Here is a 248014-nt window from a genome sequence, read left to right as displayed (position 1 = left end):
CTCCTTCAAATGGACATTTGTACTTGGAAATTGTGCCTTTTCTAGTTGCTACTCTAGAAAAAAAAACAGCAGAGATTCTATTTTTGTACTGAAACTCTTAATGAGAACACAGATTTTTAAATAAGGCTTATGTCAAATGTAACTGTAGTTGCACTGTTGGCAGGACTCTCCAGAAGTTTGGAGGTGAGCTTTGTTTTTGCGTTTCACCACAAATATCACCTGCCTTAATGTTTCAGTGCCTCTGCTAGAGGAAAAGGAGTGTGGTCTGCACTCCGAGCTTTAACTATAGTAAAAAACTGAGCAAGTGAATATGTGAATGTGTGCGCGGGGTTGCGTGTGGGTGTGTATGAAGGACAGAATAGCTCCTCCCTGTTCCTCGCTGGTATTCCGGTTTTTGTACAATTTATAATGATTTATTTGAAGGTGCAATATATGATTTACTGAATAATGATCACTCTATTCTAATAGAGTTTTACTCAGGTCGGTGTCTTTTCATCATCGTTGTTGTTTTCCTGAAATATATAAATCTGTGAAAATGTCGAACTAAGGTTCCAAGTGTCCAAGCGCTCCCAAACAGATTGACTGGCTTTACTGTTTCTACCAAAACAAATTGCACAACATTCTGCTGTAAAGACCAATTATTCTGTTGTTTTAGCCATTCAAAACTGAGACACATCTTACCTGCCTGCATCTCATTGATCTAATGTAATTGTTTTATAATTATTTGCAATATACTGCTGCTGTTGTTTTAACTGGTCCTTTTAAAAATGGAACAAACAAGCAGAAAACCCCTTGTTGCTGATGTTACAAGTCAGGGATTAGATTGGATTTATTTTGCTGGTACATAACTGTTAGACTTATGAAGGCATTACCAATGAAGGACTTCTTAAGTAGCTTGGGGGGATGTTTGTTGGTCTTCGGATCATTGCACTGGATGCATTGCAGAGGAATATGAAGTTTATGAATAATGCTATAGAATAGCTATAAAGAGATGAAAATCTTATGAAGGTTTAATAACCAGAGTCCCTTGAATTCTGCTGCTTTTTTTTTTGTTTGTTTGGGTTTTTGGGGAGTGGTGTTTTTGTTATTTGTTTGTTTTTAGCAGAGTTGTCAGAAAAAGCTACAGATGCTAGGACTATATGTGGCATTACAGTGGAACATGGCAACCTCACAGAATCCACTGTCAGCCGAAAGAAAACATAGGAATTCCTGGTGCACAACTGTAACTTTATAGATATCCAGAGGAATTTTTTACAACCTGGTGTGAATCGTGGTGTGCTCTGTGAGCAAAACTGGAGGACAAACCACAGTGTGCTTCAGCTTTTTTTGTAGCAGCCACTTGTGTATTCTCAAATATTTTTTTTTCTCTTTCTCTGAAAATACTTACTTGTAAATAAATAAACAAAACGATCCTTCCCAACTCCATCCAAACTGGCAGTCCACATAGTGGATCTCTCACCTGGCATTCTTCCTAAGCTGCTGTCAGATGACATTCCAAAGGAACTGGGAGGGAGGACAGCCTGCCCCTTCCAGTCACTTTTTTTTTTTTCCTCTTAATCTTTTAATTACTACCCATCTGTGTGGAGCACAGACCCAGTATTTATTATTCCAGGTCTTCCAAGAACTTGCTGCCTTAGGGTGGCAAATGCTTTCTTGCTTCAGAAGGCCCTTGTTTTATATAGCACAGAAGAGAGGGAGATGAATCTTCTGTGCTAGATTGTGTGTTGGCATTATATTGCAGCAGAACATCAGAAAACCAGCTCGAGTGGTGTGTTTCTGCCTAACCACTGCCCAGATACTCTTGCAGAAAACAAACCTATCTGTCCCATTGTTTTGATGTTGGAAGCAGGTGCCAAGTTCTCCCTTGCGTCATCATCTAATGACTATCCATTTTTAATACAACTGTATGCATGTGTTTTCCCAAAACTGACTCATTGTGAGAAGAAACTGAAGTTTGAAGTAAATGACCTGCTGATCCCACGTACAGGTGGAAGCGGTTGGTAAGGCATGAAATGTCGTAAACATGAAATTGGCCATAGTGTTGATGTGAATAAGTGGGATGTGCCTTGTAGGTTCTCTCTCCAGGAGGATTACCGGTAATGCTCCTACTACCTTGTGGATCTACCTGGTCAAGATGACTTGAATTCCTGCAAATATTTTTTTCCCTGCCTTCTGATGTTCTCTGTGTTACAGTTGCCAAGATGTCTCTTAGGTCAGTGTTTTCTCTCGTTGCTTATCTAAAGCTATCCGCTTCTCGGGCTGAAAGCTCCACTGTGTGGCAATTATGTCTCCTGCATTTCTGTTCTACTCTTTTTCCCATCTGGGGCCTGCTTAAGAAGGGAAAAGTGATGTGTTTCAAATAAGTGACTGTTGAATATCTTGAAATGATGTACAAATTTTATTGTTTTCATATTTGTTGTACAGGAAATTCCAGCACATGTCTATAATGTTTTTAATGGTTTGATTTGTTTCTAAAGATATAAAAATAACAATTAAAAAGCATCATCCTAGAGCACCTTCTGTCTTGTTGGGTTTTTTGGGTGTGTGTGTTTGGTTTTTTGGTTTCTTTTTTGTTTGTTTTTTCCTGTCTTGTCCCTTTCTTGGGGTTTCCAGTTCCTTTTGAATAAAATTAATTTGCCAAAGTATCATTTCATTTAGATGGGCTCTAGAATGGATACAAAAAGTGAGCTGCCATCCTCCAGGGTGGCACTTGAGTCGGATTTGTATTATGGTCACTGGGACTCCCTGTGAGGGTGTTCATTTGTCATTGAGACTTGCCTGGCAGGACCAGGGCCTAATGCTCCTGTGTTCTGGCAGTTGGTGGTTTCTCTTAAAGGAGGAGCTCGGTACTAGTTAAAGAAATAATACCTTGATCACAAGTCAATCAAAAGATTTCCACTCACTGAAATAGCCTTAGGGGAGGACCGGTGTTTCTATGACTTGTTTACTTACAGAAAAACAGGAGTGAGGTCTTTTTCTTCCCTTGAAGGAGATGCTCTGTTGTCAGGGGGCAATGATAGAAGGAGGTGCAGAAGTATGTTTGTATGTTCTAGCCGGTTTCTTGATTACAGTTTACCTGACTGTCAATGCATATAAAATTACCTTAGTTAAGTCCCTTTCTTCTAAAATTCTTAGTTTCTATTCCTTGTTGCCATCTGAATCACTCCCAAGGAGGATCATGTGCCTGGAGGGTGATACTGGCACTCAGCAGCTCTCCAGTTTGTCACACGGCGCTGACGTGTTCTATAGAATCTTGTGATCCTCCGTGGTAACTGCTGCATTTGCTGAAATGGCTGCATGGTGAGATGGGAAGAGCAAAGCGTGATTGTCTTATCACCTTCCATTGGGAACATGTGGCAGCCACACGATGGTTGAGTGCTCTTGGTGAGAGTTGTGCTGCAGAAGCAAAGGTGTGACAATGAACCTCCCAGTGCAGGGCCTGCAGCAGGTGACCACCATTGCCAGGGGCAATCTGCCTCAGGGAGACACTTAAAGAGTAAAATCCCTTTTTCCCCTCCCCCCCTTAAATCTCAGGTTTAAAATAATAAAACTTCAGTAAAGCCAACTGTTCTGGCTGTCCTTTGGACTGTTAGTCTGTTTGGGTGGGTAGAGCTGAACCTGTCTGTCTGGAAATAGTGTTCTGTACTTGGTCTTGTCATTGACTGGTTTTACTGCCTGTGAGACTAAAAAGGTGGAGGTCAGAAAGGAGAGGATGTAACATTTCTGTCCTGTTCTTTGGTAAAAGGGAAGTGGTCAGAAAGACTGCTGCCCTTGCATGCCCTTCCTGGCTGGGTGTTACCAGGCGGTGAATGGAGTTTGGAAATGAATAGATGTGGATGTGCTTGCAGAAAAGGGTCAGAAATGGGAGGTTGGAAGGGCAAAACACCTAAAAACTTTACACATGCTTCTTGAGTAAAAAGAAAAAGCCTCTTAGTGATGGGAAAGATGCTAAGTCTTAACAGCTCCTGGGTGATTTGAGTAAAAAATAATGTAAAAATGCAGATGCAATCACTTTTGTTCATCAGCAGAATGAGTGGCATGCAAATATCAACAGTTTCCTTCTGAGGTAGGCAGGCAGAGTCTTCTCCCACTTCTCATCCCCACCAGAGAAGTTACTATACTTTATTTTTCCAGTTACTGTGGCTCTGCTTCAGGGAGTCCCTTTCACCCCTTCACATAAGACCTCATGTTGTTGAAACCTCTGGCATTAAATGGTTCCATTTTCAGCACTTTGCAGAAATTTTAACAGAGTTGGTAGCAAACAGTGTCTCTCTCCAGTGCTGTGCTTTCTTCTATTCTCCCTTGTGTTGGGCACGCTCTTTGCCCATGCCAGCCTCCTGCCTGGGAGGGAGAAAGAGGAAAACAAAGCAGAAAACCTGACTTGGAAGCACCAGGAGGAGCTGCTTCCTGCCTGCACTGCTGGCAGAAGGGAAGGAGCTGTTTGTACATCTCGCAACGGGGAGAGACTGGGAGCCCCTCTCAGACTATCAGATCTGAAGAAAAAGATTAATGATCCAGGCCTGCTCTTCTTTGTCCCTGTTACCTGGCAGAACCCCATTTATTCATTCAAGTTGTTTTTCCTGGGTTTATTTCATTTTAAATTAATAGACATCATCTCCCAACAGCCAGAGCAAAGCCAGCAAATTAGCCCTTCTCACTTAGAAAACGTAGTCTAGTTTGATCCAAAGAGAGTTACTTAATTCACATTTTACCTCCAGCTTTCTAAGTGACCAGGGGAAAAGCCAGATTCTTTGGAATGATATTCTGGCTGTAACGCTTGTGTTTCACAGACATCCCTAGTATATTAATAGCGCTTACGAGAAGATTGCTAGGGTCACAAGAGCCGCGTGCTCAGTGTGAGGGACAGAGCGCTCTCCACACGCCACGCTGTGTGTCTGCTCTTGTTTCAGTGCAGGGCAGGATGGGCAAGAAGTCACAGATACTCTGGAAGAAAAATTTGGACTTTTTTTTTCTTCACTCCGGTGGCTTTCTGATGTGGTATTTCCAGCGTTGGGAATGTACTATCAGAAGGAAAACAGGTTCTGTGATAAAGGCTGATGTAATGTCAGCTCTGATTAAGGCATGTATCTACCTAAAAGGTGACAGCTGTCTCCCTAGAAAGGAAACGTAGCCTGTTCGTTTCTGCTTTAAGCCTCCAGATGGCACATGATACCACTGTTCTTTCCAGGGAGAGCTTTATCCTGCCAGGCTGCTCACTTTTTCACTGCCTGCCCAGATTCTCACAACCTTCCTCCACCCCGTGTGCTGTTTCCCCTCTGCTCCCCCCGCTGCAGGTGCACAGCCTGTCTCCTCTAGCCCTGGCCCCTGCCTGCCTGCTCCCAGGGGCTGGGTGCAGAGCCTTGTACACCTCATCAGATGACTTTTTTCAGAAACTCTTCAAGCTCAGCAATAGCCGGACAATGTCAAACAGTCCTTTGCTTCCTTGGGAAGCGCTCTTACACTTGAGTCTTGTTGATATCTAGACATTATCTGATGGTGCACGTAGTCCAAGGTGTAAGGGCTCTGGCTGGGACCAGCCTGGGGCTGGTTTATCGGCTGTGTGCTTGTTTCCCAGTTTATCAGTTTGCTCTGCAGCTGTTCTCGGCAATAACGGATTTATAGGATGCTGAACACAGCGCAGACACATCAATAGAGACAGCAAACAACAATGTGCTTGCTCATACTGCTCAATATGTGTAACAGTTAAAAGGCTGTTTCAGTTAATGGATCTGTTTGTGTGTGTGTGTGTGTAACACTAACCATGACTCTTCTGGGCCTTTTTTTACATGGGTCCTTAGGAAGGTTTTAAATGCACCTTTTAAAGCATCCGGCAACATCTGCTGAGTTACTTTTGGCTTTTTCCATCTCCAGCCTGAAATACAGCAAGATTTCAATGCAAAGCTGTAATGATAGACACATACTTTTTACAAGCACTGCCATAATGGATATGGGTGTGTGAGGGAGCTTCAGCAAATGCTCTCAATCTACTGGAAGGTGTATCTAAAACTGCCCAGCTTACAAACCCTTCCGCCTTGGAATGAGGAATAAATCAAAACCAAAACTAACACTTAGGCTGAACTAACCAGAACTAACACTTAGGGCTACAAAGTTGGTGAAGGGTTTGGAAAGGAAGCCATGTGAGGAGTGGCTAAAGTCACTTGGTTTGTTCAGCCTGGAGGAGACTGAGGGGAGACCTCATCACAGTCTCCAGCTTCCTCACAAGGGGAGGAGGAGGGGCAGGCGCCGAACTGTTTTCTTTAGTGACCAACGACAGAATCCGAGGGAATGGCGGGAAGATGTGCCAGAGGAGGTTTAGGTTGGACGTCAGGAAAAGGTTCTTCACCCAGAGGGTGGTGGAGCCCTGGAACAGGCTCCCCAGGGAGGTGTCATGGCCCCAAGTCTGACAGGGTTCAAGAAGAGACTGGACAACGCCCTCAGACACATGGTGTGAACTGTGGGGTTGTCATGTGCAGGGACAGGAGTTGGACTCAATGATCCTTGTGGGTCTCTTCCAACTCAGGACATTCTATGATTCTGTGACTTCACATCCAAACTTCCCGTGCTCGTGTATCAGCACCAGTCCTGTGGAAGTTCTGCTCTGAGCAGCACCTGGTGGGGCTGAACAGCTCTCGGCTGCTGCCCCCGGGCCTGGGCGATGCTCCCAGCGCTGGCAGTGACAGGCCAGGGTGGCATGAGCAGGAGGAAAGCTGAGCTCTAGAAGCCATTTGTAGCTCAGTTACCAAAATCCTGAGAAAAATTTCTGAACAAGAAAGATCAATCAAACCTTTAAAACCATTGTAATTTAATAACAACCCATGTCTAAAGCTATCAAACTGTTCTTCCTCTGCATGATGGTCTCCTAAAAGGTGACCGAGATGCCAGCAAAATATATTTCATAGTGTTAGCCACAGTGAGACCATCAATATTTTCATTTGTCAAGCTCACTACCAGCATGTTAGTACCAGTTGTGTTATTTCTACTAAGACACTTTATATTGCCACTTGGTATTTTGAAAATGAACTTTTTAGGGTTTTAGAAAGCATTGCCTTTAAAAAAAAGCCACCAAAGATTTGAACAGTTCCACGGTACCTGAAAAAAATCTTTGTGAAATTATTTCCATTTTATTTTTTCACCGTTTGGACATTTTTTAAAGCAATTTAAAGATGAACAATGACTGTTTCAACCAGGATTCAAGAGTATATTATATTTTTGTTTCTCTACAATATGTTTTGTAGTCAAGGGGACTGAAATACTGAGAAATCCAAAGCAAGCACCAATTTCAGTCACATGTGGAACACGACCTTATCCCTGCACCCCTACCCTTGCAAGATGGACAAGAGAGGGAACTAAGGCATACCCAGAGCAAACATCTTGCACAGGCCATTTGCAAACCAAGTTTACTTTGTTTTTTTGAGCAAAACTAAGAACCCAGTTCGAAAATGTGGGACAGAGAATAGAGAATCTGAATATATATGGATATCAATCAGTAATATCCCTCTAAACTCTCTGCAGATGGTAACCCGAACTATCTAGAAGGGAAGACAAATTACCGTAACACTGATAGCTCTCCTATATGCAGATTTTAGTATCGAAATAGGTCAATACACATAAGATTTTCCACAGTATTCTCTCACCTGATTTATAGATTTGAGTCAGGGCCTTCTTCTAAGCAGCTGTGGAAAGTATACGCTTTTTCCTGAAGAGCGTTGCACTGAGCCATCCACCGTGTGTATTTGGGTACTCAGCTTTCCATTTCACAGACAGAAATTAGAGTATGTTTCAAAATTTCTTTGCCTCTAACCAACTTATTCCAATAAGTAAGTGTGCATGGCTGGGTAGGCTGAAATTTTACAAGTCAGTCTGAGGAAAGCAAAATGTTATTACCAAACCAGAGCTTTAAGGTGCTCTCAGAGTCACTGGCCTGAAATTATATTAGAGGTACATGGAAGTATTAATTCTATTCTATAGAATGTAGCCAGGTGGTTCCAGATGAAAAACTATTGTAGCAGCAATTTATTACATAAAGTGATCAATGTGTTGGAAGTGCTTTTACTAGGTAGAGCCAGAATCTCTGCGAAAACACAACCACCAGCACCACCGTCTGCAGAGGCTGCTCTCGCTGCACAACACTGCAATTTTTCCCAGGATTGGTCTTTCACTCAGTGAACATTTCAACTTTCAAGGACTTCGCTATTTAGTTTAATTTTGCAAAAGGCAGGATGGCTCTAGGGGAGTCAAGGTGGCTGCTTTCTGGGCTGGGGATGGAGCTGCTGAGGAGTGAAGGGCCGTCTCCTGATGAGAGTTTGCAATCAATGACGTGACCCGAGGCAGGAGATAAATATAACCAGCAGCTAAGTGAGGTGCAAGACAGCAGTGCGGTGAACATGGTCACCCTAATAAGCAGCACTTGCAATTGTCTACCATTTTCTGGACTTCTTAGATACAAAATTTTTCTGAGGCATTTGAAGGCAGTGTTGCCAAAATGTTCACAAGTAGTTCCTTTCAGGAAAATGGGTGGAGGGGGATTAAAATCAGAGGGGTTTGTCAGCGGTTCAAAGCTCAGACAAGGACCGCTGGTATCATTAACAAAGACACACAGCCACCTATGAAATACTGCAAAAAGGACTGGCAAAATGAACTGACATCTTCACCAGCAGGTGCACTGTGGGGCTGAATTGCTTTCCTGTGTGTTGGGAGAAGCAGAACGCGTTCTTGCTGTGCCGGAGCCGAGGGGCTGTGGTGGGGAAAACCTATGTGTTTTGCTGCAGCTGTACAGCACAAATGTTTGCAGAAGTGAGGCTGTGGTGCCTCTTCTTGTTTCATGCAACGCAGAAGGTAAAAAATAAAGAATTTCCACATAGTTAAATCATTCCATAGCAACTTATATAACATCTTAATAACCTGGGACTGTACCAGAAACCAGCAGGCAAACAGCAGGGTGAGATTAGCGTGGAGTCTCTCATCAGCCTCCGTAGGGAAGGCATCACGCTCCAAGCTGACAGTGGCCTTTTAACTCTGCTGGTGTGTAAGGAAAATTCTTACATGCTAATAGTCAAATTATGATTTCCCATGATTGAAAGGCAGGAGCTGCTAAGCACGACAACTCGAGCTTCCCCTGCTCACCAGGACGTCTGCCAGCACTGTGATCAAACCATGGCTTTCCTTGGCCCACAGTCAGGAGCAAACTGCATATTCTTGATCAAAAGCGCAGTCTGCTTGGGTGAGGAAGGTTTAATTATTGGTGACAAATCTGACAAAAGTCCTCTGAAGTGACAGTCTTGGGATGGCTCAGTGTTTGCATATCAGGGAATTGACTAATTACAGCAAAATAACCTCAGCAATGAAACCAAAACATAAGGTGGGAGTCAGAGCTGTGCAAAATCACAGGCAGCAGGTGTGACGGTGGTCAGGCTGGGGGGACTTGCGGGTGCTAAAGGCCATGGGTGGAGGAAGAGACATTTGGGGTAGATCAGTCATCTGAGAACATGCCTGGCTTCTTGATCTGGTTCTTGCTATGCAAAAGCAGCTGAGGGGCCAGCCCAATAAGTTGCAACGGAGAGAGCAGCATTTCACTGTGGCACCCTGCCAGCCTTGCAAAGGAACTAGCAGGGCTCTATCTGCCCATCACAGGCCGGTTCCCAGGAGGAGCCCAAGGCCCTCTGTGCCAAGCAGATCCACGGAGACGCAGCAGGGCTGCAAAGGGTGGGAAAACCCAGAATAACTCATCCAGTTAACTGAAATGCCAGCTACTCCTAAGTAACTTCACAGCAAAGGCAGAAAGCAAAGAGAAAACATGGTGGTGACTGGAGTCTTGCTACACCTGGGCAAATCCCCCTGCACTGGAAGGTGGCTGGTTTAGTTGCCAGGAAGGGTTTATGAGCAGCTCAAGTCCGTCTGCTGCCTCCAGTCCTCCCTGCTCTGCTGGGAAACCAAACCCAGGCAGCATCCTGACTGCAGCCACAGGCCTGCTGCCTGTACCCGGTGTGGGGAGGACTCGTTTCAAAGGGTGGAAGTCGTGGCGCCCAGATGGATTCCCCTTTGGCAGCAGATGAAAGCTGTGCGGTTTCAGAACAAAGAGCTCGATTTTTGCATGTAGGAAATTAAGAGATCAGCTGTGTAATGTTATGCAAGCTGGAGGGGAAGCCTTAAAAGTTAAAAAAGGCACATTATACTTGATGTATTTGCTGGCGATGCTGACTGAGGCGTTCTGTGCTAACTGAAGTTGCAGCACAGTGCAGGTGAAGGCTCTGGGACAGCAGAACCGTGGTCACAGCAGATTTATACCTCTTCTACGCTGCAACACACTGCTGTTACTAAAAGGAGGAGAAAGGTTTTTTAAGAGCAATCTCTTTGTGGCTGTTTGGAAATGGGGGCTGGAATAAAACATGAGCAATGGTATCTGGTACTTAAACTACAGAAGCCAGTAATAATTCCTTACTTTTCCTCAGTTTGGCTGGGCCTGCAGACTTGCATACTGGAGAGCTGACTTGGAGGACAAGGCTGGCAGCAAAAGCTTTCTTCATGGCTCCCATGCATGATCCTACTGAACACATATGTGAGCTAAAGCAGGACTCCTGTGGCGCTGGCAGTTGAGAACAGCTTTTAAGAGAACGGCTCACGGAAAAAGCCATTGTGCTGTACACAGCAGTACCTTATTCCACGGGTTTATACATAAGAGCACGGTGAAAACAGTGGTCTAAGCGCAGAGGTGGTTCTGCTGTGGAAAATGTCCCTGCGACCCTGAGGGAACGGAACACACCTTGAGGCACGAAGACGTGGAGAAACTGAAGTGGACTCGAGAGAGTGAAATGCACAGAAAAACTGTCCATGTCACCCGCAGAAACAGTACAGCAAATCTAAAGAAGAATAAATAGCAGAGAGACAATCATAAAGCTAACAGGAGAGAAAAGAATGCATGCAACGCTTGTACTTTGGTAACTACTGACACGCGATGGGTTGTCCTTGGCCGGCTGGAGACCCCCACCCAGCCGCTCTGTCACCACCCCCTCCCCAACCGGCCTGGGGAGAAAAGCAGATAAAAAACCTTGTAGGCCGAAATACCGGCAGGGAGACCGCCTACCAATTACTGCCATGGGCAAAACTGACTCCGTTTAGGGAAAATTAATGTATTGTGGAGTAAAATACGTTCTGAGAGTGAGAAACAAAGACAAATCAAAAGGCACACGCACCCCTTCACCCCGGGCTCACCGCAGCTCCCTCCCGCGGCGCCGCTGCCCGGGGGGCGCAGGGCGGGCGCCGCGGGGCCGCTGCCGCCACAACGGCCCCTCCCGCGCTCCCTCCTCCTCACAGCCCGGGCGGCGGGACCGAGCTGCCCCCGCCCTCCTCCCCTCCGGCGGGGCCGTCCCGCACACCGTTCCCCTCGCTCCTCGCTGCCCGGGTGACACTGGGCTCTCTCTGGAGAACGTTTTCCCCGAGCAGCCCCCAGCTCCGCTGCCCGGCCGGGCGGTGCCCGCTGGCGGGGCCGTGTGGAACCGGCTGGAACCGGCTGGAACCGGCTGGAACCGGCCGGAACCGGCTGCCCCGCTCCTCACAGCGGCCGCCCCGCGGCGGCCCCGCTGCCAAACCCGGGAACCAACACCCGGTGTGGAGCTTCTCTTGTGTCACCCAGCGGGCAGGGCCGCCTCGTTCAGACACGTCCCTCCAGGTAGAAATGAAGATGTTGCTGATGGAAACACGGAGTCCCGCCCAGGCGAGAGCGCCCTCAGCGGGCGGGGGCCGAGGGGCGGTTGTTCAGCCCTCGCATCGCGGTGTCCGGGGCACATGGTGGTGGCTGCACCGCACTTTTTAGGGGCACACGCAGCTCTCCCCAGCCCGCAGCATCTGCTTAAGGGGCAGGAGGATTGTCGGGGAGCCCACCGGGATGCAGACATTTCCCTGCAGCAGCCTCCTGCGCTACCACAGCGCTCCTGCGCCTTCCCGAGGGCTGCACCAGACCGGGCAGTAAACAGGCAGGATTTGGGTTTCTGTGGCAGAAGTTTCCAATGCCCAGAGCTGGGCCAGGCCCCAGGCTCACACCCTGGAGGGCCGCAGGCGATGAAGGGCTTGGGTTGATGAATCGTGCAGATTGATCCTTGTGGAAGGGGAAGGGGCGCAAAGGTGGAGGGATTAATGAATAATTAAACACCGAGACAGAGCAACATACATAATGCATGATAAATTAGTCCAAGCGCAGCAGAGGAAGTGTGGGTAAAGTTTGTTTCAACAAGCATAAAATGGGATGTGACAAGATATTTATGCCAGAACGGCTGTTTGTTAAATTTTTTCATTTATTTATACAGATTTCCTCCCCCTCACAGTTAGGGGTTCTGCCCAGGGTGGGACAGGAATCAGCAAGTGAGCTGGAAAATAGATTGGGTTCCTGCTGTGTCCCAGGCCAGCACGCTCCCCGCCTGGGAGATCTCCCTCCTTGCTTAGTGCTCCGCTTTCCTATTCGATAATCTGATGCAATATTTCCCGTGCTGAGAGTCGGCCTGGTTGTTTGGGCTGCAGTTTGATTGCAGTTAAGGCGGGTAGGATAATGCCCATAATTCCATGGAAACCGAAAGGCCCGTGTTGACTCACTCCAGCCTTTTCTGATCCCAATTTCCCCAAATGCCTTCTTGTTTCCAAACTATGTTTTTTGTTCCAATATAAATTATTTAGGTTTTAGATGTTCCATTTGTTACAGATGGTAAGGAGGCTGCCAACCAGAGGGCATTAATTCTGTACTGCAGTGTCAAACTGATTTAGGGGGTGTGTGTGCAAATAAAAATCCAGTCCCTTCCTATGTTTAAACAAACCTGGCAAGTCTGTTCGAATTTGGTTTTCCTCTAAATAGCACTAAAGGCCAAAAGCTGCACTATTAGACTTGCAAAGTTGCTTCATCTGAATTGGAGTTCCGAGCAGCATGACTTCTTTTTTTTTCACTGTGAATCACTTAAGGTCTCCTTTCCTGTGTTAACGGATAAGCTCGGTGTTTGTCATGATAGATCACAGGACACCATACACAGAAGGTGTTTATTACAGACAGCTCTTAGAGCGACTCTGACACACAAAACCCCAGCTTTGACAGAGCTGGCTTCATCCCTTCTGATCATCATGGGCTGCACCTGGAGTAGGATTGTGTGAAGCCACCAGGAGCTGAGCACTAAGCCTCTCCTGCCACTGCTGCACCGTTCACACACAGGCTTACTGAAACACCAGTCCTTGGACATTGTCACTCCTTTCTCCCAGGCTCTGCCTGCCCCAAAGCAGCCTCCGTCCTTAAAGCAAGAGCTGCTGGGTGTGCCTGCTGACCTGCCTGCTCCGAGAGAAGGTATCCTGCTACTCACAGGTGCAAACAATAAACAGGGAAATAATTTTCTGTTACTCTACTCTAGGATTGATGCCTGTTTTCTGGTATGTATTGCAGTTCTTTGCCTAGGGACTGCACTTGGATTTCTTCATGTTTCTGGAGGTGACAGAATAGTAACCTCAAGCAAGGACTGCTTAGACATGAGGTGGAGAAAAAATAGTCGGAGTTCTAATTGTTTTAATTTTTTTCCTGTACATGCTCTTTCATCATTCCTTGCTAGAAAGATTGAAACTTTCCCACTATCACTTGTGCGCAAAGGAAGTGTGAAAGGTTGACTATAAGACAGCCGTCTCACAAAAATCAGTATGTTCTCTTTGAACATTAGAGGTCATCTATATAATTAAAAATACATCTTTTAAAAAACATGAAAATGCTGGGCCCATGAAATACGCAGATGCAGGATGCTGCAGTTAAAGGGCTAAGACTGCACAAGCTCTTCACTGAGGACACGCTGATGCAGCTGCATATTCAGGTGCTGGAAGGGATGGGGAAGAAGGAAGCAGCTGTTGATCTTGTGTTACAGAGAAGCCCAGTGCATTTTGAAGAGCCTTAGCTGTAACTACAAAGATATGCCTTCAGTTGCTTGAAGTGTCGGAGGCTTCCTGCACGCTGCTGGGCTCCCCCAGCAGCAAGAAAGTAACGTAACTTTCCCAGAAGCAATGCCCTACTTCACAAAGCCATCCTAAGGATAAATGCACTACATAGAATAAAAATGGGCTATGGCCAGGCAAAGCATAAGCATGCTACAGAAACTCCTCAGTGAACAGGTTCTGCAGGTGAGCAGAGTTCTGGTGGGTTTTTTTGGGTTTGGGTTTTTTTTTGGTGGGTTGGTTGTTGTTTGGTTTGGGGTTTTTTTTTGGTAGAGTTTTTCCCCTTCAGCTGTTGCAATGACTCACTGATTTGCATGGCCATTCATGTTATGGTTTCTGAAAAGCTTTGAGCACGTGATTGTGGTGATGAACTGATGAACTGCCCTGTCAGCCATCTCTAATTCAGTTAGATTTTTTCTTTCTCTCCCTTCTCCTTCTTGTGCCTTGATCTAGATGTGCCTTACCACTTTAAAAGTAAAGTGGGACACGGCGATGTGAGAGAGGAAAGGAAAATTTCTGAAGTCCCTGCCCTGTTCCAAATTAATTAGAGCCAAAACCACCTCAAATATGTGAAGAAAGCAGCTTAGAAAATGGTCTCCATTACTGCATTTAAACACTGCAACTGAAGTTCATGATGAATGATAAACCAAATCCTGTGTTTGCAGCCCTCTGTGCAGTTTGACCACACTCCAAATACACAGGAGGAGAGAAGGTAGGTATTTACTGTGTTTCTAGCTCAATGTATCTTGCCACATAAATCAACCCAGTGCTTGCCAGTGGGATGGGAGACCAGCACAACTGACTGGGCAACTGATTTATCTGCTATATGAAAATGAAGAAGTTCGTGGAGGCTGGAGGCAGGTTGCTGTGGTGACCTGCTTGGCGTCCCCTTCTTTCGTATGCCGCTGGTGTGGGCCCTGGCCTGCTGCTGACCTTGTGCTCTCTCTTCCAAAGGTATGGGGGCTCCTCACTTGCTTGTCATGTTTCCCTTAGTTTCCTTAAGACAATAGCTTCCAGTAAGGATATGTCCTGCTCCTCTTTGCAGCCAGGACACTGTTTTGCTAAGCTACTACTCAACAAGCCTCTTTCCACAGCACCAAGACCCCCTCTGAGGGAGCACCTGGCATGTCATTGCCTTCAGGGTGGTGTGTGCTCCCTGCCCAGCACTGCCATTGAATGGGCAATATGGCAGTGTACAGTAGCTTCAGATAAAACCCCACATTTTCCAAAGATGGCAGAAGATTCCCAGCTGGAAGAAAGCCTGTGTGAATTGGCGTGGGTCTGTGCCAATTTACATCAAAGGAAAATCAAGATCATAAATGCTTGCACATGTAGCTTTCTAAGATCAGAGTACAAAGTCCAGGCTGTTGAATTCAGCCAGGCTGTGCCTCTGTGCTGCCTGATTTTAGGACTGTGGCTCTCTAGGAGCCTCTTTTCCAGCTCTAGTGTAACACATCCTTCAGAGCTCTGGGAGGTAACGTCTTTTGCTTGTGGTCCCCCAAAGGGCTGTAGAATTACCATCTAAAGAGAGCAGAGGTAGCACCGTCTCACATAAATAAGTAAAAATACATCCATATCAAAACAGGAGATTAAAGGCAATGGCACATGAAAGGGAAAAGTGGTTATTGTTAATGACAGTCTTCTGACCCTATACTAATATAACCCTTTTTTCTTACCATTTGCTTTTTCATTAAGAAACTTCTCATTTCAAGACACAGTGTAGCTTTTTGCAAAGTCTTAACTTTCCAAGAGGTTGTCTGCACTACAGACAACTTTGTCCTCTAATACATGCAGTTGAGGGTATGTAATGTTACTGGTGACAATTGGATGGTATTTGTTTTTCTCTTGTGTCAGGAGACGGGAATAAATCTTGCTGGAAACATGAGCCTTAGCCTGGTCTGCCCTCAGACTGGGTGGTGAGTCAGCTTTGCAGATTAAGCACCTTAATGCAAAACTTCTGTGGAAACAAATAGTTTTTACCTCAAAGAAGTTAGGAGAGGTAAATGCCAGCAAGGGAACAAAACAGTGTGGAGAGGCCACCTGTGCCATTTCATAGCAAAATGGGTCATCTACTGTCAAAATACGCATTTTCAGACAGGTGACGTATAGGCCTGGTCTTCCTCCTGGTGTTAAATTCGAAGTAAAGACCTCCTAAGGCCGTTCCTGACCTGCTAACATGCAAAACTGAGACAAATACCTGGTCATCTTTAGGATTTACTGTAGGTTAGCTAACGCATACTAAGACTGACTTATTTTTGGTTTTCTTAGTAAAGACAAGGCCTAAGGCTCCTCGAATGTCAGCCAGCTCCGACTGCCACCTCTGCGAAGTTTTGTTCCATGGTGGGATATTGTGCTGCTGCTGTAGGACTGGCAGGGTGAAATCAAGGGCTCTTCCACATGTCAGTGAAGTCCAGAATGAACACGTGGGTCCAAGGACAGGACAGCATCACGCAGCCACTACAGCAGGTCCAGCTCTGGAAGATAAAATAGAGAAAAGATTTCAGTGGTCTCCACACTACCCGCCACAAACAACACCTCTGTCCTGAAGTGAATGCTGGGTTGTTTGAGCAGTGATTCCCACCACCCTCTGCAAAGCTAGGTCTGATGTGATACCCACACCAGCAGTGGGAATTCATGGCTCCGGATTTTGCTATATTGCTTCCCGGCACATGAGGCAACTGCTCGACTGATTTCTTTACCCTTGTCAGTGTTCAGAATAGCTGTGCATCTATTTTAGCCAAGCAAGTCAAGTGCAAAGTTGTTTTTCATGCAGGATGACTGCGTACAGCAGCACAGGCAGGGGGAAGCTGGATTTTTGGAGAGCAGACCCTTAGTATCGCCCGCACTCTGATGCTGATTTTCTTCTTTATTGGCTGCTCCTGAGCCTGCAGCCGGAGGAACAGTCTCCTGTGGAACGGCAGCTTTAGACAATTTTATTGGCTGATGAATCTGATCTTGCCTGGCCACCTTCCAGAAACACTGACTTGCCCAAGATGAGAGTGAGAGGAAGGTTGCTCTGCCTGAGGCTGTAAACCAATTGTTTTGAGACCAACGTAACACCCATGCCTTGCTGCACAGTAAGTACATAAAGATAGGTCCGTATACACACATATGTATGTGTAAAGTGCTTTATAATAGAATTGCTGACACAATTAAATGTGCAGCTCTGGTGGATTGCGTCTCGTTTGCTGCTTAGTTATGTGAAAATGTACTTGGTAGATTGCTTGCTGTCACAAAATGCTCAGTTAACTGTTGCAATGACCTAAGTTGAATCACTGCATTTGTCTCCTCTTCTGATTATTTCCTGTGCTGCAAGACATTGATTTAAGCTTTTTGCCATGAGAGAACAAAATACAGCTGCAAGATGTTGATCTTACAATGTTTTCTTCAGCTTTATTCTTTTTTGCTAGTGGAAACTCAAAATACCAGAGCTACTTGCTAGTATTTGCTCAAGTCTTCTGAAAATTGTTGTTTAATCGTTCCCTTTATTTTTAAGGGTAACTTCACTGAAGTTTGATGCTATGGATTGTTTTGCAAGTTGTGCTTTGCAACAGAGCAAAAATAGAGCAGAGCTAAGGAAGAGAACATTTTTTTAATGTAACCCCCAAAGTGTGTGATGCTCAAAGTGGCAGCATACTGCATTGCACCTACATCAGTTGCAAACAGCTCTCCAGATGAACATTTCTGGAAGAGCTTCCAAAACTGTTGCTACCTAAGGAATTGATGGTTGACTCACAGCACTAGAACAGATTGAAGGAATGCACCTTTTTCGACTGCAGCAGCTATGTAATATTTAAAGACGTAGCTAATCCTGAGAGCACAGCCTATCTGCTGCTTCAGAAGTACTACCAAATATTTTAAGTTTCACTCTAACAGCCTGCAGTGCCGCTAATAGCCAGGGTGGAGTTGGAAAATGTGACTTTTTGACAGCACTGGGAAACAACCTTTTATCATGGTACTTGTTCAAAATACCTCTCTCTAATATTTCATCATTCTTTGTTAGGAGAGGTGGGGGAGGAAGTGGAGTGGCAGTGTTTTCTGCAAACAGATCCCCACTGAGCATAGTACAGGGACAATATAGCATCTTCTGGGCTAAGACAAAGTATTAAAGACGAGTAAAGTTATACATAGTCCCCAGACACTTAGTGAGCTAGAACTTTCTGTACTCTTGGGCTGTGCTTAGTACAACTGTGTTGGTGGCAACAATACTTTTCTTCGTTCTTCCTGAGCACCATGGGGAAACCTGAACAGCTTCATGACTTGCCTTGGCTGGAAGAGCTTTGCAGTACCGTGCTGGCCTGGGATGCAATGGGTTGCTTAAGGAGCCAGAAATAGATGGAATTGTGCTGGCTATAGCCTCTTAAAATCACTTGCACTACAGCTGCCTTTCCAAGCTGCAGTGCTGTTACGTTTTGAGAACTACGGGAAGAGGTTGGAGTAGGAGGGCCAAGTTTTCCAGGTGGAGGAGAGACGTGCGTATTGATTCACAGCTGTAGTTGTAGGGAAGAGTTTCCCCATTATTTCCAAGTAGGGAGGATGGGAGTCCTCATTTGGTGCAATTCCTGGCTGTATTTCAGCTGCAGGAGGAAATGACCTTGTTGAACTGGCTCCCATGACAAGGGCAATGGCAGTATAGGAAGTCATATAGCTCTATTATCAGTTGCAGTTATAAGAGTGAAATAAGGCCTTATCTTAATGAGAAATTATGCGGCAAATGTGTTTTAGTAAGACTTTGATGCAATTGTGCCAGGTAGCACTGACAAACTTTCGTGGTGTGTCTTCTAAATGTTCATTTTGTTGGTCTTGTAAACAGTCGAAACTACTTTTTTGTTTGCTCCTGTGTTTGTGCTCCGCTCCTGCTCCCATTCTCGCTGGCTGAGGCTTCTAAGGGAGCCATGGGAAGCTGACATTCATACTCATTGGATTTCAAACATCCCTTCTAGAAATCACAGGCACTGCCATTATATGGAAGGTGAGACTTCTGCAGAATGGAATCATCTAGTTTTACAGATATGTTTATGATTTCCTGTGATTTTGTTGTGGAATTTCAATTAGGGCTTCTTTCAGGTTAAGATTTATGTTTAATATATGTGGAAAACGTAGTATTGACATACCAGCTCGGTACCTGTTCACCTTCCTGGAAAATTTTTTTCTCTGAATGTCAGGCATGCATCCGTGTAGTTGCAAGCTGTGGCTGTTGTATTTATGCTAAAAATGAAGGAAAAGGGAAGGAAACTGTCTATGAAGATGTGAATTCTGCTAGTTTTAGGTTTAAATGAGAAGGATTTGAAAGCAACCTGTGGTAGAAATGGATCTTTACCACTAAGCAGGATGCAACTTACCTGAGGGGGAATGCATGGTCCTCTTGAGTCTCCAGAGGGCTCTTTGATACCCTGTTGCTGGCATGCTGCTGGTGCGCTTCTGCCAGACAGCAATCATGCAAAAGCTAAATGCAGGCCGCTCATTTATTTTTTGAGCATTTGCAATAACTCTAGGTGCCACAACAGTTAAAGTGCTGGTGACTTCTGTCACTGTCAAGCCAAAGGTAGAGGTGGCCTCACTCCAAGCACCCATGGAATGGATACCCAAGAAGCATTCCTTGTGCCTGCGCTGTGCTGGTGGCCTCTGTCAGGAGTCCCTGGGGAGCAAGGGTGGCTCAGGGCCTTGTGGCAGTGCAGGGGAGAAGGACAGGTCACATCGAATGCGTTGCCCTTTCCTGGCCTGCCCCACAGCTTGTAGGAATGTGAAGGCCAGGGCTGCAGCCAGCCTCAAAACAGAGTGGCAGATTCTGGCTGTTCTGCTGTCGGTCATCTGGTGTGGTGCTCTGCACCCCAGTTGCCTCCTCCAACCTTGTAAATGTGCCAGGATCCTGATCTCTCATTTTTCTTGGAGTAGTTAAAAGATAAGGGCATTTCTAGCCCTTTTATCTTTTGGGGAGAAAATGGAGAGAAGTGGGAAAATCTCAGAAGATGAGGCAACTGAAAGTATTATAAAGCTTGTGATCTTTGTTAATTATTATATTTGGCAATTCTGTAGAAATGGATCTGAGAAAAAACTATGATTCTCAGAGTTTAAAAAAAAAAAAAAAGCCATTTCTTTGGAAATTTTTTGGTTTTAAATTAAGATGTGAGTGGAAAGTGTGTTGGGGTTTAACCCCAGCCAGCAATTAAAACCATGGCAACCGTGCACTCACCCTCCCCGCCTCCCCAAGTGGGTTGGGGGAGAAGATCAAAAAGGAAGGGAGAAATTCATGGGCTGAGATGAGAACAGTTTAATAAGACAAAAGAAAAAACATAAATACTACTAGTGCTACTACTACGATATATTAAATAAGTGATACTCAAAGCAACTGCTCTCACCAATCAATGACTGATACCCAGGCTGTTGCATGCTGAATAGCCAGTCCCAGTAAAGAGAGCACACTGGTCCCAAACAGCTGATCCCAGCAGAAGAGCAAAAAGGCAAAAGGTTAAAGGCCAAAGGCTAACTGCAAAATGACAGAACAGTGAAAGGCCAAACTAATGACCAGCTATATGTGGAACATGACATTAATGGTCGGGAGTGTTTCATTGACCAGCCTGGATGTCAGTCTAGGTGCTGTCCTGCTGGTCTCCCTCCCAGCTGCTATTTGCACCTGCAGCTGGGAAGCTGAGAAAGTCCTTGGTCTCCTGGGCAACAGCCAAAACATCAGTAACTCCAAAACACAGTCCAGTTACTGGAAAGAAAACATTAACTCTATCCCAGGGAAAAAGGCTGTTATCACATTATTATCATACTAAATCCAAAACAAAAGACTGTGCTTGCTACTGAAAAGAAAAGTGTAAGTGCTGTGAAGAAAATTAACTCGATCTCAGTTAAACCAGCACAAAGTGCAAAATCATTGATTTGTATTTTGGTGGTTAAAATAGCTTTTGTGTAATGCTTTTACAATATGTTGATTTAGAATGTGGACTTGCAAATTACAGTAGTATTGTAAAGTGCTTGAAATTCAAAACGACACATTAACTGACTGCAATTATTTAATTTTTATCTTGGTTGGTTTTGTGTTAGTTTGGATGTGAATTTATATTTCTCTATATGTATATAAACATAATCCTATTAACATGTATGTAAGTAGGAGGCTGGCAGGCAATGTCCTTACATATATATCAGCATATTATTGCACCATAATTTGAAATATTTACTACCAATCCCCATTTGTAAACCTGATGTGCTGTGGATCCGTGCTAGGAGTAATAAGGCAAGAAACTGTTTATGCTCTGTGATACAAATAGCCAGATCAACAATGGGAATGGAAACTGGAATATTGTTCTTCAGTTTTAATTACAGCCTGGCAAATGGTGCTTTCATTTTTCATTGTTAATAAATGGCCCATATGGCATCCTTTGATCACATGCTCTGCAGCTTCTGCAACAGTAAGGCATTTATTTTCAGAGAATACAGAACATAACATTTAATCTGGGCTTTCTGAGCAGAAGATTGTCTTGAATAAGAAAATGGGCACTATCAGGAGAAGGTACCTGAGGTAGCTCAGAGTTTTCCAGTCTGAAGGCTTGGTGCATGTTGCATGGACCTCAGCAGCAGGGTCAGCAACTTCTTCATATTCCAAATCAAACGGGGTAAAACCAGGAAGGATTTTGCCCCACCAGCAAATTTAATTCTTTCACAGAATGTGTGAGGATGGTTTTTCCGTGGTGCACAATCCAAATTCCAGGATGCCTGACAAGCAGGGACAGATGAAAACTAACCAGAGAAGGGGGCTTTATTTAGAAAGCAGAGCAAAGCAAAATTAGAATTTCTTTGTGTGAGAGAAATATGCATCACAAAAAAAAAACCCAACCCAACCTTCCTCCCCTGCTCTGCACACCTTGAAATAAAGACAACCTATTTGCTTTTCATCACAGTATTTATCATACCTTTTAGAAGCAAAACTAAAATCCATAGCCAGGACACCAGCTGGAGACATTCAGGAGTATCTCCATGGAAATACCATCTTGGAGAGCAAAGCTTGCTGAAGTTTGCTCATTATTATATTCAGAGCATTGCTGCTGGGGAGAAAACAGGAGCTAAGTGACAACTAGTTTTAGTGGGTGTTTTCTACACCCACTGTCACAACAGATGGATGGGTGACAGGATCTCTCCAGAGCAGCTCGTGTCCTCCCTTACAGTGTAGCTCTTGTAGCTACTTTGATCTGAGTGGGCAGCCAGTGACTGGGACCTTCCTGGGGTGTTTCTACCAGAAAATTATACTGATTTTACACGACTCATATATTTAATGCAATCTTATGTGTTTACAAAGCATGCCTGTATGTACACTTGTGTTTCCCTGAGCACAAGAGGTTTCCTCCTTCGTAGTTTTAATGTGATCCTTCCGGGGCAAGGAGGTGCAGGGAGAAGGAGACGGGGGAAAGCCAATTGGTCTCCCTTTGGGAAAGCTTCATCGGTAAGACAGCAACCTACGACCACTTGTAATGTGCTGCAACACTGACAGCCCCCCCGGAGTAGTCTGAACTTCTGAACTGACAGTAGCAAATGACCAAACTGCACAGACTCACCCATTGCTCCATACGGGCAAAGATTTGTGTCCCCTTAACCTTTTGCAAATGATGGGTACAACACGATAGCTTAAAACCCTAGGCAGATGGTGCATTTCCGTACCATGCATCATTTCGTATGTGTGATGAAATGTGGCTGGCTAAGTGTGTCCAGATGGGTATTGCTCCTTTAATGAAGGAAGCACTAAAATGTGGCAATTTGTGGGAATCTAGGCTAAAATAAGCTCTCACATGGAGCATTAGTACAAGGCACAAAATTGAAAAAAATCATTCTCCACATATGGAACTAAAGTGGGGGGAGGAAAAACATTAAAAGATTGTGTAATCGCTTAAGTTACTGCTTCATGGAACTCAAATATAAGGGACTTAAAACATTGTGAAAACAAGAGTGTTGTGAACTTTCAGCCAGTACTCTAGTGTTAATATATATAATGCTTCCCCAACATACCTGATTTCTCCTTTCAGCTGACTTTTTAGGAGGGATTTTTGAGGAAAATGTTCTAGCTGATGTTACATGTCTGTAATTTTCAGGCTAGACTACAGAAGGATTATATACTTGTTATTTTGGTTTCCGTTCAGAGAGTTCTGCAATGTTTCATAAATCCAGATGACTGGTACATGTTTAAGGCAATGTGTAATTTGCCATTTGAAATGTATGCTGGTCACCACCTCTGTTCTTAAAGGAGATGGCAGTTAGAAAAAATGATGTCTGACAGGGTGTTTCAAACTGTGTGGTCTGTCACCTCCTCAGGTTCTCGTAAATTGCTGTAGTTTAAGATCAGGGTGAAATGCTTAAAGTTGTCCAAAGTGGCTTTAAAGCCACTGACTTTCTAACTTTTTAAAGTGGTTTAGATAGGGGCTTATCCTGTCGAATCATGTAATCACCTTTGAAATGTCTTCTAGTCCATCTTCCTTGAATGAATAGAAAGTTGTTTGTTTTTTTTTTTTACCAGAAGTAAAAAGTGCTTAACTTTGGCCACAAAGCATTGCTTATTGTGAACTTGCTGAAATATTATCTGTGAGGAGTAAAATTTGGAAGTGACTTGCTCAATGGATGAGATTGTCAGGGACAGTAATATGTAAATGCTTCAACCTTTGCAATGTAAATGATTGTGTTTGAAACTAAGGATGGGGGGAAAATGCACGTGTGTCAGGAGAGGAACAGTAAGCACTTGAATTATTTTTCCTTCTTCCAGAATCCATGCCAGAAACAGGAATGTCCTCAAGAGGTTCTATCACAGATTATTAGGTTTTTATATTAAATATTACTGCCTGTGCTGCAAACCAAGCCTCATTCTTCTTGCCCTTATTTAATATGGTGGACATTAATATGAAAAAAGAAACATTTAGTCAACTTCTTATCTCTCTTTTGTGGTACAAGGCTCTGCCTGGTTGGAAGAACAAAGATATGATACATAAAAGCACGACTGATTTGTTTTCAAGTTTATTTCTTACATTGACACCAATATATGGGCATCACACTTTTCATCAGAGTATCACAGAAATGCCATGAAGACCCTGTGTGGATGGTGATTTCTGCATGAGAGTGAAGGTAACAAATTTGACCCAGTCAAGTCTGTGATATATATAGACACTCACTGCAGCAGCTCGCACCAACACGAGCTGTGAGTCTCAGGTCGGGCAGGCGGCTGTCTCTCAGCACTTAGTCCCCACTTCACACTGCAGATAAGCTGCACTGGCTGCTGAGAGGTTATTGCATCTGCATCAGGCATTTGCATTGGTTTAACAGCTGCCTTTCAGGCTTCCTCCAAACGCTGCAAAAACACACCAGCCAGGCCCAGGAATAGTCTTGTCTGGGTGAAGTTTTGAAAAAAGAGAGTTAGATTTCTGAAAAAATGAAATTAAAAGGGAAGTAACATTGAGTAATCTGGGAGATGTCTTTCCACCCAGGCTTAATTAATGATCATTTCCTGCTGTGGTTATTTGTGTACATTTACTGAGCCCAACAGAGCTATTTTCCTTGCGCTGGTTTTGTCTCATAAAATTCCAAAGTATAGAGCTGTCACTCATGCTTGCCAGGAATGAAGCATTGGTGTGATGTAATTTAGCTATAGGCAAGGTGGCTTAATTAACACGGTTTGTCTTTAATAGGCAGGTTTAGGATATGTGGTTTTGTTTTGTAGTAATTTTCCATTTTTCTTTTCCATCTTTCCTTTTCTACTGTAGCAGTAGAAAAAGAGCTCATGTGCTCTTTAGCTGTCATATGACCATGCAGCTCCACAGAGGGACAGCGAAGGCTCTGTTCAAGAAAAGTCAATGTATTTGGGGCAGGACTCAGCAAATTAACTGGGAGGCTGTTTTTCTAAAGGCTGATCTATGCCAACAGGGACATCCTCATTCAGTGCGAAGCAGCACTGCGCTGATCTCAACAGAACTACTTTGTTTGGTGGGGGTTAAAAATCTGGTCCCACGTGTGTGATTCTCTCCTTATGCTGATGCGATTACCACCACTGTGCCTGGGAAAGGTTTTGCCTCTGTCTTGTCCTCTCCTTTTTTTTATGGCCTAGCAACCCTACAATGTGCTATTTATCCCCACGTTTTTTGGAAGGTTATCCATGCTCACGTGGCGAGCTGTGTTTCTGGCTGAGTGTCGCTACTTGCGTGAGCTTTGATGCCATGGGCTTGGTGGCAGTGAAGGCACAGCAGCACTGGCTTTGCCGCAGCATTACTGCCTATGGTGTGGCCCCAGGACCTGGTTTGTCCAGCTCTGCCCACGCAGCCAACTCACTTTCTGCTCACTTTGTCTGCCTCCACATACCAGCAGTGTGCGTCCCTCTCTGCAGTACTGCACATTGAGGAGGAAGGAGTTACTCTGAGATGTATTTCCCAGGCCAGCAATGGCTCCGTCGTGCTATATTGAACTGGTTTGCTTTTTACACATGGCAGCAGGAAAAGCCTGTCCCTACGCTGCTGCTACTGCTTATTTTGTAATTTTAAAAGATATGGTCTGTTTGACTAGCACTCCTTCTATGTTTGTAGGTTAGACACAACTCCCTGTGGGTTCACTTTACGTCTTCAGCTGTAAATGTAGGTCAGCTGGCTGCCATGCATTATGTTCCTTATCCTTAAAAGCACAGGTCCTCACACGCAACTTCACAGCACATTGCATTTGCTTGTCTTGTAAGAAAGCTCATTTCACTCATGTAGCGAGTGGTTCAGCTGTCCTTGTGACATTAGCAGTCCTGCCAGCATAGTAGCAAAATATTTTTCAGTCTAGGTGTCGTAGATGCATAATGAGAGCATTTTCTGCTGGTTCACTTGAGGGTTTTCCTGACACTTTTCCTGGTAAGGAGATCTCAGGGCTGATCTCAGCCCTGTTAATGAAATTAATTATTATAGGGTTTGACAGCTGGTGCCTATAAATCAAATCAAGTCCTTCAGTTTTTCTGCTGTGCTCAGAATCTGTCTCTTCTGATGCCAAACCGAAGATTTGTCCATTCCTGCATCCTAGAGAGCCCATCAAAGGTTGAAGTCTAGATGTGAAAGAGATTCTCACGAGCTCATAAACTGGTTTCAGTTACACTGCTGAAGGACCTGCTCTTTCCTTTAGGGCACACATTTGGTTTACATATCCCTGTCTGCAGACTCCAATCTTAGATAGGATACTTAATATGCTTTGAATATTTTTTAGCCCAGTTTCCTGAGAAGTTGAGGCTTGTGCAATCCTTGTGCAAAGGCAGAGCCCCAAAAGGTTTCCCAAAAAAAGCAGCACAAACCAGCCAATGGGTTCATGAATCATAACATTTATTTTGAGTTGTTTCACACAGACAAAGGTCAGTGGTGTGGAGCTTCCTTTGTCCATGGCTGAAGGGACTCTCAGATGCCTGTAGGATCATGCCAAAGTGCAGAGAAGGTGGGTGGTGCAGGGCTTCCTTTGTCAACAGCTGTGGGGACCTTCCATGGCAGGGTACAGAATGGGGCTCTGGATGACCTCCAGAGGTCCCTTCCAACCTCAACCATTCTGTGATTCTGGTTTTTGTGTAGTATTAACTTTCCAGCAAAATTTGGCAGAGAGGTACAGCTCTCAAAGGCAAACACATTATGACAAGTGTCTGCGCTGAGGGGAAGGCTGTAGCTTGGATGGGGCGGTTGGATGTCTTGATTAGCATGAGTATGCTTGGACTTCCCAAGTGTTCACAATCCCCCAGAGTCACCTTTGAGAGAGGCTGTTGCTCCTGGAAGACTCACAAAATTAGACCAATAGCTAAACCTTTGAAAAAAGTAATCTCAGACGTTGGGGCAGAATTTTGCCTGGCATCATTCGGTGGGGCACCACCAAAACCAGCCGAATTCACCACCCAGCAGGGAACCAGCCCCATGGGCAGGTATCAGTGACATTCATTGGTCACTTACAAAGACAAGTGCCATTCAAGCTTCATTCAACTGTAAGTAAATACATGGTACTTGCTGAGAAATTACCATTTTCCTGCAGCAGAAAATCAGGCAATTTGGAACTTTAACCAATTTTCTTGCACAAAATTACAGGAGAATAAAGTAGGGCTTCATAATGGAAATGATGTAGCATTAAATATGGATTGTCTGTTGCCTCCCCATAAGAAACAAAATACATTTTGTATCTGACAATATATGTAAAAACTGTATTTTTTTCCTCATTTCCCTAATCACAAATAACAAATCCTCAAGAGTAACTCTATATATCTTATTCCAGCTGGGAAAGGAAGCATTGCTGATGAGATGTCAGGGCACTTTCCCAAGAAAATGAGGGGGGAAGTCTGATCAAGGTCCAGTTGCTGAGAATATATTAACAATCTGGAGGTGTGACACACTGCCCAACCTGCAGTGGAAGGCAAAGGCAAGCCTGTCTAATTTGGCCCTGGGTCCTCCATCAAAAAACTACTGGCAGGGTTCATGGCAGCTTTCTGCTTTGATGCTCCTTGCTCTGCAAGCCAGGGATTTGCTTTTCCCTCTGCCTCTGATGGTGCAGCAGGATGCGGTCTGCCAAGTTCATCAGCGTCTTCTGGAAAAGCCATTTCTGGCCTGGCCATGGCTGGATGCAGAATAAGACTTATCTGTGCATTCCCAGAGCTAAAATGACTGAAGACAATTTTTTGCACCTTCAGGGAGAGTCCCATATACTGACCTTGGCCCAGCCCGCATCAGCTGGACCACGTCCCCAAAATCTCTGGGGTGAAGGAGGAAATGGCACCCCTCTGGAGAGAGGCTGAATGGTTTTGCATGCACAAGGATCAGCCAGGTGCAACACTAAACAGTTAGGCCGTGTCTGTTCAGACCCTCATGAGCAGTGAGATGTCAGGAGGTTCTTCTCTTGAAAGGTTCTGCAGAGAAATATTCCTCTAAAAATACTTGGCTGGAAACAGACCTGTTATTATAATCTGCTAAATGTTAGCTAGACTTCATTAGGAGTTTTGATGTGTCTAAGCAGATTCAGGGCAGCAATCAGACTGACCTAACCAAATCTGTCTCTCTTTTGATCCTTCAGTAACTATGTGAAGTTGATTTGCTTTCATTAGAAGAGTCTATTTGGGCAGCAATGAGGATGAGCAGAGAGCAGATGTTCAGTGAGCAGCAGAAACGAGAAGGAAAAGGCTTTTTTCCAGTGGCTGCTATAATGTTCTTGAGTGGTGAGAGGGAAGGTACCTGAGCTTTTGGTGTTACCTCAAACATGTTCATGTGGCTGTCAGCTGAGGGTCAGGCTGCCAGCAGCAGACGCTACAGTGGCTGCTTTAAATCAGACTCTGTCAAGGTTTTGGAGGTGGAGGGAATATGCTTTTCGAGCCAGGGCAGTGACCTGGAAGGAAGCAGCAGAAGCGCTGATGACACTGGCAGCAGATGACATGTGGGTCAGAGGCGGCACGAAACAGAAGATGGTTGCTGGGCCAGGGCTGCCTGGCTTGGCTGGCGGTGGGCGCAGGAAGCAAACTCTGTTTCTGTGTGGCCACATCTTTGTGCTGTGAATGTAAGAGGAGCAGGAGGAGCAAGTCTCCTCAGGCATTTGAACCAGGCAAGCGAAGCACAAGGAGGGAAGTCAGGTGCAGCGGGTTTTTGGAGTCTTCTCACCACAGGCTGTGGTTTGGGAAGGACAGTGGTGGATGGCTTACGAACTGTCCATCTTGCCTCCTGACGATGCGCCAGGAGGAGCTCCTTTCCTATGCCATCTTGCTGCAGCCTGTGGGTGTCTGCAGTATGAGAGGACGCCACATAGGGACACCTGAACTGCTTCCTCTTGGCTTTTTCTGGGCACCAGAAGCAGCATAAGTCCCTTAGCTCAGCCCCAAACCTGTTTGCACTTGACTGTTTGCACTTGACTGTCTCTGCCCAGCGCTGTGTCCTGCTGCGGGGACCTCTTATCAGAGACGACAGCACGTCAGAGCCTCTGCTGTCTGGCAGTCAGCACTGTGAGCAGAGGATAAGCAGATAAACATAATCTTTACACGAAAGTGGTTAATCAATCACTGGAACAACTTACCAGTGCTTGTTGTGGGCTCTTCATCACTTACGACTGCTAAATCAGGATGATGTATGTTCTTTAAAATATAACATACATATGTATGAGTGAGTTCAGTGACATCTTCTGCCTTGTTCCAAACAAGAAGCCAGACTATAATTACAGTGATCTTTTCTGGCCTTATAAAAATGTCTGTATGCATAATTTATAGCATTAAAATGAATATTAGAATTATATTATTAATTTTCTCTTGAAACATGTCTGCTCTTATGTCTGGATCCTTCTTCTGACACACGAGTCCATTTAATAACAAGTTAGTTCTTCATAGCTAGTTAATGTGACCTTCATTTGTTCTGGCATAAAACAACTAACATTTTTCCAAGTATTTCATAATCGCCTTGTAGAATTAAGTACAGAAAGCTGAAGTCTTGGAGTTCAGAACTGCTGAAGAATTAATGACCCAATGTGAAAAAAAAGTTTTCTCCTTAATATTAGCAGAGTTGAGCATGACTAAGCATGAAGTAAGATTAGTATTTATGTAAATTAAGGGATTTTGAATATGGAGCCAAAATCCACTTAACAGACTGAAGGAGCTTCCCTGGAAGAGGTTTTACCATGTTTCAGGCCCATTAGGTTTCTTGCTTATTTTTCATACACCTGCTCATTGCTCCCTGCTGTGACAATCAGCAGAAGCAGTTATTTTTAATGATGATAGGCAGTATTTTGCTGGGATCTATCTATGGGTAGGTTACTAGAGATTTCAAGGAGGCAGCTCGCTGGGGCTGCCTAGAGTAGAGTTGGATCTGGGGTTTCTGGCGTTCTCGTGTGCCCAGCTGCTGCCTTCCCAAGTGCCTCAGCAGATGTGAGATCAGAACCAGGCTCCACTTTGGAGAGGACTGTCACTGGCAGCAGGGCTGCCCCGAGTGCCAGCACACCTTGCAAAAGGAGCAGGAGGGCCAATGGTTTTGAACTTTGGAACTGGACAAGGTGCCGCAAGTTGGGAGCACACTCCTGCATGGCCTTGGCTCTGCTGTCAAAGAAGTTCATGAACATCTTGTTCATGGTTAAGCGTGTTGTCTTGTTCATGTCTGCCTCATGGAAGAGGGGCCAGTTGTATCCCAAAGTAAAACACCTTTATCGGGAGCTCTGCAAATTAAATTACTACTTTACTTTAGACTTTTTTTCCAGTTACTGTGAATTCCTTGGAGATGCTTTGCTTTATTAACAAGAGGAGTGTGTGCTCTGCCAGAAGCTGAGAAGAAATAGGTTACTGATTTCCGGAGGATAGGATTACAAAACCCTTAGCAACCACTACGGTATAGTCTAAACATTTTCTGTCAGAGCTTTGCAGGTGCTATGCTTGCCAGGTTGGCTTCTGGCCTAAAAATGTCAAACATCAGCTCTCACACACTAATTTTTTGCCTTGTGGTTTCCTAGTGTGTCCATAGAGGGAACACACAACTCTCTCGTGCTCTGATATTGGTCCCAGTAAAGATCCAAACATGCAAATTCATGTCTACTGTAAGCCTTTTGCAAAAGCTCTTATAAACTCACTATAAACATGAACTATTGTACTGAAATGATTTCCAATGACTTTAGGATTTATGCCAGACATAGATAAAGCCTGCAATGTAGTAAATTCAGAGAAATGGAGTTCAGTTTGGTTTAGGTTGGGCAACAGAGCCCTTCTCTTCTATCAAACAAAAGACAATTCACTCTTTAGTTGTTTCTGGACATGCCCGGGGGCAGTAATATTTTTGCAGCTTGATTTTTCGCTTATTTTCACCTCATATTCCCTTCGCTTTGAAGAAAAATGTACCCTTAGCCTTGAGTTTTAAACTGGCAACCCTCTTCTCTGGCCTCACGCTACAATTATTTTTATTAGATGATATTGGGCAGTGTCAAAGTTTACAAACTTCATTTTGGCAAACTGCAGTCTCAACCCTAGCATGACAATGTGTGCTCCGTGGCTCTGTGCAGTCAATGGAGGGAAAGCAAGGGTAGCTGGTCCCAGTTCATGGCAATCTTGAGATTGCAACTGAGATACCAGCTACTCGGGAAAGAGAGGCCCCTGCCAAGGAGGTTTTACCACTGATTCTCAGTACCTTGGTCAGGATTGAAGAGCTGGCTGTGGGGGAAGGTCCTAGAGCAGGAAGGATGAGGAAGAGGGAAAAACTCTACCAACACCCTGTGAGGAATACCTGGGCAGTCCTTATCTCTTCTCAGATTACTGTTTTAGAGGCTGAATTTTTATGTATGTGTGTGTCAACACTGGGGTAAGAATGAATTTTTTATCTTTTTTTCCAGTGTGTTAAGTGAAAAGCTAGCTTTATCTCTTTTCTGTGATTGTTTTTAGGATGGTAAAGAAGCCTTTGGCATAAGAAGGATGATTTTCCAATTGAAATAAAAAGTTAGGTCATATACCTGGCTCCTTCTCAGTTGGCTGTTGCTCTGTGCAATAAGGTGCCAGGCAGTGTTGTCTGGTGTCTTGCTAGTAAAAAAAAGCAATCAAATTAGTTTCTGAGTGCTCCCCTTTTGAGGAGCTGCTTTAAACCCCTTCAGTTAGCCAGTTTTTTTGTGGAGATGTGAAATCTGATGAACCTCTGCATAAAGGTCTTAGGATCCAGGATGGTATCTTTTAGTGTGGTTTGTTTCAGACCAAATTAATCACTGGAGGAAGCTCAGCTCTCTTTCTGATAGCTCTCCCTTAAAGATCATTGATTTTACGCTTGAGTATAATGACCATAACATTCTCAACATTTTTGGTATTGATGAGAATGTTCTCCCATTGAAGTAAATAATAAAATTATCTTTATTTCAGTGAAAACAAATCTAAAATGCCATGTCAGAAAAGCTGTCCAGGCAAATTTTAACTCTACAGAAGTTATTTTACCTTGTCAGACTAGCTGAGGGACTTTTTAATCTGACTTTAGTTAGACTGCTGTTTAGTGGGAATCTTTCAATAGTCAGTGGAGAGTGAGGATTTCCAGAGGGCAAATCATTGTACCCTTCAGTGATGCCCTTTGTAAAATATCATTAACCACACTGTGAAGATCTGGGTCACTGTGCACTGACTGGGCTGATTACACCATTGACTACAGTTGTCTGTAGTTCACTCCAAATGTTTATTCTTTACCATATATCCTTAGGTACTTAGAAAAAGAGTTCAACTTAATCAGTTTTTCCCTGTCAAAATGTGTGTATATACAGTTACAGTTCATACTAGCAGTGAATTTAATTTAAAAGAACTCAGATTATCCATTCTTTAAAAGCCTTCAACTTGATCACCTTGATTGTGGCCAATTTTCTAGGCAATGAATGCAAATAATACTTTTATTTCTGCTTAAATTTCCCTTACACACTGCCTTCATTACTCAGTTATTTTTCTGGTTGTTTTTGTTTGTTTGCTTTCTCACGTATACTCCCAGAAGGCTGTAAGCTCTTGCAAGGCAATGCTGGTTAAAGCTTCGTGAAATCACATCTCAGAAATTTTGGTCTCAAACACCTGTACTGCGGTGTTGTGACTCTCACTGGTGCTAGTGGGAGTTATGAACCTCAAGTCTTGCACGCCTTTTTGAAAATATTGGAGCAGATTTAGTCTTCTAAGGCATATTGTACTTCCTTCATTTCTTGGATGATTTCCATTTCTGAACAATGTGCTGATTTGTGTGTTTAAACCACTTGCTGTGGAGAGCAGCAGAAAGAAGCAATTTCCTCTAGTTATCCTGTCATTTCCATTCTAGTCAGTAGTAGAAGTGGTTGAATCTTGTTCAGCAAAAAATGCGAACTGAAAATCAGCAAAACACTTTGCAAATTTGTGTGGATTTTGCAATAATTTAGGGGAGAGAAAAAAAAAATTCTCAATATACCCCAAATCTTCTTGAACAGTATATCCTTTCTTATCAGGAGATGTAGACCTATGTAGACCTCAGTGATTTTCTCGGGTCAGGGACATGTTTTTCAGTCTTCTCGATTTTTTTTTTTTTTTTTTTTTTTTTTTTTTTAAATTCATCTGCTCTGCATGAGAGACCCATTATGACTTTGGTGAAAGCTGAGGCTATATCTACATGCTACAGCATTGTGCTGGATAAAGATAGCAAGGTGCTCGAGCTACCCTGAGTGCTGGCGCAGTCATATAGCCGTGGTGAATGATGCCAGTGTATCCTGGTTTTCAGGTGGGTTAGCAGAAAAGCTGGATTGCTGCTATATGTTGTACTGCAAGACAGATTTGCTGTCTTCTGGCTAAAACACAGCTCCTTGCCTCAGTACTCTTGTAGCCCTCATAAAATGGCCAACACAACTCAGAAAGGCTCAAGCTTCATCCTGGAACAACTTCCACAAACAGGAAGCCAACCCTTACAACCCTTAAAGACACACACTGATGTGCACGCACCCATTGCTAATTTGGGCACAGTAAATATTGTCCTGACACATCTATTGGCTTTCTCTGCCACTTTTTCTGAAGGACACGAGGACTGCAGTGCAGGTTTAATGGACAGTGTTTCTAACAAGCAAATCAAATGCTTCAGGCCTGCAGAAAAACTGGTCACATGCCCTTCTAAATACTAAAATTTCTATATAATCCTATTGAAAAAAAATACATGAAGGTATAGTTCTGGAAATATATCTAGAGGTAGGCTCCAAGGGGAAGATTCTTTAATGTTATTTTTGTTCTTATAATCAGATACCTGAGGAAGCAGGAAAATCTCTCTCCGGGAGTATAAAGTGCTTGCCAGCTAATGAAATCGAATCAATATCAGGAATTTTAAGTGACTACATTATGTTCTCCATTAATTCGCTTTGCACACATTTATCTTGAAGCCTCTAAAAGAGCTAGTGATTGAAAAGACATATCTCTTGGAAGGGTAAGGATTTATTCTTGAAAAGCGTCTATTGTTAACAGTCCCATGTGACAACCATCTAATTGTATTGCTATTAGCACTGGGGTCTCATTTATCTTTTTTTAGTAATTCCAAGGTTTAGTTACATTCGCTTCTATTTGTACTAGTGAATCTCTTCGGGGCTGGAATAATACTTCCTCTCTAAAAATCTCTTTCAGGGAGAAAAGGGCCATAGGGAAAATGAGAGAGCTCTGTATTCTGGAGACACATTTATCTCAGTCCTAAGCCTGGCACAAAGCTTACAAATCTCTTAAACTCTCCCTTTAAGCCTCTCCAACAGAACCCTGACTCTGAACGTTTCCAGGTGTGCCTGTGTTTCACTGCTTAGGGCATTTCTAGGAGATGTGCCTACAAGAAAAGCATTAATGTGCAAAAGTAGCACCTTTTCCTTTTATTTGCTTGTTTTTTTCATGTTGCCCCCAAAATTTTCTGGAAGTCAGGTGTGATATCTCTAAACAAGAGACAGGCAAAATCACTATGATGATCGGGTTGGGCTTTTCCTTCCACTTTGCTAAGTGAGCACCCAGCTCAGGGTGAGCAACAGCCCCCAGAGTGCCTTCCTAGGAAAGATGTCCTGCAGTGCGCTGCTGGATTCAGAGAGCAAAGCTTTGTCCAAACTTCGTGCTAGGCATTTCTGGAGTGTTTCTGATGGTTTGTCTCCTGGTTCTTTTTTTAGTATTATTCTCTTTCTCTGCAGAGCTTTGTACTAGACTATGAAGGATCCAGAAAAGGTTAAGCACAGCATTTTTTACCCTCTTGGGATGGGGAGACAGGCCAGCAGCCTGCAGGCAGCTTCCCTTAACATTTATTGAAACCTTACAGCTTCAACAGCTCCATGTGTGCCTGTGCTGAACCAGAAGTGCTCAACTAATTTTTTACAGGTGGATAAATGAGGTGCTTGAGTGTGTGCACATGTGCCTTATTTATTGCAACCTGCACTGTAACGTATTAGCTTGAGTCGGAGGTCTTTGTTCCATGCAAGAAAGTGAGGTAGAATATATGAGTGCAAAGCACTGATGCTCCTGAGATAGATTTATTCTAGCTAGCTGGAGATCAAGTGGTGCTGAAGCGGACTTCATGCTGCAGGGCAGTACAAACTTGTCCAAGACCCTGAATATGTAGGTACTGAGTGATTATTTCAAAGATTTTACGATGTGAAAACTTACAGCTCCTGGGAATAGGCAGGTTTTCCATCTGCAGTCTTAAAGTCCCAGTACAATGTCATACCTACCATGATTTTTATTCCCTAGAATCAAGAGTGTGGCAAAACTAAGGGTTATTTTCCCATGTCAGTGGTGTTTTGGAATGATTTCATGCACAAATACATTAGCGGTGACTCTCATTAACCAAGATAGTTACACGTGCTGAGTTTCATCAAGGCTTAATGGCAAATGCCATGAGCGAATCACTATCTTGTCTCTGTTAATTGTTAACAATTATGTTTTCCACTACTACCTGCTTGCATACACCACCCAGATGCACTAAGGGGTGTGTGTCCTCCTTGCCCACCCACATCACCCTCTCGCTTCTCTTCATCTCAAGTGTCTGTTTTCCTCCCACATGCCACCAAGCAGCTCCATGGTGGTTAGTGCAGTAAAAACAGAGAACAAAAAGGAGATCCTTTCCAGAGCATGGGTTTGACAGACAGGGAGATTTGGAGGTGTATGCAAGGGGATTTGGAGAGACTGTGGTCAGCATGGGTCTTCAGGCAGCGTGGCATCAGCCGGACATGTGAAGCTAGCATCACTTTTAAAATAATTTAGGCCCGAGGTGCTTATATTAGCCTTCTTTCCTCCCTGAATGGTGTCAAGGGACAGGAGACTTTTATTTGGCTTTTTAAAAAGGGGCAGATCCTGGATATGGAAGGAGTTTGGTGTGTGGGGGTTTTTTTCCCCTGTAAAAAATTCAATTAGGATTTTCGGTTTTGGAGAATCAGAAGTTGACTCTCTTGACTGAAGAATGACAAAGGGAAAACAAGGTGAAGATATGTAACAGTGGGTTGCCAAGAAATTTTCTGGCATGCTGATTCTGTAAGCATCCCGTTAGAAACTAGCTCAGAAACAAGTTGTGGATCTTTGTATGTTCTTGACTTATGGGGAAATTTAAACATTGAACGATTATTTATTCTGCTATCCATGATGTTCTTATGAATTCCTGTGCTGTTTTTTCTAGCAGATAAAGGTACTGAAATTGTCTTTTTTTTTTTTCAATATGGATTTCTTAGGTTTTGCTTCAATTCTTGTAAGTTCCAGAAGTTGGTGTGGTATTCTTCATTGCCTCATAACAGGGTGTTTTCTAATCTCAGCTCTCCTTCCATGAGAGTGAAATAACATGTTGAAGTATTTTGCTGTATTGCCATATTTATGATTTAGACATGCAATATCTGTTCTGGTGTTTTAAAGTAAAAAAGAGTGTAAGAATATCTGGTGAGCCTGATTAACTCTTAGTTATTGCCAGCTGCTGTGTTTATCTGTGGAATATGGAATCAGTTCATGTCATTCATTAAGTATCTTCGGTTGTTATGCACAAAGTTTGCTGCATTTTAGCTTTTGTTCCAAGATTTTGGGCTGTATTTTTGCCTCTGATTCCTGCAAGAGTCATTGTCATCTGATGGGAACCAGAGTAGGAAATGGCCAAAAAGACAAATTCTCTTTGTCATAACATAGCACAGTGTAATTTCTTGGTAAGAGGTAACACCATTTGTTCCAACAGCTCATCAGCAGTAGCAATTTATCTTCTACCCTGGAGTATCTGATTTTGACCTCTTACACCTCTTTTATACCAGTGTAGTTTTAAGAGCCTTTGTAGACTTTTGATTTAAGCACAAATGCAGCAATGTGATTAAACACACATTGATTTCAATCAGCATGAAGCCTGTACTTAAAGATAATTATGTACTTGCATATGCTGCTGAAGATGAGTTTTCCACTGATTTATGCAAGAGGAAAACTGAGCCCAAAATATGTATGAAATAACACAGGTATCTATTTCTTTTGAGATACCATTTCCTAACTCCTCTTCTTTTCCCTATTTCTCTGTACTAAAAGACTATCTTTTTTTGTGATTTCCTAAGACTTGGATGATGGCTTGCATTTTCTGCAGCTATGCTGATGCCCTCAGATTTATACCAATAAATCTAATCCATATACTTTCCATCTTTCCTTAGCAGTCTCACTAGACCTACAGTAGCTGTTAAAGCAGTTTTGCTGCTAAAACTTCTATTTAGCTTTTCTTTCTTGTCGTTGTTGTATCTTTTGGAAAGACTGATGTCTGCAAAGACTTTTAAGCTTTAAATCTTTGGGTTTCTTCAGCCTCATAATTAGTGATGATGGGGCAATTACTGCGGTCACAGAGCCTCTGCAGGATGTACCAAACCTGCCTGAGCTCGGCAAACTCTCTGCTCACCCCTTTGCAAGAGCTGCCACCTCCTCTGCTCTGAAGATGAGGAGTAACAAGGCGAAGCCAAAGCCTTCGGGTTTTCCCAGCACGCTCTAGTATTGGGGCACTTTACCTGTTTTCCACTGCTCCGATGTTTTCCAAAGCGCAGGGCCTGACCCAGTGTGGGCAGACTGGGAGATCTGCTTAGCTGTCGCTAACCGGTGTAAAATTCAGGTGGTACTTCCAGCCTGTTCCTGCCTAGGACTCAGTTTCTAGGATCGCTGTTCTGCAGTCACTGATGCTGGTAGTGGGAAGAGGCCCTCTTGCTGGCAGTTGCAGTAGAGCACCTGCACAAAGCCCAGGGAGCATTTTTTCTGTTTATTTCCAATCATGGTGTGTTGCTGAGGATTTATCTGACTTTGTGCCTATTCCAGGCTAGTAAATAATGCCTTGTGGTAAGATACAGGAAGTCTTTCCCCATGTCAGGTGAACTTAGGGTCCCTCACAGTCTACAATTGTGAAAGATAACCTTTGCCTGGAAGTCACTGGACTGCTGCGATCAGGACAGTTCATCCACCCCTTATCTTGAAGTTTATTAAAAATACACTGCCTTTCTTGTTGACCAGTGATAGCCAAGGGCAAATACTAACCCAAAAGCTGTAAATCGAAAACAGACCCTCTGGCACACTGCTTGATATGTCATGCTGAGTGTGGCTGTAATTCTACCCTAAGTCTTGGTGCTTTGCTGCCATGCCCTTGAGCAACTTGTTAGTATCTGTGCAGAGAGTGCCTAAAATACGAGCACATTGGAATACGCATTGATAGCCAAATGACATGCACCAGTAGCACACACTTCACTGGGCCCAGAGTGAGTATAGGCACTTCAGTTGGCTTTGTCTGGTCACACTTTTTGTCTTCTCAAGGCCAATGCGTCCCTGCAAGCGGGGCAGAGAGGCACATTACACCCCGGGCAGCCCATGCCACGTGCACAGGAGAGACCCTGCAGCTGCTTCAGTACATTTACACTTGGGGACAGAAGCGTGCTTACTTCCTGAACAGGTATTCTGGACAGCAGAAAGGGGATCCCTTCTAAGTCATTTGCAAAAAGAAGGCATAACCTGGTTTTGAGGGTGGAGATACCAAAGTGCGTGACAAGATGCTCTGAGGTTGGTGCTCCCCAGCCCTTTCTCTGGAGCACTAACCCATAGCTGTGCAGCTCCTGGTGAACCAGTGCTTCCAGGGGAACAAGGCTGGATGCAGCCTATGGCAAAGATTGCTAGTAAAAGAGCTCTAAAAAGAAAATATGCGGAGTCCTTGAGGACAGCCGAGAGCAATTTTTAAAAAGGTCAAACATGAATCTTAATTTTTTGCATTGGAAACGCTCTACTCTCACGAGCTACTTTCATTCTGTGTCTGCATAGAAACAACCCAGCTTGTTGGGGCCTCAGTTTGGGTCAGGCCACCACAGTATAGTGAGTGAAGAATAATCAGAAGATGCTGTCTCTTTAAAGTAGAAAATCCAGAAAATATTCTTGCTGACCATTCTTGTTATCATAGAGGTTTACAATGTATGTGGTATTTGTCTTTTAACCCTGAAAAAATGGGTGAGAGCAGACAATTTTCAAATAAGCAGATAAGCTCTGATACACTGCAAGAACCCAATACTCCGAAAAAGCTCTCTGTGGCTTCTAATATATGATCTTGCCTAACAAAAAAAATCAGACTTGTGTCCAGAATATGTATTTGGGGATTTATAGGAGGGAGATAATACTCTCGTTTGAGATGGAAGCAGGGAAGTTTTGAGGGGGGGTGTTTTCTTCAGTGTCCAAACCAAGAGCCACAACAAGAGAACAACTCCCAGACCTGGCCCCATCTATTTGGCAAGAACTGATCTACTTAGGGCTTGAGCACTAAATGATACTGGTTGAAACAATTTACTTACGCAGTGGTGAACACACACATACAACCCTCTCCTTGGGTTCTAGACACTTGGATCTTCAGGTGGCCGGGAAGGAAGAACATGAAGATCTCTTCTTGTCTGCTCCAGAGCCACAGGATGAGCACAGACACGTGGGGAATTCTCTCCTTTATTTTCAACTTTGTGGCAGTATGCTTAGCAGCTCTTGACATCTAGGCAAAGAGCTCAGCCTCTGGCCGCTGCAGAGAAAAAATGAAGGGAAACAATAGTGTAGCTATTCTTTGGTCCTTTTTTATTTTTAAGCTATACATGATTAGCATCCCTCCAACAGAAGGACATGGATCATTAATGCACCAGTCCAGAGGAGACGTTTTGAGTGACAGCTTTCTGCATTGATTACAGAGTACATTGTTGATGTTACATACTGCCAACCTTGTCTGTGGCTCTCGTCTGTGCGGCACTCCTCATTTATAATAAGTAAATTCTCCAGGCTCCGATGTGTCATGCTGGATACACTCTCCTTTACAAGAAATCCCTACTGTTTCAGGAAAATGTGCATTGATGAAAGCAATCAGCATTGGGCCAGCATACAGAAAGAGTTACGCAGAGCAGCTTAACTTGTCAACACACTAGAGCAGGTCACAGTGATGTAACTGCGAGTGCTGACCCTTTGCCTTTGGTCTTGGGGCACAGTATCTATGTCAGCGTTTCAGTACTGCCAGCTGCTCTGGGTGGTGAGGATACCCTTCTCCTGGCTCACCTTTTGTTCATGTCAGATGAAAGCATGCGTGTGTCAAAGTTGAAGAGCATCACAGGTTTTTGAGTCATTTTTTTCACCCACTATGTGTTCTCTTCACAAAACAGTAGCTGCACAAGGCATGAAGAACTGTTACCCAAGGTGCGTGTTTTGACATTAAAAAGTTATAGATCGATAAATTACTAAAGACGCCAGGGACAGGCAGACTGAAAATGCCAAAAAGTACCAGATGGATAATTGATGGAGCACAGTGTGATCAAAGGTAAATTTATGTGAGATGGAGTATGCACTTAGGAAAATCAGATGTTTCTGCTGTTCTGAGTAGCTGTAAATTTGCACAATATCACCAAAATCTGGGTTTGTAAATGTATGAGTGCTCAAGATCAGACCTCTTTGCTAAATGTGCTCTCTTTCTCAGGTAAGCTCCAGCCTATTCAGTAAATTAATACCCTGCCTAGCACAGCCTCCTTGTCCTCTCAGCATGTTCCCCTGAGAGTGAATAAAGAGATGCATTTCCCCCTGCGGTTGGAGGACCCTCCCTGCTTGCCCCTCTGCTCTGTGACTGGGGTTGCATGGGAGTGGGAATTGCAGCCCAGCCCTTTACAGTGTTTCTGTCACAATGAAATGCAAGCGTTGTGTGCCCTGAAGTCACATCACAGCTGCATCTAAAACTTACCCTTAAGCAAAGATGAGATCACTCTCACAAAGAATAGAATATTTTAATATAAACTCCTACCTTCATCTTTACAGCTCTTACAGGGAGGATCTAGCTCTTCAAGTGAGACTTCTTCCCTCTCAGTTAGCAATTTCAGGAAATCAAAATACATGTTGGGAGAAGTGAAAGCTTACAGATCCACGGCCATCTGGGATTCATCTCCTGCCCAGTCGTCAGAGAGATGGCACTTTTCAGGGTGCTGCATAAAGGCAGCTGCAGTGTACTGGGTAGCATTTCTTGTGTGCTCACCATTTCTTGGGAACTAGCTTCCAAATATTGTGCTTGACTCCTACACGTAGGTAAAAACAGCTGCAGAAAGCCTAAGACTGGCTTGGTCTATTTTTGTCCCAGAAGGTGTCACTGAAGAGCTGGGAAAGGTGCAGGTTTATTAATACTTGTAACTGAGCTCTGAACTGCAGCCTCATGAAGTGAAGTCTGGAGAAGGTTAAAAGCAATTTGGAATCAGAGATCCCTCCAGCTACCCAGGGGTCGAGATCTAGAGATTTTTGCATCAGAGAATGAATACCCTGAAATTTGCAATGCTGTGTTATTCCTCAGCTAAGTCATCCTATGGTTTGTAAGAAAACTAGATGATTCTTGGGAGGTGGTAGGAAGAAGTACACGAGTAAGTGCTTTTTTATAACATACCTTTAAGGGAATATGTTTACCTTCTTGCTTTTCAATTCATGCCTGTTGTGTCAACATTATATTATAAAGCGCAACCATCATGCTTTTTTGCAAAGTCTCTTTTGCAAGGTCCTTTTTGCAAAGACTACGTCTTTAGGCCTATTCTTAAGGAGAAGAGGAAGAGCTGGGATTTTTGTCTGATTGCTTTGCTGTGATTTATTATGCATTATTGATAGACCCAGAACTAGCACAGATTTGGCAATGATGTAAGAGGTGTTGAGGTGCTTGCAACGTGAATTCAACCGAGAACAACAATTTACGCATGGCAGGCTGGGTATCCCCCTCTGCATTTGGAAAAACTGGTCTGGGTTACTGTTTTAATAGTCTTTTCTCCAATTAATGTCTTATGAGACTTGATCTGATACATAAAGCAAAGACACTTAGGGGACCTGCCCGCATGATGAGTGTTGGAAATAAATTCATCATTAACATAACCAGAGTAGAAAACCTTCTGAAAAGGCTATTAAATATCCTGGTTTAAGCCAGTCTCTTAACTATTGAAGACCAGGCTGTGATCTGATGATCTGTGGGGGTAAGATTATCCTACACCAGCCTACTGCACATTGTTATTTCCTTCCCCAGAAACATCTGCTACTGTCTGAGGCAGGATAGTGGACTAGATTATTGCATCCATGTTGCCATTCCTGTGCTTTAAAGAGAGTAATTGGAGGATCTTAAAAAAAAAAACAACAAAAAAACCCAAACCAAAATAAACAAAAAAACCCCACAAAACAAAAAAGAGGTTTAGTCGATATGTCGAGCTATATCTGGTACATACCTTACCAGTTCTCTGTTCTTTAGGGTACTGATGCTGCAGATCTCATCCTTTTCTCTCAATTTCCAATAACATGCCCTCAGCCAAGTGGGTTTATCTTGCCTGTAGTTTAATACGCCACAGGTTTTTGGCATGTTTGTTAGCTCTCTGAGGTAAAGAACAAAAGAGGGAGACTATTTTAAGTTTTTCCCTGACTGACAGAGCTATGTTCATTGCTCCAAAAGACTTCCAAGGCCTGAAGGAATATAGAAAATAGTCCCAAATTCTCTAAAAAGTGTGTCTTATTATTTGATAAAAGCCACTCAAAATTTCGTTTAAGTGAAAATTGAAATACTTTTCCTAGCCTCTTCAGCACTGGTTGAATCACACAGTGGCTGCAAGTGCATTTAATGGCAGAAATGGCATAAACTCATAGGAATGTATAAGAAAAACTGTTATTGTTGTTTCAATAAAAAGACAATAAGCTGGAAAAAACAATTTTTAACAACATAATAGAGTCTACACAGTGACATTCTGCTACAAAGATATATATGGTCGCATTGAGGCGGTCCAGCAAAGGAGAGTTGCGAGTCTCAGTGCTGGAATTTTGCCATTTAATCTTTCTTCTGGCAGATTAGCACAGAGATTACATAGCCTCTGTGCATTGTTGTCCACAGAAATAAAACCTATAAGAGTTTGTTCACCCACATTCCCCACTTATTTATCCATTTTTATTTCAGCCTCTAATCTGCTACGGATTTCAGCCTTTAGCTCAGGGTTATCAGAATGGCATTGTGAGTGGATAACATCTGTTTTAGCTTTCATCCATCTAGAACACAATCATTAATCACTAGAAATGGAGTGTGAAATGGAAAGACGAGTTAAATGCACATTTGATTCTGAATGCTCTCAGAGAAAATATCTTTCAGGATCTGACCAGAGGGAGAGCTTCACTCTGCTATAGCTGGGGTTGCCAGTGCAGCTTGCATGAAAAGCTGCTCATATTATCTGATAGAAATTCTTCTTCTTTCAGTTTGCTTTAAAGACACAAAAACCACTTGTCCTGTCTATTCTAAAAGCAATGTTAAAACCAACAAACCCCCAAACAGCGCACTTGTTTAGTTCAATTTGGCTGTGGTTATTAGAAAGCTTCTCTTTCCAGGTTTTCTGTGCCCTGGTCACCATCTCCAGCCCTTGTGCTGCAAATGGGTACCTATGGCCAGGCTTCCCTGGAGGGGATGAAGAAAATATAGCAAGGGCTGGGAACAATACTAGACCAAGACACAATGGACTGACTTAATAGGCCTTCTTCATCCAGAGTTTGTAGATTTTCATGAATCTGGACAAGATACGGTAACTGTTGATTTTTTTACTGGTCTGTGATGCCTCACAGTAATCACTTTAAGAACAGGCACCAGCCCTGCCTTTGTGGGAGCGATAGGCATGGGACACCATGAGACTGCTTAATTTTCTCTCCAAATTCACTTGCTATTGAACATTTAAATCTTTTTTAGTGAACTTCATGTCTAGTCTACCCTTCCGCCACACTTTCTCCTTTTGTCTGGCAAAGATTTGCCTTCCTGGCTAGAAATATTCATCTCAAAAAGCAGCACTGTTGGAAGGAACATATAGTCAGTAAACCAGTGTTTATGTGATGTCAGTCAAACAGCTACTGCAGAGAGCTGTCCTGTTTCTTCAAGGAGGTTTGCGAAGGACCATAAGATTTACTCCTGTAAGCAAATTTTTGCAGTTATGACCCTCGCTTTGGGTTGTTAGTTGGGCTTGTGGCTGACTGTGTGTACTTCTTTGACAGTTACATGGGGAATTTTTACAGCACAATGGGCTGAATTTGCTCCATTTTGTGAGGATGTACGTGTACCAGGTACCCTCTCTGCAATGGAGAACCTGCTGGGTGTTGTGGTGGCTCTGGAAAGCTGGCAGTGGATGACAGCTACATTCAGACCTAGCTGGTGATATATGTTTTGTATTTATGCCCTTTTGCAGCGGTGATTTCCAGCCTTGCTTCTTACATCACGAGATGCTCAGAAAACTGGCAGTAAATATTCTCTGAAAACCTCAGACAAGGCTTCTCACAGAATTCCTCCAGAACCACATAATATAATTCATCCAGAGCAGTCAATACTACTTACTTCAGTCATTATAAAACCTCTTCTTTTGTTAATGGATTTCAACAGGGCATAATGTCTACACAGTGCAATGAATTCAGCAGACTGCCTTTCCCGTTTCCTTTATCACTCCTGCTCCATGTCATACTTTGAGATAAACTGTTCTCAGCATCTTAAGCTCTAGAAGTCCCTGGAGAAAGCCATTGCAGCTCATTGAAAACACCCCAACAACCCTTGCCCAATCATCAGGTCAGTGCTACACCTCTCGGGGGGCGAGCAATGAACGTGCCCTGTTTCCTGAGCCTAAGAAGCATGTCTCTCTGGGATTAAGAGCGAACTGAGTTAACAGGAGTATTGTTTCTCTAGCATTTGAAAGCTGAGCCCACCTCTAACCGCTTCTAGGAAAAATGACTTCATTAGGTGCCCTCCCCCTGATTTCCTTGCAGTTTCACTGTAGGTAGACTTAAATATATTTGTCTTATGCACACCAGCAGCCAAATTCTGTATTCTTCAAGCTTTGTATCCTAGGAAGTGTTTCTGCAGGCCCACGGCCTTTGGTCCTTTGATTTCCTTGTGTGCTTTGTTGAGAAGTGAAATAGTTAATGTTTATTAGCATTACAGTTACAGTACTTATCAGCTGAGTTGGCATCTGTTCAAGTGAAGGTGAATATCATGCAGCAGAGCAATCAGTTCAGTCTGCCTTCAAATTTGGCTTATCGACATAGGATAGTTAGAAATGGAAAGGGAGAGAGAGTTTCAGCCTCTGTAATTAAACCAGCAGTAGTTCCCAGGAGGACACTTTGTGTCTAAAATCAAGGCCTGCCCTTTTCATTTTGTACTGCTGCATGAATTCTTGAAGCTATCCTGCACCTAAAATCAGTGTCTACCGTGGTCTAACACGAGCCATTTAGTCAGACCAGTAAAACCAGGAAAAAAAGTCTGCATGGACAAGTTCACAGGTATCTATTTATATGCACTCTGTGTTTAGAAAGGTCCCTTCCCATTTTAACAGAACAGAATTTCCTTTTACATGTGAGCTAAGTGCCTGCCAGGCAACTGCCAGATATCGAATCCCTTGTGTTTTCTGGAGCTGCTGCCATTTACCTGCAGTTTGGAAGAGACCTGGGAGTCTGCTCCCTCCCCAGACAGCACTATCCTACCTTTCCATCCCCAGCCTCTCTCTCCCTTTCCAAGCACACTGCTCCCTTACCAAGCAAGCTTTTTTCTGTTAAAAAAAAAAAAAAAGAGAGGAGAGGAGAATAAAAATTTGTGGCGTTACACTTTTAGAGTTACGTTATTTAGGGTATATCTTACTGGCTTTCCTATGAAAAAAGGCATGGAAAGACCTTTATTAGGTTTTTTTTCTAGGCAAGCAACAGCCTAAACACCAATAGGGACACCATCTCTGACTGATTTGTCTCTCCTCTAAAGGTAACTTTTCTTCTTTGCAGGTCCTTTTAGCTCTGGAAAATAATATTTTTGATTCAAAAAACTCAGGGGTACTTTCAGAAACTCCTTGGGCTTTTTAAGAGAAAAACAAGTCAGTGACGGTGTTTCTCTCTGCAAGGGATAAAGTGCAATGCTGAACTGAAATAAAATATTGTTATTTATATCACAATATGAGTAATTGCAGTTCTAGGCATGGTAGGTAAGATATCCACTGACATCAAGAATTTAAAGTGTAAGTAAACAAAGTCTGTGGGAAAGGTTCCATCCTGCAAATGAAGAACTGCTAAAAGGTTTGCATGGAGAAATTCAGTAGCAGTGGCCAGAACTGGGATCTGGCCTTATGAAGATGTTATTTTCCTCACCAGACCCTCCTTTCTTTCCTTTGGGCTCTATACTTTGTACCAGCTTGCAGAATAGGCTTTTTGAAGCTATTTAGTATTCATCACAGATGATAGTCTGTACTTCCATGAAGAGGAACATCTGTTCAGGGAGAAACTGTGTGTACATGCATAAGCAGGTTTCTAAGACACCTATTTGAGAGAAGAAGAGAAAACAGTTTTGCTCAAATATCCCTAAAATTTACCAGCCTATTTGACATCATCCAGTGACCCAAGCTCAGAGCAATCTTCCTAGGTAAAGAAAAAGAATAGACAATGATCTCCAAACCCCCAGCTGACATCAAATGGCGTTGCTCCCTTACAGATACAGTCTGTTATGTTTCTGCTGCCTTGTTAAAAAACTTTCCCACCACTGGCAAGTGGAATTTTTCAAAACCAGTCTATATGCTGGACTTCACTTTGGCTTTAACCAGCGGAGCTTTGTATCTGTGCTGCTGCTGATGTACGTCTCCTATGAGCTTTCTGACTGAGTCCAGAACTGCTGAGTTTCATCCGGTTTCACTGGAAAATTTTAGAGTTTTGAGGAGCACAAAGTTTTGCTGCAGAACCACAAGTTGGCTGATATGCTTGGCACAGTTCTGATGAAAATAGGCTGAATTTTAAGGTTTTAATATCACCCCACACCCAGGAAGCTTATTTTGGATTCTACTCTGCTTAAAAAACTCTTGCCAAGGGTTACTTAATGTACTTTTGCAGAGTACTATGAAGTTAGCTCTCCATATTCAAATGCAATTATTTGTCTCCCTCTGACATCACCTAAAGAGAATATTTTATTCTACTCTTTATTCTGCTCTCTCCTTTGTACCCAAGGATCTAATGGGGAGCAAGACAGGGATTAATTGTAGGTCACAGAGTCCCAGAGGGTCTCATGTTCCTGGTAGCAAGAGATCATTGATGGTCTTGAACTATGCCTGAAATATACCTGAAACATTATTCCTCTAGTCCTGTAGTCATGCAAATATAAATACAAGTAATAACACTTTAAACTAAGACATTTCATATATTTGAATATTTGTTACAATTTCTCAGTCTATGTAACCACATATAGGATTTGTTGTTCCAAACTCTGGTGTGTTTTTCACTGACTGCCATTTTAAAAGGGCATCTCTTCTTAGAAGTTGGTCTTACTTTTAATCCTTGTATCTTTACCCTGAGAATTCAAAGTGGATGGCTGCTACTTTTAACATGGTTCATCTTCAAAAGAGTTGCATAAAACTGTGTCACCATATGACGGTGGCTGACTGAAGAAAGCAGCCTGTGGCCCCGTTGCGAGGCTTGCACTCAGTGGAGGCCTGGGTGGAACATGGGGCTGCGGCGCTCCAGCTGTGGGTGCTGCTTCCAGCGGTGCCCCGGCGGGCCAGCTGCCCCACGTGCCGCACAGCCGTCCCACACAGGTGTGAAGTGGGGACAAGTAGCCCAGCCCTCACTGCCAGGTAGTAATTGAGGGAGTGTATGATAGAAGGGCTGAGCAATGTGCTCTAGGGCTTGTACAAACCTAAGGAGGTATTAACAGACAGTAGATAAGGTGACATGTTATCCTAAAATGTCTCTTTACATTCAGCAGTATTTTTTCCCACCAGTATCTCTTTCTTCATTCAGCAGCCAGCTTATATCTCAGATGTGTCACTGTTTTTATTTCAGAGAGATCTGCAATGTGGTTTTGAGGTAAATCTCCAGATTGTCTTTATTTACTGCTCTTTAATTGATAGCAAGAGCAGTATCAGAGTACATACACCTGGATTCCTTTTCAGTGAATCAGCATGGGAAGATGTACTCTAGGAGCACACCTAATTCACTGTAGCTGCTGACAGAGGCTGACTTGGTGGCACCAGATTAAAGCCAGTCCAAAGCCAGCCCTCTGAAATGCAAATAGTGTGGATGTTTCATCCTGCTACCAATTTCTTCACCCTACAGATCTGCTGCTGCTTGCTAATGTAGCAATAGCAAGCCTGATTTCACTGTATGAAGAAATCAGGAGGCATAATAAATGGCAGTAGAACAATGAAGTTCATATGGCTGAAAACAGCTGGGGCATTAATAATTTTATTGGCAAAATGATGGAGCAAATATCTCCAGTTCTCTGTGGTCACCATCATTCTTCCCAAGCTATTATTCCTCTATTCCAAGACTCAAATAGTAGCTAAATCCAGCCATCCTCTGTGAGACTGCCTTTGTGTTTGGACTTCAATAGCACAGGTATAATCAGTGACTGTGGGATCAAATGAGGTCCTCTATGGCATAAAAGAAATGGACATTTTGCTCTGGAACAAATCTTTGTGTGTTGCCCTTTTGGGCTGTAAGTCAGAGCGTGGTCTTTGATACTGTTAGATCTGTTCTGGGGAAACAAATTTTTTCGTCCAGGCTTCACTCAGTTGTGGTTTACATCTGCAATTGTAATTTGTGACAGGAACACGGGACAGGTCTCCCTGTTTGAAGCAAAAGGAGGAAAAAAATACTGGCATCCCTCTGTGCAGACAAACCAACCAGCCAGCTGCCCTTCAGCAGTAGCAGAAAATATTATTGTACTTTCTCTTCCTGATCTCCTTCAAGTCCCTGTGGCAAGCGCAGGTGTCGTGTTCATGGGAGGCATCAGCAGTAACTAAGAATCCTTAAAATGAATTGTAACAGTCAAGGAGACTTTGCTTGATCACGGATGGAGACAGAAGATGGATTTCAGAGAAAAGAGCAAGAAAGAAGCTGTGAGAGGTTCCATAATTTGTCAGAGATGAGCTGGCTGCAAGAGTGAGTCAAGAGTCAGACAAAATAAAAGGGGTCAAGTATGAGAACAAACACATCCTGTAATGTTTGGAAGCAGCTGCAAGCTTGGGAATATGATATAGTGTTATTACAAACTACTAATAGATCAGATTTGTGACTCGCTGGCCTGAATTCCAGATTAATAGCAAATGTTTGGTGTCAGGAACTAGATTCAGTCATCTATAAGTTAAAATGCCCCTCTCTGGAGAGGATAAAGTAATGAACAAAGCAGAACTAAGCTGTGGCTTTCTGTCTGCCTAGATCCAGATCTATGTATGGACAGAATATCAGTTAATAAATAAACAGATATGTGTAGAGAGATTGGTACTGGTCTATCCAAAGATCTGTGTGTCTCTGAGCCTGATAATGCATTCCTCTATAGAGAGACGTGTTTATGTTTCTTCTCACTGTAATGTTTCCTGTATGACAACAGCACTCAGTCCAGACAGGTTAAACTTGCTGGCATCTGTTCCAAAACTTTTCTGGTTCAGGAAGAAAAATAAACGAAGAAACTCTATCTGTTTATAAAGTTGGACTTCATATGGACATTTCCCATTAATTATTGAGGAAATCTGTGATCATTCAAAAACATGTCAGCTATCCATACTGATGTGGATGTTCCAATCTTATCCAGCCATGCAAAAAGTTCATTCACATATATTCGCATGCATGTATGCATATATTTACATATACATGTATGTTTTAGTTTTATCCTTCAAGGCTTTATAACAGCTAGCTTGGTTTGCAATTAGCTTGAAATATGACCAAGAACAAGGGCTATTGGAATGGTTTTGAATAGCAAATTGGTTTCATGTCATGTCTTCTCAAGGGTTTTGAAATCTAGCCCAGATTTCACTGGACAGTTTGTCAGATCCTGAATATCTCGGCTGCTTTCCAGCCTGCTGCTAGCTGCAAAAGGAACCTTGCTCACCAGATCAGCTCAGTGTGTTGAGCTGCTATCTGAGATGAGACTTCGATCTATTTTTCACACCAAAGCCACAATAGCAGCATTCAGCTTAATTTGCTGTTAGACACTTAGAGGAAAATGAAACAGGTTCATGGTGCTTGATGTCAACAGCCTTCAGATGAGCAAGAAGAAATGAGGACCTTAGATAGTCCTCATTTGACAACTAAACCTCATTTAACTCCAGCTGTAGGAAGACCAAGGTGCATGGAAGAAGAGTCTTACCTCCCAACGCAGACCTTAATCTAGGACTCCTGAGGGTGAGCCCCCTTGAGACAGACATTTATGTTAGCGAGGATGCAGGTTAGGGAAGGTGAGATCTGCCCAAGAAGTCTTGTTTAATCTAAGGTACCTGAGATCATAAAAGACCTCTCTGGGATGAGGTCTGGGTAGAAGTAGTTGAAATGTCACTGTGTTTAGACTCCTGAGAAACATCCTTGGTGTTAAGGTTGTAGAAGGCAGGGCACCATCCAAGCATATGACCAGTTCTATAGAGAAAACGAAGCAGGTAAGAATATCTATGATCTTTTATCTTGTTACTGGCAGGTCTTTAAAACTGTGTCCAAAGCCTCTGCTACAACCTATTGCTGGAGGCTCTTTTCTGAAAGCTCAAACCCTCTTTTACAGGACATCAGAGCTGTGAGTGGCTCGTGAGCCCTTTGGAGGCTTAGCCCACTGGGTGAAGTTCCTAGCCAGGTAACCTCTTTGCTGTAACCCAAAGCCCAAATGTGGACATTCGAAAAATCTTCTGATCACAGCGTGTGGGTAAAGAAAGACCCTCAGATTGTTTACATACTCTGTCTTCTCTAGTACTGCTCCAGGCAGGGAGCATGGTGCTAATATGGCCAACATCCATCATTCACACTAAATGTCTCCTAAGCTGAACTCAAGGCAGACCACAGGGACTATTGCAGGTAGAAAATAACACAGCAGAAAAGGAGATGAAATACCGAGCAGCAGGATCTAAACAATATCTTATTATAGAATTGTGTTATCTACCCATCTCAGCAGCAGACTGACAAGAAGAAGGATGGGAGCTGGCCTGTGTTACTGTACAGTGAATATATTAGCCAGGAGAAAAGTTCTCGCTAGCGAAACACTCAGGAAAAATTACCTCTACTAACAAAGGAAAAAAAACCAAACCAGCCAAAAACATCGTCTCAGCAGGGAACACACACTAACAGACAGGAGCTGCTAAAGTAAACAGTAGCACCGTCTGCAGTATCAAAACACGGTGGCATTCTGCTGCTTTTGATGCTTGCCCACTGCCAGCTGTGAAGTTTTCACACTGCTGCTTTTATGCTCTGCAATGTGATGTGAAACTCTGCAAAGCTGATACTCCCTGGATCCGTTACTTATTGTGCAGCCTCCTGTGTAGAGCCCAAACTTTCAGCAGTCATCAGTTGCTGAAGATTTTCCTCTACCTTTTGCCACAAGAGGACTCCAATCTTCAGCAGCTCCCAGGGAGACATTTGTGGTTTTTTGTAACTAACTTCCCCAGAGACCCGTTTTAGCAAACCTGCAATTAGGAACCTGGTTTAGCAGCAGCTCTGTTTTTCAAAATGTAAAATAAGCAAACATGTTTAGCTGTGGACTTACTTTTTTTGAGCCCTAGGCAGATGGACTACTATTTGTTAGCAAGAAACTCCTGCTCTATCCAGCTATGGCATTAAATATTTTTGCTAAGGAACTTTGCACTGGAAAACGCATGCGGGAAAAAGTTTTTTTCTTATCATTAACTGTATACAGCTGTGTTGAAGCTTATGGCTAATGATAAAGACCCATGTTTAATAACTTATTTTTAAACTAATTTGTTTTAAAGCTTCCTGCTTCTTGTCTCGCTATGTGTTATAAGCTTAAGGGCAAGTATCTTGCAATGCTAACAACCGTTCATATGATGTCTGATTAATGCAGTTATGGCTGTAGAGACATTGTACTAATTATAATGATAGGAATATGATTGTTCCTCTCAATTTCCACTTTAATAGAGGCCAATAAATATATCTGATAGCTTTTATGGTATTTAACAACCTTTCTAGTCATAAACGGGAGCTTGTAGAACCATTGTAGATGTGTTGTAAGACATAGGAAAGCATAAAATGCAAGTCTTGTGGGCACTGCAAAATGAGTTTGTATTTGCATTTCACATAGGTGGTGATGTCTGATGTGGGGAAGAGGTGCTCAGCAGTTAGCAAAAGGTGAAGGACGAAAAAAGGAAGATGCAAGGGAAAGGATTGCAATCATTTCCTAGAGTAAAGGGCAGGCTGCTGACCTGAAAGAACTGATTTGTCTGTTGCTGTAGCTCACCTCCCTGTCTTCCTTTATCATAATTTTTAAACAGCACTGATACCATGGTGTTACACATCTCCTAGGGTTGTCATAAAAAGACATTAGATAATGTTTTTAAGTGTCCAGACTATTAAGCTCTCTGGGTGGTGTTATTGGATGGTAAGGACTGGAGTAACACAACTGAATCACTCTTACTTCACTCTCACAGCACTGCAATTACAGCTTTTGTGCTTTGCTGGTTTTGTTACCCTTGCTTATGATAGAGTTCACACCAATTTACAGGCCCTCTTAGGACAGAGTTCTGTTGCTGTGGTGAGAAAGGTAAGCCTTGCAAACACTGGCAAATGCCCAAAGGAAATATCACAGCTGCAGACCCCCTAAAAGGAACGCTCTTTTCTTGCAAAGGAGAATTGAAGCCAGAAGTAACCACAACCCTAACTGCCAGGTATATCTGTCAGAAAGCTTTTGTCAAAGGGATATGTCATATCTGGGGGCCACTGATGAATTAGCTTTAAGTGAGGAATCTCAGGTGGTGTTAAGACAGAAGCTGGCACACACAGCAAACCTCACCCCAAATGCAGGGTTGGGTCACAAGCTCTGTGCTCCACAGCTACCCTGTCAGGGTTTTATGGGCAGCTCAGGTGTATCTGCATGAACTGCAGATGGTGCAGGCAAGGTAATGATAACCAGCAGAGCCCAAGCAGACATGCTGTCTCCTGAATGGCTGTTAACAGAACAGACACTAGAGGGCCGTGGAAAATAGTCTTTAAAAATATTAGTGTTTGTATGATTCAGCTTCCTCTCATTTCTGAAGAGGATTTATAAGGGGGAGACTGGGTCCAGGTCCTGTCTTTGACAGACAGGCAGGGAAGTGATGGATGTCACTCTTCTCGTCTAACCCAGTGTCAGAGGACCCATCTGGTGCAAGCACAGGAAATCAAATTTCAGGGCTCCCTGGACCACATCAGAAATGCCATGGCTACATGATGCAAATCATCAATCTGATGTAAATTTTCTCTGATTATTCAGTTTTACTTACAAAATATCGACTGTTTAACTGGCAAGCCTTTTGCTTTGTGTAGCCACATCACTAACATGATATGCGCTGTCCTAGAACACATAGGAAAACATAAAGTATTATTCTTTATTAGGGTCTCTAACTATTTTGACAGGAATGTTTTTGAATGCTCAGTTTTTTTCCAAATGAGCTCTGTGTGGCAATGTGGCAGTGAACAGGTGAAATATTAATAATCACGGAATGTTTGGCTGAACAGAGAATCCTTTAGTGGAAAACTGTAGCCAAAACACTTTAAAAAGAGTTTTTAAAACTTTTAAAACACGAGTCCTTGGGAAGTGGACTCTGAATCCCATTGTGTTTTGTGTAGGGATGCTAGAAACCCTAGATCTCTGTACCAAAGTATCTGAGGAGCTGCTGCTGTTGCTATGGCTGAACAAAGCCAATCTGAATGCAGACGGCAGGATCAATGTCAAGCCCATGATTTAGTGAAAAAGCTATTTAGACCAGGCAAGGTGCTGGCAAACTACCTGGCTGCATTTGAGGGAGCCAACCCTAAAAGCAGAAGGGTGAAGGGAGCAGAGGGCACAGAGAGGAACCTGATGTCACCTTGAGCAGACACAGCAGGAGGCAGTGAGGAGAGGGAGAGCCAGGAAGAGCCAGGGTTAGTTGCTTCTGCCTACAACATGGTGGCTCTGCCTGGCAGTACTCTGAGCCGGGGTGACGAGCGGCATTGGCTCATGCTGATCATGGCATCTCTGTGCAGCACTCAGCCACGTTGCACGGTACATACAGGCTTGCCCTTGGAGTAAAATACTGGTGAGGATTAAATCAAAATCCCAACGAACTTGAAGGCAGCTGGAATCACGACAGCTCTCACAGCTTGCAGATGATGGCAGAAATCACTACAAATACAGGTGAAATGTAATAATTACCTCCCTACGCAAGTGATTCTAGGGCTTATTTAATGGGCAGAGGAGGCCGTTGTGACTCTTAAGTAGCAAGGACAGCTTAGGCTGTGTGATCTGTTTCTAGTCCTGCTTTGTACTAGAACTTATAGGAGAGAGCAAAAATAGATGGGGATTTTTATCTCCAGCACCATGCTGTATTCCTAGCTAGGTATAGTGCACGTTGCTCTGTGTCCCACCAAGCTCACTAGGAGAAAACCAGCTACCACTAGTGGCTAACGTTTGGTATGTTGATGTAAGTGATGCAAGGTGAAGCCTCGTAGTCTGCGGAAGGGCTGTAGTTGGCTGGAGGCAAGAAGTGAGAGAAATTGTGTCCTGGTCTAAGTTGAGTTTGTAGTTTTGGATGAATTCAGGATTTTTTTTCTTAGATCTGGGAGACCTTTTCAGTTAATGAGTTGTTGCTCTTTAGGGTTGGAAGCTGGCTTCCTGGGGAGCATGAGGAACATCAGAGCTGGTGGGTCTTTGTCTTGGTTTAGAGGTTGAACACACTGAAGAGAAAAAGGATCTAGCTTTTTTCTGTGAAGGGGGTGGGGGGTGGTAGCAGAGCACTTGAGGCATCTGGTTTAACACCTCTGGTTTCAGAGGCGTGAGGCTGAGCTCCATACTGTGTTTTGCACCAAGGTCTCAGCTGTACATGGGTGATTCAGAATTGATGACAAAAGTCAGACACACATGCTGGTCACATTTACCCGATCATGTGGTTTTGTTTTCAGAAAGTTTGGGGTGCTTTTTAACTCTGCTCTTCCAAGTCTGGGTAGACTTTTGGCATTACTTTTCCCCACAGCTATGAAGGATGTGTGAAGTCCCTCTTGGCTGCCTGTTTTTGGTCCAGCGTTGAACCACGGGTGGAGAGGAGAGGAAGGAGCAGTTAAATGCTTGTGGCTGGGTAGTTTTCTGCTCGTGGTGTTTTACTACATATTGTACTGCCTGTAAAGTCATGACTCCCCCAAGGGGGCAGGCAGGCTGCGGCTAGGGATGAGATGATTGGACTGTCCTCCTTGTCTGGAGGAGCTTAGAGGTCCGTGCTTGCCATGGAATTGATTTTTCGGTCTGGGTGCACAGGCGAAGCTGGGAGCGTGCACGGCTGCATGTCAGAGCTGCATATTGCACGGGCGCTTTTGAGTCACGGTGTCGGGGGAGGCATATGGCTGGATGCTGAGACAAAGTGCTCCTGCAGCTGGAGGGCTTCAGCGTGGCGATTTCCCCAGGTTGACTTTTCTCCATTACCTTGCACATGGCGTCAGTGAACCCCAAGAATGGCTAGTTGCTTGCGGGGGGGGTCTGCATGTTTTTGGTTTGGGGGTTGTTTTTTCTTTGCTTTATTTGCTCTGCCTTGGCTTCAGCCTCTCCCTGTGTTGAGGAGAAGAACGAAACAAACTCCAGGGGGAAAATAACAAACCAAACCGAGCCGAGCCCCAGCCGGGCCGGCGGGGAGAGCCCGGGGCGGTCCCGGTGACGCTCCCGCGGGCCCCGGTGCGGTGCGGAGAGCCGAGCGCCGCGCCCGCTCCGCGCCGATCCCGCCCGGATTTTGCACGTTTCCTTTTTTTTTTTTTTTTCCTTCCCTTTTTGTTTTTCTCCTCCTTCTATTTTTTCTCCTCAATTTCCCCCCCTCTCTTCCCTCCCTCCTGAGCGTGGTTGGATCAGTCTTTTGGTATTTCCTGCCGCCACCGCCTCCCCCGAGCAGCTGTCCGGCCGCGGCCCGCCGCTGTGTGCTTTCTTTGCCGCGGGCGCAGGGGCTCCGCGGGGCCCACGCGTGTCCTCCCCGCCCCATCTCACGCGTGTCCTGGCGGCGATGCGGGCGGCGCGGCGCCGGGGCGCGGTGTGCTGAAGGCGGCGCGGGGGGCTCGGCCGCCCCGACCAGGTAAGAGGCGCCGGGCTCCCCCCTTCTCCAGCCTATGGGTCGGCTGTCTCCGACCCCTTTGCTCCCCAAAAAGCCACTTCCCTCCCCATACCCCCAAAGGCCATCCTCCTCAAAATAGCCTTTACAATCAAATACCTCCCCCCCCCCCCAATTAACCCGCTAAATCCATTACCCCCCCCCAAGCCAGCCCTTCTCCCTGTCCCTCGCACAGCCAAGCTGCCTGTTTTTAAATGTAACGTGGTACCCCGGAGTCATCCTTATGAGTGGAGTGAATACAGTTAGAGGCTGAGCATTGGCAGCTTCGGGAAGGTAACCCGGCTACCTCTGCAAATGCTTTGTGCCCAGGTTGTGTGTAGCAGGGGCTTTCACCGTTTCTGTGTGTGCCTGTTGCGGTTTGGGGTTCAGCGGTGGGAGCTGCGGGGTGCCCTCCACCCCCTGGCATGCCTGCATGGCAGGGCTGGATGGCTGATGTGTGGCTGGCATGGCATGCAGGATTGCAGGCTGTCAAGGTGACATCGTTTCTTTAGACATGTGGGCATATCTGGTTGGTAGAACCCATTTGCAATGTACTTGTTCCAGGATTGTGAGGAAATAGTCAGGGGACTGTCTAAACTGGTATTCATTGGCTGTGTGTAAGTGATGATAGTAATTACCTTTCCTATAGGCTCTTGTACTGATACCATTCTGGAGACCATTTGCATTGCTATCTAAAAACCAGATTTTGGAAATGCTTTTAGCTTGCACTGAGTGAAGCGAAGCAGCGTTCCTGGAGAAATAAATAAATAAATATATATATAAGCACATGCAACTGTCTGCTGGATCAGAAATCGTGTTTTTTGAGTGCTAAGCAAACCTAAAGTGCTATAGTGTGAAACAGTTGTTTAACTTAAGTGAGGAGGAAACTTCTTTAAGCTGTGTAGTCACCTCCTCACTTCATCCAGCTGTAGCAGTATCTTTGTTGTAAAAATATTCCTTCCTTCTCTTTGCACTGATGCACAAGATAGTAGTATTGAGCAGTGTTTGTACAGCAGAGAGCAGTCGCTGCATTGTGTATGTCCCCAGCTGCCACCTTTCCTCCTTGGCAGCAAGTTTCCAAAGGTGTGAGTGGAGAGGGAGGGAGATAAGCCTCAAGTTGTGCTCTGTGGCAGCTTCCTCTCTGCACGTGGTAAGTTTTCTTGCTGAAAGTGGAGAGTGGATGTTCTCCGCAGGGCGTGGGGTGGGTGGTGACCCTGAGTGTACACTCACCCCAGCCTGGTGAGGAGGATGCTGGCTGAGCTGCACTGAAAAGCTGTGGGGACAGCAAGGGAGTCTGATTCAGCACAAGGGTTTACTTTGTGCTGCTATTCATCAAGGTAGGGATGGCAACTCTCCGATTCAAGGGAAAAAATGCAGGCCTTAATCCTGCCCGCAGCCTGTTTTGGTCTGAAGTGGACAATGTGAACTTAAGGAATGATTTAATCATGGTGCTACATGAATGTAACTGAAAGGTGGATTTACTGCTGTAATCTTTTCATGGTACTTAATTTAATTTCTCTGTGCTTTATTGCAACACTGATTCATCAGGTGAGTAGGAGGGAGGTTTGTACAGTACAGGTGGTTCAGTTTCTATTGCTGGGTTAGGTATTTATTAAACCAAGGTGCTTTCTTGGCTACAGCTGGGGAAAAATGGCTCTGTTTCTGATATGGTGCTGCAGTTTGCAATCTGAGAGACCTCTAGGGAAAGGCCATTTCTGTAATCTGTAATGGGCAGTGTTTGAAGTCAGTGTGCTGTATTCAGAGCAAAATTCAGACTCAACTAATCCATATTGCGTCCATAGATCATAACAAATTTTCAGCTGATCTGAATTGGGTTAGACTCGCTTCATGTCGAAGGGACTTGTTATCTGCTGGAGGCAGTCGTGAGATTGGCAGTGTTGCCAGTGGTGAAGGTCTTTTAGGGCTGGATCAGGAGCTTCAGAGGCGAAAATGAGAATGCCCTGAAGTGTGTCCAGCAGGGTCCTGCTGCTTCTGAGCTATGGAGCACAGACCTCCCTCTGCAACTGCACAGATTTGTGCTATTTGATCTCCTGTTTTGTTTAGGGAAAAAGCTGCATTTCATGTTTCTTCTCCTGACCTCCATGCCTTTGGAGCATTAATAGCACAGTGTTTTCTCAGCCAGAAACGCTGCTCCTCACGCCTCCGCTCCTCAGCATGAGATGTCTCTGGCAGCACACTGTAGGTGTTTGTGCATGCCTGCTGTGGTTACTGAGGTAAAGGGAACACAAGAAGCAGCTCAGGGAATGGAAACAGACAATCCGAATGCCAGATACATGTGGGTTTAGGCAAGAATGATGGTGACCTGCTTTGCCAGCCTGTCTCTATGGGGCTGATCTTGCTTACTCCTCTTGCAGGCTCCAGAGTGTCACTTCTGGTGTTTGTGCTCGGCTTTCCAGAGCACCCAGCTTCTGAGGCTGAGCAAACTCCTCCCAGCTGCTGCTGTGTGTGGAGCTCGCTACCCTCCTTATGGAGCAGCGTGGTTGTGGTTCATTTAATTCTACAGGGCTGTGTCTAAATCACAGGTTCTGCCTTCATCCCAGCCCCTCCCCACCACTGTGGCTCTTTCTGGCCGTGCAATGAAGGAGGAAGGAGACAACCATCCTGATAAACACCCCTTTGATAAGCAGTTGCTGAGCCTCTGTGGAGGGCTAAGGAGCAGTGTACCTCCTGCCCAGACCTTCCCACCTGCTGCTTTATTACTCCAGAGGATGAGCTGCTGAGGACTTTCTCCCAAATCCTGAGGGGTTCTCCTCACACCTGTCTACATGCTGCCCCAGTTTTGTAGTCTCATCCTCCCATTGTCCCTGCCTGCTTTCTTCATGTCTCCCCACCATAGTGATGGGTTACTTTTCAGGAGCGGTTTTCCTGCCTGCAAGATTTACTACCCACATGCTTCTGCTGTGATACTAATTGGACACAGCACATTTTAGCATACTGTATATTTTAAGCCAGCCTTCAACTAGTAGCAGCTTTGAGACTCCTTGTTGAAATGCTTCTGTCCATTGCTACTCTGGAGGCGGTGGTAGCAAAATTAATTCATGGGTGCTCTCTCCCAAGCTTGAAATGTGAGATCAGGTGAGGCAGGAAATAGAAAAACCTTCCCAAAATAATACCTGCTGACCGGGAGTATTTTTATCATGGACGTATTCAAAAGCCAAGACTCCTTCAAAAATTTCTGCACTTCTGAATTACTGGAATACTGTTTCAAGGTACAGGGGTGTTGTGCTTGCATCAGGTTCTAGGTACTGTATATGCATCTGTGTAATATGAAAAGATTAAGGGATTAAAGGAGAATATTGTGCATAATTGGAAGCAGCTGACAGCAGTCTAGTAAGAGTACCTTTAAAATTGTTTCTGCCCATCACAAAAGGAGAGATGTGGAAGTGTTTTTTTTTTTTCTAGGTTAGAATAGTCCAGCTGCTTGTGTAGGTGTTTTTTGTTCAGTTGTTTTTGGTGTGGTGTGTGTTTTATTTTTTTTTTAATTTTGAAACCTAGATAAAAAAATACGGGCATACCCCTTGTTCTCTAGTCTCAGATGGTTTTGTTTTGTGTTTGTAGAACTACAGTTGAAGTTGTGCCATTATTTCCCCTACGCTCCTTTTGGATTGAAGTATTTATGGATGTGTAAATCAAACTCTGGACTGAAAAGGCTCTTTTCTCCTCCTTGTTTAATAAACAGCTAGGTGTTACACCTAGGCTTCCTTTTTGAGATGTGTCGTTGAGGTCTGTGCTATGAGCTGATATCAATAACCTTATTGTGCTGGCAGGCTTCTTGATAGTAGTTTTTGTGTTTTATTAAACTCCAAGCCAAGCTTTGACTTCTTGAGAATTGGCTGTAGGGCTGTGTGAATTTGGCTGTTTTGGCAACCTAGTTACCATTTGCATTATTATAGTATCAATGTAAAATTAACCAACTAAAGACAAAAGAGAAATACACGTGTCCTTAATAAACTGGGCCATGTGCGGCTATCCTGGGGTGGGGTGTGGGGAACCCCAGCAGCGCGTCTGCCTGCTTCAATTCTGTCTAATCTGTCACTGAATCAATCAATGTGAAATTGTACTCCCAAAGAATAATGTAACAGCTATTTTTTGTGTATTCCTGAAATGGCATGCTACTGTAGTAGAGTCCCAAAGGGTATGCTGTCTAAATTGATCAGCAGAGGCTGAGATGAAAGGTGACTTGCTGCTTATCTAGAAGATGAAGACAGGTGTTGAGTGATGAAATGTCTAGTTCTATATTGAGAGGAAAACTTGAATGTGAACTTGGTCCTTCTGCATCCCAGCACTTTGAGCACAAAAGCAGTGTCCTGCTAACTCTCCTTCAGTTTTCTCACTGCAAAAACACGAGATTGCTCTAAAAGACAAATTAGTTTTTCTGTGCTAATGCACAGCTGTTTGTGGTGTTGCTCCTTTCCACCTTCAGTGCTGCAGAGACAGTTTGCCTTTTATACCTGTGTTGTTTGATGCCAGTAAAGAGTGCAAAGCCCACGCTAGCATTGCACTATTCAATTGTTTAGATATTTTCTCAGATTATAATGACAGGGAATTCTCTCTTCACAGCAAAAAATTGCCACGTCCCAGTGAGGAGAGAAGGGAACTCTGCTGCATTGCGTGGTGCGGGTAGCTATTAGTCACTGTGGGTAATCTTGGCAGAATGAAAAGAAAAATGAAATTTTTTGAAGTCTTTCCTTTTTGCTTATTTTTCTTTTTGGTATGACTTTTGGCATCAGGAGAGAATCACTTTTATGTAGTAATAGGAAGTGATGGAGGCTTTTTGACACTTTATCAAATGTTGCACGGTTCACTCAGGGAGCTGCTGCTGCTTTGTCTGTGAAATCCCTGGAAGCTGAATGTGAAATCGCCACTGGAAGTAATGCTGGGGGGGTGGGGGCGGGTATTCTGGTAAGCTCCTGGCATGGATGCAAATAGATGAGATTTCCATTTTATAAGATGAATCTTTCTGCCTTTTCTTGCTGTGGTGTTTTGAAAAGAACCTCACACAATGCTGCAAGCCTGACAGCTGCTGATACAGTGAATATTTTTTTCCCCTTACCTTGCTAAGGAAACAAATCTGGATTTGCAGATCATTTAATGACCTTTTATGTCATATGTGGGTCAAAGATAGTTCAGGTCTGAACGATGTATTTTTTTTTTTCCAGGAAGTTGTAAGTCCTTACTTGGATTACAGAGGCTTTTTGTGAACACCAAATGCACCATATGAATACAGCAGTAGTGAGGAAGGCAGTAATTTAAGCCACCTTCCATGGAGCTCTCCTTTATTGTCAGTCTAGAGCAGGAGACAGGTGTGTTAGGCATGAAATACACAATCTTTGTTGTTGAGTTTGGTTTAAAATAGATTTTCTCCATTCCATTTTAATATCTGTTAATTTGACCACACCTCCTTGTCTTGCTCTTTGTTTTAATTCAGGTTGAGTGGATGCAAACCAGGCCTGATATTTTTTTTGACTGATGACACACCCAGGCTTTGTTGCCTGTAATCAAACTGAATTTCTCTGAATTTCTGAATTTCTCTCTGGACTTCAGGTCATAGGAGGCACATGGCTATACTGCACTCATTTATTCACACATGTATGCATTGCAGTAGACTTGGGGAGCTCTAGTTGTGGACAGGGCTGGAGGCTGTGTAAACCAAGCCCAGACTATCAGGCATCTAACCTAATTTTTTCCAAGCTGGTATTCAAGTTCTGGCTTGTGGAAACCCTCAGCCCAGGTGCTGAAAGGTTTCTTTTCCAAGAGGTTGAGGTGTGCTGAGAAGCTGGGAGGATCCCTGAGGGTATCTGAGAAGTGTGGTGTAGAGTCTCCTATTCCTGAGCACTCTGAGAAGCTACGTGGCCAGGGTGTGTTAACTTCAGCTTCCTATGCTTTTTTCATCTTAAGTCTGCTTGGATTACGTGTTCTGTGATGCCAAGGTCTAGCTTTTATCCTAAGTTCACACATTGTCTAGTGTAATGTCCTCTTGGCTTCTGCTGGACTGTTCTACTAATACAAATAAAAATAATGCCATTGTGTAAGCTAAGAGAGCGGGTGTAACAGTACCAGTTTTATTCTCTTCTCTGAACATAGAATCATAGAATTGTCTAGGCTGGAAAAGAGTTTTGAGATCATCAAGTCCAACCATTAACCTAACACTGCCAAGTCCATTGCTAAAACCATGTCCCTGAGTGTCACATCTACACATCTTCTAAACACCTCCAGGGTTGGTGACTCCGCCACTTGCCTGGGCAGCCTCTTCCAAGGCCTGACAACCCTTCCTCTGAAGAAATTTTTCCTCATACTCAATTTAAACCTCCCCTGGTGCAACTTGATGCCATTTTCTCTTGTCCTATCACTTGCTACCTGGGAGAAGAGACCAACAACCTCCATGCCACAACGTCCTTTCACGCAGTTGTAGAGAGCCATAAGGTCTCCTGAGTCTCCTTTTCTCCAGACTAAACAACCCCAATTCCCTCAGCTGCTCCTCATAAGACTTGTTCTCCAGACCCTTCACCAGATTTGTTGCTCATCTTTGGGCACACTGCAGCACCTCCGTGTCTCTCTTGTTATGAGGGGCCCAAAACTGAACACAGGATTTGAGGTGCGGCCTCACCAGTGCCAATACAGAGGGATGGTCACTTCTCTAGTCCTGCTGGCCACTATTCCTGGTACAAGCCAGGATGCTGTTGGCCTTCTTGGCCATCTGGGCACACTGCTGGCTCATGTTCAGCTGGCTGGCGACCAACACCCCCAGGTGCTTTTCTGCCAGGCAGCTTTCCAGTCTGTACCATTGCCTGGGGTGGTTGTGTCCCAGGTAAGTGCAGGACCAGGCACTTGGCCCTGTTGAACCTCATACAACTGGCCTTGGCCTGTCAATCTGAACTGGTGCATCCTCATGAGGAAATAAAAGGTAGGTAGGGACCAAGTGAGAAACATTGAGCAGCAACTGGCTGTGACTCAGAAGCAATTTAACCACAATAATCCCTGCGATGCTAAAGATTCCTTTTCCCAGAAATGCACAATATGCTGCTCTCTGCTATAAAGCTGTTGTCCACTGACATCATGATGTTAATGTAAGCTTTGCTGTTATCCACAAGATGCACAGTTAGCAGAGAGCAGTTCTAGTGCTAGCTGCTATTTATTGCTAATGTTCTCACAATTGTTGAACAACAATATAATAAAGATATTTTCTTCTTAATATTTTATTCCTGATGGCTGGTATGCTTACATTGTGTTAAAAATATTGCTTCTAATATCAGTTCAAGTATTATCAAGCTTGTATTTGATTTATTTATGAGCATGCAGAATGACCATTTACCAAGAGTCTCTCCTGGATACTTCTTGTAGATGCTTTGTCTTCCCCCCCGCCCTGAGTAGCAGTAGAAATAAATTGCTTTAAAGAGACTAAGCTTCTAGGAAAAGGTATGAAATCTGTGTCTGCACTTTGTCCTCACAAATGAAACCACTTTGACTGCAATGACATTGACTTACACAAACAAGTCCCTGTTTAGAGCAACGTTTGCAGAACTGGATCTTCCAAGCTTTTACTGCTTATCACTGTATATTAGATGGCATATAAATGCACATGGCTTCTTATGTGATCTCCTGGCCTCTGTAGTTTGGTCTCTCCCGTGTTGTGTTTGACATCCTGACCCATTTGAAGTTGGTGTGTTTTCCTCTCGATTTCATGGCAGCCATGCGTGTTTTATCCTGTGTCTCTCATAGAAATCACACTAATAATATAGCAGTAGCCGCAGAGAACTCTTGTTGAAAGCACACCAAGACAATAATTTGCCTTGTTATTTTGTAAAATGTAATTTTTTTCCTCGTATAAAGAAAGGAAACTTTGAGGTGAATGAAACTGAATGTCTAACTGGTGCTTAAGTACTGCCTCCGCAATGCAAAAGAGACTTTGTGCTGTCAGTATTGAGGTTCTCCTGTTTTCCCTTGGAGATGTGGTATTGAATTTGGAAACAGAATTTGAACAATTTTCAGCTGAACATCTCACTTTTCTGCTCTCTGAATAGATACAAACCCTTACTGTTTAATAGGTAGATTCACTTTTAACTGATAGAGTATCATAGAGGTAAGATAATAGCTGTGAAAAAGTAAGACTTCTTTCTAGATGCTATTTAATTTACCATAATTATATTAAGTGCTAACTTGAAAGAGGCTTTTCTAGTTAAGACGAGGATAATGAATAGTTGTGCATTATTACCATAGCCAGGACGGGGGAAGAAAGATTTAAGTTTTGCTCCAGAGAGAAAGAAAATCTGTATCAATGTGGTCCTTAATAATTTATTTTCCCCTCTCTATTGCTGACTCCCAGGTTTTGCTAGAAGAGCTTTCTGCCCTTTGTACCTCAGGGATGCAGCAATTTTTGAAAGGAAACAGCAGGCACTCCAAGTGGAAATAGCTGTGGAAATTGAGTGAAGGAACAGATTGCACCTTCAAGCAAAGCCTGGAGCTCCGCAAGGAAGGGCACTGCTGGGAAAATGCTGTTTTGGGAGCCAGCTCTGAAGGCACTGGACTGTAGCACAGCTCCCTGCAGGCCCTGCTCCCTCTGGGCGTTGCCCGTGCTGCAGAGCAAGATGTAGTTCGCTACTGTGTGCTGCTTGTAGCAAGTTGCAACAGCTCAGGTTGCTGGGCTGGTTGAGTGGGTGGGTGCACACCAGCACCTGCCTCTGCTGCTCTGCCCCGGCTGGAGCTGCGGGCAGCTTGCGCGGGCGCTCGCTTCCCTCTGGCTCCCTTGTTTGAGGTGTGCAGAGTTGTGTATACTATTTAAAACTCACCAGCTCTTTGTTTTTGTGCATTTTTGGTTGCAAACGAGAATGGTATCTTTATTCTTTGAATGTGGAACTGCTGCAAGCAGACCCTGCCTCTCCATGGGTATAAAAGGGATTTATTTGGGACAGAATTTCACAGGGTCTTCAGAAGCTGAAACTGTCAAGAGGAAACCAAAGCTTGTTCCCTCATTTATTCACCTCTGTTCCCAGAGGTCCAAGACACCACTTCTCTGCAGTATACCCTCCACTGGCTTCTCTTGCTGTCCTGCTAGGACTGCTGCCAAGGTAATCCACAAGGACTTGTCCCATACGAGCATTTGTCTTCTGGGAATTGCACTCGGGCCGTTCTCTTACCTCTCAAAGTCTATCAAGAGTGCACATGATTGTACTTGACAGTTGTAATCTGGGCTGGATGTGAACTCCTGGGGAAGGGCAGTGTGTGAATTTTTTAGTCTCTTGAACATTCCAGTCCCCTGCCTAAAAAGCATTAAGCAATGTGGGGCTTTTTGCTTGATTTAAGGAGGGTCTGTGCCTCACTTGAACTTCAGAAGGCTGAGTGTTTTGAGCACTAAAAGTTCATACCCTTTTTCCAAATTCCTTGGACTACAATAAGGGAGACTTAACCAATGTAAGCAGTGTCTGCTTGTAGGTGGGTCAGAAATATTCCCAATAAATGTTCTGCTTTCTTCCCTCCTCCAGTAGTGTGGTACTTCTGGATTCAGACAGGTTGAGGCAGTGAGAGTAGGATAATTGTGTGATTAAGGCATTTGGCTTTGTATCCAGGAGGTCAGTGTTAGTTCCTGCTCTCATCACAGGCCTTGTGTAGCTGTGAGGAGGTTGCTTGCACCCCTGTGCCTCTGGCTGCACTGGAAAAATAATGAACAGACAGTAAGTTTCGGGGGTGGGTTTTTATTTATTTTCCTGTGCTGCTGACCTACAAGCCTCTGTTCTGAGGGTAGGGAGTGGATCTGATCTCTTCTCTGGGTTATTTGGCCTTCTCTGCCTGCCCTGTCCCAGCCAGAGTACGCCTGTTTACTCTCTGGATAAAGCTAGTAGGAAATCTTCAGACCCATCTTTTTTTTTTTTTTTTTTTTTCACTGCCACTTTGTCATCATGCTCTTTGCTTTCATTTAATGTCAAAATTAAATGGTGAGTTAAATAGTGTAGCTCTTAATAATGTTTTGAAAATGAGCTGGGCTGCACACATAGATGGTGCCTGTACGAAGCCTTGAATTATAGCATAGTATTTTTAATGGGCAATCCTACTGTGCTCTAAGCCATTGGCTCAGTGAGTCTGTCTCATCTCTAGATGAGCTACAGATGAGACTCCCAGTACTGTAAACATCTGTACCATTTAGTTTTGAGTACCAGAAAATGAAACAGGATATGAAATAATAAAAAGGTTTATTTTACTGAAGACAGTAAAATGATTTTTTCTTAGGCTGATTTGGAGATGGACCTTAGAAAAATCAAGTGAAGAATAAATGCAATGTTTAGGGGCTAGAAGTGTTTAAAGAGCAGCACAAGCTGCCCGTTGCAGGCTGCCCTGCTGCTTGCTTACAGCGCAGCGAGGTGCAGCACTCGGGCAGCCTGGGGAAGAGGCTCCACAGCAACCAGCACGGTGATCTCGTAAGGTGCTCATCGGGTGAGTAAGTGGGCTCAGGTAGGAAGGCCGGAGTTTGCTTTTTGGACAATTCAGCTTTTCTTTGCATCCTGGATTTTAAAGCCAGAAGTGTCAGTCCTATTGATCTCATTTGGCTTTGCATCTGCAAGCCACGGGATTTTAGCCTGGGATTCTTACCTTACGTATAGTAATTTATGGTTGAATTACAGCATGTGTCTTAGGCATGCAGTGCATTTCAATTTTTGTTGGTGGTTCTTTTGTGCTCTTCATCAATGTGTGCAAAGGGTAATTATCTTTACAATAAAATATGTGTACTTCCTTTCTAATCTGGCTTTTTTCTAGCTTCATTTATACAGCTTTCTGACGTCTTTTCCCTCTAAGTAATTGCAGTCTATGATCAGGTGACGCTTTAAGTGTCTTTGATTAGTTAAGTAGGTTCAACACCTTAAGTATCTCATTGCAGTTGATTTAAGACCTGGTGACAGCCTTGTGGTTTTTTGCTAGGTCCTTTCCAAATTTTCATGCTGCTGTATTTCAGGTGAAGATAAAGATTGCATGTATTATGCCATCAGTGATCTTGCAGCTGCCACACACAGAAATAAGGCTGCATTCTGGCCCTTGCTTTTTTTTGTTCCTTCCCTTCCTTGTTTATGTTTCCAGGAATTGAGCAAGCCTTGTTCACCCACAGTATTACACTTGGCATTCAGGCTCTATTAGTTATCTGTAATTGTTTATAAATCAGAGCCATTTTGGAAAACTAAGGTACGTGTCTGGACAGAGAGGAGGGGGCGTTTGGGTCTGGTATGTGGCAACACAAGGTTATTTATCATAGATTGTGGTCTCTGCACTTTAATAATCTGCTGACATTTTGCCAGTAATAAAAAGGTCAAGGAAAAAAGTTACTTTCTACAAATCATGGCATTTGATTGTTCTTCTTATTAAACAGAGCATGGTTTCCTTGCAATGAAATTTCAGCCGTCCACAGCTTTGTAAAAGATAAATTACCAGCTGGTACAAATGTATTAAAATAAAAGTTAGAACAGTTTTCCCAAGAATCCTTTGTATGCCACTGGCCCTTGTTCCAGTGATTTGTCTTTTCCTGAAGCAGGGTATAGGGAAGATGCACAGTGGTGTTCCTTGAACGCTGAATACAGTAGCGAAAAGAAATTATTGGAAGTTGATACTTGGAAAGTGAGACATTACGTTGATTTAAAAGGCTGCTGGGATAAATCTCTCAGCTTTCAAGTTCACAAGATCTTGTATATTCCTCATTTTTAGCAATGGTTTTCCATGTTACCTATTAACAATCCCCTGTTATGTCCAAAGTACAGCAATTCAGTGCAATACAACATTGCATCCTTTGTTTTCCGTGCCTCCAATTTTCCCTATTGATTTTTGTCTCTGAGATGCCTCAGTTTGAAACTGCAGTGCTGTTTTTCTTGCAACCCCAAATGGCCCTTACTGATACCAAAATCATACTGTTGGGGGCAAGGCTGTGGCTCAAATATAGCAGTAGTGGTTGGGCAGCAGATGAGCGTCGGCAGCGGAGCTGGAGATGCTGGAACGTCAGCCACGATGGGCAGCTTGGGTGGCGTGTGGGAGCTGGGAGGGAAGGGTGCCAGCTTCTCGTAGGGTTGCTGCTGTTTGTGGAGGCAGCAGGCACTTGGTGGCAAGTTGATGAGTATTAGTGCTGTGAATTAGGGTAGTTTGTTGTTTTGCACAAAAAGGCAGCACAGCTGGTATATTTCTGGTAAAGGAAATGAACAAAGTGTCTTGCAAGGGAGTTCTGGATTGTTGCTCTTGTAACGGGGCATTTGCTGCTACCCCTCCTTAAAGCTTCTCTGTAGATACCTAAGAACGTGTGCCTAGAAAGCTGAGTTATAACAATTATATGGCAACAGGGGAATTGTGTGCAGTAGTTCTTACTGCTAGCCACCCTCGAAGTGAATTAGAATGTAAATCCTTTCAAAAAAGGAAATGTTGAAAGGTCCGTATTGGGGGAAGCAGCATGTGTAGTCTCTGGCTAAGTGAGTCAGGTTTTTTTAGTGTTTTACAGTGCCATTACATAAAGGTCCAGTGGGCAGAGGCCGCATATTTTGCTGCCCAAAAATTCAATATTGCTATTAATTGGTGTCGGAAACAAGCCAGATCTGCTTGAAATGGTTTTATTTCAAAAAGTGCTGGTTTACCATTTGAATTACTTCACTTTTGGGCAACTCAGTGGGTTTTACATTTTTACAGAGCATTTTATGTGTTGGGACTCTGCACATATTGGTCCTGGCAGTGTCTGCTGCATTATAAAACGCTGAAATGTGCTGGAGCAAGCGACTGGCTGTGTGAGGGCTGAAGGAGCATTCCCAGGTTCCTACCATCCCGAGGGATATGGGAATCACATTCATGCCTGCATTTCTAGCCTTTTGTATGTAAATGTTTTAAAAGCTTATCATGCTTGTGCGGAGAAACACAGTGTGTTGCTGTACTTGCTTTCTACCAAACAAGCGTGTTGCTCTTCTTCACCCAGCAAATGTGTTCAGGGTGAACAGGCTTACTAGAAAACCCCTGAGGGTTTACGTTTAGCACAGAAAGTACAAAAATCTTAAGTTTTACCTTTAAAGGATCTTTTTCTTAGGATGACTTACATCTGGAGATCATTCTTTCCTCTCTAAGGTCATTTCTACTCTAAAAGAGGATGCAGAAGGTTTGCCTGTGAAAGCATCCGGCGTTGCTCTGTTTGGGTTTGTATACTGGCCTTTCTGCTCTCTGGAGTGCATCTCTCTCAAAATACAGTCATTTCCGCTTCTAAATTCTTTGTTTAGCCAGCACTGTCTTTAGGCAGGCTGAGAGATAAAGGTGGAAACTTTGAATGAGACTGGAGAAATGGTTCCAGTTTCAGGAAGGTCGGAGCTGAACAGGAAGGGAGCAGGTGGGCAGGATGCTCTGGGGTGAACACATTGTGAAACACCGGCGCCTGTGTACGCAGGACAGTGCTATCTTTCTTACAAGTCTGTCTGATTGATGTTACTTTACTTGTTAATCACATACCAGTGTTATCTCATCCTGGGAATTTCTGCGGCTCGTCTCCACCCCAGCTTAAAATTGAAGTTAATGAGCAGCTTCTGGAAAGTGGGGAACAAAGTATGTCGTCGTCTGCCACTGTTTTCATTCACAGCTGATTTACTGGGCCTTTTCTTGATATTTTCACTAGTTCTTTGTAGAATTTCAATGGATTAATAACAAAAAAACCCCTGCCAAACAAACAAACAAAAAACCCAACAGGTTGTTAATAAATGTAATTCAAGGAAGTGTCTCTCACTTGTATTTAAAATATAATAATAAATCAGGCAGCTATGCAAATATCAGATGCCATCTCAGTGGTCACAGGAAAGAAAGATGGAGCCAAGGAAAGGCAGGCAGGGTAATACCACAGCATTTGAAACACTTTTTGTTTTAATTCAGATATTTTTAGCTAATGGTCATTTTTTCCTTTATGTGAGTTGATGTGTCAGTGTTAGAAGCTGCCAGTGTAGATGTCTGTCCCAGGGAAAAGATACCAATTGACATTCAGTACATTCCAGGGACTGCTGGATAAAATGGTGTTAAGGAAACATAAGGAATGCTTCAGCAGCTCTCCTTGTTACTAGTAATAAAATCCAGATTAAAAATTGCAGCCCCAGTTAAATCAAGGTTTAATTAGAATTAGAAGTAGTAGTAATTAGTAGTCCAGAGTCTTTGCTTTATTCCTAGAACTAACATTCTGCTCTTTCAGACACCCAACTCAGGTGGACACATACGTTACTTTCCTTTGTTTGGCCCTGTCCTTCCCAGGGGAGATGGTCTAAATACTTTAAAAGGAAGTGATAAACTGTCTCCCATCTCTCCTTAACTTGAAATGGATTTTTTTGGATTCTATATATCCATTTAGGCCCTGATCTAAATCCCACTGAAGTCATCTGGGAGAGGGGAGGCGCAGAACAAATGATGGGAACAGGAAGTAAATGAAGGCCATGGGTTACACTCATGGCTTGAATATGTAAAAGTATTGTCTTTGTACACATTTGGGCTTTTGGTGTGGTCCTGTTTTCTTTGTGGTCGTGTTTCATGGACTGACAGTGTAGTGCGATGGACCTGTAGAATGTTGGGGACCTGCCATGTTTGTAGGTGCAAGCAGGATATGCCCTTTACTAGGAGTTTATGAATTTTCCTGTGTGCAAGACAGCAGCTGCTCCAGAAGTGTAAAATGATGCAAAATGTGTGTAAAATCAGGGCAGAGAACCTTTCTCTGTCTCCTCCAGGATGTGCAGAGCTCAGGTACTTTGTACTGACAGGGCTTTCTTCCATGGAGTTTTATTTGCACACTGGCGAGCCCCAGCTGGGCATGCATTCAGCACTGTCCTGTATTGGGGCAAGGAAAGCTGGGAGCAGTGATACAATGTCTTTTTTCAAAAAGAGTTAGCACCAGACATGCAAAAAAAGTCTCAATCCTTGCAGGATAAATGAAGACAGCCCCAAGACTATTATAATTTATAAGCTTTCCTTTTTCTATGCTGTTGCTGGGGAAGATAGCAGTATGCCTGCTCGCTGTCCAGAGATCTGCTGTGCCAAAGCAAGCAATTGCAGCACGTGCCAAGCAGAGAAGGCACCAAGGTGGTTGATGAATGAGTGTTCCTCCACCAAGCAGAAAGGAATTTTTGTGAGGAGTAATTTACTGCAGTTGAAATGACCCCTTCACTGTATAAAATTCCCAATTAAGTTGCACAGCAGAGACTTGAAGAGCTGGTGTAGAAATCACTATAGATAAATCAGGTTGGCATCTAAATGATTGTGGACCCTGATCAGGCTGTGTTACCATTTTGTGTTTGGTGGACGAAGTCAGGGAAGATTGCATTGTGTGATGACTAAAATTTCCCCCAGCTCCTTCCCTTCCCCTTACAGCTCCCTCAGTTCATCTGAAACAAGCAGCTTGGCATGTTATCCTGCTGTTGAGATTTGATATTGCAGTGGTGTCCCAAAGTCCTTTTCCTTGCTTGGGGCAAGATGCTGCTCTCCCAGAGAGCCGGTGGTGGAGGACAGTGATGAGCTGGATGGAGAGCTGGAGCAGCGATGAGGATGAGCGTGGCTGCTGAAGAGCTCTCCAGAAGTGAGAGCAGTTCCAGCCAGCCGTGAGGGCAGAAACAGGCTCCTGTGCTGTAGTTATGGAGGCTGGTGTTTTAATTGCTGCTACTTGCTTCAGAGGTGTGCTCGAAATTAAGAAAGTGCTTTACAAGAGCAGCATTTAACTTCTGTCACCTGTTTTCTTTTTAATTGATCTGGGCTGGGATTTACCAAGGGAGGCTTCCTGCGCTGTGTAAATCCCTGGAAAGGATGTGGGCTCTGGGTTCCTAACTCTTGGAGGTGATTTGATGTTCCCTCTGAGCCAGGGTGATGAGGCTCCTCTGCACACCCAGTTGTGCAAGCCCACTGCATCCCACATATAAAATCCAATGACTTGAGCTGATCTGAGGGGAAGCTGTCCCCCCGCCTTTCTGTCACATTAACCAAGGGACATCCCTGGAGGCTGCATGGTTGCTGGATGTAAGGCAAGAGGAGGAGGCATGGAGCTGGAGGTAGAGGGGAAAGCCTGTATTTGTGCAGTTAGGTGGGACATTGAACTGCAGCCCTTTGAAAATTGCTGGTGAGAGAGTGGGCAGAACTGCCCTATTGATGAGCTTCTAGCCATTCTTCCAGCTTTTTTCCAAATTTAGATGAGACAGAAACCAGTTCAAGGCTGGAGAGACAGAAACCAGTTCAAGGCTGGACAGACAGATTGCATATGACTAGATGTTTAAAATTAAAGCTCTAGAATGTAGTTACAGACAAAATAGTTGGAACAGTGCTTCTTAAACAGTACTTTGCTCATCCATTTGTCAGGGATAATAGTAAATATTCCAGAAAATATTGTTGGTCTTGGAGATCCCAAAGTTTTTAGAAATTGTGAAGCTCAGGTTAAAAATAGAAACTTTGAGGAGGGCAGGAGAGGGGTTAAGGAGCCCTCTTTACTGTTAAATTTTTAAAATTCTAGCCTGTGTACTATGCACACTTCCAGGCTTTTCTCTCCAGCCAGAAAAGGTGGCTTTTTTCAGTTTTTACTAATAAACAAACTTACTTTCAAAGCAATCCCCTGAGGTTTAAAAGGGGAAAAAAATACTGTGAAATTGATTATGAAACAGCAAATCAGAGCAGCCTAGTTAAAACACAAAATATAGCCAACATCCCTTTAGTATTCTCTCTTACAGTCCTGAAACCTTTCAAGTTTATGAGTAGTTGCTTTAGTGCCAGGGGAAGCCATTTGCTCAGTAGGAGAAAAAAATATATTGGACTTAACCCCAAGGTAATAACATGGATGGGTCACAGGCCTCTCTGGTGTATAAACTGCGTGGGACAGGTAGGAGCATGGATATAGACTTGTCCATAGGAAGCGGTCGGTACCGGCACATTTACCTGTAGTCTGGAGGTGAAGGAGCCGTGTGTGCCAGGCGATGCTCCTGGGCTGCTGCACCTCGTTCTGGGGAGGCAGGCAGAGAACGTAGCGATGCACATAACCATGTCTGGTACTTGGAGCAGCACGCTTGCAGGTGTCTTTTATACAGCGCCGTGCCGTGTTTCCGTTCCCTTAATGTAATTGGCAGACTTTAGTCAGGATAACACTTGCCAATTGATGTGGTGGTAATTAAAGTCACTGTTATCCATTATGTGTTCACTATTGTACATTATGTACTCATTGGAGGAAGAAAGGAAAATAGGTGAGGAAATGCTAGCTTTGAAGAAGAGGAGTGGTTGTGCCAATTATCTTGGATGAGTTGTTCGGTGACAGTTAATCCATGTGAGTGAAAACAAGTCCTCTGTGATGCTGTGCCAAGGTCAGGAATTTGAGCTCTATTTGGGAAGTGAAAGTTACAGTTTTGCAGATTAAAGCTCCTTAGAAGAAAACATATTTATTGCATAAATAGAAGCAGAGCTTTTCCAACTCTGTCATCCATATAATTTTCTTCTCTTGATGCCCAGAAAAGGACCATGGCAGAGTAGAGCTAAGACCCCCTTATGTGAAGTGTTCAGCAACGCAGGGGTGTAACACGGTGGGTTTGTGAAACTTGTCTTAGCGTGGGTGTGCCTGTGTGCAAGCGTAGGCACACAGGCTGCAGAGGAGATCACGCCGTGTGTGCACTTGACTTTGTGGGAGAGCAACTACTGCAGAAATACATTATCCTTTGCCATCCGTGGTGACAACAGGGTTGCACTGATTTATACCCCCCGAGTTCCTGCTCAGTATGCTGCTTCGCATTTTTACCAGGTGGAAAATGGTCAAGTTCAGAAAGGTGACTGACTTTATTTTGTCCATGTTTTCTCATTTTGCAAATGGGATTGAGTCAGCACTTGGTATGTTGGAGATTGAGCTACATTTGCAATACAGTTGTCCTAGTAGCTGGTAATTTGGGATATCTGGTTTATCCATATGAATTACTTTATTGTGCAGAACGAGGTCATTTTCTTCTCTGTTTCTGCCTTCTGTCTATCTAACCAGACACTGTCTCATAGACATTTTATTCAATATCTGTGAAATCCTTTTCAGTTCACTTCATATTTGGGTTATATGTGTCTGGCCATGTCCCCCTGCTCCCTTCCCCCGCCTCTACCCCCCTGCCCCATTATTGGCTATCTAGAAACAGTCATTTCATTTTAGTCTCTGAAAAATAATGCTATAAATTCCATGATAGACTACAGTTTGTAGGGCATGTGGTCTGTGATGCTAACCAAGGAGATGCCCCTTTATCTTACTATGTTGGCCTCACTGATATGTAATCCCACCCATTTTAGAATGTACCTGTACTGTGTATTTTAATATCCATAGCAGAGTATAAATACAATACTTTCTGTTTATAGCTTTTTCCTTTAATATAGTCATTTTGTAGAAATAGTACTGTTTTCATGCAGAGATTGCTATGTATTCACTTGCCTATATATATGAGTGTGTGAGGTCCTGGACGTGGAATCTCATTGACTTCATTATTCACTTACATTGGTGTGCTTGAAGGAACAAGACCTCGGTATATATAAAATGCCATCATATAGTTTACACTTGCCTCTCCTGCAAAGTGTGAGTATAGGAGGGAATTGATGGCCTTAAAGATAGTTCATTCCGGGCTTTAAGGGCTTGTTTGTTGCAAAGGACAAGTTGGATGGATTGGTCCTTCAAAGATGAGTGCTGCTGGAGCTCAGCACCATTAGTACCTTGTAGTGCAGTGTGAAAACAAACACTGAGGCCCTGGGTTCCTTTGCAAAACAAGATCGCTGTGTTCCAGGCAGCCCCGCCAGCAGGTACCTCTCCCAGCCCCAGGGTCATCTGCCCTTTGCAGCGAGGATGCTCTGGCTGCCGGCTGCTTCTCTCCTCCGCTCTTCCCTGCGCTCTCCAGCACAGCCTGATAAATTAGTCCTTCCAAGTTAATTTGTTGTGGGAAATGGCTCCCAGCAGCTTCTTTCCTTATTGCTGATCCGTCCAGGGAAGGTCATTACCACTTGAGTCCTTTCTAACCTGTCTGTAAGTAATTTTTGTCTGTCAGTCTGGGGCTTTTTTTTCCTTGCACGTTCAGGATTAATGTCGCTGAGGTGTTGTAAGCTTAATTAATATGTACCAAAATCACTGGAAAACCTGAAGGACTGTATTTGGTGAGGGGCAAAATAGCGCTGTCAAGTAGCAGGATTTTTCAAGTGGAAATACCCCACTGCTCACTTATAATTGAAACCAGGCTTTTCCCAGGCATCTCACTTGCACAAGGATCTGCCAGTGCTGGAGAGCTGCAAGTACAGACACACCCTAGAATTGCATAAACACAGAATAAATCTAAGGAGGACAAAGTCTATGGAAGTTACATTTTGGAGGGTAGGGTTGTTGTTAAGGTTTTGAGATTTGGATGTGGGGTTGGTTGTTTGTTTTTTTTTAAACTGTTTATGAACAGAAAAGTTGCCATTGCTCTGAGAAAGCTGTGTGATCATCCCTTGGGGGTGATGAGCCTGTGCAGTTTTGCGGATGAGACTCAGGGCTCCCTTTTCTTCTGCTGAACACAAGGACTCATATCGCAAGAAGCACCAGCGCTGGGTGGCATGCACCAAAGCCAACTGGGCAGAAGGGCAGTGCAAATCAGAGAAAGCAGGTTCTTGAACAGATTGAGCTTTATGCTTTACTAAATCAGAATGTAAATGTCAAATTCCTTATAAATACCACAGAGTGCGCAGCTGCATTGAGCTAGTGTAGCTGCTCTGGTCTGCTGGGTGGGAGGGCAGGGTCAAGCTGTTCCCCCGTGAGCCAGAAATATGGTGGTTGTGTTTCTCAAAAGCAGTTATCCGCATTTCCCCCCAGCCTGAGGTGATGGGTCACCCCCTTCTTAGCATGGTGAAGAATGTGTCCAGTCAGCACTGGGGGAAATCCTGGAATTGTCCAGAAGTGCCAAGCATGCAAACACAATACCGGCATTGGCAAATCGGCATGAATAGCTTCGGAGCACTGTAATGTGGGCCGCAAATTGCAAGGCTGACCCCTTACAAAAACCGCAGATCCATCACTTTGAAATGTCACGTCTTTGTCCCCCAAAATAGGCTTTTATCTTCTTTTTCCATGCATGATACGTGGAATTTTTTTTCCCCTTCTTTGTTTCCTAGTTGCTTGCTCACCAAAGACGTGCAGGCACAGGCGAGCTGTGGTTGAGGCAGGCAACCAAGAGGCAGCTCTGGAGACTCCCCGTACAGTGTTGGGATTCTCTCCCCTCTCTGCCCACTGCAATGCTGTGTATGTAGGGTCTAGGAGAGCTGCTACTGAGCAGTTATGTCTGAAGTTTGTGTTGTGGCCCAGGCTATCACATTTGCGTCTTCAGTGACTGGATTGCGAGTGGGCGCTCCCTCCAGCTTACCTGCATGGAGCAGGCATGTATGGATCCTATGTGAAAACAAGATATACAGTGTTAGCGAGAGGGACCTGTGATCCCCCTCAAGATCTCAGCTGGGGTGATTTTCTGAGTCTTGATTAGGTGAGTTGTGGTCCATGTGTGAGTTACAAATCTCAGGAAAGAAAAAACAAGACTCTATTTTTACACATGTGCTTGTACCACCAGAATTATAGCATGTACTGAAGTGTAGTACATGCTTAAGGTCTTGTCTGGTTTTGAGGTTGAGGGCTGGTCTGTGCATGGTGCGGTGGGAGGGGACTCAGGCTGTTGCCAGTAGCATTTTTGTTCAGATAAGGATTGTGCTTTGCAGATACAGTCTCCACTTGTGGAATAACCTCCACTTCCTGTGCTGTTTCATGTCGTGGGGCAGACCTGGAATATGCAAACTGGCTTACCTTCAGATGAAACTAAGTTGTGGTCCAACTGCTTATGATAACCAGGAGAGATAGTCCAGAGTAAAACCTGTCCTGTAACTTGATTCCCCAATCTGGATTCATCTGCAGTCTCGTTAATTACAGTTCATGAGTTTGGATCTTCGTGTTTGTGAAAGACGTGAGCCCATCAGCAGTCTGGGAGAAATCAACCTGGTGTTAAAGCCATTGGCCCATGTGCTGTGCGCGAGCCTGGAGGAGACAGGTTGTCTGAGAGCCTTTAACAAGCGTGATGGAAGATTAATAGGGTTGAAGTACTGTGGGTTATCACATTGCTCCTAAGTTTGGCCCCAGCAGAGTGGGATATTTTTAATGTGGTCACGGATGTCGTTGAGTTCTGATTAACAAACGTCAGAGCTCAGTTTCATTCTCATGGGTCTTCTGTGTTCCAAGGCAAACTGGAGGGCTTTTAACCTTCTCAGAACTTGAGTTCACTATTTGTGTTTTTTCTCATAGCTAACACCTAAACTTATAGGAGACAGTAGTCTTGTGCACTTTCAGTGTAATTATTACTAACAAATATCGCAGAGGAAGCACAAGATACTAAAAATTATTTTGGCAGCAAAGTACATGAAGAGCAGACTTTCATTTGTACATTTAATTTCTAAATGTTTTTTTCCTTCTAGATTTTAAATCTTTCCTATATCAATTAATTTCAGGTAAGAAAGGGTGGGTTAATGAGGATTTAGTTTTTTGGTTTTGTTCTTGTCTCACTATTCTTCTGCTCTCTAGGTTAGCTTTATGTGCACAAGTTGCTTCTGTGGAAGGAGACCTGCAAACCCAACCACTTCCACGCTGGGTTTTTTTTTTGTTTTTTTTTGTTTGTTTGTTTGTTTGTTTTTTTTATTTTTATTTTTTTTTTAAGATCTGAACATAAATGCTTCTTTCCCCTTTACTGGGAGACAGGGCATGAGCACTGTGTAACTCTCCAAGTGAGTGGCAGAGGGAAGTGGATGTGTTACTGTTAATGACAGGCTATCCAGCACTGAAGGGCACACAAGAGTAGCTTTTTCTGAGCAACTCTGCAATGCCCTTCTTGGAAATGTCATCTGAGGCCCCTTTTCATATGACAGCATCCCTTTCCAGTAAGTTGAAGGAAACCCAGCAGCTCTTCTTTCCAGGACAAGACACGTGAAGGAAAGAGTGTATTTCTGGGAAGATAAGTAAAAGCCTCATGCCCAAGCATAATTTACGGGAAAAAAGGGGATTTTTCTCACCCTCTCATGTTAGTATAGGTTGTAGTTCATTGGCTGTGTCATGTGTAAAGCTTGAAAAGTCTACTAAGAGTTTAATTAGCTTGATCAGAGTTGAATTTGATCAAGCTATTCATACCATACTATTTTCTTATGCATCCTAACATAGTGTCAGAGGCTGTGCCAGTGAAATTAGGCCTTCATTTTCTGGGATATATGAAACCCCAGTGCTATACCCCTAAATATTCACCTTTGTGGGCCTAGCCCTGACATTTTTGCCCCTGCCCCAACACTGTCACATCACTGGTGCCTTTGCAAAGCCCTGTGTAATTCAGTTGTAGGTCCAGGAAGTCTGCCCCCATGTATTGGTCTGTAGGAGAGGGTCACGATGTTCTAAGGTGTGAGCAAAAATTCCTACCAGCTGAAAAGAGAAAATAATAACCAGCGTGTTAGACTTCTGTTTGGGGGAAGAGGACCAGGAGCAAGTGTGCAATCACTGCTTCACTCGCGGTGCTAATGCCTTAGCGTTTATATCGTGTTTTCTGCTTGGCCTTGGACAGGGAATTGTTTGCCATGTGAAGCATTTGCTCATACCTTTCTAAAGCCAGGAAGTTTTAAACATCTAACTGTGCCAGAGTTTGAGTCAGCTTCAAGTAAGACTCCTAAAACCTTTAATGGACTCTGAAAGATGGTGCGAGCTCAGCGGCTCATCATCCCATCCCAGGGCTTGCTTTTTCAGGGACACCCTCTGCAAGTGCTTCTCTCCATCTGCTCTCAGGTTATTGCTCCTTCTGGTTATGCAGAAGCTGCACAGTCAGACCTCCAAGCCATGGGGATGGATGTTAGCGTCCGATATCTCACAGGGCCTGTGGAATAAGATCCTTTTGGTTGCAGTGAGGCGCATAGGTGTTAGTGGGACAGCTCCGGCTGACGTCAATTGCAGAATCATCTTTTTGTGCTGTAGCTCTCAGGTGATAAAGTCCTTATTGGTGTAAAATGTCATATGGACTGGAAGCAGCTCACAGCTGTCATCTGAGAAGGTTATGTTTTACCAACGGCCTGAATTTCCTTATTTTCATAATGTTGGTGAACCTGTTTTAAATTTCACTGGGACGACAAGAAATGTGGACTGATAACCTGAGAGCAGCCGGTAGCTGAATCTGCATGAGCAGATTTACAGTTAATGAAGTGGCAAGGCTTGTCACCGAACTCCTGAAGGGTAATGATGGAACCCCTCTTCAGCACTCTGTGTATTATGCAAACAATATTGCAAGTAATAGGTTGTTGTGAGGAAACACTTTGATCTTTTTTTTCTTTAATATGCTCTTTTTTTCTTTTAAATATTTTATTTTTTATTTGGGCACTTAGAAAGTTGTTCCTGCTGGGGTGGAACAAGATGGTGTAGTCTAAGTTGTTGCTTGTTGACTTATCCTTGCACAACTCCGAGGAAAATGTACTGCAGGCTTTGCTCCATCTGGCTAAATTCCCCATCTTCTCTGAGGCACAAATTGCATTAAGAAAAAAAGCTATTTTCTACAGTCTGGCTGTTGCTACTCGGTCAGACACTGTTAGAAACCATTTTAAACATGGATCTCAAAGTTGTTTTTATGTAAAGTACAAATAGGCACTAGAAAGCAATACCTTTGCAGCTAAAGGTTGAAAGCGGTGTTGATTTTTCCCAGCTTCAGTGCCAGCTTTGGAATATTAACATGGCCTGTGTCTCGGACAGACTTACTTGGTAATAAATACTTCAATGTATTATTCAGGTGTCTGAATTGACAGCAGGACTCTTGGAGATCTTGGCTTATTCTTGAGAATTAAAATGTAGAAAATCAGAGTCTGAATTTTGCCAGCACATCTACAACAGCTCCAAGGTGGGATGTGGCTCCTTTAGCTTTGTGAATTCACCCTCCTTTGTTCTGTATATGTGGAACTTGCTGAAAAGTAAATCTGCTTTTCCTCAATCTGCATTATAAAAGGAAGCTCTTTTGTTATGTGTCTGTGTTTGTTTTCTCTGGACTCCTCCAGGCACACAATCTCTGAACTGTAACTACTGTGGAGCAAAGGCTCCTCTCCCCTTTTGCCTCTGTGACAGCACCAGGTTTTAAGCCCCCTCAGGGTGGTAAGAGTAGTGCTGAGCAGAAACACCATGCACACTCCTAACCTAGTGTCTGGGCTCCCATCCAGGCACTGGCAATAAAGACAGCCTCTCCTAAGCTTTGTGGATGGAAGAGCTTGGGAAACGAAGCACTGTTTTAGCAGATGTATGAGTTCAAACAAAATGGAGTGAAACTGTCAGCCCTTTCCCCAGACACACTGGTGACTTGAGGTCAATATTGGGTCTGGACACTCCCTTTAGGAGCCAGAGATACATCTCTCAGCTGACTCAATCTGCTCCTCAAGGCTGAGATGGATCTGTTGCGGTGGTAGGGTTTATTGGTTAGCTGCCAAAGTGTATGCTGTTGTGTCAACAGGGAGAGGTCTCACATGAAGATATATCATAAAAATTGAATTCCCTCTCCCCTCATGTCACAAAATGTGAAGCTGTCTACCATGGAGCTCTGGGGGAAATGATTAATGGGGACCTCAGAAATCTGAAAGCTGCACTGCTGAGCCTGTCGGCAACAGGACCTGAAAGGTCTGACATCCGTACAGTTGCAAGCTGGTAGGAAGCATGAGGTAGCATTGCTGCCTTGTCTTCTTCTGTCATCCCCCCTCCATTGCAGCTCAATCCAATCTCAAGATGAATCCGAAATATAGATACAAACTGACAAATTTCTGAGTGAACAGTGCTCTTCCCTGCAACCCTCTGTTGTTTCTGCACCAGCTTTAAGTGAGAAATATTTAAATGCATTTAGTAGTGACTTAGCTGCTTTCTTTTCCTCCTCTGTTCTCAGAAATAGGCAGTGAGTGGTTGGATCATGGTGTTGCTATGGTGAGTTTTAAGATACACCTTTGATCATAGTTGATAAACGCCAGCCAGCATATTAATTCCAAGCTGCCCATATGGTTCCAAACCAAAATACTTCTCTCTTGCTACCCTTCATTTTGTTGAACACTTGGCCTGCTGGCTCACAAACTACTGTGTCTTATTGTGCTGCTCTAAGAAATCGGATCAGGTTTGATTTTTTTTTTTTCCTTTTCTCATTGGAGCAGCAGCAGCAGGCAGAATTAAAGCTGAGTTTCTTTTCATTTGTGAGAGTAGTGGTCAGGTCACTGTCTTCCTCAGAGCTGCCAGATCTTCAAGACTGGAGGTAAAGAGTATGTTAGGAGATGGGAGGAGAAAGACTCTGTACAGAGAAACACAAGGTACCACAAGGATGGACTTAGTGATTTGAATTGCTTATACGCCTTTTGCTTGCTTTTTCAGGCTTCCTGTTGCACCATTTGCTCATACTGAAGCGCATTTATTTGCAGAAGTGATTTCCCTGAAATCAGGGGCCTTCTCATGTGAACAAGTGTTTGCTGATGTGAGTGAATTGCATAGTCAGGCATTTGTGCTAATCTATTCTGTAGGGGTGGGCAAGTGTTGCGCTGCTCAGCATTGACTCTTCTAGCCAATTCAGCAGCTGAATTAATTGGAAGGAAAAATCTTGTTTGATTTTCCTGTGGTAGCAGCTGCAAGAAAAGGCCCCGCTGATAGACACTGCAGTGCATGCAGATCAGTGTCACACTCTGGTGTGCCCTTGGTGTTGAAATGTCAGGAGAGAAAGTGAAGTCTTTGGAGGGGCCATAGGAGGAATCAGAAAGTTTTCCTTGTTAGACTGTGGGAATGTGGGAGAGCCTGAGACCCGGATGGGACCAATTTCCAAGGAACAGTGTTTCCAGATAAGCAAACACTTCATGTTCGGAACTTAAAGCATCTGGTAACTTCTCAGCAGGGGTGAAACAGCAGGTAAGTGAAGTTGCCTGAAGATCAGCCTCTTTTAGGTGAAGCATCTTAGTAAAGGAGTAACTTTAGCTTGAGACTGTATCACCGTTGTCAGTAATGAACATGGAAAGTACCCTTTCTGCTCATGGACTTCAGGATTGTTACCAGAGGGCTTGCTGAAGTAGCTGACTTCAGGTAATCTCCTGTAGATTTAGCTATTTAGCATGAATTTCTGGGTATGTGAAATGAGATGCTGAGATTCCTACCCTGAACATCAGTAGCAGAACTCCTGCTACAGACAGAGGAGACAAGGTCAGATGGTTTTGTTCCAGCAAGCACAATTAAGTCTACAAAATGATTCAGCTAGAAATATGCCTGGAGTGGCAGCTTACCCTATCTGCCTTATTTATGTTGGCCGAAGAAGAGTCCATAGCACCAAAGCTGTACTAAACCACTCGAGTCTTCTCACTGAATTGAAAGCAAGAGCCCTGCTGAAGTCAGGGGGGCTTGGGCGTCACCCGATTTTAGGCAAATCTCAGTTACTAATGTATTTTACAACTTGCCTGTATTATTTGGAGGTGATGCAGGAATGACTGGATTCGTGCATAAGTGGGAGCAAGTACTGTAATTCAGAAACACCATCAAAAATCAGCATTTTCCTCGCTATTTGCAGGAAGTCTGGCCCACTGATATAGCAATGCTACTCTGCAGCAAGGTTGGCTGGGTGGCAGCTTTGTGGCCTTTGGCTTCATTTGTTCTGCAGTGGTTAAATGCCTCCTACCTATGAAAATATTCTGCTGTTCCTCTGTGGTTTTATACAAATATAACTGAAAAGCCAAGTGACAGGGAATGTGGTGCTCAGTTATTTTCTGTGATTTATGCTCCGGTTTATCTGGCGAGGCAGCCTACGTACCCGAGAGAACCGTCTGAATATCTGCGTGAGCAGAGATCAGATAACAGTCTGACATAGCTTGTTGGGCTGGAGCGCTTTATCAGCTATTAGAAGATTATATTAGGAAATATGATTTACAAAGAGGCTCTCTTCAGAGGGTTTTGAGTCTTTGTCGGTTCTAGTAGAATATTCAAGAGGAAGTTTGCAATATCGGTCTAATCCTTTTGGTTTTATTTTTCATTTTTATGTGCTTGTTTTTCTGCCAAGCAGTTGCCCACTGCAACTATTTGCTAGGACTTGCTTATCTAGGATTCTGTTGTTATCCTGGTTGAATATTATTATTTACTTGTATGGTAATACCTACAGCTTGTGATCTAGGATCAAAGCTCCATTGTTCTAGATATTACATAGACCTGGTTTATTAAGGGCGAGTATTCACTGTCCTAGGAATGTATTGGCTTACCTTATGATATCGAGAAGGGACAGAAAAAGGTAGTAGGAAAACATTCACATGCAATGTAATAAGCAATCGTCCCTGTACTCCAGCTGTCTAGTTTTGAAATGGCAAAGGTTTGTGTCTAAAAAAAATATATATATGTGTATATATATATAATGGATAGAAAATGTTGTTTTCCCCAGCAAAACAGCAATTATCAAAATGTTTTCATTTTTGTTGCCTCTGCAAAATATTTGCAGTGCTTTTTCAGGACAGAATGAGTTTTGCTGCTATTTGCAGGACTACAACCAACTTCACAAATCAGTGAGCACAAAAGGCTTGTTTAAACAGAAATTAGGAAATCCCAGGTAGGAAGTTTGCATGACAAACTTGAGTCAAATGTATAATCCTCTGAATTAAAACCTGGCCTGAGCTTCTAGGAAGTCTAGCCCTAGTCTAGATTCTGCAAGCTTCCACATCTTCTGACCACTTCCGCAAAGCAGTTGGCAAAGCTCACGTTACTGGGCAAAGTCCTACTTGGCATAAATCTGCTACAATTGTATTACAAGAGGCAGCATCATGGACCTTAAAGGGATTAAATGGATATAGTTTTTGGATAAATCTGAGTATTTGTCTTACGCCGAATGGTAGCAATGGTAGCTTTAGCCAGGCTTGGAACTGGCTGGTTGACGTGCAGCCCCACCAAGAAGGACTGACCGTAGGGTCACTGTGGACGTGATATTAAAGATGAGCTGACATTATGAACAAGGCAAACTACTTGCTGGGCTGCACTAGGAGGAGCATTGCCAGCAGATTGGAGGAGATTAATGTTTTCTTCTACCCTTTGCTGCCTCCCCCTACCTCAAGGGCGTTGTGGAGAAGCTGAAGGAGCGCAAACCTGCTGACCACATTCAGTGTGCAAGAAAAGCTATGGCAGTGAGTTTGAGACTTTTTCAGAGCACCACAAAGTGAAAACTGAATGTGTGTGTCCCAGCAAGCACAAAGTCTGGGAATTTCCCCTCCTGTGGGAATGGAGGCTTTAAACGTTGTCTTCCTCATCTTAAATGCCTTCTCAGCACTCCTGCCTGTACCAGTGGGATTCGTCCACCTAAGTCTGGTGGTGTCCTTGGAAAAAATCAGTTTTGCATAATCAGCCTCGATAGGAGGGTGCCTAAAGCACTCTGGGGTCAGGTTTGTTTTGTTTGTTGTTGTGTTTTGGGATTTTTTTTTTTTTTTTGAACAACAGTGTGTTTCTCCTGCCAGCAAGGAGGCAAACATCTCTTCCACCTTGGAACTGTGCAGCCTGCACTTCTGTTTTTCTGCTGGCTCCCATACTTGGCTTTGTGTTGTTGCTGCTGCTGGTGAGTTCGATTTCAGAGATGTGCCAGGCGTAGCAGCCAGATCCAAATTTAGGTTTCTCCGCCTTTAAACAGAACAGAAGTTCTACAGAAGGTGTTTTTTAGGGTAGCTATTCAGAATAGCTAATAACAGGAACTTATTGGCTGCACATGAGACCACACAGCATCCCTGGGCCCAACCATGCGGAGCACTTGGCTTTTCCTTTATGCCTTCATTACCTGCCATGGTGATGGCCCTAAGTGACAGTGGTCCCAGGGAGAAGTTGAGAGCAGAAGCCTCCAGCCAGGCTTGATGTGGGACCAGAGTTACTTTACTTCTCAAAACTCTGGGCCACCTCATCCCACCCAGGCCTGTTTCCTTGCTTAACTTACGTACTGGCATCTGGATGCATCTCCTCTCTTCTTTGTATCCAAGTGAAATGCTGGTGCAGTGAGTTATTTATTCCAGCCTGGCAGGGAAAGATGTTTCCCGAGCAGAAGCTGGCATAAAAGGGTGGAGCAGGGACAATTTCCCTAATGCAGACTGGATTAGTGTATACTTTCGTAAGGACTGTAGCCAGGAGGGCTGTATTACATAGCTTTTAGACTGCTTTGAATTGCAGAACGATTGAAGATACGAGCTGGGGCATTTTAAGAATTGGAGAGCTATTTCTGGCTTGTTTGGATGGTGTTGAGAAGCAAGAGGGAAAGAGCTGAAAATGAACAGGCTGCTGAGAAACCTAATGTGGCATATAACTAATTGCAAGACAAATGTTGTCTTGTATGTGTGTTAATTATTTTAAAATTGACTGGCAGTTAACTGCTTATTACTTGAAGTAATTTATGTCTTCAGGTTTAACATCTAAACTGTAAGGGAATTCACAGGTCTCCCCAGTTGCCTAGAAGCACATTTTAAAAGGTAGCCTGCAAGCTTGCAGTTGCTTAACTCTGCCTATGTTCTTTGGTAATACAGTGATGGTAAATGTATAACTCCAGAAGTCCACTTGTAGGTGTGTCTGGTTACCGTATTTCTTTCTTCTTAGATTTTTAAGTAGCTAATATTTGAGTAACAAAAGCTGAGCAAAAGTATTGCGTTTATTGCTTTATTTATATCAAGCCTCCTTCTCTTTTTTCATTAAAGGGCTTTAAGCCTGGCAGCCTGCTGGGTTGCGTAAGGGCTGTGCCAGGTGAGTAGCACCCTGTGGCACAGCTGCCAGCTCCTGCACCCACCTTCCTCTCCTTCCAAAACACTCACCTGGCTCTGGAAGTGTCTGCATTTGGACCTGGTCCGGGTCTTGTGACAGTTCTTTATGTGGCTTCTTGAATGCACATGTTCAGCCAGAAAGTAATGAAACAGGCTTTGAATCTTGCCTCACATGCTGCAGATCTGTGGGAGGAAGATGGTAGCAGAATGATTTCCAACATTGCATATATGTCTTGAGTGGAATTAAACTGCTATAAAATGAGCTGCTGCCACGGGAACCATGTAGTAATGATTTTCGGGGTGCTGAAGAATGGTTAGTCAGGATTTGGGAGAATAGCCGCCTGCACCTTTATCTCCTGTGCCTTTGGTTCTAGTTTTGGCATCATGATGCTCCTGCTCATGGCCTTAACATCAGCGAGTGCGACATGGGAAGGAGCTAACGATGCTTTTGGGACGCTGAGGCATTTCAGTGCAGTGATAAATGGCAGAAATGACTCCTAAACTGCCCTTTGTGAAGAATCTCACCCTTCTGTTTGACACCAGTTGTTCTGTGCTGCTTCTTCCTGTGCTGCAATGGTTGCTGTTGAGGGTACTTTGTGAAAAGGAGCTGGGAGCATGGCTGGTTATTCTTTATCAGCAACTGCTCTGCTTGAGGTGGGGAGTCGTGGTAAGTCAGGTAAAGGAACAGAGTCCCAGAGTCATCCCCCTAAACTTCAGGCTCTTCAGTGAGGTCTGAAGGGTATGGGACTCTTGCTGGTCTCCAGGCATCTCTCAGGGTAATTCTTTGCAGGAATACCTGGAATAAGATTTTGTAAATCTGGGCCTAAATGTGTTGTCTTTAAGCAATTAGCTCCATTCCCAGCCTAATTCAGCAGGGAGCAGAGAAACACCTTTTTTCTATTTTAGGGTCAAATACTGACTTTGCTGGTGTTTCTGTCCTTAGTTCATTGAAGTTAAAACTATTGTTTAAGACCTCAGCCATTCATTAAGCTAACAAGCCAGTCGTGATTTTAGTTTATGTGGCTGGAATTTAATTTTGCACAAGCCTGGTGCACAGGAAGCCTATAGGCACTTGCATGATCGCCTCTCAGTGGGCTAGCTGGTACTTATGCCATGATACTGTTATTACTAGCAGGGGCACACTAATGCCTTCCTGCTTAAACCTGTCTAGGAATCCATTAATGGGGTGGCCTACTTCCAAATAGCAAAGAGGAGTAAAAGCTCATCAGACAGCATAAATGGTGATAATTTCAGCAAATGCTTTCTGTGTAAGGAGACTGATGTTTTAAGTGTCTCAGCAAATTGATAATAATGATCAGCAATTCTTTACCATCCTTCACAAAGAAACAGGTCTTTAATGAAAGAAGCGATTAAGTGCGGCCACCTTCTGGACTAAGCTAATGCAGACTTTCCCTGTTGTTCTGTAAGTTAACTATTTGACCTACAAGTCACGTTTAATGAGCTTTCTGCTTCCAAACCAGCAAAGAGTCTGCAATAAAGCTGGGAAAATGTGACCAGCATTTATATAAAGTGCCTATTGCAGTTTTCAATTACACAGGACAAAGTTGTGATTTCCTTGTAGTGGAAAAGGGGTAAAGATGAGCAATAATTCTGCAGCAGCTGCTGCTCCTGTTGTGCTGTTGGCTCATCTTGCAGGTAGTGACTGCAGAGTGAACATCAGCCGGTTCCCTAATGCAACATACGGAAAGATTTCAGTTTGGATGTCTGTGTACATCCTGACTCTGCATTAATAGATGGGAGAAAGAGATCCAAGTCTAAGGTAAAAATGAACGCAGTGTTATGTAGTTGCTTCAGTGTATGGCTCCCTTTACTTTGCTAGAGGAGACAATATTAGCGTGGTTTATATGTTGCCCCTGAACAGCTTCACCTGCCCAGCTGCAAGATGATCAGACTTAAAGCTCCGATTGAGTAGGGGAACCCAGGCAGCAGTTTCAAGATTCAGTGTTCTGTTTAATAACAAAGCTCAGTTTCCTGATTCAGTCTCCCCCTCAGCCTCTGTAAACTTCTTGCACCCACGGTGTCCTTTCACGGGGTGATCCTACTTGTATGAAGAACAGGGATGCTGTTGGCTTCACTTAGTAGACTCAAGGTCCTGCCTTGGAAAAGATGGCGAGCCTTCAGTTGTAATCCACACTGATCCCAGTGATCCTTTCACAGACCTGTTTTGTCTGCCTAAGTCAGGTGTTTTCTAGACTAACAAGTCCCAGACTATTCAGTCATTCCTAGCACAGAGCAATACTTTGAATCATTCTTGGTGTCTCTCTGTGAGCATATTCGAGATCTAATTTATCTTCTCTGAAGTGAGAGGACCAGAACTTCATGTAGTATTCAAAGTGTGGATTACCCGTGGATTTATAATGTTGTCTTCCCTCCACCAGTGTGGGCTCCTAATGAAACTTCACTGATGCCCTCTTTCCACTGGGAACTAAGATATCCTGTGTTTCCTAATTTGTAAACAATTGTTTTCCTATGCAAGGACTTCCCTTCTTATCCTGCGGCTTTTAGCTTTCAAGAGCTTTAGATGAAAGTCTTTGTCACAACTCTTCTTGAAATCCAGGTTATGCGAGGTAAATCACTTTTATCCATGTGGTTGGATAAAATCCTGACATATTGCAAGAACTGCAAGAGGCTGGAAAGGCAGGGCTCCCCCTTACAGCAGCTGTGTTGACTCTGCAATGAGCTTGTATTTGTGTAGGTATCTGTTGTCCTTTATTAGAGACTTCACAATGTTGCCAGATAAAAGCTTTAGTCATATAGGCCTGTAGTTCCTTAGATCCTCCTGAAATCTTTTCTAAAGGCTTCACTTTTTTCATTTTTCCAGTAATCCAGCTATGTCAACTATGAGTATTCTTAAAATACTTGAGTGAATGCTCTCTAGTCCTGATTTGTTACTGTTGCTTTTTCCTGTTTGTACCAGAAGTCCTGTGATCAGTTCAATTTCAGATAGATCCTGGAAAGGCTCCACTGTGAGACCCTCTCCAGTTTGTGTTTCTCTTGCAATTAGATCTAGGCAGGTTTTAATGAGTATGTTTTTTGTTGATTACTTGAAACAGCTTTTAGATTAATTCCTGCTATAAAGAATATCAAGAGGCTAAGAGGTTATCTGTGTTTTCCCCTGTTTGTCACATTTTATTTTAACTTGTTTTCAATTATTCTTAAAGGGGTGTGGGGGAGAACTACACCACACCACAAACTACACATACCCCAAACTAACCAGACAAACATCTCACACTTGGGATGTTTTCTGTTGCTCTGGCAAGACAGAGAGATCTTCAAATTTGGAAAATTACATTTATGTTTCTTTACACTGACAGATCAGTGGAAAGCAGTTGTTGCTGCTGTAAATGAGAATTACACCCCATAGTTTTCTTCTGGCAAGACAAAGAATACTTTAATACAGGTATGTAGTATTTAAAATGTTGATAAAAGTCACTCCTTGCTCTAAGTCTAAGTGGTCACATTTAAAGAAAATTAAGTGCTGCTGTTTCCACATTCAAGTCAGCTCATCTAGGTATGACTTATTTCTCTCCTGTGTTTACCCAGTTCCATCTGATAAGATCATCTATCTTTTGATTATGATGGGATTGAACTTTGTGCAGGCAGGCTCACAGCTCACATTGGCACTCTGATGACAGCTTATGGCTTTTCACTTTGATTTCTCTGTGCCATTATAATCTTCTCAGCTTGTTTTCATCCTTGGGAAGTATGCAGAAATGCAAGTGCTAACCTCTCTCATTTTCTAGAAGTAGCTGAAGCCGATGAGTTTTGTATGGAACTAAATTTCTTTCCATCTCATCGGTTGTAACATGGAGTCTGATGTACGGTTTAGGCATTAGCCTATACCCTGCTGACAGTTTGTGTGCTTAGATACTTGTGTTTTGCTGAACTGGAATATTTAAGCATGCACTTGCATATTTTGCTGAATTGTTGACTTAGAAAGGTGCTAGAAATTGAGTTTATGTAATTTCTAAAACACAGCAATGAATACTTCAGAGAAAGATGCTTCTCTGGATTCTTTTATGCTATCACTTCTTTGGTAGGGGTTTTGGTGTTTTGTTTCTCAAAGTTAGACATTGTGTCACAATATTCTTGCACTGTGTTAATTCCTTTAGTTTTTAATTCAGAGACATTTTTGGAGACTGTATTCTTCTGTTAAGTGAAATAAAACGTTCATCTATCCTTACACATCTAAGACAATGACAACTATTTTCAGCTGAGGATGTTTCGAACTATTGGTCTCAAGATTTGTTTCCCCATTTCCCTGTCTCCTTTTCATCAGGTCTGAATGCAAAGTCATGATTATTCTTCCCAGACCCAAACCTTCAGTGTCCTCTCTTCTTGTTTTCAGTTTGATTACAGCTACATCAGGAACACTGTCTTGAAATCCAGACTCCAAATATGTGACTTGCTTTCACAGAATGAAGTATATTCTCCTGAGAAATCCAGTGTGCAAATTGATTTCTGGGCACAAGCTGAAAAGGATTCACAAATGTAGACTGGTCAAGATTTTTTCAAATGTCAGTCCAGATTTCAGTTTATCTTAAATCTTTGATATGCCACTTGTAGTGCTGGAGAAGATTCTAGCATGCAAAATGTGGCTGCTGAGCTCTTTGAAATTAGGATCTCTTACATTCTCTCCACTTGGACATCCAAGTTGCAAGGTGCTTTTCACCACTGATGTAACAAAAATGGCCCATTTTTTTCTTCCTCAAGCTGAGGAACATGACTGACACTCTTAAATAACTGGGAACGACTGTTAGCTATATTCAGAGAAGTGCAAGGTCTGTTTCTCTTTCAAATTTGCAGTTTATTTAAAATTAATTATTGAAAGCCCTGACCACTTTTCTGTAAGCTGAGGTGCCTGTAGGATCTGTCGTCTTATCTGAAGGAAGAGATGCTGATGTATTGCAGTGTTGCATGAGTGGCAGAATTGTTACTCATAGGCAAAGAAATTAAACTGTCTATTGTAAGTCCATCCTATCTGTTGTGGAGAGATGCCAAATAGTACCAATACTTGGGGTATGGGTTCATATCATACTCAGCTGATATGAGGGCCAGCTGCCACTCCATTGACCTCCCTTTACATTGCCATTTGTTTGTCACTTTTTATGAACTGGCCCCCGTGCACGTAAAAACAGGTCCTACAAACCATCTATTTATTTTGGAGTGGTTAAACTCCCTGAATCAGCTCACTGTGCCTCTCAGTGAAGATGCAAGAGCTCAGAGCTGCCTTCCCTCCCAGTGAGGAGCAGATGTTCCCCATTTTGGGAACAGCTCCCTGTCAAAGCTGTGCTGTTGTGTGTTGAATCCTGCATCCCAGAGGCAAAGCCTTTGTCTGGGTTTGCAGTCCCACCTTGGGATGCTTTGGATGGAGGCTCCAGCGGATGTCCAAGAGCTGGGGAGGGTGCACCAGACTCACTCATACTATCTCTGCAGTGAATTGGGTAGGAGGGAGGATTGCTGCTATGGGGCAGTTCAGACCAAGGACGGGCAGGCTTTTCTGAGCCAGCATCTGCAGCAGATGGTTGCTGATCCATAAAGAAGGGACCAAGGTGAGTATATTCCCAAACTAAAGCCAACTTTCATAAGTGTGCTGAAACCTTCCAGTGCACACATTTACTCACCAGCCTTCCAGATCATCCTAGCTGTATTGACATATTTAGAGACAAACATCCAGCCCAGCCTCTCTTTCATAGAAGTTCAGTAATCGCAAATCATTGTGCATATAGTTTGGAATTGCAGTTTAGATGGTTCTGAAATGAGCCCTTGAAAATGCTATTAACTGAGGATGTGGGCAAGAAGGAATCACTTCTGACCCTTTGAACTTCTCTGGGCTGGTTAAAATAGTGATTGGTGTTCTTCTCTATACACAGTCCAGTCATCTTCCTGAGCATTTTACTGTGCTGTGTCTTCCGGATGTTGATGGATGAGCTCTGGACAATCTTGCTACTGCAGTTGTAAAAGGTACTGCTCCCTGCTCCTGTTTCTTTCCTGGGTATGCTGGGCCCATAACAGAAACAGCAAAAAGAAACATGTATTAGTAGCTGCAGTAAAAAATCCAACATCTCAGCCTAAAAATGCTTCTTAAGCTGCCTCAAGGAAATTCTTCAAAGCCAAGGCACAGTTAGTGCCCCTGCTTAAGACGGCACAGTTCCTGTGTTAATGTTATGTTCTCAGATATACCATCGTAAAGCTTGATCGATTTTTCTTAAGCTGGCTTTTTTTTTTTTTTTTGACAAGGGCTGGAGAAAAGCCACAGTGGTACCTGCTAGGGCTTTTCCTCCCTTGAGTGTTTAGGGGGCATGGAGGCTGCTCTTAAAATCCACAGTACAATTCTAGCTGATTTGAACAGACCAAGAGCCAATCTCTTGTCTCGGATGGGTGTCTTGCGAAGTTGTTGCTTTCCTTTTCCTATCATGTTAGACCTGGGGTGTCTGGTATTTTCCCTTAGGCCCCGATTCTGGGAACTAGGGAATTGCCCAGAAATGCAATCAGTGCCGAAACATTTTGAATATCTTGCATCTTGTACTAGAAAAACAGGAAGGAAATAAAAGAACAGAAAAATTACTGTTTTAAAATCTCATGTGTGGTTTTTCTGTGTGTGTGTTAGCCTTGTGAGTTCTATGGTTTGACTCATGAGTAACAGTGCTGTGTTCTGGCAGTTTTGCGAGCACGCTGGAGTCTTCTGGCCATCATGGGGAGTCACATTGAAGGACAAATACAGCCTCATATTATCCTAGTCTTTCTGTACGAGGAAAATGACTTAGTGTCTGAAACTGCATAGTGTCTAAGCTTCTATGATGCTCCTCCTCTTGTGATATCCCCGACAGGAATGCAGAAAATAATACTAGCAAACCAGCTACATATTCTGGGCAGATTGCTCTTGCTTGGTGCTGTGTAACAGGATGTTGTTTCTTTTCACATGTTGCTACCTGGTCTGCTTGCAGAAGATGACAGCATCTATTTCAAAAGCACTGTCTACACAGGTATCCTTTGTCCTCAGTGTGTTGGTCATGCTTCAAGGTAGGAGAAACTTTTCTCTAGGCAGGAAACAGGAGCTGCGTTTTAGCGTAGAAGATCCAACCAATCTTGGTCATCTGGAATAGAATGCTTGTGGGTCTTTGACTTTTTAGATAGGGGCTCCATCCTGCAACCCCATGTTACTTCACAAAGCAGAGTCATGGCCAAGGATCTTAATGAAGAGCTGTCAAACCTGGGCTTGCTGTGATGTGGTATGGAGTTTCTTGACACAGAGGAGCTCTCTTGCAGACTTCCCATATGTCCTACACCCCAAGGTGTGGGGCTCCATTTCTTGGCTTGGTCTTGACAAACATTCTCTCTCCTGTGGCTCTTTCCTAGAGCCTACCCCTTTGAAGAGGAAGTCAGTAGCAACACCTATAATCTGTGTTGCTTATTGATTCTGGGGGTGGAAAATGGTGTCAGGGCTCCATATTAAGAATTTGTTGCAGTGTAATGAACCAGGCATCATCTTGCCTCTTAAATCAGAGCCCAGGGAAAATTGTCTCACTGCTGTCTCTTCAGAACGATGTTGGCAGAGGAGCCGGACACTCTGTGGCCTCTGCAGACTGACAGCAGCACAAATCATGACCTAGAGGACAGTAATTGTAGTTGAAATTGTTCCCTTATTGCTTCTATCAGCTACATTTTTCATGCCACAGATATGGCTTTTGTCTGACACCCGTGCTCTCCTTCTATTCTGCTAATAATTCTCCAGTCGCATCTTTTCCTTATACATCTCCTGATGTATTATTTTTCTGTCTGGAAGCCCCTTTCACATGCTAGCAATGAGTTTCACTCTCAGAATACATATTTAAAAAAACAAAAACAAACAAAAAACCCCCCCCAAAACAAACAAAAAACCAAACAAAAACCAACCCCAAAACAACAACAAAAAACCCAAACCCAATTTTCATGCAAAGACTAACTTTGCTTTTATAACAGATGCCTGTTTGTTTGTCAAGCCAGACATGACTTGGGATCTTGCCAGTAAGCCCCATTCCTCTGCCATGAATAATAACATAATGTGTTGCAAATTAACTCTTTGTCTTACACTGATAGATCCCAGGAGAATAATCTCAAATGTGTTTGTTGAGTTTGTAAAACACTGTTAATGTAGATCTCCCTCTCTTCACAGAGACACCCATGTCGAGTTATGGGCTTAGGTTTTATTTCTGAATTAAATTCAGTAGCCAGGAATAGGAGAGGAGAAGAATTGAGAGCTGGGAGAAGATTTTTCTGGCTGTGATTTAAGAAGGGATAATGGAGCAGATACTTTGGGACAGATACAACAGACTATGTAGGTTCTTAATTCTTAGTGAAAAAAAATGGGAAAGCCAATCGTTGTGGTTTAACCCCAGCCAGCAACTAGAACCACAGCAACCGCTTGCTCAGCCTCCTCCCTCCCCAAGTGGGATGGGGGAGAGGATAAAAAAGGAAGGGAGAAACCTGTGGTTGAGATAGGAACAGTTTACTAAGACAATAATAATAATATGCTAATAAAAATATATTAATATAAAATAAATTATGCACAAGGCAGTTGTGCATAAGTACAAGTCCTGTGCAGCTGATTTTGGAAGAGTGGAGATCCAGACAGTAGCTCATGCTTGAACAATTGGTCCCAGAACAGAGAACACCCTGGTCCTGAGCAGCCTACCTTGGAGAGAGCGAAAGGGCAAAACAGCAAAAGGCCAAAACCGGATGAGCCAGAAGAGCTGACTCCATATAGAGCATGACACTAATGGTTGGGAGTATTTTATTGACCAGCCTGGATGTCAGTCTGGGTGCTGTCCTGCTGGTCTCCCTCCCAGCTGCTATTTGCATCTGCAGCTGGAAAACTGAGAAAGTCCTTGGTCTCCTGGGCAGCAGCCAAAACATCAATAAGTTCTTTTTTTTCCTACCAGCTCCAAAACACAGTCCAGCTGCTAGAAAGAAAACATTAACTCTGTCCTAGGGAAAAAAAGTGTTAGCACATTATTATCATACTAAATCCAAACCAAAAGACCGTGCTAGCTACTGAAAAGAAAATATTCTAACTACTATGAAGAAAATTAACTTGTTTCCAGCTAAACCAGCACACCAATAAGATACAGACCCATTCTAATTAAATCAATGGTAAAACAAGGAATGTAAGTAGTCCCTACTCTGGTTTCTGAAGAAAACAAATGAGAAAGTTCTCCCATCAAAACATGTTCTTATTGTATTAACATAAATGAAGATTTGAAAATGAACTGAGCATATCGGAGCAAAAAAAAAAAATTCTTTTTTTGAACAAAAGCAAGCAGGATAAAAAGCATCTTGGTAATGGAAATCTTTGTGCTAAGTTTCAGCCAGGGAATAATGTTGTTTGCACTACATAAAAAGAGCATGTTCCACATTCTAGAAAATGAGTCCTTAGCATGGAAATGCTGATCCAGTCCTAAGTACAGTTTTATAAGTAACACATTAATAAAAAGAACAAAACCAAATCTGTTTAAACAAGTCTCAATGATCTGCTTTAGATGAATTACAAGTGGCAGAAGCAGAAGTATTAAATCTTTAATTGCTTTCACAAAGAAGAGGAGACCTCCAAAGGTGTGCAGCTCTTTGAGGTTCTGAGCTGCTTTTAGGAAATATTAATTTAAATTTGACCACCAAAACCTTTTTGTTCTTTCTGAATAGCTGTAACCGGGGCAATACTAAAAGGTCTGCTTTTTCTGTAAATAGCTTGTTTCAAAATTTATGCTGATGTGATCTTAGCTGAGACAAATATCTTTCTGTGTATATTGAAATATATTGTGAGCTATGGGAGAGAAAATGAATTTCAGCCAAAGATAAATATAAACAGTGCATTTCAAGCTTTAGCAGAAGATATTTCTGGTTGCAGCCTAATAGGCAGCTGTCTCTTGGTGGTTGCAGTGCTGCTTTGGCTTCTGCCGAATGGATGAAGATGACGCACTTAATTTTTTTGCCAATTTTCAACTCCTGCTACTTTGAGCATTTCTGCGTTTCTTGAGCAGTGCGTGCATATATATTCCTGCTTCTTTTGAGGGCACTCTTCATGCAGGTGTCCTGCGTTGAGGCTATCAGTCTTTGCACAATGAGAGCATAAATCATTTACAAGTTAAGAGACTGAGATGCTATACAGTGCTATAGATGTGGTTGCCTGCAAAAGCATCTACTCAAATGCATTTACTTTGCCTGCTGTTCCTGCATTTAATGAACAAAACCTATCATAAAATAAGTGCAAGTAGTAGGCAAATGAGGTTTTTTTGTTGTCAGTTCTGCTCATCTGGAATATAACCCACCTCTTGGAATGTGTGTAGATAGATCAGGTCCTTGGATGATTGAATTTAGCCTAATTTCTCTGAAATGAGAAATTCCGTGGGAAGATGTAAGAGACAGACCAAACTGCAGTTGAAAATTATTTGACGTGTCTCTCTGTAAGCTTCTATAAGGTGCTTAAAGCTGCTCAGCTGGTGTTGATGGAGGGCAGTTCTGTAGAAGCCGGGCATTTTGAGCTGCTCCAAGTGATGTGAGCTGAAGGTCTGGCTCATTAAAGCTGATAGTCACACGTCCTGAGGATGCATTCTCAGCTACCTTGAAAACAAACAGATGCTGTAGGACAAAATACCTTTTCAAGCATGAATATGTGCTAGTATCTCTCTTCATGTCCTCTTCTGTATGTGTGTACAAACACATACATATATGTATTCACATGTTTACATATGAGAAAGGGGAGGAGACGCCATATACTTCAGTTAGCTTATTTCATATTTGCATGTCTTTGAAAGAGTTGTGTGTCAGAGGGTGCAGGAGGAAAGGTGTGAGTTGGGAGCACTGCCTTGGAGATAGGAGAATGTGCAGCTGGTTATTAGATGCAGTCAATTTCAGGTGAGTGAAAATTGTCAAATATAATTTTAATACCTCTGGGAAGATCACTGATTTGACTCTCCTCTCATTATGTGCCTTGGGAATAGAGTCCGTGAGATTGCTGGAGTGTTCTCTTATTAGCTTGCCTTTTTATTGCAGCTAAGATGATGGGCTTACAGCTTTAGACTTTTTTTTGCAGGAGATGCTGAATGAACATGTAGAAAACAGCAGTCCCAGAATGCTGCCAGTTCATTGCTGTTAGCAAGTGGAGAGTTGGTCCTGGTACAGGACTAAAGTGCAGTTGCCTTCAGTTCAGCATGAGTCATGTGAAACAAATATTCTGCTATTCTGAGTGAATGACTCCTTCCTTTTGCGCTGCATCCAAACCAAATAAAAAAGCCACATCATCAACTGGAAAGAAAATGCTTGCAGTCACGAAGCAAGCAGGGTACCAAAAAGGGTCTATTTAATCATTTCCATGTGTTGCTAAAGGGAAAATACAGAAACCAAGTAGCAGGCAGTTTTAAGACTTCCACAAGCCAAGGCTTTTTAATCCTTCCTTGTGTGAATATGACTGCACAGTAATTTGTGTCATAACTTTTACTGGTAACTGTCCTGCAGAGAAATTACAGCCTGTACGTGAGAGATGGAGCTTGAGCTCTTGCCACAGGGAGTTTGGCGTCGTAGACTGGACCCAATGTAACATAGAAGGTGAACAGGACAGAATGCAGAAAATATGCTCAGGAGACTCAGGGGGTGACAGCAGGGAGGGAACACTCACATCTCGCAGACAAATACATCCGAAGAGCCGTGTCAGACTGCTTAAGATATCTGGTTCATAATCATTTACCTGGAGAGCTCTGTAGCCACAGACTATCCTTATAATGGTGATTGTGATGGAAATGTAGAAATCCTGGACTGAAACTTACATTTGAAGTATATCCAGAGTTTTAAACCTACTTACAACTGTTTTAGAATGTAACAGGTACCATGCACTGCTGCTGACTTCTGGTGTTGCAGATTTCATTCCTGTCTTTGTCAGTTCACAGGCTGATTTTCCTAGCTGTGTGGCAGCAAAACCACTCCTGGTCATCAGGTTAGTTGGTACTGGGTTTTTATTAACAAATAACATTACTTGCACTGATCCCAGTAGAGGTTTTCTTCGTCACTTGAAACACAAAGGAAATGTAATATTTTCCTCTGTTCAGTAAATCTCTTTAGGCCTCACCAAAGGATACAAGACGTGATCTCGTTTATATTACGCAGTACCTATGCAATACCTACTTATGAAATCAGTCTGTGTGGTCACCCACCTTGTGTTCTGGACTGAGCAACTTGGTTAGGTGTCACTGTGTGCTACTACTCCAGAAAACTGGTTTGAAAGCCAGAGAAGTCCAAGGAAGCTTTTCTTGGCTGGTCCTGCCCAAACTGGTATTGCTGTGTGTATGTCACAGCCCATAGATATATATCACCATTTAATTTTTAGGATTCTTTCTGCTTTGCAGCAATCATAGCCACTTTCAAGGGAAAAAAAAAACCAAAACAAAACCAAAAACAACCCACAAACAAAACAAACAACAACAACAAAAAAGCAACCACATTATGAAGAGATTAACTTTAATTTCAGCTGCCCTTTTCCTCTCAATACCTTCTATCATTGACAGGAACCTCTGTCTCAGGCAACGTGTTGAAATAAAAGCCTAAACTTATCCTTGTAACTGTTCTGAGCGAGCCATTGTGTATAAAGCAGCAGTACCTTTTGCAATGATTTTTGACATCTGATAGCATGCAGATACTGTTTGTTTAGCGTAGTCATTTATGGGAGACAAGGCTGGGGGGATGTCAGCTTATTTTCTGAAATGCCAGACTTTTCAGCTGAGAGCTCTCACTTTGTTCAGAGCTGTTGGTGCATTTGGGAAATGCCTGCTAGTTTGGGGTATTTTTGAATAAATACGTACCTAACAGCTGTTTGTGAAAAATTGCTACTTTGCATAATTTTTGCATGTTTTTTGTCTCATTCATTTTAAACACCAGCTTTCATAATGTGTGTTAAAGGTACAATTCAAGTTTGCTGAAGTCTGCTAAAATCGCAGAAAATAGCTGTGTGTTTCACTGTAAGAGGTGTTTCCCTCTGGTCAGTCCTGGTGTCTTCTGAAACCAGAGAAGTTCCTCTCATGAAGAAGTGGTGGTTTCTGATTTGCTTGTCTTAAAAATAGCAAGAGTGCAGGGTGTGGTTTTGGTTTTGCAGCTTCCTCTCGGTGTAGTTCCAAGCTGCCAAGATGCTTGTTTATGAAACTGAGAGTTTGAATATCTGGCTGTTATCAAAAGGACAGTGCTGTAATTGGGAGCATATGCTAAAAGAGTTGAAAAATGTAAGAAAGTCCTTTACATTATTAAGTCCATTTCCTTACAAAGATACGAGAGATTTCAATAAAGCTTTTCCTCCAAGCACTAGAGCGATGCTGCAGTGATTAGAACAAAAATCTTCTCTTTCAACTTTTCACATGCTTGCTCACACAAATAATTTTTGGGTTTGAGAAAACATGGTAAAATAAGTGTTGGGCGTTTTTTAAGTGACCAAATGCTTTTCCCTATTTTTGTGTTTAGAAGTTTGAGTAATGTAGAAAACTTGTCTGTAAAAGTTTACATGGCCTTCAGCAAGGACAGGCACCTGGAACTGTCTGTAGGAGGTTGTTCTGGACATGTGAGATTTAAATGAGAGCTACATCCCCAGTAGAGCAGCGACATTCTTGCTTTTTACATGTTGTCTGTGCTGTTCCAGTTGGCAGGAGTTTGAATCCTGCACGGTCTGAACGGGACCAGGCACATAGCAGAGTCCAAACACAGCTGTGCTTAGTTCAGCCCTCACACATTCAGATGCCCCTGGATGTGCTGTTATGTGTGTGTGAGAGCTGTCAAATACACACACTCGTTGGCTTATGCTTTGTAATCAGATGTGTGTGGGAAGCTTACAGTGACAGGTCCCTCTTTTGCAAACATTTGCACACTTGAGTAATTTCACTGGTGTGAATAGGTCTGTTAGGCAGGCAAGCACTTCAGGCTTTTCATTTTTTTAACTTGAGGGAGTTCTAGTTTGAAAGACAGACTGGGGGGAATCCTTCCTTTGTCTCGGACAGAGTCTGAATAGGATTCTTTTCTATCGTTTAACATCGTCCTTGCAGGAGTGAAGTGAAAAAAGAGAACTTAATATATGCAGATACCTGTATACGTAAATAATTTGTTAGATTCAGATATAGGTATAGATGTAGACTGAACTAAGAGGAATGATCATGGAAATTAAGTTACTCATCAGCATATACTCAGGAGTGAAAAAAAGACTCTGAGATTAGACCAAGTTTAATAAAATTATTTCTGTGTGCCCTCTTGAAGTGCTGTATCTTTGTTAGAACCCCCTAAGGTGCAAACTGGCACACAGCATTTCATACAGACAGGCAAGATGGATGACAGTGTCTCCGGGTGCTGAGGGTCCTACCCTGGCTTATGTTCCTCTTTTTACTTGTATGTTGTTATATTATAGTTAATTCCACCAGAAGAGATCAAGGTTTGTTGTTTGTTTTTTTTTTTCTTTTTTTTTTTTCCCCCCCAAAGCTGCTGCTAGCCCATTTAAGGTTTTATTTGTTTCTCTTGCACTGAGTGAGTATGAATGGAGAACTTCCTCCTAAGTGGTCCCTTTGAAAAGTGCTGGTGTGACTTGTGCCCCTTCTCATGCTCCAGCTCTGAAAATCTTGCTGCTGCTTGGAATGACCCTCCAGGCAGCCTGTCCCTGAGTGTCCATTCTATACATTGTGATGGAAAGTAATGGCAAAAGGTAATTAGAGTGGGATTTAATGTGGCATATCAGGCATCTGTGAGATTGAGTTTACAGCTGCAGGCTGGAGTGTATTATGCCATCAGCTTGATTGATCTATTAATTTTACAAACTTTCTACCCATGAAGAGAGAAACACAACAGCACTCAAGACTGCAGTACTCCATTTATTTGCAGTCAGATTACCATACATAAAGCAGGGACACATACTTTTTTGCTTCCTTGCCTTGCCAGTGCACCTCATCTTTGAACTGGAGGGATTACAGGAGAGGTGGAAGAGAAGATGGTGGGTGAAGTACTCTCCACTGAGATTACTAAGGAGTTTGCCGCTGAGCTCCAAGTGAAGAGCAGCAGGTTCTAGACTGTGTTTTTGGAGACTTAGATCTGGTCGCATCTTCCTCTGTATCTTACTCCACAGTTTGCTTTCAGTACACCTCCACCCTTCGGCGTGCCAAGGCGAGGCTCACAGTTGATAGCAAGAAAGGCTCAGCATGGAAGATAAGTTCCTTGTCCAACCTGTGAGTGTTTCTGACCTGTTTATGGCTCGTTTTGGATCCGCTGCCATGTGAGCTAGATTCAGCTGCCACTGATTTTACCTGACTTCATTTATGAAGTGGCTGCACCAGCAGTGGACCCCTGAGCCCCTTCAGTGGTGAGTTGGAAGGCTGGCCAAATTTCAGTACTTTTCCATAGGAGCAGTGCTGGCCTGTATTTGTAAGTTCCTGCTTCCAGAGAGTCAGGAGAGGGTTTCAGTACTAAAGTTTTCAAAGAGAAGGTCTCTTGGTAGCAAGCAAAATATACCCTATCTGTGCTCATTCATCGAATCACTGATTAACTCTTGGTTGAAGTATCCTTTAAACCAGCCCTAAGGCAGGTGACTGAGGTGCTGAATTTCAACACGAATAGTTGAAATTCAGTTAAGTAGTAGTCCTCTTCTGGGAAGTCTTGGGTAGCTTTAATTATAAGACATTGTAGTGATGTTAATAAGTTTGTCAGCCACTGCCCATGGCACTCTCGTTCTCAGTATAAATGAGTCAGCTGAAGCATTAGGAAAAACTATGTGAGTGTAGAGATGATGAGGTGTTGGAAGAGGCTGTGGAGGAAAAGCTGGGCACTTTTCCTCACTGAAGGTCTTAAAGAGCATCCTGGAAGAATGCCTGCCAGGCATGACCTGCGTACACTAGTCTTGCTTTGCACAGAGGTGTGGGGAAGAAATATATTACAGGACTTTTTGAGATCTCTTTCAGCCTGGGATGGAAGAATAACACATTCATGAGTTAATAACCATTTCAGATAATTTTCTTACATCTCTCACTTCTGCATAATGAATGTTGCCTTAAGTGGTAATTTGCTTTCTCTTGCAGCCCCTTATCAAAAAGGCACCATGACTATAGTGAGTTGGCCCTCCCTGCCAGGTGCAGTAGATTAAGGACAGCAGTGAGTGATACAGCTTCAGAAAGCCCAACAAATGGGCTGTGCTCTGCTGGATGTCCTTGGACCTTTGTGTGGGTATTGGCAGTTGTGGAACAGAGCAGGGATCACTATGTTTGAAGGAAGCATTTGGGTGGAAAGCGTATCAGCTGGTGTTTGTTGGTGTGCACCTATCAAATGCAAGTCTTCAGAGGCAGCTGCATCTGCGTGATGATCTGCTGGTGTTCAGGGCTGGTTTTGGTTTTACTTCTGAGGGTCAACACAGCAAGCACAGGCAAGTGCTGTGCAGCCCCAGAGAGAGTGGAAACGCGCTTGGATCGCATCTTGCATTTATGCTGCACGGCATGTATCAAGAGTCACTGCAGTGGCATTTCTCAAACATTACAGTCTTGCCTCCTGCTCCAAATTCTGCTCCAGGTCACGAGCTGCAAATCTTGAAAACCTTTAGACTTGGGATTCTCCCCTTCCCCTTCAGTATTTCCATTTGTGTATGAGGCTTTCATGTGCAGCTGCAGCCAGTCTTGGGGGGGAGAGAGAGAGAGAGAAACTCAGCCTTGACCCAGGTGCATCCCTGTGTGGGTACTTTAGCGGTAGAAAGGTACAAGGATACTTTAAATAGCTGGTTAGGAGTCAAAATTGTGCAACCAAAAATAGTGCACCCTTCCCAAAAAAAGGATATATGTGAAGGGAATGGAAAGGAGCTTCAGTGCATGTTTTCATTTGCTACCTTTAGGTGTCTGACTTAAACGTTTGGCCTACGAGTGTAGGGATACTGCTGTCCTGCTAAGAGAGGCTGCTGCTTTGAGTCACTCTTGGCAGGAGCCTCTCTCCTTCCAGTAAAAACAGACAGACTAATTTTCTAAATTAGGAGCCATAATTAGTTACCAGAAATTGGGCAATGTAAATACCACCACCAAGGATCCTCCTGAAAGAGGAGAGCACTACTAGAATACTTACCTACTGGATGTACAGTTGTCTGGAGTCTGCTGCAGGTGGGGCACGATTTACACCAACCAGAAAGCCACCATAACTACTCTGGGCTTAAATTTGCCATTAGGTATTATCAAAATTAGGCTCCTGTGTTCTAGTATATAACTGGCTTTATTCTCAGTGTATGTGTACTGCTTATCTTTGCAGGTCCTAGTCTGCTCCTAGCAGACATCTGCTTGGAAAGCCTGAGTATTATTTTTGTTGATATTGTGGTCTCTCTGCAGGGTGGAGCAATAGTCTTTTTGCTGCTTCGTTCCTCTGCTGCTGGAGTTGTGTGTCAGGGATTTGTACAGCAGAGAGCCAGAGAAGAAAAGTGGGGCAGGATTTGGACTGCTGCTTGTTTTCCATCAATCTTCTTGTTAATGCTATTCCTCCAGGCATAAGATGCATCCTGAGCCCACTCTATTCCACCTTCTAATAGTTTCACCTCTTTTTCCAGTTTAAGGGTTTTTCTCTTTTCAGTCTGAGATTTATATTTTTATTTGTGAACACAGCAGCCTGAGAGTTGGGGATGTAGTTTGCCACAAAGGAGTAGGGTGAGTGTAAAGAAAGGACTGTTGGTAATGCCTTAGTTGTGTGGCGTGTGACAGCTTCAAGTAGGAGGAAGAAAGCTGGGAAATAAAGAGCTGAGCTACTGGCACACCTTAGCTTGTCTAGGCTTGGAAAGCCCACCACATTTGGAAAATTATTGCAAGGAATCACTACCTGGCTGGTCATTTAGGTGGTGAACACTTCTTCAAAAAAGATGTTCTTCTGAATTAAAGGCATCTGCACAGCACTGTCATTTTTGGAATAACACCCCTTGTGAACAAGTCTGACAGTAGATTAAGACTTCTCATGAGATCAGAAACCAAATGCGTTCGTGCATTGCCCAACAGGGAGAGTGAAAGTCCCCACCCTACGTGTTTGTACAGTTAAACATGGACTAGAAAACAGAAATGCAGAAGATGTGGGATTTGGGTTTTTATTTTTAACTTCCAATTCAGTGTTACATCCACAAGACCATCAGATCTGTATGACAACGTGCTGCGTGTGTATGGTCATCTGGATATTCAGCGTCAGTACACCAGCTGACTGTTCTCAAGTGTGGTTACACTTAAAATGTTCTGGAGCAAAGAAAGCTGAAGTGCTCAGAAAAAAACTGTGAGAGAAACAGAAGTGAGAGAGATTTTACCCTTGTATTAGAAAGTTAAAGCAAAGTGCTTGGTTTCATTTTTGACTTCACATTATTTCTGGAAACACCAGTCCTATCATGCTGGTAAGAAATTTGAGGAGTGTTACAGGAGTTCATTCAGATCCTTGCTTTTGTACTGCACAGTAACAGGTTAGTAATATTAATGACACATTTAGGACAATATAGGCAAAAACATTACTTTTCTGTGAAGTGATGGTGTTAATCACTTCAATGTCCTGTAAAAGCTGTTGTGGGCATTTACAGAGGATGCTTGTTCTGCTCTCAGACCACTTTATGGCCCTGTGTAGGTAAACATGTAAGTGGCTGCTTAGGGGAGGACATGGGCTGTTGTTTGGTGGGAAAACAGCAGAAGTATTAGCTCCAGGATGGGTTATTACCATGCCCAACGCTCATTTTAGATACTTGAAACTTACTGACTTGGTATATTCAGTTGTGTTCAGCCTATCTATGTGTGTATATCTGTCATTTAAATGGTGTAAGGCAGAGGACACAGGAATTGCATTCTCTGCTTACCTAAAGACACTGAATCCATGCTGTATACAAGGTAAAAATCCACATTTTCCTTTTTTTGATGTAACAGTCTTTCTAAAGATAGGACACATAAAACATGACTCAGTTCCCTACATGCTACTAGTCTCATATATGCAATAGTAGAAGGCCATCTCTTTGTGACAACCAGAAAGAAATGCATTTTTTATCACCTTTACTCACTGTGGGTAGTGCCTTACTCATCATAACCACCCATTCAGATCAGTCAGGCTATTTGTGGAGTACAGCATTATTCACTGTGTGGGAGACTATCAGAGATCGGTCCCTATTTAAGAAGATTTCTCTTGTTTCCAGTGGGATCACCTCATTTATTCAGGGAACCTTTGTAAAAAGGACTCCCTGCTGTAAATGAATTGTGATTTCAATGGAGTAGCGTCCAGTTGTGGCAGCTTAGGAACCACCACTATGCTCTTAAGTGCATGAGCTCAGGCTGTCCTAGAAAAGAAACCTGGGTGGATTTTATGGTGCGCTGTGGTTCTAGATTTCACCAGGGCAGGATCTGAACCAAAATGCTTTGTGAAAATACCAGAATATTCATCCTGACATGTTTCTCTGCTTTTGCTGAAATACTGTATAATACCTACCTTGCATTTGATGAAGGATTAGATAAATGGCACCTGCAAATCTGTCTCTCTGATACCTGATATGTCACTCTTTGGAGGAAGCTCCATTTATAACTATTGTTTTATTTGTTTTGATGAAGATGCCCAAGTTTGTTAGCTCCTGCAGTGTTCGATTGAGCTGAATGGTCTGATCAAGGGAAGTTGGAAAGTTGCTATGAAATTTTCGTCTGCTTTGGTAAAAGTCAGCTCAGTGCACAGAGTTGGTGAGATGCCAAGAAGATGTGTTTTTCTGAAGCCTGAGCTCTGTTTTGTGTGAATGTCATGTAAGGACTGTGAGGTACAATGAGGGAAGCCCTTTTCTCATCTTGAAAATCCTAGCAGTGAATTAATGTAAGACTAGCTACTGCTCTTCCATGCCTTGCTGTAGCTCACTGGTGACTCAGGATCGAAGAGGAGCTTTTGCCAGCCGAGTGACTGGAAAGTTATTGTGCGGTGCTCCTAGACAGAGACTGCAGTTTTAACAGCAGCCTGCTGTTGGAGCCAGCAGAAATTTAGCTAGTGCTTTTCACAGTTCTGCTATATTTAATTTTTGTAACATAATTCCTATGAAGTGGATGCAAAATAATCATATATAGCCTGTGCAACTCGGTACGGAGCAGTCAGAGTTTGGGGCAGAATCCTCAGTCATGCTGAGAGCTTCATTGGAGTGCTCCCCTGGAAAGATGTGAGAGGCTGCACATTCAGTTTGGCTTTGCTTGCTTTGCAGTTTGCATGATTGGGTTCCCCCGTCCCAGCCTGGATGCAAAGCCTCTTACGGACCACCAGAAGGTGCCTCTGGTTCCTTTGTGTCTTATTAGTGCCTGTCCATCTAAAGAGGTGCATGATAGGGAAATTTCCTATTTTAGTATTCTGAAGGAACATACAAATTGACATTAACCTCTTGTGAAAGATGAATTTTTGCAGTCATGATAGATTTTTCTGGTTTGATTCTATCACTTCAAAGTTACTTTTAATGCACGATAATAAGCTTAACTGTGCCTCTCCATACACCGTAAGCTAATCCGTACTATTACCTGGCTGATTAAATTACAGTGATCTTTTTTATTTATAAGCACAGTATTTTGTTACGCAAGAGTCAACAGACAGTAATTGGAATTTTCTGATGCTTTTTGTGCATGGAACTATAGCACTAAACTTTCTCAGTCTTGAGCTTTCTCTTTTGTTATAGATAATGTATTTACCCAGATTTTTTTTTTCTGTGAATGATTTTTTAATATAAATTTTCCATTCCTTGTCCATTAATATCATTTGGCACAAAGATAGACTAATTGAGTGGGCAGGCACAGTGACAAGGATATAAATCTTTTCCAGTGACGGTGTCTTGAAATAGCAATCAGTTAAGATATCATCACTGCAGTGTAATATTGTGGGTAGATCTTGCTGCCTTTCTGTGATGATATGAGCATAGCGTTGAATCCATACATGTGTGTATGCATATATATGTATTGGTGTGTACATGCATATATACCTGGATGTATTGTGTGTGCAGAGAGCTCGTGCATACTGATTTTGGATCTGTCTGTCACTGAACCATTAGGGTACGGTGGATGTTATCACATAGAGCTCTAAGCAAAAACCAGTCTCTGCCTGCTTTCTGTCCAGCTTCAGCCCCCTTGTAACACGTCCTGTGTGCAGTCAGCGTCAGCTGGTGCCCACAGTGCTCAGGAGGGAGGCGAAGGCCTTGACTGTGAGGAGTGTGATGGTCCTGCCTGCAGATCTGGGTGGCTTGGGCACAAACGACACTGAACGTGTTTCAGCCCCGTTTGCTGGTGGTTTTTGCGGATTTGGCTTTCCCCAAGCACCACCTCAGTGCCATGGTCCTGCAAAGCAGCTGTTGTCATGCTCTGGTCCTCAGCTTGTAATGTGGATGTGGTCCTCCTAGGCCACGTTTAGCCATCCCAGGCCCATTTAACAGCCCTGCAAGTCCTGATCTGGGTTTCACCAGCTGTGAACTCAAGATTTGAAGCCAGATTTCAAAAGGTTAAATGTACACTTGTCTTGTTTTATTTCCTCATTGATTTCCACCAGCAGGTTCCTGGTTAGCTACCTTCTTGCCTAGCCCCCAAGAGAAGCACTTTACTTGCACTGTTTCTCCTTTCGTCAGACCCTAAACTGAATAATGGCAGTCTGTGAACTCAGTCCACTTGTGTCGTGGTTTAACCCGAGCTAGCAATACAACCACGATAGCCACTCGCTCACACCCCACACTCCCCCCGCCCCGCCAATAGCTGAGAAAATCAAACGAGAGGGGAGAAACTTGGATTGAGATAAACACAGTTTAATAAAATAACAAAATACTAATACACTACTAGTAAACATATATATACAAAATAGAAATAAAACATACTCAAGGCAATTCCTCACGAACACAACTGAGCAGCCAGTCCCAGGAAGCCACACCCTGGTCCTGAAAAGAGGGAAAAAGGCGGAAAGGCTCAGAGGCCTCCGCAAAATGGCAAAAAGACGAACTAAACATCCCACACCAAACTCCCCTAGCTGTGCCCTAGAGCAAGCAAAAGCGAGAATGTCCCAAAGAGCCTGAAACCAGAAGGCCCTGACTCCTTAAATAATTAGCATGACATTAATGGGATGGAATACTCATCAGCCTGGATGTCAGTCAAGCTCTGTCCCCCTTCCTCAATGCCTCACACCTGTGGGCAGAGTGCTCAGAGTGTCCTTGGCTCTCAGACCAGAGCAATTAAAACCATTAACTCTGTGCTGTTACCTCTTGTTCTCAAACTAAGTCAAAATAATGAGCATGCTAGCTATGAAAAAGAAAGGTTTCTAACTGCATGAAGAAAATTAACTCATTTGCAGTCAAACCAGCACAACTTGGAAAAGCTGTGAAATGCCAGAGCAGGGGCAGCAGTCATGAAGACTGCACAGGTCTTGTCTTCCATTTGTTGTGGTCACCTGCTGATCAATGCAGGGAGCTGCAAAGAGAGAATGTTTGTGTTGCCCTTCTTCCACTGCCATGTTCCAGCTATGGGATCACAGCTCACAATCTGGTTTTGCATTCACTGATGTATTTACTCTGTTTAATATAAGAAAAAATCCTCCAGGAGCCCACCTGGCTCAGATATGTCTGTCAGTCATGGTTCCCTGCCCTCTTGAGCTAATCGCCCTGTCTTGTTCATGCTGCCATGGGGCCAGTGACGAGACAAGTCAGGGACTCAGCAACCAGGGAATCTCTGGGTCACTGATGGCACAGCTGCAGAAAAGGATTTTCTTGGAGAAGAGACTATAACAGGCGTGGTTTCAGAGAAAATGTAATTTGGCAAACACGTCAATTGCCATTTTAAAAATGGCATGTTCTGTCAGAAACACTTCTTCTGAGCACTCTTGCTTGCTTTAGATTTAGAGATGTGCCCTTTGATGCGGAGAGTAGGCTTGGAGCTGGAGGTCCTTCCTTTGAGTGTCCACCGTTCTGAGGGAGAAGCTGTTTTCTGAATCACAGGGTTCAAGCCTGACTGCCTTTGTTCTGTCAGAGTTTGCTGCCACATGTTGTGCTCTGGAGCCTCTGGCACGTACGGCGCCCTCCCGGCTGGAGTGCAGGCAGTGGGGCTTCTCGTGGATCGTGAGTCATTCCCTTCTCGCTGTGCAGCCGCTCTGCTTAACCACGGGAGCACGGTTTAAAACCAGAAGCCAATGAAACACATGATACCCAGCTATCTGTAGCATGAAACGGTATGTTAGCTCTTCAAAGACAGCCTGGAGCCTCGTGGTCGTCCTCTCGAACAGATCCTGCTCTCTGCTAAACATAAAAAGACATCATGTAAATAGCCTCACTTGCATCAAAGTCAGTTCACCAGCTGTGGATCTGGGTCCACATGTCTGGTATGTTCTTTACCAACAGAGATAATGATATTTAAAGTGACCTTTACTGAGGTTTTTGGTTCTCTCTTGTCTCTTAGTGCATCTGGCTCCATTATTTGCTTCCTAACCATTACTGTAACATCTTTTTCTTTTGGGGAGCTGTTTTAAAATAAAAATCTAGTAGATCTGAAAGCGTTAAAGCAGAAGTGTTCAGCAACAGGGAGCAGAACAGGCTGTTTCTGATTCTGGTTGCTTATAGCTGAATTCAAAAGCAGCTGACACATCGGTCATCTTGTATGCCGTTCTATGATTCTGGCTTCATTTTAAGATACGATATGCGATGTTTGTCTGTGTAAAAGGTCATAATGAAAACAAGAGTGTTGGAAGAAATAAAGTGGTTTACTTTTCATGGGTGTTTCCTCCTTCCTAGTTTAATGAAACACTGTATCCTTATGTAGCTCCAGACAATAAACTCATCTTCAAGCAGTTACAGTTAAAAAATTAAGCCTAATGAGCAGTTTAATATAAGTGCCCCATACATTCAACTAGTCAGCACTGACTGTGCTGAAAAAACTGACCATTTAACAAGTTGCTGGTGTAGTCTGAAGTATGTGGTTTTTTGTTGTGTAAAGTAGTATCAAAGTCATGCTAGGAGACATCAAAATTACTTCAGTCTGCTGAGTTCTCTGATACAAAACCACAAGCTTTGGAACATTTGAAAGCTGAGTTTCTGAAGGTTTGGATAAATTTGTCTTTTGCTGGAGTCCTTTAGATCTGAATAAATCTTACCAAGAAAAGCCTTTTTTTGCTTTTTCATCCTCAGTGACCCTGTCTCTTATCAGAAGTCCTCTTTGGTATGCTACTATAATACATATTTAGAACAAAACATGTTTGCACCAAGCACTGAGTGTCAATCTGAAAATGGACCAAAGCTGTGGATTCAGTTACAATTTTTGCAAATGAGTGATTGGATTTGGAACAAAACCCTTCCCAAAGTGGGGAGACAGGCTGTTTCATTGAAGCGAGCTGACACTGCTCAGAAGGCAATGTCACGATTTAATAAACAATGCTTTTTCATTCTCCCTTCTTAATTGTGGAAGTCAGTCGGAGTTCAGCTCTTGCATGTTAGGCAACAAGGAAAAGCAATTTCCTCTTCATCCCTTTTGCTGACTTTTTCTCACAGTATGTATAAAACTAACGGGTGATTTTTTTTTTTTCCTACCTGTTTCAGTAACTAAAGTTACAACAAACAATTCAGGATTGCACGTAATACTGATAGCGTGTTTAGAAAGTTTACGTTGCCCTGTAGCAGCCCACATATGCTTCACCATATGGAGTTTTTCAATGTGAACCTCCTGTTATCCTCTGTAGCTGTCAGGAGCTGAGGAGGGTGCTTGGGTGGGTGAGCAGCACCCTTGTCCTGCCTTCGCTCTGCTGGGGATTAGTGGGCTCCAAAACAGGTCCCAGTAGCCTCTGCTCTGATTTTCAATAGGCTGAGCATCCGATCTGCCTGGTTTAGTGACCTGTTTGTCCATGGCTCGCTGAACTCACCCAGCCACGGCCGTTTTCATCCAGTTCTCAACCCAGCAGCTCATGGGGCTGCCAATTCTCCTCGTCTCTTCCCTGCTGGCAAAGTTGGGTAGGTGGACTCGCCCATCGAGTTTTCGCCTGTTTGCCCACAATGTGGGGCTGATCTTTGTAGGGCAGCGTTGCTCTGGCAGCACAGTCCTGCTCACTGCAAATAAACCTGCTGCGGTAATTCCTGAGAACAGAGTGTGTGCTGCAGGGGTTTCTGTGTGTGTGTGAGTCCTCTCAGGGTACATCACTGGACTTTCGGTACCTTCCACCTTGGCTAAAGAGCTTTCCTAGTTTTTGTAGGCATGCAACTGCATCTTGGTTCATGGTTCTGCAGTGTCTTTTACTTTTCAAAGGCAAACTCTGTCCTATTCTTATCTTCTCTGCAGATTTGCAATCTTCCTTCAGGAAAAAGATGTCTCCTTGCAGCTTTTGTTTGTTAAACTGAGGAGAAAGAGCAACCCTCCCAAAACCAAAGCAGTGTCCTTTACTGACAGTATGGCAGTGATTCAGGCTAACTGGGTGGCAAGCACAAATCCTGTCTCGACCATATCGTGTCTTTTCAGAATATCATTACAATAATGCACGTTTCACGTGGTGATATTTACTCAGTGTTCCAGCCCTGGAAAACCTCCTGTTACTGGACACTCACCAAGTTGTTAATGGATAGTTTGGAAGCAGCCATCAAATGTGGAAAGATTTATAAACACAAATTAGCTATCTTCTTGCTTCTTCCTGGATCACTGGACCTAAATCACGTATTTGGAAAAAGGTTTAGGTTTTCTCCTAAATTAGGCCCGAAGTCCCAGACCTACCCATACTTCCTACCAGGCTTATTTCTCTGTTGCCAGAAACAGGCACAGAGAATGTAAAAAAGGTATTTCCAAGATTAGCCTGTTACCCAGAAACATCTGGAGCAGAGCGATTTGCCTAGAGGGATGGGTGGTGAACATATTCTTGCTGCTCTTAGTTCATCCCCATGGCTGCCATTTGAGGCTTCTCTATTATTTTCTAATAGCTTTTATTTTCAGATGCTTTTCTGGCTAGCTGTCCTTGCGCATCTCTCTGACTTCTGGGATCCTGAATTCTTTGAAATGCAAGAAATACTGGCTGTAATTCTTTCATTCTCTTTTTTTTTTTTTAAGGTATCTTCAAGTGTCTGTTTATGAACCTCCAAAATGGTACCTCTCTAATCTGATACTTTCATTGCTGCTAGTGCATAATGCCTTGCATTTTCTCACTTTTCTACCCTGTTACTACAGTGTTTTGCTGCTTAAGTACAGTGGAGCCCCTGTGAAGGCAGGAAGATATGGCTCTTCTAAAAGTCAGCTCTGTAGTGAAACAGCAAAGCATCACATGTATTGATAGTGGTGGTGGCAGGGAGGTTCCTGGGTTGTATGATAGACTTTAATACTACAAACCAGCCAAGTTCTGAATTTGTATTCTTTCAGGGGACTGCATTCACAAACACCCGCAGCCACCTTTTCAGACTCGGTGATGGGATTGGTACTGTTGCTAATTCTGTGCTGTGATTCAGAAAGGTTACCTGCTTTACATGAGCTGCATCAATGACAGTGGCAGCATTGCTGGTGAGAAGCAGCATCCCATCAAAGCTGTACATTGCATAAAGCAGCAAGCATGCCTCAGTACTGTCAGTAACCCACTTCCTGTGGCCCTATTAATTTGCAGACAGAAAAGGGTGATATTTAGGCAAAAGACGCTCTTTAGCATGTAGGACTGTTAGCATAATAGAAGAGGGCTGGCGTACCTCCAGCCTGCTCCCTCTGACCCAGGGCAGTTTTGTTGTGAGAGCGCAGACCCAGAGGAGCTCCTCCTCCCAGCTGGGAGCACCTGGCAGTGGGTGCCATCCTGCCGCGTCTGCACACTGGTTTCCTTGGCACTGGTGTAAATCCAGAGTGACTTCAGCGAAGCCACGGACACAGGCTGTTATCACACACAGCTGAGAGAAATAACACTAAATGAGAGAACTGGGAAGTTCGACAAGATCAAGTGCCGGATTTTGCACCTGGGACACAGCAGCCCTGGCTGTACATACAGACTGGGGGACAAGATGCTGGAGAGCAGCTCCATGGAGAAGGATCTGAGGGTTCTGGTCGATGTCAAGTTGAACATGAGCCAACAGTGTCCCTGGCAGCCAAGAGGGCAACCGTGTCCTGGGTGCACCCAGCACAGCATTGCCAGCCGGGCAGGGAGGGGATTGTCGCACTCTGCTCTGCACCGGTGCGGCCTCACCTGGAGCACTGGGTGCAGTTCTGGGTGCCATAGTATAAAAAAGATACTAGGCTGCTAGAGAGTGTCCAGAAGAGGGCTACGAAGTTGGTGAAGGGTTTGGAGGGGAAGCCGTATGAGGAGCGGCTAAAGTCACTTGGTTTGTTCAGCTTGGAGGGGACTGAGAGGAGACCTCACTACAGTCTACAGCTTCCTCACAAGGGGAGGAGGAGGGACAGGCACCGAACTCTTCTCTCTGGTGACCAATGACAGAACCCGAGGGAATGGCAGGAAGATGTGCCAGGGGAGGTTTAGGTTGGACATCAGGAAAAGGTTCTTCACCCAGAGGGTGGTGGAGCCCTGGGACAGGCTCCCCAGGGAGGTGTCACAGCCCCAAGTCTGACAGTGTTCAAGAAGAGACTGGACAACGCCCTCAGACACATGGTGTGAACTGTGGGGTTGTCCTGTGCAGGGACAGGAGTTGGACTCAATGATTCTTGTGGGTCCCTTCCAGCTGAGGACATTGTATGATTCTATGAAATTATGCTTCTTGTGTTAAATGCTGTTACTGCTAAAGTTTTTTGTCAGAACTTTATTTGGTTTCTATGGCCTCTGTTTCATGCCTATGTTTGTTTTGATATATCTGAATGCCAAATAAAAACTGCGGCAGCCACTTTAAACAGAGGAGAGGCTTGAGATGAGTGTACGGAATTAGAGGAATAGCAGGAGACTGTTTTGGCTGCTGTATTGTTAGAGCCACTGGTGCAACCTGTCAGATAGTCTTAAACCATAGCAATAAAAGCGTGTATTTTCTGGAAAACTGAAATGTTACTTTCTATACTTTTTTTTTCAGTAGGGCATGATAGGGAGCTGGTTAAGACTTGGCCCTTTTTACAGAGCATCTTGGAAGCAGTTTAGGAAAGCAGATGAACTTCTTATAAGTGTTAGATATTGCCAGAGCTGCTGGAGAAGACCTCATGGCACCTCTGCACTGCACTGGCATTGGGACGGCCAGAGGCTCCAGGGGCTGGAGGGCTGAGCAGGGACATAGGGAGTCTCCTGTGTCCCATTGCCTGGCCAGAAGAGGGTTAAGGACTGCCCATCCACTCGATGATTCAGAGGGATCTGAAGGGAAAAGGTGTGCCTTTTTTTCCAGGAAATCAGAAGACATACAGGGGAGATGCCTTTGGGAGATGCTACTTCGGTTGTAGGAAGGAGCTGTGTTTTATATTACTTGGGCATTGTCTTTATCCGAGTAAGTAATGCCCAGAGGAAAAGAGCCAGTGTAGACTTTGAGGCCAGAGTGTGGTGAGATTTTCCTAGACAGGTTAACAAGTTCTTTCCAATTTGTAGTGTCTTTGACTTTGACAGCAGCTTTGCCACTGCACAGTGAGCTGTTGCGTGGGAGCTGAGCCTACTTGCATAATCCAGTCGCCAGCTCAGTTGTTTTCTAGTTGTAAATTGATCAGGCCATTGATTTGTTGCAGGCATCAGAATTTAGAGGGATTTTAAGTGTGGGAGCCTGCCCTAAAATCTGGTTTTACATTGTTAATTTAGGAGCATAAAGCTGCATGTGCTACTTGCCCTTTTTCTAACAGCATTTAATAACGGTCATTTTGACTGTTGGTTTGGGGTTTTTTTGTTGCTTGTTTGTTTGTTGTTGTGTTTTTGGTATTTTGAGGGGGTTTTTTTTAAGCAGAAGATATTTTGTCTGCTTTTTAGAAAGGCAAACAGTCCAGCCAAACTTATAAAGAAAATCACCTGGTATAAGCTTGGGGACCCAGATGTGCTTTTCCGAGTACAGGAAGGAAGCTGTTGCTTGGCAGAAATGGAGCATAAACAAAGAAAGAAACAGTGGGAATGTGATTACCAAGCACATGGAAAATTACTTTCAAGCAAGTCTCTTTAAGATCAAGAAGTGTTAAGATGGATCCTGTTCACACTGACCACAAGCAAGTCACCACTGACCCAAGTCCAGCTGAGCAGTACGAGCTAGGAAGAAAAGCAACCACACACTAGTTTGCAGAACTGAGTTTTTCTATGCCGTTAATTCTGAACTAGGCTGTGTAAGGAAGAGGCAAGACACCTTAGAAGGGAGGTATAATAGCTTTCTTCTGGGAAGAAATTTGAGGATTTCCTCTTGTTTTGGCATGGCTGAGTGGCAGCGGTAAATGTGCCATCACAAATGATACAGCAGCAGTTCCCTTCTCCAGATTGTCACACCTTGCATGGAGCCAGCGACTCTGTGGCTGCCAAGGGCAGACCACAGTCTGAAGTTATTTGTGGGGAGCCTCCAGGTTGCTGTGACATTTAGTGGTTCAATACAGGAGGAGTTGCTTAGAGCCGCCTCTGTATCTACCCGTTCAAAAATTCCCTGCCCTCTCTCAGAGGTGACTGGCCACAGCACTGTTGGATTTACTGGTCTTGCTGCAAACGCCAGACAGCCTGAGCAAGTGCTGAAAGACTGACTTGCCTTTGTAGTACGGGGTGATGAAAATGTAGGAATTATGAACCGAAGGATAAATAGGGCTGGAGGGACCTGCAGAGACTGTCAAGTCTTTTTCCCAGGCAAAACTGTTCCTGGCACCTCACTGTCTCATGTGCCACCAAAAATGCCGTGTGCCTTCACAACAAGCATGGCCCCACGGTGTCTTTCCCAGCCAGGAGCCCGCGCACATCCCCTCATCTCGAAGGCCACCTCAAACCCCTTGCAGGGCCAGTTGTTTGTGAGCCTTGTTCTTCAAATTCATCCCAAATTTTTCTTTCGGCTCATAATACCCAACCACGGAGGGCTCCCTTAATAACTGTTTGAAAGTGAGAAAAACACACTAGTCTGAGCACTGGCTCCCAGACCCCAAATGCACTGTACCCCCTACCCAGACCAACTCTGGTACATGCAATAAAAAAAAATGTTACTTTCCAGTCTTTGTGTCATGTACTGCCAGAATTTACTGCAGGCTATCTCTTCCCTCTTAAATAAGGCTGGACTTTTTTCTGTGCACAGTGTGTGCCCCGCATAGTTCCTCCCCTGCTTGGTTACCCCGAGACATGTAGGCGGCGTCTCTGGGTGCCCTGCTTCTCCCAGCCCCTCGTGGGGGAGGGAATGTGGACCCCTCGCCTTGGCACGAGGCCCCCTGGGGTGTATCATGTCCCCCAAGACAGTGTTCGTGCCGCCTGACGCATGAGCATTGCCTCCTATGAGGATTTCAACAGTTTCCCACAGTGACGGTGTCTCCAATAGCTGAAATTTCTCATCTAATGAAAAATCTTCGTGTCTCAGCAGATGCTGTGTCTTCAGCAAACTATGGACTGTCAAGTGTAGAAGGTGATGTTTATGCATACATTTTAATCCTTGTTTGCACAGTACTGTGAAGGTGTGAAATGCCTGAGAAATGCTGGCTTCTTATTGTTACTATTATCATTGTCATTTTAATTTTCCATCATTTTGAATATCAGTTATTCATGAGAAATCAGTGCAACAACTGGGAATTCTTCCAAAGCTTTGTAGTTCATATTTTTTTCAGTCACGTCATGCCAGGTGTCTTGGGGGAATCTGATCTGCCACAAACCCAGAGAAGTCACTGTAGAACTATATACAGAAAGATGCAGGCTGATACACTGCAGCTGGTGACACCAGCAGATATTTGCAAAACTCTTCCTTCAGCATGGGGGCCAGGGAGGAGCACGTGCTGTGGAGAACAGCAGCAACATGAATAGCCTTGGGAGCAGGCTTTGGCTGAGGTGCGTTTTGTGGTTACCACTTAATTTAGCAATATCGGGAAAACCCACGAAGGAAAAACATTTGGGTATTTTCCAGCTGCGGAATGATGCGGGAAGAAGCAGGGCTGTAGTTAAGCATGCTTGCCTACTGAAATATGTGTATGGTCACTACGGGATACTGTAACTAGCAACATCTATAGGCCTATTTTTAAAGTTAAAGCTGTAATTCTGTGCTAGTGTGCCTGATGTCTACACCTGTGCTTGGCAAACCTGCTTCCGCATGGCAGGTTTAGGTTCGGTGCAGCTTCGGAAATTCTGCTTTTACTATGCTCAGCTGCCATCAGCTGAGAAATCTTTGCCAAACTTGAGCGTATCTGAGCCCTGTGCAGAATGCACTGAGTGATTTCCATCACCAGCAGCCCACTGTTGCAAAGATTTACTTTATTCCTTACAGATTAATTACAGAGAAGAGTGAACTGGCCTTGGTTTTTTTTCTTCTGATTGCACAGTGCCAAGAAGCCACTAAAAAGAAAAGGAAAGAGTGCAAGAGATTGTGTGTGACAGGAATAGGGTCTGTCACAGAGCTGCAGGTTATTTCTTGCTGGTGCACTTTGGTAAGTGGCTGGAACTGGCTCTGATTTTCTCGGTGCTGCCCAGCTGCTTTGATCAGCCATGAAACTGTTAACAGTGTTGACAATTAAATTATTGTCGATGGGCATTGCACTTTAAACTTCGCGTGACAAACAGTGGCAGATCACACCCATCAGGGCTATTGTTTCAGGCTTTCTTTGGATATATCGCCATGTGGAATCACGCTGTGCTTCTTTTCAGGATTTTCTTCCACAGTCCCCGTGGTTAGAGAGTTGCTCTGGTTTTCCGAGCAAGAGCTGGGATCGCAGACAGCACGCTGGCAGCGTGTGGGAGGTGTGTTTCATTGCCATGTGCCCCTGGAGCAGAGGCTTTGCGTGCGGGTGTCTTCTCTGGGTCCTGTGCTGACCTGCAGCCTGGAGGAGCGTAGCATCCAGGAGGGGACCAGGAAGGCTCTGCGTGTAGCAGGCAGCGTGGATCTGGGGTAGGGACGGTGGCTCTGAACGCAGGTGTCGCGTGGGAGAGGAGTGATTGCCGTTTGAGACAGCGAGCGCCGCGGTGAGTGTCCTTTCCTTCTCCTTCCCCAGGCTGATCCCAGCCTTCCTATTTTCCTGTAGTTCTTTAAAATCTCCCCTCCTGCAGGCTCTTTCTTAGCTCCTTTCAATCTCTACTTTTTTTACCTGCCCTCCTCCTCTCATCTCTCATTCTTCTCCTTTCAGTCTCCTCTTCTTTCTTTGTTTCTGTCCCTGTGCCTGTGAGGCTGGACACAGTCTCATGCAAATGCAGTGGGTTCTTTGTAGCCTTATGCTTTAGGAACGGTTGACTGGCAGAAATTGTCTATAATGGATTGAGAAGTACCTGAACACCCTATTTGCATTTCTGCCTGTCTGCTCAAAACGCTAGCATTCAGCTCCCTTGAGGCTTGAATTCTGCTAGAAGCAGCTGTGGCAGTGGCATCCTGTGATTTGCTTCTTCAGTTGACATTTTCAGGAATTTGGTCTGATACAATGAGAGTTGGACATTTTACTGCCCTTTGGTGCTAAACAACTTAGGTAACCCCTACCCACATAAAGGGATGGAGTCCTCTAGACATAACTGGCTTTATTAGTGAGAGCCCACATGAGAGTGTACATCTTCCTTATATTGTTGTTGTTGTTATTATTATTATTCAGTGGTCTTTGTTGATTTGTGGTATATTCTATTCAGCTAAAACCCTGATCAGCCCAATTCTGCTCTGTGTCTGGATTGCATGTAGAATTAGGAGTTTTAGTAGCAATTTCAAGATCAGGAGCAAATCGTCTACAAAATTAGGTCTTGCCTATGTAAAGAAGTTGCATTACTTTTAACCACGGTTCTGTAACATTGATGTAACTCTCCCCTAGTACGAATTCAGGTATGCCAGTATGAACATGCTTGTACCAGCGTAGCGTCTTTCCCTGTGGGAAAGGAGAACAAGCTATTCCAGCATTGAGCACTTTTATTTGGCTCTACCTCCACACTTTTGTTTTATTGGCAGAAATATACCAGCAAACAATATTTGTAATTTAACGTGGCTGAACTGGTACAAAATCATGTACAGAACAAGTCTTGGTCTGCAGACTGCCTCAGTAACTCCTTGACAAGCAAGTGTTGAATATGCCCTGTATTTGTAATCTTTGTGACTGGAGGTACAGTGGAAAGATTTTGTGTTACTGTCGTTATGTGTTCACAATTAAGAAATTGAGAATTGGTCAGTGTGTTGGCTATAAAGTCATGACTGTGAGTCATGGCTGTAGTTTATTTTTAAATAAAGTACGTAAGACTTTATTCACTTTCAGACTGGTAGCTGACCTTTGTTTTTATTTGCAGCATATTGGCAGCGTAACAGAGCTGTGGCAGAGATGCAAATTCCAGTAATGCTTACTTGGAAGTGCGTTTGAGCTGGCAGGGAAATACAGAGATGTTCTAGCAATGCTGAAAATCTGGGTCCTGAAAAGCCAGTTGCGCCAATGAAAAGTAAGTGCCTGGTGGCTGTGAAATACTTGGCATTTGTATCTGTGGTCATCTGCCTCAGTCACTGGCAGGGCAGGGCACTCTGGGGATCAATGGGTGACAGGTACAGAGAGAAACTTTTAAAAAATCCAATCAGGTAATATAATCCCAAATATCATGGTTTATTTTCAGACTTTTCCCAGTACTGCTGCTTATCTAGATGATCGGTGTGTCCCTTGTAGCAAGAGCCATGTAGGAAAGACTCTTGGTGTTTGCAAGCAAAGAAGAAACGCATTTGATGTGGAAACACTTATATTCAGAGTAATTGAGGGGAGGCAGTGCCAGGACCAGCTTAGGGTCTTCTGGAGAGGAACTGACTTACTGGCATATAACTGGCAGGTGTCTGGAAACATGGGACCTAACTAAAACTTCTAGGTTTTCTTCTACCACAGAGTAAATAGAGCGATATGACCCTTTTCTGCTGCAAGATAAGAGGTTATTTTAAGGCACGTGATGGTGAGGTGAAGGAGTCTGTTGGGAGGAGAAGGGCTGGTCCTGTTAGGGGACTGCGAAGCTGTGCTGGAAGGAACGCGCTTTATTGTGCTGCTTGTTGGCACAGTTACATTGCCAGGCTGTTGAGGGAAATAAATGTTTGCAGAACCTACTAGTTACTTCCTGGGAGTTAGTGTCACCTCCATCTCATTTAATTCCCACCTTTTCTTATTGTGAGTGCCATTTCAGTGCTGCATTTCTCAACTTCATTACCTCCAGACTGAGCGCTGCTTCGGAAGCAGCTTTCTGAGCTGCAAGCGGCTTGTTTTGCAGAGCAAGGAGGAAAACTTCTTTGCTGTTTTTTCCCCAAGCTCGTTGACTCCCTGTGACTGTGATGATGGTGGAGGTGGGTCCCATGAGCAGGCTGGGGGTGGGTGCTGCTGGGGCTGTCGGGGTGGCACAGGCTGGCAGCGGTTGGTAAAACTGGCCTGCGGTCATCAGGAGCAAGCAGCTGAGCTGTAACCCAGCCCAGTGTCCAGCTCGCCATGGTCTGTGCTGCTTCTTTCTAGGAGGAAAGTGATCTGTGACGGTGCTTTTGCTGGTTTAAATTACTTCTTTCCCTGGGTTGACTCACGTGTTTTGCCTGCTCCTTTTGCATCAGGTGGGAACCACAGGCTGTCAACAGCTGATCTTTCTCCTTAAAGAGTTCAGCAACATTGGCAGCCATGGAAGAAGAGGCAGAGGCATCAGACAGGTCCTTGCCTGTAGTTCTTGGCAGTGAGGCTTGCAGTTGGGGCAGTTAACGTTACATTGACAGACATTTCAGCTCAGCCCTGCTCCCACATGAGTCTGCAGAAGCCACTGTTGAGCAGTTTTGAAAAGCTCCTTTTTATTATCTTATCGCCTCCACTTTTAACCAGACATGAAATTGTTCATTATAAAACACCCAATCGTCCTTACAGCAATCACATCACTGATGTCTGTGGTGATGCGTTGTGAGCTGCACAGGAGAGAATCATTAATATCTGTGTTTATACATTTCCCTAAAGATGAAGAGATGACTGCAGTGGAAGATTAGTTTTGCTGGGAAGGGCACTGAATGAGCTGACCTGTTCAAGGGGAAGACATTAAAATGCTGTGCTCTTTAGTTTTGTCTGCTGCACTCAGACATTAGCTAGTTTGGTCTGTTGCTCTTCAGCAAATATGTTTGGGTCCAAGTGCTGCTTGAGGTGGTTAGAAACCCAGTATGCTTCTTGAGGCAGCGGCAATTATTTGTTACATGTTTGTACAGCTACTAACACTTTTCGTTGCTGTGCCAACTGATTGCTAATGGTTGCGCAATAGTATTTATTACTGGCAACTGGTAATAGCAGTTTGTGTTGATGCCCTGTAGGGGAATTCAGTATGTGCACACAGCCATGGGACATTAAAGGTTTTGTACCTTTTAGAGGCACCACAAAATCTGTACAGACCATCTGCCATTTTAGGTGCTTCCTTACTTCACTTCAGAGATATTTGTTTATTCCTTCCCTTGTTACCCTCCCAAACCTTTCAAATCTTTTCCTTGTGGGCTCTTTTGTTTATAAACTTGTCTGTGTTTGGAGCTTGTGGGCACCAACTACTTTGAAGCCTACTTTTGTAATACAGACCAAACAGTTGCCAGCAAGCACCATGGAGACTGTTTCCTCTGCGCCCTCCTCAGGGCATTGCAGGTCTCTGAGGCTGCCTCCCTTCCACATGTTGGATGCCCAGCCCTGCACTCGCAGCTGCAATTCAGCATCACCCTGCTAAGGAGGCCACAAAACTTCCTTGATTTATACAGCCTGGGGATCTGGGGCAGCACAGTTGCTATTGAAATATTTTCATTTTTCTTGGTTTGTTTCTCTGGAAAAGTCATAGTGTGGCAGCTCTAACTCCAGTTTTGTAAGATCCACACAGCTGAAGCCTATCACTTTTTTTTTGGTGTGGAAAAGATGAGCTGGTCAGCCCTGAGCAAGGCTGACGTCTGGCATCATAAAATCTTTCTGTCACCTTTTAGCCGTTCTCCTCACTGCTTCCTTTTCATAGCAGAGATAATGGGAGTGTTTCCTGCTAACTCCTGTCTCTCTGTGATAAATTGCTGTGGTCTGTATTGGAAACATTGTCTGGCTGCTCTTACCGCTGCGATAAAGAAAATGTTGTGAATCGGCTGCATTGTGTTTGGCTTCCTTTCAGCCAGGGCCAGTCTGGACGCTGAGGACCTGATCTTCCTTCTGTGCCAGGCCTCAGCTTGTGTTTGTGTGGGAAGCGGGGATTTTTGTTTGTTTGTTTAAAGCCACCTTTACACCTTCAACATGGAGCTGATGAAGGTCAGTGTGATCCATAAGTCTATCGGTGGGGGTCCGCAGGTGCCCCTTGTTCTCCATATCCTCCTTGGCACTCTCCTTCCTCCCTGGTGCAACGCCAGAGCTGGCACAGACATCCTTGTGTTGGTGTTGTGCTGCCTGGTTAGCGCTTCCTCACCCTCCCCGGCTGGGAGCCCCAGCTCTCCAGGGGTGCTTTCAACCTCCCTGTGTTTCCAGTTGTCAGTGCTTGTAGCAAGGAGGGTTTGTACCCGAGCAGTACTGTTTTGTTTCAGTTTGGGGTTTTTTGCTTTGATCTTTCCATTCAGTGACATAAAAAAGCTGATGTCAGTATAGGTTAGCTTTAAAGTGATGAGAAGAGTCCTCTGTCTGAATTCCATGTCTTTCAAATTTGTTGTCTTTTGTCAAGAACTATATTGTGAGGTTTGCTGCTCACAAGATTGGGAGTTAGATCCTGCCTTGGCTTATGCTGGCATGAGCAGGGAGGAATTTCACTGCCACTGTCAGTACTATTACAATATAAAAGCAATATGAGGGAAAGGTGACTCAGGTCTTCACTATCAGGTTCTTCCAACTATTCGCAATTGAAATGTATTAGATGCTCTTAAAAAGGAAGCTTGCAATCCCTACAGAGCACATTTTTTTTTCTTTTTTCATTGAAATGAATTCAGAGGCAAAATGCATACTCTGTCACAACTGCTTTCTTGCTGGGATTCTCCAGGGCTTTAGCTTATGGCTGATAATTCACACAAGGAATTTCTGACTGGCTTATTCCTGACATGCACACAGCTACATCTGGTAGTGGGACAGTTGTACAAGTACCAGAGTAGTCACTGCCAAAAATATTGGGGTAGTATTATTTGAACAGGTAGGAGGAGATCAGCAGAGACAAATGCACGGTTACGTTTGTATGACTTGGGTGCGTTCATTCACCTGCGTGCCTAAGCTCACTCCCACTGAATCAAAAGAAAGCGCCAGTGCAAAGCGTTTATCCTGTCCGGTTGTTTTCACTGAATAATCGTGGATAAACTGGGAGGGAAGGAAGGACTGAGGCAGGCGCGGGAAGGGTTTCGGCTTGAGAACTGAGGCTGAGAGTGGGTTTTATTGTGTGTGCTGCATCAGGCTGTGCATGGCTTGAGTCCTTAGGGTTCATTTAGCGCAGCATAAATTCCACCCTAAATGCTCTTTGTGGGTTGTCTAGTTTCCTTCCTCCCACAGAGATTTTTAATTAAAAATCTAGGACCAAAATAACTCTAGTGCCATCTCTTAACTATTGTTGAAAGAAGACCGTGATGCTGTCTTCTCTGAGAAACAGTGAAGTTTATGTAAAAATGCAGAGTATCTTAATTTCCTGTAGAATTTCAGGGCGGACGGCTGTATCAGAGGAAGTATAGGTGGATGCTAAATTTAAACCACTGTACAGCAGAACTTGGTATATACTACAGCGCCCAAAAGTCTGAAAAGCTGAACAGGGGTATATCAGGATCTTTTCAAAAATAGATGCACTTCCTTAAAATTGATTTGGTCTTGTTTATTCACCCCTTCCTGTGGAGATCCCTGCGGTTTACAGAGCCCATTTGAATCTGACAAGTAAGTGGAGTGGAAAATTCTGCATGATCGGAGCACCATGCCATGAGATGTGGTCATTTCTCCATCGCTTAACTGTTCTTGAGAGGCAGATGAGCCAAGTCGGCTATGATTTACTGGGCTTGGTGTCAAATACATTAGGTGGAAATATAGTTTGTACTTATACAGGAGGTCAAGGTAGAAATACGCTTCTGGTCTAAAATTATTGGCATTTAGGATTGTCCATTTCATTCTTTCTAAACATGCATTTGAGATGGTGGATGCTCATGACATAAACAATCTGGAACTGGTTCTGGGAAATCTTTGTGAAATTGAACAGCTCTTGTTTTCTCTCTAAGTTGGTTTGTTAACATCCTTTCCTGCCATTACCCTTGCCTTACTACCATGTTGAAGTTCCGTTTTGAGCCTGAGTCTGAAAATGGCTCAACAGGACTTGAGGTAGAGGTCGGGTTTTGTTTTACTTTGTTACAAGGGGGCAATATTTCACAAACAAGGGAATAATGTCAGAAGGACCCTATCAAGCGTGAATGAAGGTCTTACAATTAGCTTGGTATTTCCTCATAATTGTGTGGTGGGAGTGTAGCCCCAAGGCTCAATCTTTTATAGATTTAATTATATAAAGGCAGAGGTGGATATCACAGAAAGCCATCAGTGAGGCTTGCAGTAGTCTGGGTTTTTTTAAATGTCATTAGAGCTTGAAGTAGGATCCTTCCATTAAAAGAGAATGTGATCTCACTATGTGATTTAGATAGTGGTATGAAACTGTAATGATGCTCTTTAATATGTTCTTTTTAAAGAAAAATATCAAGACAAGAACTGACCTTGAAGATGTGGCCTGCTTGCAAATGATATAACTGCACTCTTGTCCAAAGAGATGTCTTCTTGTCATGGCTGTAAATCTCTGAGAGCTTTAGCTAAAGCAACTAAGTGAATTTCTCATTTATGTTTCCATGTACCTGATACTTTATTTGCCTCACTGCCCTGGGACTGTCCTAAATCCTGTCACCCCCTGCAAAGGGCTCGTCAGAGCCCTCTAGCAGGCAGTGGGGATGGTGGGTGCCATGCAGGGCCAGGCTTCCTCTTACCAGGGCTGGTCCTGGTGACTCCGTCAGGGTGGCCCTTCCCACAGTCTGGGGTCTTTAGCCCCTAAGGTATCGCTAGAAGAACTTGGTTATTAAAAAGCTGTTCTCTTGGGTAGTCAGCTATAGTTTAAAAGGATTGTATGGGAGGTCATCATAATTAGCAAGCATTAAAACTTCAGGGCACGGGAGTCTGTGGGATATCCGTTCCCCAAGTAGCATGTGTACTGAGTTATGGATAATTACTGGAAAGCTCAATGTGTCAAAGGTGGATGTGGTTTACTGTTATGCAACTCATTAATACTGTTCATGGGACCCTGAGTCATGCTCTCTGAAATGCTCAGGCTTGGAGACATTGTGTTCACAGTGTGCCTCAAAAAAAAAGTCAAGTGATGGACAAGCTATTAATATTAATAACAGAAATAAAAAAGAAGCAGAGCACTTCAAATCTGCTTTTCAGGTGGACATTTTTTGAGTCATATGTCCAATCTTCTTTGGACCTGATACTGTTTATGTTGAAATTCATAACGGGGTGCTTATTTCCTAAACTAGCACAAAGCTTTTAGCGCTGTGTTTCAGTGCCTAACCTCATACGGCGTCCGTGCTGGAGCCTCGCACACGTGGAGTCACAGGGAGCGTTGCCTTTGGGCTGGACCTGCGCTGGCAGGCGGCTGCGGGCTGGCCAGAGCTGCGACCGAGCTGCCAGCACAAGCAGTAGGGATGCAAGGGTTGTCTGTATTGCAGGTGAGGTGTGATGGTGGCCTGTGTCTGCCTACCTGAACACTTGAACAAGCTCAGTAGCAGACATCTGCACGAATTTCAGAATGATCTGGACATGTGGTTCTTGGCTTATTTCTCAGATACAATTTCTAGCCTGCCTTGCATGCCTTGCTACTGTGGCCATGCTGTTAGTCCTGCTCCAGCTAACTAGCTCAAAGTTCGTTTATGTATGTGTGTCTGGGCTGCTCTTATACCTTAATTTACACGTAAATATATCTCCAACAGCCTCTTGAGTTCACTGCCAAGAAGCAGCTGTCATAGCCATGTGAATCCTTGTGTCATCTATATGAAAATTTAATTTTAAAAAGTATATAAATATTTCTAGATAAACAGAAATTTAGAGACACGGATCTGGCTCCTGTTTCACAGTGGATCCTTACTGGAATTTCTTGGCTAGTGTGTTACAAAAACTACATCAGGAGATCAATTGTGATCTGTGATGGCACATTTCTTCCTATATGTTGTACATTGTGTTTTGGTGGGGAGTCTTTGCTAATCTGCATTTTGACTTTGTTTTCCTGCTTAAAATAATGCCAACTAGAGATAGCAGTAACAAATATTTATAAACTTTAAACGAAAATTCAGTAAGATGGATGAGCATTCAGGTGCTTGGTGTATGCTTAACAGCTGTGATTTACCTTTTGGTTGTCTTCAGTTGAATATATTAGAACATGGGATTAAAGGGTTGGAGAGGATTCAAAGAAAGCACATTATCTTCCTGCATAGATTGGTGCTTCAAGGAAATACCTTTGCATGAGTTTTATTTAGTAGAGATGCCTTCAGAAATCAGGGCCTAGAGGAGGTTATGCAAAGTATGATCACTGAAAATAAAGTAAGGGACTAAGACAAAAGTCTGCATTAAAGGTGCTAGCTCCTGTCTTTCATGGGTGCTGGGCACTTTCTCATCCTTCTGGTAAGTATGGGTAAAAAACTCCTTCAATTCTGCACGTTACCAGGGAAATAATTAATGTTGATGTATTAGCTGTAATTACAGCAAGTGAGGTATGATCTATGCAGTTAGCAGGGGGAAAGACCAGTGAAATCGCTAAGTCAGGAGAAGCCTGTCAGTGCTAGTGGAAAATTTAATATGCTTTGTTAAATTAATAACCTGTATAACAATCAATTTACAGTTCAGAGGGCAGAGGAGGTGGATGTAAAAACCATTAAGCATTCATTTCAGTGACCCACTTGATATTCTTCGTCAGAAGAAATCTCTAGTATAATGTTTACAGAGTAAGTTGCAAGTGTTTTAAGAAAAAAAGGCACGAGGATTGTGTATTTAATGCTAATTGCAATGCCCATTTCTAAGGCATAAGGTTGCAGTGATCCCTTTCTGAAACATAACATGGCTTTAGTCATGGGCTGGTATTTGCCTACGGGAGATGTTTATCCAAACCAGAGGTGATTCTGAAGATGAGGTTTTCCTACCTGTCAAATAAAAATGTTTTGCCCTTTGTGACCCTACCTTCAAATTCCTTGGTCCCGAGGTAAATAGGGAGCCCCAAAAGAAATGATCTAGGATGCTTTTTGCTCAGCGTAGACATTCAGTGCCTGGTTTCATAGAATCACACAGTTTCACTTGTAGTTGTTCTGTTTGTAGTGTTTGTACATAATGCTCACCGTAGAGAGAGATTAGTTGTGAGAAGATTATGTGTGTAAGTGCTGCTTGTGTGCCTAAAGCTGCAAATGTTCTGGTACACAAAGGAAACATTAATCAAGACATCTTACAGAGAATTAAGGGAGGAAATAGTTTTGTCTCCTGATTACTACAAATTTTTCACTGCCCAGTGCAGGAAAAGGCAGGCAGAGAAGCAGGAGGCGACACAAAGAGGTTGTTCTTCTGTTCTTGGAGAGAGCAAGAGCAGATTGCTGGGGGTGGCTGTGCTAGGCATCTTCCACAAAAACAGCATGAGAAAGGCAGCTTTAAGGTCTCTGCAGGGCATGTGAGCTTTGAGTTAAGTTGTAGGGATGAACTAACCACATTCCTGAGCTTGCCAGAGAAGCTGAGAGAAATACTTTCTGTTGCATATGATCTTAATTTAAGATGTCCGTATCTTCAGCTTTCCATAACTTGGTTCCTTTGTTGCAGATGGGTGCCTTCAGAAACCCATGTTACTATATTTTCCAGCCTGGACTGATTGCTGAGTGATATGGCATGCAGCAGAGGGCATGGCAGTCCTTAAAACTGGAGCACTCAGGCAGTACCAGCATTTCAGTGTATTCACCTGGAGCACATGAAGGATGGAAAGAGCAGGGCTTCATCAGGCTGCTGGGGCTGGTTTGGGATCCAGTAGAGCAGGACATGCTCTAGGAGGAACATGCAAGGGACCACCACTGTTGAGGAAAGGTCCCCTTACCAGCACCACAGAGAAACAGCTCACCCAAATAGTTCTGGGGAATAGCTGATATTGTCAAGTTTCATTGCTTCAGGTTCCAGCTAACAACACGTCAGCCCAAAACATTCAGTGTCAGCTGTAAAATGTGTGGTTTTCCATATCCCTAACCAAATAACATGGATTAGATAAAGAAATTGCCTGCACAGGCATTTTTTGCTATATCAGGTTTTATTTAACTGTTGTCTAATTACTCACCTTAGAAATGGGTATTTTAGGAAAAGCTTCCAGAAACAGATTTCACAGACTTTCTGAATCGATTGTGGTTCTTCAGCTGTTGTAAATCACCAGTGCACCACTGAACTAATAATTTACCCTTGTTGAGGATCTGTGCTGCAGTTTTTCCTTGTGAATACTTAGGTCTGTAATCGCTAGGAATGTGTCTGCTAACAATTTGCCTTCTCTTTTCATTCATGAAATTTTTACCGCTTCAGGGTTAATTGAATCAGGAAATGTCAGTACCTTTTAGATTTAATTTTCCTTATTGATGCGGATTCTGGAGTGAACGACGGCTGTGAATACAAAATATGGTTTAATTTGACTTCTGGGAAATATTTAGTGACCAGAAGAAGAACGGGTTGTTTGAAACAAGCCTTGAATAAATTAAGAACCCCCCGTAACTAGCACAGCCTTCTTGACTATATGAAACCCCTCATTAACTATTTATAGAGATGTGCATATTTCCAATCTATTTTAAAATGCTGGAAATGAGAGCAAGCAAACCAACCTACCCACCAGTTTGCAGAGGGTAGGGGCAGCATAATGTCTGCACAGTGTTTAGCTGTGTGGTAATTATATATCAGGAACTTAGAAAATTTGAAGATGGAGCCAGGAAAATTCCATCCCCAAAAGCCTCCGGCCTGATGCTGAAAGCTGCCACTATCATCCCAGCAAGCACAAAAGGCTCAAAATGCAGAGCAGCCACGTGAAAGGCATTTCTGCACCAACACTGGTCATCTGTAAATGTGTTAGTTGCTGCCTTCGCCCAAAATGGCTCTGGTGCCAGAAGACGAGGGTGCTGGAAGGTCCCATTTGCTTTAATGGCAGCCACAAGGCTTGTTGATAAAATGACTTTTATTCTTGCCCCATTGCTCTTTCGTTGGCTGTTCCTGAAGCCGCCTGGGAGTGAAAGTCCCATTAGGCAGTTGCAGCCTGTTAAGTTCAGCACTTTCTTTGTTCTGTGTTTCATGGGGGCTTGACTCAGACTTTTCATATGCTATATTTTTCATTTTTAAAAGATAAAGTGGTCTCAAAGACAAGGTTAGCAAGAAGTTTATTTCTTGCTGCTGAATTATTTATTCCTATTTAAGCTCCGGCGAACAGCCCACATTTAGTAGTCCATTACTGCTCAGAGAGCTGTCAAGGCAGAAGAGGCAATCCTGAAAAATACTGTATTTAGTGGCTCTGTCAATACTCTCTATATTACCTTTCCTTCATTTTCGTGATCAAGAGCACAGAATAGAAGGCCAGAAATGACCTGAGCTGCAAACTTCAGGGTACTTTGATCTACCAAGACTAATAACCAGATAAATTAATGCAAGAGCTAGAGTGAAGATTTTTCACAATGAAGTTAGCTTCCTAAGAGAGCTTATGGATGGATTCTGCATCAGTTGATGTCTTCAAATCAAGACATGATGTCTTTCTTAGACAGTTCCGCATCTGATCTGCTGGATTTGGAGATGAAACACAGGAGCAGTGGGTGAAATTTGTTGCCTTGTGTTCTTTAAGTGGTTTGGTAACATAATGGCAATTTTTAGCCTTCTATAATTCTGGCCCAATTTTGATTTTTACCTTCTCCCTATTCCCCAAGCCCCCGCAGAACTGGTTTCTGCGAAGCATCTGCCGTATCCTGAAGCAACCTCCAAAATACTGATTTAGAAATAGGTTTGCATTTCACAACAACAGTGTTGTCCTCAAATCAGCCGTGCAAGATTTGATGCTCAGAAGCACTCATGTCTAGAAGAGTATCTTCTATGGTTGCTTATTTCTTATCAGATACTTCATGACCAGTGAATTTTTGTATGCTTTCTAGACAATCACGCATTAATAGTATAGAAATAGATTTAGTACAAGGCTCTATTCTTGGAATTCTTCACACCCTCCTGTCTCACAGAGGTGATTCTGGGTACGGGCTGGGTTATTTACAACTAAAGACCCCGTTGTGAAAAACACTGAGCACACCTCCCACCTTCCTCTTACATCCCTTTGGAAAATTGCCCCTGGCATCTACTGTTCGCATCCCCTACAATTCTCGTGAGTTTTATGTAATTTGAAGCCAGCTTGGGCAGGCAGACCCTTGTGGACAGATATAACAAATAGCTGTGAGTAACTGAGCTAATGAAGCCTCATTTTCTTATGGTTTTGTGGCTTATGTTGGATTGGTAATAGCTGAGTTCATAGTACTGCCCTTCTTTCAGAGGACAATGACACAGTTTTCCTCCTTCCTTTAACCATTGATTTTCATGTAACTTTTAAGAAGCTAATGTTTTCAGGTTTTCTAATGCCTGTTGGATTTCTTTGACTTTTGCCAATGCTACAAAAGGGATTAGGAGGGAGGGAGGATAAGACAGTATATTTACAGATGCAGGCACACACAGAGATATTTCAGGTGTACTGTAGAATCTTAATAGTGCGAACTACATTATCTCCCACCAAGGAAAAAAGTGTCTGATGTATAAAAAAACACCAAGATATAAAAAAGCACCCTTTTCTGTGATTTTTGTCCTGCACTTTGCACTGCATAATGAAGTAAAATCCTGTAGACTGAATATGTGTGTCTCACCCTTTCTCTGAAAAAATATCATAGTAATCTTAGATTTTGGTATCTCAGGGAATGAACTACAGGCCAACAAATCTTATTTCTTACCCAAAGTAAATGAAAAGTAAGTTGAACTGTGTGCACACCATGTAGCGCACTGAAGGAGACATTCTGCTGCTGTCGACTTCCAGTTGGAGTGAAGCCCATAAAAACGCAGGTGGCATAAGAGCCAGTCTGAACGAGGGTCAAATGCAGGAAGGATCTGTGCCCAGGAGCTGGAGCAGTGCAGTTTTAGATGATCTGTGAAAAACAGGCCAGGATGCTGGTGATACGGCGCGTTGTGTGGTTATGTGTGTGTGGCTGACAGACAGACATCGCCAGTGCTGCTTCTCAGGGAACTTCGGTCGCTGGAGGTCTTCTGCCATAAAGGACACAGTTAAAGAGGAACTTACTTGAATCGAACTTTGTGGCCCAAAAGAGATGAGCTGCTCCCACAAGCTTGTATTAAGGTATGAAAGAGAAGAGCCAGAGCAAGTTATGGAACGGAGAAAAGTCTTTTCCCTTGTTATTACCCAGTGGCTGTTCCCAGATGAACAGAGCATCCAGATTTCTTGCTGTCAAGCCCGTGGCTTAAATAAGTGTGGGAACGAGAGAGCGTCAGCACCGTAATTCTGTCAGTTATCCTGTGGTGGAATAGTGTGAAATAATAGGTGAAACATTAGAGCATCAGTCTCTCTGCATAGTAAATATAACAGCAGTTGAAAGAACTCACGTTCCGGTATGTCCACCTGGTATACAGCCTGCTCTTGCTCGGTGTCTGGAGGGGTCTTGCGACTGACAGCAGTGTGAGCTGGTTCTCCACTGATGTGGCTTGTGGTATTGCTGAGACAAAATAATGCTGAATGCAGCCTTTTTGTTACCCTGTCAAGAAGAGTCTCCACCACCAGAGAGCGGCCTAAGAGCCGGATGGATAGATGTTTTATGTTTGTAGCTTGTTTCCCAGCCTGCTCTCCACTGGATGGACCTGGGATTTCTGAAGGCCTTCCTGCACAGGCAGCTCGGCGTTGCTGGGTCGCTGCCTTTTGGGGAGAGTACCCCATGGATCTGCTTTCGCTCTGAGAGACTTACAAGCAGTTCCAGAGGCAGAGAGTTGAGACGGCCCTTCTGGGAACAAGGGCAGAAAATAGCTCAGTGTTAGCATTCCAAACCCAGCTGTTTAGACCTGGATTATTTTTAAATATTTTGCTTTCAGACACATAACTAGCTGCATTTTCATCCTCTCCCGCTTTCTTTTTTTAAAGTTAGCTTTACTTTTGCATCTTCTCCCCACCCAGCTGTAGGCAATCAAGAGTATCTATGCAAAAAAAAGGCTTATTTACATTGTCAAATGTTAGGTAGCTAAGTTACCTGCTACTTCAGAGATGCTGTTGGCCGCAATGAGAACCTGGTGACTTTTTGAGCCCAGACATATGTTTGCAGGGGGTTTTGCCGGCCGGTTGCATGGCCAGGAGGCCGGGCAGCGGTCAGTGGGAAGCGCTGCAGCCACCTCATTTCACCCAGTTTTCATTGTGCTTCATCAGCCTGAAACAGCCTCGTGTGAGACGCTGTGCGAAGCGTCGGTCCGTGGCAGCCCCGTCCAGCGCACCGTGTCCTGGAGTTCAAGTATGAAGCCTTTCACTGAGAGTCATGTGAAGTGGTTTTGGTGCAACACTGCTGCTGAAGCTGTTGTGTCCTACAGCCATTTCACAGGCGGGGACGTGAAAATGCCTAGGGCTGTTAGGGAACATTGTGCACAGACCTTAATTCATTCTCTGCAAATAATGCAAACCCAACAGGGGACATGCAGCCACTTCAAACTGCAGCTGCATGGCCATTTTGGGGCTATTCTGGCAGCTAGCCATTACCCTGTTTTTGGATGTTGTAGACCCTCAGGTCTTACGGCTCACCCATCCCAGCATGGTGAGCTGGACTGAGAAAGAGCTGCTGCTCAAAGTAGATTTGGTAACCCGTGCTCATTGTTGGGGTCCAGACTGGTTTAGGTCATATTAAGGTTGTGAGCATAGAGGCCATCGCTTGTGGGAAGGAAGGAGCAGATGCTCTCTCACCTTGTCAATCACAGCTAGTTTATGAAGTTGATGCAGCCTGATGTGTAAATAAATTTTAAAAAATGCAAAACCTGAAACACTGGGACTTCTATAAGGATAATCAGGGCAAGTGGGGGGACAGATCTCAGATAAAACACAGGAGGAGAGTTTCTGTAGTGCTACCCAGGTCACCTCACATGCATGCTGGTCCTGCCCTCCTGACCTGCACTGCAACCCTGGGCAACTTCTTCCTCTTTGCTTTCCCAGTAGCCTAAAGGAGATGGGAAAACTTGGAAGCTCTTTTCAGGAAACATGTACTATCCTAAAGAGTTTTTCTTACCACAGCAGCTGCCCGCAGGAGAGGCAGTAGACCTCGTGGTCTGTAATGCCCACCCAAAGGCTGGGTTAACGCTTCTTACTGCTAGCGAGAGCCCTGCCTCTGGCTGCACATGGGGAGAGAATAAAGCTTGTAACTCAGGAAGTAGACAGTCATATCTGTTTGTAATGGGTAAGAAAGAACTGCTTGTTGGGTGGGTATAAAAGAAACCTTTAATTCCAGCCAGGATAGTCTAACATGTTAGCCAAGTGTTGGTAAAGAGCACAGTACCACCAGGATGCAGGGAGGCTTTGGGGAGACAAATACTGTTCTTTACCCTCACAGAGCAGCAAGGTTTATCTTATTGATTGAACTGTAAGGCTGATCTAAATGGCATTTTAAAGAAAAACAGAATTATTTTTATGTGCTGTAATTGGAAATAAGGGCAGGCCTGACACTCTCATTATCTCTGCTTGCTGCTCTCTGCAGCCAGTGCAGCTGGTCTTCCGTCATGCAGCTCTTCCTCTACGCAGCTCAGATTAAATGCAGATTTTTGCAGAGATGGTGTGACTCTGCTGACACCAATGGAGTTACATTTATGAAAAAGACTCCAAAGCATTAAAAAAACCCAAACAACCCGAATTTTAGCTGCTGTGCACTGGATAGACCCAGTAAGTAGCTATTATCCTAGATAGATTCTTGGAGGTAGGAGGGTGTTATACCGCTTGGATTCACCAAGGAGCAGTGTCCTCCTTCCCTGCAGTTTGCAAATGCTGAGAGTCAGCAAATCAGTAATTGTAGCTTCAAACTAATATCACTTTCTTTTTTCTTTCTGCATAGCCTTCTGGCACTCTATAAAAAGATCTGGCACACTACATAGGATTAGGTGGCTTTGAAGCAGCAGAGTCGTCTGGGTGTGAAACTTTGATTTCCTGTGTCTTGAAATGAACTGTTATTTCTATCTTTCTTTTTCAGAAAACCCCCACAGCTCATGCCATGAAGGAGGAGAACTTCCTTCGTCGCAGGTTCTCCCTCTGTCCGGCCTCGTCCACCCCTCAGAAGGTTGATCCTCGCAAGCTGACACGCAATCTGTTCTTCGGGGCCGACAATGACATCTACCCACTCAGCCCAGGTTGGTTTCTGGTGTTTCAGTGCAAAAGTAGCACATTTCAGGTGTTTGGCTGCAAGTAGATATTTTAGCAGGCTGCCAGGAAACAGTGAAGCAAGTTAATGTGAAAGAGAGAGAAGCTATTGCAACACAGGTGTTGTGGATCCAAGCCAGTACTGCTTTCATGATGCTATTGTCTTTCATTGCCATGGCATTACAGTGGGAACGGAGGGCATCAGAGGTGGGGTTCATGACTGTTTGAACACTGCATGGCCTCACATTTCTAAAATGACTAATGTTTTCCTGCGTGTCCACTTCGAGGCACTATATGTGTTTCACCCTAAGCATTGTACTTGTTTAAGATTTACTGGCCCCATTTGCAGACGTTTAATGGCAGGTTTCCCTGTTCAGATTTAGAGCCCAGGATAAATATTACAAGAGCAAACTTTCTGTGGTTAATGTTCTGTAAATATCTACAAGCATGACAAGGAACAAGAATCCTGACAGGTTGCAGTGAATGGCAGACGGGCTTTAAGTGTTCTCTTTACATCTTTTTTGCTTTGAATTTCCTGGCACCCTTTTTGAAGGAAATAGAGCTCATTTTATTGTTGCAGAATTTTTTGCTTGCAGTAAGCATTCAACTCTTTCCTTGGTTGCAATGGGCAAACAATGCTTTCGTTCCAGCCTGTAAACAAGTGCTTCAGGGAAGAGTCACAAGTTTGTAGAGCTGTCATTTGCAGCTGCCATGTCAGTGCTAAATAATCAAATCTCACAGCACCTTTGTGAGCTCTCAAAACACTGATATCTAGAGAAAGAACATAGCATCTCTCAAAAGGTTTCAGTGCTCATATAGATGTAGCACCTGACAGACTCTCTGGGCTTTGCAGATGTAGAGCAAAACCCGGTCTGGGTTTCCTGAGCTAATTGTCTTTAAGTGCAAAGGTTTCGAGGGCCTCTGATTTCACAGGTATTTCTATTTGTGGATGTCTGCTTCAAGGCAATGGGGAGCCTATTTTCAGCAGTGCTTGCTAATCCTGACTATCACTGAGGTTGCTGGAAGCCTCAACAACCTTTGGTAATCAAATTGAAAATGATTTAAAATGGGATACCTAAAATCTCATACATTTAAAAACCTGTGGGGACTTCTGAACAGCTAACTGCCCATAAGTACAGCCTGTACAAATGTCTGGTAAGTAAACAGCTGTTTCACGTGTGCTGTCCTTTGGAGCCGAAGTGCTGATTTCTCAGGCTGTAGTCACTTCCTGTTGCTTTGGGGAGACGGAGAGCTGTAGCTTAGGGTTTGCCTAATTCTTCAGTTCTTACCAGCATTTTCAGTGCTAAAAAAGTTACCGACTTCCTCACAGAGGTATTTCAGTGCTGTAATCTTTCAGAAACCAGGGAAGGCTGGAGGAGGTAGCTGGAAGAGTTTGTCTCTTCCTCAACTTCACCCATCACCTTGTTTCTCCTTGATGCCTGCTGGCAGCCGGACCAAACAGCCTTTGCTGGGCTCAGCAGAGCAAGCGCCTTGAGCCACACTGGAGCTTTTGTTCTGCTGCGTGGTTCTGCCGAGTGACCTCCAGCACTGGCATCAGTGGGGGTGGCATCCCTCTGCTGCAAGGGAAGAGCGTAGGCCAGAGAGTTGGTAAAGGAGAGAATATCCCTTTTAAACAAACAGAAGTTACAGCTTCAGCCAGGGGTTTTTTTCCAGAACGTCTGGGTTTTTGTTTACCCTTACTTTTTTTTTTACTCCTTTCATTTCTTTCCTAATCCCCACAGAGCTGCCTTATCTCTTTGTTTTCCTCACCTTTCCTGTAAGAAGTATCTGTCACTCTTCACATTCAGTTGCCATTTCGTGTGACGGGCTCTCCTTTCGCTCCTTTACTGCTGCCTCCTTTTCCTCTGAGCCTTGCGTGCTTCCCCCCACCCTCTCCCATCTCTCTGAAGGATGCTGCTATCACCATAAATAAGTCACAGTTCTACTTCCATAAGCTGCATCCAATATTTCTCTGTCCCCCATTTTTTTCTGTTGTTTTACATGAACTTTCAGTTTTTGAGGCTTTTCCAGTGGTCTGTGTGTTGGTGCCCGATCCCAGCAGATTTTCTTTGCGAGGACACTGGGCTGATGGTGTTGGATGGGTGCTGTGGGCGGTGCAAGCAGCAGAGCCCACTGATTTCCAGCCAGGAATTTGGTGGGTTGCGGAGTGACTGGAGCTGCAGGTCTCACAGCACCAAAACCCAGGATTAGCCCTCCAACACCGACGGTGTGCAAGTAAATCATTCAGTGAGAAGGGAGTGACAGAGTTTACACCTCAGGAAAGCTGTGTTGTGGAGATTCAGTTCAGTGAGAGGATTTTTTGTAAAGGAAACATATGGGAAATACAGAGGGCGCTACCTAAAATAACAGTTTGGACCTTTTGTTTCTTGCCTGTATACAAAAATGCTAATGATTATGATAACTTAAGGAAGTTTGAGGAAGACATTTTCTTCTTATAGAAAGTTCACAAACTAGAGAGACATAAATTCATGTTCCTTGCCCATGTCTGTCTTTCACATAGCAAAAAGGGGAGAGAATCTTCCTCTCTTTTCTCTCTCAGAGGGTAGAAAATTTAATGGGACAGTAGCTAAAAGAACGTATAGAGAATCGCTCTTTTTGACTAGGCTGCAAGATCACACAGTGGCTTTAAATAAAAATTTAGATTAGCCTATCTGCATTCTCAGAGATACACTTTCATTAATACATGAACTAAAGTTTAGCCTGTATACATTGGGCCATGTGGCTGATACTTTATTCGCTAGTTTTGCCGCACATCAAAGCCTGTGTTTCCTCTTGTAGTTATCCAAATACTTCACCAGAAAGTCTATAAAATAATAGTTTGTGCTGCATAGAGATAATAATGAATTCTTAAATAACCCAGTTATTTTTCTTCCTGTTACCATTGCTCAGTCATGCATGCTGTATCATTCTTCATAAAGGGGAAGACAGGTGCACCTCAAGGATTGATACCCAGCAGAAAACCAAAGAAAAGGAATGGTTACTATTCTGGAAAGGAACTAAATATTGATTTTTCCTTTGCATGACAGTAATGGGTTAGAAAAAGGTATCAGTAATTGAACTCTGTAGTTGCAAGGCCAGAGTGTTGGCATTTTTCTTCATGCTGTGGTGAAGGCTGTTTCCATAAGCACCACTGGTTCGCTTCCTGAAATATTTTTCATTATTCGGTGCAAAACTGTTGGGCTACTTTGTGGAGGACCCTTCTTTGCATGTGCTGCTAGCAACCAGCAGTGTAAGTCAGGAGAGATGCAGCTCTGTTTCTGTTGTGGGCATTTTGTTTTCTTGATCAGGGAGATAAGAACTTCAGCCTCTATGGCCAGTTAATATTTAGCTCATTTTATGTTTTTATGTGGTTTCCTATTTATTTTCTCAAAGTGGCTATGGCTTTTGTGCTTTGGGTGGGACTCTTGCTTTTGGGCTTTCTGTTCACTTAACTATGTGTGTGGGTGTTTGAGAAACTTGCACATGGTTCCAGTGAAGTTTGTTTTCCAAACAAGGGCTGGCTCTCTCCTTCCGCATGGCTGCGGCAAGTCTGCTTGAGAGAGACAACAAAGATAGCTATCGTCCAAAAACCAGCCTTTTCCTCACAAGTGCCTATAGGCTTAACGTGTTTGTCATAAGAAACCAGTATAATGCTCCTCCATAAACATATTTTATAATCCTTGTAAATGATACAGCAAGAGTGAACAGTTGCATGTTCCTTTGTGACACCCTGTGAACAGGATGGTCCAGAACCTCAGGAGCACCAAAAATCTCATTTTTCAGGTACAAAGTCTTCTAACTGTATTACTGAGAGGAGGCAGAAATCTCTCACATCCAGGCTTTTTGTATGGATACCAGCTCGGAGTTAAGCTTTCTTTAAGAAATGAGGCATAATAAAGAATGGATGTGAATTATGTTATGCTAATAGACACGGTTCCCTCGGAGCAGGCAGCAGCTGATTCCCATTAACTTTACTTGAACTTTAGACCATACGTTACTTTCCCATACATGCGCAGAAAAACCTCTTCATGGGAAACAAGTACAGCAGCTACATGGCTTTGTGCGTTTGTTCCAACCTCCTATGCCTCTGTTGGGGAGAGCGGGGGCTGCAGAGGGGAAAGCACCATCAGAGAAAGAAAAGGTACGGAGATGCAGGTCCTGGTCCATGCACAGCAGTGCTCATGGCCATCCTGCTTGTCATGGGAGCACAATGGGACTGGCAAATATCCAGCCCCACTTGGGATTTTCTCCTGCCCACGGACATTAGGTTTCTGAGTGCATTATCTAGGGCTTGGTGTTTCAAGGGAAGGAGTGACAGCTAAGGAACTGGGTTAAGATATAGGTTCCCTGTTGTTACACCGCCTTGCTGTGTGACCGCACAGATCCTCCCTCTGCTTCAGTTCCCACGTGAGCAAGGCATGTGCTGTCCCGCTTCTCCCAGGCTTGGAAGCGTTCACTCTCTGCCTCGGCGCGGCTGTGTGCCTGTGGCACAGCGCTGTGCCGTGGGGTGAGATAAACTGAGACCCCCACCACCCTTAGTCACCACATGGGAGGCTGAACACCTTCTAGGGACAGCTGTCCCACAAAGCTTTTTCTTAAATTGAAGAGCTGATAAACCAAACTGCCTGTTAATGCCTGTTAAAAGAGCATGGGTTTTGTCCATTAACCAGTGAAACCCTGTAGCACAGTTGTAGTTCTTCTTATAATGGGACTTGCTTGTTCTCTCTCATTTCTCATGATAAAGGTGCAGAACATGGCCATGAGGATATTTATTTTTCAGTAAGCTTCTCTGGCTGGCTTTCCTAATGGTGCTTGGCTTCTTAAATGGCTGCTCTGAAAACTCCAGGAAACATTATGGCTTCTGACACATCTGTGACAACTTCGGCTGACTTCAAGAGAATCAGGATTTTCCCTTGCCAGTTTTGGATTTCGTGGTGTTGCCAAGACTGGCCTGTACAATGTTGAAAAACATTTTTAAGAGTTCTCATGTTTGTAGTGTGCTAGAATTAGATTATATTTCACTGTCTTGGTGATTCTTTACTGTGTCCAGTATTCTGAAGCTCTGATTGTTAACAATTTTGAGAAGAAAACTACATTGCAATTAAATAACAATGACTGTCTTGGCACTGAAAAGCGAGTCTCATCAGATACTATTTTTTGGCTTTTTTAATAGAAGCTCTCTGATTTCATTTACTGTAAGGACATTATTACAGTTGGAAAAAATAACAGAATTTATCATTACATTTTATTGCTTGGACAAGGACTACACACACTCATACTAGTATATAATGTGTATAGTGTACTGCAAGTTTAATACATTTGGGTAGTGGTAATGTATCTCTTCAATGACTGGAGAATGTCATAGTGTTCATAAATACTACTTTTAATTGAGAATGTTTCTTATTTTAACAAACAACTTCGTCAGAAGACATTGATCTTCTGCAGGTTTTTTTATTTTGTTTTATTAATTATGTCTAGATGCTGTTCTGTCTTCTGTAACGTTTTATGATCATAGTTATTATTTGTCAAACAAAGTGTGCTGTCAAGTGCATCTGTGTATAGTTGCCGGGTACTGACAAAGAAAGATAATGTATTGAATAGCTGCTTATTAACTAAATCCCATTTGTTATTTGCATTGAATGAGGCATGGGGTATGTAAGAAAAGAACAGACTGTGGTAATGTAGTTAAAGACTGCATCATAATGCAGACAGAGAAGGGAGCTGATTAAGGATGCATAAATAACCTTATTTCTGTTTTTTTCCAGCCTTCATATGCTGGACTTTGCAAACATTGTGTTGGTTTAACACAGTGTTTTCAGACCTAACTTTAAGCAGTACTTGTTGCGTAGCCCAAGCACGTGGATCCAGGTCATTTTAAACTCTGCAAGATCCCTCTTTGTGATCCTGGTGTGCATGAGAGCTTCTCTTGCTTGCTGTAGCAGTAGCCCTTCTAAGGCCATGAGTAGCCACGATTTTGCACAGTATTACTCTGTTTCTGAATCGCATTTCTTTGTTGCAGGAAAAGACGTGGAAGGAAACAGCCCGTCAGTGCTGAAGGATGAGACACCACAGACTCCAAACTCCATTAGTAAGGTACTGTGGAGTAGGGCTTCATCCCCCTAGTCTTGCTTTCGTTTCTTCTCAGGCTGTTACTAATCATTCTTACTCTCTTTTTTTTTAAGTCATTGCGAAAGCCTCTCCCTCCGTTCCTGCGGGAACTGTGTGTGCATGTTTTGAGAGAAAGAAAATGGGTGATTTTGCATGATTGGGATGGCAGCAAAGCCCACACTTTCCTCTGACTTGATAGCACCTATTGCAGAAGAACCCTGGACCTCATTTGGCAGTGTAATTAGATATGAATAAGTATGGTTAAAAGGTTAATTTTGTCAGTAGAGGTGTCTCCTGCTGTTCCAGGTCAGCAAGGCAATCATAAACCTTCATTGTTTTGGAAGAGAAAGCTGTAATATTTAGCGTATTGCATAGCATCCAAAACTGAGAGTCAAGATCCTGGGAGAGAGCTCTGGGAATTGGTGTAGCAAGAGAAGAACACAAACTAGCAAACATTTCCTGAACACATTTCCATCCAGCCTGTTATGGAGAGGTAAAACTGGATCTAAAGACTCTGGATCTGGGTGTTAAAAACCTGGCTCTGCATCTAGAGTTACTGAGTGCCTGGGTTTGATTTCCTGTAGAGATGGAATCAACCTTATAAATTAGATCTGGCTTTGAGATTCATGTACGGGCTTTTTTGGCTGCAGCTCCCTACCATGTTTCTGGAGGGTAACTAGAAATAGAAGCAAGGCCTGTTAATAAATTTTTAACTAAATTTATTCAACTATGAAGCTATAAAATGCAAATGACACCAGCTGAAATGAAAATATAACATGAAGCAAGCAGCTGCAGAAAAGTAATTTCTTATAATACATGAAAATAGGCTCTGCATCTTCGAATACATTTGGCTCTGCTTGCCTGAAGCTTGCAGATTGCTCTGCTGAGATGCCCTGGCAGAGGTCAGCACAGGGAGATAGTGATGAGAAGAGCTTTGGGAGTATGCAACAAGGGCTCGTGTACATCTCCTCTGCTATTGCTGGAACCTGACAAGCTTCAAACGGATCTTGGTTTTGCTTTTTTAGTCAGGTTCCTCATGGGAACCCAGCCTTCCACTTACCCTGCCAGTGGAGAGGCCCAAGGACCAGGTAACTGCGTCCAGGGCTTTTGTTTTAAAGCCAGATGTTTTGTGCACCTTACAAGTGGTGGTGTTAAATTCCCCATGAATTAGGAATGTAAAGAAGATGGACCTTTTCTTGACAGGACAACTCAGAGCACTGAAATGCTGTCTGAAAAGGAGTTGGATTTCTGAGATGCAGGATGAACGCAAGAGTAGGGATGTATTTGAGAAGTATCTGGGTGAGAACACAACCCAACTGTGTTTTCCCAGCCTCAGGGCCTGCCTTGCTATTCACACTCCTACAGGTGTGTTTTTGAAAGGAGAGGCACCCTTGGAAGATTGGGGTGCCCACCTAGATTTCTTCTGTGCTTTGTGTGCACCTGGGAGGCATTGGTGGGTCTCTCCTTGACAGCATCAAGAGCAGTTGTTAAGGTGAGATACGAGAAAATGCACAGTGCAGAACAACTGCATCAGATTTGTGACTCAAACCAAATGGGGGTCTGAACCTGGACCAGAGCTTTGTTTTCACCAACCCAAGACTTTAGTTTTACAATAGTCAAAATTCCTCTGAAACACCAATGGACAAAACCCAGATATGTGGAACCAAAACACCAAGCTTCAGCTTGCCTGCTCACTTTGGCTACTGAATGAGTCAGAGCTAGATTTTTCTTAACTTCCTGAATGTTCTGCTTGGACACACAGTGTTTGATTCAGAGACCTTCTGTCTCACTGCATCTCTGCTGTAGCGCCTGTCATTCCCACTTCAGTCTCCTTCGCCTGGCTATGTTGTACGCTGCCTTGCTCTTCTCCAGTCACGTAGTTTTTCTTGTGTCTTGCTTTGCAGTGGCAGTAACGGTAGGGAGTCCCTCTTGTGAAATGTCTTGTAGTTTAAAAATTTAGGCAAACTGGTAGTCAGTTTCCTTAATATTTTGTTTTTCACGTCCACTCACCTCTAAGACTATAAAATGAAATCTTACTGTCGAGTGTCCAGAACTGTAAATAGGGTAGTGTCACAGTATTGCAGTTTAAAAATAAATAGCGATTCCACCTACTTGAACCAAAGCAAAGAGTGTGCGTTAATTGGGTCATGTTTAGATTCATAATAGCAGGAGGGAAATAATTTTTAGAAACTAAACCGTAGGGTGTGCAGGTTTAATTAATGGATTCAAAAGTAAATGTTCTGGGTAACAGATCTGTGCCATGAATACTTACCCTTCTTTTGGCACAGTGGATATAGCAGACCTTGTTGGAAATCAGTATCCCTTCAGCCATGCTGTTTTGATGTACCACACCACATTGACTCTTTTCACCCAGTAATGAGAAGGAGAAGAAAAACAGTCAAGTGATTCAGTCCCTGGACTGGGGCTTAGAGGACCTTGAATTCCCAGCTCTGACTTGGAGTCCCTGTGTTTTCCTAGGCAGAATAATTGTGTTTCTGTTTCACATCTTCATCAGTGAGGTGGAAGCGGTTCTGTGTTTCATTCATTCAGGCCGTGTCCACAAAGCGTGATGGAGCAGGCTGCAGGTTTCCCAGGTTAGCAGACACCAAGCAGAATGTCCCATAAAAACCCTATGAATGTCTGTGAACTTGTGAGCTGTGAAGCCATTTAGTTGCAACCACACTACCCTGTGCTTGAGCTCATAGACAGACAGTCCATGTCTGAGGTGTGAACAGATCCCAATTGTCCTGTCTGTACAGACACTAAAATGTTTGATGCTGGAACATTTGCTTTCAGTGTGTTTGTGCAGTTCTTAGCAAGATATATTTCTGATTTCAGCTGTGGCTTCTTATGCCAAATTTTATTAAAACAAAATTAAGGCACAGTTCAGCTACATATTACATGGCAAACTTTCCTTCAGTGTATTTTCACCATTTCATTTTTCAAGTGGGGTCTCTTCCATCTCATTTTTCAAGGGAAGACAAAACCAAAACCACTTTATTAGCTTATTTATTTCAGTTTGTTTCTCATATTAGCTTCTCTGGTTTTTAGAGTGCTTTAGCCTTGTTTTCTGGGACCAGTGCTCATGGTGGGGTATGAAAGTATCACAGAACTGTCTCTAAGCCTCAAGCTCATCTCTGCAGCCAGTTAGTACAGCCAGCATGTGCCTGATAGTGACAGGAGATACCCTTCTCTCATTTTGTGCCTCATTGACATGCTTTAAGGCACCTTTCATTGCAGTATGCAGTGCTGCATTTTCTCTTTCTTGCCTTCCTATGCTTACCTATTTATTTTACTGTCTGGAGATCAGCTGAGGTGTCTTGATATGCACACAGAGCCTACAAACAATTGTGGCGTATTTTAAGGGACAGTCAGAAAAATCTTGAAGCTGGCACTCAGTGCTACCTCACTCTTTCCAGTTCCCCCCTAATGCCACAATGAAGTCTAAAATTATCACATTGTAGGAGTGTGGCTGTTGTGTGTACAGTTAGACCATGTATGAGAGGGCAAAGTTTAGATTGCTTTGCTCATCGTGAATGAGGTTTTGCATGTGCCTGAGTTGTTCAAGTCTTGATTGTGTGATTTATAATCTGAAATATGAATCTAAGTGACTACTAGAAATTCCTTTCAGCTGCAAAGTAGTTCGAAAGGGCTCATGCTGATCACTTGAGATGTAAGCTACAACTGCCGTGCTGTCTCAAGCTCATCCTAGATCCATGAAGCATGCTCTTAACCTCTCAGTTAATTCCAGGCATGGTTACATAAAAGATCATTCACAACTCTGGCAACCTCCAAGGGTACCTTTCCCTCTCTTCTCCTTAGCCAGCAAACCAGAGAATCAGTTGTGAGAGAGATCCAGACATTGCAGAATCACCTCAGAGAGGCTCAGGAGTGAAACATGCCCCATGTGTGCTAAACACAGACCTCCTGGAGAACCTGGCCCTTCCAGGTGGTGTTATGCTTCACTGGACCCTTGCTGGCTTTTTGTTACTGTGCTTTATGCTGTTGATGCTGTGGATGGAATTATTTTGGAGCTAGTGGTCCCTATCAAGACTTACACTCAGTTTCTGTGCCCTGGCTCAGGCACACCTTGCTTCTTCAGTTCCATGTGCAGCATTTTTGGGTAATCACTGTTGTCCACAGTGATTTCAAATGAGCAGAGATGTAGCCTGGAGTATCCTGGGAGAATTGCATAGAAGAGGGCTGGGCTTTTGCACTGAGAGGCAGGAAGCAGGGAGCACCCTTAACTTGTGTAGGTGCATACAAGGCCTGAACTCCCAGGTGCCTCAGAGAGGGGAACACAGTAGTAACTGTTCATTCACAAAAATGAAGTCTCGAAGTTGATAACTGCCACAGCAGTCATACCATGTCACCATGGGTCACTGGTGGTCATAATTCCTTACTCTAGTGTTTCTGATGGGGGAGATGAGGGTAAATGGAGGTGCTAAAATCGAAATTATTCATTAAACAGTTTTGCAAATCATATTTTAAGCTGAAAGTTTTTCATTGCTCAATTTCTTGATTTGTTTAAACTCAGCCTAGGAACAAAAGTTGTGCCTATAGCTAGAGGGGAAATCAAGGCTTTGCTTCAGGTTTCTGCTTAGCACAACTGTACCAGTCATGTGAAACAGCATCTTTCTCAGAGTGCAACTTCCCATCTTGCCTGAAGTGTTCTTTAAATATTCTAAACCTGCAGAATGTTCTTGCCATGAAAGGCACACGTAAATTATCATACAGAAATCCCATGAAGTCTGTGGCTTTTTCTTTAATTACTATAATCTGATGCAATGGAGCAGAGCATTCCACTACACAGTAGTATAACTTGATATTTGGAGTTGCTTGGATAGCTGAATTTCACTAATTATTTTCCTTAGATATTGCTGTCGTGTCAGCTATTTATTTGTACAGGCTTTTCAATTTGTGCTAATCATTGTCCTGTTTTAGTGTTGTAAACACAGTTAATATGTCATTGTAACATTTTTGCATTGTTGAAATAAGATAGTTGTGGGGGGTTTGTTTGTGTTTGTTTTTTTTTTTTAACTATAAAGTTTTAGATGAAAATTATTCAACTTGCTATAAAGCAACATATTAACCGAAGGGTAAGCTTTCTAATGCAAAGCTTGTTTGTCAGTAGGAATCATTTCACTGACTTTACTGTGCTTTGGATGAGCTGTTAATTCACAACAAAATAAAAAAGTTTTTAAAAATAACTGCTTACAGTAAATTTAAAACAAAATCACTTAAACATGGTTGAGATATATGAATATTCACATCAGTAACAAGAAGCTCTTCGTTTCTAACATTAAACTCAGCTTTTCCGTAGTGTTTTTACTACTTCAGGAACTTTTGTTTCATTTCTTTTATTTCTGCAGTGATACAGATCTGCAGCAATTATATGTGGAAAAGATACTGCAGAAATTACATGTGAGCAACAATGTGCCTCCCATGTGACAACTATTTTTGCTTTTGTGAAGCATAACTTACGACCCCAGCTACTTTTGTTCTGCCTTCAAATTCCCATCTGATTTAATCTTTCTCTCACTTAGAAACAAAGAAGAAAAACAAGCGACTTGTAAGCTGTCGCTGCTGTTAACATTCTGACCACAGCCTGAGAATGGCTTTATTTAGATGCTTCTGACTTGGAGTAGTTCTGTCTCATTACACATTGTTTTGTGTTCATCCCATGCAGCAAGGGTTGCGTGTGCTCAACAATAGGATATTCCTCTTGCTGTTATCCAAGGCACGGCCTGCTGATGGGCTGCCATCCCTCACACCAGAGCTGATCGCAGACTGTTTTTCTGTCAAATAATGTGGTTCCTCTTGGAAACGAATTCACCAAAAAGACACTGGATCAGGATAGCGCTATTGTGAGGACTCTTACAAAGCCTAGCAGAAGTGCAAGGGTATTGTCATAACTGCTAACAATCAGCAGTGGATCTCCAGAGCTACATAACTGAAATGAAAGGGAACAGAAACTTAACAGGGATGAAAAGTATGTCTCTGAGTACAGTTACAGCCCATCGTCAGCTGGCAAGGTCATCACTCAGTCCTGGAAAGGACAGATCTCCTTAGAGAATAAAGAGGGACAACAGTTTTCTACCTCTGCAAGTGCTGCTGCGTGCCCTGGTAAAAGTTTTTGACAGGTTAACAGTCTTCCCTCCTTATAATTATGAGAACCAGTATATGAAAAACACACTTATTGCTTTCTTATTAGAATATTCCAGTGCTTTTTTCAATTTTAAAAAGGACACCAATTCCCTACCCTCCCATTGTACAACGTCTCATTCTGGTTAATATTGTTCACATGTTGCTGTAGACGGGGGGGCCAAATTCTGATATCCTGCACAAGCATTTTCCCAGTGTCCTTGAAAGATTTGTTCTGGTGACAAATGGCTTCTCTTAGTTTTCAGCCAGGCTGGGAAAGGCAGAGCAATAGAAGGACATCATTAAATGGTCTTGACGTGTTTTAGCAGTGTAAGGCCCTGCTGTGCCTTAGGGATCTTTGGAGGTGATGGCCCAGGTTTACTGAATTTTATGTATGGCACAAGGTACAATCAAAACTATTAAGACAGATTCTTGTAAAAACATGGTATCATATTACTTCAAGTCACTTAGCAGGTTAAGCCTGGAGGAAGTGTACATTGCTATCAGCAGCATGGCGGCCTATGTTATGCCATCCTGGGGCTTTAGATCCCACCTTTCCTGTGAAAAGGCAGGAACTTTAAACCCAGAAATGCAATGTTTTTCACTCTCTAGACCTGGAGATCACCTGCAAGAAAACTGCTATCTAGGATCTGTGATGATTTTTCCTCATAAGCATAACGAGAAGCAAAGTCAACAGGGAGAAGCAATCAGTTTGCCTCTTTGACAAAGTAACTGGGGAACAGCGTCCAGTTTCCAAACACAGTAGTCCCAGGTCAGGCACATCTGAAAGGTTGTCCATGGGTCCTAGTTACATGGCTCGACTTTAGTAAAATTTTCTCTGTCTTTATAAATCTTGGTCATTTTACAACCATCTTGAGGAGCTGTGCTGTCACACAGCTGATACATCACAGTTTTTGAGACATGGCAGCACAGATATTTATTTTCCCACACCTAGAAATTCTTGCAGAGGTGATGGGGCACTTAAGTTACTGCTTCTTTCTCATCCATCCTTAAGCCTGCCTAAGTGTGCACCATCCCTGTGGCTGCGTTTCCATTTACAGGCAAAGTCAGCAAAGTCAGCATGTCTGGACGTAGCTCAGCCTCAGAGGAGGCCGTGCCTGAAGGAGGCAGTGCGGGAGTTCAGGACCCCACCGCAGCAGCCTCCAAGGCTGTTCATACAGCTGCTTTGACCAAGTGAAAGACCAGTTTGTAATTATTTCAGGCAAGTTTCACTGCATTTATTGAGCTCCTAAAGGCTGCAGTGGTGTAAGGGGAGATCACCCCTTCATCTGCTGTTGTGTAGTGCGGCTTCGTGACATGCACAGCAGTACCAGCTGGTGTTGGGCTTGTGGTGTCCTTGGTCACAGAGCTACGAGTCAGCTCTCCCGAAGAGGCAGATCAATGTCTTTCTGTGTAAGCGTCCCAGGTTTGAAGTCTTGTGGTGATTTAACTCTATTTTTAGCGTGACCCAAAGAGACTCCGAGGAGTAGGCAGGTGTGTGTAGCTGGTAGAGCAGTGAAAGTGCCTCTGTGTGTGTTGGTGCCGGTTCCCCTCAAGAAGCAGGTTTAGGGCTCAGGTTTGCAGCGGTTGTTGGAAGCCTTTCTGAATTCATCTTCAAGTAAGCTTCCTTGAGCCAAGTGAGCTTAGGGTCTGAGAATTTGTTCTTTTTATAAGTGCTAATATGTAATTGTATAGACAACAAGTGACTTGTAGCTTGTTTTAATTAGTTAAGCAAAGAACATTAATTATATCCTGATGTTTTGCAGACACCTGAGCGGGACTTCCTGAAATCTCAGGGATGTCTGTGCTTTTTCTGCTTCTCACTCTGGCTAATGAAGAATAGTACGCTGTGTTTCTCTCTGTGTCTGATCTCTCAGGCTGGAGGGAGTAAATTACTGATAAGCATTTGGCTCATAGTTGTATCTCAAGGACAGGACATTCTCCCTGCTAATTGGGAGAAAGGGGGAGAATTCTTCTGACCAGTTTCAGAGGACGCGTGTCTCAAATCATGAAAGCATAATCTGCTAGTAATTCCAAAGGATTCTTGCTCAGAGACATTTAAGCACTTAGAAATGCTTCCTCATAAAGAAAAGCTTATAGCCTATCTCCCAAATGTCTGCTACTGCCCTTTGAAATGTGACAAAGACCCTGTGGGCACAGTTATCTGCTCAGACATCGTATCAGTGCAGTGGTCCCCATCATAAATCTTGTGTTTTCACAGTGAATCCCATGTGCGGAAATAAAAAATATGCATCAGAGACTGCATTGCAGGTAGAGGAGGCAGGCTTAGCTTTCTGTTAAAGCAAAAATGACGAATATTGAACAGTCACAAGAGTCCAGAGCTGTCGTTTTCTTTCAGTGGATCCAATGCCATATTGACTTGTAAACTGGACAGTCAGATCAAGAACTTCACTGGTCTTTATGTGCCATCATAGAGTTTTCATTTCTCTATTTATTCTTAAGTGTCAAGTGTACTTTCATTTTTAGTGAAAGACTAGCGTAAGGGTATGTGACAAGTGTTATTGCACCTACTGCCCCTAGTTTCTAATCCCGCATCATCCAGAGTGAGTTTTGCTCAGTTGAGTATGCACCCTTATCTCCCATTTTTGCTCCTGCCAGTCTCTGAAGCATAGTTGATGGCCTGATTGCTGTGTCCTGGTTGTGCATTTGCATGTTTTTATCTAAGTTACTTGAAAAGGACTGATCCAGCTGTCATTAAATATTTTCCTGCTCATGCTAACATTCAGCATGGTTTGTGGCTGTAGCAGCTGAAGAGGTTTCTGTGTCATTAGAAGGGAAAAAGAAAGTGGGTCTCTCAAAACTGAAGGTACTGTAAAACAATTACATCAACTCATGACACACAGGAGAGAGAGTCCAGTGGGTTTGTGTCACGTCATAGCAGTGAATTTGTAAATGGGAACTATATTTGATACTTTTTTCCTTAGTACAGCTTATTCTCGTGTCATACCCATTCAATCAAGGTGGCCAAGGGCTTTTTTTAATAAAACAACCATGCATAAGTGGGTGAGACAGTGCCTGACCCCAAAAGATCACAGTCTGAATGCATGAGACCCATGAAAGGTTGGAAGGAAAAGAGAGGTATGGTGAGAGAAAGTAACTTTCTTGTGGTCACATAAAAAGTAGCAGAGTCCAGACTGTACCGTAATTCTCATGCCACTAACCCGCCCAAGTTTTGGACAATTTGCTGACAGTACATATCCAAGTAGGGGTCCTCGTCATGAGTTGGGCTCCAGACAGCCATACTCTCTAAGCATACTTTATTGTAGGAACACTAATATTGTGACCATGTCTAACAAAATTAAAACATTTTTTCAGCCCGTCAGCACGATTATGAGATCAGTCTGCAGCCTCTGAAAATGAATTTAAACAGCACTGACACTACCAAACTTGATTTGAAGTGACTGTATATTTTGTGCCTCTCTTTGCAGGGCCAGATGATGATGATTTCCTGTATTATCTGTAACATGATTAGGTCATTTCTTGCCCACTCATGTTTCTGGACATTTCAGCTAGGGCAACAGTCATTGCCAATATCGAGTCTAGTTCTGAAAGATCTATACCAGCCTCCTCATAATTTTTATTCCAGTAACTGAAATGCTTTCAGATTGGAAAAGAGATGGACAGTTTTCAAAGTTAGGAATAAGAATAGAGGGGTTTTTTGTTTTGTTTTACCAAGGTTAATGTCTGCAGGGGAGAAATATGAAGAAAATTTGGTTGGGAATTTGCTAACTATGAGTATAAAAAGGGAGTTTGGAGTGCACTGCAAATCTGCGTTTTCTGCACCTGCCTAGTGTTCTGTTGCTGAAGTCTGCAATTGGCTCCTTCATGGATTCCTGGAAGATAGAAACGACTCTTCATTAGAGCATAACTTGAACATCTTCATGTTAACGCATTCCTGTTTCCTCTGTCTTTTTTTAGATCGAATATAAACTTTGCAGTGGTTCTGACAAAGAGTGTGTGTCTCCCACAGCCAAATTCACAAAGAAGGAAACACTGAAGGTATGTGCGAAGCAGCCAAGTCAGCATCAGCTGACTTTCTTTTACAAAACAAGTAGCACCTTCCAAACAAACCATTGGGAACTACTCTGAGTCGTTTCCCAAGACCCAGAGAAGCCTCTGACTCTTCTAGGAGTCATTATAGGCCAAGGGCATTTACAGGCTTTATACAGAGGATTAGATTATGTACTGCAAACAGAACAAATCAGTGTAATTATTTCACTCTGTTTGTATGTTCCAGAGCTATTATGCACCTCAAGAGGATTGTAATTCTTCATTGGTCTTGTTAGGAGGAGTATGCCTAGGCACTCTGGGCAAATTATTGCTTGAACACTTGCTTGTCTACCAAACCAAAAGCATAGATAATTTGGTTTGGATGAAATTAGATTTAATATCTTTAATTTGAAGGGTGGGTATTCAGCTTCTTTCCATTTCCCCCAAAGAAAAGCCAAATTAGATTACGTTTAGTGAAACTTCAGGAGCAGAGAAAATACCTGTTTTCTCGTTACGTTTTTGTTCTTCCTTGTGCTTATTTCTGGGGAACCTGTGCTGGGTCAGGTTCTAGCTGCGCTATACATAGCTGTCCTTAATGCATTATGTTCTTTCTTCCCCAAAAGAGGCCATGATTACAGCTGCTATATTTTCTCTGTTCTCTACCAGGTACAAAAAAAAAATTACAGACAGGAGAAGAAAAGAGCTACCAAACAACTCTTCAGTGCTCTGAAGGATCCCAGTGTAGTGATCACAGCAGACTGGCTGAAGGTATTGAATTGATTCTGAGGCTGTAGGAAAAAATAAGTGAGAAGTACTTGATGTGTCTGAGACTTACTTATGCATTAGCACTTTTTTGAGTGAAGGAAGACTGAATACTTTTGAGTTGAAGTTGCTCTAAAGCTGTGATTAAATAACTGCTATAAAAGTGGAGTTATGGGCAATATTTACTTTCCATCTTAACCTAACTTCATCCATCTCTTCCATGTCCTTAAATAGCAACAAGGTCTCAAAAAGCGTGTAGTACAAAAGGAAGCGATGATGTTTCTTTCTTTTTTCCTTTATGAGTCTGCTGGCCTCTTCCAAAGATGTGGTTTTGTACTGAAGAGGGAATAGACAGAGTAACAGCCTGGAAATGAGCAGATAGAGTTTGTTCTATTGACAGTTGCATTTTATGTTGTCACAGCACAGAATAAAACATATTGGACCTGATGACAACTGTAATTTCTCCTTGTGCAAAGACTCAACTAGTGACAGCTTCTCACTGAAGTCCTGAACCTTTGTATGTGGCCAAATAAATTTGGACTGATACTGTTACCTTTGACCCTCTTTTTCTCCTCATTTGGTGCCATTTAGTCTTCTCGACTAATAATGAATTGGTTGCCCCTTTCATAACGGCAAAACTTAACTTCCAAACATTGCGAAACACACAGCTCTTTAAAAAAAAGGAAAAAAAAAAGTAACTTAGGGATTTCATGAAACGATAGAATCACATTTGACCAGTGTGAAAAACCTCCAACATTGTTCTACAATCAGTATTAGAGGCCAGAAAAGTGAGATACTTCTGGTTTATTTGGGAAATTAAATAGGCAACAAAATGTTTCCATAGTGTTTAATGTTGATGGTAGTTAAATATTAAGATCTTTATAAATACAGAAGAGCTGTTCCATGTTTGCTGTGGCTGGAAGTTTCTGGTTCAGCAACAAATGATGCTGGGCCATAAAAACACAACACCAACATAAGACTTGGGGTTTGGCCTATGTATGTTGAAGACAAGACCACCTTAGGCAAAACCTAACCTTACTGAGAAACTTCTCTGTTCTTATAGCTGTTATCTTTAATATACGTGGTCAGATTTAATGTCTCCTATGCAAGAGAGAGTGCACATTGAGCTTGACACAGAAGTAAACCAGCTGGAGAAGGTGCTTTTAAAAATGGGCTATTTGACAAAACCCATTAATAGCTCTGTTCTACAGAATGCTATTAAAATGACTTATAAGTCGAGTTAGACTAGTTATAACATTTTTCTGTGCAATGTTCTAATTGGCATGTCCTCCGTGATTAATAACAAATCATTCTCACGTGGGCCAGCAGTGCTGGTTGCCTAAAAAATTAAGCAAGCTGCTAACACTAAGCCAATAATAAAAATATAAAGACTAGATTCTGATAGTGAGATTTACAAGGTCTAGGATTTTGCTATGAGATCCTTAAGACTGTTCAGATAATGCAGTGTATCTTCCTAAGGAAGTGTATCGTAGTGTGGCCTTGGGAGAAACACATACTGGAAATGCTGTATAAACACTGAATACATGCTGTTTTTCTTTTAGGGAGCAACGTAAACGCAACTTTTTGTTCTTTCCTTTCTTCCCTTCAGATTCGTGGGACTCTGAAGAGTTGGACCAAGTTGTGGTGTGTTCTGAAACCAGGAGTGCTGCTGATTTATAAGACACCAAAGATTGGACAGTGGGTTGGGACAATCTTGCTCCATTCTTGTGAGCTGATCGAGAGACCCTCCAAAAAGGATGGCTTCTGTTTTAAACTTTTTCATCCTTTGGATCAGTCAATCTGGGCTGTAAAGGTAACAATCCTGATGAGTCAAACAACCTCCTCTGGGTCACCAAGTGTCTGAGCACTAGTATTATCTAGCATTGATACTATCTAGCTTCTCAGTTCTTCACTTGCTGTTAGTGATGGTGAGTTGACTGCATGAAAAGATTAAAGACACTGAAGCTTGGTCATATGACATCAAAGGAACATGGTGCCTTGTGATTAGTTATACAAATGTGTCATTCTTGCTGTATAGATGCATGCATAAACTGAGGAAAGGGGAAGCATGTTAGTGCAGGAAAATGCTCAATACCTAGAAGCTGTATCAAGCCATGGCCTATGTCTTTAAAAAGAGATGAGGAATAGACCCAATTAACTGACTTCCCCAAAACAAGGATGCGCAAAGCACGAAATGCTTTGTACAACACTGGAAGAGGGCTGGCAAAGTGGCAAAAAACAGATTAATCATTTTACTTTTTTAGATTAATCATTCGATTTTTTTTTTCTAATGCCTTTGGGGTTTTGTGTTTGTTTGCGATGGACTGGGAACTCTGGTCTGCTCAAGACTTGTCTATTCCACAAAAGTGTGACTTTTGATAGGTTGCCTTAATTTTCTCTTCTTTGAAAGAGAAACAGCAAGGTTGTCTCTCTTTCACTTTGAGTTCTTCTTCAGTCCGTTGGTATCCACAGAGTGAAACAGTCTTTTCCTTTGTACACAGTAAGTCCTGCAGTGACCTCTGGATCTCTGTGTAACACAAATTACATTTTTTCACACTTCTTGAAATAGCTCCCTGCAAATTTTAAAGAGCTGCATTTCTTTTCCTTCTTTCCTTTAAGAATAGGCAAAAAAAAAAAAAATTATCTAATGCCTCTGAGCAAAGAAGAAGACCGCAGTACTTTCTGAGAGGCACCAAGAGCAACATCTTTTGGATACCCTGAAGACAAAACTTAGATGTTCTTGAACTCTTGTTTCCCCATTAAAAGCAGTGACTCAGCGGAGTTATTGCAGACCTAAATTCTCCAGGATACATCACCAGTGTAAGCAAGGCATTACGAGCTACTGCCTTGCTGGGTGGTCAGCAGAGTAAATCTACTTGGAAAGACTCTTGTGAGAGCGATGACAGCATTTGTCATTGGCATCCAAAGGTCTAACAAAATGGAGCAGAAGCCCTGTGGGAACAGACCGAGCAGCCTCACCTCCTCATCCCTGCACTTAATTGAACGGTTTTAAGCACAGCTATACAATCACTATAGAAAGTCTTGCAATTTTTAGTAAGGTAGGAGGAGAGAATTAAAATTAACCTCAACAACCAGGGGTAAGAGTTGCTGTCTTCCGACAGTAGCTCAGCTCTGATCTGTGCCTAGATGCACTGCTTTTGCTTTAAATCCTAAAGGTTTCATTGCTACCTTGCTCCTCTTGTTCAGTTTTGAGAGTTTTGATGTTTTTTTATTCAGACCATGCACTCAAGAAGGTTGTGGATTATTTGCTGTCCATCAACAAAAAATTCCTTGTGATTTGACAGGTCAACTGAATTCTTCTGAAAAGCACAGTGAGGAGACCTAGTGAAAAAAAGTAGAATCAAAAACACAGTCAGGTACTGAAAAGTAGTGTTGCTGACAGTTCTGAAGCGTTATGCCAGAATGCCCTTCCCTTTGAATGGATCAGCCAAAAGAAAGAAGAGTTTTTATTGATGTGTATATGTATTTGCATGTGTTTATGTATGTCTAATTTTTGTGTCTCTTGAGGAAATATATGACAAAAATAGGAATTAGTGTATTAAATATGAAGGGAATATATCTCTGAAAATATTTGTGTACTAAATGAATTCCTAAGAGGTTTGAGTTTTAAAGTCAAAGCAGTATTCTAAGTCTCTTGAGACATACTTAGAAAGCTGCATTTGAGCTGCACAGTAGGGTGTTTCCTGAAACCTAAGTTCAGTCTGGATTGTTACATGTGATACGTGCTTTCAGCCACAAGGTGAACTCCAAAATACACCTATAGAAGAAATCCACCACTGATCTGCTTGATGTCAAATAAACTGTCTGCACTCTGACAACAGTTTAAGGCTGAAACCGCTAAAAATACTGTTTCGTTTTATGTCATTTCATGGCCACCTTTTGAAGCAACTGGAGGAGAACTGACTGATCTAAATTGGTTATGTATAACTGTGCAAAGAAAGCCCATTTCTCATGAAATATAGATTAGCCTGAGCTTAAGCAAAATGCCCAGGTTACTGTCCATCATGATAGGAGTAAGATCTGGCTAAACAGCTTTCACTTTTGGCTAAAATGGCTCGTGAAATTTTAAGGATTTTCCAGACTGGAGTTGATGGTCCAGTTTTGTCTCACATCAGTGGACTTCAGCTGACTCAGGGTAATTAATGAACGCCTTTGTACATGTTGGCCTGGCTGCTCAGCAGATGTTTGGATCTAAGTGCAGGGTTCAGCCCTGGAACAAAGGTCTGGTTCAAGTAGTGCCCTGGACACTTCTAGTTGTGCTAGCCTATTAAATATGATGTGCAGTCATGTAACTTCAGTTAGAGCAGGATGAAATTTTGGGTTGCCTTTCAGATGAGAGGTAGGTAATATGTAAGGCCATTCCTTGTGGTGGAAAGCTTAATATATGCAGAGGGAACTGTTTTTTCTATAAAGCTCTCTGGTTTCTAGAGCTGTCTTAGAAGCATATCCCTGAGAGGAGAGAGTTCTTTATTCTACGCTGCTTCCCTGGCTTTTTGAGCATTTTAGCCTGAAACTCCTCCACAGGGCAAATGGATTAGACCTCTTACCTTTTTGCTCTGCCCATGGCTTTGTAAACCCAAGGCCAAAACCACCAAGGTCTCCAAATCAGTCGGCAGCAAAAGCAGCAGTAAGAAAAGCTTCCCCCATATGCTCCAAATAGTCCTGCAGAGGCACTTTGTCCGTCATGTGAAGGCAGCGTGATCCCACGCTGCTTCAGGGAAGAGACCAGAGAATGCCGACCTAGTAATGAGTGTGAGGGTGTGAGTGTCTGTCCTCTTGTCTCACAGAGGGAGTGTAGGGCTGTCTGCCGGCAAGGTTTGCCCGGCTGTCCCAAATTAGTGTCCTGGAATAGTTTGTGTTTCCCTCTGAGCTTGCTCAGAAGCTAGCTGAGCAGTGTGGTGTGGGAAGATTTTATTGACTGCAGCTTGTTCCGGCACGTATTTAGAGCACTAAATGAGTCAGGGTCAAACCCACTGAATCTAGAAATATGTTTAATTTTAATTTTGTTTATTTTAAGAGCTTCGAGTTGTTCCTTTAAAGAAAGGAGTTCTAGTAATGGGCTTATGCACTTCTTTTACAGTTGTTTGTTCTGTTCCATAATACAGCACAGTTACCTACAGTACTGTTTATAAAAGGGTTTTTTTCCCCTTTTTTAAGCTTTGCTTTATGTCTCTCCAAGACTAGATGTCTCGTCGCACGATCTGAAACAGTGTGAGTTCACTCCATTTTTCAAAGCCTGATCAGCCACTGCTATTTGATAATGCCTTTTGAGTCTCAAATCAAATGTAAAGACAGGAGTGACTACAAGATGATCGTTTCTTAATTGTACTGTCCAGAGGCTGCAGCTGAGCTCTGAGTCCCAGTGTAGCAGGGATAACATTCACTTTTTGTGAGAGATGATCATTGTCTTGGAGGTCTTAGACTCAAAGGCTGGGAGACAGTAAGCATCATTATCTCGGCCATACAGATACACAACCTCATTTCTCTCTGAAGATGCTGACTTTGTTTTTATGGCCTCCTCTCCTTTCTGTGGGAAGCAGACCCCTCCATGTATGAGCATGCCTTACTGTTGAATACATTTCCTTGACAGAGTGACTTGGCTGCTCCTTGTGTTTATCCGCTTGCCTAAATGTCTGTTAAAACCTTGTTTTATTCCCTCCTTCCCCTCTCCTCCTTTTTTGTAATAACATCTCTCTGGATGTTTAGTATTTTGGTTGTAAGGTTATTCCTCCAAGAGAGCAAAGATCAGTTTCTGCACTGAAAAAACAAGTAACGGTGTTATCAACAGTTCTTGAACACCCTGCTCAGCTGCAAGCTACTGAAAGGAAAAATGCCGTTGGGAATGATGCCCGATTGCATTAATTTCACTAGTAATGTCTTGAGCTGCTCTGCTCTGGTTTACTAATCAAATCTCAGCTTTGCCAGTCCTGACTATTAAGCCTTTAAACAGTCTTAATTTTGTGAACCTCTTGTGGGAGAGGGGAGGAGAAAAAGAAGTGAGTAACAAGGATCTCAATTTCTCCTGGCAGCAGAAGAGCCCTGCAGATCTGGAGACAAGAAGCTAGACTGAATACTTGCCTTCTCAGCACCATGTCTTCGTGGCATAGATATAGATAGAATTTGATACTTGTCCTATGCTTGCACTCTTCATTCTTTCAAAATTTTGGCTTCCTGAGTGGAATTAAATAACAAAAATCCAGATAAAATCACCGTTTAGCTACCAGACACTTGTATACAGGAGCAGTTTTCAGTAGCAGTCAAAGTTTCCCTGCTTACAAACTAATGCTAAGAAGAAGTCCTTCTTTCAAGGAGCAAGATGGAATACCATAAAGGCCCATGTAAGGGAGGAGAGTCACACTCAAACTGCAAAAATTTCCCTACAGATTTTCAGCATTGTGTGGTATTCTCTAGGAACTCAAGGAAATCCCGGAGATCCTGGAGAAAACTGATTTTTCTACCCTGCAGTTGGCATAGTGGTCATGAGAGGATTGGTGATGTTTTCTGCTCTATGTTTATTTCTGACTTGACGTCTGCGTGTTTGAAAAAGAACCTGCTTTCATGTTGCTTGTTATGAAGTGAGGAAGAGAAGGAACTTGAGGAGGCTGGATCACTTTGAAATGCAAGAGAGAAAGAGGAGGGACTTGCATTTATTTCATAGAATTGTAGAATGGTTTGGGTTGGAAGGGACCTTAAAGATCATCTAGTTCCCCCGCCATGGGCAGAGACACCTTCCACTAGACCAGGTTGCTCAAAGCCCCATCCAGCCTGGCCCTGAACACTTCCAGAGATGGGGCATCCACAGCTTCTCTGCGCAGCCTGTTCCAGTGTCTCACCATCCTCATGGTGAAGAATTTCTTCCTAATATCTAATCTAAATCTACCCTCTTTCAGTTTAAAGCCATTACCCCTTGTCCCATCACTACATGCCCTTGTAAGAAGGCCCTCCAGCTTTCCTGTAGCCCCCCTTTAGATACTGGAAGGCTGCTATAAGGTCTCCCCAGAGCCTTCTCTTCTCCAGGCTGAACAACCCAAACTCTCTCAGCCTGTCCTCATAGCTCCAGCCCTCTGATCATCTTCACGGTTCTCCTCTGGACCTGCTCCAGCAGATCCACGTCCCTCTTAAGCTGGAGGCCACAGAGCTGGATGCAGTACTCCAGGTGGGGTCTCACGAGAGCAGACGGGGAGAGTCACCTCCATCAACCTGCTGGTCATGCTTCTTTTGATGCAGCCCAGGGTACAGTTGGCTTTCTGGGCTGGAAGTGCATATTGCCAGGTCGTGTTGAACTTCCCATTTCAGCCAGGTTGTGGCGTGAAGTCTCTGCCATGAAGTGTATGAAGTTGTGCTCACCAGATGCAGGAACTGCTTTTTCTTAACAGCTTCTGGAGCTCAAGAGGAGAAAACAGGGAGAAGATCAAGGTGGGAACGTGTGGTTCTCCTCAGAGAAGTTCCTAATCCAAGATGGACTCTACTTCTCTGGGAATCATTTCTGGAGGGTCATGCTGAAGGGATTGTGACAGGATGTTTACAAGATACTATAATATTTTTTTTCCACAGCTTCTAAACTAAATGCAACATAAACAAGCAAAGCCTGTTTTTGTTAAAGCCTGAAGAGGCCATCACCCCAGGCACCACAGCATAAGGGTTCTCAAAGGGTCTGATGTAGAGGTGAAGGGCTGAAACCCAGCAGCACGTGCCCATGCTGGGAGACCTTTGGTCCTCAGCCTGTCATTTTCCCTGTCTCCTTCTTTCCCAAAGACAGGTTTGCAGGATGGAGTTTCCCCCTTGTTTCCTTCCAGAAAATCTGCCATTGCCTCTTTGCTAGAGCACAAGGTGTGGGCTCTGCCACTTCTATGGTGACACATAAAAGGTGTTTTATTGCCAGTGTGTCAGGCTGGAGACGGATTCGGCATGCACCGCATGGAACAGTCTGTTCAGGTGTTGCACAAAGATGGCTAATAGCAAGTATACGACTGTTTCTGTCCCAGGCTACAGGAATGAGATTTTTCGATTCCCAAGGATCTGAATAAACAGTCAGTTTGGGCTGAGCTTGAGTTAGACCAAGCCCCATTTACATCAGAGCTCATTACTGCTTTGGAGCTGCAGTAGCAATATCATGATTACTGATGAGTCTCCCTAAATTACTCCATCTGCTTCTTCTTTCTTTCCTGTCACAAACATAGACACTCTGCCCAGGAAGGGTAGAAAGACTTGGAATAGTCCGCTGCATCTTCTGTGCCTTACTTATGTCTTTTTGTCTGTGTGCATTTCCAGGGCCCAAAGGGAGAAAACGTTGGTTCGATCACTCAGCCTCTTCCCAGCAGCTACTTGATTTTCAGAGCAGCCTCTGAATCGGATGGTAAGTTTTGGTCTTTGTTTGATTTCTCCAGACTGCATACTCTGTGCTAGTTAAGAAAATAGGTTGATGCAAAAAAACCATGGTGTCTAAAGGAAAAAATGGCATCTCACCCAGCTTGAGATGCCGTTTGTTAGCGATGGCCGGAATACATCAAGCAAACTACAGGCACATTTCATATTCCTCACTGAAGAGCCACCTTTCTGGCCCTATGTATGGAAGATGGACCTAGGCTTGTAGCTGGGGAAACATACTAAGTATATACTAAAGGATCAAAGGGCTTGATCCCAAAATTGGGATGAGAGGGGGCTTAACTGTTTTCTCAGTTCAGCAAGGACTTCAGTGGGTTATCTGCCTAAGTCTTACACTAAGTAGAGATCTGCCGGAGGAAAATGACGTAGTAATATTGAAGAACTGTTGGTATATGTCTCTCAACCACCAGAATTTCCTGTAAACTTGTGTCATGGAGATACCCTAAAAGTCAATTTAGGCAGGCAACAAGCTCCAAACAGACTTTATTCTTGCCAGAACTGTTTAGCAGAGAAACCAACCAGAAACGAGGTTTATCCAAATTATTTAGCACTCCAACAACATTATAAAACACAGGTTCGGGTACCAGTTGAGGATACTATTATCGTACGACCACATAAGAATAGTGAGGATCCACAGCATGCATGCACTCATTCACAAAAAACAGAGGCCTCTTTCACTCAAGGGTAGCCAGAAGGAAAAAATCACTTGCCCCTTTTCCTTTGCAGAAGGAAAATCACTCACCAAAGAAGAGTCAAGGGCATTCAGTCCCTGGAAGTCTCCTTAGATAGCATCCCAGGCTAAGGGGAGGGCTCTGTTCACAGACCTGCTGCTCTGAGAAGACCAATCAAAAGGAGTCTTTGGTGGGGCCCCATTTTATAGACTGGTCGCATCTGGCTGTGGTCATTATGAGCATGATCCCAAAGCTTCTCAGCTTCTCTGGGCCTGGGCACCTCCTTGGCTGAGGACCCTGTCCCTGACCAAGGGTCCTGCCCCTCCTGCTACCCCAGTCGGGGAGGTGACTGGAGTCACTGTGCCCCAGGGTGGGGGATGTGACTCTCCACACCTTGGTACCAACCAAGGTACCAACAGGTGGGGCACAGATGTGCCAAAGAGCCATGAACTGCCCCATTGATCTCATCAGGGGATGTGCCACTGCCACAACTTGCTGTACCATGGTTCACACTATAGCAGGCCCAGATACTGGTGGCTCCACATGTAAAATACCATCTGGGAATTCACAAAGTTATGAAAAGTAAATTTAGGTTAATATACAACAGGCATGCCGGTTTGCTATGTGCAAATCTCTTTAAATTACTTTAGTGGACCTAAATCAGTGATTTATAAGCAGATAAGAAGATTAAAAACATGTTTTCATTCCATTTGACCTTCAGACTACTGTAATTTTTTTTGACATAGCAAATTAACCCAGGCTGTTCATTTTATGCTTATTTTTCACTTACCCCACCAAGGGTGCTCTTGTAGCCCATATGCAAGGATTTTTTGATGGAGCGTAGTGAGCTTTGAAAGCAGAGCCCTCTGGTCCAGTGTTTCAGTTTTACATACTCCTAAAGGCTGGAAATGGAACAATGCCAAATGCACCTTCGTCATGGCACTTAGAATAGGAGGAGACCTTTCATTACAGGTGCTGTTCTTCCTACAACTGTGCAAGGAGGGCTGTTCATAGTGAGGGATACCAGCTCAACATTGAAAGCTGTTTGCATATGCCAGTGTAGTGAAGGATATGAAAATAAGTGGAACTTGTATAGAGCCGTACAAGCACATCTATTTGAATATTATGCTTTTGTAGCTTATGGAACAGTACAGCTTATTTGTGTAAGGGAATAGAGGATTCTCACATGGCTCCAAAAATTACCTGCCTAGAAAGGGATAGATTGATATAATACTCTCTTGGGAAAAAAAAAAAGTGCTGTTGGGGTAGAGCTACTAAATTGTAGGCATTTCAAACCTTGGTTATACAGATAGCTTGCAGAATAGATATACAGAATAATCCTACAGAGTCCTTAGGCAACCAAGTAGCTTCAACAACTGTCTGTCAACCCAGATTTTCTAAATTATTATTTCCTTAGAGGTCTGTGTAACTTGTCTTTCCATTAACTTAATTAGAAAATGCACAAAGGGACCAATGTGGTCATTCTGTGTGGTCAGGACAAATTGCTGTCTCATAAAGTATTTTTCCTGGCATTTCAGCTATCTTCTAAATGAAAACTTTCATTCTGGTGGAAACCTAATGATTAAACCTTACAGCCAGCCTGGCAAAGAGACCTGTGGCTGCACTTCTACTCTCTCTTTTTATGAGAACTGACATAGGCCACTTATGTGGAGTAGAATAGCTTTAGATTTGTTCTAACTAACCTTACCCATAAAGGCTCCCAAGCCAGCAGTAGCTCCCAAGAGATCAGCAGAGGTAAGACTTTTCTAGCTGTGATCTCTCTGTCCGGGTCATACACCACTTGCTGAAAAAGCACAAAAAGGACCGTATCTGGCACATGAGAATTTTTAGTATTTCAATGCCTGTGGGAAGCTTTCTGCCCAGTGAGTTATTACATGTCTCTGGTATCATAAGAGCTTAAAATAGAGAGTTACTGAAACGTATTTTTAAAGCCAAGATATTGGCCAAGATTCTTGGGAAGCATGCAGAGGCCAGGCAGATCAAAGTAGAGTTACTTTAGGGTTTAGTATGATCTTCCTTTGCTGCAGATGGAAAACTAATGTGATCAAGGGAAGGAGGAGGAACTGAAATACCTGTCAATCAAATATCATAAATATGTATGTAGGAAATAACTAGGGCCTTTGGTTAGGGATGAAATAATACATGCTCTTGAACAGCGTTAGCAACGCCCTCGAGTCGCTCACACAGGTTTGGAGTGTCCACATTACGTCTGGTAGATCCTGAGAGTCTGAGGAGGTGACCATGACAGTCAATGTGAAGTGAAGCTTTGGGATCTGTCCACTTAGTGGTGGACTTCACAAAAAAAAATATATAGTATTACACCAGAAATACTAGCATGCCGTGTGCAGGAGAGGGAGGATGTGAATCTGTTTGTGAGTTAGCCTTCCTGGGGGCAGCTTGGGGGCATCTGCTCCACTGAGCGGTCTAGATGTGCTGACAAATGGGCAAACACATGGGTATCACACTCTGAGATGAGTGACTTGGAAATGGTGTTAGTGTCAGTAGGTGGTGTAAAACATATGCAGACAAGGACACAAGGAGTAGAAACTGTTAAAGAAAACTGTATAAACTCTAGCAGATTAAGGCTTGTACTTTGCAGTTAATACAATTTGATTTTAAGCCCGGAAGACACTACTGAAATGGTTATAGATTGATATATAGCTTCACCTATTGTAAAGAAGCATCTCCAAGAGGGTGTACCTGAATTTGCTTCATTTCTTCAACGCACTGGACAAACGTAGAGAATGCAGTTATGGTCAAGAGAGACTGGAGATAAAGGTAAAATGAGCTAAGCTAGCTGACACAAATGGGGCAGGTGGAATCTGATCCCTTGCATAATGTTAGTGTATATTTGTAGTATGTTTGCATCTCCTCCATAGATGCGATATTGTATGAATCTACAGCATCTCTGAGGAGGTGTCCTGACCGTGTTCTTCGTAATGCAGTTTCCCATGTTAGTAGTGGAAAATGAACCACAGAGCATTTGGCAGATTTAACAGTAATTGACGGAGGCCTCTTGACTTCTTGGGGAATATTGAGTTGCGGCATATGTTCGATGTGCAGTTCTGCTATCCAGGCAACTATATCATGATCGGCAGCTACATGGCCTACTTTTTATCTCAGCATGTCAGAATCCCATCTGTGACAGACTGTTGGTAGGATTTAAGGTCCTGACTTCTGGACAGCCTGCAGAACCACTGCCAAGCTGCAGTAGCATTCCCATGCACAGACCGCAGCAGCAGTCTGCTTTGTGATGTGTTTTAAAGACATCTGGAAGGTCATGTCAGCCTACAGGGCTCAACCCGTACAAACACAGGGTCTTTCTTTCTTACCGGTTTCAGAAAAGAAAAGTGCTTTTTCCAAACCAGTGACTGTGCATGCATTTCAGCTTTATCTGATGAGAGGCTTAGAACTAGTAGTTTAAACCTGTCCCGAGCTTCCTGCCTGGACCATTCTGGGGCTGCCCTTGAGGCCTCCAAACTGGTGCCCCAGACCTCTTAAGCGTTTTGAGTCACCTGCTTAAATCTCATGGTGCAGGTCTCCACCTTGCCACAGGTGCTGCCACCAAAGGGGTTACCAGGGGGATGCCATGGGGCAGGTTACCAGGGGTTAAAGGCTTATCAGTGGAATTGTAAACCACACTTAAATTTTGTTCCTTATGTCTGTCCTTTCGTTCAGGCATGCTTTGGGTAGTCTCCGTGGCCTGATGTGGGAGCTGTGTGGAAATGCTGATGGTCTGGCTTACAGTGGTGGTGTTTCTTTGCTAGGCATCTGGCCCTTCCCCCAAAACTGATGCTCTGATCTGGGGAGGAAACTAAATTATTGAAATAAGGGTCACGCACAGAAGCAGTGAAACAGGAGGAAGATTGCAATTTGAAACCGAGTTGACAATGAAATATATCATTGGATCCTGGCAGTACTGGAAAAAATAGAAATTGCCTTCTTAGCTTTATGTCTGCCCTTCATATTCCTTAGACCTTTCACAGCAGTTTAAAATCCAGGCATTTGCAACCAGATTTCATTTAGCTCAGTGCATAAATTGTACCTGCAGCTGAGAGATCGCATCCTTGCATCTTGACAGCTGAAGTGTAAGAAGCCATGCACGCAGGCATCCAAGTGGTACAGCAAAATAAGCAGTCAGCTGAATACGATGACCTTAACGTGCACTGACTGAACCAAATCAGCCTCTTCCTCATCATTCGTGATTTGTGTGCACTTGAGCAAGAATTCAATCTTTCCAGGTAACAGTCTACGTCAGGTTGATTTTTAAAAGCATCTATCTTGTAAGTGTGAGGCACGAGGCCAAAAGCTGGATTACTTTAATAATTCAAGAAGAATAATATTCCCTCAGTGATGCCTCTCTGGAGGAATGTATGGTTACTGGGTGTGAGGCTTTTGAAGTCTTAATTGGCAAGAGATTCATTCCAGCTGTTCTACAGCTACAGGAATGCAATGGAAAAGAAGTGTAGTCGCAGACCGAGATTTCGATGTGCAACAATGTGATTTCATCTTGAGCAGATTTTTGTTATTGGTGAGTGCTGAGAGAAGGTTGGCTGGCTCTGCTGTGATCAGCTGTTGCAAAACGTGGCAAATAGTCTTGACACGTTAAATTATGAGTTGTTCCAGGTGAATGATGGTGACTGTTAAGAATTGCAAAGCTGAATAGCTTAGCAGTTTTAGTACTGCCTGTTTTCTTGAGGGTTTTTAGTGTGTTTTTGTGTGTGTGTGTGTTTTGTTGTGAGTGGTTTGGTTTTTTGTGATTTTTTTTTTTTTTTTTTTTTTTTCCTGGGGGATATTGTTGTAAATTTAGATCTGTTTGAAGACTAGGACAAACTCAAGTTATTTCTTGAACTGAGCCTAGGTTAGCAGCGTAAGCAAACTTCAGTTGTTTGGGGTTTTTTGTGTTTTGTGGTTTTTTTGTTGGTTTGGTTTGGGTTGGTTTGGGTTTCACTGAAAGCAAAATGGCAAAATGAGCTCAGAAGCTTGAAACAGCTATCCCGTGACCTTTTTTTTTTAATAAGAATTCATAAATTGATCCAAATTAAGTAAAAAAAAAAAAAAAAGACCTGTCATAGCAGCAAGAGCCATCTTTTTTCCTCACACAAAAGGAGAAAAACAAAATTTAAAAAATGTTCCATGTTCAAAGATAACAGATATTCATATCTTACCCTCAAAATCATTAAAAATAAAAATTAAAAAAACCCCCACGCCCATACCTTTGATTTATCAGGGAAAAATACTTTTTAGTCTCTGAAAAATTCCTTTCATCTTCATGGAAAAGGGAAAAAAATCATTAAAAGATTCTACCTCAGGGTGAGTCCAAAAATATTTTTTTCTTTGGGGGAGAGAGTAATTTGGGAGGAATGCCATCCTTTTTGATTTCCCCACAATTGCTATTATATTTATTTATTTATTGTGCAGCTAAGAAAACTCTCTACGGGTATGTTGGATCACCCTCTGTGATGCAGCAGTAGGCGTAATATCAGTGGCTTTCTGTAACTCCGCTGCTTAACATTCAACAGACAGGGAGAGGATCTAAATTAAAACCTGGCTCCAAAACACCACTGTCAACTTCCTGCCCTCCGATAAATGATCCAGAGCTACTCCACATCAGGATGGAAATTTTTTGTTTTGTTGTTTTGTTTTGTTTTGTTTGTTTGTTTTGCTTGTTTGTTTGGTGTGTGTTGTGGGTTTCTTTTTTTTTTAATTCCAAGGAAGAGAAGGAATTTTTTGTCACTTGGTTTTAGTATTTCCTTTTGTGTGTGAGGAGCTGGTGTGAGCACATGCCTGCTCCTGTTCAGCTTTGCAGCCTCCAGGTCTCCGCACGGTGCCAGCAGCGCCCAGCGGACCCGAGAAGCGTCCTGCAAGGAGCCGCAGTGACTCCCAGTTGCTCAGCTGTACTGCAGGAGTCATCTCAAAGGACCACAAGGTGCTTTTCCAGCCTGCTGAGCCAAAAAGGCCTGGAGAAAGCATACGGAAGGTTTCAAACCATATGTGGGCTGCACATTTGGCTTTGTTTTTGCAAAGTCAAGGCAACACACATCCTGTATTAGCTTTTTTTTTCCCAAACCTTTCATGAAGGAATGAACTTTGGAACCCAGCTGTGTTTAACTGATTTTTCAATGAGTTTTCTTTTTCAAATTGTCACTGATGACTCTTGTCATTTTACAGAGAAAAAAGGTTGCAGGCCTACTTAGGGGTGACAACTCTGTTTCATCTTTTTTTTTTTCAGTGAGCACATCTGAGTGATGTGCAGATGTGTTCTTCTGACATCCCACATCCCTGGGACATCTGTCACGTGCCAAATGCTGTGATCATCATTTGCTAAAGCGATGTAGGGAGCGGATATTGAAACTCATGATCAGTGCAAGGAGGGAGGTTGCTACAAAAGAGAGCAGAAACCCAGGCTAGCTCTAGCGCTCTGGTAGGACATCCACTTCTGGTGCCTTAGGAACAGCCTTGTCAAAGAGTCTCACTCTTTCCTCATCATTCCTGGAGGGAGCCAAAGGTGGCTGAGCAACCCACCCACCTGACCAGTTCAGGTGCCGAAAAAGGGATGATGTGGAATGCCCTCCTCGTGCTGGCTGTCAGTATGATGAGCTAGCTGGGCTTTGAACATCAGAGTTGGGGATCTTCTCTGGGTGGGGTGTCATTTCTGTCAGTTATTATCCTCACTGAGAACTCTGTTAGCTTGGATGAAAGATTTCTGTTGCTGAGTTTTGTAAACCCTTGTATGTGGCTTGTTAGATACATGGGAGTGTTATGTGTAGATGGGCTGTTTTACTTTCTCCCTCTTCCATCCTTCCCCTTCCACAGCCCAGGTAAGAGCCAGAGCTTACTCTGTGGGCTGCCCCTTGGAAGTCAGTGACAAAATACTAAATACAATGAAGAAAAGGTCAATCTTGGAAATAACATTTGAAAGGGAATACTTAGTTCCCAGCTCCCAAGCAGGAGGAGGTAATGCAGGTGTTTTTGAGACGTGACCTCTGCAGAAACTGTGCAAAAGTAATCATTGCAATGGATAGAGTAATGTATTATTTGATATAAAAAGAGCTTAAAAGCCTATGGGGAGATTCTGCCATAGGCTAACAATATACTCTTGGGTTTTCCTTCAGAATTTAAACATATGCTTGCTTTAAGCCACAATTTGTGGAAAATTATAACTGATAACTGATCGCAATGTTTTACATTGCAGCTTCTAAAACCTGCAACCTTCTGAAATATTACTGTTGTAACTCTTTCGCAGCTCTTTTCCTTTGTACACATCATATTGGGCTGCCTTTCCTCTCTGAAGGAACCCACATTTTGCATCCTTCACCGATCTAATTACCTTGTATACAAAAAAAACCAACTTGAGTCAACCACTCAAAAAATGTGAGAATTAAGGTAACCGTGAAGGCTTCATGCAGACTGCCGTGACTGTAGATGACAGCCTTTAATTATGTGACCACGTAGTTTTTTCCCCTTCTGCAGTTCCTGAGGGAGTGAGTAGACTTGTCAGGCAAGCAATTAAGTAATCCAAATGCTAGCATTTTTGTATCATCTTCACAATAAAGAAGAATATTGCTCAGTAGCAGGATCACTCAAATGTAAAAACATTTTATGTAGTCCTTTAGCAATGAAATACGTTTATCTTGTGTGCAATCCCTGAAATTGAGAGGATATAATTTTATGGTGTTGTGCTGCAATTAACACACTGTTGACTTGCAGAGAATGTAACCTTTTCATTTGCAGAGGAAATCGTAGATTTTACATCTGGTTTTGTGGCATGTATTTGTTTGGATTCACAGCACCACCTGATGGCTGAAGGCCCGTTTCTTAGCTTGAGGATTCTGTGCCTCCGTTGAACTCAGTTTCTGTTAGAAATGGAAACAAAGGCAAACACTGATTCCATTTCTGTGTTCTGTGGGGCACAAGTAACGCTGACTGCTAATGCACAGCAAGTTCCTCTAGAGCTTTGTGTCTCTGCTTTGGAAAATCAGATTTTTTTAAAAAATTTTGTTTTTAATTTAGGCTCCATGAATAAGGTTTCAAAAAAGATTTAAGTTACTCATAACCCTTTCCAGGGAGTTACCCAAAGAGATAAAAATCCTAGATATGTTATGGAGAAATTTCCTCTGGTAATATGGTGGACAAGTCCAAAGGTTTGACCAAGCCTGTAAGTACCATGTCAGTACCAGTGAATACCAGTGGCAGTGACAGGGTTACAGCCAGTGGGGACTGCTCTGCCTGCAGACCCAGAGAACGACATGGCTGAAGGGAACTTTGGGGTCACCCTTGCCACCCTTGTTAGAAAGCGTAAACATAGCCAGTGCGTTGCTGTAACCATCATAAGGTGTCTTTGTGTGAGTGCTCCAGGGGACTGAGGAGCTGATCCCCATCACAGAATTACAGAACGGCTGAGGTTGGAAGGGACCTCTGGAGATCATCTAGTCCAACCCACCTGCTAAAGCAGGTTCACCCAGAGCAGATCACACAGGAATGTGTCCAGGTGGGTTTTGAATGTCTCCAGAGAAGGAAACTCCACAACCTCTCTGGGCAGCCTGTTCCAGGGCTCTGGCACCCTCCAAGTAAAGAAGTTTCTCCTCATATTCAGATGAAACCTCCTGTGCTTCAGTCTGTGCCCATTGCCCCTCGTCCTGTCACTGGGCACCACTGAAAGGAGTCTGGCCCCATCCTCTTGACACCCACCCTTGAGATATTTATAAACATTGATGAGATCCCCTCTCAGTCTTCTCTTCTCCAGGCTGAACAGACCCAGCTCTCTCAGTCTCTCCACAAAAGAAAGATGCTCCAGACCCCTAATCATCTTTGTAGCCCTGTTACTGCTCCAAAGTGCTCATGCTGCTACAAATCAAGCTACCTATCAAAGTACCTGATTTTACAAGCTCATTGAATGCAAAAATATCTTGACATATGCAGCATTTACAAATGTCAAATCATGCAGTCCTCATTCTGCAGAACTTGAAAAGAAAACCAAAGGTAAAGAGAAAGCTGAAGGAGCTGAGCCTAAACAGGAATGTGCTCCCTTGTACAGAATAACCTGAAACAGGTTTTCATCTTGATGTGTTTGAGGGAGAGGGGATATGTAGGAGGGACTGGATTTGTGCTCAGCGCAGCCATTAACTCTAATGGGTTATCCATGCAAATCCTCGTCATGGCGAGAAGGGAATAAATCTCTACGTGTAAAGCCTTAATGCAAGAATATTTGTTAAATACAAAATAGTGTGAAATCAATTCCAACAGCCTTCAACCTTCTTAATCTTTTATTAACCATTATGTGTGATTTTATTATTAAATTGTAAGCTGATGCTGAAGGAATTTATGGGATGAGATTAGAATAAATGACGGGGTTCTGTGATGCTTGTGGATCACTGTTCAAGTGCAATTCTTCAAAGTTTGGGGTATTTTTCTCGCATTTACTGGTTGCAGCTTTGTTCCAAAGCAACAACTAAAAGATACTCAAGTTTTTTAAACGTTTCTTTGTAGACATATCTCCTGGATTTTTTAAAAACTCACGTTGACCTTCTTATAGAGCCAAATTTTGGTCATATAGAAATAGATGGGAATTACACACAAGAGAGCAGGATCCCAGTGGGATTTATGCATGCGCTTGATGCTGTGTGATGGAATTGAGTGTAATGGAAGCATTTCCCAAATGGGACCTCAGAATGCATGTGGTCCAGGGAAAACCTATTTGTAACACTTGCCATTGCTAGAGCAAAACCCTTGTTTTCTTCATTGCCTCTGAAGCACACTTCTCATTATTGGAAAATATATTCTGAGGAGTGTAATGAAGAGCTCTGTTTTACATGCTTGAAATTAGAGGATAACTCCCTTGATACCTCAGTTCTTGAATGTTCAGCCAATTTGCAGGTGTCTTGGCCTCATTAATGACTGCGCTACAGAAGCAGGCTATTTTCAGATGCTTCCCAGAACACAGTGACTCCAGCATTGTGGTGATTTGGCTTTTACGCTAACAAACAGCTTTGCGGACTTGTATGGATCATTGCAAAAGGAGCCAATGGTCCGTATGGATTGCTGTGATTTTCCTTTGCTGTCTGCCTGTGGGACCTATGCAGGCCTTAAAAAAGTCCAATGAGGCTGTGTGTGGGAACTGTGGTTTGTCTCATCTCTGTGTCATGCTTATAGTTTCTGGTATTACAAAGTAGACCCTTCAGGTAAAGATTTTTTTGTGACAAGATAAGGAAAACTGATGCTCCACCCAGATTGTCTGGTGGACTGGGCAGGGAGAAGGAATAGAGAAAAGGGAAAAAAATACAGAGAAAGAGGAAAAATAAACAGCCTGACAAGCAACTGTGTCTAGTCTTAATCAGTCTGGCAAGTATTGATCTGCCTGGTTCTTGTTCCGAGAGATTGTTATTGCAGCACTACACCCTTTTGGGATGCTCGAGCCGGCTTGTGGTTCAGTGATCCCACACCAAGCAGGGGCCTGTCCTGCGCGGCGCAGTGCCCTGGTGTCTCCCTGCCATTGGGGAGTGCGCGTCGTGGGGATGCCAAATGCCAAACGTGTTATTAGGGTGTGTTGCTTGCAAACATGAGCTGCTAGGTGGTTTGAAAGGACCGTACCTGTACACATTTCCTGAGTTTTGAACTAAATCAGAAAGAGGCAAAAGGGGATGTGAACAGGTTGTGGGAGTTCAGAGGAAGAGATGCTATTAGGGCAGAGGGAGTTGGAGTGAGCTTCTGTTGTGGGTTACCACCGGCCAGCAACTAAGCCCCACACAGCCGCTCGCTCACTCACCCCAGATGGGATGGGGGAGAGGGTCAGAAGAGTAAAAGTGAGAAAACTCGTGGGTTGAGATAAAGACAGTTTAATAAGTAAAGCAAAAGCCACACAGGCAAGCAAAGCAAAACAAAGAATTTATTCACCACTTCCCAGTGGCAGGCAGGTGTTCAGCCATCTCCAGCAAAGCCAGGCTCCATCCCATATAGTGGTTACTGGGGAACACAAATGCTGTAACTCCACACATCCTACTCTTCCTTCTCCCTCCCCAAAAATACATAATGAGCATGGTGTCATATGATGTGGAACATCCTTTTGACCAGTTTTGGTCAGCTGTCCTGGCTCTGCCCCCTCCCAGCTTCTTGTGCACCTGGCAGGGCACGTGAAACTGAAAAGTTCTTGAGTACTTAGGATCAACTAAAACATCAGTGTGTTATCAACAGTATTCTCATTATAAATCCAAAATACAGCACTAAATCAGCTGCTGGGAAGAACATTAAGTCTATCCCAGCCGAAACCAGGACAGCTTCCCACTGTATTTACCTGTGCAGATGTACCACTCATGCAGCCACTAAAACACACCATTTCTGGCAAGATAACCTAGGGATTATGTATATGAAAGATAGGTTATTGTACACAATGACTTCCTGAATTCTAATGAGCTTTACTCCCAGGCAACAAGCTTTTAAGAAGCAATGCATGAATTGTCTTTTTTACTCTCCTGTGCTTAAATAATTCCTTTTGTTTTCACAGGCCGATGCTGGCTGGATGCTTTGGAACTTGCCCTGCGTTGCTCCAGCCTCTTCCGGCTCAGTGCCTCCAAGCAGGGAAAGGATGGAGAAATGAACTGTTCGAGTGATTCTGCACATGCAGGGCTCAACCACCTCTTGCACACAAGCACCATCTCAGACCAGGAGTTCTTCCAGTAAGATGGGGCTATCATTTCTTAATGCACAGAGAGGTGTCGCATGGCTCACGTTTTGTCATTCTTTTAACTTTAGCATAATCTAGCCAGAGTCCACCAAGAAAACCTGTTTAAAAACCAGCCTGTATGTTCTTCTGCTGCATCCATCACTAATTAGTGGGTTTGGTGCGTATGAGGATTGTTGTCACCTGACACTTGAGCACACAGACTGGGGGGAACTTCAGCTGTGCTCATGTGTACATAAACAATTTTCTGCTGTTGCTTACTTGGGCCAAAATGCTGTCTGGAGATGCTGGCATGAAAAATAGCTTGCCTGAGTAAAGACTGCAGAATCCATCTACTACAGTAGACCCATGGTTACTCACACAATCACTGATGGTGTCTATGTGTTGGCTAGCACATACAGCTCTGGGCCTGATCTATTTTTTAATAATGCGTTCTCTTTTCTCGTAATACTGTGTCACAGTCAGCAGAGTGCACAGACTGCATCCTCGGTTTTATAATTACTTTCTCTCTCTACAGGGGTTTTGAGTGGTTTCCAATTACTTCCTTGATGCATCAGATAAATTTTTACATAAGGGAAAATGTCCCCACAGCCTTCTTCCTATTCATATTCCTAGTATTACTGCAGCATTTTGGAACAACTCACATCAAAGCTCTGTAAGCTTTAAAAAACCTCAGGCCTTAATCTGTTGCTTATAGCTAAATAGGCAACTTCAAAAATCCCTCTGGTGTAGACACTTGGCCCTTGGAGTGGGAGCAGGGAGATGTAGTGTCTTTTTCTAGTTCTGCTGATGGGAATTCGACTCTTAGGGTTCACAGCAATGCACCATTGGTTACACTGTTTTTAAGGTGGTGATTCTTGCACCCCGTGAAGATGATGCCTTGCACAGTGGGACCTCACTTTAACTGTTTTCTTAGGCTCTGTTATAATAACAGCAGAGCGCCAATGTATCTCTGGTCCCATGGCAGCATTTTGGTCTGCCCTTTGCTCTGAAAGGCCGTGGTATTCCCAGCATGTGTTCTCCAGTCCTGCTGTTCGGGGTTTTAGCTAGAGTTTGAAGAAGAGCTTTACTGAAGAGCAATGGTAGAAGAGCAGGAAATCTGATGTGTTACCAGGGCATGTGATACAGTACTTGTGCATATACTTCTGTTGTTCTTGGGCTTCTTTCGTAATACTTTACTTTCTAATTTCTTTCTGCCTAAGAGAGAGTCTCTTAGGACTGTACTCGCTGTGATAATGAATCCAGGAATGCAGTGGACTTGTTTTTCAGCTGGTGGATGTGTGTACAGAAATCCTAAGAGCCTGTGGCACTGAAAACATACAGGCAGACTCATGGCTACTGTAAGGATGTGCAGAAGATAGAGTTATAAGTGTATTACAAAATATGATGCATGAATTATGCTAAAATGGTGCCTCTGTGTTACCTCTTAGTTGTTCCACATTAAAAGCCCTCTTGAATGATGCGGCTCAGCAGTAGCACATGTGGCAGCATTTTCAGCAAGACAGAGTACCCACAATTGGAACCAGATTTTTTCTGACAGACTCAGATTTTAGTGAGTCTGGTTCACGCTGGCTGTTCAGCATCTGGTTGTCTGGACAATACACTGTTCTTTCAGAGTCCTACCACTGGTTTTAATATGTACCCAGACTTTGCCCAGTGCTTAAAGCCCAGGGGAGTTTGATGGTTGGGGGACAGGGGCATGACTTGCTGCCATCCCTGGAGGAATAAAGAACATTTAAAGAAGGGAAAATGCAAAACCAAAGCTGTACAAGTGCTGAGCAAAGGTTTTTAGGTTTACCACTGACAGTGGCTTCCTCAAAGGGATTCAATCATTCTAATTAAATGCCTTCCCTACAGGGAATCTTACCAATTAAATTGGCACGGTCCTGTTAGGGGGGCAGTTAATTACATTTAACTCTATCTTCAAATTAGCCAAACTACTCTGTCAAGAAAAGAAAAAGAAAAGGGAGATCATGGATATTATAGGGAGAACAAAACCCAAGGGAGCTGGCAAAGGTGAATCTTCTGTTGAGCCAAAGTTGCATTTGTCTGCTGGCTGCTTTACTCCTTTCCTCCTGGGAAAGGAGTCAAGATTATATAGTGATTTCAAAATCTGTATCTTTAGTAGTGTATAGAAATGAAAGGGAGAGAACTGTGCAAGTGAATCAAAGGCTAAAATATTGTGTAAATCTGTGATTTAAGACAAGAGGCCTTCAGTGCAACAGGTACTCTTCTTTTTAATATTAAGCTGTATTTCTTGTGGCTTCCATGTCTTGTCTCCGACAACTCCAAGAATCTGGCTGGTTTTCCTGTTTAATAAGAGCCAAAGGGGTTTTTTGCTTTGTGTAGAAGAGCAGTATCAAACCCAAAGAAGTCCTGGTCACTGACTGAAGTTTCCAGGAATGCCCTAGAGAATAAAGCTATGGTATAAGACAGCTCCCAATATGCTGAAACAGTAAATTAGCCATTAAAAATGCCAAGTGATTCATGTTCATGGTGGAAATCCAGTGTTGACTTTTAGCATAGTCATTCTTTCCCAGCTTTTAAAGCCTGGTCCAAATCCCATCAGGGCTTCCCGTGGGAAGTCTTCACATTGATTGTAGTTCAAGCTCATGGTGTGGCTTTTGTTTTTAGAATATCATATGTATTCACTGATGATTCTGTTTGGAGGAGTAGAAGAGCCTGGCTCCACTTCAACATCTCAGATTTGTTCCTCGGACTCAGAATGAGGAGCATCTGTTTTCACTTTGGTTCTCCAGAATGGCTCCTTGGCTCTGGATGTGTTAAGTCTTGTCTTGTTTGTGGCTGGTGGGTAATCAGTGCACAGTTGAGGGGGATTTCATGTGAATTTAATTCCCTCTTGAACTAAATCTGAAATCCTTAAAAAATAATAGGAGGGAGCAGAAGAAACTAAGAGAGTCATTTGCTCCTCTGAAACTTCAAATATTTCCCAAATGTGAGATAGGTGACACTGAAAAACGCTCTTCTTATAAATGTGAAATAGAAACAAGTGCTACTTCTCAGCCATGAACCATAAGCCTTATAATGAATTGTTCTTTCAAACATTTTTACTCCATGGAGAAAACTTTCGCTAGGTAGGGGAGCATAGCAACCATAGGCAAACACATATTTAGCTGATCATTGAAAAATTAAGAAATAAATTAGAAATAAATTTAAATGATCAGCAACGAATAACTTCCCGAACTTATCATGCAGGAAGTATCTTTGCTGAGGAATCATGGGATAATCTCTGTAGACATCTCTCTCCTCACCTTTTTTCTCTAATAGTAAATTATTAGTGCTGGAGTATAGTGGTCATTGACTCTCTGATTTATGATCTTAGTTTTATTTTACAGTAAAACTGTAAATTAAAAAACTTGCAGTTTATATATACACACACATAGACATATATGCATACATACATATATGGAGTTAAAAGAAAGATTTTCTACAGGCACAGAAAGCTGTAGACGACACTTTCAAAAGAACTCTAGAAACTGAGCTTCTCCAGAAACTGAGCTGTGACTGTCACAATATGGCTTGCTTGGCACGTTAAAATCATGAGCTTATTTCAGTGCATAGTTGGAAGTTGAGATCTTCTGAAAAGCTGATGCCAGTTCTATGTTCTGATTCTTCTGGGTTTTGTTGGGTTTTGTTGTTTGTTTGTTTGTTTTAATCTAGCTCTAACTAGCAATGCCTAATTATCTTTTTTATTAAAAAAAAAAAAAAGAGAGAGGGAGAACCAGGGATGGAAACTTTCAGCATTAAGCTATAATCAAAATTGGAACATGGCCAGAATGGCCTGAGAAAAGCCCCATCATGGAGAGACTTCAACCTTGACAGAACACTCCCATATACTGAGGAGAAAAATGTTGCTTTGAGGAGGAGATGGACTACAGCAAGTAACAAAACTGTTCAAGATCCGGGGCCTGTTTAGATCTTCTGAAACTCCTTGTATAGCTGGAAGTCTTTTCATATTGCTTTGTCCAAGGGCAATTTTGCCTGAGGACTTGGGTAAGAAATGTTCAGAGGAAGGTCAAACTGAGAAGGTCAGCCAGCACCTGAGAGCTAGGCTAGGCCGTGAAAGAGGTGATATGTGTGCCAAGAATTGTATAAATATGGAAAACTGAAGCCCATGCTAAATATCACTTGAAAAAAATGGGCATTTAGTAAATACTTTTCAGTGTCTGACCTCTGGCCCGTCTAATCATGTTTGCCATCTGTCGTATGAACTGCATCTGCTTTTTGAAATGGAGATGCTATAGGCTACTTGAGAGAGAATTTTGGCTTTCTCCTCATTCTCTAAAGCCTGGATCACTGAACGTGAAGCTTGCAACACCTTCCATGCTTTCCCTTGGGTGCTGTTATAATCTGGATATTCTTACACGTAATTGTCCAGTCCTTGCGTTCAACTGAGTTCTTCCACACAGCATTTTCTGGGGGAAGCACATTCCCCAGGTTACTCTGGGAGTGTGTATGTGTGTGTGAAAATACTTGCTTCTACTGATTTTTAAATTTGCCTTTTCTAGTGTAGGGCTGACTTAGGGCCACCATCTGTTGAAATAAAGTAGCAGTAGTGCTGAAAAGAAAATGTGTCCCCTAATGTCATTTTTTCCCATATGCTACAATCCACTGCTTTGCTTCTGTAAAGGCAAATACCTTTCCTGATTGACATTTCAGTTCTTTAATCAGCAGTGTACAGTTGTTAGTGTGTGCTCTGTATCCCTCCGGTATGTGGGCTCCCATTGCCAGCAGCAATTCTGCATAGCAGCGAGTAAGTGGAGCAGCTTTCGCAAAGTGCAGTTTGGAGGGGGGAATTTTGATGGAGAATATCCCACCGTTTCTGTGATAAAAACCCTAGTATTCAGGAAATCAATTTCTTATACTCTCCTTGGCTGCACACCCTATTTTGAGTCCTGGAGGGTGTTTTTACCTTATCTAAAATGCCTAAAGTAATCTGACTTTGTAAATGGAATTGAAGCAAGTAATGAACTGTGTGTTGCAGTTTGAATGAATCAGCCCTGGAGAACCATCACCATTTGGAAAATGATGCTTTTTCGGACAAGTCTGAGAGAGACAACATAGAAGAGTCGGAGAACGAAACGCATGAGAACAGCCGGAAAACAAATGAAAGCGAGAGCGATCAGTCAGAAATGCAGGCAGAAGTCTCTCCAGGAAGGAAAGGGACAACTTATATTGAACAAATCTATGAGGAATTTGGAGAGGTAAAAGAAATCATTTTAATCACTGCCTGTTTCTGTTAAAATGTCTTTGTTCATAGTATTTAGCATTCAGCCTTTTAGATGCATGGCAGCTAAGAACCAGTTTTGTGAGTTCCAGTGTTTTACGGATAAAGCAGTGCACAGCTTTCTGCTAAATTATGTTGAATTATCATGTGCTCTAATAATTATGCATTATGAACAGCGGCTCCGCTGCAGCGCTTTGGCATGTTTCCAGCGTCAGCGATTGCTTTAACCAGTTATTGCATTAAAGAGCCGCATAACATTGGCACAGTGCTTTGTGGAGCCAGCGGGAGCGGGACTTATTACTCTGGGCGTGTGTTCTGGCCATTATGCATGGAACATCCTTTTTGTGTGTCCTAACGGAGCATTTGAACCACTTGATTCCTAAATGACAGTTTCTTGTAGGAAAGCCATTTCTCATGTCACTTAACAGCAGGAGGATGCATTTCTGTTCCATATAAGAGCCGTTGTTAGCTGGGTGTCACTGTGACACCTTTGAGGAAGGCAGCGGTAGAGAGCTGGGAGCCAGGTGTGTTGGGTGCGAATCTGTCTGGGCACGCAGCGGAGGAGCTCTGCTCCAGCACTGGGAGGGCTCTGAGTGCTCCCGTGCCTATTGCTTCGAACAAGGAAACTGAAGTCTGGTTGGTGCTTCGAAGAAAACCACGTTGCTAGAAAGCTGTTTCTTTTTTAGAATCATAGAATCGTTTAGGTTGGAAAAGACCCTTGAGGTCAGTGAGTCCAGCCGTTAACCTAACACTGCCAAGTCCACCACTAAACCATGTCCCTAAGCAACCATGTCTGGACATATTTTAAATACCCCCAGGGATGGTGACTCAACCACTTCCCTGAGCAACCTGTTCCAATGCCTGACAACCCTTTCAGTGAAGATTTTTTTCCTAATACCCAATCTAAATCTCCCCTGGTGCAATTTGAGGCCATTTCCTCTTGTCCTATCACTTGTTACGGAGGAGAAGAGACCAACACCCACCTCGCTACTGCTTCATTTCAGGTAGATGTAGACAGCGGTAACATCTCCCTTCAGCCTCCTTTTCTCTAGGCTAAACAACCCCAGTTCCCTCATTCACTCCTCGTAACGCTTGTGTTCCAAACCCTTCACCAACCTCTTATGCTCTTCTTTCAATGTTTTCCTGAAAGTGTACTACTAATATGGAGGAAACAAATAGTTCAATATATCCTAGTTACTTGAAACACTGAGAATAGTTAGGTGTTCCACATCCAGATTACGTTACTCCTGTTTATTTCTCCACAGACTTCTCACAGCAGGACAACCTACATGAGAGACCACAAAAACTGTCTCTGCCATTATCACCTTGCAGAGGTGCAGAAGGAGTTCAGTTTTTCCTCCTCCTTTCCACAGCTGAACCACCCCCAAGAGTACCAGTTTGTGGTCTGGAGCCACCAATCCATGTGGCAGATGTTTGCTGCCATTTCAGATGTCACGTGTGAGGTGCAAGCCCCTGCTGTAGAAATTGTTCTTGCAAACAGAACTGTTGCCTACAGGGGCAAATAAACCCAACTCCTCTTCTGTGCATCTCTCCCTTCAAACCCGACCCCAGACAGACAGCAAATGGTAACTGGCTCCAAATGGGATTTTGAATATAGCTGAGGAACTAAGCAACAGCAAAATGAAGGCAAACTTAATTTCTATCAGCTGCTTATTCTGAAATGACCTTTTGCCATGTGACGAACTTATCCTAGCAGTGTTGGTAGGGCAGGCTGATACTTTGGTGTTTGAATGAGGCTTACAGGCAGCACTGATGTAGGGGTGAGAGAGTGAAAGAGATCTCTGCAGTTTTACATTAAAATAAAAAAAATGCAGTACAAACCAATTCAAAAGGACTAAATTTCTGCTGTGGAGTGACACTCTGTGTAGCATAAAATAAGACTAACCATACTGTTGCTGCTTGGGCAGAGGTAACATCCTGTGGGCTTTCAAAAAGAATTGCCAAGTAACCTCGGCCATTAGGTGTTTTATTACATTTCTGTTGCTGGCCAAGAGATGGGGCTGTCATCAGCTGGGACACACAGATAGAACTGGTTGTTGAGTGTTAACCACTGATGACAGTTAACATAAGGAAAAGCAGGTTGTATGCAATGACATGGTTTTCTATCAGCAACAGGAAGAAATGTATCAAGGTAAAACACATGCTCTTACACTGAAACTGCTGCCCCACAGTCTGTGTGTACAGTTCAGATTTGGCAGGACAAAGGTCAGAGGAGATGCCAACTATCACTGTTAAATTTTCAGCTTGGCTTTGCAAGCTCATTTGAAAGGTTTACACGTGTTCGTGCATCTGTATGCCTTTGAAAGGTATGTGCTTGTGCATCTGATGCTCCAGCTTTGCCTTGTTTGCAGTAGACATGTGATGGCACAAACAGGTGTCAGAAGGACTTTGAGACTGAAAAAAGTTGATCTAGAATATAAAAAAGACACTTCATTAGTAGGTAGATAACGAAAAAACCTCTTTTTTTCCCAATATTTTAGTTTTAAGAAGTTATAAAAAGGGTTATTGAGGGTGATGTATTTTAGGGGAACGCAAACCAGAAATTACTTGAAGTTGTTCTCTTCTTCCTGCACCACCTTCTTCCCTTTTCATCCATCTCTTCTGCAATGATTAATTCTAAGTAACACTTTGTACAGCATTCTCAAGATGGCATTAATTTATGTTGCCAATACACACACACTTGAGAACCTGGATAAATACTGAAAGTTCTGACAGACCCATATGTATTGTAAGCCTTAGCTGATGCTGTGGTATTATGTTCATTAATGGTTTCCATTTCTTCGTGGAGGTTCAGGCTGTGTATTGCACCAGCCTGTCACAAGAGGAATGGTATGGTGATGGAAAAGCAATGAAATGAAAAGAGCTTTGCTGTTCCTCAGTCTGAAATTCCCCTCAGCCTGCAAGCAGGACTTAGTGTGTTTCTGCATGACTAGTAAAAGGGCTGATTGGGAGCTAAGAAGGTAGTGCTGGGAAAGCTCACGTGGTGAAAATGAGTGTTTAGTGATTTACACCATCTGCAGATCGTATTTGGATACGCTGTGTGTCCTCTCCCAAACCAAAGTCCGTTACAGAAATGGATCCGTGCCCTTTTCCTCATAGAAATCTCTTGCCTAAAAACAGTAGAAAGCCGAAGTATTCCCTTTCATTGTTAAATTATGATGCGTTAAAATGACATTCATGTTTGAAAATTTACTTTCTCCAGTGGCTTGAAAGGCCCATTCCCCCACGTTAAAGCTCAAGTAGCCCCACTAAATGCAGAGAAAGTGCACAGTTATAGCTGAAACTACAACATAATCCCTGGCTTTTTTACTGTAACCTGCACTTTTACTACAAAGGGCACTGAGCAGCATTACAGGGTGCTGTAGTTTTTGTGCATGTCACTGGCAGAGGGGCCTCTGCTGTACCTACACTACCAATTTGTCTCATTTTGAACTGGGAGGACTGCTTCCATTCTTTGTTGATTACTTGCTTACTTCCTCGATTTTTTTTCTATGCCTGTGGTGGTAAATCTTAGAGTCTCTTGTTTGCTGAGAATGGAACTGAGAGGAGCTTCTCGTATGCATCCCACCAGGCCTCAGTGATGCTGTGACAGCCTTGGGCATGTCCACACCTCCTGAGGGACCGCAGCGCAGAGTCCCCTCGGTTACTGTCGGTCCAGGTTGGCCCGTCGCAGTCCTGGGTGTGTGGAGGCAGTGGCTCAGGAAGGGGCACAGCAAATGTGTGTTCCCTGTCTCGTGCCAGCTCTCACAGAGGCTCGGGGCTTTCTGTACCACTACTTCAGTGCTTTGAGGATTCACTTCTGAGAAAGAGCTGCTGTCTCTTTGCGGTGGTGTAGCTGAGCATTCACCCTTGTGCCAGGGCCAGGTGTGCCAGGGTGAGCTTGGACTGTCCGGGTAAATGCACCCACAAGAAACGGTTTTCATGTTTCTGCCCTGAACTTCCTTTTTCCCATTGTAGACAGGCGAATCATCTCAGACAGAAACTGTCTCTGAGGAGAACAAGAGCCTGATGTGGATCCTGCTGAAGCAGCTGCGGCCCGGCATGGACCTGTCACGGGTGGTGCTGCCCACCTTCATCCTGGAGCCACGCTCGTTCCTTAACAAACTCTCTGATTACTACTACCATGCTGACCTGCTTTCCCAGTAAGCAGTACAGAGCGTTCCCGACATTGGCACTTCTCTTCTGTTTCTGAAACTGTGTTACAGTGTTAGCTTGGTGCTGGCTGGGGTGCATTTGTATGCTTGAAAGGCTCCCAAATAATACCCAGGTCGCTGGATTCAGTGTAAATCAAGCCAGGCGCCAGCTTCAGTGATCTTTTAAAGATGGACTGCTCCCCAGCGAGGGGCAAGGAAAACAGTTAAACTTCAGACAAAACTACCTTTGCACATGCACGTGTTTTACCAGCATTGGCTGGAACTGATGGGGAATTCAGCTCTTGCCTTTGAGCGTCTTGCAACAGAGCTGTGCCACCTTCTGGTGTGCTCGTGTACAGAGCGGAACAGGACAGAGAGCAAACAGAATTGTCAAACACTTCTAGCCCCAAAAGCAATATAATTATGTTGGTTGATAAACAAATAAGAAACATCTTTTAACACCACTGATGAGAGAGACCTGCTGGGAGCAGCAGAGTAGAAAGTAGAAAATGTTATGCTTGCAAATAGGACCAGCCTCCTCAAAGAGATATGCCTGGTGTGTTTTAAAACCAGTGTGTGCAATATTCAGATAGCAGCACTAGTTACTCAAGTTTATTCCACTGCTTCTGGGTTATATTAGAATTGCGGTATCTTCAAGCCTTGTTTGTGGTATCTGTAATGTCTGAAGTTAAGAAAATGGTTCTTCTCAGTGCTGAGTTCTAAGAAAACTTCAAGAAGCTTGGAGGTTTTGTTAAAGCTCTTTGTGGTACAGATGGTCCTTCTGAATGGATTTTGCAAGAACTTATCCAGGTTGATTTTCAAATCTGACTAAATGATTGGAAATACCTGTAACTCTGTGTTTACTTCCCACTTCATCTTTGAGTGGGGAAGGGTTGAATGAAATGACCTTGAGAGGTCCCTTGCAACGTACATTATTGTATGAAATCTCAAAGGACTGAAGGAGGCCACGTAGCACATCATCTTTAAAGATCTTTTAAGGAAGAGGGAAACAAAGAAAAAGAGAGAAAAACAGTTGTCTTTGATTTTGGTGGCATAAGTATTATTGTTTTTATGACTCACACAGGACTATTAGCTGTAACTAAATGCTAGTGTGAGTGGCAGTCCCACATTGACATACTTGAACAGGCAATCAGACCTGATGCACTCCAGAAATTTTATTAGGATTTTTTCAGGAGTGCAGGGCAAGAGGGGACACTTTTTAAGAGTTTGTGTGTGTGTTGTATGATGTATGTTACTATAAAAAATCATTTCTCTCGGCAGACACTTTTTTCACTGGCAGCAGCCACAGAAGTTACTTCCCTTTAGCTCTGGGGAAATATTACTGAAATTGATGTTATTATACTTGTATGCAATGAATATGATGTGTGAACAATATAAAGAGCATTTTGTGTTCTGTCCTGTAGGGCTGTCCTTGAAGATGATCCATACAGTCGAATGAAGCAAGTTTTGAGGTGGTATCTGTCCGGCTTCTATAAGAAGCCAAAGGTAAACGAGTACATGAAGTTGGGGTTGTAACAGGCATTAAAATCTTCTGCTATGGTTGTGTATTTCTTTATTGCCTTTCCTTTGACACTTTACCTCTTCTGTTGTTCAGAAGACTTTGACCATTACTTTTAAATCTCAACTTGCATTTGGTTTTGGAGTAGATATTGAGTGCAAAATAGTGTTGATCAACCTCAGAGCCTTTGCACTGGACAGTTAGAAGGCAAAACTAGTCATCAACAAATAACGTCCTCTGATGCAAGACTTTTCCCTTTGCTGAAAGCAGGTCTCCTTTATCTTTTCAGGCCGATTAGTACCATAGTGCCATATTTGCACATCACAATGCACCTGCTGCATGTGGTGGCAGAAATAATAAAGTTTGATCATCTTGTAAAGCTTTGATCAGGCAGTATCGAAGATTAAGTTGGTGAGAATAGCAGATGAATCTGTGGGTCAGATTACAAGATTAGATTAGGAGGATGTAGGTAGCCAGTTCTTCAGTTTTGATTCTTGTGATTGACTTAGTTTAAAATATCAGGGAGAAAATTATTGTGTTGTTTTGTGGCCATCTCTGTAGAGTTGGATTGCAAATCTTCATTTGTAGCAGGTTTTCATTGCTTTGCTTTTCAGGGAATAAAAAAGCCATACAACCCTATTCTGGGAGAGACATTTCGCTGCTGTTGGTTTCACCCTCAGACGAACAGTCACACATTTTACATAGCAGAACAGGTAAGTTGCTTTGTTTGGATGCTCAGGTGTTGCAAACAGCAGCCTGCTTACACCTGTGTGCGTAGGAACATGCTCCTCATCTCACCCTAGGAGAGAAACTTGGAGTTCTGTAGAGACATCCAGAGTGGGACATTGGGATAAAACTAGCTGCTGATCTCCTTTTTACAGTAATAATGTGAGCTTTGGTGGCCACTCAAGACTATAAAAGCAGGTCTCCCTTATGAAACATTAGCCTCTTCAATAAAGACCTTTTCCATAGGATTCTGCCTTACTGGTTTCTTATTGTTCATAAAACAAGGTTTGTGTTGCCTCTGTCAAAAGGGGGATAAAACACATGACCAAATCCTACCTTCCTTTATTTCTAAACTTTCTATAATGATTTTAACAGGAGTAAATTATCTCTATGTCTTCGGGGAAAAATGAAGGGCAGAGCTCACAAGTGAACTGGCCTGACAAAATTTGGTTTGGGATTTACAGTGTTAATAGAGGGATCCAAGAACCATGTCGACTTTGGTACAGGGACCCCTTGTTTCACATACATTTTTTTTCTTATTTAATCAGAGAATTTTGATTTTATTTTATTTCAGCCACTGCATCCATTTTATAGAGGTTATTCAGATGCTGCTAAAAACTTCTGTGCTGTCATTCATTGTGTTGAAAATCTGACAGGGTACCTGTTGGCCTAAAGTGATCTCAAATGCACAAGGACCAGAAAATACGGAGTGGGGGAGAAAGTTTACATATATAATGTTCTCATATATAGTGGTCCCACATATAATGTTCCCTCCTTTAGCACCGAGGTTAATGGTACAGTTGGGGCTGAGAGGACTCTGCTCAGTCCTGCGGCCCCCGTGTTGCTGTTCCTCTAGGGCAGGTGTAACACCGTGTGGGGCTGCGTGTGCACCCACCGCTCTGCTCAGCCTGTACACACTGCTGCACGTGACCTGTGCCTGTTTCTTCTTCTAGGTCTCCCATCATCCGCCAGTGTCAGCTTTTCATGTCAGCAATAGGAAGGATGGATTCTGCGTTACTGGCAGCATTCTGGCCAGGTCCAAGTTTTACGGTAAAGCATTAAGCCTAGGCATCTTTCGGGTAACATTATGGTGTTGGTTTTGGTTTGGTTTTCAGTCACTCCTGAGTGCATTGAGAGTTAATAACAAATAAATGCTTAAGACATCTACCAGCAGGACACCCTAATTCCTTGTCTTGGCTCTCCTGGGTTTTCCCCATTTCTACCAGTTCAGTGGGAAATCATACCGATGTTAAAAAAAAAATATTCAAGTAGAAAAATAGAGAGTTTTAAAAACCTGGTTTTCAGAAAGCAGAGGTTCATAAGAATGTATGGGCAATTGGTTGTCAGACCACTTTGCGTATGCTCACAGATGAGTCATTTTATAGCTATCTGATCATCCAACTGGCTTTTGCAAAAGTCTCTGTATAAATGTAACCATTTATCTAGCTCCCAGATTTCTGAGGCTTGAATCTTTCTGGAATCTTTTAATTGCAATGGAGACAGCTCAACTGCAGGCTCTGAAACAGCGTTGCTGTTTGAAATACTTAAGACAAACACCTCTGACTTACTATCCTCTGGTAAATATATTTGCTGAAACACTTGTAAATAGTCATTGCTGTCCTTCTGGCAATTTTATTTGTTATTTGGGATCATATACAATCAGAAAAGTTGTGAGAGCAGAAGAACCTGAAAATCTCCTAAGCATTGGAATTGCTTTCTGCATTCCACTGATGACTCATTTAATCTACTGCTCTTTCTGCAATGCAGGCTAAATGCCAGAGCAAATACGAGCCATACACCAGACTTTATTAGAACTGACTGCCTCCAACAGTAAATGATTTGCAGGGGTCCTGAATTATTGTATCTCTTCTTTCATTAGTGACCTACATTTAAATGGAAGTGTTTTTCTAAAGTAGGACAAGTGACCAAGTATAACATGCATTTTTTAATATATATATATATGTTTGTTCTTTTAAATTTTAGGTAACTCACTTTCTGCACTCTTGGATGGGAAAGCAAAGCTTACGTTTCTAAACAGGGGGGAAGAGTATATCATTACTATGCCATACGCCCACTGTAAAGGTACGTTATGACTGTTCAAATAGGAAGCAAACAGAATAATGTAATGGTATTTTACTGGCTGGCTTTTCACCAGCTCTCTTCTCCCCTCTTGGATACTGGGTGCCGCAGGGCTGGTAATTCCAGGGAGCAGTTGCTCCACACATGAGTCATGGCGCTCAGCAGAAGACTGGTAATCCTCACTGAAGTCTTTTTGATTTGTCTGTGCAGAGCAGGGGACAGAATTAGGCCCATCTAAGTTAGTTTTAACACTATGTAGAGACAAAAAATATTGCATACATGCACTGCAGATAAAGTGAAGATGGAAAGAATAAGAGTACATTTCTTAGCTTCTGAGGATAAAAAGTTTTTCTAATGTTAACACTGAAATTGTGTAATATATTTTCTGATTTTTTGAGACTAAAGGAAATTCCTGATTTCTGATTTCTTTGTTACTCTAATCATTATATTCCTCGGTGTATGAGCTGCCTCAGTGAGGCTGATACCTGTTACCATGTGGCTTTGCTCTGTTGAGCTGAATGTGCCCTGAGGCCAGGGGATGGCTGCTGATTCACTCCTGTAACTTTGCATTTCTCCTTAGGAAGCGAAGCCTCCGTGCCATTTCAACCACAGTGATAAAATCACTCCTGCAGCAGTTTGATCCAATTTTGTATTTTCCATTTTTTTTTTTGGCATGGTGACCTCCAAGTTAATATTTGTGGAGGGTCTAGCTACCTGGAAACAGTAACTTCTGTAAATCATGCCCTCTGTGAACTATTCCTGTGCATAAATATTTCTCTTGTCAATTTTTCTTTTTCTGCAAATGACCTTTTCAGAAAATGGTAAGCATGTGTAAAAAGGAATCCCTTACATGACTGCTAGTCTCCCATATTCTGCTGAATCCCGTTGCAGCGCCTCTCTGCCCCATCCACCCTGTGAGAAGCAACTGAGTCTGTTTAAGCACTAGTATAAATGAGGTTGCTGAGCGCAGTTTTCCTTATTTTCCCTTTCCCACTTTCAGCTTGCCACAGAGGCACTGTCAGCATCTGTGAGTCAAGCTGTTTCCTAACGTGTAATAAGTGGGGAATAGGGACTCAGGGGAGGATTATTTCATGCTTATAGTAAAGAGCCATTTCCTAGAAACTTTGGTTTCTGTCTTTTCAAAACTCTAAGCCAAGCCGCAAATTTCACAGCATTTCAGTGAGAGCCAGTTTGAGTTGAGAAAGCAGATTACTTCCAGTGGGGCCTCTCTTAAGTCTCTTTTTTCCATTTCAGGACTTTTATATGGTACCATGACAATGGAGCTTGGAGGAAAAGTTACCATTGACTGTGAGAAAACTAACCACAGGGCAGAACTGGAATTCAAGCTAAAGGTAAGAGACATTGTGGCCCCCATTTTGAATGGGTCTCAGGCTTGCCCCTGAGCTCCAGGCAAGGTTTAACCATACACACTAAAACATTTAAGTACCAGCAATGTATGCATGTGTGACAGAGTGGCCTACCCAGAGAGGACGCATCACCCTGCAGTCACTTTTTCCTAGTGCAACTCGATTTGAACCCAGCAAGCCTGAGTTTTACATATGACTTGTTCACTGCCAGCCAGCTGAATGTTTGGCAATGACAGTGTGGCTTCTGTTTAGAAAAGTACAATTATTTTTGCTTGCAAAATACAGCGAGGTGTACAAGCTACTCTGAGCCAAGTTAGGATGTGGATCTTCAGTGTAACTCTCCAGTAGTCATCACACATGTACTTTTACCTTGCAGGTATTAAAATGGACTGTACGTTGTGTTTCTCAAGGCTACAGGACCTTGCCTTGATGGTAGGATAAGAGCCCATTTTCAGGCAGATAATTTTGAGTGGCCGTCACACTGACGAGCTGCACTGTCGTTGCCTTGTACTGACTTGTTCATGTAGCTATTCCCTCCCATAGAAAGCCTCGTGATGGAGATTTATGGTATGCAGATAAAATTTAGACATCTTAGAGCATTCTTGTAGTTACATGTGTTAAAATTTGGGAGGGAAGGTGATGACCTGTAACTTCTCTTGGACAGTTAACTTGTTTTTTAAGGAGCATGCATTTCTCATCTGTTCTAACAAACTTGCCTGGGCGTAAAATAAAGGATGGAGAACTGAGAGCCTGCAGGACTTCAGAGTTGCAGCCTTAGCTAACATAAATGTGAGAGATTACTGGAGTTAGGGGAGTCTTTTTCAGACTGTGTTTTTCTGGGGACAGTAATAATTTTCTGTCTTTATTTGCCCTTACAAAGTGAACTGTTGCTCCATGTCTTTCCTTGACATTTGCATACACTTCTCTTTAAAGCCTCTTCTTCCCGTAGGCCTGATGTGCTGTGTCGAGGCCAATGGAGTATTTCCCTGACTTCAGTCAGTGTCATCTCAAACCTATAAACACTTCAGAGCTTAAAATGCAGACCCTTCTTTTCTGACTTGTAAACAATATGTTTAGTCCAAACATGACTCAGAAAGTTCCCTGAGGCGTAATTACATGTTCTGCTTTGGATATTTTTTAGCCACCTCTTTTAGTAGAATTGTGAGAAATTAAAGATAAACCCCGTAACTTTGTTATTAATTTGGATACATACCAATTCTTTACTGGATTGCATACATTGATTCTTGAAATACTTGTGATTTCTTTTTCCATGGATATTGTGGCAAATTTAGGTTTATATTATTATTAAAAAAAAAAAAAGTTCCTCTGCACAAATGTTATTGGAAAGTAGCTGCTTAAATGTCTGAAGAAATGTTGTGTGGTATGAATGGAAGAGCCGGTCACTCTATCACTGCTGTTTCCTGCGTTTGGCAGGCAGGAGGTGAGGGGAATTTTCCATTGTTCTGAGACTCTTTTCCTTCAATCTGGAAATACCCTTTTTCTTCTTTTGTTTGCTGCTGATGAGAGCTTTTTCGCACTGGAGACTTCATGCAGATGCAGCCATCAGCAGTGCCACACTGCTCTTACTGTGCCATAAGCAGGAAAAATCACCAGCTGCATTAGTGCTGCTCCTTTCCTTTGGACAAGGCTGCAAGTATAAGGCTGCAAACTGCAATGTGATTCTGAACAACGGGAAGGACTTGCCCACATACACTTATCCTGATGTCTAGCTGACAATAAATGTATTTGCAGTGAAGGCAAGGCACCTGAAGGCTTATCTCCCTTCCTGCAGCTCTTACAGTGATTTTTGTATTGCAGACAAAAGGAGGAGGGCACAATGCTAGACAGTAAAAATTTGTGTTAGAATTCATTCTGCCTTTCCCCAGAAATAGTGGAAATCAAACAGATTGCACTTTCCTTCCCTCCTGCTACATCACTGTGTTTGGCTCTCTTCCAGTTCTCACTGGACTGATCATGTTTTCTATTTCTATTCTCCCCTGACAGCCTTTCTTCGGTGGCAGTGCAAGCATTAATCAAATCTCTGGGAAGATTAAATCAGGAGAAGAAGTGTTAGCAAGTCTCAGTGGACACTGGGTAATGTGCGATAATTGAAGCTGCTGACAGTCCGAGTGCGGGTGGCAGTGGGGTGCGTGGGAGGACGGGCAGCCCTTGGCAGGCCGGGCAGCCCTTGGCAGGCCCTCTGTGGCGGGCGGGGGCTGTGGGGGCCCTGTACTGCGTCCTCCCGCCGTCCCCAGGGAGTGCAGGCGAGCAGAGCTTTCCGGGCCACAACTCTCAAGGTCATTCACACTTCTGTAGTCCCATCCACCCGCAGCGCGAGTAACACTTGCACGCCCAGAGCCTGCGCCAAAGCTGGGACCGGTGAGGTGTGTTTCTATCGAAGCCGGTATCTCTATTTAGGGTCTCAGGTTTATGACAAGCACTGATGGAAGGAGACATAGAGTGTCTTATGTGTGATTGTGAAAATCACGAGGCTTCCTTTTGTCTTGTGTTTAATACTTCCCCAGCTACAGCAGCATCAGGGAGGAACTTCACAGGGTTTTAAATTCATTATTTTTACAGCAAACGGTTATGATAGATGGCTACTCGTCTGTTCTGGAGATGAAAGACCAAGAGACAGATTCTGTGGGGGTCTATCTGTATGGGCAGCTCAGAATAGTCAGCAGAGCAGCTAGCGCCTTTGCACACCTACTGCCCACAAGTGAATCACTCAAAGGTATCCTTGAGCCAAAATCCAGCAAGAATAAAGTTGGACATAGAAGGATGTAGACTAGAGTTTTGGTTGGGAACTCCTGATAACCGAGGCAAAAGCAGTGAGCCCTGGCTTTGGGCTGCACACTTAGGTATTTATCTCAGCTACATTTAGATATCTACATCTTCATTATAGTTGACCTATGCTCCCTTTCTAGTCAATAGAAATTGTCACTCCTGAGACAAGATTTTTCTCATTCTAAAGGAGGTACTTAGAGTAGGTCAGATGAAATGTGCCTGGAAAAAGCTTGTTCTATAGTGAGGTCCTAACCGCAGTGCAGGCTTTGGTATTGGACTCCTCCACTCAGGCAATCTGTCTTTTTACATAAAAAGCTAATGATTATTTGAAAATAGGGAATTTGCCCATTCTAGGTGTATACAAATGGGGAGATTTGCTCCCTGTGCCTGGGTGGCTTTTCCATTCTGAGCCCCTTTTCCTGCAGGATGAGCCTTGGCAATTGTGGGTTGTGCTGGACTGTGGAGTACCTTGTCTGTGGTGGGTCCTGCAAACACCATCCACGAGAACACGTAATCTGGCTCCGCTGGGGCAATGAGCCACATGGTTGTGTGCTGCTCAGCTTCCAGCCTTCTGTGTTTGGGTTTTATCAGCCTGAAAATAATTTATTCCTCCCTTGTTCTTTGTGCTGGTTGTTTGTGGTGCACAAATTTAGAATGATGTATAAAAGAAGTTTAATGGCTTTGAAAGGGTGGCTCCATAAGCTGCTGTTTGCAATTGCATGCTGTGAATAGAGTAGCTGCTGTGCAGCGGTAGGGACATTGTTTGTTCTCCTCCCTCCCCACTGAGAGTATTAGCCTGCTGTCCTGTGCTCTACAGGCTTTTCTCTAGCACCGTCCAGTTTCCTGACAGAAACCCTTGCAGCTGAAAGGCCTTGCTGCCTCAGGACCTGAAAACCCACCTGAATAAAGAAGACAAGCAAATCCCAATGCTTCTTAGCCCCAGATGAAAGCAGCAGCTGAGGGCCTGTATCTATGCCCCTTAGAGATGCACGTAGTGATGTCTGGTAATGCCTGCCTGCTTCCTCCTATCCACAGCTGGGGGAGTCTTGGGGACCTGAGATCTGTCCTGGAACTGGCACCTCAGGACATGCACAGGAAGTCCTGAGGGAGACTTCGAGGAGGGATGGAAGTCCCTCAGGGTTGAAGAAGTTTCACAGCTGAAGATGTGGGAAGTGGACTTTGAGACGTGCACCAAGGGACTGTGGCAGGGGAACAAATGCAGCAGCAAATTAGGCAGGGACAGGCAAAGCCAATAGCCATGACTTAAAAAGGTTTGCGTGATACTCATCCCATGTCCAGGCAGCTGAACGGCCCAGTGCTCATGCTGTTCAGCAGCTGTAATCGTCTGATTCATCCCACTTGGAGTCAGCATCATGCTGTTCACTATACACCCTGTAAACTACCCTGCCTGGCTCCGTGACATTGCTGCATCTGGGAGGCAGCTTAGTAATAGTGTCTAGCCAGCCTCAGATTAGAGAAGTGCTGCTTTAATAGTTGCCAGGTAAATTGGCAAGGAATAAGGATGAAAGACCCCTGGCATTTTGAAGTGCTAAATTAAATTCAGGAGCAATAACAGAAAAACGTGGCTAAACTGAAAAAAAAATGCGTTAAGAGTATCTCAGCTTTAGCTCTCCTTGCTAGAGAGGATGGTATTTCAGTAGGCTCTGCGTGAGATTTCAGCATTGAGGAATAGAAGAAGGGCTGGAAGAGGAACTAGGGATCTTTCTTATATGTGCTGGGTGGTACTTGGGAGGAACAGTAGGGAGAGAAGAGCATCTTAGGGCTTCTGTGGGTACACTTGACTGGGGACAACGCTAACAAAAGGGACTGGGTCCCTTTCTAATTCTTCTCTGATTAGTCCAGACAGTGTTTCCAGGAATGTCTCGCTTCATTCATTTTAGAAACTTTCAGGAAGCGTTCAGTGAGATTTAATGGGATAGAGGAGAAAAGAAGCCTTCTAACCAAGCCCTATCCCCAGTCATCATCTGGAAGTGGCTTCCCTTTGTCAGGATTATTTTCTGCCTTGTATTTCTGATTGTCTTTAACCTTTTCTCTAAATTTTCCTTGTCAGGATGGGGAAGTGCATATCAATGAGTTGAAAAACGGGAACGCAGAAATGTTCTGGAACCCGACCAGTGAAGTACGAAGGCAGAGACTGAAGCGCCATATTGTGCTGTTTGAGGAGCAGACAGACTTTGAGTCGGAGAGGTAAGGAGCTCCGAGAACGCCTCGCTGCTGCTGCTTCCCCACTTGAAGCGGGGCTGTCATCAGAAGGCTCCAATTCCACAGTACAGTCCTGGAAAAGTAGTGACCTGCTTTGCCTGCACATATTACCCAGCCATTTACCTGTTTTTTTCTAGTCTATTAACTCTGGAGTATTTCCATGAAGTATAGCTCTGAATTGACCAGGAAGCTGGGCTGAGAAATAGTGGAGGCTACATTTTATCTGCTAAAATAACAACTGTCTCTGAACTCCAGAGATCTTGAACAGAATCTCTGTAACTGGTGGAACATTTTATGAAAGCGCAAGATGTCAGTCTGAGGTCGGATGTCTTGTTAAGAAGGGTTATTTCAACCACAGGATCATAAACTAGGTGCAGGAATCATGTGGAAAGTCCTGGCATGAGCAGAGCAGTAGTTTGAACCACATAACAGGATTTTATGACAGAATGTAATTAAACAGAAGTTTAACCCTGCCTCATAATCTCAGCTGAGATCTCCAGAGAAGTCTGCACCAGTGTTTTATGGTAATCTAGATTACCTAAAAATATCATCCTGGCACACAACCTAGGAAATGGAAGGAATTTGACTTCCTGATGCAGTGAGCATCCCTGAGCCAGTTCTTGAGCAAGAACAATTGCAGCAACATCATGTGATACTGGCTTCAAACCAACTACTCCGACCATCTCAGCAATATGGTTTGCCAGTACCAGCTAACATCCCAAACCAGTACGTGCAGTTACATTGGCCACTTCCCTGTGGGCATCTAATTTTGATGTTGCATCACATCACACCAAGATTCTCCTTTTTATGAATGAAGAAAGAGAGTGCACAAAAGTAAAAACACATGAACATTTAATTTGTTCTGGACTACAGTGGGTGTTATGGACAACACAGTCTGTATTTGTAACTTACACTCGTTTTCACAGAGCAGAGCAGACGGCATCACATTTCTCTGAAAATCTTCTGAAGAAGATTCTTTTAGAGGAGAAGAGAAATCTCAGTCTTGCAGACAAAGAATATGACTCCCTTTGCTACATCAGAGATTGATAATGATACATGCAGCCAGGGGAAGGAGGCAAAAGAAAAAAATTCTAGAGATTCCTAACAGACATTCTACCGAGCTCCTTATAATGCTGATGGTTGCATGAATAAATTACCATCTAATCCAGGTTATGTTCTGTCTGAATTGCATAGTCTTTCCTGCAGTGCTGAAAATCGCCTATTTTCATGAACGCTGGAGAGTCTCTGAAGCTCATACCATTATGCAGCTCACCATGGAGGGTCTCTTCCTCTGACACATGCAGCTCTTGATGGAATAATTTGCCCTTGTCAAACAATTTTGTGTGTGTCTCTCTGAGGTTCCTAGAATTAGAGGACTCTCTTTACACCACTGCATTCCTTAGAACTGACTCTTTACGCCACCGCAGTATTTTTTCAGGACGTTATTTTCACTCCTCGCTCCCCCACCCCCATCCCTTTGAGTTTGAATTGAGTTTCCTTCCTTTGTTTCTGGGAGAAAAGATTCATACACAGGAAGATGGGAGTGACGTGTCAAATGTCAGGAAAGTGTTCCTCTGCCTTCAGTTAATTATCAAAGAGGCTGATTTTTTAGAAGTGTTGTGTTAACATATGGTGACAGAAATATAATGAAAGCATCAGTATCCCTTTAAAATTAGGAGCTTCACAGCAAGCTCCAAATTAAATGCAGTGATGTATTCATCTTCTAAATGAAGGACTGGTGTTTTTTGGAGCTGGGAATACTAGAACCACCTGGATCTCCAGTGCCTATTCTAAGTGCTAAACCACTCAGTAATGTTTTGGGAGGGCTACCTGCTAATCTCAGAACTATTTCCAATCTGAAATGAAGATTAGAATGCTCTGATTAGAGGAACTGTGGAGAGAGAAATCACAGCTTGGCTATAGTTAAAAAAAAAAAAAAAAAAAAGGTAATTATTTTTCTCTTGTAAAAAGCAGATCCTCTCCTCCAGGCAGAGGCTCAATGAGATATCATATGAAAGATCACATATCTTTTGGCATCTGACAACAAGTGCAAGTGAAAACCTATGTTCATGCTTACCATTTGTGAGCACAAGTACAGATCCATTTCTTGCAGATTGAATCAGCTTCCTACAGATCTGGTTGCTAGTCCTATGTAGAAGTACAACACTGCATGTGCAGCTGCAAGCTGTGCACATGAATTCATTTTCCAGTGCTTCTAAACTTTAAATATAAAGCCTTTGTGTCAGGGATAGACATTAACACAAAGGCTCCTAAATATAAATGATTGAAAGGGCAAGGAAGAGAACAGATTCTCCATTACACATCAATCACCTGTGAAAAGGCGGCTGACCTCAATGAGCATAACTATCTTATAACTCCCGCAGACAGCTCTGAAGATTTTGATTACTATTGTAGGTGATGTTATCGAAGGGAAAGTTCCCCTGTTGTTCAGTAGATCATTGTATACAGCATCCGGTGTTGCCATGCTCATAATGTTCCTTTAATTTACAAGCCAAAACTGAGGCTGAGCAGTCCTGTTACAGTTCTTCTGGAGTATCAATAGAGCAGAAAAGTGTCTGCTCTAAGGTGCAAGCTGGCAAAACACATTGTCAGTTTTAAGGTGGTTTCACTTGCTTCCCTGTTTATTTCTAGGCTTTGGCAGCACGTTACCAGTGCAATAAACAAAGGAGATCAACACAAGGCGACGCAGGAAAAATTTGTACTGGAAGAGGAGCAGAGGAATACCGCCCGGGAGCGGAGGGAGAACGGCACAGAATGGAAACCGCTGCTCTTCCGGCACGACGCCGCAACTAACGAGTGGCACTACAAATACGAGGAGTGAGTGGTGGGCCTGGGGGGGTTATGGGCCTCGCTGCTTGAGTCTCCAGGGATGCAAGTAAGGTTGCAGACCCGTTATTCGGGTCCTGCCGTTCCCCAAACAGTGCCCTGGGCTTCCTCTTTCTGAGCTCCATGTCATTATTAGAATACGTATCCGTGATGCTATTTGGGAATAGCTGGAAATGGGGGCTTGGCAGTGGAAAATCTGCTGTGCCATTGGTGGAAATCCCTATTGCTGCAGTGAAGTGTGGAATCATTTTGCAGACATTTTTTACACTGTGCGAGCAGAGCTGACAACTGTGCTCTCGTCCCCTGGCAAGAAGGGTGAAGCCTCTGGAGACTGAACTCCCCTTATTTGTTGCTAGGAAATGTGAACATAGGAGAAAGTATCTGTTACTCCTCACACTGCATCTGCAGAAACTCTTGTTCATGTCAGGAGTGAATGCCTTGATGAATGTCGAATTGGCTCGTTGCTCTTAACACACCTGGTGGTATTCTTGCTTTTCTGATGCTTTTTTTCCTTTGGTCTCAAAAGTTTAAGACCTTGGGATCCTTTGAACGACATTGCCCAATTTGAGAAGGATGGAATACTTCAGACCATGGAAAGACACTTATCCACAAGGATGTCAAACCATGAAACAACATGCATAAACAATCAAATTACACGGCACAAGGTAAAAAGCCTGTTTTGGGGAATATAATATTCTTTAAGACTGTTTAGATACAGAGCCCTTTTCTGCAGCATTTTCATGTAAGCATGGCATAGGGTGAAAGGTTTGTTTTGGGTAAATACAGCTCATGACTCTAGACCTGCAGTGTTATACCATCATTAACTGCAAATCATTGTAATTCTTGGTTGACATATCCTATCTGTTTTGGTATTTTTCTTCCACTCAGTGTTAGTGACAGTGACTCTTACAATGGGTTTTGCACAACTGAGGTGAACTTTACTGTTTGGTGTCTCCAAAGCAGGAGAAAACTTCCCATAGTGAGGGTGTGAGCAAGGTTTTGGAGTACACAACTGAGATCCTGCAACTTCAATTTTGGTCTTTGCCATTTGCCTTTACCACTTACTTCCTCTTAGACAAGACAAGAAACCTTCCTCCATCCTCTCACTTAAACAGGGATGATACTTTCTTATTTCATTGCATTTATCTTTGAAGTAATATATGTCATTCAGAAAATGCTTTGTAAATGTAGAACTGCTGAACTAGCTAGATATAACCTGTATTACACTGAGGAACTCGTATCTTACTATGGACATAGACTTTTCTAATACCCTGAATCTGAACGTCTCTAGACACGTTTGGTTTACCCATTCAGGAGGTAGGGAGAAACTTTCCAAAGTGCATCAAGAAGTTAGGTTTAAAAGTTCTGTGATGTTTAAATCTTTCCAGCACTTTCTGAGAAATCTTCCCCAGGAAATTGTATTCTAAATTTTTCTTCTTTTCATCCTTTCTCTTATGTATCTGGTTGGTGGGTATGCAACTCAGCAAAAGAACTATAAGATTCTTCACTAATATGTGTCAGTTAAAGCTACAACAAGAATAACTTGGATGAGTGTCTTAAGGATGTTATTTGAGGAAATGCTTCTGTACGGGGCATGTGTGTAATATCCTTAACTGGCTGCCAGGAGTCTGACTACCAGGAGTTGCTGAGAAAGCAATCAAACTTCACAATCTCACAGATACTCCCCAGCACCACAGATTATTTTGCTTAAAGTCAAACACAAGAGTCCTCAATTTGACAGTTGACTGAGTCTTTTTTAATCCCTGTTTTATTCAGAGGTCTGCCAAAGACTGCAGGCGCCGCAAAACCAGCGATCAGCCGTCTAACCATAGCCAGAACACAGAGAGCAGCTGTTCAACGCCTGAGTCGGTGCAGGAGCTCTCAGATGATGATGGCAAGTATTTGGGTATCACTGGGTCAGGCTTTAATGTTCTTCCCTTTGTACCTTATTCCTTGATCCAGCCCTGGGACATTTCCCAGCCCAGTTAATGCCGTGGGCCCATACTCCACAGGCAAACACAGAGAATGTTCTGCTTTTCTGTTCTGTGTACATACTTTTTCTGCCTTATGCTATCCATGCCAACAAGGGCTTCTCAACTCCTGGCACAAACATGTTGGAAAAATACACTGAAATTCCAGTCAACAGACAGGAAACAGGCTTCATTTCTCATTCCCTTTTCTCAGTCTTTGGTGGTGGTGACCTCGAATATTTCAGAGATGGGGGTAGGTGCGAGCACTCCATTCCCCTCCCTTCAGCTGAGAAGAATGCTGCAAAAATTGTTTCCTGAGAGCCAAGAAGGAGCTCCAGGCCACTGTCAAAGGGCCTGTTCCATTGACCTGTGTCTTTGGGGTGGAAGATTATGTCCCCTGTCTCCTTCTCCCCAGGTTTCCTCCTGTAGATGTTCCCCCTGGCTGTGACAATTTGATCACAGCCAGCCACTTGCTGGGTGAACCTGCTTTGTGTTTCATCACCATCACCAGAGATAGTGATGCAAAACACAATGTCCTTCAATACTTTGCTGCAGGGTTTGAAAGCCTGTGCGCTCAGTGCGGAAAAGAGATGAATCACCTGAAGGAAATTCATTCAGCCGTCTTATCCTTACAGAGAGCCCAACAGGACATACACAGGTAACTATTTTCTCTCATCAAATGAGTCATCCTAATGGGCTAAAAATAACCTGTGGCCTTTGGAGCATCCTTATCAGCTGCAGGGGTGCAGTTAACCCCTGTTTCAATAGGCAGCCTATTAACACGCCTATTAACACACCGGAAGGACAAAGCCACTCCCTCCTTGAAACGGTGAAGAAATCTCTTTCTCTTAAGACTGTCTTTATGGGGCAATAAAGCATCACCTCAGCATATTAAGCTGTTTCTTGGCACTCCCAACTGCAAAACAGCTGCAGAAGTTGGGAGGGGCTTGGCCAGATCCTGGCTATAAATAAATCTCTGCTAGGCAAGAAGGTGTTGGGGCTTCTCTTCTTATCAAGCATGGTATGAATTTGCTCTGGTTGCTACAGAGATGCAGGTGTGTGGTCTGAAAACTGAGCTCCATGGGCGCAAAGCACTAAATTCCTGCTTTTTGTATAAAATGCTATTTGCTGTTTAGGGTAAGTAGTGAGCACACCTGTGTAAAATACTGCTAGCGAAGGGCTTTGCACCACAGACTCTTGTGGGGCAGGCAGAGGAGGTATTAATTGCTACATCTGCTCCAGTGAGCCCTGCTGATTCCCCTCTGCATGAGTATTGTCCAGCCCTCCCAAGGCTTCAGTGGAGTGGGATCACATGGGGCCCACCGTTTCTGGATGTTGGAGCCATCGGTGATACGGCTTTAGCCTTTCTATGCTGCTCTTGGGGGTGTCCAGGGCAAGTTCTTGTATTTGGGAATGTTAGGGCATAGGTTTGTGAGTGGGTGCTGGATGAAGAGATTTCTTGGGGTTTGTGTCCTTAAACCGTGTTATGCCAACCAGCGCGCTCTGCCCTATCCAGCGTCAGCCAGAAGTACTTCTCTTTCTGTTCAAAAGCGGGGAGGTGGAGTCTGCAAGGCACAGTGCTGAACCCATGAGGGTGTCTCTGAAGTGTGGGGATCCCTCTCTGTGAGGAAGCTCTGGGTATGCGCACATGTGTGAATGCACACCTCCCTGTGACACCCAAATAAACATACTGCTTTCTTTTCCAGAAACCTCAGTGCTCTGAACAAAAAGTCCTTCCACAGGAAGGTCTCTTCTGAAAGCTTCCTCCTGGACTCTCGCTGTTGGTTTCTCCTCTGCATCTTTCTTACGTGTCAACTATTCATTAATTATGTCTTCAAATAAAATCACTACGTTTGGCAGCAATAATGATTACTGGCTGCAGGAGGGGGGCCACTCACGCAAGGAGCCCAGCGAGGCACCAAAGCACTTTAGAACCAACGCGGCAGAGGTGGAATAAAGTCGAAAAATGAGGTTAAAAAGGGACCTAGGAACCTGCAAAACTTTGTTCCTGCAGATTATGTCATTTTTGCCTTTTACATGTACATCTTCAAGGACCTCTTAACCTGTACGGGCCTTAATGCTGAAGCCAAATGTAGCTTTAATTGTGCAATTTGTTTTCTATGTCTTGTCATTTTCTGATGCAATTAATAATTAGCAGTATTGATACCCCCAAAATGGTAAACACCCCAGCATTTTGGGAAGGTCACGCCGGCCTGGTTCATAGCTCTATGAGTGAGGGAGTGCAGTTGGGGAGCTTTAAAGAGCTGATGTCCACGGTGCCTATCCGGCTGCATTTAATTATGGGAGGGAGCATACTTGGTCCAGAAATTCCATCCCCTGGGATATTAAGTCATGGTCTGTTTTGTCAGCGCACACACAGAATGGGACCTCAGGATGTGTTTTATTTTCCATTCCACGGGAACTGTAAATATGCACAATTTCTTAGAGCCATTCCTCTTTAGGAAAGGGGAAGTATTCAGTGAAAGCTCCTCATTTGGTTGTGGAGCTGACTGGTGTCCTGGACCGGGCCCATCAAGTGTAACCTCCGATACGCCTTGTTCGTAAAACCTGGTCACTTATTATTGTTGTTATTATTTGCTATATGGCTGTTTTATAAAGTCACACACTAGCATTGTAGAGAGGAATCCACTGCCCCAGGATAGGTGAGGACGGGAGCGACATAGGTGTACGAGTGTTTGGTCGTAGGCACATTTATTGTCAAAGGTCAGGAAGGAGGAAGGTTTTGCCACTGCATTGTTCAACTCTGTTAATAGTCTTCCTATTTTACACCATTTTTTAAAGATTTGCAATATTTTCTGTAGACTGCGGACAAAACTAAGCCTTTCTTTTCTGGCCTGAAGTAGTTCCAAGTGGTAAGTACTGCTATATATACAGCCTTAAAATACTTAGTGGTGGTGCCAGTCTGGACTATCTTTCAATGTAAATGTTTCCAAATTTTTAAGTACATTCCTCGTCATATTCCCCAATTAGGGGAAACCTGTTTGTGCTTGATATGTTGAAATAAAACTACACACAACTTTCAGTGGCAGTGTATCTGAGAAATTATTTGTGTGTTTGAACTTGGTTTTGTGTTTTGTAGCATTTTACATGTAAATAATTCTTAGGCTATGCTTTTTAGAGGAAAAGATACAAGAGAAAGCCTTTAAGAATTTCAGACATAGGCCGTAAGTTAGAACAGCAATAGCGTTTTTATGCCCCTTGGGCTCAAATTATCTGTGTCTTCTATTTGTAACAACTAACAACTTCCTTAAAATAGAAAAGTGGTTGCTTTGATTTTCACTGTTGTACATGTAAATGCACAGACTTGCCTTGGACTTAGAAAACCTTTATATTAAGGAGGTAACTTGATGATAGAGAATAGATAGTTCCATGGTGAGAACCACAGCTCTCTGGCATGAACAGACAGGATCAGAGCCAGTATCCGGAAACTGACGTTCAGGAAATAGATCACAAATCATAAAGGGTGAGAGTGACTTCATTATCAGCAAAAGTCTTCAAAAAACCGAAGGATTCTTCATCCTTGAGGAATCATCCTTGAAGAAAGTCAACATTATTGATCCAGATTGGATGCCTTTTTGAAGGAGGTCATCACTCCTTTATGAGCAAGTGTGACCCGTGCCACCTGCGGTGTAAACCTCCGTGAGAGGGTGCCCCCTGGCCTCTGCCTGTGAGAGGGTGTCCAGTCCCTGATAATGCCTGCCCGTCTATGCTAAGTCCTGTACGCACCTTGAAAGTATTCGCTCCTAATGCTGTGCAAACACGCCTGCTAATTTCCTGCCTAAATCTCCCCTTGAATGCATCAGCAAGTCAGCACATCTCTGTCCCGTCAGCACACCTGTCCTCGTCACACACATTCCCCCTTGAGACCAGGTACTGGAGTTACTGATAGGAGTCTCTCCTCTGCTGTGGGGATATGTATGTCTCTTGGATACAGATGTATTCTGGGTTCGAGAAATAGTTACTAAAAAAAAAAATCCCCCAACTCACCTATACCAAAGAGAAGCAGTGCTGAACAGGGAGCCTTCAGTAGGTGTAAAAGCAAGCGCCTGAAATTCTTTGGATTGTTTCCATTTTACCAAACTACGCACCCACAGGAATTTCACTGGGACTTGTTGCTGCAGTTAAATAAAACAAATGCTGTTACCACAAGAGGAGCAGTTCAATGAAAGAAACTATTAACCTACATAAACTAATTATGCATCAGCTGATGAGGAATGTCCAACATTTACTGCTGCTGCCGTAGGGGATTAAAAATAATCCAAAAAGGAACAATCTATACATTGTTGTGCCATTAATTTTAATCCAGTTTCAACATCTGGAGGTGTATGTCCCTACATGCCAGATATGTGCACATGGAGGATGAAAGGTATTCTTGAGGAAAATCATGGCCAGAAACGTTATTTCTCTAGCAGGAATAGCTGCTGTTGAAAAAGTTGGGAACCTTTTTACTGCCCTAGAAAACCCAGTTGCGCATTCAGTTCGTGCGGTTTTGGAAAAATTCCCCTTCCATCCTTTGCCCCTCCTGTTGGTGATCAGCGAGCAGCAACACGTGAGCTTTCGGTGGGGAGACACGAATCAGGCCATTTCCTAATATGGTTTCCGCCTGCTCTCCATAGGTGCAAGGCGCGGCACCGGGGCATGTCCCAGCGCACGACGTGGTTGTCCCCGGCCCTGCGGGCGGGCAGGGGGCTATTGGGGCACACGCTCTCCGGTCGTCCCGCTGCTCCCCGACGGTTCCGCAACCGCGGAGCGACGGGGGCGGGGCCGCCCGCCCCGGGGCTGGATAAAGCGGCGGCGGCAGCACCGCCCCAGGACGTGCCGATCGGAGCGGGCAGCGCTGAGACGGGCGCTGCCATGGGAGCCGGAGGGGTGGCGGGGCTGCTGCTGGTGAGTGCCGGGGTTGGATGGCGTGTCTCTGGCCGGGGTCGCTGTTTGTGGGTAGGGGCTCGTCCTCCGGTTGCTCGCCGCGAGTGGGGGCTGGCACCTGGCCACAGCCAGTCCCCAAATCCCTGCTTTTGAGAGGAAAAAAAACTTCATTCAAGTCCAGCCTTGCGGGCTTTTCTACCTTCCTCTTCCTCGACAGGCTTTAGTAACTTCACTTAGGTTTTATTTCGTGTTGCCTGAAGTTTTGGGAATCCTGAGTTAACGCAGCTGTCCTAAACCTAAAAAGATAAGGAAATGGAGCTGTCGTGGGGGTAAACTCAGCCCCGGCTTGCGGGGAATCCCCTGGGCCGGGGGGTTGGGGCAGGTGGCGCCTCCCCGAGTCTCTCCCTAGCGCCGTCGCTGCCGCTCGCCCTTCTCGGGAAAATTACAAATCAGGCGTGAGTTCTTCAGTACTCTTCACGTTATCTAATTGTGAAATTGGTGGTTTTCTCAACTCCGCGGTTGTGAGGAAGACTTTCAGTCCTCCGGGGAGAGTCGAAAGATTGCGGGAGCTGGGGAGTGAGAACTCTTGATTTCAGCTTAGAAATCGGCAGCTGATGGCAATGAGCGACAGGGAGCTCCGCGGCCGCCGCTTCCCCTCCTCCTGCCTCTGTTTCACCACTTTTCCTTGCGTGTGTGTTCTAAGTGAGGATGTACCTCCGTGGCCCGAAACCCGCTCACCTCCTCGCGAACACCTGGCTGCCGTGCTGGGCGGCCGGGCAGCTGATCCCCGCTGGAGGCTGTGCCGCGTGTGCAGTGTCACAGGTTTCCCGTGGGGAGGGGGGGAAAGTTCCTAAAGTTAATGTTCCCGGGGCTACTGTAAGTTATTTTTGTCTGTGACTCAACTACTTGCCTTCTGAGGAAAAGTACTGAGCCAGCAAGAAATGTTGGATGAGGTCTCTGAGGCGTTCCCACCATTTTGTTGTAGGAAGACTAACACTGGCCCTCCTGAATTACGAAGATGGGAGGAGGGAGAAACAAATCCAGAAATCTCAGCCTCTGAAGTTCAATTACAATGGATTAGTAAAAAGAAAATAGAAGTTTAAAATGGATCTGGGGCAAGAGTTGACTACCACCCATCAGCTGCTGCGTGGTGCTTCTCTAACCCTGGCTTTGTGATTGTAATTACCGCTGTGAGCGGCACACTTAGCAGAAATTAGTTTGAGTTTCCTTTGTGGTTTCCATGAACTTCTGCAGGTGTTTTCAAGTCTTTACAGGAACATCTCCCTGAGATGGTTATCGTGTCCTGGGAGGATGAATCGCTCAAACACCTGTTTGTCTCTGCTGCAGGTTACACTGCTGATAGTGCCTGGAACCGGAGCAGAGGGCTGTGGGGAGGGAGAATACTTACACGAAGGTCGCTGCTGTGTATTTTGTCCCGCAGGTAAGACTTCAGGCAGTTATAGCTGACAACAGCCGTGTTTTTTCCTCCATGGAGATGACTGCATGGCTACTGGTTTTTACATTGCATCTGGTGAAAGCATAAGCCTGGTTGGAGCTGTGGTGGCTTCACGGTGCTGTCAAGGCCAGGCTCCATTTTGAAGCGAGAGCCCCTTATGCAATAGGTGATAACTGGGAGAGGTGCCTTGGCAGCAAGTCAGGAAAACGCTGCCTGTAGTTGAAGATGAAATGTTCAAAGTCGGGTAGTGATTTGTTGTTTGGTTTTTTTTTTTTTAGTTAGCACAAAGAATGGGCCTAGGGGAATTTTGATAATTCTGTATCTGTAGGCAAAACTTTGGTTTGCCTCTTCCTTGCTCAATGTGTGCAGAGTTAATAAGCTTTGTGCCAAGAAGCACACTGCCCTTCGATAGTACTGGAGGGATAGATATTGGATTAGAGATAATTCAGACAAAGGAGAAAAGAGGTTGTTACAAGCAATTCTCCATGTACCTGCCGTGCCCCTTCAGAGGAGATGGTGGTGGCCCTGTGGATGACTCTGAGTTGCCACGGTGAGTTGTCCTGGTCCTGGCAGAGGCCTGGTGGAATGACTCCTCTACCACCATTCCCTGTCTGGGAGGAAAACTGCAAATGTGCCTCCTGACTTGACTGTGCTGCTCAGTTCCTGTGGCACACCGTTCATTTGCGAGGAAGGGTTGAACTTTAACTGAAAATGGCTTTGTGTTGTAACATCCTGTTATAGTCCTCTGCCTGGTAAAGGATCCCTTGAGACTGCTGCGGGTTCTCCTCTTCCACAGGTACTTATGTTGATCAGCACTGCAGCGTTCCGCATTTGAGAGGAACATGCCTCCCTTGCATTGAAGGAGAAGGTTATACTGCTCATGAGAACGGCTTGGAAGAATGCTTGTTGTGCAGACAGTGCAAAGATGGTATGAAGCACGATTTTGGTGAAACCTTAACCCTTTTCCCTTCTTTAATGTGGAAAGCCTGGTCTTCTGGTTTGTGTTTTTGTGTTTTGTTGTGTGGTGGGTGTTTCTGGGACTTCCAGTCATGGAGAATATTGAACTTACAAACAAATTGCATTTATGGCTTGAGTTTGTTTTTTGCATAGTGGTAGGGAGTTACAACTTTTATGTTTAGTTTCTAACTTATATTTTATTTTTAGATCAGATAACTTTGAGACTCTGTACTCTGACACGTGATACTGAATGCCAATGCAAACAAGGATATTTCTGCCCTGCTGAGGGCTGCGAAGTATGTCAGAGATGCAGTACAGTGTAAGTTTGATAATTAATATAAGAGACTGTTTTCCTTCTAGGGAACACTAGAGCTGTGGCCTAATCTTGCCAATACATAACATGTTATTAGGCTGTAAATAATTGCCCTGAAGCCAATTTGCATTATTCACACTTTTAAATTTTCGGTGTCAAATTACGTGAGGTTGAGATCTAGGAAGATATGGATTTTGGTATTGTTGTACTTGTTGCTTATGGCTGTAAGCTTACACTTCAGTGTCTTCAGATTAGTACTTCCTCGCAAACGCACTTGAGTGAGCTTTGTAGCAGCCAGTCCAAAATTTTGGGAGGTGGGACCACCTGTTTAAGGAAACAAACTGTACATGAATAATGCATCTACTCTGTGGGGTTTCTTTCTCACCACCTAAAGGCTAACATAGATGGGTTTTATCTGCTTTGCTGCCATCTAATCTTGTAGTATCTTGTTTAAAGGTGCACTTCTAACAAAGTTATCTGTTTATGAATGTACTGTTCATGCCTCTAAGCTGTATCTGAAACAAATGAGGCCTGAGCAGAGCTGCATATTGCTCTGGAAATGTCAATACAACCCTGTGTTGCTATTCACTTCAGGTGTCCGGAAGGGAAAGAAACTGTGCAGAATTGCAATGCTACTATGGGCCTAGGATGTGGCTTACCTGATCAAGGTCTGGTACACAAATATCACTTGGCTTGGTTTGTTGGGTCTGTGGCCTCAGGGTAATAACAGCAGTATGAGAAACAGTGGTTCGAGCTACTGTAACATGTTTAAGAGCTTTTGTATTTTGGTCTGGGAATTATTTGCTAAGGACAATTTCTCAAAGGGGTTGGAGTGACAAACCATTTTAATGGTGAAAAGCTACATATATTGCCAGGGTTTTCTAAGCTGCAACAGTGACACTGAAAGTTACAGATAATGCAAAGATTTTTCGTGTTTTCTGTGTCTGAGAACCTGCACAGGGAGTGGCTCTTTCTTCTGCTGGTTAGGTAGCTTCTGCCAGACTAGAGAAAGAAGAAACTGATACTACCAGCACTACAGCACCTGAAGCTTGCTGTGATCCCTTGTATTCTTGTTTCCCTCTCTTCTTAAATATCTCTTCAGAAAGCCTTGTACAAGTTTATTGCAGCTCTCTACAGAATCCCCTGCTGCCTTTGGGGTAACAATGTGCAGTGCGAATGAGTACTTGCACATTCAGGTCAGCTGGTAGTCCCAGTGCCTTTTCCAGGACAAGCTAGCTAGGTCATTGTACTAGTGCTGAGCTTAGGTTGGTCTCTAGGATGGCAGGGAAGACTTGCACCTCAGAATATCTTGTTTGGGAACTGCTTTCACTACTACTTTTGTTCCTTTGCAGGAAGCAGAGCTCTTGCTTGGAGTACTGTGATTATTTTGGGTTGTGTTCTGGTGCTGTTCTTTGTAATTAGAAAGCTGAAGCGTGATAAAGGTAACTGCTTGATTACTCTCCATAAACTTTCCAGAACTAGGCAAAGCATGGCACCAAGGCTACCCTGGTTTTTGTGTTACCTTATAGGGGACCTGTTTAAACTCTAGCTTATTTACTATGTGATTCAATTAAGTAACTCCTGTATGATGGATACGAGTTTTGTTCAGTAAACAGAAAGCTCATAGTTAAAATTGACACATTTTTAATCTGCTGACAGATGCCTTTTCTTCAAAGCAAGATCAACATAAGGTCCTTAAAAGGACTTTTCCTGTCTACTTGCATTGTATTGGCAAAGAGTGAGACAAATCTGTGTAAGCTCAGGCACGTGATGCAAGAAGTAGCAACTAATTGGATCATTAATTTCATTCACTGTTTGACTGGAGATTTTTGCTAGAAATTGTTGCACTTTCATCATTTGAGCCGCTTAAGATAAATGTTAGGTTTAAGTCCTGTGTGAATTTATTTTAGTGGAAATGGAGATGTGTTCATGATAAACCTTTCTTTCCACTACTGCATATTAAAGTGTTTTTGCAACTAGTTTAGGTAGAATAATGTTGAAAGTGTTTCTGAATTTTGAATGTTAACTTTGTTCAAATCATATCTTATCGTATTGCAGTAAAGGCAATTTCTGCCTCCTTTGTGTTGTAGTAGCTTATGCTTCTTAGCATTTTTATGGGCTGGGAGGGGAGGTTGAAAGAGTGACTTAAAAGCCAAACTGCATCTTGTGGTCTGTCTATTACTAGGCAGGACTCTTCATCCCCCTGTACAGTGTTTATGCTTTGGTGGAAACTAAGGATAGTACTCTCATGAAATGTATGTCAGGTTAAGGAAACTGAGTGGCTTGTATTAGAGGTTTGGTTTGTGTTACAAATGAGTCTCCTGCATATAAATCTTGTGTGAATTCAGATACGTTTAAGTTGCTGCAATTCCTAAAAGTTTCTTAGACATTTATCTTGTTTTCCAGCTGCTTCAACTGATAAAGATGTGGAGAAAGGTCTGGTAAGTACATTATGGATCAAGTATTTCATCTCAGTTTTGTGCAGCTTAATTGTACAGTGCTTGATTGTACCTGATACACAGCTCTCAATTTTTGTCTCACTGTAGACCTGGGGGAGGGTGCATTCCCGGGATGCAACAAGTTGTGGTTCACTCAGGACCAGATGTTAGCAAAGGCCTGATGCATTCATCAGCTGTACATGTCCACTGCAGCTGGCCTTTCCAGTACTTCCCTTGGAAACATTCCAGAGCCTGTGGCTGGGATGTTTTGAAAGTGGGGAAAAAAAATAGGCCAAGTGCAAGATTTCTCTTCAAACTGTCTCCAAGTGATGCCTTGATCCAGTTAGTTCTTTACCGCTTCATGTGTGTATTCCACATGGCAACATCAGCCATCACTCTGCATGGTGGTGTTACAGCTTTCCTTGCATTTTGATGACATTTGTTCAGAAGACTGACTTCCCTTGTTCCAGCAAAGTGACTGAGTCTTTGTGCCTTTGGACTCATGTCACAAGCTACAGACCAGGACCTGGCAGCCCAACTTCTTGGTGCTAGACACTCCTATAAGACAAGGGGCTCAGGACTCAGAGTGGAGCACTTGAAGTACATCCCTGAAAAGGTTTTATCAAGCTAAGACTGGCTGCTGGCACATGTTCCACTTTAAAGCTAGGTTCCCCCCGGCCTCCTGTAGTCAAACACTATTTTAGAACCTTACTGCTTCAGTCTAAAGAGATTATTGCTAGTCTAGCATTTTGCAAGATAAGTACAAGACTATCTTGTACTTAGCTAGTCTAGCTTTAGCTTGTCTATTTAGAAGTTACTCCTAACAGCATGATGAGGCAAAAATTAACTATACTAGTGAAGACCGAGTTAATGATTTGTAACACCAAGCTGTAAAATGAGTGTTTGTCTTGATGAGGATCTAAGAAAAGCATCCAGATTCCTATTGTAGCACATGTGCAGCACCTTCTCCCTGCTGCCTTCCTTGTCCCCAACCCAATGCATGTACTACTCACCTGGTGTGTAAGCTGTTGTCTACTCTTACTAGTTAGACATCTAAAGTAATTAAATGCATTTTATGTCACAAATACTTGAAGACTGAAGAAACAGAATTGAAAGATCTGTTAAAAACATCACTTTAAACTCTTCTCTCTTTTTAAGGTCCATAAGTGCCTCAAATATGTGAATCACCCATGGGTTTTTGTTGGGTTGTGTCCTCCTCCACGCCCTGGCCAGATTTGCAGCACTTCATGTATTCATAAAAGCTGATGAAGAAACATGATAGAAAACCTGGTCAAAATGCTGTAGCATAGGGATAGGCAAATGTAACATCTCTTTAATTTGAATAAAAGGGTAGCAGAATAGTGCAATCGCAAATGGTGCATGGTGACACTTAGCTCTGACATAAGAGTTGTCACAGACTTGAGTTGTGATGTCTGCACACTTGGAGTGTTTGTGCTACTGTAATAAATGTTATTTGTCAAGGAGAGTTACACTGCAGTACTGAGACCAGGTGTTTTGGCACCAGCACACTGTCCTATCCAAAGCACAAGTAAATTTATACTGCTGGGGAGAGTGGGGGGGGGAAGGGGGGGGTGGGATGGAAGAGGAGGAAAAAAGCCAAATCTGCTGATTAATTTATTTCATTCCAAAATGGAGCAGCAGCTATTGGTCAGCCATACTGTGTACCTTCAGTCACTCAGTTACCTATTCAAGAACTATTCTGTACAAATAGGATCAACTTGTTTAACCTGTTTGCAGCCTTAAATGAAATGTGTATTCAATGAGGATGTTGTACAACTACATCTGTAATGTGTAGGGTGGTTCCCCTGACATCCCTGCCTACACATGTTGGTCATATGGTGGCATCACACATGGGTCACTGGCCTTGTACAAACAGAAGTCACACTGACTTATGCTTATGGGGGAACTATCCCTTAACAAACACAAGTCTCATTGGAAAAACAGTCACTCCTTGCCTTCATTTTCCACTTTAAAAAAAAAAATGTTCCTAAAGCTTTCCAGTTTTAGTACTAGCTGGCATGCTAGACAGATGCTGGTCTGCTTTGCACCTGTACTGTCCTTGATGAGTTGGAACATGGCACATGCTTGCTGAATGTATTGACAATGCTAAAAATGATGCAGCCTTCCTCACTTGCTTTCATCTTTGTCCTCTCACAAAAGCTATGCAATGTGCACCAGTTCTTACTGGCTTCTTTCAACTGGTTCTAGTTTGTGAATCTGCCATAAAAACTAATCCAGCCAAAAAAAGCCCAAGCTAGGGCACTTACTTAGAGCTGACAGGCTATCATCAGCTTGGCAAAAGCTCTGAGAGCATCATGCTTGATACAAGGATAGGCTGGAGGCCCCTGTTGCTGTTAAGTCAGCTCAGGTGCAGCAGGGCAATTGAATTTCCTCCTGCCTCATGAGCAGTGCATACCTTCCATAGCTAGAGAAGAGCAAGTAGCAATACGTGCCAGTGAAAACATTAGGAAAAGCTGCCTGTGTGTGTTGTGGGGGTAGCCTGTGTGCCTTACCCTGCAGGCCAGTGGGAGCAGAACAGCCAGAGGAAGAGAGTGTTTAGGCTCTGAACCATTTGGAGTCCAAGTCTATAAAGGCTGTAACTTTTATGTGTTTATAACTTCACCAAATGAGCTGCTCTCCTATTGTTTCTCTGATGTCTGGTGACTTCAGGTGTTCTGTTTTCTTCCTTTATGCTGTCCTTGAAGGGATACCTATGAAACATCTCTTAAAATACGTTCTTATTCTTTACAGGAGTCTGAGGGCAGTACTGAAAGTCTCATTTTACCAGAAGTGGAGGCACCTGCAAATAAGGCAGCCAAGCCAGAGGGTGAGAACTCTGGTGAGAGCCCAGAGGGCCAAGCACAAACCAACATTAACTTGGAAGTGAATAACACATCACCAGAGGAAAATGGTGTTGTGCTTTCTGAGCGGGCTGCCATCCTGCATGGGGGCTTGAGGCGCCACGTGGGAAGGTTCTGGAGGAGGATCACTATGTCTTCACTGCCAGCAAAAACTGGGCCCAATCCTGGTTTTCATCAGAATGCCTGGTCTAACATACAAAGTGGTAGGATGCCAGCAAATCGTATGGTAAGTGTGCATGTGGGTGAAATTATGATTGTATTTTCTCTGATATGCCTGACTTTAGTTGAGTTCATAATTACTCCTTGAGCAATAGATGCTATTTTCAGATGGAAAAGTAGGGAAGAGGAGGCTTTGCCTTAAAGATGTGATAGAAAGTACGGGAAGTGATATCTCGGGAAAGCAAACTTCAGTCCCTCATTTAATGTGCTCTGCCTCTCTCATCTCCCTCTTCAATATTTACACAGCAGCTATTATTTTGCAATAGCAGCGAAAGTGTTGCCTTGTTGCTTCACTTTGGAGCTAGTAGCATGGCTGTTCCAGCATGCAATTTTCTTTACTCAAATACTTTCACATGTGCTGTGAAATCTGCCCCTCCCCCTTATTGGAATGGATGCTGTGGAAGCAAACTGTCCAGTAGCTCAGGAATGATTGTGAGTAGAATGCCCTGATACATTGGAGTAAGAGTCCAACTTTATATTACAGGCACGAGAACCAAAGTTTCGAATAATTGTTAAAGACCTCTCTCAAAAAGGTAAGTATTCCATAAATTGGCAGTACTTGGAATTTCATGTTTTGTTGTTGTTTGGTTTTGTGGTGTGTTTTTTTTTTATTTTCCTGTTGACTTCAGTCTAATTAAGGAATAGCCCAGGGATGCTAATGAATATTGCGTAGAGCTACAAGTCTTTCAGTTTATTGTAAAATATGCTGAAACAGGATTATTACTATGTTTGAGAGAAGCTCTAAACCTTGTGGTGAATTGTTCATGGCTTTTCTGCACAAGACTATAGTGCAGTCACGCTTATAAGAATGGTAGAAAATGTTTTTTGTATGTGTTAAACAAGTCTGCATTGTAGCAGTCTACTCTGCTTTAATGAGTGAGATGTAGGTCAGAGCAGGAGATCTTTCTGTCAAATGTCCGCTCACATGGTGCAGACCGCATTGATTCCCTACACATCTACCTGTACACAGCATGTTGATGTGCTGGATGTCCAAGCGGTGGTTTTTGCTCACGCTGGTCTCGCATGACAAACCTTTACCAGTAGCACAGCAGTGAAGTAGTTCAAGCCTACTGCTGAGCAGCCCTATTAAGCTTAAGTGAAGACGTGCAGGCCAATGAAAACTTCCTCAAAACCACCTTTACTGAATGATGTCTCATCTTAAAAGACTACTTTTGAGATACATAGACTGATACCTTTAGCTTCTTTCAACATCATTTAGTAGGAAATGTATTTTTCCTGCTGCTTCTTAGTTACCAAATGGGGCCTTGCTGCTGCTGTTTGATCTGTGCATGTATTGACTGAAAATTAATGGGAAAGCATGTACGTTAGCTAAGAAAAAAATCTGTATTTTAAAACGTAAGCTGATGTGTGGTGTTTGTTTTTTCTTTCAGAACTGAGAGAGAGCTTTTGGGCCTTTATAAATGAAGTACCACCAAACAAATGGAAGCAGCTTATGAGAACTCATCTACAGGAAAATGATATTGCTAAAATTATTTATGACTTTCCTAAAGATAGAGAAGAGCAATATTATCAGATGCTTCTCACTTGGAAAAACACACTGGGAGAGAAACAATGTATTATTAAATTACTGGATGAGTTAAGGTATCTAGATACCAAGGCTTATGATAACATATTGAACACTTTAAAAAGTAATAACATTATAACTAAAATAGAAGCTACAGATTAATGTTTACGATGAACTTAAAAAAATGCTTCTGTGTACATATATACGTCTACAAACCTCCTGTAAATGAGGACATCAGCAAACCGGTTGTAAAAGCCATGGCATGGACTTGATACCCTGCTCACCTTCCCGCGGGGAGCTGGATGTGACCTAGCGCTGTTGCTGTTGACACAAGACTCCGGTTGTGAGGTTCACCAAGGACTTTTTGAGTTGTATGATATTAAACTCGGGCACCAGTTTGAGAGCGAGCTGCTGCAGCTTGCGCTTCCCTTCGTGTGAGGCAGGACCGCGCTGTTGGAGCCTGGGCAGCGGCAATGAAGAGGCCGCTGCTGTTTTTGAGGGGCCTGCAATGCTTCTGTTTCTGAAACAGTGACGTTTTGTGTTGGTACGCTCGGAACTCTTTTGTTTGAAGCGCGGCAATAAAAGCCCGGTTGAGCCGGAAGCTGGGGTTGGCTCCTGGACGTCGTTGTGCGCGGGTGGCGGTGGGGAGAGCAGAGCCCGTTCCCGGGCGCTCGCTGCTGAACGGCTGGGAGGCGGCGGCCGCCCCTGAGGAGAGCCCGGCCGCGCGCTGGGCGGGAAGGCGCTGTGGGCGGGAAGGGAGGGGGGTGGTGCTCCCCCGTTGCCGTGGTGACGCGGGGCTCCCGTCGGAAGTAGCGTAGAGGCGGGCGGGGCGGGGCGGGGCGACGCTTCCGGGCACGCTGTTGCATCAGCTCGCGAGCCGGGGCAGGAGGCAGGAGGATGGCAGCGGCCGCCGAGCAGGGTAGGGCAGCGACCGGCGCCGGGGGGGCCCGGCCAGGCGAGGCGAAGGGTCCCGCGGGGTTGTCACGGCTCGGCGGGGGGGTGGTGTCACGGCCGCGCCGCTGTCACGGTGTCAGGTGGGCGTCGTGACGTCAGGCGGCGGGGGCCGCCGGCCGGCAGCCCTGTCACGGCGGCTGAGGCGTCGGGGCGGCAAATGGCGGCTGGGGCCGTTGGGGCGGCGCCCTGGCGGCCTCTGCAGTGTGCCCCTGGGGGCCTGCGGCGGCGGGATCCCCGAAGGAGTGGGTCGGGTCGGGGGGGCCCCGCCGCCGCAGGCCCCTGAGGTGTGAGACAGGCCGCCATCAGCCGTCACCACACGCGTGGGGCAGAGGTGACGTGTGGAATCAGTCCCCCTCACCCGCTGTTGGGTGGGTGTCCCTAGGGAGGTCACCTGTGACCCTCGGTGGCAGGTGACACGTAAGCAGCTCCTGATGCCCGTTTGAAGTGTAGCGTGTGGCTGAGTCCGCGTGTGTATGGGGTGGTGGGAAACGTGGATCCACAGGTGCCGGTTGCACCTCTCACACTGGTGCCTATAGATCAGAGGACCTCCGGTGCCTTGCAAAGGCCATAGGAGGTGATTCACATCGTGCCTCGTCTCTAATGTGGAGGCTAATGATGACACATGATGATTTGTGGAAAAAATTCGGAGCTTCTCAGTACTGAAGTTTGGAAACAGCTGTTTTCCAGCTTTATGGGTTTGAAGAGACAACTCGGTCAGTTGTGTGCTTATCACCACATCGTCTGCTCTCTTGCCTGCCTCTGTCTCTCTTACTGTCTTTCCTAGTCATCTGTGTTCTCCCTTGAACTCACATCTGAAGTTTTTGACTTTTCTGGACTTTTTTTGGTGGTTGTGTCAGTGATGAGTTATGCTACAGTCCTCCATATGGAAGGAGGGCCAGGGTAGTCCTATAATTTTTGGCACTACTGTAGCAAATAGAAACTTGGAATACCAGTCATACAAGTATGAAATACCATTATGGTGTGTAAGGGGTTGGAAATTTCTCTCATTCTAGTCAAGGATCTGTAGATTCGAAGTTTTTGCCCCTTTTTCTTTGTTACTCAAAGTTACTTTGCTCTTTATTTGTCGCAAGTAATATTCCTGTGTAAGGAAGTCCAGAAACATTTATTGCTGTCAACGGACTGGCTTTTTCAGATGTGTTTTCAGTATCTTTGTTAAGGTAAGGGAGGAAAAAAACCCCACCAAAGTCTCAGTTCAAGTGTGCTTTAAGAAACTTTTTAGTTATGTTTATTATTGGGCAAATAGTATTTGCCTTTTACTGAAATTGTAATTGTTACTTTTAGTTTCAGTTCAGGTAAAGTGGAAGTGGAACTTACAGGGCTAAAGTGACTAGGACTGACAAGCTCTTCCTTGCTGGGATACTCCCGTCTTAAAAACCTCTGCTCTGCTAAAAGCCTCTTGATCCTTTTGTCTGAATCTTGAAAAATCCTTGGTCTCTCTGTGCATGTACGCTATCTGCATAGGTGGGATAGCTGCATTGGTTCCGTTCTTCTGAAATTTTTATGGAAAAGGGTAATTCATCTTGGCCAAGCATATAGTTGGACTTCCAAGGCTACCGGAGTGGCCAGCCAAAATGATAAACGGCCAGTTTGGAGCCGTATTAATGATGAGATATATTACACTTATCTTTTGTGAGTTGTTTAAATTTGTGAAAGCCAAGTTGGAAAAGAAATGACGTTTTAAAATATTCAGAAACATCTAAGACTTCTCAGAAAATGCCCCTGCAGAAATCCTGAAACATTTCAGTTGTCATCTAATTATGACTGACAAGGTTAGCAGGTTCAGGGAAGCCCAGGAAACCCGATTTTTTCCCTCAAGCAAAGTAACTCCCTGTTTTTGTGTCAGCTAGCTTACTGCCTACTTTATGGCTTTGCTGTACTTACTTTGCTGTCAACACCTTAAAGGAACAGAGGTTTTCTTTCAAGTTAATAAAAGTGAAAAATTTCCATCAAATTTTATATTGTGTGGGTTATGTATCTTGATTAAACTTCAAAGGTATTTTGTGTTCAAATAAAATGTAGAAGTCATCTTATGCCTTTGAGTCTGTGTGTTGCTGCAGTCTTGCAGACAAATTCCCCGCGTCCTTAAATAGTCTCTGAAGCACTCCATGATGGAAAGAAGAATGTGTGACAATTATATCTCCCACGGAGATCATACACTGGAAATTATTATATGAGAAGTGTATTTATTAATGTCTAGAGTGCAATTTTTTTGAAACAACTTTTTAATGCAGAGGTAGTGTTACATTATAAACATTCATTCTTGTGATTTTTCAAGGTTATTTTGCTACCTCTCCAGTACTCATGCTCAGTGCTTGTTTTCTGAACGGAGTTGCTCTTGAGTGATACGATTTGATGTCTATGGATCATTCCATTCACATGAGTTAACACTCAGTGTTACGCAATAGCTCTGTAATACTCCTGCATTTTTTTTTGTCAAGAAGACACTTCCTAGTGCAATTGAGTAGTAGCAACTGTAATTTTTCTGGTTTGGGAGTGGAAAAAATTGCAGTCAGAGAGAACAGCTATTTCTTAGCCTGGTTTCCTAAAGCAGCAGGGGTAAAACAGGTCAGACCTATATATGTCTATTTGCCCCAGTGGGCTGTGTCTTGCACACAATTGGCAGACTGAGCAAAAATGGGTTGGAGCTGTACAGGAGGCTGGGGATCCTGAAGTGTGTGGGGAGAGAGGATGAAATGCTTAGGAGGTACCTGGAAATATTTCGGTGGGAGTGTGTGATGAACTAAAGGCAATGCGAGACACTAAGGAGGTGAACTAAGCATGCAGAACATAAATCACAGTCAAACAAGATTCTTCAGATTTATTACTCTCATTGTTAGTAGTGATATAAATGAAATTGGAACAGACTTTTATGTAAAGATAGTTTTGACTGATTTATTTTGCTTGAAAAGAAATAGTCTTTGGTATACTGCTATCCAAAAGACAGTGTTAACATATTCATTCTTTCTTCCTAGGAGAGCACCCTGTGATTCAGGAAAAAAAGCTTTTGTTTTGTTAGTTCAGTCCAGTTTGGAGTTACTCACAAGAATGCCAGACATGAGAGTGACGTTGTCCTGTATGTATTGCAATAGGATGCTCAGACGTATTGCAGAATTGCACTGATTACTCAGCCCTCGCTCAAACACAGCAAATTTGTTTGTATCTCTGCAGTTGTCTGCAGCAGAGAGTAGAACACACCTGTGCTAGCTTTAAGCTGGCTGTCATGCTTGGAAAAGTGGCCGTCAGTCTAGAAAAGGAAGTTTGGAACTCAGCACAGCCTGTGAAACCAGTGTAGGAAACTCGAATTGGTACAGTGAGCCTGCTGGGAGCTCCACACTGCTGTGGCTCAGCTGCTGCTGCCGTGCCCTGAGCAACCCTCTCACCAGCTGCTCAGGTGTGTTCATGCTGTACTGCACTTACTGTGGTGTGCAGGCACGGACTGAGTTTGGGCTGAATTTGAGTCAGCGATCAGTCTCGGCATAAAGACATCCTCCTGTTAGGTCCTCTGGGCTAACTGGTTTCTTTGATGTGTTATACTTTCAAGGCTGCTGTTGGTCTTGCAACTAGAAATAAGGTCAGACTTTGTAATTTCAAGTATTAATGTGCGTGCCAAGATTGTTCAAAGTAATTTTGATTGCTCTGCTTATCAGGGCTGAGCTGGTACTGACATTCACAGGTGGTGTTTTACATCTCTCCTTACCGAAATTAGCTTGTATGAGTTCTGTCATCTTTGTTGTATTTGTGTGTAAGTTTGTGCAACTTCCCTTTTAGATTGGTTTACAGATGTGGTTGGAAAGCACTTATATTGTTTCAGATACACTGACTTGCTTCCCATTAGCAGCCCAGTATGTGAATAATGGCCATAATAACCTTAATAATACTTTGCAAATTGAGTGTTGCTTTCCTTGCAATAGATCTTTAAAGATCTTTCTTTGAGATATAGTTTCATTTCTGCACAGATCATTCCTGTAATACTTTTTTTTTGGCCTTCTCCCTCATGATTCATGGATACGAAATTCACATTCAAGGAAGACTTATGTCTTAGATTTCCATAGTTAATGAACATAACTATGTCCAACTATTTCATGTGTGTAAGCGTGTGAAGTTCTATGAAGATAAACATCAGTATTTAGGAGCCTGAAATGTTTACAGTAAAATTAACTATGTGAGCTGAAGCTGAATCCCTTTCAGCTGGGTAAGACAAGCCCATAAGGTCTAGTTATGAACCATTATTTATTTGTTATCCTTATCTATACTGAACAATTACCTGGATAGCCCTTGAGAGTGATTGAGAGTTTACATAAATCTGACGTTGCTTTTCTGTATGAATTGTAAATATCTTTTGTGACCTTTTGGTTTTTTTAATTATTATTTTGTAATCACAGATCTTTTTTATTAGTTCTGCTGGTGTGCCACTATATCTCATTTATACTCAAAGGAGTCAAACACGAGCATACTTGGTATCTAGCTGACATTTCCCTGTCATCCTGAGTTCCTGTTGAATATTTTAATAATTGACTTCCATATAGGAAATAAGCAGCTCATAAAATCTTAAATGATGATATTTGGAAAAACTTCTCAGTTCTGCAGTTCCCCACATCCTCTCCTAGCCATCACTTCCCCATCTTCTCTCATCCTTGCCTTTCAATGAATGTTGGTCTGTGGGCACCTCCAGTGCTTTGGGAACCACTTGTGCAGAAGATGTTCAGTGACCGTCGTCTCTGTCAGAGTTTGGCAGCAGGGATGCGTGTTCTCATGCTGCTTCTCTCACTTTATTGCACTATGACCTTGAGTACGTCTTAAACTACCTTCTTGGTACGACTGGAGTTACGAATGTTGAATCATTGTAGGAAAATCTGAATGCCAAGCGCTAGCCCAGATGCCTTATCCTCTGCAGTGCTCCGTACCCACTGGCTGGCACAGGGCTTGCTGTTTACTGTGAGCATGCTGTGAATACATCTACTAAAGTTTAGCGTATCTTTAAATCTTTGCTTCCTCCCTGTGTTTGCAAAGATGAGAAATAATTGTGCGGGTAAATCCTGTTTGGACTAATAAAGTTATACGGAGGCCAGAAGCCTTCCACTGCTTCCTCCCACAGTGTATAAAATGAACCATATTTAAATATTTGCAGGATGTGTGTTTTAGCAGCGTGGAAAAGAGTGACTGATTATGTTTGCTGTGTGTGAAGAATTTTCTCCAATTTCAAGTAGATAACATTTCTTCATGAAAAGGACTTGTGCTTTTGTCCTTATTACTCCTTGTAAAGATGTCTCCAAAAAACTTATCACAGCATGAACATAATCCTATTAAGAGGAAATACATAGTTATTCAGTAGCTTGTATTAAATATGTTTTTCTCAAATTTCTTGTCAGTTGCCAGAGCTAATTTAGAGGGGGAGATGTATAGTATAAGGATATATTTTGGTCCTGGGATCTCCTTCTTCTTTTGATGCTGACCAAATGTCCTGTACCTTTCTTTACAGCTTCCAGCTACAGTTTTATTCTGAGCATTAGTGAAGAGGAAGCCAGGGTGAAGGCTTTGAACGAGTACCTGAGCACTCGTAGTTATATCCAGGGGTTCACATTTTCACATGCAGATGTGGAGGTATTCAGAAAGTTTTCGGGGCCACCTGTGGACCAGTATATCCATGTTGTCCGGTGGTACAGACACATAGAAGCAATCTATGATGGCAGCAATGAAAAAAATGAGCCTTGTAAACTTCAAACAAGTGAGTAATATGAAACTGGTGGGCAGGTTATAGACTAGCTGACATTGCATTGGTTTTTATTGCTGAGAATTCGTAGAATTTCCCTTTCATACTCTCTTGCACACTTTTAAATTTACTGTATGAACTTGTGTTCAAGGTCATTAAATACTTTTGACATACAGTTACCGCATAATTCATAGATACTGACCTATTTGAATGTTAAAGCTCTGTTTCCACATTTCTTTAATTTTAAAATTCCTCAGTGTACAGAATTTGATTATGTGTATTTTATTTAAAAAGCTAGCCACTGATTGTAAAAGAATATGTGGGGTTTGGCTTACTTCCTAAAATATCAGGATTTGCTCAGTCCACCTTTTTTTTTTTTTTCCCTGCAAGGGTAACTAAATACTTGTTGTTGTACAAATAGTTGTTGTCATACAAATTCAAAATAAAGTAAACTGAATACTGCCTCTTACAATTGTGATTAACACTGAATGTCAAAAAGAATGTTTGGGGTTCTTTTTTTAACCCTGGTAATTTAAGCATTGCTGATGATTTGAGGAAATAGTAACCAGTTAATCTAGGTCATTATGTAAGCATGGGTGCTGGCATTTTTGGGAGCTGCATCATTCTCTCGAGTTGTTTTCCAATGAGCTAGTCTAATTTAATTGCTTTATAGTGAGATCCTTGCTCAGGGAGTCATGAAATAATTAATAACACAGAGCTGTTGTATAGTGCTTGCAATACCTACAAATGAATGCATGATGTCTGTCATTTTTGCTGATGGTTGTTGACTAATATTACTCCAATGCCATCTTCTCACAACTTCTCATCAAATGTGTTCTCAATTCCTAGCAGACCAGCAGTTAAAATCAGACTGCTGCAAGTAGATTCTGCATATGTGTGTGTGCCTGCATGCGTTTAGGCTGGTTATTGATTTCCTTTCAGCAGTGAGGGGATCTCAGCTGTACTGCTGGCTCTAACAGCAGATTTAATGCTACTAACTACAGTTCATCTGCAGACTTCCGTGTGTCAGGGCGGAGCAATAAGAAAAAAGGTTTCTGTTTTCCTGGCCGTGTCTCTCTTTCTAAACGGTTATGTCTTGTTATCTTCATGATCTGTGCATATGTATCAGAAGTCCTGAAATGGTGTTCTGCAGTGTTTGCTGTGAAAATGACACATGAATCTGCCACATTTCTTAGGCCTTAGATATTTTATCAGTGTTCTTTTGGGTGTATCAGAGAGCTCCAGGGGTAGATTAGAGCAAATGAACTTTAGTTCAACCAGGGGGAAGACTATATTTGAACAGACTAAACAGTATGCCTTTTACTTTGCCCTTGGTGTCTGTGTAGTGGATATAATGTGACACCTAACTCGTAAGCTGAGTACAGTATCTGGGTTTTTTCTTATGTTTAGTGTGGTTCTAAGTAAAGAAAGCTTTACAGATTTATCTTTTATTAGACTAACCCACACAGGCTTCTTTCCCCGAGGGAAATGTTAGCCGCAATTAAGCATGCCAGCATAATCTTTGTAAATCAAAGAGTAAACACATCCATACCTGTGTATATGGTCTGGTTTATGGGTATACTGCTCTTGAACTTGAGGTAACCTGTTCAGGGGAATCTCATACAACAAAATGTTTAGAATAAACACATATTTTTGTGGATCCATAACATGGAGATTAAATGGAGCCCGTTTTTGAGACAGAGTACTACAGTTAATATATTTTTCTCTTACTTACGCAGTTATTCAAAAAAGGAAGATGAGGAAGAGATTAAATTTTTATACCATGAATGTTTACATTACTTGAAGTTCTTCAGCCAAAATATTCATACAAAGATATCAGGGGAAGCAGAGTTAATGAAGAGCACCCTGAGACACAGGATCAGAAAAGCAATTTTGTTGTCAAAACAGATAGTTTGTGTAACATTTTAATTGCTTAAAATGCATACCATGAGAATTCCTAAAGACAGTGCTGTGTGTATTAAGCTGGAAACCTTGCTGTGTTTTTGAATTTCCTGGTTTGCTTTAATTCCTAGTTAATGTGAGAATTAGCTTAACATCATTATGGCTGTAAGCAGCCCTGTGCACAGCAAACTGCAACTCTTCAACAGATGACATACTCATGCTTTTATTTGAAAAAAGCATTAATTTAACAACTATGTTGCTTCTTAAAAATGTAAAAGAAAACAAATGCAAGAGTAGTGTCACTAATATTACCCTGGGTTTTGTCTACTCTCTTTAATGGTAAAATTTAGCCTCTTGCTGAATTGGAGCATATTTGTGGTAAAATGAATGTGCTCAAAAATGCTCTGTGTACATAGCAACAATGTATGATTAAAAGCTGAGGTTCTCTCTAAACCTTTCCATCTCCCCTCCCTCTCACCTTGAATACACATACTCTGTCAATATTGGCTCTAGAGACTAACTCTGGTCTCTGGAGATTTTTTGCAAATTCTGTATGAGATCTGTGATATGCTGGCACAGTAAAATCAGTGGTGTTGCAGAAAGGCCAGGGCTGCTATAACACTTTATTGATAATTCATTAAATTTCAAAGCTCTTGTTAATGCTTTAACTGAATTACATGCTCTCACTTATATACCCTCTTCCTTCCTATTACTTGGATCAAAGATTAATAGGAATAGGACATCAGAGAGTAGAAAATAAACTATATTGGAATAATTTACTTTGGTTTTAGTGGCTTTGTAGGAAGCTCTAACAGAAGTAGTTGGATTAGTAGGATTGGAGCTGCTTTCCCTAATTATATGTATTGTTTTTTCTTTTGAAATAAATTAGTGATGCGATAAGAAGAAAAATTTATTTTGCAAATCTGTGAGAAGTGTCTTTTCAGTTCTCTTCAAACTACTTTTTCCCCTAGGTAAAGGCAAGCGTGTGCAGCCTCCCTGGTCTCCCCCTGAAGGGACAAAACATTCTAGGCTCTGCCTCTACAACAGCCTGACTCGCAATAAGGTGACTAAATGAAAGAGAAGTGGAAATTTCCGTAGAAACACAAATAGACAAGTCATCAAATGTTTGTTTCTTAAGTGTTTACCCTCTCAGTAGACACGTTGCTGGGTAATTTCGTGCAATGTTAACAAGCACATGCCAGAGATGCTGTGTCAGTGAAGTGTGTTTGCTGGGCAAGTGTTATAATATACACAATAAATATACATCTACTACAAGTGTGTGTATGTATACGTATATCGCATAATAGATGGTTCCCCATTGCTAGTTATCATCATGTAAAACAGCCAGGGGCTCAACTATAATACACATAAGTAAAGGCAATGTGAACAGAACAAAATCAGAGTTTCTGTAGATGTTGCCTGTGGAGGAAAAAAAAAAAAAAAGGTCTTGCCAATTGTAGTATTGTCATATAAACTGGTAAAACTTCTTGTGGTCTTGTTTGAAGGTCTTTTAGGAAAGAGAGGAAATATTAAGAATAATGATGTCATATGGGATGTAGTATCCAGGTATATGTGAAATTGTTATACTCTGTAGCCTTTGTCAATGCAAAAGAAAGCCTGATCTTCCCTTTTATAAATACACCTTCAATGCCCTGCCTAGTCCAAATCTTTGTAATCTGATATCTTGATTGATAAAGAATACAAATAACATAAGCAGCCACACCCTGTTATCTCTCTTACATGAAAAAGCTAGTGATCTTTTCTTATGGTAAACCTGGGAGTGACTATTCTTTTTTTTGTAATCATAAGAGATGTTTTCATGTTCTAATCCCCAAATTTAGTGTTACTGGCCTGAGATTTCATTCAATTCAATTTCATCTGATCACTGTACCTTCCTTTTCAATTAAGGAAATATTTCAGCCTCAGAATGGAAAAAAGGTCTTGTGGTATTGCTGTGGTCCAACAGTTTATGATGCTTCTCACATGGGACATGCCAGGTACTGCAGTTCCTTATTTTGATAGAGGTAATAACAGTGCCTATTGGAAGCAAAAGGTTAATAGAAAAGGGTATTTGATTTAGATGAGTGTGTTACTAGAAAATAGTCTTGTTACACTCAACACTTCAGATTTAAGATTAAAAGCATGTTAGAATATGTCATTGTGTGATTTAGAACTTACTAGTTGATGAGGGAAGATTAAAAATGCTGTAAAATTATTGACTTCCTGAGATTAAAGTAGTTTTTCCATAGAATAGAAATAGATTTGAGGTGTTCATTAAAAACACCCCTTTATCTTTTATGTTTTTAGGTCATACATCTCATTTGATATCCTGAGAAGAATATTGAGGGATTATTTTAAATATGAAATTTTCTATTGTATGAATATTACAGATATTGATGATAAGGTAAGGTCTTTTTAAATTGCAATCTAAAATACTGTACTTAGAGTATGGAAGTCAGAGAGTCATATGTAATTGCCATTTGATAAGACAAGATAAGTCTTACACTTATTAACTCAGACATACATCTTGTACACAGTTATTGAATTTTCTCAGTTTTGTAGCATTCTTATGGTAGCGAAACCTGTATTCTTGTATATAAATGAGTGTTGTCATAAATGGTGAAGACTAAGCATTTTACAAAGATAACATGTTTTATTTGCATATTGTTGAGATACCTAAATAACTCTGTTGAGGTGGCTGATTAACTTTGTATGGTATGTTTTATTTGTATTACTGAATGTAATTCTTGTAGCTTGTCAAATTTATAGGGATTCTGAAATACCTTTGGTATGTAATAGATTTTATTTGCACTTTAACTATGTGTTGCTTCACAAAAATATTTTTATGTTTCTGCTTTGTAGATCATCAAGCGAGCAAGACAAAATTACCTTTTTGAACGGTATAGAGAGAACAAATCAGCACCAGATCAGCTACTTGAAGATGTTAAAACTGCCTCAGAGGTAGGTGTGGTATTTAATCCCCACTAGTGTCTTAGGTTCTTACTCAATAAAGTAGCAAAGCATCTAAAAAATGCCTCTGACTTTGCTACCTCCTTAAACTTTCTGCTTGTTTCAGTTATTCTGTTGAACTCGTAACACACAAATTAGAAATGTTATTGGAACTGCACATCACTTTGATTTTCCATTGTTTTAAAATTGACAAGATCTATCTGTGTAAAGCCACACCTGATTTTATGTCCATAAACTTGTTTGTGAGTGCATATATATTGTTGTTGGGGTACTGGGGAAGAAACTCAAAATGCATTTGGATGTTTGTGTGTTAGAATTCAAACTTTAAAAATAGCCCTTTAAAATATTTTTTAAAATGGTGCTATGTACATAATCTTTTAAAGCTTCTGAGATTTCTCTTTTTTACCATTGATGGCCTTGGAAAGAGCAAAAAGGCTCCAAAGCTTTAGGGATTTACTAAATTGTGTATGCTGGACTGAAGGTGGGGGAAGGTGATTCTTTGATCATTTTTAGAACTCCATATCACAAAGAGATTATTAGTCTAATGAATATAATACAGGCCTGAGAATAGGAGGCCTGGAAATTTTGCCCAAGTATCATTGCCTGACATACTCTCTAAGCATAGCATTTAATCTCTCTCTGTTTCACATTAAAGCTCCTCCTTTTCAGATTCGTGATAATCAGCTGTGTAATTAAGATGATCAACTGCATAGAAAATAATCGTTACTGTTGTTTAGTAATTTTTATGTAGTAATTTATAGTCTTTCTGAAAAACTGAATTTGGATGTGAACTAAATTCTTTTGACTTCACCTTTATTTGTGATGCGGAGTATATTTCAGTAGTTTAATATCAAAGCTTTTTATGTGGCATAATGTATTATTCATCACTAGCAAGGTACTATGTGACTAAGATAATATATTGTTTATGGAAAATAGCACTACTGTACTGCAAGTTACTTTCTAAATTTTTTTAATTGTAGCTCTTTTCAGTTAAATTAAATGAGACAACAGACCCAGATAAAAAGCAAATGTTGGAAAGAACTCAAAATGCAGTGAAGTCTGCTTTTGACCCTCTACAAGAAGCTGTGCAAGCAAAATTCCCTGCAGAAGAGATCAACAGATGTCATGAGGTCAGTTTGAGCTACTTTTTAAATTACATTTGGCTTATAGTTGTTAGGGGTTTTAAAAATAATATTTAGATCATGGTAATTGCCTGCGACATTATGGAAAATTTTATTCTTGATAAGAGAGATGGTGGGCTTGAGGAATTTTTAGTACTTTGTATTCAATAGAGAAAATTTGATCCTTGAATACAACTGTATATTTTTTGGATGCTGTTTTTATCAATGACTTTTTTTTTTCCCTTCCACTGTGATAATTACTCAGTTATTTTTATCTTTCCAATGGGAATTTTTCTCTTGCTTATATTTAGACTTTCTCTTTGACTTTTTTGTCTTGATGAATTAGTTTCAGTATAAATTACTGACCATACATTTATGACATTCCAATATCGGTGGCAGTTTTCTGCACAAGTGTTTCCATCTCCAATGAGAGAAGAAAATACATCCCAAAAAATTATACTCGGGATAATTTTTATCCAAAGACCATTACATTTAGTGATAGTAATCTTGTTGACATTATTGGGTTTTGGTACTGTGCCAGTAACCAAGTCGGTCAATATAACTACTGTCTTTTAGTAATTGGTTTCCGCTTCCATCTTTTCTTGCTTTCAGATTATTTGTGGTAATTACTATAGGAAGCATAGGGTGTGTAGTCCCTTCTTGAGAAGACTCAATTATCTTTTGGAAAAAAAGTACACCTATTCTAATATCAAGTGCCTTTATAAAAGTGTATACTGACCTGCAGTTTTAAAAACAATTAAAATCTAAGCAATCACACCTTCTGGGCTATAATCTATTGCAAAAAAAAGTCATCTTTTAATATAAGACTGAAATGTATCCTTGCCAGTGTTCAAATTAGTCTTGCAAATGCTTCTTAGCAATGTGCACAGTAAGGCTTCTGTTAGTATTATCCAGTAGTAATAGGGGGAAATAGATGATGTGATATAACTGCAGAGACCATACGGTGTTCCCAGTGTAAATTCCACATGCCTATTTAAGTAGTTGATATCAAAACAGATACCACTTGTCAGTTTATCTTCCTTCCTCTGTTTGTCTAATCCCTATTTATGAAGGGCAATATGGTAGAAATCTGGTAGAAGCACGGATTACTCTGTATTCATATCCAAGTGTCTTTTCCTTAAGCAAATCTCTCTGTTCAGAATAGAATCTTTCTGCAGAGTTTAAACAGGGCAAGTCTTCAATCAGTTGCATTTACAATTATTGTTTTATAGATACTGTTGGAAGAAGCCAGAGATTTGCTGTCTGACTGGCTGGATACAAAATTTGGCAGTCAGGTGACTGACAATTCCATATTCTCAAAGCTCCCCAAATTCTGGGAAGCAGAATTTCATAAAGATATGGAAGCGCTCAATGTAAGTAAACAAACTGTTTTCTGTTCTAAAAGTGTATGTGCCATGCCTCATAATACCCAGAATACAATTTATCTCCTTAATAACTTTCAAAACCCACATATTTTAATCTTAATGATAGAGTATTTCCTTTAACATGAATAGGTACCTGTTCTCTTTCAGTGCCAACAATCTTAAATCCATTGTGCATGTTACCAAAGCTTAACTGGTGATCAAGTTTGACGTGTGCCCTCCATCCCTTCCCCTTGGTATAACATGGGCTTGTAATCATAAACTGATCCAGAAGTTTGAGGTAGAGTCTGTTAGCTACATGAGAGCCCTGCCAACCTCAGCATTTAGACTGACTACTTATCAGTCTTCAGCCACTAATAAATTATATGATAATAACAACCAAGGACAGATTTGTGTGTTACAGATGAAATGCTACGTAATATGGAATGGTTCAGGTCATTGAAGGTTTAATTATTTACCTGCAAATCAGAGGGAGTTATTGAAGAGCTGACATCTCCTACAGGAGTCTGTTATTAACATTGCCTTAAAGGCTGAGGAAAAAGTGGCCACAGCACATTGCTTCAGAGCAGAAAGCTTGAAATGGGAGTCTTAGCTTCTACTGTCACTTGCTTTTGACCCGTTTTTTAACCAATGTAAATACATATCTAGTGCATATTTGCATATATGTAAACATTTATATATAAAAAATATAAAATTCTGTATTTTATCCATAGGTTTTACCTCCAGATGTTTTAACACGGGTTAGCGAATATGTGCCAGAAATTGTGGATTTTGTGAAAAGGATTGTGGAAAATGGTTATGGGTAGGTTTGCTACTGGATACTTTTGTTTACCGCTTATACTGTATCAGAGCTAGAATAATTGCTTTCAACATTAAATGGTGAACTGTTTTCTCTGTTTCCATATGCAGTACTAGTCTTTTCCAGAAGTAGTGTTTCATCAAATAAAGAAACTTCAGGTTCTTTTGCAAAAGACCTGTTATTTCTCACCTGATGAAAATGTGCTATTCTATACGTCTTATGATGTCTTACAAAGAGAGAAGATAGATTATTTAACTTATAGTGTGAAATCCTCGTTCATTAAAATAAATAGTCCAAGTCCCATTCACTTGAATTGTGTTTGACTCCTGGACTTCAGCAAGGAGTTTCAAAAATGGATGCCTGAATAGATGGCTAGAAATCACTTGGAAATAATTAAGTTTAAAAAAAGTAATTGTGAACTGTTTTTCCGCCATTGTCTAATATTTGTGAAAATCATGCTAATACTCTAGAAGTTTGTAAGTATCACGATAGATTCCTGTCTGAAATTTTTGGGTTAATTTTTTGACATGGATGTATTTTTATTGTGAGAAAAACAAATCTGTTATTCAGTCTGTCATAATTTCTCTTGCATGTTCTTCCTTTAAATCTACATTTTAGAATTTTCTTAAAAAAGAAAAAAAAGGGGGGACAGTTCAAAATTGTTTGCACTGGATTATCAGCATTCTTGGTGGTCCTGAAACTTACTTTCGTGTCAGAGTTTTTATTATGGCTGTAGTGGGAAAAAATTAGCAAAGTGAAGGAGGACAAAATGGACTGTGAAACAAACATGATTCTTATAAGATATTCTCTTGGACTGTTATCTGATGTCTCACCTCTTAAGAGTTTAACAAAAGATGTTAGTTGTTTTCCCTTTGATAGATTTTATTATGACTTTCAATGATTTGTCTGAATTCTTTATGGTAAGGCCTGAAAGCTTGTGCTCACCTAAGTCATCTTTACAATACTGAGCAGTACCATCCTGTATACAGTTTCACTAGAGAACTTAAGTTTAAGACAGTGATTTTTTGGGGGGATAGAATTCAGTTAATTCTTGGTAGAAAGTTAGCTAAATAACGATCTTTAACTTTTCAGGTATGTGTCCAATGGATCTGTATACTTTGATACTGTGAAGTTTGATTCTAGTGAAAAACACTCCTATGCTAAGTTGGTTCCTGAAGCTGTAGGGGACCAAAAAGCTCTTCAAGAGGGTGAAGGTAAATAGTGGAAATAAAATTTGATTAAGTTGCTGAAGAAACTGATGATGTGTTGATCTTTTCAATTGATTTCACTGATGTTTGGATCAAAGTTACTGTCAGAGTTGAATAGTTTACCTGCTGCACTTGCTTTACCAATAGATTTCTTTTCCAAGATTTTGTAGCTTGAACCAGCACTTTTCTAAACGTTTTTAATTGGAAAATACCAAGAAACATTAATTCTAGAATGTTTTTGGCTTGGTTTTGTTTGGTGGGTTTTTTGGTCAGAATTGTGAATAGCTCAGTCATTTGACTGTAGCCCTGTTATATGGCTGGTCATCTGGTCCAAAGTAGGATGAGCAAAGACTTGAAGCTGGGTCTTCCACACGCCAGGTGAAAGCTCTCCACACCAGGCTGTGGTTATTTCATTACAAATATTTGGGTACCTCTTTCATACTGAGGACTTTTTACTTTGTAAACCTTGTTGTGTTGAACTAAATCCAAATGTAGGGTGTTTTGTTTGTTCGTTTTTGAGTTGAGCCACAGCAGAGAAGTAGCTTAAAATGCTCAGTAAACCAGACTCATTAGTTATCTGCTCCTAAGGTGGTACAGTTTTAGTAGCAAATCATCCACAAAGTCTATCAGAAGAATATTAAAAGGTTTTTATATAACAGTCATGTTAGGTGAAATTAGGGTACTCAGGTGAAACTAGCAGTATCTGAGAGATACAACTTAAAATGGATATAATTATTTTTTCCTTCTTAATGCAAACCCTTATAGCTGAAACCTTCTATATGAAATAAGAGGTGCCAGCCTAAACCATGGTCTTTGTGGTAACATGAAAGTATCATTTCCACCACAGAACTAGTCAATTTTGTTGAATTGTTGTGTTGCAAATAGGAACCAATGCTGAGTGATTAATGTAACTAACCAAGAGTACACATACCTCAAGTTATTGCTTGTCAGCTTAGCTGCTTTGGCTCATTTGTGATGATTGTCCTTAACCTGACAGATAATGTCATTCTGACTGTTACAGGCAGCAGAAATGCTAAGCTTTGAACATGGCAACTAATGTAAATAAAAACATAATACTTTTATATTTAAAGTGCATAATGTTGGATATTCTAAACAATTGAGACTTCAGGTATCTCAGCCTGTACATCAAAATTAAATGACAAGTTTAACCTTGACAATTTTGTCTTTAATCTGTCTTAGATTCTTATGTGGTAGGCGGTATTGTTAATCACTTTTAGTCTTTGACAGTACTGCAGAAGTGGTAAATTCCCTGTGTTTTAAAGATGTTGTAATGGGAGTAACACCTAAATGATCCTAAGGAGCTAACAGCAAATCCTGTATAACACATCTGTGATGGCAACAAAACAATAAACATAGCTATTGAACAAATACCAGCCATTCTGTGCAGCAACTGAGATTAGAGGAGGAAGAAATATCCCATGATCACATTGTGCATGCAAAGAAGACAATCTTAGTCTCAATTTGGATCTTTCTAACTTCGGAGTGAATTTCTTCTGCAGACTTATTTGTCTATGGGTATAGGGGTTTTTGCTTCTATATTTCTTTTTCTGTAGCTGAAATACTGGAATTGTGCCTACAGAGAGAATGTAGATGAATCTCATGTTAAAACTTAGAAGGCAGTGCAAGTGATACTTGTTGTCACATTTCCTGTCAACCAAACATTAATCAAAACACTAAAGGATTATCAAGGTTAATTATGAAGGATTTTGAGGGCTGTTTTAATTTTCTTTATTTAAATTTCTTTATTTTTTAAATTAACTTCATGTGCGGTACAGCGAGGCCAAAAGTCAATACTGCTGGTGTTTAAATAAAATTTATATATTTACATTTTCTCTTTTGAAAGGTGACCTGAGCATCTCAGCTGATCGCTTAAGTGAGAAGCATTCTCCAAATGATTTTGCTTTGTGGAAATCCTCCAAGCCAGGAGAGCCCTCATGGGACTCTCCGTGGGGAAGGGTAAGGACATTTTAATCGGGATTCTACACCTTATTATATAGAATGCTACACAAATACTTTGCCTCTTCTCATATTAATAATGTATAGATTATGGGGATCTTGTATTCAGTCACAGGTTCTGTTGTTACGTCAATTTAATAATTTAGAATGTGTGTCAATATATGTGTTTGATACTTTTTAAACAGAAATTACCATGCATGCTCATGATGGCTGTTACCGGTCATTTGTCCTCTATTTATCTACAGGCTTTATCTGCAGTAATTTCTATACCCTTTTTTTCCCTTGTGATCAAAAATATTAATGTAATTTTTAAAAGAATAATAAACAGATAAAGCATCACAGATAGATATGCCATGTTTGATCTTTAAATCCAACACTATGTTTTTATGAAGCCAAGACTGAGAATCTTTTTTTCTCTTTAACACTGTACCATTTCTTCCATCCTGTAGCTGCTTAGGGGCAGAGCAATGAGGGAATGATACACAGACAGGAGAGGGAGACAATTAACTAGTAGTCAAGTCATGTCCTTTTCTTAACAGGGTCGTCCAGGTTGGCACATTGAATGTTCTGCCATGGCTGGATGCATTCTAGGAGAGTCGATGGATATTCATGGAGGAGGGTTTGATCTCCGGTTTCCCCACCATGACAATGAACTGGCACAGTCTGAGGTGAATGAACTGGCCTTCAGTTTCTGCAGCGAAAAAAGTGACATGCTTTGCTTTGACTGCAACTTACACAAATCCATCAGTTAATTTTTAAAACTTTATGTGTGTTTTATATAAGCGTAACTTTCGTTCTCAGTATTTTATTCTTAAATTATCCTACTTCATGGTATGTGTATAAACAGTGTTGGGTCTTTGGGGTTTTTTGTTTTTGCTGCAGGCATACTTTGAAAACAATCACTGGGTTCGGTATTTTCTGCATACTGGCCACTTAACAATTGCTGGCTGTAAAATGTCCAAATCTTTGAAGAATTTTATTACCATAAAAGATGCACTGAAGGAACATACAGGTAAAAATTACTCTGGATGCTTTTCATGTACTTTGAGTGATGAGTGTGGTAATTTTATTATTCAGACATATAATGGAGTTTCCAAAAATGGCTAACTTCAGGTGTCATTCTTCTTCACTAACTTTAGAACAGCTTCCTTGTTCTTCTGTTCCTTATCTGTATGGAGAATAGTGTTCTTGCTTTTTTGGTAGATGTATTGATAGTAAGAATATTAAAAAAATTGTTCTTAGCCACTGCAGTGTTGAAGGCCATAAAAATGCGTTACATTATTATTTTCTTTTTTTTATTTTGAAACTCCTAATAGCACGACAGTTACGGTTGGCTTTCCTCATGCACTCTTGGAAGGATACACTGGATTATTCAAATAATACCATGGAGTCAGCTATTCAGTATGAGAAGTTTATGAATGTAAGTAAGCTTTCTGTTCTTCCTCTAGCTCTCTAGGCTTTGTGTTGTCATATGTGGTTCAAGGAATAGAACCCAAGGATATATAGGCTGTATCCACAGACTGAGTTTGCCTTCTGAGTTTATCAGGTGGGGTGTCACAGTATTTGTTTAGCTACCATTGAACGTTCAAGTCCTGTAAATTCCACAGACAGCTACGTTTCTCTACAGCTGGGTGCTCTCTCCAAGTTCTGACATCTCTGATCAGCTTGGCACTTACATGCAAGATTAGTTTCTCAGTTCAGCTTGCTTATAGGACTCAGTCCAACAGACACTTTCATAACATGTCTACCAGATCAGACTTTACACAAATATAGCCAAAGGGGAAGAAGGAGTTTCCTTCCTACCTTGTCTCCTCACCACATATATCAAGCATTTGCCTCTATGCTTTGCAGGTGTACGTGAGGGTTCAGGCACAGTTCCTTTCCCTGTTTAGTTTGGAGCCATGATTTAAACCCACATTTCCTATGAGGAGGCTGTACAGCATTTTGAGATCATTGATGTTGGTCTCTCCAGCTGAAGCTATTCTGCTTTTTATGTAAAATGTTTGGTTTGTGCCACAGAATAAGTGAAAAATGACTTTTCACCAAGGTGTATGCCCATATAAAATCGGCCCTTACTATAAAGCCACTTTTATTCTTCAGCTTCCGTGGCTAGCCACACCATTAACAATCTGCCATAAGAACTCTCGCCTAAACTTTTAAAAAATTGTATTGTATTTGAGCAGCTTAGTGTTACAGTTTCATAGTGTATTGTGCAGTGACAGAGCCAAGAGATAGAACTGAATTACAGTCCAACTGTGATTTACAGAGTTATGCAAAATGTGTGGGTTTCCTTGTTTTGACAGATACTGAGTAGATCCTGGCTGAAACTGTTGAAACCGTAAAATTTAGGAGGCTAATTAAGAAATATTTACTTTTTGTAGTAAATATTTGTTCTGTCTAATTTAAATTGATTTTTAGCTATATTCTTCCTTTATAGGAGTTCTTTTTAAATGTGAAGGATATTCTTCGAGCTCCCACTGATGTGACAGGCCAGTTTCAGAAATGGGAAAATCAGGAAGCAGAGCTGAACAAGAAGTGAGTGGAGTGTTCCTACTATTCTGTGAATAGCCATTGTGTGGCTACATGTTTAATTTTTTTTTCTTACAAAATTACTTACTCTGTATAAAGTGATATTTATAAGTCTGTAGCATTTCCACAGAGTACCCCAAATCTGTACAAGCTAGGGAATTTAATCTTGCCACAGCTTTATGAAGTATATATGAAATTGTTAATTTCCCTTTCGTTTATGTCCTGTTTATGAAGGGAAAGAGAACTTTTTTTTAGATAGCTGTCATTTTCCTCACTACTTAAAATGCTGTCCTTTTATCTGAGAAGTGACTGATAATTCACAGTCATTAAAACTGGAAAAAATAGTATTTATACATTTCAAAGTGCAGTGAGCAAACTGCGTCAAACAGAAGTTAAACAACCTGACTAAAAGCACAAAAGATCGGAGTGCCAATGTTTGAAATTGTGTTATTGAGAGAGACAGTGACATCACTATTGCAATCTTTCACTTTTATAACAAAACTATATTATTGTTTGTAATACGAGCAGCTTCTATATGACTTCTGAGTGAAATTTAAAATAGAAGCCTCTTATGTTGCAGTACTAAAAATGTTCCTAGTTCAGTCCACTGTTGTAGACAGAGATGTTACCTATTGAAGGACCAAGTGCAGATGCTTCTGTTTAGTGATGTCCTCTAAAAATTTCATCTTCAACTTGAGGTTGGTAGAGAGAACCCTTTTACTAAAAAAAGAGGAAGATAGTAAGTAATAGAGGGGTCAAAGGGAAGGGACAAAGGAGTGGGAGGAACAAAATATATGCTTCATGGATGTTTGGTTTTGTCTCCTTTCTCTACCACTTCTCATTCTCTTTTCTGTGGAAAAAGGATGTTGTTTGAAACAGCAGTACCCTTTGTGTGATGAAATCGTACTTAATATACCATATTACCTATTCATGAACATTACAAAGATTTACATTAATTTATTCCTTGTATCTGCTTGTAACAGCTTCATAACACTTCATTTTGTGGTAAGTTAATTTCCAAATTGGTGTTCCTCACTGGAAAGATACTAAACAGAGTACTTGGCTGGTACATTGGGATAGGAGAGCAATACTATTAAAAAATATATAGTAAGCACAAGAGGGTACTAAGTAAGCAGTTTATACTGTGTTTAAAAACTAGTATGAAAAGGTCAGTTGCTGGAAAAAGTGTTAGATATTTGGATAGTTGTTGCCAATTAGATTATCCTGCCTACCTTTGTCCATAGCTGCAAAACAGCAGCATCGTGATAATGCCTTTTTCTCACTCATCTGTTTTTCCTTCAAATATAAACTATGACCAACAAAACATTATCTCACTTTTAGGTCCCCTTACTCTTCCAGCAGAAGTTCTTCAGAGTAGGTTGCAGATGCTTTTGCCGTCAATAGTAAAAAAAAATTTTTTTCTTCTTAGTTTTTACGACAAGAAGGCAGCAATTCATGAAGCACTGTGTGACAATATTGACACTCGCTCTGTCTTAGAAGAAATGCGTTCGTTAGTCAGTCAGAGTAACTCCTATATTGCTGCAAAGAAATCTTCCAGACAAATGCCAAACAGACTTCTTTTACAAAACATCAGTTCCTATCTCACTCAAATGCTAAAGGTATGTAATAGCAAGTAGTAACGTTGCTATTGCACTGTGAAATTATAAATGTTGTATTTTTCAAGTATGTAGGGATCTGTACAGTCGTTTTTTAAGTCTTGTAGGAAACTAGAGATCTTCCACACACACCCCGAACAAAACAACCCCAAATTGCAGTGCATGCTGCAGCAGGAGCAATTTGGAGTCCATTATGTTACATTATAATTTCAGCTAATGTTTTGTTCAGTAGTGGAGAGCCCCTAGTACATGCAAAGAAAATTAGACAGTAGAAAATACTTGAAGTCAGAATGTCAAATCTGACAGCTTTAAAGTTAAATCTGAAAGCAAAGGCTTAGTATGCTTTACCAATTAAAAATCAAAACATCATCTTATTAAAGCAGTGAATTGTGGGTTAAATGAGAACTAGGTGGCTTCAAAACCCTAGTACGTGTGATTTTTGCTCATTTTTCATATACCTCTGACTTGATGTATGCAATCTTTTTTTTTTTCTTCTTTTTTTTTTTTTTTCCCTTGACTAGATTTTTGGTGCCATAGAAAGTGATGACACAATTGGTTTTCCTGTTGGAGGGAGCGGTCAAAACATAAATGTAAGTGAAGGACAAAGTACACTATACAAAATTACTCCGTGTCCTTTGAAAGCTTAGGTTAGATAAAGTGATTACATTACTGATATGTAGCTGAATCACATTCTTTCTGCATTTAACACTTGAATCTGAAGTAATTAGTTGGCTTAGGAAGCAGGATTTTTCTTTTATGAGAGCTTGGGTTTTTATAGGTTTGTTTGATTTAATGACAGACAAATTGTATAGCAACCAGAAAAAGAATTATCTTGTCTTCTGAATGATGAGTCTGTTTAAGAAACCACATGTTAACGACAGACAGCACACGCTACTGTGTAAAGACTCATTGCAAGTATTTATATGCTAAGTAGTTCCAAAAATATAATTAGACTGATTGAACTTCCTTGTGGTACACCAGAAACCAACCTGGAGGCAGCTGGAGTTTTATCCGCATTTCAATCTCTTCTGATCTCATTTGTAGCCACAGTTTTTATCTGTCTTTTGAAGGCTGTTTTGCTTTGGTCACCCAGCAGTTCCACTGTGATTCATAATTTTTCTGGAAATGCTTAGGAGATACCTGATGAAAGTGCTGATGAGCCCTGTAATAACAGTAGTATTTGGTGGTGCAGGCAGGAAAAATAACTTCACTTTGCTGTCTTTGTTCATGCAAAATATTTGACATGGACAAACCAGTTCTGTTTTTCACCTATTTTTCTGCATTCCAAGATGTGACCATATGTTTCTCTGTTCCTCCTTAGAAGGAATAATGATTAATAAAACATGGTGGTGTAACAAAAGAGCTAAACTTTTTATTCATCAAAGGCAGAAGAAAGCTTGCTTGTGGTTGAAGAATGTGAATGAATGCTTGTCTGATAATTGCCCTGCAAACACTTAGTTACTCAGCTGTGGAAATCTCCAGTAATGCTATAACAAGGATAATAAGGAAGACACTCAGTATTGCATACCAAACCCCATCAACAGTGAATTTTAATTTAGCTCAGAATTATTTTGAATTTCAGAAGTAAGGCAGCACCTTAACACTTACCTTTTTAGAGAAAAGGAAAATCAAATTTCTATTTAGCACTTCATTTAGGTAGTGTTTACAACAGATGTGCTTTATGGAAGGATTTACAATAGCTTGGAACAAGAAGCTAAGGCCTTTCAGTGTTTTAAAGTAATGTTGCCAAGAGTAGTAGAGTCAGAAGAATCTTGTGCACAAAGAATCCTGTGCTAACATCTGTTAGCACACTTGTTAGAAGAATCTTGTGCTAACACCTGTTACACATAAGAAACTTCTGTTTTTATCACCTAAGACATTACTGGTTTTAAGCATTATATTATAAAGATGCATAATATCACAAATGTTTTGACTGTTTCATTAAATATTAAACCCCATTTCAGTCTTCCATGCAGATACTTATTTTTCTTAGCAAAAAATACCAGGTGAACATTCAAGGTTGGAAAACTTCTCATTAATTACAGAAGGCTGTGGATCAGGCCTTTTGTTTCTGTGTCTAAATTGGAGATGAAGGAATGAATAGAGTACTTATCTCCAGAAAAGGCATAATCGTCTTCAAAAGCTTTGAAAGAACAAGTAGCTTAATTACCGTGGTTCACTAATTTACTTGAAAGGGGACAAAAGAGATTAGAAGTCAGAAAACCTCAGGTTCCATAGTCTCATTTTCCAAATGAATTAAGTGTTGCTGTCAAGTTAGTTATTTCTGGAAATAAAAATCTTTTGTCTTTAACTGCTTGGTAAAGTAGTGACAGTGCATGCTTTCCTGACACCACTTCATTTGCATGTTGAGCTGGTTTCAGTGTAGAGTAGTGGGGTTGTGACCGTTGCTTACTTTCCATAGTCTGTTCGTTCTGCCAAACCTGTCAGCAACGGTTCCAATTGTGAAGCTTTTTGCATAGTGTTCACATTTATGAAAAGTTTTAACAGAGCCCCTCAGCTCCTTTCAAATGGGCACTTCTAGAGCATAACAGACTATCCTGTCTGTTAATTGTACAGAAATGTGTCATGGAGATTAAACAGCTGGGAAGGACATGTGGAAACTCTAGGGGAAACAAGTGTGCATTTTTTTCTCTCTCTTCCCCACCCTCCAAAGTAATGACACTTTTAATTTAAGCAGTCCCCTGGGTGTCTGGCTTCTCTTGGGATTCCAGAGAAGTGTTGGCAGACAGTGCTGATCTCTAGTTGTTTTTATAGTAGTTCACTGCTGTTCTTCACTAACTGCTTGCTGTTGCTATTCACTACCATTGGGAGCAGGATTCTCAGGACTTTTTCTTTGAGCTTTCATGACCAGCATTTATTTATACCTGAAATAATTCAACAGCAATCTCTCCCCACTTTTTGTTGGGGAGGGAGTCGTTAGGAATATGGACAACTGCACTGTATTGGAAATAAATATGATTAACATAAGCTAACATCTGAGGAACAGATCTAGGTTCTGATGAAAATAAGTCCTAACATCATTTTCACCTGGTATTATGTCTGACAAGCAGCTGGACCTAAGTAAGGCAATACAGAACACAAAGGGGCAAATTTGTCTGGATGCTGTTTTTATCGCTGTACTGCATTATAGTTAGCTGGACTGTAGCATATCCTTGTGGAACTGATGTATCTGTAACGAAAAGGAGACGAAAAAGGAAGGGGGAGAGGCAGAACTCCATAAACTGATTTTATCTGCACAAAAGGAAAATTGTCAGCTAATGCAAATTATCATCTATCCTTTGACATCAATAGTGCAATGACAATTTTTATTGATGCAGATCTGCCCTGAGGGTTAAGTTCCATCCCAACAGCACATAAATATGAAGTGGGTAAGGACATGTCTTATATCAAGATGATGATTAGCTAACTGTAGAAATAATTATCCTGCAGATTGAATCTACAGTGATGCCATACCTACAAGTTCTTTCTGAGTTCAGAGAAGGAGTGCGACAAATTGCCAGAGAGAAGAAAGGTGAGACTTCACTTTTTCCTGTATTGTTGTGCCAGAGACTCAGAGCTTGTAGGAATCAAACTGGGGGGATGAGCCAGCTGATAGTCTCTCTTTGCTTAGAGAATAAAAGGCATCCTTAAATCAGAGCAGGTTTGAATATCTGAATCTCTGCTACCTGTTTCTTTAATTTGGGAAAGTTTTACAGGCTGCTAAAGTAATTTTCTATTAATTTCCTAAAGAATCTAAAAGTTCTGGAATGATGAGGACTAGTTGTTGTTTCTGTAGATTAGGGGACTCCCTGTTTTCTAGGTATGAAAGTACCTATGATCTCTACCCCCAGGGAGCTTGGTTCTTTTAGAAGTGTAGATTGCTACACAATGGTACTCTCTCTCTCTGTGTAAATAGCCTGAGATTTTCTTAAATAGCCTGAGACATTCATTCTTATTTGTTAGTTAGTATAGTTAGAATTGTAGCTCCCCTGATGGTAATTGAGTGTTCTCCTTGGAGAATTCATTTGGGAGTTTGCTAGGAGTTGTTTTGGGCGCTTTTTTTTCTGCCTCTGAAAAGCTTTGATCATGCTGTATGTGTTGGCAGCAGAACTATAGAGTGTTAAATAGGTTGTTCCATTAGGCCCTCTTTGATTTTACCAGTCAATTAGTTCCGAATGGTGCTCTTACTATTTTCTGCTGTTCCCTGTAGAATTTTACATGTCTTCAATATGTATTTGATTCTTGTTTTCTTAAAACTTTTTACATGGAAGTTTGTACTTGAAGGCAAAATAGGGCATTTTAAAATATATAAAACATATATAAATAACCCATATATAAATAACCCATATATTATACAGAAATATAAAATTACTTGTGGTGTCTGGTTGATAACCAAAGGCAAAGAATCTGAACCCTAATTCTGCTACTGTTTTGCATTCTTCTAAGAGCCAACAAGTTTACCTTAAAAGCACAAAACTGTATTTCTTAATTTGACTTCTCAGCTGTCAAACTCCTATAGGTCTAATTGATGGTGAGAAATAGGCTTATTAGCTCCAACAGCAAATACTTGCTGTAATTTGAATTAATTCAAGAAGTTTGTATCCTCAGCTAAAAATGTGACCTTTGATCTTTAAATATTTAACATAAATACTCATTTTGTATGAGACTTTTTTCCCCCCTTGCTTTCTGATGGTTGAGCTAAACTGATCCTCACTTTTAACAGTGGTAAGGTTTAAATATCACGTGGCTTCTTGTAGATCATTTTTAGAACATACGTAGCACTAGACTGCTTACTGGCACATGAGTTTCTTACTTGGAAGGTATTGATTTTTTGCCTGACATAAATTGGGCAGTAAGAATAAAGCTGGATTTAGTTGCTATTTGGTTGGGGTATGGAACAATCTGCAGTGCGACCAAGGAGGCACCTTTCATTAAACTACTTGATATATGGAAGCTGAATGGTGGCTGGCAGGACCTGCACTGACATGCAACTGAATTGTTTCCCTGTATCCATTAAATCCTTGCATACAGGAAGTGTTAAATTACTCTAAAAGTTTTTTGGATTAATGGCTGGGGATATTGTCTCTACATGGTTGTAAGTGAAGGGGGTTTCCCCATCACAGTCCACCAGAATGGTGTTAAATATTAATTAATACGATCTGTATTGCTTCAAGTATTCATAGAGGTTAAATAAAAAGTATGCTGTGTCTGTAAAACCTGCAGAGCAATACAAATGTCCCCATTCATATGCATATGACTTTAAAAAAATGTTATCTATATTTACAAAACACTTCTCAGAATAGTCATTTGTAAAACTTTTTTTTGTAAGAACCCAAATGTATATACTCTACAAAAATTTTACCATTGTCCACAAAGCTAGCATTCAAACGTATTAATAAAATTAATTCTCTATTTTGTAAGCTTATTAGTACGCAACTGAAGATCTGCACTGATCATTTGCAGTTGGGTCTTGACTTAATTTGTGAGCATATCTAGCAGTGATGGTACCCACGAAAATGCTGTGCTAGCTGTACAAGCGAAAGAAATGCAGAAAACCTCTGCAAAAGACATCAGTGACTGGTTGGTCAGAGCATCTCTATATTGCACAGCCTGACGTTTTACTTGAGTACTTGATCAGCTGCAAAGACCTCATATGGTTGTCTCTGCAAAGATGCACAGTGGAGCAGATCTATGCTCTAGTGCAGCCCCAATGCTTGGGAAGAATTCTCATGAGTGACAAATGGTTATTCAGATGTTCAAAAGGAGCAAGTGTCTTCAGTTGCTTAAATTGACTGCCCTGTGGTAAAGGTGTCCATGACTGAACTCTGCCTGCGTCTTCATTTCAGCCATGGGTGCTGGTGCCATGTGGTATCTTGCTCTAAGCTGTTTCTAAGACACAGTGGGAAACCCTCTCCCCTCTTCCTAATGTATTATGAGTTGGCCAGAATTGGGACAAACTTGTTCATTGTAACTGTGCCTGCTCTTGTCGTCTGCTGCCAGTCTTAACATCCAGCATTCTCAAGATGCTTCAAGATCCTCCTTTTGCTCCCCATCACAGTGTTCTCATTCACAACAGCACAACATCTGTTTCACATCTGAGGCTCTTGGCTTGAAATTCACAGAAAATGTGAAAAGAGGCCTGGGAAAAAGTTACAGGCTCAAAGGGCTGCCAGGGCGTTCATGGGCACTGGTGGTAAGATACTATCCCACTGGTTTCCGCAGTGAGGATAAAGGCTTGTATCTTAAGGCAGCCCATAAACAACCCCCTACCCAATCCCTAAATACCTGTGCTCTGGAGATAGCACATGCAAAGAACAGGCACATTTCAGCCCTAAGAAGTGTGGTGCTGACTCCTCTGGATAACAGAGGATTTTTCAGAGGATGTGTCCTTTCATAAATAATATGTTTTGTTATACATTTCTCATTATTCTCTATCTTGATGGATTTCTTCTTCTTAAACTTCCAATTATTCATGATTTCAGAGAAGTAAATATTTATAACTTAGCAGACACAGTTTTATTGAATAAGCAGTAGGTGTATCTTATACATTCTTGGTATGACGTGCAATTCCTTTGCCTAGGTTAGAGTCAACACCTTTTAGTATTAACAGCCAGTGAGGTAATCTTATCCCTCGTTTATCTTAATGGCTTCTTTAGAGTTGCATCAAACATGAATGTGGTTTACTGTGTATAACTGTTCTGGATTAAGAAAAATAACTACTTAGTTCTGGCACACAAAAGAGCTGCTATAAAATGAAGTGCTTTCCCATACAAAGAGAGTCACAGAACACTTCCTTGCAATGAAATAGGGAGGCCGTTCCTTTTTATAGGATTAGGATAGTCGATGCTATTCACTGTTCAGCTCTCTGAGGCTCTAAGAATTATGGAAGAGATGAAGGCTCAGGGATGGTAATTTTATCTACTGATATGTGGAGTGTTGAGTACAGTGTCTGGATGGTACCTTCTACTGCCAGAATTATTACGTTTGAGACCCCTATTACTTCTTACATTTAACCAGCCGAGAGCTGCTGAAAGGGAGAACACTTGCTTATTACAAGCACATAGTATCATCTAACTCAAGTATTTATCTTGTCACACTTCGTAAGCGTTTCCTCTTAAATACAAGACTGTCTATAAAAATGCCCCTGAATTAAGTTCACAATAGCAACATACAGGGTCTTCTAGATGCATTTAATTCCTCCTCACAGTTCTGCTAATTCTCAGCTGATATAATTTCTCATCCAAGTAAATAACTTGTATGAAGATCTGTTTTTCTCTTAAGACTTGATAGCATCTATTTCAGTTACATCTTGAGTTGTTAACGATTTGCTGTCATCAAAGGCTCTCTGATAAATTTGCAAGGAAAAAAAATGTTAGTCATGGCATCCTGATCACCATCCAGAAAGCCAAATCGAAATTCTCTGTTCTGCTGCAACTGGTTTGCTTTAAAAAAAGCAGCTTCGTCAGACTAGATGAAACCTATTTGTACAAACAGGGGATGTTTGGATTACAGTTGCTCTGACAGATATATGTGTAGTTATCAAAACAACAAAATCATAGTCCTTCAGAGGCACTGTTGGATGTAGCTCAGGATATGTTAATCTGTGATTTTTCTAAAATAGGCTTCTTAACCCTTCTTACTGGAAATTCTACAGCAACCATTAGGATCTTCCTAAGTTGTATACCCTTCCACTGTGCTGTACCATTCCTGAATTGGCTTGGATTTTTGTTCTGTTCCCCTTCAGGAACAATGAGGGTATCTTGGAAGAAATTTATGCATTTCAAGTCCATGCAGAGAAACATGCTGCTTCTCTGTACAGCTGAAAGAAGGCAGAACTTACTTAAAAGGTTTATAACTTTAAAACAAAAGATCTTTCTCTGGGCTGTGTGAGTGGCGATTTTTAATTGCATTTAAATAACTAAATAACTATACTTTCACCAAATCTTACTTTACTAAAAGTATTTTTCTTGTTCTGTAGTAACTGAAGTTCTGCAGTTGAGTGATGCTCTTCGAGATGATATCCTTCCTGAACTTGGTGTTCGATTTGAAGATCATGAAGGTACCCAATTATATGTCTTGCAACTTTGTAGGTAGCTTAATCTTACTATTTTCATAAGAAGCAGGAAAACAACCTGTCAAAACTAATCTGGAATAATCCAACAAACTCAAGGCCTGCAAAGCTATAGCATATATTTCTGATATATGTATATATATTATAAAACTGTATATTGGAATATATGAATGGAATATAAAAAGGTACATTGCAGTCTTTTTGATCTTTTTCTGTAGTACCTAATTTCTTAGTAACTTTTGAGTAGTTACTCGGTTGTATTTGCACTCAGCTAGCAAAAAGAAAACAGTTATCATAGGGTAAATTCATCTACCTCTGACTGTTCAAGCATTGGAAACTTATTCATCTGTTTTTGCTTCTTCAGGACTTCCAACTGTGGTTAAATTCGTGGATAAAGACACGTTATTGAAAGAAAGAGAAGAAAAGAAAAAGGTTATTATTTTAAGCATTCTATATTTTTCAAATTTGAAGTAATGTGTAAGGTGTCGATACTTTTACACATCTGATAACTTGTAAGAAAAACTTTAGACTAGCAACAAGGAAAATAACATAAGAGAATTTACATGAAAATTTGAGTGGTGTTCAGGAAAATAGTTTTTGAAACAGCAGCTTCTTGAAAATGTTGTATGGGACCTAATGAATACCCCTAAGGTTTTTTATTTTTAAAAAATCTTCATATAATTAAGGGATGTTGAATGTTGCATGCACACTGTCTTGTCTCTCTGGAAGAACGATTCCAATGAGAAGCTAATGGGGATTTCTTTTGTCTGTACAAATGAAGTTGACATTTTCCATAGAACTAGACTATATTTATCTGATACGTGAGAACAAAATGCCCTGGCTAAATCTTAATTAATGTAGTATGGATGAGTGAGATATTCAGAGTGTGGGGGTAAGAATTCACATGTTACTATATAAAGATTTTGAATCCTAATTCAAATGCACAAGATCTGCACAGAAACCCTCCTTGTGGCACTTCCTAGCATTAACATGTGACTTTGTAAAATTTAAAAGTAACACTTCATATGTCTTTCTTCAGTTTTAATGAATGATAAAATTCCTTCATGACTAGAAATATTTGAAAGACTTTCCGACACCTCTCCCTCCATGTCGATATTTTTCAGAAAAGGAAGAAGTAAAATGTAGTTTCAGCCAATTACAGATATTTTCATCAAAGAGACATTTGAAGGCAGTTTGTATGTAGCTGCTGGGTAGAACCTGCAGCTAGAGTACATTTTCACTGGAAACAGTATTATGTTCAGTACTGGCAGAACCCTTGGAGAACCGATAGGTCTCTCCTAAGCAAGTGCAAGATGAGATTTTTGTTTTTCATAAAGTTTTATAAGTTGGCTAAATTTGGATAGTTGTTTCTGTAGGAACATCAAGGGGTACAACTGCTTCTTGAGAAACTGTAATGTCTTCACAGTTTCAGGCAAGAGCTTAAAATATCAGCGAAATATGGTCTTTTTAAAAAGTCATTTGCAAAACATTTTTCCCTGTGAAATGGCAGGACTACTTCTTCTGCAGTCTTTGTAGGTTTTCTTTCATATGTATGCAATCTGCATGCAAAATCCATTCTCCTCAGCTAAAACTGGTTTAACTGTGAATAAAAGCAAATGAAATCAAAGTCATACAGTGGGAAGGATCAGACAATCCTAATTATAAGGCATAGTGGTTTTGCTGCAGGTCGTGCTGCCAGTTCTGCCTGTAATTAGATATCCAGGGGAGCTAGCTGGCTCAGATTTCTAGAAAACAACCAAGTAGTTACCTTTTACTCATTAACATTGCCTTTCATAGATTGAAGAAGAGAAAAAAAGGAAGAAAGAAGAAGCAGCCAGGAAAAAACAAGAGCAGGAAGTAAGTGTTCAGATCCTTTTAATCTGGTTTTGAAGAAAAGTGTTAACAGCGATAGTCACGTGCAGGGAAGATTATAGAAGAACACAGGCTCTCTGCCCGGCCTTAACTGGGCCTCCATTTACTTTTTTTTGTCTCCAATTTCCTGCTCAGAATGACTTTGGCTTGCAGTTCAGATTTGAATATTCAGCTCCTATTATAGAGAAACCATCTTTGAAAACACAACTACAGACTGCAAAGGCTTCTCAGAAGATCTCATAGCACATATTTCAGTCTATAGACAGTATTACTTCCTTAATTCCCAAAGCAGTTTCTTACATGCTTGTTAGAGAAGATTTTGCATGTGTCATTTATTATTTTCTTCCCTTTCCAGTGCTGTAGGTATGTGTGAAAACAGTTGTTGGTTGGTTTGTTTGTTTGCTTGTTTTCTCTTTAAGAATCCACCTGTTCCTTATGATTGAGCTCTGAAATGTAGTGTTTTGTAAAAACACATTTTACCTCTGCAGTTGGAATTGAGATAGCTCAAAGGTTTTAGGCTTTGGATGAGGAGTAGACAGCCAGAGGAGATGGACTCTCAAAAAACAAAAGATTGTTTGCTATGCTGATGATTCTAACAGTACAGGAAATGCGGTCCTGGCTTAAAAGAGGAAGTAAACTTTTAGAGAGCACCAGGTACAGAGAGACAAGCAGATAAATAGCATTTATTATCCACAAATTCCAAGTAGCTTTTTGCATTCTTTCAAAAAATTGATTCCCTTGCATTGGGCATAAGTTACTTGGAAAGGATTCCAAGATGTGTTTGTTTACAGATAAGTTGAAGTTCGGTTTATTTTCAGTAAATTTACTTGCATCCTGATTCTGCTGTGCCGTGCACAGAAACTGTTGCTTTTCAGCAGGAAACTCTTGATAAAGGTGGTTCCCTTTGCAGTGAGTTAATTGCTGAATATTCTTTACTCATAGCAACTGTTCACTTTGTGTTTACACCTAAAACATTAAGGAACTAAATCAGCAAAAATCAGATGTAGTTTTTGACCTATATAAGTGAGTTATTTTGAGTTCCTGCAATATATTTGTTTTATTCAGTTGTTCTCTACAGATTTAAAACATTTTTTTCCACCATACAAGCACAGCTAAGACTTATTGAGTTGTTCCTCACTGAAAGTTTCTTTTCAAATGATAAATAATTGTGAATTATTTGTTTTTTGCTCTTTGATTTGTATATTATAGTCTACTTTTTGTTTTGCATGTGACAGGGTGTCAGTAATGAATGTGATGCTAATGCAGTTAATGCATGCTTTATATTACAGGCAGCAAAACTGGCAAAAATGAAGATTCCACCACATGAAATGTTTAAATCAGAACATGACAAATATTCCATGTTTGATGAAAACGTAAGAGTGTTTTCTTTAGATAGGGAGTGGTTTTCCTTCCCCAGTAGTATGTAATTGTATGTGTACCTGTCCAAAACCTCCAGGGTAGTGCTATTAATGTAGCGGATGGAGGGAAGGAGAGAAAGAATAAGCGATACATTGATTTTCTTGCACATACCCTGCACTGAGGAGCAAGGCTCTCTGTTAGCCATCATTTCAAGGGTATTTTAATTGTCCATTGCTCTCCTTTGGGCCCTCTCATTGCAGAGAAAAATCTTCTGTAGATATTGTGGGTAGGAATATGTATGCTTGTTCACAGATTACCCCGTTGCAAGGCAAGGAATTCACTTGCATGTACAAACTCCCCAACTCTGCCAGAACTGATGGAGACATCTGTATTTCTCACAGAGCTCCTGTGCTTCCTTTTTGGTTCTGCCTACTGTTTTGTTCTCTGCTGGCAAAAGATATCTCAAGGTGCTGCAGAGATAACTTTGCCCTTGACTGCTCCCCTTGAGGATAAAAGTTGTTACTTGGAAAACATAAAGCACTGTTTTTTCAGCACTTCATCCACGACACTGATCATGCTTTTCCCTGTCTTCACCCATGCAAAATCAGGCCCTGAAGGCCAGTAAAAATGGAGATTGCAAGCCAAGGAGAAATCCATAAAAACTCTGATCATACTTTCTCCGTCAAGAATGCAAAGCTCTTACTGCTTCTGCTTTAAACCTTGGATTCAATATTCTAGTACGATTAAAAGTGGTTTCTTAACCATCTGTTTAGGGATTAGTCATTATTCTCTTAACTGTAACCATCTAGAAGTCAGTTGTCTAAGCTTCCCTTACTTAGTACAGGACAGAAAATAAATACACCCTTTGACCCTTCATTACCTAAGAAGGGAACATACACAAATAGTCAAAGTTAGTTGTCAAACTTTTAGGTGACTAAAATTAGCTATGATGCACCTCATCCTGACAGTTTGTCATTATGACATTATCCCCCTATCTTAATAAAACACGATTTCATAAGGAGCAAAAGAAGTCCAAGAATTTATCTTAAATATTATCTTGGTTTTTTTAATGTTTCAGGGATTTCCCACTCATGATACAGAAGGCAAAGAACTCAGCAAAGGACAAATTAAGAAGCTAAAGAAACTTTATGAAACCCAAGAAAAGCTACACAAGGAATATCTACAAATGGTTCAGAATGGAAGTGCAAATTGAAAAGAAGAGGACTTTTTATTTTTTAAAGGCGAATGCTGGGTCACCATTGAAGAAGTGAGCATATACTGATGCTCACATTCCTGTTTACACTTTCTATTATGTGCAAAGTAAAAATCCTGTTTACGTGGATTAATAATGTCATCTGGAAAGTCAATAAAAATCCATTCTTAAAAAAAGCCAACCTGTAAGAACTTTCTTTGCAAAAACAGTAGCAGGTTGAACGGTTGCCAGTTCTATTTGGAAAGGTGCTGCTCAGTCAGCAAATCCACATAAGGATTCCTGTTTCTTATAGCTGTCCAGGCTTTGGTTAATTTGTCCTGCATACTGATCTCTATCTAAACCCCACTGTAGCTTGTTTTCTAGAATATATCACAGTCAGCAAAATTTACTACTAAATGGGAGCTGAGTAATTTGCTCCACAGTAAACGGTATTTTCCAGATGACTTTAGTATCTTTACATAAGCAGGAAAAACTGGGTAGTTCCATTATGATACTTACTCTAGCTGCTGTTATTAGAAACTCCCGTAAGTATACTCAGAACACTTTGCACAGTAGAAGCTAACAGTCCCTTTGTTGCAAAAGGGAACAGATATTCATCTTTGCTCAACCTGCAGTTGAAATCAAGTGGAGAAGTACAAGGCAAACACACCTGCATTCAACAGATAGTTGGGGAAGACATGAAGGGCTAATGGTGGTGGGTGGTGTGTTCTTGGACCTAACCCTCCAAGAAAACAGCAGTGCTGCCAAAGGACTTGAAACCTTTTCAGAGCCAAGGGGAATTAACAGAGGGTTTCTTACTGAGATACAGTTTGTGGATTGGTTTGCAATTAGGAAATACAGCTATAAGTTGCTTGTTATTCAAGACTGATGTTTTTAACATGACAGTTTAACCCTGCTTCAATAATCTTTCTGATGTTGTATGGTCACATGTCTGCAGGGACAGTTCTCTGTTGTCTAGTAATGCATTTCACTGGCAGTGGCTACTTCACGAAATCCCAAAAAATATCTCACCTACTTCACAACTGCATATAACAGCTATGTGTCTGATATGCAGAACTATATTCATCAAGTAATAAGCCTCAAGGTGACTTGCAGAAGGTTATAGCATGACATCTCTGTTCTCTCAACTCTTAGGTCCATGCTATAACCATTAGGCTATATTCCTGTCCTTAGTTAAAACATCTTTGCTTTATCTTTATATTTTTGTATTTATATTCCTCCTTTTGAGGAATGAACATATTTGGAGTAACAGGAAGGTCTAGTAGGTTTTTTTTTTCCCCCAGTTTGTATTTGCCTTTGAAAAGAAACCTAATGTTATGGTCAGTAAAGCACATGCGTCTTCTATGCAGGTAGTATAATAAAATCTGTTGTGAAGTACAAATTGTATATGACCTTTGTATATTGGGAAGAATGTAGATCTTAATGCCACAACCATATTTTTGAAATGAAGTTTACAGAACTTTTCCTTTAGCTTGCTATTACTAATTTAATTTTGCATTCAGTATTTCATTATTCTGCTAATTTCTAATTAAATGTATAAACACGTTTAAACTGCAGTCGTACTTTAAACAGCCAGCCACAGTCACGAGCGCCACTTCTCCATCCTTTGGTCTGCAAACAGAAGAGGATCAGTTGCATTTTTACACCATTCTAGATTCTAACCCCCTTCAACATTAGCAGCTCATTGTTTTCTTCCGAACGTGCTCCTCCAAGACACTCGTGCACTCGGGACGGCCATGAAGGGATGGGATGTGCCTAGGCTGCAGTCACAAGATGCTGCTCCTCAGCCAGATAAGGTTCTCCAATTCCAAACTCCCCGCAGTCCTTGACAGATTCCAGGGTTAGTTCTGCGAACTTTACATGAATCTTAGAC

At 42.5% G+C, this 248014-nt stretch overlaps 3 protein-coding genes across 7 annotated transcripts; all 3 read left to right on the top strand.

Annotated features, from left to right (window-relative positions):
• Nucleotides 1-55183: 55183 nt before the first annotated feature.
• Nucleotides 55184-199803, top strand: OSBPL5 (oxysterol binding protein like 5). Of its 4 annotated transcripts, XM_065635701.1 has the most exons (23): nt 117348-117654; nt 118945-119091; nt 133874-134030; nt 140060-140133; nt 150232-150312; nt 150970-151071; nt 152675-152878; nt 159358-159442; nt 171664-171835; nt 176846-177065; nt 181067-181251; nt 182667-182748; nt 183376-183474; nt 184441-184537; nt 185471-185569; nt 186821-186918; nt 188938-189027; nt 191792-191928; nt 194596-194781; nt 195317-195455; nt 196567-196684; nt 197316-197418; nt 198467-199803. In XM_065635701.1, the coding sequence occupies exons 3-23, from the start codon at nt 133895-133897 to the stop codon at nt 198600-198602; spliced, it is 2643 nt and encodes an 880-aa protein (XP_065491773.1). In that variant the 5' UTR covers nt 117348-117654; nt 118945-119091; nt 133874-133894; the 3' UTR covers nt 198603-199803. The 4 variants fall into 4 exon arrangements, with proteins under 4 accessions (XP_065491774.1, XP_065491772.1, XP_065491773.1 ...); XM_065635702.1 differs by lacking the exons at nt 117348-117654; nt 118945-119091 and adding an exon at nt 55184-55231; XM_065635700.1 differs by lacking the exons at nt 117348-117654; nt 118945-119091 and adding an exon at nt 55697-55884.
• Nucleotides 199804-201558: 1755 nt separating this feature from the next.
• LOC135989120 (uncharacterized) lies at nt 201559-211988 on the top strand. The gene is made up of 10 exons (XM_065635704.1): nt 201559-201668; nt 202995-203088; nt 203900-204031; nt 204268-204379; nt 204968-205041; nt 205726-205815; nt 206780-206814; nt 209584-209919; nt 210397-210445; nt 211304-211988. Exons 1-10 carry the CDS (start codon nt 201636-201638, stop codon nt 211597-211599), a joined length of 1251 nt encoding a protein of 416 aa, XP_065491776.1. The 5' UTR covers nt 201559-201635; the 3' UTR covers nt 211600-211988.
• Nucleotides 211989-212281: 293 nt separating this feature from the next.
• CARS1 (cysteinyl-tRNA synthetase 1) lies at nt 212282-247590 on the top strand. 2 transcript variants are annotated; one of them, XM_065636155.1, is made up of 23 exons: nt 212282-212356; nt 217892-218137; nt 220996-221087; nt 221933-222021; nt 222332-222428; nt 222887-222985; nt 223975-224124; nt 225348-225488; nt 226211-226299; nt 227389-227510; nt 229369-229481; nt 230021-230149; nt 230364-230493; nt 230798-230901; nt 231919-232016; nt 233440-233629; nt 234148-234216; nt 237077-237158; nt 241605-241685; nt 242062-242129; nt 243495-243554; nt 244859-244942; nt 246007-247589. In XM_065636155.1, exons 1-23 carry the CDS (start codon nt 212335-212337, stop codon nt 246139-246141), a joined length of 2490 nt encoding a protein of 829 aa, XP_065492227.1. In that variant the 5' UTR covers nt 212282-212334; the 3' UTR covers nt 246142-247589. The 2 variants fall into 2 exon arrangements, with proteins under 2 accessions (XP_065492227.1, XP_065492228.1); XM_065636156.1 differs by lacking the exon at nt 217892-218137 and having other exon boundaries at nt 212287-212356; nt 246007-247590.
• The last annotated feature ends 424 nt before the right edge of the window (nt 247591-248014 follow it).

Source organism: Caloenas nicobarica, chromosome 5 (assembly GCF_036013445.1).
Source record: "Caloenas nicobarica isolate bCalNic1 chromosome 5, bCalNic1.hap1, whole genome shotgun sequence".
NCBI lineage: Eukaryota > Metazoa > Chordata > Aves > Columbiformes > Columbidae > Caloenas > Caloenas nicobarica.
Note: the sequence above shows the minus strand (reverse complement) of the source record. Positions and strands in the feature narration are given on the sequence as shown.

Excerpts from the sequence above, each read along its gene's own strand:
- OSBPL5 (XM_065635702.1), top strand. The coding sequence starts at position 133,895 with ATGAAGGAGGAGAACTTCCTTCGTCGCAGGTTCTCCCTCTGTCCGGCC. Across the intron at positions 152,879-159,357 it reads AGTCAATCTGGGCTGTAAAG|GGCCCAAAGGGAGAAAACGT; the intron begins GTAACAATCCTG and ends GTGCATTTCCAG. Across the intron at positions 194,782-195,316 it reads TGGCACTACAAATACGAGGA|TTTAAGACCTTGGGATCCTT; the intron begins GTGAGTGGTGGG and ends TGGTCTCAAAAG.
- LOC135989120 (XM_065635704.1), top strand. The coding sequence starts at position 201,636 with ATGGGAGCCGGAGGGGTGGCGGGGCTGCTGCTG. Across the intron at positions 204,032-204,267 it reads GTGCAGACAGTGCAAAGATG|ATCAGATAACTTTGAGACTC; the intron begins GTATGAAGCACG and ends TTTTATTTTTAG. Across the intron at positions 209,920-210,396 it reads GGATGCCAGCAAATCGTATG|GCACGAGAACCAAAGTTTCG; the intron begins GTAAGTGTGCAT and ends TTTATATTACAG.
- CARS1 (XM_065636155.1), top strand. The coding sequence starts at position 212,335 with ATGGCAGCGGCCGCCGAGCAGG. Across the intron at positions 222,022-222,331 it reads TCTCACATGGGACATGCCAG|GTCATACATCTCATTTGATA; the intron begins GTACTGCAGTTC and ends TTATGTTTTTAG. Across the intron at positions 230,150-230,363 it reads ATGAACTGGCACAGTCTGAG|GCATACTTTGAAAACAATCA; the intron begins GTGAATGAACTG and ends TTTTTGCTGCAG.